Here is a 275,142-nt window from a genome sequence, read left to right as displayed (position 1 = left end):
TGAATTAAAACAATCTTAGAAAGTTCTTAAATCATCAGAAATTTACTGAAATAAATAATTTAAAAGCTGTAATTTCAATTTAGAAAGAAATCTTCTCTTTGATAATATGCAAGCTATTAATATACACTTATTTTTCTTTAGATGCTCTTATTTTAAAATTATACAAAGCAAAACTAAACAATCCATTCAAATAGAAAAATACTGCTGCAAAACTGCTCACTTTTAAAAATGAGTCTCATAACAAAAGTAAAATAGCATTGTATGATATGTTAATTTATCAATCAACACAATATTTCAATGTATAACATCCAATTTCTCTTTTAATAAAAAAAACATATCAGGGTTATGTAAATATATTTAGATATTATTGGATTCATTTATATTAAAGCTATTGTAAAATTTCTAATACTATTACTTTGTATAAAAAACTGAACTTACAAGAATTGTGGATGGAGGTTCCAGTGATGAATAAATGCTGAAATGAAATAAATATNTTTTTACATCTATGCGTTAAAAGTATTTTACAATTTGTTTGGACTGCACATGATTTTTTCTGTAAATATATATTATTTTTCACTTATATACTTTGATTTCTTTTTGTAATATTATTTACTTTATATGCGATAAAAGAAAATAATTAAACTAGTTTTCAATATTTTTAACTATTTACTATTAAAAAAAAACTATCAGATATAAAATAGATTTTTATTAAAAAACACTACGCCTGCAAGCCATCGAACCACTTCATGAGGCCATACGATGGCTGACGGTTGGAGCCAACTTTATAGATATCCGTGAGAGGCCACCACTAGGATGTAAAACAACATCTTACAAAGCTAGGATAATTTAACCTTGAGTGAAACTACATTTCTTATAGCAACGTCGAGCAGTCGGATAGCTCTGTATGGCCTTAATTAATATGACTGCAGGCATGTCGAATGGTGGTTAACGTATTACAGATGAAAAAACAAAATTTGGCATGGTAACTTGTATATAAGGGACATTGATGCTAATAAATTTTGTTGGTTAATGGTCAAAGGAGTGAGGAGATAATGTGGTGTGATGTGTCATATCTCACGAGGGGTTGGACTTAATGAAAATGTTGTTCATTATTAGCATTTACAATTTTTTATAAGACTCATCACTACCCTCAGAATTATGCTTTTTGTCATTCAATAATAATTAAAAATATAAAAATACTTTTATAACAAAACCTCATAACAGATGATGTCTCTCACAATTTTATTAATTTTATCAGTAATATAAAAGTAATTTTTAAAATAAAATCTTGTAACAGTTTGGGAAGTTATGCAACTCATTGAAAGTTTTTTTACTATCACACACTAACAGAAAAAATATTTTTAATAATTTAGATATTGAAACTTGTTTAAATCTTTTTTCATATTTGTTCTATTAAAAAAAACTATTAAAATTAAATATACAGTGGTGCCTCGTATAAAATACGCCTCAAATAATGGACGCTGCAAACAATGGACTTTCTGTTTGGCTGTTACGTGACTCGAGCAATGAACTGGTTGCGAACAACAGACTTTCCATTCGGTAGTTACGGGAGGCGAACAACAAACTTTCTGCAAACAAGTGCAAATGATGTTTCCACTCTTTTGCCATTGCCATGACAATCTGCTATTTTTATAATATATTAGTATTATTAGAATATATTATTAGTATATCTGTAGTACAGAGCTCCTATTGGGATTCGGCTTGCTCCCTTGTTTATTACGTACATCACCTCAGCACAGGGTATTTACATTTATTCAAGTGTTGTGCAAATCATGGCTTCTAAAAAAAACAGAAAGGTGATTTCAATTGAAACAATGCAAGAAATCATTAGAAGGAGTGAAAGTTGACAAAAACTTCTTTGTCAAATGGGGAGAGGTTCAGGAGTTTACCAACACTCATTACCCAAACAGAGCTGAGGCCAACAGGATCAATGATCTCTACAATGACACCCTTGCCAGTCATTTCCGACAGGTGTTGAAAAAGAGAGAGAAACAGACCACCTTGGACGTGTTTTTTAAGAAACCAGCAGGCAATAAACAAAGGATGGAACAAGAGGAGTTGACCCTGCAAGTCCCGGTAGCCTTTCCTGAATCTGACTCCGATTAAAAAACAATAAAAAGAGACCTGCTGCAATGTGTAAAAAGTCTATCTGTATGAATGTGTGAATAAAGTGTTCCTCCACCTCCTCCTCACAACATCTCACTACCCGGCATAATTGGTGACTGCTCCATTTTCATTTTTTTTATGGTACAGTATGATTATTTTATGCTACAAAACAAATTATATGTTTTAACATGTATTTCTATGGGAAAATGCATTTCGTTTAATGGACTTTTCACTTAACGGATGTGCACTTGGAACGGATTAAGTACGTTATACGAGGCACCACTGTATTAAAAAAAATACAAACAAGTCTAAAATCAAGTATTTCAACTGCATGTTTTAATTTAATAAATTATATATTATTTATAATAATATAAATTTATATTTATAATAATATAAATTATTAAAAGTTGAAAATCATCTAATTGACTTTGTCCATATATATGGATAAAGTTAATTAGATGATTTTCAACTTTTAATAATTTTAATTATATGAATAAAAATATAGAAAAATTATATTTAAGAGTAATCTAAAATAAAAATTATAAACTTTCATTGAATTAAAACAATCTTAGAAAGTTCTTAAATCATCAGAAATTTACTGAAATAAATAATTTAAAAGCTGTAATTTCAATTTAGAAAGAAATCTTCTCTTTGATAATATGCAAGCTATTAATATACACTTATTTTTCTTTAGATGCTCTTATTTTAAAATTATACAAAGCAAAACTAAACAATCCATTCAAATAGAAAAATACTGCTGCAAAACTGCTCACTTTTAAAAATGAGTCTCATAACAAAAGTAAAATAGCATTGTATGATATGTTAATTTATCAATCAACACAATATTTCAATGTATAACATCCAATTTCTCTTTTAATAAAAAAAACATATCAGGGTTATGTAAATATATTTAGATATTATTGGATTCATTTATATTAAAGCTATTGTAAAATTTCTAATACTATTACTTTGTATAAAAAACTGAACTTACAAGAATTGTGGATGGAGGTTCTGCAAATTGATGTCTAAATTTCTGTGAAAATAAAAAATTTATATAATTTAATCTATATAAAAAAAATTTCTTAAGTGATAATATCCAAAAAAATCAGTTTTATTCTGTTAATATCAAAAATTAAAGAAATAAACATATCTAAATTTATAAATAAATTTTAAGACCTGTTTTTTTTTTTAATATAAAATTTCTTAAAACAAAAGACTTTAGAAAAAGTTAACAAAACAAAACACTACATTTATATTTAAGAAATCAAATTTAGTTAGCAATAGGTATTTTCACAATTTCTTTTTAAATTTATAGAATATAATTTTTAAAGGAAGATTTGATTCTTAAAACAGAAATTTTACTTTTATTTCATTTCAAATGTCTTCATGCAAAATTTCTGAAAAAGGATTTAATTCTTCAAAAAAAATTTCTCATTTTGTTTTATTTTCAAATTGTATAAATCATTGGGTTGTAAAGGTAAAATTCAGATTTTTTGAAAAAACAATGTATTGACAATTAACTCAACAAAGATTACACTTCAGCCTGATAGGTAATCACCAACATCAATCACATCTTGCCACTTTGCTGCAAACTTTCAATCTTGTGAGGCTAAAATGACCAGGGTTTTTCTTTGAAGAAAATCTCAAGCATTGTTCTCACACGGATATTGTCATTGTCATAACCGTATTAGCAAAATGGTTCTGAAGGATGCAAAACAGATAATAAGTTGACACTAAGTCTGGGCTGTAAGTTGGATAATGCAGACCTTCCCAACCCAGACTGGCCACCTTCTCGATTATTTTTGCTTTATGTGATGACACATTGTCTTGGTGGTATCAGACTGTCAATTTTTATGAGAATACAGTAAAGTGTCGTTTATCCGAATCAATTGGGGACTGAAGTTGTTCGGATAACTTATTTTTCAGATGATCGATTGTGTACGAAAAAATATATTAACCTATCCTGTGTTAAAATTTTTCTCCATTGCATGTCACTTCGCATTGAATTTTTGTCGATGTTAAGCCTAAAATATACTTTTTAAAATAATAATCATGGCTATTGTATCGTTAAAAATGATTTCTTTATTTCTTACAAACAAAATAAATATATTGAAAAATATAAAAACCAAAAAATATATACTTTAGAAGATGATCTAGTATCAAAAACATTCGATTTAACACAACACACAATCCTCAGAAAAACACCACACAAAAGTGCCAGTGCTGACAGCTAAAAACACACACCAACAAAAAAAAATTATTAGAGTAGCCCAAGATATAGCCAAAGATTGCAGCACCACAGCACTAGTGGAAATTTAAATTTGCCGACTGGAATGCTTTCGAATAACCGACTTTCGGATAAATGACGCTCTACTGTATTCAAGTTTGCTAATTCTCTGGTGGTCAACCATGGATTATCATCTATCAGTTGTAGAAGAATGTCATCATCAATTGTGAAATCACTGCCTGAATGGAGTTCATCTTGAAGCCAAAAATCTACATCCTTGAATTTCTTCAATTGTAGAAAGTCTGTCCATTGACAGTGTACTCACCGAAAGCCTTGCAGATGAGATTATGAACTTTCATTGTATTGTGGCCATTTTTGAAGTGATAGAACACAGCATGCAAATGTGTTATTTCAAAAGTTTCATATTGTCAGACATTGCTGATGTGTCTATTTCAAATTAAATATAATGAAATACAATTTAGTTATTCTATTTATATACACATTGGATGTTCTAGAATTTTTTTTCAGCCATTTCTAAAAAATCAAAATGTATAAATTTCACCTTCACAATCTAATATTTTGAAATCTGACAATTAAAAGTATTTTGCATTAATTAAAATATGGCTTTTTATATATAAATCCAAAGTGTTTCATCTTGTTAAAAAATAGAAGAATTAAAGAAGGCTATCTACAAAAACTGTTATTACTAATTAATTAAACTTAGTGCACCTAACACCCAACTCTAGTACCAAATTAGAAATGAATTTGGCACTAGAGTAAGGCATTAGGTACCATCTCATAAATTCATTTCTAATTTATAATCATTATATCCAAATTTAGCCCGATCATTTACAGCAGTTGTGGGTGTATATTTGCATAATATCAGGTTTTGATTGGTGTGTATATTTGTATATCTATACTTTGCCAGAGTTGGGATGGCCAACTGAGTGCCTTGAGTGGATGTTTCTGACCAAGGGCACGAATGCTTCCCCAGTTGGCACTGTAATAACCATCGATGGTTATATCTTAAACTTATATATACTGAAAGAGGAGATTGGACCGAAGGTCCAGGTAGCGTAACTGACAATTCATAGTAAGTGGGTAGTGGGTTCGAGTCCTGCTTCGGGCAGATTCTTTTCTTCCAGTTTATCTAAATTAATTAATTAAATATTATAATTATTACTTTTAATATGAGATGGCACCTAACTCTAGTGCCATATTCATTTATAATTATTATATCCAAATTTAGGCTGATCATTTATGGTAGTTGTGGGTGTATATAGTAGGAAAGTGTCACTACAGCAAAAGCAAAATTGGACATAATTTTGCTTCTGATTATTTTAAATGAAATTTAACAGTAAAACAGATGCAATAAGGTTAATCTATATTAAATAAGCTTCTAAATTATGTAAAATATAAATGTAGTTCATATTCAAGTATGGACAAACTGGAAGTAAAATTGGAAGTAAAATTTATATATAGAATATGCTAAGGCAAAATCTATTTTAAAAGTACAACATTAATTAATAAAACTATAACTGAAATATTAATTTTATTAAGTTAAAGTTAAAAAATTAATGAATACTTTAATATTTGATGTCATATTTACCAAGGCCTCTGTCAAAATATCTGGACGGTGATCAGACGAAAAGCGCATAGTATCTGTCTTTTTTCCTTTTTTCATTGTTATTAAAAATTCATTACTTATTTGACCTTTTAGATTAGGTGCTATACTAATAAATTCATTATAAGGCCACTATAAAAATAAAATAATGTTTTAATTATCATGTAACAATTATTTTCATTTTAAGTTAATAAGATTTCAAACATTAAATCATGAAGTAAAAACTAAATTTATATTATTGTTTATTAATAAACCTTTAAAAAATTAGATATGTTTTCTTTTATTTGCACATAAAATGTACCCTTATTGATATTATCTAAAACAGTGTTCCGCAACCGGTGTGCCGCCACAACGTGAAAGGTGTGACGTGAACTTTACATATTCTATTAATCTCAAATTTTATTTATATATTTTTATCACAGTTGTTGTGTTTATTATGCTTGTATTTCATTCACTGATGAAATAAGATGATGTTAAAGCAATAAACACATATGTCGTCACAGTACTCACTTATTTTTTTGGAGTTATACATTGGACTCACACAGATCTTGAACAATTCCAAATGAAAACAACAACACTTACTAAGCATAAACATCATTCTAAATCTGTCATAGAAAGATTAAAGCAATCGTGGGAAGAGCCTACATGGCTAGCATCTCCATATCAACCAAAATAAGAAAAAAAAGAAGGAAGGAGAAAAAATCATGGGCTCAAAAGGCACTCCATGGCAGACATCCTTACGACCTGGCCCAGGATTTTGTTAACAAAACAGCGTCAAATAGCTGGTTAGCTCCGGGATGCCTCTTTGGAGAGATGAAAGGATTCATGATTGCCATACAGGATCAGGTCATAATACTAAAAACTACAGAAAATGCATACTCAAAGATACAACACTTTTCACAAAATACACATTTTCTGCATGTGTCATTTGTGAAATGACACATGCAGAAAATGTCACATCATGCCAGAAATTAGACAACACATCACTTCTGGTTGCAAGCTCTTGGCACAGACAAATTATTTACACAGACACAATCAAGTAGCAAATATAATACACCAAGAGCTTGCAAAGAAACACAAACTAGTAGACATTCACAAACTATACTACAAATACATTCCACACACAGTATTGGAAAACAACACGCACAAAATGTACTACGACAGAGCCATAATCACAGATAAAACAATTTACCACAACAGACCAGACATCACACTCATTGACAAACACAATAAAATCACATACATTATAGACATCTGTTCCAAACACTCACAATGTACAAAACACATGCACTGAAAAAATGAGCAAGTACACAGAACTCGCCAAGGAAATAAGGCATATATGGAGGATGGATAGGGTTCTTATTATACCTCTCGTTTTACCCTCTACAGGTGTCATACCACACACGCTCACACAAGCCTGTAAACATTAAAATTGAATAGAAACACATACATCACGCTACAGAAGGCCACTATATTGAATACATATCATATTGTTAGGAAATTCCTGAATACAGACATACACTGACACACTTATTTAATTTTTGCCTTGTTTTGGTTATTATGCTGTGTCCTGCGTAATATACAGCCATAGGTGTCAACCGAGTGTAACTCACAAAACTCAACATAATAATAATAATAGATTTATGGCATTATGAAATTCTACTAATAGTATCATATCATATGTTTTTGAGGGGAATAACATTTTTGTATGCCGTGTTGAGTCATGTCGAGTCAGAGGTGTGCCACAAGTAGGAAAAGGTTGCGGAACTCTGATCTAAAAGTAGTAGTAACAAATATCAATAGACAAATACATAATGTAACATTTAATTATACAGAATTATTTAGATAAAATTCTCTTACTAAGACATATGAAATTCTTAGATTTTATGTATTTCTTACCAATATGCTATCTCATTTAAATTATATTAAAAAAAAATTATTCTCCAACTGATTGGACATATAAAACATTTTTAAAAACTAAAATTGCTTAATAATATTACAGAAAAAAAAATCCCTATATTTACTTTATGCAAAATCCTAGGACAATGATTCTAGACTTTTAAAGATTTAACAGTAAATTTCTCAAATTTTTGAAAAATTTACATAAACTATGATATTTTTATTGAAACCTAAGCTTGAATAGATCAATAATTGATAACTATAAACAATCATCATCTTCAATTTCCACTATCCTAAGATTGTCACAAGAACAGCAATTCCAGTAGTTTCCCATTCCAGCTGCTGGAATTCCAAGACACAAGAGCATTTACTCCTCTTCCCTTTCTTGAAAATAGAAATTTTAACCCCAATCTGCCATGCTTCGTTGTCTTCCCAGAATTCCATGCTACCTGACAAACATTAGGTAACTTGGATATGCCATCAGTATTCAAGACTCTTAACATTTCAGAATGTTCCTTCAGAATGAACATTCCTTCTTCAGTCCAACTTAGTATGACTTATCTGTATGATTATAAGGTAATTCTAAATTATTGTTGAGGTTTCCATGCCTTATAATTTTCCATCTAAAAAAACAAAACAAAACTGCTTACAGAATATGAAAGTGTAAATTTGTAGAATTTCGCCAGATGATAATTTAGTTTAATCAAAAAGTAAAAGTGTAACTCAAGAAGTTTTATTTAACAATGCTGTACTTATAGCATTAATATCTCAGAGATATGACATCATACTTCAAAATAATATTGTTAAAGAGAAAGCAATGCGTGTATTTTGGTTTTTTGAAACAAAGTTTGATATCACAATACAATGTCATTACAGAACTCAGTACAGAAAAGATCCACCTTCAAATGATATTCAATGTTGGTTAAAGGAATTTCAAGAAACTAGTAGTATTAAACATCAAAAAGGAATGGAAAGATCAAACACTTCACCTGTTTTCTTGAAGTCCACAAAAATCAACTAGTCATTCTTTTTTTGTAGTTAGATATACCATAAATGATCATTTAGAAAATTGTTTATTTCTCGGAAATTTCTTGACATGCATTTGCTTGTCCTAGTATATTTGCTTGCATGGTAGTATAGACTAATCCATATCTGCCATATTCATCTGATATTATGTCATATGATTTCTTTTTGTGGTGATACAGGAAAGATATTGTTTATAAGGTCCCTGTGATTTTCCTTAAAGAACTGACGCTCAGAACTGTTGTTGAAGTAAACAGTTAATCAGTGCAGAAAATGAAATAAAATTGATCATCACTTGGGAATCAAATGTGCCACAAAAAGGTAAACATTTGGTTATGAAAAACCAGCTTTTTGCCAGAATTACTCTAGATTGATTTTTAAATAAATTGTAAGATACCAATTGTGCCTATCTATAGTTCAAGTTTCATTATAGGTAAAATATAAATTAATCAAATAACACCAGATTCATTGAGTCAAAAACTATCTTTGAGAATAGATGATTGGCTAAATATATAAATAAACACTCTATACTCTGAAAATTAAATCTAACAACATGTTGACAACTTTTTTTTTAAATACATCTAAATGATAAGTATGTCTGATATTTTATGACTTGTGTGTGTTTTTTTAAATATATTGCTTTTGTTCTTTTTTTATCATCATTACCTTAACAAACTTCAGTTATTCCTTTATCATCTAAATACAAAAAAATAAAAATAATTTAAAATAAAATAAATATAAACAGATTAAACACACTCAAATATCAGCTTTGTAAACAAACTGACAAAATAATAAAGAACTAGATATTTATTGAAGCTATAATTATTTCATTACATCAACTGTACATCAATACTACATTTTAAATCTAATCATCAAATTCCAATGTTTTGTAAAACTTTATACTTTCCATATCTATGTTACAATTTATAATTATTCTTTATATAAAGAATATTTATCTCTATATTGATTAAATAACTAAATACTTAAGAATCTTAATAAAATAATAATAAATGGCAGGACAAAATAAAATATTAATTTAAGATAAATATCTTTATAAAACAGCCAGATAGAACTTTATTGACTGTTTTGACACTGTGGCACTGAGGTCTTATAAAGACCTCAAAGGTTGAAGTTTACATCAATAAATAATTTTTATTGTTTGTTTTTTGAGATTTCATGTATTTTTGATAATTTTACTCAACATACTTTTTTGAAATTACTATTTCATTTTTCTGTTAGAAGTCTGTTTCTAATCATATACTTCATATCAGTGAGTTAATGAGTCAATGAGACCACTGTAATAAAATTACACACACACACATATATATATATACACACACACACATATACAAAAAGACACCATATATATATATAAGGTAGCTTTGATTTTTCACATGCACTGTTTACCATATAGATAGTTCATCTCCAAAAATATTAAATAAAAAATATATTATAAAAATGCATATAAGGAATTCAAAAAACACTTTTCAATCCTTCTAAATAAATGGAAGTTAAGAACCTTAAATTGAAAATGTAGTTTATACTTTCATTTAAAATTATGAAGACTTACTATTATAAACATATTTCTCTATCTGTAACATACAAATATTTTTAAATTATAGTTTAAACTACTCACCTGATTCGTAATTTCCATTGTGCTAGGATTATATGTAGTAATTCCAAGTGTTCCCACAGAAAATATTCTTTTATACCTATAAATTTTTAATTTCATTTTAATTTAACAAATAACAATAGGAATTATAAAAAAAAAGTCCAAATAAATCAGCTTCTTATTCAATCACTAAGTTACTATATATGCATCTCCATTTGTGAATTTGATAATTTTTAGATGTACATTGGCTATTATGTTCACTTCAAGAATACTAAACTCTTAAAAACCATCACAGACCAACACACAGGAAATCTCTATAAAAAAAATACTATACACAAACATAATACACTGGATTCTTGATCTATTGTTTTTGATGAACTTGAGGGAAAATGATTGACATGAAATTTATGACATCAATGTTTTTATTGTTTATCTCTTATGAAATGTGTATTTTTCCAGTAATAGGCTTATATGATGACTTTCTGTAATACTAAACAATATGGATCACGTACAGACACATTCATTTATTCTACATTTTAAAAAATTGTTAAGAATACTGAAATTTTTCTATTTTCGTTTGGTAAGAATACTAAATGTATTGACTCTTTTCTTACACTTGAAGATAATACTGTAGAAGTGTTGAAAATGTTCGTAAGTGACAAAAGTTTATAATTTCACTGTGTGTTGATTCTTTTACGGAAAAGAGTTCTGACTTTTCTCACTTATCCAGATATGATCCCTACCTCAAGATAATGCAACATTGCTAATCTTATGAAAGGAAATCATTGTATCTGCCCCTTGAAATTATCGGATTTCACTTTAAATTATTGTATATCCATCTTGATCCTTTACACTTACATCTTTTATCTGTAGAAATATTAACAAGGTTTGCCCTATTTCAGAATCTTGTAAACTTTTTATCTGCAATCTCTTCTTACAACAAAAAAATTTTACACACATTTTACAATGAAGAAGTTTTCATGACACTCCCTCATATGATGCAAAACAAACCTCTGAATAAGCTAAATTTATGTTTTTTTTCATACAATTTCAGCATCCCAAACATTAACAAATATGTAACACATTCCTTTATATACCGTACTTATTTCATATACACAAACCTTAATTTTTCCAAATTTTTGCAACCATCTAAAATTTTTAGTCCACTACAAGTGGTCACAACTCCCTATGCCAAAAAAGTTTCAGTTCTAGATGGTTCACTAGATGGAAACTATACTCTATAGGTACTAATTAACACATTTTATTACATTTTGTACAAGTAGAAGCATAATGTCATTTCAACAGAACATTTATTTGCACAAACTTTCTTTTCACATCAATTTGAGCATTTTATCAGTGTAGGTCTAAAAATATAACAGTTAGCCATCTCAAAAAGTATGACAAAGGTGCTACCTTATAATCGAGGATGTACAGTAATAGTCAATCTAAAAACTCCTAAAAATTTAGTAGTCCTCTACTAGCAAAAAAAACACTAATATCAATGAAAAAGAAAGGCATATAAAAATAGATTGCAAATTAATTTTTTCAATAATTAATGGTTATTTTTCAAAATAAGGCATAGTTGTATGGGGCCCAAAATAATCATACAAATATGATAATTATTGTACAGATAGAAACTCTGAGACAACATGCTAATTTTTACCAGTGTTGCCAGGCTTTAAGAGGAAATGTTGCCAAAGTACAGTATTTTGTAAAACAGTATAGAAAAAGTAGCTAAAAATCACAATAAAACTGATTAACTATAGTCAAATTTGACATGCTTTTATTTTTAGTACACAAAAATCAGTGTTTCAATTTAGCACCCTCCATTGTAAGTAAAACTGATGCGAGATAACATTTTTCTTTCAATTAAAATACAGAACAAACATTGTGGGAAAACAAACAATGCAGGGAGAACACAGCAAAAATTAACATTACATATAATATAGGTCCTTACTTGGGACTAAAGAAAACAACTAATAGATGTGAAAAAACAATTGATACAGGAACGATAGATCAACAATCCACTGTATTAAGAACTCAAGTATTAATCATAATGATGCTGCTTACTTATCCACAGCATGGAAGTATTTTATAAAGATGAGGTTAAAACTATACACTAATTACTATTGTTTATATTCAATAGTTTTGTGATTTATTATGAACATTGTATTTTATGATTTCTTTATTATTTTTTGTATTTTATTTTATGCTATTTTTAGTAATTTATCATTGATTCACATTTAGAACACTTCTAAGAACATTAAAATTTAAATTTAAAGAATTCTACTATATAAATGTTTGATCCCAAGGACGACTACTCAGATAGCCAGAAATGTTTAATAAAAAATTGTTTCTGGAACAGGCTATAATTCTTTAGATTTATAACTCAAAAATTTTCATTCCAATTTGGGAATTTCAAATTGTATAATTTCAACCTGAAGCAGGTTTATAAAAAATAAGCTGAAAATGTTTGTTATACAAACTCTTTGTTCTGGAAAATTATGTAAGGTGTTGATTTTCTTACTAGTTATCCATTCCACTTGTAATTTTGAACTTTAAAATTTAAAATATTTAAAAATATATTATTTTTCAATATCGCTATATTTCGTGACAATAGCAAAGGACACGCGTTAATTCATTTTTATCGAGTATCGAATCATTTCCTTGTTTTGGTAGAATGTAAAATTGATCTATTATTTCACTATGAGAAATAATCAAGCATAAGAGATCAATAAGCATGAAGTATAAGGATAAAATGTTGCTTTTTAATTAACATAGTGAAATTTTGTAAGGTTATCCATTGCTACAGAACAAGGCTCATAACATAAATTTATTTATATACAGGTCGGACGAGCAACCGGTAAAATTCGCAATCTCATAATAGAGCCATTTGTCCCGCATTCTGAGGTATGAAAGCATTTGATATAGTANATTTAATTGCTACATAACAGAATGTATATTAGATTTTATAACTTGATTAAACTTATAACTAAAATAGTAAATGTACATATTAATCATAATTACCTTCCCTTCCATGAATGCTTTGTAACAAAATACAGAGCAAGGTCTTTGTTTTCTTTTATATATGTCATATTTGACTGAAAAAGAAAAATATTTTTAATATGTATGTTCTTAGTATACTTTACAAAAAGATATCTCAAATTTTGCAAAAAGTTTGTCAATATTTTATATTATTAAAGACAGTTACCTAACAAATTGCAAATTTGTTAGATAACATTGAACTTGATTAAAAAAGTAGACTGTTCATAATGAATTTTCATTTAAACGTATCTACAATGTAAAATACAGAAGTAATTATAAATTTATACTTATAATTGCTTCTGAAATTATGCTTAAAACTAAATATTATCAGAAATAAATACAGAATATTTTTAATAGTGATAAATCATTTATTTATTGTTTTCATAATTATATTTTTCATTTCTCTTCCTTGTTATAATATTGTATTATCAATATTTTATAAATCTGTCAATGCTTCCTCATTTCATTATTTCACAGCAAGCACTGTCAGATAAAACAAAATACTGAATTACCAATGAGATAATAACCAAGTACCATATTCCAATTTTTATATATTTCAGCTAAAACATATTTTATTATTATTATATCTTTGATAACATATTTACATTTTGAAAGCTATCTTTTATTTAAAAAAATAAAATCTATAGTTTCAAAATTTAAAAATTATTTAAACAGCTGATTTTCAAAAATTATAATTTACATTAAATTCATTATTTAAAATGAATCAAACTAATTAAAGTTGTATACATTGTAAAAAATATTCAGGTGTATATAACAGTATTTGCCTGTAATTCAAACTGTTAAGTGCCTGAATATACTTAACAAATTAGGTCTATATTAATTTTAAATAATGCTATATATTCGTACAATTTTATTTGAAAAGTTTTAATTATCATTAGAATTAGTTAAATTAATAATAATCATGCCTTTTTTTTTAAAACAAAAAAAAAGTGAATTTTTGTTTGTTTCTTTCTGTTTTTGATGAGAAACAGTTCATAGAACAGTTTCTCATCAAACTTTGAATATTTCTTCTCAAAATAAGGAATTTTGTGTAATGAAGAGGTAACAATTCATATCAGTGAGAAATTGGAAGTGAAGTGTTGCATATTTCTCTCTAAATTTTAGCCTAGATAATCAGAAGTTTAATTGATTATTGGCAATCTAAATTATTGCAAGTGTACTAAATACAGTGGAACCTCTCTTAATGAGCACCTCTCAATGAATAATTCACATAATGAGCAAAACAAATTGTTAAACAATTACTTGCTTAACGAGCGATGTTTCACATAATGAGTGACAAGGAGAGGGAAAGGCCTGGTTTGTGTGCATGCTACATCAGTCTCTGTTTAGCACTTGTTCCGCTAGCATTTTACTGTCGCTTGTGATCACACATTTTTCCAAACTTGTGTTCAGACATATTACATGTAAACATCAACAACCATAGCCCATTATATAATAAACACACCTAATGATATGCCAAATTCTTGGGCTACGTAAAGGCTATAAGAATTCGGCTGCAAGAAAAGGTGTTTTAGTAAGTGTTTTGATATTACAGTATGCAGTCTAGAACGATTTGTAAAGGCTATAATTAAATATTAAAAAATAATTAATCTGACTAGAGGTAGGCAGTTATACCTACCTCTCGTATTAAATTTAATGACTAATTCCAAATTAAATCTTAGAAATGTCTAAATTAAAATTATTTATTTATAATTATTAAATTTAATATGAGATGGAAGCATAACTACTACCTCTAGTGAAATTAATTAATTTTTAATGTTTAATTATAGCCTTTACATAGCCTAAAAATTTGGCATATCATTTGGCTGTTTGAGAGAGATATTTTTTCAATTTTTTTGTTTTCTGCAAATCAAATTCACATTCCAGGTTGGTTCATTCTGCACTAGAAGAAAAGATAATGATAAATATAGACATGAACTAATTACAAATATTCTTTAAAATACTTTTACTAATTTTCAAACTATAATTGATTATTTCCTTCTAATATGGTCTTCATCTACTCTTTATCTAATTAAGAGAGTCAGCAATTCCCTACATAAAGTTTATTTTCTAATCAATAAATTAAGTAACCTTTCATTAGTCTGGAAAGTTAGCTAGATTACAACTTGGACTTCTAGATCTTTATCTCAGAACTCAAAGTAAACATTTTAACTCTGTTTTTTTTTTTTAAGTATTATAATATTATATCATTAATAATATCACTCTGTGTACCATCCCATNATCTAATACAGTAGAGCGTCGATTATCCGAAAGTCAATCATCCGAAAGAATTCCAGTCGGCAAATTTAAATTTTCGCCAGTATAGCCAAAAAATTTGGCATATCATTTGGCTGTTTGAGAAGGATATTTTTTCAATTTTTTTGTTTTCTGCAAATCGAATTCACATTCCAGGTTGGTTCATTCTGCACTAGAAGAAAAGATAATGACAAATATAGACATGAACTAATTACAAATATTCTTTAAAATACTTTTACTAATTTTCAAACTATAATTGATTATTTCCTTCTAATATGGTCTTCATCTACTCTTTATCTAATTGAAAGAGTCAGCAATTCCCTACATAAAGTTTATTTTCTAATCAATAAATTAAGTAACCTTTCATTAGTCTGGAAAGTTAGCTAAATTATAACTTGGACTTCTAGATCTTTATCTCAGAACTCAAAGTAAACATTTTAACTCTTATTTTTTCAAGTATTATAATATTATATCATTAATNTATATATTCATATAATTTTATCATACCTTTTATTCTTTTATATTTTCTGTTATTTTCTTCATATTATTTTAATTTATCTTTTTATATTTTATTCTTTTTATTTCATCCTAATTTATTGTTATTTTAATTTTTAGCATGTTTTACTATTACTACTACTTTCAAAATTCAAAGAATGATGTAATTGCAACTTCAAATTATCGAAGATTTATGTATTTCTGTACAATATGCCAAATTCCATATAACTCATGTAAGTTATTAAGCAAACGGAATACAGATAAATATACACAATGTTATTTTTCATTATATTAATGAAAATGATATACAGTAGACCCCCTATAACGCTTAGATACGTTCCACGCTAACCGAAAATTACGTTGTAGGAANTTATATTTTATTTCTTTTATTTCATCCTAATTTATTATTTTAATTTTTAGCATGTTTTACTATTACTACTACTATACTCAAAATTCAAAGAATGATGTAATTGCAACTTCAAATTATCGAAGATTTATGTATTTCTGTACAATATGCCAAATTCCAATAACTCATGTAATTTATTAAGCAAACGGAATACAGATAAATATACACAATGTTATTTTCATTATATTAATAAAAATGATATAATGCAAAAGTTAACAGGATGTATCCAGTGAGAATCTCACAGGCTGCCAGATAGATTTTATAAAAAGTAAAGCAGAATTCTTCAAAGTGTAGTCCAAAAAGTAGTATGTTGCCCAAATGTAGTAGCCTAAAGACTACAAATATCTCAATCTGCTACTCATAGCTCAATCTTGCAATTCCAAAACTCAGCCATATTTTATGAGATNTGCCAGATAGATTTTATAAAAAGTAAAGCAGAATTCTTCAAAGTGTAGTCCAAAAAGTAGTATGTTGCCCAAATGTAGTAGCCTAAAGACTACAAATATCTCAATCTGCTACTCATAGCTCAATCTTACAATTCCAAAACTCAGCCATATTTTATGAGATAACAGGAAAAAAAAGGTAGTCCATGGGTAAGGTGACACCTGAAAATGTGATACTGTAAAAGCAAAGCCACATTGACCAGATTAGAGTTGTTCTTGGTCTATTGTTTTCTTATAGTATGGAGGAATTTCAATCTAAATGAACAAGCTAACATATGCATATCACAGTTCAGACAGACTTTCCACTTCAAATTTTAAAGTAGCCATATTTTGAACTAACCAAATTCCTTAACATGTAAATCTCTATATCCCTGGCCAGGTCAAAAAACAGTTATGAACTAATGAGATTTCAAACTATCCAAGTTCAAATTAACAAGGATTTTCTATAGTAGTTTGGTAGTACCTTTCTGACCACTGATTTCACTAATATTCCTGTTGCTGACGAGCCTAGAAGTTCTTATTTTTGCTTATAACACCATCCTTCAAATTTAAAAAACTCGTTTAAGGACTCAGGTTTAAGGTGGTATTGGACCCATTGCATACAGAAAACTGTATGCAATGTGTCCAATACCACCTTAAACCTAACATTTCTAAATTCCTCTTTCTGTATCAATAATTCTCTAACAAAGTCTTGTACTCTAACGAGAATTCTAGATCTAGGATAGTGTGATTTATCATCCTCACTCATGCTAAGCTCTAGTAATTTTCTAAATTCACAACTATTTTTAACTGTCACTACTTTCTTGTAGTTCATCTATTATTTTAATTCAGGCCTTCTCTAATTTATGTGTAAGAAAACTGCACTTCCCTATTATTGGTGTAAAATTCCCCAATTTTTATGAATATTTAAGTAGGTAAACAATCAGTGTCGTAACTGCTGAGTATTTGTTGTCTATGAGATCCAGGCAACTGTCTTTTCTTCAAACATATCCATGCTTTTCATGGATTTTTCACAATTTGCTTGCACAACCCTCCAAACTTTTAACATAATTCTCTTAACTATTACTACCTTTTTCAATTTGTCTGCTCTCATCAGAACTAACCTTTCCTTCTCTAACTATTGCTTTATTTCTCTGATTTCATCTATTTCCTTTTCTTGCTCCTTTTTCTATTTCCTCTCATTTTCCTCATTATCATTCATCTATTCTCTCTTCCTTAGTTTCTTCTAAGCCTTTAAGTCGTCTCTCAATTTCCCTAAGATTCCATCTCTAGGTGCATTCTCAAGTTTTAACAAATTGGAATCTAAGAGCATTCTAATTAGGTATTGATTCTGATGATGAGCCTCTTTAAAAGCTCAAAAAGTACTTGAGATTACACAAAAGAATAAATATAAGAAATTAAATTTAATTTCTTATATTTATTCTTAAGCCTGTGTGTCCTTATGATATAATTTTATTATTTAAATGACTACTAGGACAGATCGTACTACTAGGACTTATTATACCAGTGTCCAAGTCCTGCAAAATGTGGAAATGTATCCAGAGAAAAAAGGAACAGGTACAGGTAAATCAGGTCAACAACAAAGATTTTTCCTTTTATCTCTGGAAACGTTTCCTCATTTTGCAAGACTTGGACATTAGTATAATAAATCCTAGTGGACATTTAAATAATTAATTTCTTATACATTAAAGTTGTTTCAAATGTGTTAAGTTCTATCTTCAGAACTCTCCTTTTTCATTAGTTATACAAGTTTCTGCAGCTTCTCACATTTAAAGTTCATTATTAATTTCTCAACTGTTACAATTTAGTTCATATTTGTCAATGTTAGATTCTTCAAACAATTTCATAAAACATTCAGAATTTATAAAAAAAATAGTCCATATTTCTGTTGATTATAGGCATACTAATATTGAATTTGTGGTATACTGAGATTTGTTCATATTCTTATGTTGTATTTGTTTCTATTATATCAATTGTTTCTTGATATTTTTATTCATTTATTCTTGATATTAAATTACTTTTCAACACACATGAAATATATCAAAAAATAATAAATAGCACATGCAATACATAGCTTACAAGTTTAACAATAATCATAAAATTTATATTTTTGTCAATAATGTCTCTTTAGAAATAATTTCTCTCTCAAAATGAAAGATTCTCTCCAAATTTATGATAGTGTTAAGACTGTTTAAACTCTAAAAACAGCTATTAAAATCACATAACATTATATAACAAAAATCATCGTACAAACATTCAATTCATAGCTAATTTAACTGGATAAATTAGAAGTGAACATTTTGTCAATTTCAAAATTGTTAGCTTACAATTGTCATAAAATTGCAATGAACTTGTAGTTTTCAATTTAATCTAAGTTATTCTGAGTTTTGATACGCAAACCTAGTTAACCAGTTGTTAGTGTTTGATCCTTCAATGTAATTAATAGAATATATTACAGTACCTGCTTCTATTATGTTTTGAATGCATTTTTTGAAGCATTAATTATACAAGTTTATTATAAAATTTGCAAAAACAGCAAAAACACATTACTCCAACATTACCAACCTCAACACCACTCACAAGCAGTAATTAAACCTCAAATTCACACGAAAATGAAAAATGACAATACACAATAAAAATTAATCAGTAAAAGTTTATTATATATTACTGCCAAAGACTGAATTCAATGCCACCCCATGAATGGCAAGAAAAATTTAAATTTTAGACATATGGTCAATTTATTCATGTCTGAAAGTTTGCAAGTTGAACTTCTACTTATGTACAAGGCACCTGTACTAATAGAGTAGACCCCACTATAACACTATAGCTAATTCCATGTTATATGAATTTTATGTTGTACAAGTCACTTAGATTTTACAAATACATGAGCCGTTCACAGCCCAGCACACGTATTTGTAAAATCTAAGTGACTCGTACAACATGGAATTCATATAAAATGGAATTATCAACAGTGTTATAGGCGGGGTCTACTGTATCTACAATATCTTGTATCCACAGCATGTAGATACAAGATATTTTATCTACACACTGGTGTAGTGTTAATGAGAAGTTTAGAATCTTGATTTCATTAATAACTTGATAATTGTTATATTGTGGAATTTTTGAGATGTATGTTTTATACAATTTTAATTAAAATGGCTGATGGTATTGTTTTAAAAATAAAAAATTTGAAGAAACTAAATAGTCTTCTTTCTGCTANATTACAGTACCTATTTCTATTATGTTTTGAATGCATTTTTTGAAGCATTAATTATACAAGTTTATTATAAAATTTGCAAAAACAGCAAAAACACATTACTCCAACATTACCAACCACAACACCACTCAAGCAGTAATGAAACCTCAAATTCACATGAAAATGAAAAATGACAATACGCAATAAAAATTAATCAGTAAAAGTTTATTATTTATTACTGCCAAAGACTGAATTCAATACCACCCCATGAATGGCAAGAAAAATTTTAATTTTAGACATATGGTCAATTTATTCATAAGTCTGAAAGTTTGCAAGTTGAACTTCTACTTATGTAGGAGGCACCTGTACTAATATCTATATATCTTGTATCCACAGCATGTAGATAAAATATATTTTATCTACACACTGGTATAGTGTTAATGAGAAGTTTAGAAACTTGATTTCATTAATAACTTGATAATTGTTATATTGTGGAATTTTTGAGATGTATGTTTTATACAATTTTAATTAAAATGGCTGATGGTATTGTTTTAAAAATTAAAAATTTGAAGAAACTAAATAGTCTTCTTTCTGCTAAGTCCAATCATCAAAAAACAATAACATTTAAAAAACTGTTATTGTTTTCTGATTAATGTATTTTTAACTGTTTTGCATAATTCAGCAGAGGTGTAGCCTACAATAAAAGTGGTCTCTATGAAGAAAGACTGTTATTGTTTTCTGATGATTGGACATGGCAGAAAGAAGACTATTTAGTTTCTTCAAATTTTTAGTTTTTACTGTTTATATAGCACAAAGAATGTGAATATAATCAACGCCAATATATACTATGCAATTCTGCAATGTTTATAATAATCTATATGCAAAAACATAATCAAAACTTTTAACACCTTGCAACAATAAAAGCAAAACTATAAAAAGTTCAATAATCAGCAAAATTGTTGTAACAATTTTGGTAGAAAGTCTTAAATATCCATCACACAATCTTGAGTTCGCTCCCAATAACTTTCATTTACAATAAACTCCCAACAACCTTTAAATAACCAGTAAAATATTTAAAAATACTACTACAAATGGTCGAAAACATTTGTAGTAGTATTTTTAAATATTAATATTTTACTGGTTATTTAAAGGTTGTTGGGAGTTTATTGTATATTTTACCAGTACTTATTAATGAGTGTTGTTAACCTGTATACAATGTAATTTTCATTTCTTCACCCATCTCAAGGAACAATGATCAACAAATTCTAAAATACTGTGTAAGTATGCTTTGCCAACAACAGTTTTACACATAATTCCACTTGCTAAATATAGAATTTTATGTTGAGAGCATATAATCTTCAAAATATTGGAGAAATATGCACACATCTTCAGTTTGACAATATAAAAACCAGATTGGGTTCTTATGAATATTTTTTAAAAAGTTGACTAAATAAATATTTACTACTTAGTCTTACTTTCCATCAACTTTTATAGTTTCTTTAACAAGCTATGTACTGTACAGTACTTGATATCTTTTCCTCATTGATTCATATAATTTAAAAAATATCTTGTCTAATTAATAAAAGGTATTTAATATTAGAAGTAGACAAATTCTATCTCTCATTAATTTTAATTTATTTACTTACAAATGAATGTAAGAAGTTGACTCATAATGAGGCTCAAAACCTATAATTTCTTTATTTCAGACAAGTATATTATCAGCTGTCATCTGATTATGCAAGATATTTAATATGGAAAGAACTTAATTCCTTAATCCAAAGAATCTGTAGAATGTTTATATAATAATACTAGCAGATAACCTGGCATTGCTTGGGCAAAAAATAACAGCAAAGATTAAGACTACTAGATTATTTTGTACTTCTAACCCTTCTACTATATTACATTATAGTATTTGATTTATATTCACAAAGGTTATCTTACATAAGAGTTTATCAGACTGAGTGCCCAATCTAACACCTTTTAAAAATTCTGTAAACTGTACAGTAGAGGAATGAAGAATTTTTAAAATGTGTTCGATTGGTCATTTAGTGTGATAAGTATGTAAGATAACCTTTATATTTATATAGCCGACCTTACCCTTTTTCACCAGGTGCAAGAATTATGTTCTCCCTCTTCCAAAACTAATTAGAGAATTTTCAGATGAGTCAAAAATATGTTTGGTTTTCCGCAAAAATGCATAAAACTGCATCTAAAATAGTACAGTAGCAGCAGAGTTCTTCAGGGTAATCCTTAACTTTCTCCCTCTTTCCTGCATGGGGGGAGAATTTTTAAAAATCCCTTCTTAGTGTGCATTCTCATGCTATATCCTAACTGTGTACCAAATTTCAGCTTTCAACTCCTAATTGTTTGGGTTCTGTGTTTATCATCATCCGTTTTCACCAGGTGCAAGAATTAGGTATCCCCTCTTGGATAAGTTCAATTTCCCACAAAAACACAAAAATCTGCATCTAAAATAGTACAATAGTAGCCAAGTTCTTTAGGGTAAGCATTAATCCTATCCCTCTCCTCCAGGGGATTTTGAAAAATCCCTTCTTAGTGTACATTCTCATGACGTACCATAACTGAATACAAAATTTCAACTTTCAACTCTTAACTGTGAGCTCTGCACTTATTATTATTATGCTGGGTTTAGTGAGTTATACTCAATTGACACTGGTGGCTGTGTACTATGCCGGACCAGAGACAAGACAGTAATCAAAACAAGACAAAAATTAAATAAACGTGTCAGTGTGTGTCTCTGTATTCAGGAATTTCCTAACAATATGACATGTGTGGGATCTGTATATTTAGTGAGCGTTTCCTAAAATATAAGTGAGAGCATATTAACTAAATCTATGTCTATATTATCAGTGGTGGATGAGGAAGTGTCTATAGTTTCATTAGTGGAAGTTTTGTGTGTACTCAGGGCCGCCGTAAGCGGGCGTGCAAGGCGTGCACCGCACGCGGGCGGCACGTCCAGGGGGCGGCAAAGAGCCTTTCTAGCAAGCTCAGCATAGGTAATCGTAGTTAAACAGGGGGCGGCATAATCGGTATTGCACACGGGCGTTCAAACAGCTAGCAGCGCCCGTGTGTACTATAATCAATGCTTGTTGCTGAATTATCCTGACAGGTTACATGATCTTCATTAATGTTAAATGTTTGTCTGTTGATGTATTTAATCAGCAACCTGTTGTTTGATAAGTGCAAGTGTTGTTTATGGGATAAGGTTGTTGTGTATAATCATTCTTTTTTGATCAACAATCCTTTGTTCAGTGACAGTGAGGGTGAGGATATTATTGTGTGAATCTATGATGTAGTTGTTGTCTATATGCTGTCATGTTTGTTTAGAGTTTTGGTGTAGTAAGTACAGATGATACTCTCATTCATTTCTATTGTCCATTTCATCCGTTGGCATGGTTTTCCAGCCTTTGTGGTCTGTGGGTGCATTGCCACAGAAACATCAGGGCTAGGTTGGTTCCTTACTTCTGTCGAGGGCATTGTAGTAGCCATGCTTGAACCAACGCTGCTTTTCCCACCATTAACCAAGGGAGATTGTGGCCTATTTTTCAAACGCAAGCCTTTGCCTAACCCACAAACAAGGATCTTATTAACTCGGGAGATGTCTGAGTCAATATCACACTTAGATCTGGTTATCATCATGATAAATATCTCCACAGAATTTGGGTGTGGTCACTCAGCTTCATTTCTCCCCATAGACCTTACTGGCATGGGTGTCCCTACAAGGAGCTTGTGCTCCAGCTGGCATTTGCCCTATGGATCAGTAAAAAATGGTGACCATGGGAAAGTCATTATCATCATCAACCATCTCGATTATATTATAAGATAGGTATATTTCAGATTGCTGTTTTCACTAGTCCTGCCAGGAGATTTGAATAATAGTCTTCACTTATTATCTGTTATTCCATAAGGATATCCACATGCAAAACACTTCATATCCAAAAAAAGTGTAGCCACGATTTTGTCAACTGAAAAATTTGTCTTTGCTTTTTTTTGGCTTTAGGGACAGTGTGACATCAATGCATTGTTGCTTTTTTCATTTTAGGAGTATAAAGTAGTCAAGTCCTATCTGTAATAATAAACTTAAAGAATTCATCACCCTCTACTTTGTATTGTGCCAATAATGTTTGGGCATTCTGCAATCATGACTGTTTCTGAATATCAGTTAACATCCATGGGATTCAACAAGTCCATATCTTCCAACATTGATAAGTTGATCTTGGATGATAGCATGCACAATACTGACATGCAAATTTGAGATGACGTTTCTTACAGTAATCCAATGATTATCATGAATAAACCTGTCAATGTTATCAACAGTCTCTACTGTTGTTGAGGCATGGGAATGTAGTTCATTCTCAATGTGTTATCTTCCATCTTTAAAAGCCTTACTCCATTTTAATATTCATTTCTGACAAAATCCCTTCACCAAATTGTTTTCTAATTCTGTAACAAAATTCTAAAGGTTTTACTCATTCATTATACGAAAATAATAATGCATTGTTCCACACAAGGATGAGTTTCTTGCTCATGACTTAGTTTTACTGAAATTCAAATTTGTTTAAGTAACAAGTTCAAGTTATAAACAATGCTAAAGTATCACATGACAAGCAAAGCTTCTATGCATGAGTCATTATTTAGACATAAAATTTATATTTTAAATTATAAATTAAATTTGAATACTCCTCCTAAATACAGAATGACCCATAAAGTATTACAAGTTAATATCTCAAACTACATAAAGTAATACAAAAAAACTTGATTATGTCTCACAGGGCATCTTAAATCATGGTGAAATTAAACCTCTTTGCCCTTTGGAGTGAGATAGAATGGTCTTATGTTAAAATTTCAAAAGTAATCATAAAGCAAAAGTTACCTATTCATGTTTAACTTTAAAAATAAGGAACTTTTATCCAATACATTTTTATAAAATCATTCTACAAGTTGCTGAAAATTTTCATACCTTTGTTAAGGAACTCTTTCATTTATCCATAAATTTCAAAAATACTGAACATTTTGTTTTTAGTACCGATATCATCTATTTGAAATTTAAAAGTAATTCCACCTCACCACACCCTCTAGACAGGAAATTAATTTTATAATAAATTATATTATTATAATTCAAGAGATTCCTTTGAGACATGAAATACAGAAAAATTTTTAATAACTTCATAATATATTTTCAGAAATATTGGCTTTTAACACTATATGGGTCACCCTGTATATATGAACTTAGACATAAGATAATATACATCAAATTCCCATCCCTTTATTTTAATTAATCTCAATCAATTAATTAAGTCATGTAGATGGTGAATAAAAGGCAAGTATAAAAAAGCAAATAATAAAATGTTTTATATTTATACAGGTTGAACATAAATAAAGCATAGGTGTTCAGAACTCTCTGCAGAAAGAACTATTGGACAAAACTCAACCAAATTTGATATACAGTGAAATCTGTTAATCTAGATTATAAAACAATTCCTGTCCCAGAAGTTTGAAAGACAGATATAAAGAAGACACACAAAAATATCAAAGATGCCCAAGTACCATACATTCTTTCGAGTGTAACATTGCAGCTCGCAAGAATACTTGTTTTCTATGAATCGACATGTGATGTTCATTGTTATACAGTCTGCAACTGTGTTCAGAGTTTACTTAATATCTTGTTGAATCTTTTCTACTCCTTAAAATTTGCAATTATAAAACATTGATACTTTCCTGTTAAATAAAATGCTGCGCTTACAAACAATAAACGTATTAGCATGTTAACTGACATCAACATGTTAATAAAATTGTTTGTAACCACACAAATTTTCATTCAGTCAATATTCACAGCTTTTATTATTTTGTTGAGCTTCAGTCACCTTCAATCTTTTGTGAAGAAAGCAATATCATAAAAATGATATCTAAAAAAAAGTGATTATTACAATGGAGAAGAAATTAAAAATATGTAAACTGTGTTATTTATGTCATTAGTAAATTGTTCAATCATTTGGAATTTGGGTCATCCAGATTGGGCCCGGTACCATTCAAGGTGGAAAAACAGGCTTCCACCATATAGCACATACTGTCCCGAGTATGCCATTTCAATTTGAGAAAAAAAAAGTCCTTCAAAATTCAGCTGCTAGGACAAAATTCAATGTTGCTGTTCCTTCAACGTGCATATTATATTTTCTATGAATTTCTAGTGTTTGCATAACCAAAAAAAATAACATATATAACAAATTTAATAACCCAATTAATTAATGCAAGCAAACACTTCAAATCAATTTTAAAAAAAATATCATCTCATCAAGAATGTTTCATTTATATTTTCATACACAATTTTACAGTTACAATCTCTCTAGTTACGAAACATTTTATATTAAAAAAATCAAATTACGTTGTTTAAAAACACATACCGTAATTTATTTTTAACTTAAAATTTTAAATTATTGTTTACGTACGAATATACATAGATTAAGATAAAGAAAGTAAAAAAAAAATTTAATAAAATTACGTGTTTAATACATTAAGAACAGGGAAAAATTTCGCATAACTTCATTTAATTTTGAAGTCAATTTAAAAAATTTAAATAAATAAATAAAAAGTTTTGATCTTAATAGTTTCAAGTTTAACTCTTTCATGTCAGAATTTATTGAGACTATCTAATTTTTTAGTATTAAAAAATTATCTGTGAAGTAGATAACAATCTATTTTATCTAAAATTAATGTATTAAATGTAGTACATATTTTCGTTTACGCCTCTCGTTTAACATTTCACCACACTTTAAAGTATCAGAATGTTGGAAAAGTTTACTTAAACTCACTCTGTCAGTCTTTTTTGTTTTGCAATTCCTCCATACATCAACTTTTTAAAAGCAATGACGAAATTACCATTTCTCATACACGATTAACTTAATGTTGTGTTTCTAATATTTAAAAAGCTGTTTAAATTTAAAAGAATGAAGTATAAAAAAAAAAAAAAAAGAAATACTTCAGTGTTTATTTTGAAAGTTAAATTTTCATATCAACAAGTTTCAAAGGAGAATATTTAAATGATTTCATTTATATTTTATAAAATAATATTTATTCTTACCCTTGCATTAAAGACGTCGATTAAAAGATAAACTTTCAATAATTTACAAAACACTAAACAAGAACTTTGATAGAAGTTTTACTAGTAGACGAAACCACCTCCATTATCACTGGAAGAAGGGGGCGTTACCGTATGGTTCACATTATCCAAATTATTCTATAAGCCAAATAGTAGCCACGGTTAACGTAATAACAAAAAAAAAAGAATTATTCTAAAATATCGTTAGTTTATTGATCGATAAGTTTTTATACTTTTATTTTTAATTATAAGAAATAAAATTAAAATAATTTATTATTATTTTGAAGAACTAGAAATTGAGTTACTAATGTCGTCTGTCAGCGTTCTCCCCGCTTAGATAATATTTAAAAAAAAAAACAACGTTGAAAAACAAACCGGAAATTTGTTATTTTTCTGCAGCTTCTCCTCCGGGACAGTCGAGAGGGGAAGCTGAAGATTTACTCCGGCACGAAAAAAATACAGTGGTTCCTATCCTATAAAATTAATGTTATATTTACTAACAGAAAATACCCTATTTATTCGCATATAAGACGAGGTTTTTATTCATTTTTCACCGTTTAAAAACCCTAGGTCGTCCTATACGCGCGAAAGAAGGATTCTTTGCGTTTTTGGAAATAATTTTTATGAACCGTGTATTTGCATTTTTTACCGGATGCTCACTCTCTTATGTTTAAAAACAAAAGTATTTTATCTGGGACGTTTCAATCTCTCTTGTGTATTGTTAGGAGTAAAAATGAAAAGCAATAGGAATACCAAAGCTTTTGAATTGGATTTCAAATTAAAATTCCAAAATCACATAGGAGCCCGATATAAGTTTTAATCCATTCCCACGTGAAAACATGATTATTCGGAAATCAGAATTCGGAGATACTCATAAGTGTAATCGACGAAGAATTAATTCTACTGTTAAGAATTGGCAAAAGAGGTTCCCAATAATTGTCCAGCTTTACGTGAACAAATTATGTTGTCGATTTTAAAAGATTTTTCCTTAAAGTTTAAAATTCCAGTAATTTTTGCGGAACAATGTGTGCATTTACGTTTATTTAATATTTTATTTGTGATTAAACGAAATAAAATTAGAGTTGTATTAATTAATCTAATTTTCTTTATTTTGATCTTTAAAGTCGCACCTCGTCCTATATGCGAAATTGTCTTTTATACGAGTAAATACGGTAAAATCTTTAAGAATAGTTTTATTAATAATGAAACATTTTACGTATTTCATTTGTGCAAAAAACAATGGTTAAAGTGGCGCATCAAAAGATAAAAGGGTGTCGCTTTATTCTTAGGTCCCATGCAAGCTCCCGACGGTCCCGACTACATTGGTTCCGAAGCAATCAGTTTTGTTACTTTAAAATAAAAATAAATATAATAATGCATTCCGCATGACTTCAATTACGTGAGATTAGGTAACTAAAGTAATTCTAAGGCAATTAAGTAACGTTCTCCGTAAAATGACTGAGAGTACGTGGTTTGGTTCAGTGAATCTGTCTTGAAAACCATCCGTATTCTTAATTAAAATCTTAGATACGCCACTAAGAAGCATAAAGGATAATTCACACTCAATTCTTGCACATGATGAAAACGAGTAAGATCGGCTATAATCTAATAATCTTAACGGCTGGGAAACGAATCCATATCCTGGAGCGCGTCGGTTTGTCGATGCACCATATAGTTGCCACGAGTGTTGAGCACGACGCGAGTACCATCCAGCGATGTGTGACAGGCTGGACGCAGGAAAATCTGCGAACACGCAGAAGAGGGAGTGGATCGCACCGACCATGACAGAGCGCAGAGACCGACAGATTTCTCTGTGGACTGGTGCATTTGTGTCACCCAAACCATTCGCGACAGGTTGCATGAAGTCAAGCTGCACGCACGGCAACCAGCAACGGGGTGCCATTAATTGCTCGACACAGGGCTGTACGCCTGGCTTGGTGTCATTGTCATCGAAACTGGACCACTGAATGGCATCGGGTATTGTTTACGGATGAAACCTGCTTCTATCTGTGAAGTAATGACGGTGTTCCACAAGACAATGTCCGAACGCAAATCGCACGGCGAACTCTCACCAGTCTGAACGGAACTCACATCCTTCCCTGATTAACAGCCTTACCTTACCTGATCGCTCTCCCATCAAACACCTGCACGACGTGAGGTGCACTGGAGATTACCACTACATACCATAGAAACACGCACCCGTAGTGGACCTTGCTTGGCAGGGATAGTATGTCTCGCTATACGGCGAGGCATACTATCAATGAAGTGACTATTAATCGCCTCATTGATAGTATACCTCCCGTATAGCGGTCTGCCCGTGGGGACTGAATAAACAGGTCTCTGTTGTATACCTTCGTTTGTTCTTTTAATCATTTGCACATCTCTATCACTGCTACTACTGTAATCCTGCAATTTGCATGTAGCGCGTAGCCACATGCATATTCCTTCGTGGTGTTGCAATTTCAAATTTGAGGAGTGTATTTGATTTTGACAGCCGAGGTAGACAAATCAAGAATACTATAGAGCAAAAGAAATACTGTAACGCATCTCGAAAACTAACTAGAAATCTTCCAGGTTACGGTGAAAAAAACACATAACATCCCTCTTCTCCTAAATGCTTTAAATTTTCAACTCAATTCAAAGGCATTTTTGTTGTAAGCAGTTTCCAACAAACTTTAATAAACTTTTTCTATTTGTAAAAATTTCTACGTAATTCAAAAGTAATTTTTTATATATATTTTACACAACATTATTAATATTATTATTTTGGGGTTGCAAGACGTATTAAGTTATTTAAAAATGAAAAATAATTATATCATTCGATTTTAAGATTTATTTTATATCTTAAATATATATATCCTGAGATTTCTCGGAATCTCGGGAAAGCAAAAGACCGGGAAATGAGAAACCCTAGAATGCAGGATGCTGGAGTGTTTCTCACTTGAATTTCACAAGGGATTCCTGCACGATGTACGCGGTGTGAGGACGGGTGTTGTCATGAAAGACGACGACACCTTGCGAAAACAGACCAGGCCGCTTGGACTTGATAGAAGCTCACAGTTATTTTAAAGTTTTCACGTACCGAGCAGCATTTATGGTGGTTTCACAGGCGGTAAACTCCATCAGATCAATTGTTGACGCATCCATACTTGAAAGTTGGACGGAGTATCTGCCTGACGTGCTAAACGAACGCAACTTGTTTGTAAGTTCACGTAACCGCAGAGTCACATGACGCTGCAGCGTGAGCTTACAGTGTTTCCATCTACATTTCAAATGGAGAATGATTCGCTGAACACATTTCGCGCTGTGATATATCCCTTGGTCGGGTTTCATTTGAATGACCCTCATACTTAATTAACCACGCGGCTGTTCAGTAGTAGTTAGTATTGAAAAGTTCTTGGATAGGATCCGAACTGCGATTCTCTATGGGTTGTTTCATCGAAATATTCTTCCATTGCTCATCCACCGGACTTGTCTATAAACGGTAATAATTGAGTTTTTTTTTTTAAACTCTTCTTGCCCTGTGGGCACTTAGAAGGCTTGCTAAAAAAGTTTTAGCAAGCCTTCTAAATGGGTTCGGCCAGGGCCAATGGGTTCATTACGGGTTCGGCTAAATGGGCTAAATAGGTTCATTATGGGTTCGGCCAGGCCCACAATGAGGTAGCCGGATGATGAGAAACGTGGGTCGACATATTCGGTCGGACACCACTCGAAAAATTCCTGGGATTATTCGACCTGTCCAGATGCAATTCCGGGTCTCCCAGAGCGGTAGGTTGCAACCTTGACCGCTCGGCCATCTGGTCCTAAAATAATAATTGAGAGTGATCTTACAGTCCACAGCGTATTAATATTTCACGAAAAATCCAATGTAATAAGTAAATGTGTAGTGTATATATTTTTAGATCTATATTTATATGTGTACTTATGATTTTTTCAATTTAGATATTTCTCTTTTGGTAGAGTCACTATTATTAAGATTAATTAACAACTTATAGATCATATATAATACGAATAAAGAAAGAATTAGAATAAAATTATTAAGATTATTACATAAAAATAATTTATTTTCGATAAAACAAACTATTAAAAAATTAATTTTAACTAATTTTATTTCTTAAAGCATCTTTATTTTTTGAAAAGTTAAAGAAATACAAAAGTATATACGTTAATATCGAATTCAGCACTAGAATAGCTTCCATATATAGATATTGTTGTGGTTAAAAATATCAGCGTGGATTAATTAAAAAAGATCGGATTGGTCGACGAAGGTAACTCGTCATTTTCCGCTATTGTTTACTTACAGAGAAAATGTTCAAATTTATGAACTCGACAAGACCATACGATATAATTATTTGTTTATTTTTAAAAATATTAAAAAATTGTTAGATATATTTTCTATCGTTAAAATAAACAATAATCAATAATCAAAAATTATTTATAATAATTAAAATTTTTATGATTAGAACAAAAAGTATACTAGAGGTCAGTGCAGGTGTTTATTTCTCGTCTAATTCGTATTGTTGTCTGATAGAAGACGTCATTAGCGCGGGTATAATATCGATATAAAGTTTATATCCTTCGAAAAATACTTATTCGAGCTTTGAAAAATTTACACGATTTATTTCGATCGATATTAGACGAATCTAAAACAGGAACGTAAGTAATAATAACATTGATAATCGTAACAACTGTTTTCCATTCGTGATTACGTGGACTGTTTTCAATTTATTTCCGGGTTATGTTGAAAAAGCAATGAAAATTCTTCGTTATTATTACTATTAAACGTCTTTTTAATGTATATAATTTAACTTATTATATAATATTTCTATTCCTAGCATCAATTTTACTATCAGAATTAACAATTATTAAATAAATTTCATTGATCTGACCTATATGAAGAGTATTCAAGTATAATAATTTATTACAACGAATAAGTAAAAAAAAAAAAAGTTTGGCAGTGATATAAATTACTTAAAACATTATTTGTTTTTATTAAAAAATACATTAATATATGGTAGATATTCGATCTTTACATTTATCTAGGTAAACAGTCTTTGATTATTAATGTATTTTGAGAATTTAGTAAAATGTATGTTCTGTAAATAAATGGCATTTTATATTTATTAATTTTCACAATATTGTTCATCCTTATATAAATAAAGCACGTGAAAACATTTTAAAAAATACATCTTAAAAAATTCAACAGTTTTCTTTATTTTATTCCTTATAAAATGTAATTAACATTAATACTACATAATAATGTCATACTGAAATTGGAATATCGATAAAGTTTTGTATTGTGTAATTATCACCGTTTATTTCCTTAAGTTTCTGTATCGCTCGTTATTAAACGTTACCGCAATTTTTAAAAATCTTTTAGGTACTTGTGCGTTAAAATGCTGCGTATGTCAGTTTGATTTCTCTAAAATAACATAGAGCTTAGTATATAAGGAGTAAATTTTATAAAATATAATAATATGAAGGAAATAACAAAATTATCTGAAAATAATTTTCGAGCTTATTATTAAAGGTGTTTTGTTATTGCTTATTATTAGAATTGAAATATTCGCATATCTGTACATATTTAAATACATTAACTGTGCTTATGTTATTTTAAAATCGTTCTACTTAGAATTTATTTATTTAAATACCTCAGTAATTGATATTTATCATACATTGAAGTACATCAGTTTTATTTTAAAAGATCTTTATTTAATGATTACGTGACAATATTGATATTTTTAAAATAAGTATATGNATTTGATTCGAGATTTTTTTAAAGATTGAGATAATCTGAGATTATATGTAAATGATTCAATAATTTTGAATATATTTTATAATTATGTTCATTTTCGAATTACATGAAAATGTAATTTTGGTATTTTTATCATCAAACATATATTTATTTTTATAGTTTTGAACATATTTGAAAATTAATAATAATAAATTAACTCGTACTTTTAGTACTTTTAAATACTAAAAGTAGTAAGTAATAGTGCTAATAAGTACTAATACTAATAAATTGGCTCAGAATATCTATTTTATCCATAAAGATAATTTTGAAAGAATATTGTTCTTAACATGCTAACTAAATAAGGAAACAAATGTGACAGATGAAAATAATCTGATAACAAAGATGGACATTTTACTGTGAACAGAAGAGCATTGGTGAAAAGGTATTGTATAATCCTACTGACCAAAGACCATATAGATATAAGAGAAATGCTGAAAAAAGCCCAGGAAATGATAATGTACAGTACTGTACAGTACATAACAAAACAATAGCATGCATTTGAATGCATGCTATTGTTTCATTATGTATGCAAATAAGGTAACTAATGAATTCCTTTGTAATATATCAATTTCTTGAAAATAATTTTAAAAATTATAAAAGATTTTAATTTTTTTTGTTTTTTATGTCAACACTACTGTTTATTATTTTGTTTGTTTATTTATTGAATGAATAATAAATTATTTTTTTACCATATGTTACTGACTAATGATCATAAATTATTAACAATATAAAACCATTGTTACACTGTTGATCAGATGTATATTTATTGATTCAAACTGATAAATGAATCAACCTGTTTTACAGTAAAACCGGCACAAGCTGGAACCCAAATAAAGCAGAAGCCTTCCAGAGGTGCAAAGTTCAAATATTCTTTATTTTTTATTATGAAACAGATCATAGGTGATGCCCAAAGATCAAAAAAGCCACCTCTGCAACAACACAAGGAAACCCAAATAAAAAACAGTAACAAGATAAAAATTATAAAAAATAAACAATAAACTAAAATATCAATATATACATGGCTTTTTACACATTTATGTTTTGCTAGGTATAGTAAGTTTTGCTTTAAAAATCAATTCTTTAAATATTTTTTTCAAAAAATTGATGAGACTTCATAGGTTAATCTGAAGAAGTTAACTGATGTTTTTTTGCCTGTACCACATTTCATCAGAGAGAAAAACTCCTGAGTGTTATCTTCATTATTCTTTATTCACTACGCATTTCGGGTGCAAGATTTTTGTGTAACTTGCACCCGCTTGAATTTTTTGAAAAAATTGATTTTTAAAGCAATATAAAGAAAACTGCACCATTGATATAATACATATCTATTACTTATAGAATAGTAAGTTTTCTTTGTAATGGACTTAGACAATCTAGAAAAAGTCCTTTGGGATATATTGAGCTGATACTAGGATGAATAAAAGCATGAAAAATTGCAAGTATTAATGTTAAAAGTATACAGACTAATAAAATTAGGAGGGATAAGACCATTCAAAAGTTTATAAATTAAAATTCTGTCAAAATAAATGGTCTGGTTATGTATACTAGAGAGATATAAGTGAGTGTACACAATCTCAGGAAAATGGATAAATGGCAGGTTTGTGAGCCTATTTAAAAGAGTATAGATCTTGGATATCTCAGAAATTTACTTTTATTAATGAGAGAGTTTTGATGCTGAGTATCAAATTAATAATAATTGATAACTGACTGAAAATTAGTGATGAAAAGATGAAAGAAAGTTTAGAAGAGATGGTTGACAGTTTCTCCACAATATTCTTTGCACACAGCCAATCCGTTAATAATTTTATCTATATGTAGAGTTCCTACACACCTGAAAGTCATGGAAAATTAGGGATTTTCATTAGTGTTGAGAAAAAGTCATGGAATGTCAGGGAATTTGTTAAAAATTGTCGAAAAGTCAGGGAATTTGCTTCTTTGGCTGCATTGTTGACTTTTTCCTGATAATATTCTTGACTAAGTGTAGCCATCTATAGACAGCAAGAAGTAATGTGGTGCAATACAACTTATGAAAAAGGGTGCAGAATATGTTCAAGACTCAAAATTTCTCCTCCCAAGTTTTCCAAACATACAGTTACACAAAATTTACAAAGTACACAAAATGATAAATAATTTAAATGATATTATTTATCATTTTTTATTTTAATAATTTTGATTGCATAACAAAACAATTTTTGATTTTTTTTTCAGTTTATTAATATTTTATAAAGTTCAAGAAATTTATTAAGAGATAAATTTAATCTAAATATATAAAATTACTTGTCCTGACTGACTGAGTGATTGACTGATTGATTCATCATCGCCCAAAGCAAACCGCTGAATCTAAAGAGGTGAAATTTTGTACACAGGGTACATCATGAAAATGCACACTAAGAAGGGATTTTTCAAAATCCCCCCGTGGGGTTGGGAGGGAAAGGATTAAGGCTTAACCTGAAGAACGGCTTCTACTGTACTATTTTAGATGCTATTTTTTGTTTTCAACTGCATTTAATTTTCATTGAGTACTTAGGTGTATTAAATTGATAACATTTAAAACATTGTTATAAATATTTTTATTTATTTCGATTTTTTAACCAAATGTTCGAACCATTTTAAATTCAAATTTGTTATTGCATATTGGTTTGATTATAGAATGATTGTAAACGTTCCAGAAAATTGATCAAATTGAAAATAGTTTGTTTGGTTCTCAGCAATTCTCATCATTCTCAGCAGTAGGTGTTATATAACAATTACTATGGTTGTTGAAATACTGAATATAAATGGGGTTTGCTTGCAAAATCCGCATGGGCAAGGTCGTGGGTAACAGCTAGTAAATATATATTTTTGTACATGGATTATATAGAATTTGTTAATGAATAATAAGAAATAATTGTTGTTTTTCTTTTTTTCAAAGCATTGTAGATTTATGGTTGTGGATTAATAACAGAATTTTGATTTTAATAATTTGGCAATTATAAAAAATATATATAATTGTTAATTAGAAAAAATAACTAATTATAATGTTGGAGAAGCAAAACATATGTCTGTAGGAAGTCAAATGCTGTTTTATTTTGTCAATTTGCCATACTCTAAGGGACATGAGGGATGGGATTTGTACAAAGTTGGTTGGGAAAGTCAGAAAGTCATGGAAATTAAAACAAAAATTTGAATAGGAATCCTGTATATGATACTTGAATGTTAATTTGTTGTCAAAGATGACACAAGAACTTGAATGGACAACCAGATTGTGATTATTAATTATGAAAACAAAATTGGAGTTGGTTCTAATTATGGCAAAATATGTGTGTTGGAAATTTAATAGTGGCAACAATGCTATAGAAACCCAATGCAATGCAACCAGCTAATGTTGTCTAGATCAGATTTTGGTTATATACTTACCTTAGCTCAAAGCAAATGAACTTTACCATCCAACTCCATGCATTTGTGCAGTGACAAAAAGAGCAAGGCATGTTGCTATCACCTGGTTTAGTCATGATGATCTCAAAATTGAAGCATCAAAGTTGGATAAATATTGATGGTGCCAGAGGTCATACTGCATGACAGTGTTGCCAAGGATTCTTAGAGGCTTGTGGGAAATCTGCATTAACATACAGAACAATAGCAAGATGGATAAAAGCTGTCAGTAAGGGATGTGAAAATGAGAAACATAAGATTCATCCAGGTTGTCCCCATGCAAGTGAAGAACAAGTGAGTACCATACTCTCAAACCAGACTGTAAATGTGCAATATTACTCTACATTTTTGGAACACAATCTGTAGCCAGGCTTGAGAGAAAAGCGGAAACACTTTGTGAATCCATCCATCATCATGAATGATAATGATCAAGTGCATGTTGTGCAATGTATGGTCATATTGTTCAGTCACCGGGGCCAGGAAGTTTTGTACTATCTCTCCAGACTTCTCATCATATTACCCATATTTAAGTTGCTGTGATTTTGAAATTGACTTGATCCCTAAAATGAAAGAACCGTTGCATGAAAGATAGTTCAGAACCATTTCAGATATTCTTCAGGCAGTAGACTGCTCTATTCTGGCAATCAACCGTACAGGCTCTGCCAATAACATCCTGTGACTTCCATATTGCTGGCAACAGGTCTTACACACTTCTGGTGACTATATTGAAGGATAGAAAAATCTGAAACACGTATGTTTTTTGTACAGATTGTAATTTCAGAGTTTCCACTATTAAAATTCCAACCCTCATACATAAATACAGGTATACCTCGCCTTACGTCGGTAATTGATTCCACGAGAATGACTTAAGTCGAATTTACTTGTCTCCAAATCTACTTGTCACTAGGCTAAACCATAAATTGCCAATTCCGGTTCTGTATTTTATATATTAATGCATTTAATAATGTATGGTTAATAAGGATCTATTTTAAGCTTACAAACAAATAAATTTTAGTTTTTAATATAGTACAGAAAAAAGTAATCTTAATTTACGAATGCATGTACTGTAAATACAGTACATACTGTACTTGTAAATGTATATATTTTAATATGATTTTATGTGCTTTAAACATTTTTCTAGTGATATTACGACTTCAATATTTGTGGCGGACAGACATAAAGTCGAATAAAATGACTTAAACTTGATTTTTATTTTTCCATATACTTTTTTGACAAATGATGTATAATCGGGAACGACGTAACTTGAAACGACGTAAGTCGAGGTATACCTGTACAGTTTATTAATGTTAATGCTGAGATTGAGATTTTTTAGGTTACAAATATCATTCATAAAACCAACATTAGCAAATAAAAAAAAGGAAAAATTACAAATGTTTTCATCTATGTGAAATAGACATCCCCAGGTATATATACAGTATATATGAGGATGTCTATTTCACAGATGAAAACATTTGTAATTTTTCCTTTTTTTTTATTTGCTAATGTTGGTTTTATGAGTGATATGTGTAGTTATACAAACCAGTTGTTGAGATGTATTTTTAGGTTATTTACTAAAACATTTAAATCTTATTGTAATGTAAACAGATGTCATTTATCATCTTGTTGTTATTGTCATAGGCTATTGTTAAAGAGGTGGGATTAGTGAGAATATCATTAATATGAGCAATGAAGAAGATATTACTGAAAATAGGTCTTTATTGGATGCCCAGGAGGAGTGAAAACTCCAGAAAGAAAGAAAAGTAGTCTGTGATTCTAATTTTATGTTCTTGAAAGAGGGTAGTTTTTGAGCAGGAAGTTATCATAGGATTCAGATCAAAACAGTTTAGAAGAGATTTTTTTCATTAACAAAACATTTTCCGAGAAGTAAAAGAGAGCCTGTTGTTATTAAGCAGGCAAGAATTAGAAAATTTTGACACTAATTGGATGTATGAGTTGGGATGATCTATGTGAGTGAATCTATATTTAAAATTGTGAAAGATGTAGATTCGGTCATTGTTTATGGTTCTTCTACAGTGATAGTTACTTTTCAATAAATTGGGAATAAAATTCCAAAATAATTTTGGGATTGTGAGCAAATCATATCCTAAAAGCAGTTTTTGTATTGAAGTTCACAATTTATATAATATTGTTTTAGAATAATTTTATATATTACACATATATAGGATTAGTGTAATTTTGGGATTGCTGCTGAGTTTCCATCTTTGCCATTGTTTTCTGGCAGCATTTCTAACCTTATGAAGATCTGCAGTATACTATTTTTGTTCATTCAGATTTATTTTCTTAAATTTCAAAAATTTTCAATTGTGGTTTGAAAAATGTGGTGTAGTAGTATTGATCATTTTAAATATAGAAAGATTGGAGGCGATGAGGAAAGACCAGTCAAAAGAAATCAGAAATGACCTAGATTTTACTATCAAATTTAAATAACTAAGATCTAACTGGAGAAATAAAAGAAATAGTGCACCTTATAACTCCAGTATATTTAATAAATCATGATGTTTTCGACCTAACTCCATAGTCATTCCTCAGTGAAGTAAACCATTTAAAATAAAACAAACATAAGCACATTGAATTCGACAGAAATAATTTAAAATTAAAAAATGTTCTAAAGAGAAAACACTCACGGAAAAAATTAAAATTAACAGTTAATAATTACAAATAAAAAAATAAAAATAAAGATGAATATCCAAGCCCAGATTACATTTTCTTATTTTATTATTAACTATGATTAATACAAAATAGTTTTTGGTTAGCTTTAAAAATTTCTAACATTTCTAAGAACATAATATTATTAATGTTCTCAGAAATGTTGGAAACTTTTAAAGCCAACCAAAAACTATTTTGTATCAATCATAGGGATGATGACACCTTACCTACGGCATGGAAATCCTTGTAATGTAACCTAGACTTGATTCTCTATTAATTATTTTCATTTATATTAATCTTTATTTTTATTTTTTTATTTGTAATTATTAACTGTTAATTTAAATTTTTTTCTGTGAGAGTGTTCTCTTTAGAACACCTTTTAATTTTAAATTATTTTTTTAAAAGGTCAATTTTTCAAAAAAAAATATTTCCTCAAAAAATTGATGAAACTCCACAGAAATAACTGCTGTTTTTTTGTTTGGACCGCATTTAATCAGAGACAAAAGCTTATCTTCGTATTTTTTATTTACTTATTTACTATGCATTTCAGGTGCAATATTTTTGTGTAACTTCCACCAGGTTTTACATTTCTATAAATTGGTAAATTCGATTATTACATTTGTTATTACGGTAAATTACAACAATTTTGGATAATATATATTTGTACAATAGTTAACTAACCTATTTTATGTTGTGTCCCCTAAGGCATTTTTAAACCGTTTTTCCCTCTTTTTGTTTTCCTTACTTGAAGGAAAATAACTTAAACATAACCAAAGCTGATAAAACTAATCAAATCATCATAGTTGGTAAAGAATGGGAAAAGAAGAAAAAATCTGAAATAGTGTTAATGAATGATTTTGTTGAACTAACAGAAGAACCAAAAGAAGAAATAAAAAAATGGATAAAGAAAGAAATCACAAAATTATATAAACAAAAAAAGATAACTCCAACTGAGAAAAAACAAATGCTCAACTATAACAATATCAGAAAACCACAATTTAAAATACGGCTAAAAACACACAAAACGGGATATATGCAGACTGTTAGTAGATGTTAAAAACACAATATTATCTAATTTAGAACTATTTATAAAGAAAAAACTTAAAATAGTATTATATTCAGATTACTCAATAAAAAACACTGACAAATTAATAAGAAAACTGTTGAGAGTTAAAATAAAACCAACATATAGGCTACTAAGTTTAGACATAATTTCTATGTACCCATCAATAAAATGGGAATTAGTTGAAAAAAGCCTATGCAATCTAGAAATACATAGCTGGCTACTAGAGTTAATAAAATACAGTTTTAAAAATAGTTATTTCCATATAGATGAAAAAATATATAGACAAAAAAAGGTATTAGTATGGGAACAATAATCGGACCAAAACTGGCAGAAATATGCATGAAAGAAGTAGATAAAAAAATTGGCGAACCTAAATGGAATAATATATGGCTAGATATGTGGACAATATCATAATAATATACGACAAAGAAATAACTAGTGGAAATATAATATACAACTATGCAAACACACTAAGCAATACCCTTAAGTTTGAAAGTGAAACAGAAAATAAAAATGAAATTAATTATCTAGATATAACTTTAAACCGTGAAAAAACTCTCTCAATATAAAACCTTACAAAAAAAGCAGCAATGTACTTAAAATCCTTAATTATAAGTCATATAGTCCTATTACAATAAAAAGAAATATTTTTATAACAGCACTATCAAAGATTTGGAACAGAACATCTAAGGCAGAAGAAAGAGAAAAACAAAAAAATGAGTTAATAAATACCTTCATCTTGAACGACTATCCAAGCAGATTACTAAAAAAGTGGATAAATGCATTTATAAAAACATTCAGATTCAACGTAAAAAAAAAGAATGAGAACACTGCATATACGTTGTTTCCCTAATATAGGGAAACAACGTATATGTAGGAACATTTGAAAAATACAGAAAAGTTTTCAATAAGCATGGTGTTACACTAGCAGCCAAATTATAAAATAAAATTAAAAACAACATCAACACCAATAAGTTTAAAGATAATGAAATACTAAACCAAACAGGAGTAATATATGAAATAAAATGTACATGTAAGAAACCAGTGGTATACATTGGCGAAACAGGAAGGCAACTCGGTACTAGAATAAAAGAACATAAAGCAGCAATTAGATTTAATTACAACCAGTCACCATGGACAAATCACTGTAGGGAATTTGGATGCGCAATAAACGAAAAAAGTGTAAAAATAATCCATAGAGAAAAAGACAGTTATTTACGAAAATTCAAAGAGCACTTTGAAATAGTTAATAAAAACAAAACCATAAACCTAAATGATGGAATGGAGGTTGACAATGTGTGGGAGGAAATGGGAGGAGCTAAAGGGAAAGGAAAACAAAAAGATGGAAAATGGACTAAAAATGTCTTAGGGGACACAACACCAACACTGGGCAGATGTATATCTAAACATAAAACAGGTTAGTTAACTATTGTACAAATATATCCAAAATTGTTGTAATTTACCGTAATAACAAATGTAATAATTGAATTTACCAATTTATAGAAATGTAAAACCTGAAGAGAGGTGGAAGTTACACAAAAATATTGCACGTGAAATGCATAGTAAATAAGTAAATAAAGAATACGAAGATAAGCTTTTGTCTCTGATTAAATGTGGTCCAGGCAAAAAAATGGCGGTTATTTCTGTGGAATTAACCCATGAAGTTTCATCAATTTTTTAAGGAAATATATTTTTTTTTGAAAAATTGACCTTTTAAAAGAATATAAAGAAAACTGCACCATTGATATAATACATATCTATTACTTATAGTAGCTAAATTATTTTTGTTGAATTCAATATGCTTATGTTTGTTTTATTTTAAATGGTGTACTTCGCTGAGGAAGATCTATGGTGTTAGGTTGAAAACATTGATTTATTAAATATACTGGTGGAGTTAGTTACATGGTGCACTGTTTCTTTTGACTATTAAACTTGTTCCATTATAGCAAAGAAGTGTATTGAGCAGATCAATGGGGATTGGACAAAACTGATGATGTGGTTGGTTTGGAGCCCATGGGAAGGATAAACCATGGTCATTGGAAATATTTTTCAGTAAATGATTAACTTAATTTAATAAATGGTTTTTGAAAAACAGAACCTGTAAGATGCAGACAGAATGAAAGAAATTGTGCTATTGAAACCCAAATATAGGGAAGTATAGATGCAAAGGCCTGAAACTTGTGTGTTTTGTATTTTTGTATTACAATGAAATTAATAAGAAGATAAGCTTATTTCAGCAATATAATAAAATAAAAAAAAAGCTTAAAGGTTGCTGCAAATTATAACAAGTGAATGTAGAAAAGAAAGAGGAAAGATATACTAACAATAAATAAAATAGAATTACAGTAGAACCCCTCTAATCCGTCACCTTTGGGACTGGGGGTATGGTCGGAATGCAAAATAGGTCGGATTATCAGAAAAAAGTAAAATAAATAATCTTCCCTTTGTCCAGCATTTATAGAACTGTTAATTTTTCATTTAATGAAAGAGTAACGTGTTTACGTTTCACTCCTGACATGTTGAAAACACACACAAAACTGTACACGTACTGTATACACAATGTAAAACATATACTGTAACGAACACAAGAATACCATGGACGGTGAGTCATTGACGAGTAGGGACAAGTTTCTTGACTCCGACCATGGTCGGATTAACTGGAGTGACGGACTAGCCAAGGGTGGACTAGAGGGATTCTACTGTAACTGAATTTAGTTTTTATGGGAGAGAAGGGAGACCACACTTGAATACTAGTCACATTTATGCATTATGTTTATTATTGAAAGTTTATTTTCTAAGATGTCATAATTGTTGTAGAATCCTGAATGGGAGGTTATATCTCATCATCATCTATAAACCTGGTTTATTAGTTAAACAAGAGCTCCCAAACTTTTTGAAGCTGCAATCCCCTTTTGGATAATATTTTTGCTTGCAACCCTTCTACTACTATGCCTTTTTTTCTTATTTATATTCCCTCTTTCTGCAATTACAATACTATTTGCAATCTGGTATCTCTGCAAAAAAGTTTTTCATTGATGTCTGCCATCAAAACAAAAATGAGAAATTGCCTTGAACTTGAAAATGATTTAATTGTATGTGTTTTGAATACAGAGTCCAGATTTGAGAAGATAGTTTCTGAAAAACAAATATATGTTGCACACTAATTTTTTGTTATGAATACAAAATAAATGTATGTTACTATGAGTTTTTCTTTTATTGTGTAAAATCTCTCATGTCTCCCTAGAAGGTCATGATCCACACTTTGAGATTATCAGAGTTAAACTAAATGAAGTGCCAATTATCAGGCTATTGTATGGCTAAGTGAATGACTTAGCCAAGTGGGAGGTTAGATTTATCATCTAAATTAAGATCAGTTTATTCCATTATACTGTACTTTCGTCTTTCTGTCCAGGCCCATTGAAATTAGATTGTTTTATTAAAAATTGGACTTTGCCAACTTATATGTAAAATCTTTTAAATATATGCTGATATTCCTAACAAATGATAAACATGTGTAAATATTATAAAAAGTTTTTTTTTCTTACCCAGTCTCATAAAAGCATAAAGGAACTACCCAGGGGCTAAATTTCTGTCTATAGAATCTTTACCATTAGCTAGAAACGTAAATATAGTTGGTTTATGTCTGTAAGCTATTCTGGCATTCATATGCTTTGCTAATGTTTTATGCAGTATGTGGAAGTCATCATTGGGTTATAGTTCACAGCTATATATTTCTCGGTATATATACACAGTGTTCCAAGGTAAAACCTCGGAACACTGTGTATCCTTATTAAGTTGCAATGCATTACTGTTGTCCTCCATGTTTTCAGCTAACCTAGCAATCAGGTTTTTGCTGTAGCTATGAGCTTTCACTAATTTTTTAATCTGCCCTACTCCTTGTGTTCATAATATTAGAGCTGTGTATATAGGCCCTTATTTAAAATTTATTTTAATGTTTTCATTTTAAAAATACGCAAATTATTTGTTTTTCGAATTTTGTAAATTTAAATTAATACTACTCTTCTTGTTGTTCTTATCGCTTTTCTTAAACATAGGGCTCTTAGCTTGGGTAGAAGTGAATCACATCCCTTAGGTAGGCGTATTCGATGAAATGACATAGGAAACACATTGTTCATCTGGCATTTCGCAAGGAATCTAAGTTTAGCTTTGGCCCTAGTCAAGGCTAGAACTAACTTCTTGTATAACTTAGCCATAGCTAACAATAACTTAAACTTAACGCCTACCTAAGGGATGTGATTCACTTCTACCCAAGCTAAGAGCCCTATATTTAAGAAAAGCGATAAATTAAGTTTAAGTCATTGTAAATTTAAAAATAGTCGTTATAGTTCGACCATATTCTTTTCTCTAATTTGTATTTTAATACGTTTTTAACCTGGGGCACACATCTGAATGGGGTAGAAAAGTGTGTAAGGTATTTGCATTTTTCATGAACTATAGAGAGCTCTGCATTTTTACAAAATGGCTACTTTATCTGGGTCGTTTGTAACTAGTCAACATAAAATTAATCATATACTACTGTCTGATATAATGATATATGCTGTTTGTAGCTGTTTATCGAGAAATTTTATAGAACAATTATTGGTAGCAGGACACATCATTACATGTATGTGTCATAGAAACAAATGAATGAGATTGTTCTATACATTTGTGTTCTTTGTGTTAAAAACATTAGCTTTGACATTGTCCCATCAAGGTCAAGTTTCAAGGGGCCTCAAAAATTTCTACAAAAAAGAAAATTGAAGTCAAACCAACAAAATGTACTTTAAATACTACACAAAATATAAAATAGTTAATATGTTTATGTGAATTCTTTTCTTTTTATGATTGACTTCTAAAATGTGAAGGATTGGTAAGGGACCTTGAAATGCTTAAATCTAGCCCTATGTTTCTCACAAAATTACTGGCATTTTAAACTTTAAGGAAAAATCCTTTAAAATTGACAGCATAACTTGTTCATATAAAGCTGGACAATCTGGAAACTTTTATGCCAGTTCTTAACAGACGAATCCACTCTTCCTGTCGGTTTTATTTATGAGCTGCTGTGAATTCTGATTTCCGAATAATCATCTGTTTTTCATGTGGTAATAGACAAAAATTTATATTGGCTCTCATATGGCCTTGAAATTGTTACGCAATTTGGAATGAAACAAAAAGCTTTGCTTTTTCCATTGCTATTCATCTTTATTGTAGACAATACACAAGAATGATTCAAACGACCCAGATAAAATAGTTTTGTTTTCAAACACCACAGTGCGAGCATCCGGTGAAAAATGCAAATAGTGTGATTAGACTGTACCATCTGAAACATTATAACATGTTTTTTTTTTTTAATTTTACTTCATTTAGTTATAATTATAAAATAAATCAAATGAACAAATGGAATACTGAGAGCAATGTTTGAAACTTCATATGTAGAAGGTACAAGTACTGTACCTATTGAATGGCAAAAGTTTTTATCTTGCTTCATTTGTTTTACTTATGTAATAATAATAAATGCTAAAATAAACTCAGAAAAAATAAAATAGGAAGGATATCCACATTAAAATTATCTTCTATAATAAATTTGAAAGTCAATCACTTGCAATTATTTGCTATAGAGAACTCTAAGCTTAGTTCACATATATTAGTGAAAGCAGAATGAAAAAAATAATTTAATTTTTTTATTAAATATTTATTATTATTAATATATATAATTAAATATTCACAGTGAATTTGATTTTCACTTATTTTGCAAAACATGGAAGAATGTGAAATGACCAGTCATGTGAGCTATAGAAAATGTAATCAAAACAAAAGGGCAGCTGATAATGATAAATTTTTTAAAATATTTACTTCATCTGTTTATTTGTTGAAAGAAAAAATTCAAAATTAATTCTAATAATTATAAGAATATACTTGGAAAGTATATTATTTGTAGCCACTTTGTTTATACACTATTAATTTCTTTTTCTGCTGTTCACTAGTGATTCACTTTCTATATGAACTAATCTTAAATTTAAAATATTAAAATTATTTTTAATTTGAATTCTTTGAGTTTGTTTTAATAGTTATCATTATATTAATAATATCATTTGATAATTAAAATGCAAATGAAGCAATTAATAAAAGAAGTTGTCTCTCTTGGTAACTAACTTGTTCAAAAGATATGCTTCTTTATATGGTAGACTTTGAGTGTAACATTCAGACCATCCAATAGAATACAGAAATTCTGTTTTGTTCATCCAAGTACTGTTCAGAAAATATTATGGAAATTTATTTTACTGTTGTGTTTTAACTCAAAAATATTAAATCACATTTTAAATTTTATACAAATGTCACTTAATTAACATAAAATAAACCTATGCACTGTAGAGTTTAAAAATGAAGCAAAATGGCAATGAATCATTTTAGTTTCGTTAACAAAATGGCAATAAAATAATGCTGTGGTTATGTAAACGAAATGAAATATTGCAAAATCAAGCTAGGACTATTGTTTTAAATGTACTGTACAGTACATGTACAGTACATATATATAATTATTTTTAGTCATCGAAATTTACTTTTTAATGATGAAAAGAACAAGGAGTTTATAGTTTATTATAATGGCATCACATGTCTTAACTGTCAGTGTTTTGAAGTGACATCATTATATAGATAGGAGATAATTATTGAGAATTTAACAGCTTTCAAGATACAAATTCAAATAGGAATATCTAGTAGTAATGTAATAGGCTATGGATTAAATTTACAGAAAATGAATTATAGAGAACTAAACGTGTGTTTGTTTGTTTGTGTGTGTGTGTGTTTTTTTTTCGGTTTTGTGAAAATTGCAGTAGCAAATGAATAGGTCTGAGGTACACAAAGGAAAAGCTGTTTGACCAGTTTGTAAGTACAATTTAAAATCAGCATATAACGTATACCCATTTCAAATTGTCTTTTAAACATAGATATTCCACTAGTTATCTACATTAAATCATCATAATTTTTTCAAATAGGCCTTGTCTTAAAAATTTTAAAGAAACATAGTAAGCCACGTGACAAAGAATTACTATTATTTTTATTTTTCAAAACTCATCTTTTTCTTGATTGACTAGCTTATTTTAATTTTATATAATTTAAATTTGATAGAAAATTGGGTGGTGGTATCTAACCATTTTTTAGTTACAAAGTTTCTATTTACTAATAAATTAAACAAAAGTTTCAAACATAACCAACAACAGACTTATAATATACTGTACAGTCGACCCCCCCCTATAAGATCATAGATACGTTCCATTCTTTAGGAATCCAATTTCTTACGAGTCCTACCAATCACAGCCTGACATGTGTGAAGTTTACAGACTACGACTGATTGAAAGGTTTTCTTCCATAAAATTAATCGATTCTAGACTAATCCGACTCAACATTTCCAAAATACGTATATTTTTTTTGGAAATAATCCGTATAAACTACGCTATAAACAAAAAATTGTAGGATTACTTACCGAGTGTGCACCGTTCGACGTCGCCATTGCTTAAGCTTGTTTTCGTCGCGGAGCAGCGCACCAAACGGCGGCCGCGATTTCTGATGTTATTTTTCTGCGAAAACTTCGTTGAACTTTGGAGACATCATTAATATAAATAATTTTAATCGCCGTTGAATAAGAAATGTTTCTTTCACAAGAAATGTATAAAATTACAGTACTGTATTAGACTTACGGTACCTAATTTAAATACTGTACAGACGATAGTTCGCCTAAACTCTCCGTAGCGTGGCGCCAGGCGGCGGAAAATATATATATAATTATAATAAAGTTACAATAAATTAAGTTAATATATAATTATATATACAGTACCTAATTTATATATAATTTATATATAATTATATGTACAGACGAAACTAAACTCAATTTACCTGCCTAAATGTCTGTAGCGTGGCGCTATGGACGGCAGGAAAGTAGTTTGGCTGCCCGATGACATTTTACATAATTATAGGAGTTTTTTACTGTTTTTTACGGATACCGTCGCAATTTTTTTGCAGTTGTATAGGAATCGTAATTATATGAACCGTAATTATAGGGGGGGGTCTACTGTACTAGCCTATGTTTATTCAGCAATTAAACTTAACAACAAGTAAAAGATCAGTATACATTTTGACAACAAAAACATTGTTGTCCTCAGCTGGTTTTAATTCTCTGCCACTATCACTATTCATTCCATTATTCTTTTGATCTCCTTTCATATTTTTTCAATTTAACCTACCAATACAGACCACTAATCCAACACTCTTTTAACATTTCAGTATTATAACCTACTAATACAGACCTTCCATATTAACCAAAGTATTTGAACCAAATCTTTAATTGATTATCTAAAATACAAACAAAAGGCATTTGATATATGAATATTCTATTTACTTATTTTAAGAGATTAATTTTATGAATTAATTAATAAATTAAAACACAATTTAAGATACCAGTAGAGTGACTAGACCAGTGAATGACCATTTAAGGTGAAGATGCATGCAGTTCAGGATCATTTTGTTTGGCTACTATCTTTTCCTTATTAAATTAATGAGATGTAGTTTACATGTATGCTTGAAGTACATTGTTTTATGGAAAGATGGTGCAATCTAAAAATAGCTGAGTGTCTGAAAATTAAGCATGATATTATGTAGGCAAAAAACCCAGTAAGTGATCATATGATTAACCACTGGTAGAAAGCTATAAACAGTCATTTATTGATACAAAATGTCATCCATTATTCTTGTTCATTCACTGACATGAGCTATAATTGTCTATATTTGGCTATAATTTGACATATTAACTTAGAATTCAAATGAGTGACTATGATAGACATTCACTGATAGCTGGTCATTTACTGCTCAATAATTGCAAGAAAACTGTATTGTAGTTCTTTTAATGCAAAAATTTAATAACAACAATTATTTTTGAATTATTTTGTTAGATAATGGAAATCAGTGATAATTTAATATTAGATATATTAAGTTTGTGGAACAGACTTTTTATTCCATTGTAATATTCTACATTTATAAAAAAAAATGATGATTCATGAATTAATTTTTTAAGTGATGAATTTATTTCAAGTTGTTTAACAAATTATTATATAGAATTGATCTTTTATATACCAATTATATATATATAAAGATTAAGCAAATCCTTTTTGTTCTTCAAAATTAGATCTATGTAAATTGATATCTTAATTTTTATTTTCTCTCTCTTGTCAGTTAGGTATTAAAATACACATAAAAGATGTAAAAGTACTGCTATACTGTAAATAGTGTTGCATTTTTTTTAACTTTTGATAATGATCAGGAATATTGGCTGAAAATAATAAAAATTGAATTATTTTTAACCTAGTTTTTGCATTTTAATTAATTGTTTCTCTTGAAATGAATTGAATTTATCAGTTTTTAAATATTAATGGTGAAATAATTTGTTCTTGTTTAATGTTATTTATAACTTAAAAAAATGGCAAACCTATTTAAAAAGAATTAACAAGAAATATAAAAATTTTACTCATAGCATGTTTAAAATTTAGTTTATTTTCAATTTTAACTTTATTATTTCACAGAAAATACCTCACTGACTTCAAAAGCAACAGAAAAGACTAATTTTGCACATATGGATTATGGTTCAGAATATCGAGATTGGACGTTTTATGGAAAAATGAATTCCTGTTGTTCATTTTAAACAGAAAACCAAGTTAAGATGCTTGCAGTATATAAAAACAAATTCAGACTGATAATCAAGATTCAAGTTTGACTGGTGGCCAAGGTACAAAAAGATTGAAAATGCATAAAAATATATAGATTAATTTTATCATCATTATGAAACTTCCAGTTTTATTTATAAATTTACTTTAATGATGGTTAGTTCTATATTATTTATAATAAAATGCTATATTAATTTTTATGCTTTTTCAAACTCAAATCATTGTATATGTTATAAATAAAATATCTTTGCCATCTACAAGTTAAAACTTGCAGTTATTATACAACTAAATACATGTTAAATCAAATTTAGCATTGTCAGATTACCCTATTCAGTGATATTATTATGCCTGCAAATGGCAGTTATATTTAAATATTATCTTTTTTGCTAAAAATATAAACTATGGTTATTAATGATTTAATGATAAATTAGCTTTTTATAAATTTATATAAATATTTTGAATAACTATTTTGAACTATTTTCCTATGAAATGTATGTAATACTTTAAAAGAGCATGTAACTTTTAGAGCAGAATGAATTACTATATATAATGATTTATAATACTAATATGATATATATATATATATACACTAATAAAAATGATTTTAAATTAATACAAGTACTGTAAGTATAAATAAATTGAAAAATAATAATGATTGAATGTTGTTAATAAATTTTTATTTAGTAGTAATTTGCTGCTTTCTTATTTTTCTTTTTCATTAGAATATTTGAAAATGTAATAATAAACATTTGTATTTCCTGTTAATTTTAGGATAGCAATTTACTTAGAAAAATATTGAATTTTTAGGGAATTTCATATTTGCTTGGAAAATTGGGAAATCTTGGATCTTTAGAAATTTATGAATATTTTCTTGATTAGTTACTTTTTTAAATAACTAGTCAAGTTTTACTAATTTTTACTTTTTAAATACTTTAAAATATAATCTAATCCAATTGGAGAATTTTTATTAAGTAATTAATTTTCTATCAAAAAGTCTTTACAAAAGAAATATAATTGGCAACAATAATTGTAACTATACATTACATTAAATGAAATAAAATTGGCTATAAACATCTACAAATGTTGCCCAATGCAGATATTGCAAACACAGTCTGCTGCTTTCAAAAATGTACAAGTCCTCAAAATATAATTTGCCTCACACTAAATTACTAATACTTTTCTATACAGTAGTGCCTCATACTTCAAATTCAGTTTATTCCAAGAGGCCATTTGAACTTAAAATTGTTTGAAGTTCAAAGCAATTTTTCCCATTAGAAGTAACAGAAAGCAAATTAATTTATTCCCAGACGCTAACAATACCCATTTCGATAAAACTTAAAAACAACAAATACACATAATTTAAGATAAAAATAATATAATTAAATGTCCTAGTAATAAATTAAAACATGAAAGCAATACATAAAATATGCAAAAACTGTATAATAAAATGAAAATTGCATTTGCTGATCGTACACCATCCACTTTGGCATCATAAACATGGCCGCCAGATTCGCTACACCCATACTGCTTTCATGCTTTGTGATAGGTTCTTTTTTCATCTTAGCTTTTTCAAGCCTTTATGCTTTTTCAAAGCCTACTTAGACTTTGTTGCATACACACACTTCTTGGATACCATGATTAATAAGTAAAGGTTATATTGGGTTGAACAGAAAGTTTTTGCATATTTTTAACAGTTGTTGTTACTTAACTTAGATGTGTGATTTAATTATAACAATTGTAAATTTTAACACATTACTGTTAATTTGAGGTTATATTCTTTCTTCAAAAGCTTATTTTATACTTCAGTGCAGTTTTCATTCCATGCACATTGTGAACTCTGAAACAAATTTTTGTTGAATTTTGCATTCAAAGTTAAGAGTCATTTGAAGTATGAGGTATCACTGTNCAACAGTGTTATAGGGGGGGTCAACTGTATGTAGGTGGGTGAGAAATAACTAGACATTGAGAAATTGTTATAATTTTTGTAATAATAATGCAATTATTATAAAATTTGTGTATGTATGTATATTGATATTGATCAATGGAATTTTATAATTCCTACATTGGTGGTTTGGGCAGTGAGTGAGAGAGGCCACATGTACAGTAGTAAAGAGATGGTGGATAGCTTGTTTGTTCAGGAGTGAGCACTGATTATGGCATGTTATGAGATGTGGAAATTAGTGGTTGCTGTGTAGAGATGGTAGCTTATGGTGAAGGAACATCATATCAGAATCCATCTGGAAACAATCAAGAATTATCATTCAAAGTTAATGACCCATGTGGTCATTAACTTTGAATGATTACATGTATTTGGTTGCAGACACAGAGAAGTGGCTGTCCATCCATATCACAATCTAGTCATTTGAGAAGGCTGGTGACAATGCTTACATTGAATTTTAAGATGTGCTTTCATATTTCTATTTAATAAGTTACCTTTATTAAATATTAATGTTAAATATTAAACATGTCAAATAATTTTTATCTCTGCATTATACATATAGAAATTATAGGGATTTCTCAATTCTTAGTTACCATCCACCCTGTACACAAATATCAAATAAATAAAACCTTGTTATTATTTATTCATGATATTTAAAATTAAGTTCAAAGTGTGATGTTCTTTTAAACTTTTTTAGGAAGCAATTAAGAAAAACATTAACTAGGTAAAAGTCATTTAATGGACAATTTGTAAGGAAAAATTGGGACACGCTAGTCTACAATAATTTTTCAAGTTGTTGACTTTCTGTAGAAGAGTATTTGATTATCATTGGTCTGGAGAGAGAAATTTGAGAAATTTTGATTTATAATAGAAAAATATATTACAATTTTATTTTTTAATTAGTAACAAGATTAAGTTTTTTCCTGAATTTATGATTAATGCAATGCAATGGTTTTTTTTAGATGATTTTGTTGTATTTGTTTTGCTTAATTTTTAATATTGATGTTAAAGTTTTATATGTACTGTTGGATATATAATTGTTACATTAATAATTAAACATTCTGCAATAATTTTTAAATTTTATTTTATAATTAGGATTGGAAACTGCCAGAGCATTTAAAGTTTAACCTATAGCAGAATAAGTTTAACATATAACAGAATTCATAAGGATTTTAAAAAGAAGGTATTTATTATTTATTGTTAAAATAAGGCAATTTTTATATATATACAGTGGTGCCTCGTATAACATACTTAATCCGTTCCAGGTGAACGTCTGTTAAGTACAATGTTATACAAAATGTCTGTTATACAAAATGCATTTTCCCATAGAAATACATGTTAAAACATATAATTCGTTTCGCAGCATAAAATAACCGTACTGTACCATAAAAAAAAAATGAAAATGGAGCAGTCACCAATTATGTCGGGTAGTCAGAGGAGGAGGTGGAGGAACACTTTCTTCACACATTCATACAGATACAGACTTTTTACACAGGTCTGTTTCTCTCTCTTTTTCAACATCTGTNAAATGATTTTAAATTAATACAAGTACTGTAAGTATAAATAAATTGAAAAATAATAATGATTGAATGTTGTTAATAAATTTTTATTTAGTAGTAATTTGCTGCTTTCTTATTTTTCTTTTTCATTAGAATATTTGAAAATGTAATAATAAACATTTGTATTTCCTGTTAATTTTAGGATAGCAATTTACTTAGAAAAATATTGAATTTTTAGGGAATTTCATATTTGCTTGGAAAATTGGGAAATCTTGGATCTTTAGAAATTTATGAATATTTTCTTGATTAGTTACTTTTTTAAATAACTAGTCAAGTTTTACTAATTTTTACTTTTTAAATACTTTAAAATATAATCTAATCCAATTGGAGAATTTTTATTAAGTAATTAATTTTCTATCAAAAAGTCTTTACAAAAGAAATATAATTGGCAACAATAATTGTAACTATACATTACATTAAATGAAATAAAATTGGCTATAAACATCTACAAATGTTGCCCAATGCAGATATTGCAAACACAGTCTGCTGCTTTCAAAAATGTACAAGTCCTCAAAATATAATTTGCCTCACACTAAATTACTAATACTTTTCTATACAGTAGTGCCTCATACTTCAAATTCAGTTTATTCCAAGAGGCCATTTGAACTTAAAATTGTTTGAAGTTCAAAGCAATTTTTCCCATTAGAAGTAACAGAAAGCAAATTAATTTATTCCCAGACGCTAACAATACCCATTTCGATAAAACTTAAAAACAACAAATACACATAATTTAAGATAAAAATAATATAATTAAATGTCCTAGTAATAAATTAAAACATGAAAGCAATACATAAAATATGCAAAAACTGTATAATAAAATGAAAATTGCATTTGCTGATCGTACACCATCCACTTTGGCATCATAAACATGGCCGCCAGATTCGCTACACCCATACTGCTTTCATGCTTTGTGATAGGTTCTTTTTTCATCTTAGCTTTTTCAAGCCTTTATGCTTTTTTCAAAGCCTACTTAGACTTTGTTGCATACACACACTTCTTGGATACCATGATTAATAAGTAAAGGTTATATTGGGTTGAACAGAAAGTTTTTGCATATTTTTAACAGTTGTTGTTACTTAACTTAGATGTGTGATTTAATTATAACAATTGTAAATTTTAACACATTACTGTTAATTTGAGGTTATATTCTTTCTTCAAAAGCTTATTTTATACTTCAGTGCAGTTTTCATTCCATGCACATTGTGAACTCTGAAACAAATTTTTGTTGAATTTTGCATTCAAAGTTAAGAGTCATTTGAAGTATGAGGTATCACTGTATTTTCTAGAGTAAAACAACTGAATTTGTCAAAAACATCAGTTTATAGGCAGAAAAAGAATGCTTCACACTCACTAAATTAAAGAAGCATATTTCTTTGGCATACTATATTAGAGCATCACATTTGGCACTAGTTGACTTTCTTGTTGTATTACACAGGCCTACAAATTTCAACTAATAAAAAAACTGTTTGGACTTTGAGATGTGATTTTTACTAACAACTATGGATACAACTAAAAGTGATTCTCAAATGTTTTCATCATATAATGTTTTGATACAAAGGCTTTACAAAGTTTTGTCAAAAATTCCTAAAAGCATATTATATATACATTTATAATAGTGTTTAAATATATTTTAATCCTGAAAAGTTATGAATTTCAGATTATTATTAACATATATGGATACAAAAATACAACATAAGCCACTAATTAGCTTTGATGCTTATCAGTTCTGATTTTTCCCCCCTAAAACTGTGTTTCATGGACCACCTCTTATGTTCTGCATCAAGAATGTCCCTATGCATCATCCAACAGTAATCCACCATCATACTGACATCCCATCATTCCTGGTATCTTCTTTCCTTCTCCTTAATGTCTTGATGGAATCTTTTGCCCTGTTCTTCACTTACAGTCCCTAGATTTTCAGGAAAATAATCCAAGTGCGAGTTCAGAAAGTGTACCTTGAGGCTCATATTGCAGCCCAGTTCATGGTACTTAATTAACAAGTTTACTATTATTTCTTTATAATCGGAATCTTTATTTTTTTTCTAGAAACTGAAACTATTGCCTTAAATGCAATCCAGGCATCCTTTTCATTGTTGTTCATTGCAGAATATTCTTTGTCTGATATTAATTTCCTAATATCAGGTCTTGTAAATACATCTTTTAGTTTTTCTTTGGACAAGGCTGGAAACTTTTTGCATAAATACAAAAAGCAGTCTCCATCCTTTGGTAAAGCCTTTATGAACTGTTTCATTAATTTCAGCTTAATATGTAGGGGTGGCAGCAGTACTTTCTTTGGGTTCACAAGCTGCTCCTCACAATATTCTTTATGCCAAGTTGTATCAATAATTGTTTTCTAGGTGGCCATTGCTTCCTGGTCCAATGCAATAGGCCCAATGCAAATTCCTGGCTCTATTGTCTCATTCAAATGAAACATGGAAACTTGGTATAACCTGACTGCTGACCTAATAACATACACCTGATGCAGTGTTTGATTATGTATATATTTTGGTTAAATCAGGAATTCTAAATCAATTTCTTTGTTTTAAAAATGTAGGTATATGTTTTTAACAACATAATGAAACAAATTACGGCTACTGAAATGTGTCATTATTAATTTAATTCCCCTTAACGCTGATTGGGGGTGTATGGGATTCTTAGAGGGGTAGTAACTTTCGAAAGTGTCAGCCGCACTGAAAGAGTGGACACCGTAGACTGTTCCCCATGAGGACCCAACTCTCATTTATGGCTCCAAGTAGTTGGTAGTGCATGCCAACGGCCACACCCTGGGAAACCGCCTCGGCTGGTGGGCTAAACTANAAATGAAACATGGAAACTTGGTATAACCTGACTGCTGACCTAATAACATACACCTGATGCAGTGTTTGATTATGTATATATTTTGGTTAAATCAGGAATTCTAAATCAATTTCTTTGTTTTAAAAATGTAGGTATATGTTTTTAACAACATAATGAAACAAATTACGGCTACTGAAATGTGTCATTATTAATTTAATTCCCCTTAACGCTGATTGACGAGATAATCAATTTATCCAATAAAAATGGTTTTGTAGAAAAACCTTACATGATAGAGAAGAACTAGTAAACTAGACACAGCCATCCTCATTTTCTTCTCCACATTGATTTTTGTGCAATGCTTAGTTTTTATCACAGTGACAAACTCAGCTTTGCACAAATTAGGAATCACAAATGAAATTAAGATTCTCTGAGCTGTACCACTCAGAAGGGATATTCATCTTTTACTGATATCCAAGGTTCAGTAAATTCCATGCTGCTAAATTTTATTTTGAACATATTGTCACAGCTCAATAAGATTCTCTTCTTCTGCTGCAGTAAATTCAGATGGAGCACTGGCATTAAACAGAACTTGAATCCATGCAAATTTATCCATATTATCATTTTGAAAATATTTCTCAAACCAGGTGATAAGCTGTGATAAATGTTCTTCAAAAATAGAGTTCATACCTCGTGAGAAATCCACTCCATTGGAAGTCAAACACTGTTGCAACAAGGGAAACATCCTCCATCTTCATTTATTTTTCTTTTCCATAGTTTTAATTTTTTTATAAAAGCTGAAATTTTCTCAATTGACTTATGTATTTGGTCCACTCCAAATTATTTTCGGAAATAAAAATATCAAGGATCTCAAACAAGTCATGAGCCTTAGTACCAGCAGTGATATTTTTACAGAAGAGAAAGTCTTCTACAATGTTATTATTATCTATAAACCGTACATAGTAAATCAAGTGAGCATCATTATTATTTTCTGTGCCCTCATCCAGCTACAATCCAAATTCCTTCCCTTCCATTTTTTCAATAACTGAACATTGGAGGTCCTTAGCTATGTGCTGTATTCTGCAATTGGTAGTGTTATTGGACAAAGGCACTTCTGAAAGCTGCTACCCAGCAGACCCACTGATCATAATGTTCACCATATCTACAGCAGCCGGTAGAATGAGTTTTTCTGCGATGGTATGAAGCTTTTTACATTTTGTGATTCTATGTGCCACCTTTATTACTGAGTTAATTGCATCAGGTCTGCTAGATGTCGCATCTTATCACATTGAATTAAAAGTGGAAGTAAAATTATGAAAATTTTATAATATTTCGTAGCGCCCCTGTGAGGAAGCTGCGGCACACACTTTGGAAACTGCTGATCTATGGTATAACTTTAGCAATTGATTTCCAATGAAACATTCAAGCAACATCTGATGTGACAATTTTTTTTAAGATTAAATAATATCTTAAAGTTGCTTGAAAAAATTAATTTGAATATTTTATTTGTAAGAAAACTTTTTCAGCAGAAAGCAAATCAAAGAAGGACAATGCATTGAAGACCAGTCAGGAAATAATAGATTAATTGTTTGGTACATAATATAGCTGCAATCAGTCCACATCTTCTGACAAAATTTTATTTCATGGTGCTTTCTAGACTAGCAAAAAAAATTTTGATATGGAACTTTGAGTTGAAAATTAAAAACAAAGCAAAGGCATCATCCCAGAACTAAAATTTGTCTAAGCAGGAACTATGAAACTTCCATTTATGAATGCATTAAGTAACAGTGTACTAATCTGTTTGGTATGAAAACAGATATCTTTGCTATCTATTATGAAATATTAGAATTTTTGTAGAATTTAAAGTCAGACTAAGCACTGTATTTCATCATATATACATAAGTATCACTATGTTTGCATTAGTTAAATAACATCATCTAAAATAACTGGCTGTATGTGATGCTTTATATAAAATTAGATTAAAGTAGTGCAATTGATGTTTATCATTGATGAAAATCATTTGTATTATCTTATTTCTATGAGGTTTTTTTGATATACAGTGGAACCTCCTAAATTAATTACTTTTATATTTTTTCCATCTCTTCAAAATTGTCATTCTTACACAGTCCAGAGTTTGTTCTATAGAAAGAGTTGAATTTTCTAGCTGTCAACCACCTTTATTGTATGACTTGTATTTTAACCAATCTTTGCCTATTTATGCCCTAGAAAACACTTTCCGTATGTTGATCAAATGCATACACATTTGTTTTTGGAATTAGAACTATCTTGCAATTGAAAGCTTTAAATTTATAGTAAACATTTGCTCTTAGCATTAGTATTGCAAAGAATTTATAGTTTTTTCAATAAAGATTTGCCTATTGTATTTTATGAAGTAAATTATTCTCCTCTGTTCTTTCACTTCCTTGTTCAATTTTTTGTTTTTTCCTTATTTTGTGATTCTTTTACTGTTGGCTTGATGTCTAGGGTTTAAAAGTTACTAGAAGCTGGAAGATTATATATTTATATGCTTCATAATCTTCCAGCAGTGTTTGTTCTTCATGACCTGTAGAGAACACAACTTGCTTTACATAGGGGCTATATTTTCTGGATCTCTTGTTTATATTAGATCATAGTAAATGAAGTAGCAATAACTGAAATAATAATTATCTCAGAAGATAATGTGAAATGATAGCTTTTGTAGTATTGAAACACTTTGGTAACATTTTAGAACATTTTGATAAGGGATATATCATCTGTAGAAAATAAATTCAATGTTTTATGCTTTAAGAAAAGTCTAAAAAAAATAATAACCAAATGTTGATTTTTTCTTTAGAAATACTTTAACTTAAATGTTTAGATACTCTAATTGCTTACTTTGTTTTTCAATTTTATAATTTTTGAACAGATGTAAACTATAAACATATACAGTATTTTGTTATATGTATATTCATATTCTAAGTGTTTAATGTTTGGTATAATGTTGGTCTGGGTTTGGTATTCCAATGTATCCAATACTGTAATGTTTTCAATACCCATGTAATAACATAGTGTTTTCTTATTAAAATGTTGGTTGTATAATATTGCATACTGAGCTTTATTTCTATGTGGTGACTACCTCTATATGCTGGCCAGTAGACATATGTTGGTCATCATTGTGGTAAACATACAGAGGTTCCATAGTATCTATAATGACATAAGATTATAAGGTATATTAGTTTAGGTTGCTTTATTTTATGAGTGCTATATTTCATTAAAATAAACAGATAATACAGTTTCTTAATTGAAAATACAGTTTAAGTTTATTGTGAAATATTCTAAATCTATTTGATAGTGATAAATTACATAATATATTTTTTATTTAAAAGTTATGATTATTTATATTATGAATTGATTATTAGAAAATATATAGAAGTTTTAAATTTTAATGCTTTGTATCACTATCCTTTCATGATTACCATCACTCAACAAATTCTATAACTATGAATAGTAAAACTTCTAATTTCTTATTGACTACAGCGAATTGATGATTAATGACATTTTCACACACTGTTTTTATTAATAGTTTTATATTTGATGTTTTAAGTATTTTAAGCATTTACATATGATAATTGTAGATTATGTTTAGAACAGTCATTGAGAAACCTTCTCATCAAATATGATTTTTATGGAATCCTAGTGTAAATATAAATTTCAGATAAAAAGAAATTTGATTTGTTTCTGTGTAATCTTTATTTATAATTTTTGAATTCCATACTTTAGTAGTATAATTTTTCCATTATAAAAAATTAACTTGAAAAAAATACTTTTAAAATTCCAAATTAGCTTGTCAAAATAATAGTTTTTGCTATAAATTAAATTGCTTGCAGAACATTTTTAAATGTTCAAATTCTAGAACAGTGTTTCAAAGGTGGTGTTATTTCCCTCCAGGGGTAAAAATTAGTTCTGAGTGCAAAAAATAATTGAAATTATACAAACTAGGAATGTAAGCAATGCTATCAGACCAATAATAATGGACACACACACATATGTACTGTATATATATTCAGTCAACCCCTATAACACTGTTGATAATTCCGTTTTATATGAATTCCATATTGTACGAGTCATTTAGATTTTACAAATACATGTGCCAGGCTGTGAACGGCTCACGTATTTGTAAAATCTAAGTGACTCGTACAATATGGAATTCATATAAAACAGAATTATCAACAGTGTTATAGGGGGGGTCAACTGTATGTAGGTGGGTGAGAAATAACTAGACATTGAGAAATTGTTATAATTTTTGTAATAATAATGCAATTATTATAAAATTTGTGTATGTATGTATATTGATATTGATCAATGGAATTTTATAATTCCTACATTGGTGGTTTGGGCAGTGAGTGAGAGAGGCCACATGTACAGTAGTAAAGAGATGGTGGATAGCTTGTTTGTTCAGGAGTGAGCACTGATTATGGCATGTTATGAGATGTGGAAATTAGTGGTTGCTGTGTAGAGATGGTAGCTTATGGTGAAGGAACATCATATCAGAATCCATCTGGAAACAATCAAGAATTATCATTCAAAGTTAATGACCCATGTGGTCATTAACTTTGAATGATTACATGTATTTGGTTGCAGACACAGAGAAGTGGCTGTCCATCCATATCACAATCTAGTCATTTGAGAAGGCTGGTGACAATGCTTACATTGAATTTTAAGATGTGCTTTCATATTTCTATTTAATAAGTTACCTTTATTAAATATTAATGTTAAATATTAAACATGTCAAATAATTTTTATCTCTGCATTATACATATAGAAATTATAGGGATTTCTCAATTCTTAGTTACCATCCACCCTGTACACAAATATCAAATAAATAAAACCTTGTTATTATTTATTCATGATATTTAAAATTAAGTTCAAAGTGTGTTGTTCTTTTAAACTTTTTTAGGAAGCAATTAAGAAAAACATTAACTAGGTAAAAGTCATTTAATGGACAATTTGTAAGGAAAAATTGGGACACGCTAGTCTACAATAATTTTTCAAGTTGTTGACTTTCTGTAGAAGAGTATTTGATTATCATTGGTCTGGAGAGAGAAATTTGAGAAATTTTGATTTATAATAGAAAAATATATTACAATTTTATTTTTTAATTAGTAACAAGATTAAGTTTTTTCCTGAATTTATGATTAATGCAATGCAATGGTTTTTTTTAGATGATTTTGTTGTATTTGTTTTGCTTAATTTTTAATATTGATGTTAAAGTTTTATATGTACTGTTGGATATATAATTGTTACATTAATAATTAAACATTCTGCAATAATTTTTAAATTTTATTTTATAATTAGGATTGGAAACTGCCAGAGCATTTAAAGTTTAACCTATAGCAGAATAAGTTTAACATATAACAGAATTCATAAGGATTTTAAAAAGAAGGTATTTATTATTTATTGTTAAAATAAGGCAATTTTTATATATATACAGTGGTGCCTCGTATAACATACTTAATCCGTTCCAGGTGAACGTCTGTTAAGTACAATGTTATACAAAATGTCTGTTATACAAAATGCATTTTCCCATAGAAATACATGTTAAAACATATAATTCGTTTCGCAGCATAAAATAACCGTACTGTACCATAAAAAAAAATGAAAATGGAGCAGTCACCAATTATGTCGGGTAGTCAGAGGAGGAGGTGGAGGAACACTTTCTTCACACATTCATACAGATACAGACTTTTTACACAGGTCTGTTTCTCTCTCTTTTTCAACACCTGTCGGAAATGAAGGGCAAGGGTGTCATTGTAGAGATCATTGATCCTGTTGGCCTCAGCTCTGTTTGGATAATGAGTGTTGGTAAACTCCTGAACCTCTCCCCATTTGACAAGGAAGTTTTTGTCAACTTTCACTCCTTCTGATGATTTCTTGCTTTGTTTCAATTGAAATCACCTTTCTGTTTTTTTAGAAGCCATGATTTGCACAACACTTGAATAAATGTAAATACCCTGCACTGAGGTGATGTACGTAATAAACAAGGGAGCAAGCCGAATCCCAACGGGAGCTCTGTACTTCAGATATACTAATAATATATTCTAATAATACTAATATATTATAAAAATAGCAGATTGTCATTGGCAACGGCAAAAGAGTGGAAACATCATTCGCACTTGTTCGCAGAAAGTCCGTTGTTCGCCTCACGTAACTGCCGAACGGAAAGTCCGTTGTTCGCAGCAAGTCCGTTGCTCGAGTCACGTAACGGCCAAACAGAAAGTCCGTTATTCAAGGCGTACGTTATACGAGGCACCACTGTATTTTAATGTTTTATGCAAATAAAATCTACTTAAAAATTAAGTTGAATTAATTGTATAATGTAATTTGAAACATTGGTAGTAGGGTTTCTCAAATGGGATACCGGGATCCCAGTCGTTTTTTTTTTTAACCTGGGAAATATCCCGGGAAATTTTCTCATCCGGGAAATCCTGCAAATTTCTTAAAAATTCACTTTTTTCTTATTTTGTGTTAAGGTTGAGGAAATTTTGCAAATAAAAAGTATAATCAACTCATAAACCATCAGAATACATTTGTATTTATTAATTTTAAACCTACTTATTAGTTTTTTAAATTTTTGCTTGTTATGGCATGTCACAAATGGTCAATAATCAATATGTAGCTTATTTGTGGCAGGACTCTGAAAATTCTTTACTTGTTGGAACCTGTAATATCTGGAATAATTGTGCTCATGCTGTCTTAATTTTTAACCACACCCAGTAGCTTCAATAACTGAGTAATGCCAGGTTTTGCAAATTAGGCAAGGATATAAATGAGTACGATGTATGCAAGTATGAATGAAGTTTTTCTTCATAAACCTGATTATTAAAGCCAAACAAACTGCCAAATTATCGAGCTGTAAGCATGATGCTGCTATTAAAGCAGTTGAGGTAGATAAATCAAGAATACTAGACAGCAAAAAAAGTACTACAGTTTCGAAAACAAACTAGAAATCTTCCAGGCTACAGGTGAAAAACACATAATATCTGTCTTCTCTTAAATGCATTAAATACGATTCCAATCACATCAATTGAATCAGAAAGGGCATTCTCGGTAGCAAGACTTTTCATTACTAAAATAAGAATCAGATTGTGTGATCGGAGTATTGACCATCATTGCTTTTTAAACTCTTATAAAAATTTACAATAATATTTTGTATTATGTTTTATTTAAAAAACGAAAATTACCTTCTAAGTTAGAAATCTGATCTAAGTCCTTTTTCTTTCTAACTCATTCAAAGCCTTTTTTTTTTTTTGTTGTGAAAATTTCTATGTAATTCAAAGGTAATTTTTAATATATATCTTACACAGCATTATTAATATGATTTTGGAAGTTGCAGAATTTATTAAATTACTTTAAAAAAATGAATAATAATTATATCATTTGATTCTAAGGTATTTTGTATATCTTAAAAATAATTAATTCTATCCCGGATCCCAGGAAACAGTTCACTTTTATCCCAGAATCCTGGGACAAGCAAAACACCAGGAAATAAGAAACCCTAATTGGTAGTTATAAAAGTTTTATTTGTATTATTTTGATTTACTGGTGCATTTTTATTTACATCAAAAAAATGTAACATTTACTGTTAGATGATATGTATAGAAGACTTATTTTAAAAAATTACTGATTTGATATTGGTTCAGTACTAGAGTATTGGATCAGAGGAAGGAAACATGTCATAAACTGGCACATTACAAATGTAAAGTGTTTAACATTTATATATGTGAGGATCCGAATCCAGACTTTCAGTATGTTTATATCATTATCTCCTAACATCACATCATAGCTATACTTTCGTTAAATAACTGTCAACTTTTACACCTGGGAGCAAAACATCTGTTAAGTTCTCAGGCCTGACGACGACGCTTTCTCATCACCTTTCGACCTAATATCTCAATTTCAACAGTTCAACATATAGAACAAGACAACACAGTAGGGGAGTCGTCACCAGTTCCTCGATCAGACCACTCAAATTTTTCCTGTGTTAAAATATATGGATAACCTGTGCTCCTTTGGATATCTCCTTGCATAATATCTAGTTAATTCAGAACTGTGGGAATAAGAACTGTCGTCCAGAACTGTCTTCCTTTTCTGTCCAATTGGCTTGCAACAGACCAAGATTTCATACAAGGTATTTATCGCCACGCGCAACTACTGTAAACTCTCTCTCTCTCAATATATTGTATGTCCTGTATTTATTCCCTGTATCAAGTTCTGTCATCATTTTATAAACATATTTTTATCATTTTCTTTATGCAAATATCAAAAAAGGACCATACTGGATAGGTTGCTACCTGATTCAGCAAGGACTGAAATAGATACTAAAGTCCCTGGGCTATTGACAAGTGGGTCAACACTGAAAGTAGTGCAAAAAAGTCTAATGATAAGACTAATTAATAATACAAAACAAAAAAGTTTGGCTAGAGGTAGACAGTTAAGTCATCATCTCATGATAAATTTAATAATTACAAATAAATAAATTTTTAATTTGGAATACTCTGGGACAGGCAATAAGTCATGAAGGATGTGAACAAGGCACTTGAAACAAACCAATATCTTTGGAAGAGAGTAATAAGTTATCCTATGATACAGCAGTGATAGTTACTAAAGAATTTGGTATTGAAATAAAAAACCAAAAATAAAAACAAAGTAAATACCAAAATGGAAAATTAGATTGAAAGTGAAAATAAAAAAAATGAATGATTAAAAGCAAGCAACTTGAAGTGCATAAAAGAGCAATTATTAATGAATGCAAATATCTCAGAAAATATCTAATAAAAAAAATACTGGTTTAACACAAGAAAAGTTAATGAAGCATTGGAAATAGTAAAACAACAAATAATAGCTGCAACTAGGAAAAATTGAATGATGTGAGGAAAGAAATAGTAAAAGAAAACAAAAACAAACTACAAAAACATCAATGCTAACACAAATAATAAAAAGAAAGACCAATTTTGATTAAAGTGAACAATGCAGGCATCACACCATTCAATTTTTCCTAGTTGCAGCTATTATTTGTTGTTTTACTATTTCCAATGCTTCATTAACTTTTCTTGTGTTAAACCAGTATTTTTTTTATTAGATATTTTCTGAGATATTTGCATTCATTAATAATTACTCTTTTATGCACTTCAAGTTGCTTTCTTTTAATCATTAATTTTTTTATTTTCACTTTCAATCTAATTTTCCATTTTGGTATTTACTTTGTTTTTATTTTTGGTTTTAGAAAAAACAAAAAAGATTAAAATACAGATGTTAGATCAGTAAAAGAATTTCCAAAAGGACCAGCAAAAGGCATAGCATCAGCAAATTACATACTAGTAATCTGCTTGCCTATAATGTTTAAAATTACTCATTGGTATAATAGCAAGAATTTTCATAACTACCCTGGAAACAAACAACATCCTTCCAGAGGAACAAAAAGGAAATAAATGGAAAAGATCAATTTCTGACTGATAGATGATACTGGATAACTGCAAAAATAGCACTGCATATAGTATAGATTAATTACAAAGAGGCATTAAATATTTGGAAACAACTGGCATTAGTAGAAACATCAGAATTTTTACAGAAAAAGCAATGAAATTGTGTAAATGTTGATGATTGGAAATTGTGGGAGTTATATAACCAAAACGTACTAGAAGTAGAATAAGTTGAAAAACAAACTACACTGATATAAATCCAGCAAAATTTAATAAAATAAAAACATTTTCAATCGTTTTTCAACGATCATCCTCAGTTACCAAAAATAGAACATTAAATATAGAACATAAAATGCGTTCAAAATAAATACAAAAATAAAAATTAATGGAAAACGCCCTAACGGACGAACTAATGAAAAATTAACAAATAAACTAAATAAATAGTGAAAAATTAATAATTGTAAAAGGACCTCCACACAGTGGACAATGAGTCGGCGTCTCTATGGTTTATACAACTGGTTTTCATGTGTGCTGTATAGATTTCCAATCTCTCCAGGTGTTTGATTGTTTGCCTATTAGTCGTCACTTTTATAATTGATGCTTGATCCCATTGCATGTTTATATCCTGTTGCTTTGCGTATGATGCCAACACAGTGTTATCAAGGTTCTTATCGATTGTGTATTTATGTTCCTTGAGCCTTTGCTTTAGACCACGCATCGTCGCACCCACGTAAACTAGCCTGGAATCAAATCGTTGATCATGTAAAGGCACCGAATATATATCCGTTGTTGAATTCTGATCCTCTTTCTTTTTATCGTTTCTCAAAAGTTTGAAAATAATGGGATTGCCCCGGTATACAATGTGTATGTTATTAGACCTGGCAGTAGATCTGTGTATCTTGTTCAAAAATGGGATGTAATTAAGCACTATTCGTTTATTACGGTCAATCCTGGGAGAATGCCGTGCAGTGGATTGGAAGGATGAAATAAGATCCTCTATCTCTTCCTTTGGATATCCGTTTAGTTGGGCTATCTTAAGAATGTACTTTAGCTCCCTTATCATGTCGCAGAAACTTGTACAATGCATATAAGCACGTTTAATCCATGATCTGAAAACCGCCAATTTGATATGCTTGGGATCGACTGATTGGCGTAGGATGATAACGGGTTGAAAGCAGGGTTTACGGTAATTATCGGTCCAGATCTCCCCTTGCTTGCACGTAATGGAAATGTCCAAGAAGTTAACACTGGAGTCGCTCTTCTGGTCAAGCTGCAATGTTAAACCGTAAGGGTTATTGTTGATCTTGTTTAAAAAATATTGTAGATTAGGTTCTTCACACCAAAGTATGAATGTCGTCAATGTATCTAGTGTACAAAATGATCTGGTGTTGAAATTTGGGTAGAATGGTGTTTTCAAGTTGACGCAAAACTGAGGATGATCGTTGAAAAACGATTGAAAACATTTTTATTTTATTAAATTTTGCTGGAATTATATCGGTGTAGTTTATTTTTCAACTTGTGGGAGTTAGTTGATGGTTGGAAATTGTGGGAGTTGATGGTTGGAAATGAAAAATATAGACTTGTCAATATTAAAAGAGGCATCATATTAGTTATTTCACTGTCATCATTGTTCTTCATAATTGTAATGATTCCACTATCAGTGATTCTGAAGAAAATGGACTTTGGCTATTGGGCAACAAAAAAGATTAGCAAAATCTCAGATGATTTCGTATGGATGATTTAAAGTTATATGGAAAATTGAATTGAATTTTTTTTCTTTTTAGCAGCCTGCACCGTTATGACGTAACAGATGAAGTTCTAGGAACATTCTTTGGCACAGCACATCACCAAACATAAGGCAGTTTTGGGAATGGTGTATTTCCGTGGCTTTTTGTCTTTTCTTTTTTTATTGGAAACGGAAAATAAACCCAAGGAAAATTTCGTTGTGGTTTAGCTCACTACCGCCCGTCACGGGAGGTTTCTGTAGCAAAGCACCTTTCTTTAAAAGACATGAAAACAGTCACAAGCACACGTCCGCCAATTAGGCTACTAATCAATGGGAAACCATTAAAGATCTATGAAATTCAGAAAACTAGAATATTTGGTAGCTGCATCGATGAACAGGTGAAAAGATCAACAATGGATACTACAGTAACATTGATGGTACAGCATACTTTGATTCCTCTAACATGTGAGTATTCTCTCGCTTTTGTCAATGAAGTGAGGCACCGACTAGACAGTTCCTGTGGAGGAACATACTGTGCGCCTCTTCCTCCGTGGCAGGCTGCCACTTCTATATAGAAAACTGGGCAATAACAGTTTTGGCATGTTTCGTGGTATCCACGAAAATCTTTGGCTTTGTTGGTTGACCATGGGTACGTTACACGTTCTGGAGAACACCCAATCATTGGCAACACAGTTTGCAGTAACCGTATCTATGATTCATGTGCTGGCTGTATGATCCAGAATGAGAGAGATGCTTGAAACACTTCTTGCACTGGAACTGTTTCTTGCCGCTATGCAGCCTCTTATGCTCGGTCAAATGGTGTTTGTGCTTGAAAGCCTTGTTGCACACATCACACTTGTGGGGCCTTTGACCTGAATGTTTGTACTTGTGACGCGCTAGCGAGCTTTGCTTACTGAACATCTTATCACATTGGTTGCACCCATACATGCCCTCTTCACTCTCGAGTTGATGCTGCTTCCAAGACTTTTGATGTTTGCCACCACTTTCTTCCTCGCCTTTGGCACTGTCCTCCACTGCACTGTGGCTCTCTTCGGCTTCCATCTGCTTCCACATTTTCTTCCTTATCCTCTTCAATTTGGGGCTTCCCATTTCTCTGTTCGTGTCTTCCAGAACGGTTCCCCCGTGGAACCCATGTCGGAAGAGGAAGATCTACCCCTGTCACCACCGAAGGGCGAAAGAGAAAAGGAAGCTGAATGAACGGTGGAAGAGTGATCTTCGTCTTGTGACTTGGGCTAGAGCGAGGTGGCACACGTTCCGGACAAGAGACTCCATTGCTGCACGTTTCTGGGACTGGTGGAACCCTGTTGGCTCGATGTTTCTCCATCGCTGGAACTTTGGATTTTTGACTTAGATTGAGAACCTGAAATTCCCTGTGGCCTCCTTTCATGGACAGGTCTAAAGGTTGTTCGTTGTCATCTGTTGTGTAAGGTTTGTTGAACACTGAGATAATAGTTAAACACTGCAAAGGCAGTGTGTCACCAGTCTCTCTATGTCTCTCTAATGGTACTCGCCGGTACTCTGCGAGTACCATTGGAGAGGAATGGCACCGTTATAATGAGGGACCACTGGAGGGTACGGGGAAGTTCTCAAGGGAGTTTGTGGTTTGTACTTTGGTACATGAATAGGCTTTAATCTGCAATTCAGAGATTTATCGCGGGTATACATGCTCTGAAACCAGAATTCAACTAGTTGAGAGGAGCAACCAAGCTTCTGGGCTATTCTGCTCACTTCAAACTCTTTTCTCCAAGGATTAGCATTATAGTATTCCTTTAGAACAGTGTTCCGCAACCTTTTTCTATTGGCGGCACACCTATGACTCAGCACGGAACATCAAAATGTTATTCCCCTCTTATATGTATGGTATGATACTATTAATAGAATTTCGTAATGCCATAAATCTATTATTATTATTATTATGTTGAGTTTTGTGAGTTACACTTGGTTGACACCGATGGTTGTGTACTATGATGGACCAGAGTCAAGGCATAGTAACCAAAACAAGCCAAAAATTAAATAAGTGTGTCAGTATGTGTCTGCATTCAGGAATTTCCTAACAATATGACATGTATTCAATATAGTGGCCTTCTATAGTGTGATGTATGTGTTTCTATTCAATTTTAATGTTCCCAGGCTTTTGTGTAGCGTGTGTGGTATGACACCTGTACAGGAGAGAATGACAGGTACAATAAGCACCCTATCCATCCTCCATAGATGCTTTATTTCCTGGGTGAGTTCTGTGTACTTGCTCATTTTTTCAGTGCATGTGTTTTGTACATTGTGAGTGTTTGGAACAGATGTCTATAATGTATGTGATTTTATTGTGTTTGTCAATAATTATGATGTCTGGTATGTGGTGGTAAATTGTTTTATCTGTGATTATGGCTTTATCATAGTACATTTTGAGCATGTTGTTTTCCAATACTGTTTGTGGAATGTATTTGTAGTATGGTTTGTGGATGTCTAACAATTTGTGTTTCTTTGCAAGCTCTTGGTATATTATATTTGCTATTTGATTATGTCTGTGTAAATAATCTGCCTATGCCAAGAGCTTGCAACCAGAAGTGATGTGTTGTATAGTTTCTGGCATGATGTGACATTTTCTGCATGTGTCATTTGTGAGTGTTGTATCTTTGAGTATGCATTTTCTGTAGTTTTTAGTATTTATGACGTGATTCTGTATGGCAGTCATGAATCCTTTCATCTCTCCAAAGAGGCATCCCTGAACTAACCAGCTGTTTGATGCAGTTTTGTCAACAAAATCCTGGGCCAGATTATAAGGATGCCTGCCATGGAGTGCCTTTCGAGCTCATGATTGCTTGATGGTGTCTATGCTTTTTATATGTAGTGTCATGTCTGTATGATGTGAGTGTAAGTTTAAGTTATTATTTGACTTACTAACAATATATTTGACTTACTAACAATTATTTGATTTACTAACAAATAACTAATGGTGTGTTATTTGAGTCTGCTAGAGTTACTGCTTTATGTAACTGTGACATTCCTTGTTTCTTGTAGAAAAACTCTTGCAGTGACTGTATTTGTTTGTAGTGAAGGTTAACTATGTCAATCAGGCCACGTCCGCCATCTTTACATGGAAGGCTTAATCTTTCTGTGGCGGATTTTGCATGATGTTGTTTATGCTTAGTAAGTGTTGTTCTTGTTTTCCTTTGGAGTTGCTCAAGATTTGTGTGAGTCCAATGTATAACTCCAAAAGAGTATGTGAGTACTGGGATGACATAATGTGTTTATTGCTTTAACATTATCTTATTTCACCAGTGAATGAAATACAAGCATAATAAACACAACAACTGTGATAAAAATATATAAATAAAACTTGATATTAATAGAATATGTAAAAGTTCATGTCACACGTTTTGCCTTGTGACGGAACACCAGTGTGCGGTGGCACACCGGTTGCGGAACACTGCTTTAGAATTTGGAGTTATATGGAAAATTGGAAACTGAATTCCAGTCATTGACCAAACACTATATATTTTCTGTATAGATACAGCAATGGAATTTGGTCTTGAGGAATGTGCTACTGTAGCTATAAATTGAGGTAAAATCATTAACAGTAAGGGAATAGTGATGCCAAATGGTTAAACCATCAGGAGTTTACAGAATGAAACTTATAAATACTTGAGAACTTTACAGCTGTATACCATCAGATAGGAACAAGTCAAGAATGTGATTAAGAAAGAATATAGTTTAAAGAATGAGAAAAATTTTTAAGACAAAATTGAATAGTGGAAATACCATCAAAGCAATTAATACTTGGGCCATTCTTATCAAGTGATTTACTGCTGAAATTATTAAGTTGATCTAGATGATCTACTTGATAATGAACTGATTACTACAGGTTCATTGACCCCTTTCAAGTTTCCATCGACCCTGTTGGGAACTCCTGTATCGGATTAATAATTTTTAATGAACCATTTTCAATTAGTCCCTAAGTTTAAACTTTCAAAAATGACTTGTGTGGGTCAATATTGGCCACTTTGGGGACATTTAGTATAGAGTATAGACTGTAGCCTAGCAACAACTCATTTACAGATATCAAAATTGCAGAATGGAACAAGTAGATCTTGTTCCTTTTTCAATGAATATGAATACTTACAAATAGACATTTTTGACCAACAGCCAATAGGAAACACTTTTTGTTAAAAAATTATGATGGTTTGTAGGAAAAACCTTATTGAGTTGTGTGAATATCATGATAAAATAAAAAAATAATATATAGACAAAAATTTTGGAAGAATTAGAAATTGTTTATAATTCTAATATTTTGTCTACTGTTGGAGAGAATACTAATGATAGAAAATGGAAAATGTTTAGTATGATCAAGTATTTTTTCATTGTTCTGTAATGGATGTGATTGAAACAGATGAAATTTTCACATAATCACCTATTTCTTATTTAATCACTAATACGTGATTAAGTGAGGATTTACAATATAAGTAATTGTTAAAAATTTTGTCTTTTATATAAAATTAGATTGTAAGAATTTTTTTATTTTAAATTGATAATATATGTAATAGATGTGTTTTTATGATTTTAATATTATGTATTTTATTTGTTACAAAGTTTTCTTGCTTTGATCTCTCCCCATGACCTCTGATTTGGGGGATAAGAAGGAAGTGTGTGAAGAATTGCAACAAACTGTAAGTTATTGATTTTTAATGTTAAAATTGATTATTGGATTTATTAAACATTTTATAATGTTCCACAAATCAATTAGAAGAAATAAGTTAAAAATTTTTAAAAGTGATTTGTTGATATATTTGTTACTTATTTTTGTTACTGCTCAATTAAAGATTGTTGTCTTTGTTAGTAAATTTATAAGCCAATTAGTATGAGGCAGATTCAATCAATAAGGTTAGTTGCGCTGTTAAAGGAAAATTATGTAGTGTTCAAAAGTTAAGACTTAATAATATTGAAAGAGTATGCAGTAATGCAACCCTGTACCAATAGTTGTCCCTGCCAGATAGTGTTCATGTCCAATATGTAGTTTACAAAATGGAGTTGCTCATATCAAACTGCACTGTTTGATTTTTGAATACTTATAAATTAGTTCATTGTAGATAGCATGCACAATATGGCAAATTGTGTATGTCAGTACAAAAAGCTTGCAAATGGGTTAAAAAGTTTAAGGAAGGTCAAACAACAAACAAGCATAGACAAGGAGTTATTTAAATTTTTGAATCCAAGCTTTTTGTAGCAACGTGCATAATTCTCCATATCTGCATACATCCTGCAATGGATCTCACTAGAACTAATGCCTTAAGCTGTCGAAAATTGTTTAACAGCTTTCTGTTCAATTCTAATGCAGTTTGATAGGGCAGTGCTATTTTGTAAAATGCATAGTGGATACAAATACCATCTGACAAGGATGACTATTGGTACATTGGTATAGAGCTGCATTACTGTATACTCTTTCAGTATTATTAATCTTAAACTTGTATTCTATGTTATTCTTTTTAATAGAGTTACTATTCTTATATATTTAAGTATTTAAGTATAAACTTATTTCTTATACTGTAAAATTTATAAGATAAATATAAATTGCTTCAGTATAAATTGCTTGGATGAATTAAGTAATTAATTTAAAATTTAAATTTTGTTTTGTTTTTTATTGCTTATTTATCTATTGACATTAATATATCTGCTTATCTATCTATTGACATTAATCTAGTGTAGGATATTTGTAAAAATAATACAGGTAACTCCCGTATAACACGGTAGTTACGTTCCAAAAAATTGCCGTGTTATGCGAATCCGTGTTATACGAAACAAAGAACTAATACGAAAAGGAGGGTTAGGTTCCAAAAATTAAAAAACATGCTAGTATATTTTCATAATTAAGATAAATATCTTCATTAAAATTTTTTTAAGTGATACATATTAATATAAATTAAACAATGTTTTCTTCGTCATCACTAAAAACACTATTAATTAACCGAGAGCGTTTTCTTTTTGGCAAGTTATCCTTATCCTCTGAGCATTTTTCTGCATTATCTTCAGATCCATGCTTTACCTTTTGCAAAATGTATGTAATTTTAGATTGCTTGCTTCTAGTTAAAAGGTCTTTATAAATTTCCTTATATGGTGCTAAGCACTTATGAAGAATAAAGCAAGTATGGAATAAGGGAAAAACATTCGGCAACATCAGAAGCAGAAGCGTCGCGATCTGGCAACATTGAAACAAGTTTCGAGAAGGACCACGTGTATCGACAGAAGGCGAGAAGAGAAAATTTACATACTTAAGTACTAATAGTTCACGAAAATAATAATTTTCGTGAACTATTATTACTTAAGTATGTAAAAATTTATTACATTTCCTGTTGTACGAGGGTTTTACCCAATTCTCAAACCGTGTCAGAGTAAATCCATGCTATAAAAGTACCATGTTATACGGGGGATGGTACCAATTCTCGAACCGTGTTAGAGTGAATCCGTGCTATAGAAGTGCCGTGTTATACAGGGGATGGTACCAATTCTCGAACCGTGTTAGAGTGAATCCGTGCTATAGAAGTGCCGTGTTATACGGGGGTTACCTGTACATTCTTCTGGTTGGATCTCAGGGTATTAGACTTAATTCACAAATAATTTTTGTTTTAGTTACATCAGTTATTTTATTTTTGATTAATTTTTTATCAACTTGCTGTCTAGTTTTCTTTTGAACCCAGTTATTAATTTAAATTTTATAACTATGTTGTTTAAGACCAAACAGGCACATAAGCCAACAAGCAGAGCAGCAAGTAAATGTAGTATCATTAATAGTAACATGTTAAAAATGTGTTAAACCAATGTTAAGATGTTAAAAAAATGTCAGGATGGTATAAAATTATGTTAAGTGCCTGTAGAGGTTTAGCTGATGGTCTGAGGAACAAATGTTTGTTTTTTTTAAGGGAGTTTCATTTAGAGATTAATAGGGTTTCCCAAATATAAATATGTTTTGTGTGTTTTAACAGAGAGATGTCATCCAAGTATGGGAAGAATTATCTTGTAAAATATATTTTGCAAGGATTTTTTCCATCTGTCTTTTATTAATGGTTTTTTTATGCTCCAGAATATAAAATTTAAGCTGTCTAGATGTGTCCTTATTTACTTTAAGACATTTATTTATGGGCTGTATTGTTGGCTTATCATAAATACTTGAATGCTAAACATAGTGAATGAGATCTGTTCATAATTAACAATCTTTTTAAATTAGGAGCTGGAGTAATTGGGATGATGTACCCCAAAGAAGCAAATTTTGTCAACAAATTATTTATGTAAAGTATGACTGTGACACAGTATTGATATTCACATTTGGTGTAGATGGTATGGAATGGGAATACACATGTGCACACACTTTATTATGTATACAACTAAACTTGATAGTGTTATATCCAGTGATGACCATAGCTAGTTTGATTTTATTTAATTCTAAATTTAATAACTGCTGATGATTTAAGAAGATAAGTTCTATAAATCATAGTACTAATAGTACTGTACATTTGTATAATTGTGATAGAAAGGCATCTCTAGGGATTAAATTGGAAGAGGCATTGAATTTATGAAATATACCAAAACTTAAATTATGTTTTTGATGAGTAATGTATAAATTCAAAATCACAGTTGTATATTGTATACACTCACATTCAATATAAGAACTAATAGAGGGGTAAATGTTGTTAATTGAGCAGAAATTGGTCAGATACTTTTGCAGTATCTAGCCATGCTATGTCATGAACATAATGCAAATGTAAAAAAGGGAATTTTATGGAGTAGTGCCTCCTGAAGATTTTTATATTCTAAACTCTTCATAAGTATTTTGGCTAAAACTGAGGAAAGTGGGAAGTCCATTAGGAAACTTTGCTTTTATAAATATAGTGGTACCAGAAAAACTGCATCATGCATAATTGTTATACTTCTAAAAATAAATTTTACTAAGTACACTAATATGACAAAATTTGTTTATGATTTGCATCATACAGGCTCTCATCAAATCAATGTCATGAAGATACTGTACAGTACATGACAGTGATAGAGAACAGAAATGGCTAATAAAGTATTACAGATCCAGATTTTTTTAATAACAATTCTCTTCTATGTTTTCAGCTATTTTACTGTGGGTTATGATCTTATAAGTGTCATTTCATTGTTTACTTGATGCTGACTAATTGTAGTAGTACGTGCTTACATTATTTTTTATGTATCGTACTTACACAATTTCATCGTCATCATCAAGTAACTTTTATTGTATAAGGATTATTTTCCCATTACTTTTGGGTAATACAATATTTGTATAATAATTGTTAGTTATAACAGTATCATTGTAAACGGCATTTTAACTTTTCCAAACAAAATTTAAGGCTACTTTAGCCTGGTACAATTTGAATTAGATAACTATTATATTTCTGTTATAATCAAAAGTAACCTCTATCATTATTATAAATACACCTGTAACAAAATTATTTGAATTAAAATATTTTCCATATATTTTTTAAGACTCAAAGGGAAAAAATAAATTACATTATTCCTGTACAATAAACTTTTGAAAATAATTACACAAATTAAATATTGTCTTTATGTCAGATCTGTGAAAAAATACATATATGTACTTTTCATCTTTATTATTTTCCAATTTAAGATCATATCTATATTGTAGTTCATGAACTTTTGAACTTGTATTATTACATTTCTAACAATTTCCATTAGACAAATCATATATAATCTTATTAATTATAACAAAATCTCTGTTTAATCTCAACCATATAGAAAATTTTTTAATATTAAATGGAAAATTAAGGAACAAATAGATATTAATTTGTGGATAGTTTAAAATAATACTGTACCATTCATGATTTTTTACCTCTAAGTTCATCTATATATTCTACCAAGGATATCTCAAAGACATTCTGGATTAATTGGGAACAAAAGATATCACTAGTCTTATTTCTCTCCATGAATGGTCCTATAGAAAATCCATGTTTATTCATTATACAAGAAACCTGACCTACCCAGTTAGTTTACTACAGCTTGTTCACTAGGGTGGAGCTTATTTTCACAGTTTGGAAATGTGAATCTCCTATCCTCTATTTCCATTTGAATATATATAGAAAACATTCGTGCCAAAAATCTACTCCATTGGTGAATATTTACTGGTAGCTCAATGTCACTGAAGTTTTATATGTTCCAAATAGTAAGGATGAGCATATGGCAATCACAAGCTTCAACCACAATGTATCCATTTTAGTACAACAGTGTAAAACTGTAGTTGGTCATCTCAATAAATAAACCATTAAATTAATCACACATTAGTTATATGACATTCTCACAAAATTAATTTCTGTCATGACTCATGATTTTTATTTTGCTGACATCATTAAGTCTTGCTGCAAATGTTTTTCCTGTTTCTGGTTGAGGTTGACTCAGTGATCCATACTGCTTACATCAGCACCTATTGGCTATTTGGCATGTATGGACAAGTTCAGGCACATCATTGAAGGACTGCTGATATCATTAGATGCATAGACTATATAATCCAGAAAGTGCACAAGCAAATGACATAATACATTTTTGTTCATTTCGGCAAAGTTATTAAATAATAAATATGGTGGCAGCAGCAACTAGATCTAAAACTGAAGTATACCTCTTTGGTTCAACAGTACCTGAATTAACTGGCAGCAAGTTGCCATTCTTATGTCAGGCTCTTAATTTGTTTTTACATCACCATCTTCAACTGAAATAAATTATCAGACAATCATCAGCTGTTACAGTCAAAAAGCTGGCAATATTTTATGAAATGGTAAGGATCCCAATGATGGATCCATGAAACTGCATAACTAAACTAGAACAAACATTTGAAGAATGGTGTTTGCTAAAGAAAAACAAGGGGTGACAGTCTGACAAATAAGGCTGAATTTGTAGTAAACTAGATGAACTTTTTGACATTTCTCATCTTAGAGCAGTCGAAATGATAAAAGTTCCAGAGGATCATGAGTTCTTGTTAGCTCAATGTGAGAGGACGTAAAGGGTCAATGGTAGGTGTGGATGCAAAATTAGCTGCAAAGGAGAAATGATCAGCACAAAGACAGGAACAGATGCTTAACAGAAAATGTAGAATGGAAGACTTGAAGAGAAGTGGTGAAGAAATAGCAGACCTAATATCCTTAAGCAGCAGCACAAATACTGAAGAAGAAGATTCAAGCTGTAAAAGAGACAGAGTAACTAGTGAGGAAGCAGTTGGAGGCAGAATATCCAGACAGCAAGAAAGAGACCCTCTCTGCCTCTACCAAAATAAACTGATAAAATTACATTGAACTTAGTACTGAAAATTTCAAATTTTGTGAATTGTGATTTAAAAAATTTTTCATTGCATTTTAGTTTGTAATCCATCAAGTTTTTGAATATTGTAGAGTCTACATGACTATTTAATTTGTCTGTAATTGTACAAAAGTGAAACAAGTCTGGTTTACCAAAACAGATCTTGTATGTTTTCAGTTATCATAAATTGCTCTTTTTATAAACTTTTTGGTCATTGAGCTAACTCTAAATATTAATTTATCAAGTTCAAATTTCTTCTGTAGTAATTTGAGACCAGTTAGAATAGTTCTGGAGGGTAGGACCACAAAAAAGTAAGTGATTTATTTTCTTATTTTAAGCACCACCCCTATTGTTCACGTTTTGATATAACATTTTTAATAAATTTCAAGGTAACAATTCATTATCTCTTATTTAAAAAAAAATTGATTATTCTCTTTATATAAAATGTACACAATCTGAATCTATTTAAACTCTAGTCTGAGGGCTCTGTCAGGTATATTGTATTACTTACATCTTACGAATAAATTACAGTAGATCCCCTATAACACGGTAGATACATTCTGTGTTTTATGAATTCCATGTTATACGAGTCACTTAAATACATGAGCCAATCACAGCCTGGCATGTGTGCAATTTAGAGACTACAGCTGTTTGAAAGGTTTTCTTCCATAAAATTAACCGATTCTAGACTAATTTGATTCAATATTTCCAAAACACGTATAATTTTTTGGGAATAATCCATATAAACTATGCTATAAACAAAAAATTGTAGGATTACTTACCAAGTGTGCACCGTTCGATGATGCCATTGCTGATGCTTGTTTTCGTCACGGAGCGGCTCATTGCATGGCGGGCGTGTGTTTCCTGAAAGTTATTCTTTCTGCAAAAAATTTGCTGAACTTTGGAGACATCATTAATAGAAATATAATTTTTATGGTTGATGAATAATAAATGTCTTTTAGTAGGTCTAGTGCTCATTTGAACTCAACGGTGTGTGCAATATCTGCTATTGGTCTAGATTCAACCAATCCTGTCACAACATGAGTCGGTGATGATGTTTTACCGTATTATACAAGTCTCTTTTAGCATGTTTATATGAATACGATCGCAATTTTTTCACCATGTTATACGAAACCGTATTATATGAACCTGTGTTATAGGGGGGTCTACTGTATTTTGTACTGCTTCTGAACTTGGATATTTAGTCAAACCCCAAACTGGTGAGGCATAACCTATAGAGTTCATCATAATAGAATTAAATATCTTAAATTGAGTGATGCGATTTCTCAATTATAATTATCTAAATAATATAAACATATTTGTAATCAATATATAGGTTTTTGGACACATTTTTTATATTGTTTTTCAAAGGATAAAATAGGAATTAATATGACCCCTAGAATTTAATTTCTTAAACCATTTTTAATTTCTCTTTCTTAATAAAAAAAAGATATATTTCTTGGGAAGTCTACCTACATTGCAAAATACCATTACATACGACTTATTAGAATTAATTTTTAGATCTAATTCTTCACAAAAAAACTGCATGGCCAGTATCTTTCTTCATAACACAGCCACTGTGAGCACACTCAACACCAGGGCTGAGGAGTTGGAGTCAGGAGGAATTTCTGGCCAGAGGAGTCAGACTTGGGGAAAATGTGTCAACTCCGACTCCAGCATTTTAAATTTAATTTAGTTTTTTATTTAAATGAAAGAAAATTTATTTTATATTTAATAATTTTTTAAAATGTTTTTGTATTTTGTTATAATTCATTTATTTTAAATACAAAATGCAACAATTTAATTTATTAAATATGAATCAATAGTTTTCTTTGTAGTATTTGTGTTTAGTAGTTACATTATTTTGACCCAATTGAATTTGAATATTTTTGATTCATTCCCATATTATCACCCACTCTAAATAAGTACTCTATTTTTCTGAATGAGCCAGACTAATTGATCAAAGTATATATTTTTCTTTTCTGAACAAAGGGCTGAAGTAGCTAGATCGCACACTTTTTAGTTGGAAAACTTTTCTGGAAAGGTGAAATTTAAGTGCAAAAGCTATACAGTAAAGATATGTAGATGTAGAATTTTATCACCCCCTGTTTCCTCTTATTAAATATTTGTTAAAAATTAATTTTTTATACAAATAAATATTAATGTAAGTTAAATATTAAAAACACTAACTATAAAAGTATTTGGGTAAATGCCCGGGACTCCTTTTAGAGTTCAGAGTAGGGTAACCCCCTATGAAGTGCCTCTGCCCCCCATAAAACAACTTGGTATTTAATTTTGTCGGATTTGGAGTTGAGTGTTTTTTATCAACTCAACAGCTGTGCTCAGCACTACGTCATCTGCATACAATAGTGAATATACAACCTGCTTGTCAATTAAGAATCCATCTTCATCTCTCTCAAAACAATTGTTAAAGCCAAACATAAAAGTTAAATAAATGTGGCAACCAAATGTCTCCCTGAAGAAGACCATAATGGGTTTCAAAGGCTGGGCATTGAATAGCTTCCTGTTTGATGATTACATTATAATAACCAAATAGTATTTGCAATTGTAAGTTTTTTAGCTGCCTGATATTTAGACATTTTTCTTTGTAAATTTGAAATAATAATTGTATCATAAGCTTTTTCAATGTCTAAAAGTAATGCAAAGACTTTCTCTTTTTACTAAGTTGCAATTGGATAATTGCAATTAAAACAAATAAGGTCATCTGAGTACCTCCATTTTTAACAAATGCAAATTGAGTAGGATTTCTGTAATTATTCTGTTCAACCCAAGCATTAAACTTTGTCAATAAAACTGAAGTAAGTAATTTACGAAAACCTGATAGAAGTGCTATTGGTCTATAATTTTGTGACAAACTTTTCTGTGACAAACTCAACTAAAAAGTTTTCTTTGTCTTTTTTAAACAACATATACAAACTGGAAGTGTTCCAGTCTTCTGTATTCTTACTCTTATTATAAAAATTATTAAATTGCCTAACCAAGAAACCACCAATTTGTTGGCAAATTTTTAATTAAAAAATTGGAAACATAATCGTAGCCTGGAGCAGTATTATTGTTTAGTTTTTTATATTATCACTCACATTAAATAATTCTTCATATGTATTGTATATTAACTGTTCACTGTCCATAGAAAAAGGAGTATTTCTACTTAAATAATTATTTGAGAAATTCTTAAAATATTGTAACCAACTCATAAATGGAACTAACAAAGTCTCACCCCCTTTTGAAACTGACCTATGAAAATTATTTATAATATTCTAAAATGTCTTTGTATCTCTTAGGCCACTCAGTGTATCACTTATTTCTGTAAAATAGTTTAACTTTTTTGTTTTTAAAATCATTTTTATAAATTCTTTTGCTTGCTAAGTATATTTTTAATGGCTGGTCTGAGCTCATCTGTCTAAACTGCTTTAAACTCTTTTGTTTTTTCCAATTTATAGTAGTAGCACTTTTATTAAACCACTTTTGTTTAAACTTTGATGTTTAAATTTTTTAAAATTCCTAAAACAGTATGACTCTAATAATAATACTTAAGATAATTCCTAGGGTTCATCTGTAACTCCTGGGTTATTAAATTGTGAAGAATTTTCAATTTTCCTCAAAAGCTTTTGTTTGTTGATATTGCCATATTTAACTTTATCTAAATTTAAGCTCACTATGGTTTTCTGACTGTCACTATTATTTACAAGACAACCAATTAAATTCAGCTGTACTGGAAAATGATCTGAATCATTGAGGTTTAACACCTCCATACTTAAGCACCAATGAACTAAAAATTAACAAATAATATAATCAACTACTGATTTAACAACATGAAATGCAAAGGTATATTCAGCTGCAATATCACCAGTGATTTTATCTTTGGATAGTCTTACATGATTAATGCTGGGGTTTTTACATTTATATACAGAATCCAAGTTCTTGCTGATACAAACATTAAAATCTTCACATATAATCTATAAATTTGTAATATTTGAACACTGCACAACCATTGTTTGAATTTCTTGAAGACTTGCCACTTTGGATATTTTTTTCTCCTTCAACAGATAGTGATTATACCAATCTTCAATTCTCCCAAGTTGACCAATACATTGGTCGGATCTCCATTAAAGCAAGGATACAATTTTTACTTATCTGATACTTTAACAGCTGACCTATTTGTTTTTTTTATTAATAATAATTGTCCTCCAGCTGTTTTATTAAATCATTTACTTTCTGAGCCTTCTTGAATAACACAAAATGTTCTTGTTCTAAGTGTGATTTATTTTCTTTGTTCATTTTAACCATCCAAGTTTCTGAGAAACCAATAATAGAATGATTTCTGATGTATTCCTTAACCATTCTCATATACAACTTTTTCCTGTAACCTCTGAGCATTCCAACATCCAACAGATGCTATAATTTTATAGTTTAACTTACTTATGCTTAAGAGAAATCATCATTCAGTTCATGATTATTATTATATTTCTCTGTCCCATATACTTTTTTGGGTTCAATGTTTATACCTTCCTTATTTTCTACCTTATAAAGTTATTTATGGAGGAGAGCTGTACTCAACCAAGGATGCTGATGAAGTTTGCTAGTGACTTTCTGGAAAGTTAAAGATTATGGAAAATATTGCTTTTTTTTTTTTTTATGTGGTTATATCGTTATTTCTGCTGATTCTCAGTATAGAAGAAAACCCTGGTTCTTAATTCCATACTCCTCCTGATTCACCAGTTCAGTTTTCTAATGTTAAGAGTAAGAGATGTCATTCTCCTAGTGAACCTACATTGGAAATTACAAAATTGGACAATTTTTTTCCTGCTAAATCATAATCTAGTAAGTTGATTCCTTATGAAATGCTTTCATATTTAGATGAAAGTTTGATACACTCCTTAATGCTTAAGTGAGGTGTCTGCTAGAATTGATTGGTTTATTAATCTACATAATAAAAGTGATGAATGGTTGACTGAGATTGAAACTAAATTGGAGGAAATTTTTAAGTTTAAGCAGGAATCTCAAAGCAAAGATAGTTTGCTTTTGCATAGTGTTGATTCACTGGCAAATGAGTTGCATAGGAAAAACATAGTAATTCAGAGTCTAATGGAGACTGATGATCTGAGTAGCAAGGTACAAGAGCAGTTTATGATAATAGTCAAAGAACCTAACCTATTCCAATGACAAGGATAACAAAGCTTTATAAATCAAATAATATTCTGGTTGAGTTATCTGACTAACTAGAGGACAGTATTTATGTGGTTGAGTTATTATCGTTACTGGATAAAAAATTAATTTTTAACAGAAAAAGTAAGTAAGAAAAAGCCATTCAAAATTTGCAAAAGTTAAAATCTTCAACGACTTGTGTTGGAGATCTAGACTAAGATGCAAAAAATTATTACCTTTCTACCATCAATATAAATCTGAAAAGAGGAAAATTCAATTAATATCAGACATTTTGACAGTTGCTATTCTGAAACGTTTACTATAGATTCAGAGAGGAATGAGCTTGTGAATCTTAATTTTTTGTTACCACTTTGAATGCAGAACCTCAAAGTCCCCCTTAGAGTTTAATCAAAACTTTCATAAGCTTAAAATAAAAATAATGGTGTGGAATTGCCAAGGTATCTTTTTATTTAATGTAAATGACAGAGAATTTGTTGATTATCTTCTACAGTATTTAGTTTTGGGCCTGACAGAGGCTAAATCGAAAATAAATAAGATTTACCCAACAATGAGGGTATTTGAAAAGCTGGCAATTAAGGCTTCAGATAGAGAAAGGCAATCAGGATGTCTTTTTTTTGTATAAATGAGAATTTAGGAGATGGGGTTCTGCTGAAGGCAATTCAATATTTGTCATAAGACTAATTTTTGATCAAAAGAAATTTAGCAATTTTCAAAATCTAATTATTATTTTATATAAATTATAAATAAAGTGTATGTTAAGTGGACTGCAGAGTGTCAGATTTCTACTAATGAATGAATAAGCTTTTTGAAAATGAATTTTAATATAGTAGTTTGGTGTTTTGCCAACTATGAGTTAGGATAATTCTTCCTTTTTTTGGATGTTTCTTTCTCATTTGACTAACTAAAAATGGCAAAATTCAAAGATTGAAAAAGGTTCATCTCCTGGTATGGACAGAGTAAAAAATGAATTTATTCAATCATTACCAAGAATGGTTGGTTTGCAAATTCTTAGTTTGTTTAATAAAATTAAAGAGGTGGTAACTTTACCGGAGATAGGGAAGAAAGTTTTATTAAAAATGATTTTCAAGAAAGGTGAAAGAACTAATAAACATAATTATTATCTAATAGCATTGTAGAACATGTTTAGAGAATTGTTTACTAGTTTATTATCAACTTGATTAATAAAATGGCTAAATGAGCATAATCTTTTTTCAATATTTTAAGGTGCCTTTGTTCAAGGCAGGAGGACAATTTATAATACTTTCATTCTTAATGGCTTAATTCAATGTGTGTTATCAAGGAAAAGGAGGAAAATTTATTCACTTTTTGTGGATTTAGAAAAGGCATTTGATAATGTTAACCTTAATTTATTGTGGAGAAAACTTTATAATTTGGGACTCTCCAGATCCTTCATTACTTTGCTTCGGAATTTGTTTTCTATTACTAGTTAGTAAATAAAATGAGATTTTTAATTCTACTTGCATAATATCTAGTAGAGGTTTACCCCAGGAAGAACCACTAAGCCCTTTGTTGTTTATTTGTTTATAAATGATCTTCCAGAGATATTTCATTGTTCTATCTTTCGGGTTTTTACCTAAATGTCATGGATGAGTTGCATTGTTTTCTATACACAGATGATGTATTATTACTAGCAGATAAGTCATTTTTACAGAAGAAACTGATTTTATTATCTGATTATATGTTGAAAAATAATCTTTCTATTAATTTTCAGAAAACAAAGGGATTGGTGTTTTGTAATGGAGGAAGACTTCAGAGAACTAATAAAATTTTTAAGAATGTAGAAATTAATTTTGTTCCTCATTTTAAATATTTAGGATTGAATTTTTCCTCCTCCTGGAGTTTTTAATTATCATTTGGATAAAATAAAGAAAGATCTACTACAAAAGACAGGTTATCTTTTGGCACTGCAGAAAAATAAGGATGAACTCTATGAATGATAAGATGTCAATTTTATAAAACATAGAGGTTGATGGCTAGTACTTCCCAAATTAGCCAAAATCTTGTTTTTCACTTCTAACATATATATGCCTGGAACCCATTAACCCTTTGAAAGAAAATCAGTTATTCTGTCACATATAATGAGTTGCTTGAATTAATGAATGTCTGTTATATGAGTCTTAATAAACTCTTAATTAGCACCAAAAAACAATAGAATTTAAAAAGTGAGTCACAATTCTTGAAGAGTTTTTACTGATTTGGAATTCTTGATTGTTGAGAATTTAAAAATTTCAGGAAAACGCAAATGTATAGTCAAAATATACAGTCCAAAAATGTACAGATTTTATACTTCAATTCTGAGGAATGGTGACAAGAAAGTTTTATTAAAATTTTTATTTTCAGTAATTAAACTATCATATTTCTGTAAGAAAACAAAACTTTGCAGGTATTATCTTATTTTACATTATAATGGCATATGTATTGCAAAGTTTGAAAAAAGTAAATGGCGATAGAATAAAACTGAATAGGGAAGTAGATTTAATTGAAAATTAGTAGCAGATCACAATGAGGAAAGATATATGAGTACTTTATTTTCTTTACTTTATGAGTACTTTATTTACTTAAATTAAAATGGATTTCATAATTATTTTTGGTAACTGCTATTGGAGAATCTGACAGAAGGACTTTGTGGGTTGAAGCGACATCTTTTATAAACAGTTGCCAAAGTAGATTATTTAAAATTAAATATTAATTCTTTTTAACTCTGTCTTTACTCTTATCAATTTCTGTTTGTGAAAATAAAGATATTTTTTGTTTTGACTTTTTGACTAATATTACCTCTATTTGCTAATCAGAAACTAGACCAGTGTAATAAGACTTATTAATAAACAAGGTCCAAGTAGACAAGGATACAAACAGATATTGATAAGAGTAAGGACATAGAGGTAAAAAGAATTAATAGTTGCAAAAGTTTTTGTGATCCAAATTTTGTTGTGTGACTCACAGTTTAAGAAGTTCTATTATGTAGTAAAGATTACAAAGAAAAATAAATAATTGTAACAATTTAAAATAAAGTATATTTTTGTATTATAGTTATACAGAAAGTTTTAAACAAATTAGAATGGTTTAGAAAAGGATTAAAAATTAATGTTTATTCCATCTATGATTTGTAGATGTCATTATTTTTTTAATTAAATAAACAAAATATTATCTACAAATCACAAATTAAATAAACAAAACATTGTCATCCACAAATTACAGATTAAATAAACAAAGCAGTGTCATCTATGAATCACAGACAAATCAGATATTTTGTTTATTAATAAATAAACAAAATCTTTATTTAATTGTCAGAAGTATCAAGTTTTACAGAAATTTTCAATTAGTTTGTTTGGTAATACAACTAGAAAAAAAATAGCAAAGAACTAATTAACATTGTTGATAGAGTAAAATTAAAAGCATAATATACAAAAGTAATAATTTTGCCAATCCAGCATCAATTAAAGAAACCAGGTGAAAATGGAAGCAATCTTGAACTTAATGAGCTATCAATACACCTTTTGTTGTTGAGAAATGTTTATTAAATAAAACACAAACATTTTCAGCCTAATACAATAGGCCATCTTCAGGTGTAACTGAATTTGAACACCTTTTTAAAAATTAAACATTTTAATGACATTTAAATGTCCAAACATTTAAATTTAAAACGAAAGTATTAGATAAATTAACAAATAAATAACAAAATAAAACACATTAAACAATTAAATACAAACAAAATCTTTTATCCAGTAACAGCACTTCAACAAAAACTTTAAGGTTTTCGGCCTTCACCAAGACCAAAAGGTTTTGTTTGTATTTAATTAATTACCCCAGTAATTTGTGAAGAACATAGTTACAATATTACACAAACTTAAACAATAACAATATAAATAATAAAATGAAATAAAAATAAAATACACAAAAATGCATCAAAGTATAAGGGCAGGTGCAGACTAAAGAATTTTTATACGTATTTTAATTTTTCTTTTATGTAGAATTTCCATGCAGAAGCTAGCCCATCTGCATCCCTGGCATTAATACAACCATCTTTTAATTTACTTTTATAGCTTTCAATTTTTTCTTCGTTTATTGCTAACGATGGTGATGCAGGACCCTGATGATAGTTGCTTTATTCCATTTATACTACATTCATTCCATTTCCTCTATTTGTGCCAAACTGGTCAAAACTGTGTTGCAGAAGGTGTATTGATAGTTGTGTATTGATAGTTCATGAAGTATTTAAAAAACTGAGTTTGATATTTGGTTAGCAATCTAGAACAAAATGAACCACTTTGTGGATATTCACTCCTGAACTAAAAGCAAATTTAATTTGCTTTCAGTTCAGGACAAAACAAATACAGCTTGCTTGGGATGGCTTTTTAACAAGTTAAAATACATTCTAAAAGGAAATCTACCAGTATGCATAAAAATAAAAATTTTTAATTACTAGTCCATTTTCTTTTTCATGGCTTTTGCAGGGAAACTTAATATATGTAATCTGTTAAATCTGCATTAGTTAAACTGCTGGAAGTTGTTTTAAGAAATTTTTGCTTTTGAAAGAAAGCTCAATTATTGCTACTTTGCTGTTGTAAATACTACTATTTTTTATGGTAAATTAAAATATATACTTGAAAACGATACAAAATTGAAGACCTTAGAATTATAACTAGTTATTTAATAACTACTTAATAACTAATTATTAAGAATTTTAAAACTTTACAGGAGAAGTGAAATAAGATTGGTAAAATCTATAATTTTTTATGTCAGTACATTTATTACCATAAAACCTTATCAAAATGTAGTTCCATTATCTGGCATCATGCAAAACTAAGATATGCATGTTTCCTTGTTATTACATGAAAAAAAAATTTGAAATGTGATGAAATGTTCCTTACATGATTATAACTGGGCTTAGGTAGGAATGCACTACACCTTATTAATATTACAACAGCTGAGCTAAACAATTAGGAAGGAGTATCATCCCTGTTCCAGAACACTTCCAATTTCTCAAGTTCTTTAAATAAGGTGTTTAACAAAGAAGGACTCCTGTCCAGATTTCCACTTTTCCTGCAGATGTAAACATTGTTTCTGAAAATCACTGCTCTTTGCTGGATTTACAGCAATATTTTGTTCATGATATTTTTTCTTCAGAGTTGGTATAAAGTACTACAAACTCTGAAGAAAAAATATGATGAACAAAATATTGTTGTAAATCCTAAAGAATGGACAGCCTTTCTTCTTCTTGCTAAATGTAGTGTACTCTTCTAACACTGAATGAAAATACTTGTATTGGACAATCATTGATTTATCATGGTGATTTTGAACTTCGTCACTTCTCTCATTCTAAAGTTTTTTCACTTGGAACTGCAGGAAGCTTCCTGTGAGAAATCTTGAAAATCCAGGACATTGTATTGCATCATTTGGATTACATGAAAAAGCTTTTCTTCCCTGCATGTTTTGATAATTTTGATCCAATCATCTCAACAGTGCATTTCATTTCTATGTGTGTGCAAAATCATGGTGGCATGGGAGAAACATTTGACTACTGACTAAAAACTGCAGAAGGATGATTTTTCTGAAGCCACATTGCACCAAAATGGATAGCAAACTCAACATATAAAAATTCTTGTTCTATACAGTGTAATCTTGTTTAGCATCTGAGATCACGATCATTTAGCTTGGCAGTGTATCACATATATGTATCACTTCAGGGAGGGCCAAAGCTTAGGTTAAACTCATGTAGAAATATGTCTCTGTATAACCACTTTACAGGATTTTCAGTTGAATCCTTATAGACTTTGTACACGGAATGGAGATTTTGTGTCAGGGACAAGTAGGACTGGTTTGGATTGTTCTTTCTGGAGTATTTTGAGACTGGTGACTCTGGTGATTGAGATACATGTTTCCCTCTATTCAAGAACATCATTCAGGTTTACTGACTTGACAGCTTTTAGTATCCTCTCTAATCTTATTGATAAAAATTGATAGGAATCCTACCCTACAAATTACTTCTGTACACCCTTCCATTTATGTTGTACCAATACTTTTGTCATTGTAGATCTTGTTAAGTCCAATTGCTTTAATCATCAATCATGTACATAAATGTTTATATATATCATGTACATGTGCAGTTCATGTGAGCCAAGGCTATTAAAGTATGAAAAAAGGAAGCTGAGTTTGATATTCAATTTATTAGCAATATGGCGACACTGGCCAGGAAATATAAGGAGTATAGGAAATTGGCATTGAAGTTAATAAAGGCGGATAGTAAGCTGGAATTTCTTAAGCAATGTCTGCTTAACAAAGTTTTCCCGATGTCCATTTATAGAATATGCATTTCAAAGGAATGTACTTCATTGAAAGAAAAAATTAGAAAAGACTATCTACATAAATCCATCAGAATTGCAAAAAATAAAAGGTATGGAATGTTACAAGATCTCATTACATTAGAAAATGAAATATATATTAACCACCCGGGAAGTCTCAATGAATTTAATGTGAAAGTGGTTGGGTTGACAGAAAAGGCACAAAAAAGTTTAAGGAAAAGATATATCAAGAAAATGACATGGATCTTGAGTAAGCAAGTACCAAAAAAGAAAAAAAACTAACGTAAACCCATTGCCTTTTGTTTTATGGGAACAAGTCCACATCCCAACTGAAATCAAGGAAATTCTACAAAAAGGTCTAACTTTGTTCCGGAAGACGAAAACTTATGGCAAACTTTATTAGTGGAAATGGAGAGAGGATTGTTAGAATTTAATGAGTTAGAAAGGGATTTTTTCCGATGGAAGACTGTTCTTAGTGATAGCACCTGCAGAATGAAGATTAAGAGAATAAAACAGCTAAAACATGCAAAACAGTGGTTGAGTGACAATGAATTGATCCTAACACGAGCTGACAAGAGTAAACATATGGTTATAATGGAAAGAAAAAGCTATAACAAAGCCTTGGAAGAATACATTAGAAGAACAGAATATGAGTGGGTAAATAAAAGCATTGTCACAAATGTAGACAGAAGAGTAAAAAAACTTGAATGAGCTCCATTAAGTTCTGCATTAACTTTTCTTAAATGATTTCATAACCCGAACCCAGCAATTCCAAGAATATTTGCCTTTGCAAAGATACATAAGGAAGGCAAAGAGGTCAGACCACCAGTGGTGGAGAAATGCAGAGGATCCACGTACATTTTGGAAAAACGTTTACATAGATTTATTTCAGATCAATTATGTAACAGTGATCTTGTTGCACATAACCCGACTGAAGTCATTAAGGAGTTACAAGAGTTAAGTTTAATGGATGAAGAAGTTGGGCCTGTTATGGATTTTGAAAGCCTGTATCCATTGGTAAAGATAGAATCCTGTTACGAAGCTTTAATTGAATTTATGCTCCGCATAAAACCAGAAGTTGGTGCATTTGAGAACGATTTGAAGGAATTAGCCAATTGGTATGTTATGAGTCCTTCTTCAGCTATGATAAGCAGATATACAGACAGAAGAAAGGCATACCTATGGGAAGCCCAATGTCAGGGTTGTTATGCGAACTGGTTTACGCAACTTAGAAAAGCATCTTGTTAATAGCTTCAAAAAATATATTGTATTTTACAAAAGATATGTGGACGATGTGTGCGTTATCTGGAGAAATGGTGAAAGAATACACGAATTCATAGAGGTTATTAACAACACCAACAATGATGGTTTGAAACTGAAACTAGAGCAGAAGAGTCACAAAAGAATATATTTTCTAGATATTGACATACAATTAAAAAGGAGATTGCATAACACCGGGCATTTACATAAAACCTATGCACAATCCTCTCTACATACCAGCTAATTCGAACGACCCACATGAATACAAAATGTCAGCATTTCATGCACTCATTAGGAGAGCGTTTACTTATTGCTCTAGTGTATTGGACAGGATTAAAGAGATAGACAGAATTAAGGAAGTAGCTTCAAATTTGGGTTACTGCAAAAGTACAATTGAAGGGCTAATAAAAAGTTATGAAAGAGGCAAGAGGTTAAGAACCGGTACAGATCAATTTAAGATCACCAAATTCACGTATAATAAAAACTTCAGGGACATCATGAAGCAAGTTTCAGACAAAAAATGCTCCAAAATTGTTTACAAAAGAGGTCCTAATTTATACAGTATTCTCAGAAACGATAAGGACAAGCTTAAGAAAGAAGAAACAGCGTGCGTGTATAAAATTTCCTTTGAAAACCAACAGTTAGGAATTATGAAGGACTATATTGGAGTCACTAGACGGAATTTGGCTATTAGGCTTAAAGAACACAGATATGACGTTAGTAAAGGACATTGTATCATGGTTTTGTCAAGTATGGCACAAGCAGAGGCTTCAGTAGTTAAATGGAATGAAGCATCTATTCGCAAGACTTTGCAGTCCCCATCATTGGCTTTGCAACATGAAAAAATTGAAATTTATAAGAGTAAATTAAGGGACGGCTGTATCAATGCAAGGGATGCTGATGGTTTAGCTTCGGCATGGAAGTTCTTTGTAAAAGAAAAGTTAAAACACATAAACCCTTAGTTCCTATCTGCCCTTTATGATGTGATGCTTTTTGATGTATATTTTTATGAATTTAATCCTTTTGTGCATTTAATCTTTTAGGTTTATTTTATTTTATTTTTTTTTATCACCTGATTTTATTATTTATATTAATATGGCTTCAATCTATTTATTATAGTTATTTTGTATATTGATTGGTTAATTTATTTTACATTTTAATTTTGAATTTGTAATGTTCAAAAGTTCTGTTTTAACACAATTTTCAAATTTGTTCGATAGCCTGTCACCTGATGATGGCCTATTCCATTAGGCTGAAAACGTTAGTGATTTAATAAATATTCTCAGCATTATAAGGTGTTAAATGTTTTATTAAATGAAAAAAGAACTCCTGATTGTCAAGCAGTGTATAGCATTTGTCAGTACATGATGGTGGGCTCAGGGTCTTTTCTGAAAAAGATATAATGTATTTATAAACCTGAATTTCTGAACTGCAAATAACTATAGTTTGTGTACATACATTGCCATCCGAAAAATACCTGCACATTGCATGCCATTCAAAGTGATACGGGCATCACTGCTGTTAAGTTGTCTTTTCTGGACATTGTGTTTTTGTGACTTTTTCCAGATACTTGCTCAGGCAGGTCATAGTTATCCTTGTCTTCTTCTATATTGGACTCTGACTCACCCTCATTTGAACATGCTAAAAAATGCTAAAATCCATTATGCTCATTGCTTACAACAATTGCTTACTGCAGCAACAGCTTAACCATTCTGATTAGTGTAGGTACTGTACCTCTACTGGATGATTTTTTATGGACATGGAATCATGCTGGAATGGTAAGCTGGAGTTTCCATGTCATGACCCTTGTGTTCTTCAATGTCACTGGCATCAGTAGGCATGTTTAATATCCTTTGTGTAATAACAATACAGAGTGTTTTTTAAGGCTCTCAGATTCCAAAATATCATCCAGATGGAATGTCACATCACCATCAAATAAGTTTTAAAATGTTAGTTAGACTTTAAGGTTTGACAGTAATGTACTGTACAGTTGTGTTCCAGTGATGTCCAACACTCTTACAGCCATTTTTGGAATCCCAAAATTGCATGTTGTTGATATTTATCTGGAATGTCCTGAATAACCATATGAATTCTCTTTTAGATGATGCATATTTCAGATTGTTCAGCATACACTTTAATTTATTTAAACAAACATTTTCAATTCCTTTTCACAGGTCTGCATAAGGTTTAACAAGATTTGCACTGTTTAAGAAGACAGTTCAAATCTTTTTTGTTAAACTTGATACTGATCTGTGAAAAAGGTTGAAAATGTTCTTTAATAGTAATTAAAGTATTGTTCAAGCTAAATTAGTTTTAGCCTAAACAGAAGTGTTTTTGACAAGACTGTCTTATTTATAAAATTGTACTGCCATTTTATTTTACCAGCATAGAGGTATGAAGGAGTACACGTCAAGAGTTGATATTTGGCACAGAGTATTAGGTGCCCAAATCAGCTCATATAGACTTTACCCCTCTTGAGGAGCCTTTTGAAGAGGGGAGCCATGATCTCACAGATCCAATTGAGGTGCCCCCTTTCTTTTAACTTCTTGGATTCTGTTTCTGGGTGGAATTCCACTCGGAAAACCCCTAATCTATTGATTTTTTTTTATATCAAATAATTATTTCCAGTTAAAAGCGAATCTGACAAAAAAGTCGTTGCAAAATAAATACTGCTGAAAAACATGTTTTTACAGAAAAACTCTATAAAAAAAATTTAAAATAATTTTTAAAAGATGCTTGTATTTGAAAAAATAGCTGCACTGATTGTTGTTCTTTCATTTAGCAAGGTGTAAAATTTCACACTTATAGTCTACATTGTTTACAAATGGGATGATCATGAAGACAGCTGGTGTCTGCTTTCCCGGGACATTTATATATACACCTACGGGAAAGATCTGTTTAAAGCAGGAGAGGAACTACCGTGTTTCCCCGAAAATAAGACATCCGCAGAAAATAAGACCTAGCACAGATTTTGCTGAATTGCGNCCCCTGTTTCCTCTTATTAAATATTTGTTAAAAATTAATTTTTTATACAAATAAATATTAATGTAAGTTAAATATTAAAAACACTAACTATAAAAGTATTTGGGTAAATGCCCGGGACTCCTTTTAGAGTTCAGAGTAGGGTAACCCCCTATGAAGTGCCTCTGCCCCCCATAAAACAACTTGGTATTTAATTTTGTCGGATTTGGAGTTGAGTGTTTTTTATCAACTCAACAGCTGTGCTCAGCACTACGTCATCTGCATACAATAGTGAATATACAACCTGCTTGTCAATTAAGAATCCATCTTCATCTCTCTCAAAACAATTGTTAAAGCCAAACATAAAAGTTAAATAAATGTGGCAACCAAATGTCTCCCTGAAGAAGACCATAATGGGTTTCAAAGGCTGGGCATTGAATAGCTTCCTGTTTGATGACTACATTATAATAACCAAATAGTATTTGCAATTGTAAGTTTTTTAGCTGCCTGATATTTAGACATTTTTCTTTGTAAATTTGAAATAATAATTGTATCATAAGCTTTTTCAATGTCTAAAAGTAATGCAAAGACTTTCTCTTTTTACTAAGTTGCAATTGGATAATTGCAATTAAAACAAATAAGGTCATCTGAGTACCTCCATTTTTAACAAATGCAAATTGAGTAGGATTTCTGTAATTATTCTGTTCAACCCAAGCATTAAACTTTGTCAATAAAACTGAAGTAAGTAATTTACGAAAACCTGATAGAAGTGCTATTGGTCTATAATTTTGTGACAAACTTTTCTGTGACAAACTCAACTAAAAAGTTTTCTTTGTCTTTTTTAAACAACATATACAAACTGGAAGTGTTCCAGTCTTCTGTAATCTTACTCTTATTATAAAAATTATTAAATTGCCTAACCAAGAAACCACCAATTTGTTGGCAAATTTTTAATTAAAAAATTGGAAACATAATCGTAGCCTGGAGCAGTATTATTGTTTAGTTTTTTATATTATCACTCACATTAAATAATTCTTCATATGTATTGTATATTAACTGTTCACTGTCCATAGAAAAAGGAGTATTTCTACTTAAATAATTATTTGAGAAATTCTTAAAATATTGTAACCAACTCATAAATGGAACTAACAAAGTCTCACCCCCTTTTGAAACTGACCTATGAAAATTATTTATAATATTCTAAAATGTCTTTGTATCTCTTAGGCCACTCAGTGTATCACTTATTTCTGTAAAATAGTTTAACTTTTTTGTTTTTAAAATCATTTTTATAAATTCTTTTGCTTGCTAAGTATATTTTTAATGGCTGGTCTGAGCTCATCTGTCTAAACTGCTTTAAACTCTTTTGTTTTTTCCAATTTATAGTAGTAGCACTTTTATTAAACCACTTTTGTTTAAACTTTGATGTTTAAATTTTTTAAAATTCCTAAAACAGTATGACTCTAATAATAATACTTAAGATAATTCCTAGGGTTCATCTGTAACTCCTGGGTTATTAAATTGTGAAGAATTTTCAATTTTCCTCAAAAGCTTTTGTTTGTTGATATTGCCATATTTAACTTTATCTAAATTTAAGCTCACTATGGTTTTCTGACTGTCACTATTATTTACAAGACAACCAATTAAATTCAGCTGTACTGGAAAATGATCTGAATCATTGAGGTTTAACACCTCCATACTTAAGCACCAATGAACTAAAAATTAACAAATAATATAATCAACTACTGATTTAACAACATGAAATGCAAAGGTATATTCAGCTGCAATATCACCAGTGATTTTATCTTTGGATAGTCTTACATGATTAATGCTGGGGTTTTTACATTTATATACAGAATCCAAGTTCTTGCTGATACAAACATTAAAATCTTCACATATAATCTATAAATTTGTAATATTTGAACACTGCACAACCATTGTTTGAATTTCTTGAAGACTTGCCACTTTGGATATTTTTTTCTCCTTCAACAGATAGTGATTATACCAATCTTCAATTCTCCCAAGTTGACCAATACATTGGTCGGATCTCCATTAAAGCAAGGATACAATTTTTACTTATCTGATACTTTAACAGCTGACCTATTTGTTTTTTTTATTAATAATAATTGTCCTCCAGCTGTTTTATTAAATCATTTACTTTCTGAGCCTTCTTGAATAACACAAAATGTTCTTGTTCTAAGTGTGATTTATTTTCTTTGTTCATTTTAACCATCCAAGTTTCTGAGAAACCAATAATAGAATGATTTCTGATGTATTCCTTAACCATTCTCATATACAACTTTTTCCTGTAACCTCTGAGCATTCCAACATCCAACAGATGCTATAATTTTATAGTTTAACTTACTTATGCTTAAGAGAAATCATCATTCAGTTCATGATTATTATTATATTTCTCTGTCCCATATACTTTTTTGGGTTCAATGTTTATACCTTCCTTATTTTCTACCTTATAAAGTTATTTATGGAGGAGAGCTGTACTCAACCAAGGATGCTGATGAAGTTTGCTAGTGACTTTCTGGAAAGTTAAAGATTATGGAAAATATTGCTTTTTTTTTTTTTTTTATGTGGTTATATCGTTATTTCTGCTGATTCTCAGTATAGAAGAAAACCCTGGTTCTTAATTCCATACTCCTCCTGATTCACCAGTTCAGTTTTCTAATGTTAAGAGTAAGAGATGTCATTCTCCTAGTGAACCTACATTGGAAATTACAAAATTGGAGAATTTTTTTCCTGCTAAATCATAATCTAGTAAGTTGATTCCTGATGAAATGCTTTCATATTTAGATGAAAGTTTGATACACTCCTTAATGCTTAAGTGAGGTGTCTGCTAGAATTGATTGGTTTATTAATCTACATAATAAAAGTGATGAATGGTTGACTGAGATTGAAACTAAATTGGAGGAAATTTTTAAGTTTAAGCAGGAATCTCAAAGCAAAGATAGTTTGCTTTTGCATAGTGTTGATTCACTGGCAAATGAGTTGCATAGGAAAAACATAGTAATTCAGAGTCTAATGGAGACTGATGATCTGAGTAGCAAGGTACAAGAGCAGTTTATGATAATAGTCAAAGAACCTAACCTATTCCAATGACAAGGATAACAAAGCTTTATAAATCAAATAATATTCTGGTTGAGTTATCTGACTAACTAGAGGACAGTATTTATGTGGTTGAGTTATTATCGTTACTGGATAAAAAATTAATTTTTAACAGAAAAAGTAAGTAAGAAAAAGCCATTCAAAATTTGCAAAAGTTAAAATCTTCAACGACTTGTGTTGGAGATCTAGACTAAGATGCAAAAAATTATTACCTTTCTACCATCAATATAAATCTGAAAAGAGGAAAATTCAATTAATATCAGACATTTTGACAGTTGCTATTCTGAAACGTTTACTATAGATTCAGAGAGGAATGAGCTTGTGAATCTTAATTTTTTGTTACCACTTTGAATGCAGAACCTCAAAGTCCCCCTTAGAGTTTAATCAAAACTTTCATAAGCTTAAAATAAAAATAATGGTGTGGAATTGCCAAGGTATCTTTTTATTTAATGTAAATGACAGAGAATTTGTTGATTATCTTCTACAGTATTTAGTTTTGGGCCTGACAGAGGCTAAATCGAAAATAAATAAGATTTACCCAACAATGAGGGTATTTGAAAAGCTGGCAATTAAGGCTTCAGATAGAGAAAGGCAATCAGGATGTCTTTTTTTTGTATAAATGAGAATTTAGGAGATGGGGTTCTGCTGAAGGCAATTCAATATTTGTCATAAGACTAATTTTTGATCAAAAGAAATTTAGCAATTTTCAAAATCTAATTATTATTTTATATAAATTATAAATAAAGTGTATGTTAAGTGGACTGCAGAGTGTCAGATTTCTACTAATGAATGAATAAGCTTTTTGAAAATGAATTTTAATATAGTAGTTTGGTGTTTTGCCAACTATGAGTTAGGATAATTCTTCCTTTTTTTGGATGTTTCTTTCTCATTTGACTAACTAAAAATGGCAAAATTCAAAGATTGAAAAAGGTTCATCTCCTGGTATGGACAGAGTAAAAAATGAATTTATTCAATCATTACCAAGAATGGTTGGTTTGCAAATTCTTAGTTTGTTTAATAAAATTAAAGAGGTGGTAACTTTACCGGAGATAGGGAAGAAAGTTTTATTAAAAATGATTTTCAAGAAAGGTGAAAGAACTAATAAACATAATTATTATCTAATAGCATTGTAGAACATGTTTAGAGAATTGTTTACTAGTTTATTATCAACTTGATTAATAAAATGGCTAAATGAGCATAATCTTTTTTCAATATTTTAAGGTGCCTTTGTTCAAGGCAGGAGGACAATTTATAATACTTTCATTCTTAATGGCTTAATTCAATGTGTGTTATCAAGGAAAAGGAGGAAAATTTATTCACTTTTTGTGGATTTAGAAAAGGCATTTGATAATGTTAACCTTAATTTATTGTGGAGAAAACTTTATAATTTGGGACTCTCCAGATCCTTCATTACTTTGCTTCGGAATTTGTTTTCTATTACTAGTTAGTAAATAAAATGAGATTTTTAATTCTACTTGCATAATATCTAGTAGAGGTTTACCCCAGGAAGAACCACTAAGCCCTTTGTTGTTTATTTGTTTATAAATGATCTTCCAGAGATATTTCATTGTTCTATCTTTCGGGTTTTTACCTAAATGTCATGGATGAGTTGCATTGTTTTCTATACACAGATGATGTATTATTACTAGCAGATAAGTCATTTTTACAGAAGAAACTGATTTTATTATCTGATTATATGTTGAAAAATAATCTTTCTATTAATTTTCAGAAAACAAAGGGATTGGTGTTTTGTAATGGAGGAAGACTTCAGAGAACTAATAAAATTTTTAAGAATGTAGAAATTAATTTTGTTCCTCATTTTAAATATTTAGGATTGAATTTTTCCTCCTCCTGGAGTTTTTAATTATCATTTGGATAAAATAAAGAAAGATCTACTACAAAAGACAGGTTATCTTTTGGCACTGCAGAAAAATAAGGATGAACTCTATGAATGATAAGATGTCAATTTTATAAAACATAGAGGTTGATGGCTAGTACTTCCCAAATTAGCCAAAATCTTGTTTTTCACTTCTAACATATATATGCCTGGAACCCATTAACCCTTTGAAAGAAAATCAGTTATTCTGTCACATATAATGAGTTGCTTGAATTAATGAATGTCTGTTATATGAGTCTTAATAAACTCTTAATTAGCACCAAAAAACAATAGAATTTAAAAAGTGAGTCACAATTCTTGAAGAGTTTTTACTGATTTGGAATTCTTGATTGTTGAGAATTTAAAAATTTCAGGAAAACGCAAATGTATAGTCAAAATATACAGTCCAAAAATGTACAGATTTTATACTTCAATTCTGAGGAATGGTGACAAGAAAGTTTTATTAAAATTTTTATTTTCAGTAATTAAACTATCATATTTCTGTAAGAAAACAAAACTTTGCAGGTATTATCTTATTTTACATTATAATGGCATATGTATTGCAAAGTTTGAAAAAAGTAAATGGCGATAGAATAAAACTGAATAGGGAAGTAGATTTAATTGAAAATTAGTAGCAGATCACAATGAGGAAAGATATATGAGTACTTTATTTTCTTTACTTTATGAGTACTTTATTTACTTAAATTAAAATGGATTTCATAATTATTTTTGGTAACTGCTATTGGAGAATCTGACAGAAGGACTTTGTGGGTTGAAGCGACATCTTTTATAAACAGTTGCCAAAGTAGATTATTTAAAATTAAATATTAATTCTTTTTAACTCTGTCTTTACTCTTATCAATTTCTGTTTGTGAAAATAAAGATATTTTTTGTTTTGACTTTTTGACTAATATTACCTCTATTTGCTAATCAGAAACTAGACCAGTGTAATAAGACTTATTAATAAACAAGGTCCAAGTAGACAAGGATACAAACAGATATTGATAAGAGTAAGGACATAGAGGTAAAAAGAATTAATAGTTGCAAAAGTTTTTGTGATCCAAATTTTGTTGTGTGACTCACAGTTTAAGAAGTTCTATTATGTAGTAAAGATTACAAAGAAAAATAAATAATTGTAACAATTTAAAATAAAGTATATTTTTGTATTATAGTTATACAGAAAGTTTTAAACAAATTAGAATGGTTTAGAAAAGGATTAAAAATTAATGTTTATTCCATCTATGATTTGTAGATGTCATTATTTTTTTAATTAAATAAACAAAATATTATCTACAAATCACAAATTAAATAAACAAAACATTGTCATCCACAAATTACAGATTAAATAAACAAAGCAGTGTCATCTATGAATCACAGACAAATCAGATATTTTGTTTATTAATAAATAAACAAAATCTTTATTTAATTGTCAGAAGTATCAAGTTTTACAGAAATTTTCAATTAGTTTGTTTGGTAATACAACTAGAAAAAAAATAGCAAAGAACTAATTAACATTGTTGATAGAGTAAAATTAAAAGCATAATATACAAAAGTAATAATTTTGCCAATCCAGCATCAATTAAAGAAACCAGGTGAAAATGGAAGCAATCTTGAACTTAATGAGCTATCAATACACCTTTTGTTGTTGAGAAATGTTTATTAAATAAAACACAAACATTTTCAGCCTAATACAATAGGCCATCTTCAGGTGTAACTGAATTTGAACACCTTTTTAAAAATTAAACATTTTAATGACATTTAAATGTCCAAACATTTAAATTTAAAACGAAAGTATTAGATAAATTAACAAATAAATAACAAAATAAAACACATTAAACAATTAAATACAAACAAAATCTTTTATCCAGTAACAGCACTTCAACAAAAACTTTAAGGTTTTCGGCCTTCACCAAGACCAAAAGGTTTTGTTTGTATTTAATTAATTACCCCAGTAATTTGTGAAGAACATAGTTACAATATTACACAAACTTAAACAATAACAATATAAATAATAAAATGAAATAAAAATAAAATACACAAAAATGCATCAAAGTATAAGGGCAGGTGCAGACTAAAGAATTTTTATACGTATTTTAATTTTTCTTTTATGTAGAATTTCCATGCAGAAGCTAGCCCATCTGCATCCCTGGCATTAATACAACCATCTTTTAATTTACTTTTATAGCTTTCAATTTTTTCTTCGTTTATTGCTAACGATGGTGATGCAGGACCCTGATGATAGTTGCTTTATTCCATTTATACTACATTCATTCCATTTCCTCTATTTGTGCCAAACTGGTCAAAACTGTGTTGCAGAAGGTGTATTGATAGTTGTGTATTGATAGTTCATGAAGTATTTAAAAAACTGAGTTTGATATTTGGTTAGCAATCTAGAACAAAATGAACCACTTTGTGGATATTCACTCCTGAACTAAAAGCAAATTTAATTTGCTTTCAGTTCAGGACAAAACAAATACAGCTTGCTTGGGATGGCTTTTTAACAAGTTAAAATACATTCTAAAAGGAAATCTACCAGTATGCATAAAAATAAAAATTTTTAATTACTAGTCCATTTTCTTTTTCATGGCTTTTGCAGGGAAACTTAATATATGTAATCTGTTAAATCTGCATTAGTTAAACTGCTGGAAGTTGTTTTAAGAAATTTTTGCTTTTGAAAGAAAGCTCAATTATTGCTACTTTGCTGTTGTAAATACTACTATTTTTTATGGTAAATTAAAATATATACTTGAAAACGATACAAAATTGAAGACCTTAGAATTATAACTAGTTATTTAATAACTACTTAATAACTAATTATTAAGAATTTTAAAACTTTACAGGAGAAGTGAAATAAGATTGGTAAAATCTATAATTTTTTATGTCAGTACATTTATTACCATAAAACCTTATCAAAATGTAGTTCCATTATCTGGCATCATGCAAAACTAAGATATGCATGTTTCCTTGTTATTACATGAAAAAAAAATTTGAAATGTGATGAAATGTTCCTTACATGATTATAACTGGGCTTAGGTAGGAATGCACTACACCTTATTAATATTACAACAGCTGAGCTAAACAATTAGGAAGGAGTATCATCCCTGTTCCAGAACACTTCCAATTTCTCAAGTTCTTTAAATAAGGTGTTTAACAAAGAAGGACTCCTGTCCAGATTTCCACTTTTCCTGCAGATGTAAACATTGTTTCTGAAAATCACTGCTCTTTGCTGGATTTACAGCAATATTTTGTTCATGATATTTTTTCTTCAGAGTTGGTATAAAGTACTACAAACTCTGAAGAAAAAATATGATGAACAAAATATTGTTGTAAATCCTAAAGAATGGACAGCCTTTCTTCTTCTTGCTAAATGTAGTGTACTCTTCTAACACTGAATGAAAATACTTGTATTGGACAATCATTGATTTATCATGGTGATTTTGAACTTCGTCACTTCTCTCATTCTAAAGTTTTTTCACTTGGAACTGCAGGAAGCTTCCTGTGAGAAATCTTGAAAATCCAGGACATTGTATTGCATCATTTGGATTACATGAAAAAGCTTTTCTTCCCTGCATGTTTTGATAATTTTGATCCAATCATCTCAACAGTGCATTTCATTTCTATGTGTGTGCAAAATCATGGTGGCATGGGAGAAACATTTGACTACTGACTAAAAACTGCAGAAGGATGATTTTTCTGAAGCCACATTGCACCAAAATGGATAGCAAACTCAACATATAAAAATTCTTGTTCTATACAGTGTAATCTTGTTTAGCATCTGAGATCACGATCATTTAGCTTGGCAGTGTATCACATATATGTATCACTTCAGGGAGGGCCAAAGCTTAGGTTAAACTCATGTAGAAATATGTCTCTGTATAACCACTTTACAGGATTTTCAGTTGAATCCTTATAGACTTTGTACACGGAATGGAGATTTTGTGTCAGGGACAAGTAGGACTGGTTTGGATTGTTCTTTCTGGAGTATTTTGAGACTGGTGACTCTGGTGATTGAGATACATGTTTCCCTCTATTCAAGAACATCATTCAGGTTTACTGACTTGACAGCTTTTAGTATCCTCTCTAATCTTATTGATAAAAATTGATAGGAATCCTACCCTACAAATTACTTCTGTACACCCTTCCATTTATGTTGTACCAATACTTTTGTCATTGTAGATCTTGTTAAGTCCAATTGCTTTAATCATCAATCATGTACATACATGTTTATATATATCATGTACATGTGCAGTTCATGTGAGCCAAGGCTATTAAAGTATGAAAAAAGGAAGCTGAGTTTGATATTCAATTTATTAGCAATATGGCGACACTGGCCAGGAAATATAAGGAGTATAGGAAATTGGCATTGAAGTTAATAAAGGCGGATAGTAAGCTGGAATTTCTTAAGCAATGTCTGCTTAACAAAGTTTTCCCGATGTCCATTTATAGAATATGCATTTCAAAGGAATGTACTTCATTGAAAGAAAAAATTAGAAAAGACTATCTACATAAATCCATCAGAATTGCAAAAAATAAAAGGTATGGAATGTTACAAGATCTCATTACATTAGAAAATGAAATATATATTAACCACCCGGGAAGTCTCAATGAATTTAATGTGAAAGTGGTTGGGTTGACAGAAAAGGCACAAAAAAGTTTAAGGAAAAGATATATCAAGAAAATGACATGGATCTTGAGTAAGCAAGTACCAAAAAAGAAAAAAAACTAACGTAAACCCATTGCCTTTTGTTTTATGGGAACAAGTCCACATCCCAACTGAAATCAAGGAAATTCTACAAAAAGGTCTAACTTTGTTCCGGAAGACGAAAACTTATGGCAAACTTTATTAGTGGAAATGGAGAGAGGATTGTTAGAATTTAATGAGTTAGAAAGGGATTTTTTCCGATGGAAGACTGTTCTTAGTGATAGCACCTGCAGAATGAAGATTAAGAGAATAAAACAGCTAAAACATGCAAAACAGTGGTTGAGTGACAATGAATTGATCCTAACACGAGCTGACAAGAGTAAACATATGGTTATAATGGAAAGAAAAAGCTATAACAAAGCCTTGGAAGAATACATTAGAAGAACAGAATATGAGTGGGTAAATAAAAGCATTGTCACAAATGTAGACAGAAGAGTAAAAAAACTTGAATGAGCTCCATTAAGTTCTGCATTAACTTTTCTTAAATGATTTCATAACCCGAACCCAGCAATTCCAAGAATATTTGCCTTTGCAAAGATACATAAGGAAGGCAAAGAGGTCAGACCACCAGTGGTGGAGAAATGCAGAGGGTCCACGTACATTTTGGAAAAACGTTTACATAGATTTATTTCAGATCAATTATGTAACAGTGATCTTGTTGCACATAACCCGACTGAAGTCATTAAGGAGTTACAAGAGTTAAGTTTAATGGATGAAGAAGTTGGGCCTGTTATGGATTTTGAAAGCCTGTATCCATTGGTAAAGATAGAATCCTGTTACGAAGCTTTAATTGAATTTATGCTCCGCATAAAACCAGAAGTTGGTGCATTTGAGAACGATTTGAAGGAATTAGCCAATTGGTATGTTATGAGTCCTTCTTCAGCTATGATAAGCAGATATACAGACAGAAGAAAGGCATACCTATGGGAAGCCCAATGTCAGGGTTGTTATGCGAACTGGTTTACGCAACTTAGAAAAGCATCTTGTTAATAGCTTCAAAAAATATATTGTATTTTACAAAAGATATGTGGACGATGTGTGCGTTATCTGGAGAAATGGTGAAAGAATACACGAATTCATAGAGGTTATTAACAACACCAACAATGATGGTTTGAAACTGAAACTAGAGCAGAAGAGTCACAAAAGAATATATTTTCTAGATATTGACATACAATTAAAAAGGAGATTGCATAACACCGGGCATTTACATAAAACCTATGCACAATCCTCTCTACATACCAGCTAATTCGAACGACCCACATGAATACAAAATGTCAGCATTTCATGCACTCATTAGGAGAGCGTTTACTTATTGCTCTAGTGTATTGGACAGGATTAAAGAGATAGACAGAATTAAGGAAGTAGCTTCAAATTTGGGTTACTGCAAAAGTACAATTGAAGGGCTAATAAAAAGTTATGAAAGAGGCAAGAGGTTAAGAACCGGTACAGATCAATTTAAGATCACCAAATTCACGTATAATAAAAACTTCAGGGACATCATGAAGCAAGTTTCAGACAAAAAATGCTCCAAAATTGTTTACAAAAGAGGTCCTAATTTATACAGTATTCTCAGAAACGATAAGGACAAGCTTAAGAAAGAAGAAACAGCGTGCGTGTATAAAATTTCCTTTGAAAACCAACAGTTAGGAATTATGAAGGACTATATTGGAGTCACTAGACGGAATTTGGCTATTAGGCTTAAAGAACACAGATATGACGTTAGTAAAGGACATTGTATCATGGTTTTGTCAAGTATGGCACAAGCAGAGGCTTCAGTAGTTAAATGGAATGAAGCATCTATTCGCAAGACTTTGCAGTCCCCATCATTGGCTTTGCAACATGAAAAAATTGAAATTTATAAGAGTAAATTAAGGGACGGCTGTATCAATGCAAGGGATGCTGATGGTTTAGCTTCGGCATGGAAGTTCTTTGTAAAAGAAAAGTTAAAACACATAAACCCTTAGTTCCTATCTGCCCTTTATGATGTGATGCTTTTTGATGTATATTTTTATGAATTTAATCCTTTTGTGCATTTAATCTTTTAGGTTTATTTTATTTTATTTTTTTTTATCACCTGATTTTATTATTTATATTAATATGGCTTCAATCTATTTATTATAGTTATTTTGTATATTGATTGGTTAATTTATTTTACATTTTAATTTTGAATTTGTAATGTTCAAAAGTTCTGTTTTAACACAATTTTCAAATTTGTTCGATAGCCTGTCACCTGATGATGGCCTATTCCATTAGGCTGAAAACGTTAGTGATTTAATAAATATTCTCAGCATTATAAGGTGTTAAATGTTTTATTAAATGAAAAAAGAACTCCTGATTGTCAAGCAGTGTATAGCATTTGTCAGTACATGATGGTGGGCTCAGGGTCTTTTCTGAAAAAGATATAATGTATTTATAAACCTGAATTTCTGAACTGCAAATAACTATAGTTTGTGTACATACATTGCCATCCGAAAAATACCTGCACATTGCATGCCATTCAAAGTGATACGGGCATCACTGCTGTTAAGTTGTCTTTTCTGGACATTGTGTTTTTGTGACTTTTTCCAGATACTTGCTCAGGCAGGTCATAGTTATCCTTGTCTTCTTCTATATTGGACTCTGACTCACCCTCATTTGAACATGCTAAAAAATGCTAAAATCCATTATGCTCATTGCTTACAACAATTGCTTACTGCAGCAACAGCTTAACCATTCTGATTAGTGTAGGTACTGTACCTCTACTGGATGATTTTTTATGGACATGGAATCATGCTGGAATGGTAAGCTGGAGTTTCCATGTCATGACCCTTGTGTTCTTCAATGTCACTGGCATCAGTAGGCATGTTTAATATCCTTTGTGTAATAACAATACAGAGTGTTTTTTAAGGCTCTCAGATTCCAAAATATCATCCAGATGGAATGTCACATCACCATCAAATAAGTTTTAAAATGTTAGTTAGACTTTAAGGTTTGACAGTAATGTACTGTACAGTTGTGTTCCAGTGATGTCCAACACTCTTACAGCCATTTTTGGAATCCCAAAATTGCATGTTGTTGATATTTATCTGGAATGTCCTGAATAACCATATGAATTCTCTTTTAGATGATGCATATTTCAGATTGTTCAGCATACACTTTAATTTATTTAAACAAACATTTTCAATTCCTTTTCACAGGTCTGCATAAGGTTTAACAAGATTTGCACTGTTTAAGAAGACAGTTCAAATCTTTTTTGTTAAACTTGATACTGATCTGTGAAAAAGGTTGAAAATGTTCTTTAATAGTAATTAAAGTATTGTTCAAGCTAAATTAGTTTTAGCCTAAACAGAAGTGTTTTTGACAAGACTGTCTTATTTATAAAATTGTACTGCCATTTTATTTTACCAGCATAGAGGTATGAAGGAGTACACGTCAAGAGTTGATATTTGGCACAGAGTATTAGGTGCCCAAATCAGCTCATATAGACTTTACCCCTCTTGAGGAGCCTTTTGAAGAGGGGAGCCATGATCTCACAGATCCAATTGAGGTGCCCCCTTTCTTTTAACTTCTTGGATTCTGTTTCTGGGTGGAATTCCACTCGGAAAACCCCTAATCTATTGATTTTTTTTTATATCAAATAATTATTTCCAGTTAAAAGCGAATCTGACAAAAAAGTCGTTGCAAAATAAATACTGCTGAAAAACATGTTTTTACAGAAAAACTCTATAAAAAAAATTTAAAATAATTTTTAAAAGATGCTTGTATTTGAAAAAATAGCTGCACTGATTGTTGTTCTTTCATTTAGCAAGGTGTAAAATTTCACACTTATAGTCTACATTGTTTACAAATGGGATGATCATGAAGACAGCTGGTGTCTGCTTTCCCGGGACATTTATATATACACCTACGGGAAAGATCTGTTTAAAGCAGGAGAGGAACTACCGTGTTTCCCCGAAAATAAGACATCCGCAGAAAATAAGACCTAGCACAGATTTTGCTGAATTGCGAAATATAAGACCTCCCCCTGAAAGTAAGACCTAGCGAAGTTTTTTTTAGTCGTAACGGTCATCGACAGATGGTTGAAAGTACAGCCACTGATTGGTCAGCAGACAATTACGCCACACGGCATGATTTGCATAAGACTATGGCTTGGGAATCACAGATTTGCATAATGTTATCGCTGGTGATCGCTAATTGGTCGGCTGGGAATCTCGCCACATCACATTTGCATAGTGCTACGGTTCAGTAAGCACTAATTGGTCATCGAGCTCGATGTGGACACTATAAAAAGGTTAAGTTGAATGTGTCGCAAGGTGTTCTCTCGAACCTGTTTAGCGTATTGTTCAACAATAAATGTGAATTCGTCTTCATGGAAATATAAGACATCCCCCTGAAAATAAGACCTAGTGCATTTTTTAGAGCAAAAATTAATATAAGACACTGTCTTATTTTCGGGGAAACACGGTAGTTACCATATCTATTCAAATATAAAATAAAATTTCTGATTTTTATGCTATTAAAATACAGGGGGACCCAAAAAAGGTCCCCCATATTTTAATTTGGACTGATTTGAAGTCAAATCAGTCCAATAGAAGTTTAGAACAATTTAATTAATTTGATAAAAAATTCCCATAAAAAACAATAGAGTAATTAATTAGCTAATTAATAAAACGTTATAAAAATTTTTGCAGCAAAAATAATTCATGAAATTTGCATAAGTCATAGATAACAATATATGTGTACTAATCCATACATTTTTGGAAAAGTATATAGTTAAGGCCTGTTTTTATCGACCCCTTAAGACCCATGCCTGAGATAATGTGGGCAAGGAACTGTACAACTTCACACATGTGCCCAAGTTATCTCAGGCTAGGGACTTAACATGTCAAGGGAAAACTTGAGCTTCAGGTCATTGACCTTCATGCCCCAAATCATTCTGGGCAAAGATAAATAATCCCTACCAGTTTGTCATTACTGATGTTCTCATGGACATTGTAAATGTCCATGAGAACATCAGTAATTACTCTAGGTCAGTGCTTCTTGGGCAGTCAGCATGTGACCACCTCTTGTAGCACCTTCCATTTCATCAACTCCTTTGGAGTACTTGGATGTCCCTTTGGGATGCGACCTCAATAAGGACTCCATTCCTCCTAAACCATTGGATATTCTTAATACCTACTTTTAACTTTGTGAGGTTTATACTTTGCTTTATGTGGTTGAGTACTGCTTGTCTATTTTCCTCCCCATCCTTGGGATACATGAGGAGAATGTTTTCCATCAAGGTAAGGGGAGGCACTTGTTTTGGCATCTCAGCTGACTGCTGAGCAGGTTTACTTGCAACTTTCCAAATGTCCCCTTTTTTGCCATCATGAGACTTCATTTTTGCTCATACAAGTCCTTTTGGATTGATCGGTGGGACATGAGCCACCTTTCTTTCATGTAGGGCTCTGACTTTCATGTGTAAGGCACTTAACTCGCACTCTTTTCCTTAGCTCGATCATGATTATCTTCTGGAAAAGGTGCTGAATGTCAGAATCTACTATCTTGACAGCAAATATTGGTTCTGCCAAACATAGCTGCCAGCTCCTCTGAGATGTCCTCAATCTCCTTGCTCATAATTGAGCATTTGTACTATACCACGTCAATCCCTTCTTGCCTTTCAGTGGAGGATGTGTTCCTTTCTAACTGGTCATTCATCCTGGGTCTGTGCTGACATCTCAACTTCACCACTTTGGAGAGCAACTCCTCTGGTTGTCCTTAAAGCCCTCTCTCCCTCATCCCAAGTCGTGGTTTGTCTTTCTTCAGCCAGAGGATCAGGGGAGGGCATTGGGGGTTACTTTTCCAGTAGGAACAGCATCTGGATGTGCTGCTCCCTCTTCCATGCACATCTGTCTGAGCAACACTCACTCACTTCTCGTGGCTGCTGTTTGGCTAATCACTACTTACTCCTCAGTTTCAGAGGTGATCTTGTCACCATCTTTTGGACCGAAGTTGGAGGCTAGATCAATGATCTCCTCAGCCCTTTCAAGAAGTAAGACTGTCTGCACCTTGACAGTAACCCTCTTCTTTTTGCTAGCAACCTGCTTCTTGGTTGTGGTGCCAGATTCACCACTTCTGCTTGCTCTTTTCACACATAACAGCTCCTTGGTATTTCTTGCTTGCAATACTGTAGGATTCTCTACTTTGCACTGAGTCGCATGCACTAACTCTCTTTTGTTTATTGTCATAAAGTAAAAATAAGTAAGAGGGAGTTGAGGCCACTCCCAATCTTCCATGGCTCCCCACATCCTGTTTGACAGTTGGAATATGCATTTAAGAGCCTCCCCACATCTGGTTCAGCCTGCTGTTGGGACAGCTAACTATTTAAATGGTCTCCTTCCTAAAGTCACTCCAGCCTGGCTTGATGCTTGACTTTGGCCTTCTCCTTGCCCCTACTAGGATGCTTTTTTCTCGTTTTTGGCTTTCTGGGGCAAGTATGGTCCATCCAGTGAATGATGAACCTTTAAGCACATCCCTTCCCTTGAGACATAAGGAGCAGATGTGATGTGGAATAACTCCTTCAACAACAAAATACATCAATGTTATCACTCCTGGATGTTGAATGATGAAGAGAAGCAAGCAATACTTATGCAAGGGAAATTACAGTATCTACTATATATGTGATAGCTTAGATTCAATAAGCCTGGGAAATGGTTTCAAATGAAATGGTTTGTCACTCCTTCAAAAACTGTGCATTGATTACCAGACAGACAGCAGCAAAGATGCATTCATACACTGTTTCAAATTCAAGGAGCTGTGCTCAAGAGTGAGAAGTTATTGGAGGCTCAGAAGCAATGTATGAATCCTGTCACCAGTACTAGAGGAAGAGGACACTGATGAAACTGAGCATAATAAGTTGTACAGTAGAACCTCGAAAACTCGGCCTAATGTGGACTGAAGGGTGGCCGAGTTTGTGAAAATGCCGGGTTATCGGGAATGGGGTTAAAAAAAATAAGTACGAGTGTTTCCTCAGAAAATACTGTACTGTACTTGTATGTATTGTTTACTTGAGAATACAACAGAGAATAAACTGCCCAAATACCCTTAAACAAAGGAAAAGTATGTCCTTTATGAAGGCATAGAGCCTTTACTACATGAAAATGAAAATTAATGAATACGCTATGTACAGTAATTTACCTGATAAGACAGACCTCAGAAAAAATACTTTATGAGAGCTTTTATACTTTTATAAAGCTGTCTATAATGAAAATTAATTAATTAAGGATTTTTTTGCCCTGCCAGGGTGTGGCCGAGTTATACGGAGTGCCGGGTTATCGAGAGCCGAGTTTTCGAGGTTCTACTGTATTGGGAAAACATTTTTGATGCTACATCAACAAGGTTTTCCCTGATGTCAGTTTTTTAAATATGGCTTTCTGTTGGATGTGAATCTTTTACTGCCATGCTTACAATATATAATGTAGTTGTTATCTACCGCAATGATGATAAAGAAGGTAAACTTGATGTTGATGATGACTCCAACAGAATTGCAGATATAGTAATATAGTAAAAACTTTATGCTTATGGTAGTAACATTGTTTTGTAGTACTGGGCTTTTCTATTAAATAAACAAGCTTGGTCAATGCTCTACAAAAGCGAATCAAATATTAATTTTGTTCAAAATAAATTTTATAAATTCTTAGAATCAAGTACAGTGGAAACTTGTTTAACAAGTACCTCTCATAATGAGTAATTCGCATAACAAGCAAAACAAATTGGAAAAAAAATGAAGTCCTGGATTGTGCGCTTACTACATCATTCTGTGTTTAGCACTTGTTTCGCTAACATCTTAGTATTGCTTGTGATCGTGCATTTTGCCAAACTTGTGTTCAAACATATTACATATAAACGTCAACAACCATAGCTCATTATATAATAAACACACCAAATGATATGCCAAATTCTTGGGCTATGTAAATGCTATAATTAAATATTAGAAATTACTGTATTTCGATTTTTTTTAATTTTCTGCAAATTGAATTTGCATTCCAGGTTGGTTCCATGCTAGAAGAAAAGATAAAGATGATTCGCACTCCTTAACGATGTATATTGTATTCTTTGAATAAACGTTATACATAAAAATATTTGAGTATTTTTTTCGGCATGGAACGCATTATCATATTTTACATTAATTTATATAGGAAAAATTGTTTCACTTAACGAGTGTTTTGCATTATGAGTAAGATTCTGGAATGAATTATGCTTGTTAAGCAAGGTTCCACTGTAGTTGTGCATGCATGTGGACATGTACAATAAATGGATTGAACAGAGAATGCACGTGCAAATCTGACAGATTCACATCCGAATGACACACAAAAGTTCTAACATAAGCACTTTTCCACTATGGTGGAGTGTGCTAAAAGGAAAAGTTCTTGCAAATTACCTGCAGTTTTCATTATTCGGGAAAGAGAATGGGCTGGGGAAACCATGGAAGTAGTGGTGGAAAGAAGACTGATTAATATTTCCCCTGTTTTTATCTCTAGTTTGAATGTGAAATTTTGTGAGAATGGAATAGAGGTCAAGTCTCTTATATATGCTGGAGATTAAGTATATTTTGTCTAATTAAGACACCCAAGTGTCTATTGGAGGATCTACAGTATGGGATAGTCTCAGAAAGGATATAGGCTACTTTTTTATTTCCAAAATCATTCCATTTTATAAGCTTTGATAGAATTATGATATTGTTTGTATGAATAAAATTCAGTTCACATCTGATTCTTATTGGGTCTTTAACATGAATAGGAAGTTTTGCCTGGAGGTTGGTAGGTGTAAAATGAACAATGAAATTTGAATACAATAGGCTAATGTGGTAATTAATGTGCAAAAGTAAAAATTAGCTAAAGATGGTCAAATGAAATTTGATTGGTCATCTTGTTATTTCAGTAAAACGCATGCCAGTACCAAATGTATAACTACTGTATTTCCATTTTTATCAGTGTCAAACTGTTTCTAGAATTTCTTTTGATGTAAAATTGTGTTTGATCATATCATGCTGCATTGGATTTTTAGTTTATTTTTGTGTTTTCTGAACTGAATTTTGAAAATTTATTTATTAGTTTTCCACAGAAATCTGTGAATTTATGTATGGGGGTTGGCAAAAGCAGGTTTTCAGTTGTGAGTATGCAAAGCATAGAATTTATTTTTCTATTACTATTTATTTATTATCATATTATTTATTTGTATTATTTGTCTTCTTACATTCTGAGGGACACAGTTGTTCATATACTAACTGTAAACCTACTTTTGCCCACTGCTGTATGTAGCTAATTTTAAATTAATTTACAAGAATGTGATCTCTATAATTGTATTGTATAAGAAGTTTAGATTAGATGGGCCTAGAGAAAGAAGTCACCATAAGTTGGAAACAATTGGTGGACCTCAGAAACTGGTGTTACTTTAATAGCATCAGAATTGTTGAACAAGGTTTCATCTACATATTAGGAAGACATCTAAACTTTATTATTAATGCACATTATTCAATAAATCTAGATGGCAGATGGACTGGAGTGCTCAAAATAAGAAATTGGGAGGATAAAGTTAAACACTTGGTTGATAAAATAAGGCAGTAGCTTGATAAAAGAGATGTGTTACAATTTGTTATAGTTTAGTTAACACATTAAGTGCTACAATAGAAAGGCATAAAATATCACACTGTGCCATGCTTCTTTTTATGGACAAAATAGTGCAAAAATTATGGCTATTTAATATAATTTCGTCTTGTTGAAAAACATTTTTTCTTGATTTTTAGGCATATTGCAATTCTGCAACCCATGGCCTTGAATGATTTTTTCCTGATCATGTTATGCCATCTTGTATTTTCATCAGATTTCAAATTCAACAGAACATCTATCACATAAATGCATAACGTCTAGATTGCATAAATAGACCGATACAAACCCAAGAAAAATAGAATAATCACTAAAATTATATATCTACTGTTTTTTTAATGTTTTCATTCACGTAAAGAAAATAAAGATTTTTTTCTTGAATATTTGTTTTTGTGCTTTATATTTTCACAATATTGTACTGTACTTATTGATGTTAATTGTGCAAGAAAAGCATTATGAAAGATAAATTTTGCATATTTTTCATATTTTATAAGAAAAAAAATTAAATTTCTATTAGCATTCTATCATTAAAAAAATTTACTAAACCATGAGCAATTTCTGTTCCCTCAGGCCATGCACTAACTGTTTCCATTATGTTTTATGGCTGGAGTGTTTCTCCAAAATAACACAGTACAGATTTTAATGTATAACGTGTGTTTCATTTGTGCAACACATGGCCTGGGTGAGTTGATTGGCGCTTAATGTGTTAAAATAGTCTGCTATTCTGTAAATTTTTACTTTTAAGTGATTAGGAAACGATATTAGTACAGCACATGTGCATAGATCATTTTAAAATTAACAAATTAGGATGCAAATGTTTTGTTTTAAATAATGTTTGATCTGCCAAAAACTGTAATAACATTTCAAATTTCTGTTAAATAGTTTTTATATTAGTTATATTTGTTTGGAAGCTACAGCTGTCCTAAAATAGAATGAAAACTTTTCTTCTTGCTAAACATTTGGCTATCTGAAATAAGCATTCAGTATGAATAATGATGAAGAAATGAGTTCATATTTTCAAATTGTGCTTTTTGCTCTGTGGCATAATTATATTGTTGTTTGAAATAAGCTATTTGATGTTAAAACTTACGTCAGTTTTCATGTGCAAATGTAGTGTTTTATGTGATCAGTTTTACCTAACATTTACAACATAAATGAAAATAATTAGAGTGTTATGAAAAAGGTTTATTTATTAATGAATGTTTTATTTACATAATATTTTAATCTGTTTTTATTACAATTAAATCTCATGTACTATCTCTGTTAAAAACTTGATGAGGTCATTGAAATACTGTATATTATCTTCTGAAAATTTTTTTTAATGAAATAAGACCTTGTTTAACACTACCTTGATTAATACTGATTTGATATAGCATGCTCTGCTTGAAGCCTTAAAAAAAAAGCTCAAAATTTATGCTGATTCAAATTATTGCAGCATTTCATTGATTCGTATATAATATGATTATTCCCGAACACAAACCATCAGCAAAAGGTGGCAGTTCGTAGTAGCCCTGTATTTTTATTAAATCTATGTTTGTTATGTGCAATTTTGGAAAAAATATAACATCACAGATGCCATAGGAAATATCGACTTTGCTTTGCAAGAATTAACTGATAAATGCACGAATGGTGTGTGGAAGAAGTTATGGCTGGAGGTATTCAAGAATTCTCAACAAGAAGAGCCTATTGCTGTATTGTTAGATTGACTAAATTGTCAACCTAATTGATACAGCAAAATTAGGAGATGTAGACGAGCAGGATATTGATGTTAAAACTTACGTCAGTTTTTGCAGGAGTTACTGCAGGTTTATGGTGAGAGTCTTACCAACAATGATATTCAAGAACTGACAGAACAAGGAATTTGTGTAGAACTAGAAAATAATGATTCTGAAAATGAAGAACCCAAAGAATTTCTCTATAGATTTCCTTAGTAAAAGTTTCATAAAGATAACTGAAACCATTGATCTAACTATAGCGAATGATCCAGATTTTGAAAGGAGTGCAAAAGCAAGACAAAGGCATTTTGGATGAGATCACTTGCTACCAACATTTGCTTAATGAAAGAAAAAGAAAGCAAAAAATGAAACTACACAACTTTATCGCAGAAAACAAGAATTTCAGGAGACAGGACCTTCATCACAAAAAATGAACTTTACATTTCTGCGTGTATAGGTTTGTTTGTTATTTAACATTTATTATGCAAATTAATATAAAAATAACTTAAAATTAATGTAAAATCTGTTTATTTTTGGTTGCATGTTCCTCATTTAATGCTGTATCATTTAGCACTTTGTTATCTAGGAACGTATCCCCCACGTTAGTGGGATCTTACTGTATATTACAAAATGAATAATTTAATTAGGCTAAAAGAAATTTTAAAAATATATTTACTTTAAAGTGGAATTCATTACCACAAAAGAATTTCTTTTAATATTGTCAATTTAATTATTTGTTATTAGTCAATTTTAGTTTTATGTTGTTATGATCATGATTTTTGATCATGTAAAGCAAGCATGTCAAACAGAAAGGCTAACAAGGGCCAAATAAACAAAGTTTATGTGGGCCATAAAAAAACAAAATCTTTAATATTCATAGAAACATAAGTTTATTTCAAAAACTATAGTATAAAAAAAGTAATGATAAAATTAATGGCACTTGGCATCCCTTCTCTGTTACTATCGTTCCTACTTTGAGGGAAATCTTGTTGGCAGTTGACCCAAGGTAAATGTCAGTAATTCTTGATCTGACAGGAGACTTATTTTCTTTCATAGTTGTAAATAACTGCTCACATCAATAAGTACTTTCAAACATGGAAATAATTTCAAGTGCAAATTTTCAAGTATTTTCAAACCAAGCAGGTAAATATCTGTAAAATCCAGGCATGACGACTTCACTGAATTTTGCCTTCAAATCTGAATCACACTGGATCTCAATTAATTCCATCTGCATTTGATTAGGTATAAATTCTATATTTATTGAAAAAAATCAAAGAAAACTTGTCATCCAAAAATTTAAACTTTGTAAACTTTGTTTCAAATTCAGTTCTAAAGCTTAAAATTTTTTCTGAGTATTTTTGATACAATACAGTTTCACCTAAACTTGTTCATGTTGCATGTTGGAACGTGCGTTAAATCTTTATTTTTCAACTGCTTTCCCCAAAGTACTAGTTACATTTGAATGTTTAACTTGGTAACACATGTTCATAATGATCTGATATTTACCTTGCAGTTTTAAATTTAAATCATACAGGGTAGTTGTAATTAAAGTTGTCCTACTCAGATCTATATAGAGTCCGTTCTCGTTGACATACTTTGATGAAACTTGGTATATACATTATATGGACCATGGGGAAAAGGAAAATGCAAAAAAAATAATTAGTTTAAATTTCTACCACTAGGTGAAAAAATAGTGTGCGAAGAACAAGAAACACAAAATGGAAACACTCAAAAGGTTTTATTCACGACATTTGTTCAATGTGCAATCCATTTGCGTCAATCACACGTTCAAAGTGCCTTACAGCGTGTTCAACAATAGCCTGATAGGTTTCTTGAAAAATTGCAGCAATATGGTGTGTTATGCTTGCTTTCAATTCAAGCAGAGTTTGTATGCCTTCTCTATAGACATGATCTTCAGATATCCTCACAACCATACGAACTCAATGTGTATGTGAATCTCGGATCTGTCATAAATTTCACTTTTTTGTTGTAGATTATATTTTTGCAGAAGTTCAAAAACACAATTAAATATATCTTGTCCTGTAGTAATGTTATGCATTGGTACTAGTTCCAATAATTCCTCAAAAACGTTAAAATTTGTGTCACAAGCCTGAAGAAACACAGCTAATTGAGCTACACCTTCAGTGTCTGTATTCTTGTCACAAGCAATGGAAAAAGCTTTGAAACTAGATGATTTTGCTTTGATCTAAATATTTAAATTGTTGGCCAAATTGGTAAATCCTTTTGCAGCTGTATTTCGAGACAAAGAGATTGCTTGAAAAGCTTTCACATTTCCAGGACAAATAATTTCTTCAGCTTTAATTAGACATTCCTTGATGAAATCACCTTCAGTCAAAGGTTTTGAGTGTTTAGCTATCAACTCTGACAAGATGTAGCTTGCATGTACTGCCGATTCACATTCTTGTGATACATTAGTAAACATGAACTCTTGTTTTTTCAGTCCCAATTCGAGCTCTTTCAACTTTTCTTGTCTCATTAGTCTCTCATATCTTTCATATTTTGATTTATGTTGTTCATAGTGACAATTAATGTTGTATAACTTTGGAACACTAATAGCGTTATTACATATCAAGCAGATTATTTTATTTTTTATTTCATAGCAGAAATACTCCAATTTCCACTTTTCTTGGAGATTTTGATGTTCATCAGCAATTTTTCATTTATTTTTACTACCACTTGGTTTCGATAGAGATGCTGAATACAAAAGGCTGAAATAAGTTAGTAATCATTAACATAAAATAATAGAATATTTTAATAATGTTAAAAAAAACTATTATTTTTTAACTCACCAGACAGTGAATAACTGCACAAATTAATAAGCATAACATAAATAAAGCTATTTTTCTTCTTTTCTGAAAGGGAAATATTTCCTGTTGTGCACACCTAACAGTCAGTATAAGACTAATAATGTGGCATTGGCACATGATAGTGGTATGTAAGTTGGCAACTAAAATATTCACTGATAATATAAGTATTAGTGGGGGGAAATGGCATGCCTGCATGTAAGGTGCTTAAGGGAAATGGATGCACACAATTATAGTAATCAGTCATTGGCAAACGTTATAGTTTGTTATTAATAAATATGTATAACATTATATTGCAAAAGTTAAGTTATGAAATGTTTATTAAAACATTTCTTACTGTCGTCATAATGGTTGGGCTGCAGAAATAATCGTTATGGGCTGCATGTGGACCGTGAATTTAAAATGTTTGATGTAAAGAAATTTATTGCTTCATTTCAGAGGCACAATATAACACTAATTTTTTTAAAAATTAGGTTGTTAAAAACTGTTACATTTTATTTCACAAATTCTTGTGTAAACTTAAGACATTTTTATATATATAGAGGTGAAAATATCATTTGTCACAATTTTTGATATTTTCATTATTGATTGAAATTTTTATATTGTAGTAACAATAATATTTAATAATGTATCAGGCTGGCAACAATTAATTGGTGTTTAGTATTTGGTGTTAATTAGTACACACAAAATATAAGCAAAGTAGAATGTTTTTCATATTTACAAAGATGTTTTTACTTAGAACTGATTTTTTGGAACATAGATAATGTATATTGAATTTTACAAAATTCTCATGTCAAACAAAAATTACATCAACAAACCAGATAGCACTTTAAGAGTTGCAATAAACAAAATGAAACAAATGATATAAGAATATGTAATTTTTTTAGAACATAACGTTAACAAAGCAAATCATGTAAAATTAAACAATATGCTAGCAGATATAAAGTTGGTTGGTAACATCTTCCCTATCAAAATTATCATTTCTAAATTTCTTTAAATCGGGCTGACATAATTTTAGCTTCTATATAAACTCAATTTACAAAAATTGAGAGCTTTGGAACAAGTATTTATAATTTATACATGATGGACCTGGATCGTGATATAAATTACAACTGTGCAGAAGAATTATCAGAATTGTGGAAGAATATGTTGACAAAAATAAAACAGAAAGAAAAATGTTTAGTGAAACATGCTGATAAAAAGAACATTTAATGAGAGGCATGATGGTAATTCTATGCCAAGTGAAAAAGTCACACACTGTGACTATACATACAGGAATCAGAGTTGTCAGTTTTCAGTGGTTAATTTTTCCTCCCCAAAATGCAGTAATTCTGAATATTTTGTTTGAAAGATACTCGTTTTCTTAGATAGAATGTAAAATTTCAGGTTTTTCTCTAAAGGAGTTGCTGAAATATAAGCAATTGAAAAGTTCAAAAATTGCCAAAAAAAAAAAACCTCTATTTTCTTCTTTTCGTCATCCAGCACTGCAGATACTTCTAGAGAAAAAATCTACTGGGTCTAGAAAGCTCAAATTTGAAACTTAAGTTTTCCTTATTATCATGTGCTTGCAAATCTTTTGGGTCAATAAGTCAAAGTTCACAGGGGCTCCCCATACAACCATTTTACTTTTATAGCTTAATTTTGTGCTTGTAAAGGATAAAAGTTCTTTGAAACAAATGATTTCTATTCAAAATGTTATTCAGAATAACAAAAGCTCAAATTTATGTGAATTAAACTTTTTATAAAAATTTTACTAAACTGTGAAGTGCTCAGTTGGTGGTCATTGTCAAGTTCTGACAAAACTGTACGTCATCATTTTAGGTCTTGAAGTAACGCAATCATTAACCAAAAACCAATTGATATCCAAACAAAAACATTTGAGATGTAAAAAATTACACCAAGTAAAAAATAATGAGAATTTAAATGACAGTCAAAATTTTTTTAGGAGTTTTTCTCTCATAAAGAAAAGCTTGGTGCTTCAAAGTGAAATGTAAGAAACAATAATAAAAAACTTGTGGATACTACTGTTTCAAAGTGCCAAGCCTATCTTTATGAGAGAAAAACTCCTAAGAAAAAGAATTAATTGTTGTCTAAATTGTCATAATTTTTTACTTGAAATTTTTTTTTACATCTCAGCTGTTTTTGTTTGGATTATTATAATTTTAAGATTTGTATTTTAATATAATTTTAGCTGTGTTTTGTTGATTTTGTGATGAATTGTTCTAACATTATTTTAACATTATTTACTTAGATTTGTATAACATGGAGTTGAAGTTTTATAAAATGAGGCAAATTATTGTGAATTTATAAAAATAATAAGTAGCATAAAACTAGCCCGATAGATTTTCGGCAGTCTGTTGGTTGTAGCTATAATAATTGGAATATTTAGTTTTTGAATATATTTTTATAACAGATTTCTTTTTCTTGAATAGTGAAGAAGTTAGTTTACATTACTAATACTAGATGCTAATGGCAGTTAGTGCTTATTGCGATTAGACTAAAATAATACTAACTGAATAGTTAATTATACTTCAATACTTGATGATAGAAACAAGGAATCATGAGATAAGTGTATTGTAGGTATTGGATAATTCTTTCATTATATTGTTAGTATATACTGTATGCTTGTGTATTTGTTTCACTTTATTTTTCTTCAATTCTTGTATTCGTGTAACATAGTAAGTAAATTAAAGCAATGATTGATATTTGTGAACAAATAATTAGTTCTCAAATATCAATCGTTACTTTAATTTACTTACTATGTTCAACATAATCATTCTTTAGTAAATCTTCAATTTTATCTTCAAGCAATATCAAATATTAGATATTAGAATGAAAATGAACAGAAAACAAATTTAAAAAATAAGATTGCAAAAGAACTACAAAAATATACAGTATGTATGAAAGAAATAAAGAAATTATATTTTGGTTCCAACAATTAAATTTTTTAATCCAATAAAAAGATAATTAAATAATTTTTTGAAATATAACAAACTTACCATATTAAGAGCCGATAAATCAAAACAAATATATATATTAATATATTCAATATTATATTAAAACTGAATATTATACTCAAAACAAATTACACACAGGTTATATATTTATAAGTATGCGTGTAATTTGTTTTAAGGACTATTGTATTTGACTATTTATTATATTTAAGAAAGCTAATTTTTTATTAAAAAATTAACATTATCATAATAAACATCATATTTATATTGTTGGCAGTATTAAACTACATAAATATTAGACACTGCTAAGATTATTTGGTGTGTATAATTTAAAAAATACATAGCTAGAAGAAAAAAAATTTCAAAAGTAACTTTTATAATAATAGAAATACTTTTATTTTAAAATTCACTGTTTATATAGATCTTAATAATAATTAAAATGATTCATAGTAATTATATTGGTTAAAACGAATGAAATGATCAACTTTTAATTTATTGAACAGTTTATAATAGAAAAATATACAAAAGTGTCCTTGGTTGTTTCTTCAGCGATGTGTTGGAAAAGTGCCATTTTCCATTCCTGCAAGTGACATTTGACTGATTTACCTGTAGTATAGGTTATTCGGAAAGAACCCCGTTTTATAATTGTTTATTTTATTATTATTATAGGAAATCAGAAATATATGGTATTTGATTTCTTCATCGATTAACCCTACAAAATTTAGTAAATTAAGATTAATAAAAAAAAATTCCAGATTAATTAATTTATTAATTAGTATAATAATAAAAATGAATAGTGTAAGATTTATATAAAAAACATAACTAGCTAGAGCATAAACGACGTTCTATATATTTAGTTAAGTCGTAGTCACGGAAGAACGATGTTCTAGCATAATGATTCGTTTGATAAATGCATATGTCATTTATAGTCAAATTTTGTGATTGATCGATATTTCTTTCTGTTATTTTTCGAGATTTGTTTTGCTATATTTTTAATTAAGTGAAGGATCATTAACGGGGAAATTTTATACATCGTACCGTCACCTCTTAATAGAACTTTTTAATTATTATTATTTTTTTTTCTGTTATAGTATGCAAGTATGTCGTCTAACTGGAATAGTAGAAATTCAGTGTCGATTAGTTCATTTAAATATATTTAATATGCGCGATTGAGATATTTACGGAATTTTCAATCAGTTTTTGTCAAATGTAAACGAGTAGCGCGGAAAATGCGCTTGTTACAGAACAAACTCCAGTGGAAAGTTTAAAAATACTAAGGAAACGAGTTTCGATTGTCTGAGATATATGTACACGTGATATTTAAATATTCGAAAGTTTTTTCTTTTTTATTTTTTTTTTTGCTCGCTGGTTAAAACCCGTTCCTTAAAGTCTGGATAAAGGTTAGCGGGTCGTTCGAGTTTTTGACGTAAACATCTGGCTCGTTTTATGTCACATTAAATCGATTTTTATCAAAACCGAATAATAATTATCTATTCGCTTCGTATGACATCGGTCTTAGTCGGATAATGCCAGAGGCTAAATAAGAGGCGGAAGACCTCGTTCGAGCGTTAGAACACGGGTCTTCCTGCTAGCTGAAAGGTTCGCCGATGCGTGGGCACGATGAGTATTAGTGTGCGAGGTAGGCGTCGCTAGGGCAGTAGCGACGTTGGGCCGCCGTCGGTCGAGTGTCGATGTGCTACAATATGTGCGAACCGGCCGAATCGAAATGTTCGGATATTGTCATCGATGCGTAGCGGAGTCAACTCGGGCCTGGTTAGGCGGGCCGGCCCGATTTCCCGTACCTCAACGTTGGAACGATTGGTCTTCTTCACCAAATTCTAGCTTTGATTCTCGCGGGACTTACATATGTTGCGCTTATAGTCCGAGGTGTTTTATTATACAGAAGGTAAGACGACAATTTACAAAACAATAGTAAAAACGGATATTATTATTATTATTATTATTGTTGTTTTTTCGAGCGACTAATCGGATTTTGACGAGAAGAGGAGTTAAAATAATCGAAATGTAAAGCGTTTAATTGTCAAGAGTGTTATTTATCGTCGAATCGAATTATTTACCGTAATTATCATCCAACATATGGATTATCTCTAGTCGGTGAGAGAGGAGTAATGTTCGTCGTTGAGCATTTTCATTACAATTTCCTGGTTGGAAATACGCGACTCTATGACCAGGATGTGCATTTATATGCAGGAAAATTCGGATAAAAGAAGTCACAAAGCAGAATGCAGTTTTATCGAAGAGTGTCGTCTAGCAGATTTACTAACGTAGCAACAGATGTCAAGGTGGATAGACAACCGATGTGTAATCGTCGCGCATTTGTCATTTATTTCTCCCGTCGCGTTTAAAAGCGAAATGAATGTCTGTTTCGACGATAGTTGATATAAACGACTGATAGGTGATAATGATTTTGACGGCGTTACATCGTCTCGTTTGTTTATTTCCGTTCGATGAAATTTTCTCCGATGCGTTTATGGAAAAAAAAAAATAACATTTCTACTCTCGTAGACGAGTTCTTCCGATAACGAAAATAAAAATACGAATATTTTCTTTCGACTTACGGATAAAATAAAAAGGTTATTGCACTTTCCGTTTTATTTTAATCGGAAACGAAAAGAAAATCGATTGTAAAATATTAATAAAATTATTTATTCATTTTTAAAATACATAAACGGAAGATTCGTTATTTATTTCACATAATCAGTTGCGGATAAGTTTCCATCTGTTAACGTGGCATAGTATTTTTGTCCGTTCGAAGTAGCAAATGTTTATTAATGAACGGTATTAAATTGACAGTCTGTTCTGTCAAAGTTGTTAAAAAAATTAACATGATGATTTTTTTTGTGTGTTTTTAAAATACAACAAGACGATTAAAACTGATATTTGATATAAATTTACTGTCATTAAAATAATAAACTGTTTTATTATTAAAATGAAAATAGTTTTTACATTATTTTTCTGTAGAAATTGCTTTTTTTTTTTTTTTTAAGTCAACTTTCCATAAGACAAACAGATTTTTAATTTGTGCTATACATAAAACAGGCAATAAAAATACATATAAAATTGCTTTTTGTATATTTAAATAAATAGTTATGTTTTGTTTTTTCAATAAACGAGTTTTTTTGATTAAATTTTTATTATGTAACTTAATAACCTATCAAAAATAGATTCATTGACTGTATTAATTTATTTGCAATTATCCACTGAATAAAAATATGTAGCAATATAAATGTTTAAAAATACTAATATTCTGTAGCAATTTTTTGTTTTCGGAAACTAAGATTTAAGAGGTGTGTTCAATTTAAAATATACAAGAATTAATATGCTAATTTATTATGAAATTCTTATATTATTTAATGGTGATGATGATGATGATTATATGGAACTGATAGCTATATAAGTTATATAACAATGCATAGATTTTCAGAAAAATACAGTATAAGAATTATTTTTCAGTTAACGTGAAGTAACTATGAGTCAGTTGATTTTAAATATGATAAAAGTGACTAAATTCAAACATTATAAATTTTAAAATATTTAGAAAATGTTAGAGCTTGTTTATGCAGAAACAATAACAGATGATGATTTAGAATCAGTTTTTGTTTTTAGATAGATTAAAAACTGAGATGCAGAAAAAAGAAGTAAGTATGATTTGTTGTTTTCATAGTATAATTGCTAGACTATTTATAAGTAACTCATAAATGAAATATGAGTATTTTGTTTATCATAGATTGGTTTTAAAAATCATCTCATTAAATAAATTACTGATAAGTTTAGTTATAATTTTCCTTTGTGGTGGTAGAATAAATAAAAAACAATTAAATTATGAAGCGGTTACTTAAGAAAAATTGCTTTTCTTTTTTTTTGTATATATTTTAGGATGAATTTAGTCTCTGAACAAGTTTCAGAAATTTGAAATTTTTATGTATTTGTGTATGTTAATGCTGTGTTGTTGTATTTTGCAATGGAATAGAATCTGACATGTAAATTATTGTATTATTAATTAGTATTTAATTGTTGATTATATGTATAATTATAAATCTTGCATTCTGTTAATTTTTCCTTGTTTGTCAGATTTTAAGTTTCAATCCTATTTTATTCAGGCTTATGAATTTGTAATTCTGTATGATTTTCATGACAATTTGTTAGGAAAGATTTCCATTATGAATAGTATGTTAAATGAAATTAAAGTATACCATTATTATTTTTAATTAGAAAAATATACAAAATTATTTGTCCAGATTTAAAAACCAGATTGAAATACATAAAGTTAGTGATTTATTATATCAAATTAAATTTCAAATTATCTTAATTTGTTTTGATTTGAAAGTTGTTTTAGTAGAAAGCAGCTGACGATTTGTTGGAAGATTTTAAAGTATTTCTGATAGTAAATTAATGACTCCTATATTTCAGTCTGTTTTATTTTAGTTATAATGTAAAATTTTATTTTGCTCTCTTAAGTAATGTTTAAATTTTTTTTATTTAGACTGAATAGTCTGAATTAAATTATGTAATAATGTTATATCTGCTTTGTAATAATATATAATTTAAAATATTAACAGTGATAAAATATACAGTTTTCTTATATTTTTAATTTTGAAAAGGTGCAATTTTATTTAAATTTATGTTAATTGCCAGAAATCATTCAATGCTTCAATTGAAAATAATTATTTTAACTAACTTTCAAATCAGTTGAAATTTCAATTAATTTAAAATTTGACAGTTTATTTCTTTACATCTTTTACATTAAAGCAAAATTTTCTGATAGTTTGGATTGGCTTATATTTCCAAATATAAGTTAGTTGCTCCATTATTATGTTATCGGTTATGTAAAATCTGCATTAATGTGAAGTAGATTTGTGATTTCATGGACAAGGAAGGTTAGACATTTTAATGTTAACAAGTTCAATTAATTTTGTTAATACAAAGTACCAATTTTTAGTCCTTTCAACTTTGTATTAACAGGGTTTGATTGTTAAAAATTCAAAGAAAGAATATCATTCTAGATAGAAAAATGATTAAGAAATATCAATTGTCACTTAGTAAAACTATATAGTGCATATAAAATAGCTCATAGATATCTCAAAACACACCAATAAACCAAAAAACCATCATTTTAAACTTACATCTTAATGTAAAAACAAACATTTTTAGTTGTCTTAAACAACCATATTAATGGTACATAATACAGGTATACCTTGACTTACGTCGTTTCGAGTTACGTCGTTCCCGATTATATGTCGTTTGTAAAAAAAGTATACGGAAAAATAAAAATCAAGTTTAAGTCATTTTATTCGACTTTACGTCCGTCCGCCACAAATATTGAAGTCGTAATATCACTAGAAAAGCGTTTAAAGCACATAAAATCATATTAAAATATATACATTTACAAGTATGTACTGTATTTACAGTACAGTACATGCATTCGTAAATTTAGATTACTTTTTTCTGTACTCTATTAAAAACTAAAATTTATTTGTTTGTAAGCTTAAAATAGATTCTTATTAACCATATATTATTAAAAATGCATTAATAAATAAAATACAGAACTGGGAATAGTAATTTATGGTTTAGCCTAGTGACAAGTAGATTCAGAGACAAGTAAATTCGACTTACGTCGTTTTTCGACTTAAGTCGTTTTCCTGGAACCAATTACCGACATAAGACGAGGTATACCTGTATATTCAATTGTGGAATGTGCTATCGAAAGGAATGTGTAAATTAAAAAAGAAAAAAAGTCATTTGATTAGATGATGTGTAAATCATGTTGCAAAACTTGTTTCATTTTATCGGATTTCAATCAGTGTCTCTAAACCTTCAACAGGATATTGCAGGCTGTCTTTATAATTGATGGCTAAGTTATTTCTGCTGGCCTTAAAGATTTCCAAATGTCTGAGATTGGAAGGGTGTCTTGAATATGTGGAACTGTACTGTACTTCAGCATCTGAAGCATAGATGTAGTTGTCTCTGCCTCAGATGCTGAAGTACACTAGCTAATACTAACATTGTGGGAGGTTGAGCATTTATGATTGACTTAAGAGGGGAAAGAATAACATTGAGATTACTGATTTTGGTCAAACTCAGTCAGGTTATAGTGCACCCCCAATAACTGACATGTGCCAAGCAGTAAGGTGCAATACTCAAAATTAAATGAGAAAATTGAGATTGAAAATTGCAAATCACTTAAAACCTTTAGAATTTCCATCATTTGTAGAATGCTGGTGGCTCAGTGGGGATGTGCTGGTTTCATAATTGTGAGGTTGGTGCTTCGAATTTTGGTGGTATCAATGTAATTTATACAAAGTATAATTTAAATTTATTCTTGNTGTCCTCCATTCCATACTGCTAGATTCGCTACTTTATGGCAGCCAGATATTTTTCTTTCAAATTGAAGATTAATAAAAATAAACAAACAAGGCTAAGAATTATTTAAAATCAGATTAGAAATGTACCAGAAATCCGGTCCACCCGGAATTTGCAACATTGTTCCGGTTCCGGTTTCGGCCGGATCCGATGAGTTCCGGTTGGAAGTGCTCATTTTATTTCTATCCCAAACTTTCCAAGATACTAATATTTATTTATAATTTATTCAGGAAGACAATTAGATTTAAACAAAATTATCATTATTCAAGGCCAATTTTGTTAATAAAAACGACATTATTAACATTATTAAATCTGTTTGCTTTCTGGGAGGACAATTTTGTGGATGTTAATTGTCGTAGAAGCATTTGAAACATATTTCTGCAGTGTGCACATTGAATAAATGCAGATATTTACAATAAGAAGATTTGTTTGTCACCAGAAAAACAAATTTGATTAATGTTTAAAAACACTTCTCCATTATCAGCTAATTTGGAGGAGTATCATTCATACCGCATCACATTGGTAAACATATTAATGTATTTTTTTTTTCCCTACTGTCTTTGCAACTTCTGAAATTGATAAAGAATCTTCAGCTGCAATTAGGTCTTGATTTTGAAGGATGCTTTTACAATATGTAAACTTTGTAATATTGTCATGCAGTGATTCTCTGCAAAACACATTTTTATGCTATTGATGTTAGCATGAAATATCGAAGCCATCTTTTCATTCTTTAGCTAACGAAAATGCAACAAGTAAAATGGAAAGCCATTTTTGGGATGAGACTATGTTTCAGAAAGACTGAGCAACGCATGCGTAAATCTTGCACTCGCGCCTATTCGTAGAAACAGTGTCAGCATTTTGTATTATCTTTTGACCTAGTTGTGGTCCCCTGACTACCTACAAGTCTGGTTTATTTTATGTGCGTATGATTTGGGCACCAACTACTCTGTGCCAAATTGCAACTTCTGACGTGTCCTGCATACTTCTAAGGTGTGCAGCCATTGACATGCAGTGTGATTTTAGAGACGAGACATAGTCTTGTCAATTATAGATACATTTAGGATAAACAATGACTTTGTTGCCAGAGTAAGTACGTACTGTACATGCAAATACAGAAAATGTTTTGTTTTTAAATAAATAATATTAGCTAGTAATTTTTAATTGCTTTTGACATTGACTTGTCACTTGAAATAGATTATTTTATTGTTTTATTTCCTTGTTTATTGTGCATTTGTAGTTTTCTAAAATTAAATCAATTTTAAATTTATTACAGTAATACCCCAAACTCACGCGATAGGTGGGACCGAGTGATAACCACAAAAGTCGAATTCGCATAAGTCGAGGTATAATTTCGCAATTTGTGTAAAATCCAAGTTGGATGTATGTAAGCTAATAAATGTTCTTATTAATCTTATCTTGTCTTTTGATTTGTTCACGGTTACAAGAAATCACCACATAGAGTCTCTCAAATCTCCGTAGATATAACAAACACAGAAATAAATAACACAAAATAAATTGTAGCTATGCGTCGATTCTGTGCGACACGTCCGAACATGTAAGCTGAATAATAGTGTGGGGGAAGTGAATAATTAAGAGTTGCGTGGCACTCAAAGACGAATTGACGAGATTTGAAAATTGCGTAACTTCGAGTTCGCGTAAGTCGAGGTATTACTGTATACTGTATTGTCCCAGAGAAGTACCAAGAATAAAGTGAAAATTTTAGTTTTAGAAAAAAAAACATTACATTGATACCACCAAGTTTGAAAACACCAACCTCATGATTATGAGGCTGGTCTGAGACTGGTCACTCTATAAATGATGGAGATTCTAAAGGTTTTAAGTGATTTGCAATTTTCAACCTCAATTTTTTCCTTTAATTTTGAGTATTGACCTTAATGTTTGGCACATGTCAGTTGTTGGGGATGCACTATAACCTGACTGAGTTTGATTGAGTGACCCCAATGCATTCCTCATTAATGTTCCTTTAGGCACTGCTTTAATGGACATACTGTATTCTGATATACTATAGTTGCTTTCTTGTTCTTTTGTCCAATATCAGTATAGAAGAAACTATTACAGTGGAACCTCGGTAACGACCTTAATCCGTTCCTGGTCTTTGGACTTATACTGAATAGGACGTATACCAAACCAACCTTTCCCATAAGAAGTTATGTAAAAATAATTAATCCGTTCTCATGTAAAAAGAATGGCTGGCTTTAAACACCTCGCTTTCCTGGCTAGTTCCTGCTTGATTTTTCATGAGATCAGCATGTATCTTTTTAGCTTTCTCGCAAATAATTGCTTCTGATACGCTGTCGCCAGCACACTGTTTTTCAGTTATCCAAAGCAAAAGCAATTTCACAACATGATCTAATGTCTTCGATTTATGTTTAGAAATTGATTTAACCCCTTTCGCAATGTTAGCAAATTTAATAATGTCTTTATTTTTCATGATTGTCGATATTGTCGTTCTCGGAATATGATATGCAACAGTTAAATCTTGAACACGCATGCCACCTTTATATTTCTCAACAATCTTTTTTTTAGTTCCATTATGATTTTAGTCATTTTTTTTATTTTTCTGTTGCCTTTTTGCAATTCATGATTAATAAAAATAATAACATTTTACTTACAAATTAAAATAAAAAGAAATTTAACAATGTTATAAACAGTGGCACTGCGATTGTCTAGTCTGGTCTAATACATCGATAGTGCTAATTGTAGGCGTGTATAATTGAATTAAGTCGTATACCGAGCAAAATTTGTTTCCTCCAAAGAGGATGTATTCCGAATCAGACATATTCTAAAGCAGAAGTATATCGGGGTACCACTGTAGTTCATATCTATTATGGGGTCTTTGTTGTTCCTAAATAGTGAGTACACTGTATGGTTCATTTTTGTATGATGTGGTCAGTGTGTTGGCTATTGCAATTTCTTGATAAGAATGCATAAGATCCATCAACACCAATAAGTTTGGACTATACTTATGCCTGGAACAAAAGTACCCTTACAAAGTACACTTTTTACAAATAAACAACCCTTCTACCCGATGCAATGCAATAACACAACTTTCTACATGTTAACATTATCATTGAAAAACAAGAGACCAAGACAGCTATATATCATAAGCCAACTTACCAATCAAGTTTTATTCCTGCCATGTTACACACGATCCATATTCATTTAATGTAGCAGATTTCTGAACATTGATAGAAACAGCATGTATGTATTTTTCTACAACAGGAAAGGGTGTTATAGTAAATTACATGAATAATAATTCAACATGACTATTGACCCAGAATTTTCAAAGACTAATTCAAGAGTACAAAATCCCAAAACCCATCTACCAGGAAATCGGAAGAGCTAACAACATGACTATTGCATACAAAAGAAACCATACAATATTAGTAATTTTGAAACCGTGTTGTTATTTATTCTGTTTTTAACGCTATGTAGTGCAACCACTGATGTTATGTAGTGGGGACTGATGGAACGGTCCAAGTTTCCGAGTGGATCATGAGTGTGCATGAGAGTCTTGTTCTCTCACGCGCTCAGTGTGAACCCAACATGTTTGTGATTCCAACGCGTCAAAGTCAACTTTCTCCTTTATTTACCCAAAGTTGACTGAAAAACTTGACCACTTGGCATTTTTCATCTTAATTTTTATTCAGTTCAGTTGATCAATTGAACTGAATAAAAATTAATATGAAAAAACACCAAGTGGTTGAGTGGTTGCACTACATAGTGTTAAAAAATGGCATACAGTGTACTCATTACTAAGAAATAACAAAATCCCCCATAATTGTTAAGCTTTCAGAGGTTTATTCTATACTGATATCAGACAACAGATTGGGAAAGCAATTGCAATATATATTGGAGCCACAGTATGTCCACTACAACAGTACCTACAGTTACACTAAGTCAATCACAAAAGCTCCATTTTCCACAGTGTTAGCTATTTATGCCTCAGATGCTGAAGTACATGCTCACATACAGACATTTGGAAAAGTTGGAAATTTTTAAGGCCAGCAGAAATAACTTAGTTACCTAAGCTAAGGAACAAAAATTCTTTAAAATGTTTGAATTTTTAAAAAATTTAAGTGTTACATCATATAACATTGTGCCTTCTGGCACAATGTTATATGATGTAACACTTAAATTTTTTTAATTTTCACTGGTTTTTTTAATTTATAATTTCTGCAAAAGATTTGAAATAGGTTATAACAACTTAAACATACCCTATAATTATTTTATCTTGTGTGAATACATATATATATATTATTGTGTGTGTGTATAATATTGTTATATTTTATAATGATATAATGAACACTACTACTATATATGTGAACTAATGAACATCAGCTTTATTCCTATTCTGGAAAAAACTGCTTACTTACAAAATAAAAGTTTAGAGAAAATGCTTTGTTATTATATATATAAAACATATACAAGACGTGTTTAAAAAATCCAGAAATGTATCAGAAATTCAATATGTTAAGATACAAAGAAATTTAATATTTCACAGCACAGTACACCTTAAAGAATCATAAATAACTCCAGTAAATAAATGTGATGAGTGGAATTTAATATTTTTCAAAATAATCAATTTGAGTTTCAATACTCTCTCTGCAACAAGTTTTCCAGTTTAATAAACATTTAGAAAATCAACTCTTAGGCATCACAAAATGTTCTTAGCTTTGTCTTGTATGAGTTCTATTGATTGAAATTATTATCTTTTAGTTTTTCCATCTTTGGGTTTAAAAAAAATGTCATTAGTAGCTAGATCAAGGAATAGTATTTTCATGGAAGAATAGCAGTTCTGTGTTTTTCCAATTAAGTAATGACTTTTGGCCTAGCATTGTCATGGAGTATCCAGTTTTTGTTGTTTATTTTTGAGGTTATGTTAGATAAATTGCTTCACATAATTGCTAATGTGTTAAGATAAACATGTTAACTGATTGATTCAGCTTTTAGAATAAATTTATGAATGCTCTTTATGTCAAAAAATGACATTTAGCAAAGTCTTGATGTTGGACTTTTCAGTCCTTTGCTCTTTCAGTCTAGGCTCATTTGTTTTTATCCAATTATTTGATTCTCATGTTTTTACTATCAAAGCTAATTATCAAAGTTTTTTTTTTGTAACATTCTCAATCCAATTTGGATCAACAATGAACATATTACATTAATAACACAGGTCCACAAAAAAAATTTTTTTCCAGCTGCATGGAATATTTTTACTGAATTATATGTTTTAAAGATCGTAGATTCTAAAAATAACTTCTGTTACATTCCATCACGCAAAGGTTTTTTGCAAAATAAAAACAAATTTTTGATAAAAACACTTATTTATTACAATGAACTAAATATATTATATTTTCTTACAACCAATCAACAAATTGTTTCTGATATTTATACACAATTTTAGGTCTAGTCTTTTTTCTTATGAAACCTTTTTTTTTTTTTTTTTTTTTTATGCTTCTCCAAACTCGCTTCCAGTTTCTTTCTCTGGTTTCTCGATTGAGCATCCGAACAGTAGTCAGCTAACATATTGACATCCCATTTTCTTTGGTAACATCTCTCGATATCATGGACATCCTGTTGAAATCTTTCACCCCGTTCTTCATTGTAGGCTCCCAAGTTTTCAGGAAAATTCTCAATATGGGAGTGTAAGAAATGAACTTTTAAGCTCATCTTGCATCCTCGAGCTTCATACGCTGCTGCCAGCATGCGTTGTACAATGGTTTTGTAGTCATAGTCCTTAGTATTCCCCAAAAACTTACGCACTATATTCTTGAAAGAATCCCATGCTTCTTTTTCCTTTTCTCCCATTGTTTCCAAAAATCTGCTTTGTCTTGATTTCCAAGTTTCAATTTGAAATACACAAATTAAACTTTCTTCACAAACTCACTTATGTTTTTTTGTTGACTTTTCACTGTGTATTTACCACAAACATAACAGAAGCCGTCGGCATATTCCAGAAATAAAAATACAAGCACAGTAGCATTCGAATGCTGGATATAAACTGAGTGTGGCATTAGATGGCCAGAGAGATACCTGAACTTATTTAGCTTGTTGAAACATGATCTAATCCAACAGCAGGTTGTTTATATTTATTCCTAATATTCCAGATAACATGTCAAAACATGCTCAACCTCACCAATAATATTACTCGCTATCAACTTTTAACCTGTTTCTATATGATCATGCGATTTTCCTCCTAACACTAAAACTACTTAACCCACCTCACCTACCACTACTCTCTTCAACCATTAACAATTTTATTTATTTATTACTAAGTCCAGCTATAATTGATGGAATTAATAAGAGAAGTCTTTGTTTTAAGACAATTAAAAAAAAAAAACTAAATTTTAAGTTAACTAGGAATTTTTATGCTAAATACAAACAAAAACTTGAGTGTAACAAAAAAAATTGACGAGATGGAATTTTTTTGGTATTTTTTTCATTTTTACCAAGTTGAAATCTGTAAGAAAATGTATAAAAATTCTATGCAGTTTTTTACTTGCAGACCTGTGTGATTGATCAGTTTTCTCAAGATTTTTATTGTTTTTTTGTGATTTAAATTTATCCACTATATTGATCATTGGTTATAATTAAAATAGAAAATTGAATCATTGATCCAATTTTAGAGTTTTTTTGAAAAAGCTAAAGCCAGGATGAAGTATATTTAAAAAATATTACAAAATTGAAGACTAAATACAAATATAAATTTGATGTCTTCATACGTCCTTCACAGCTATAGGAACACAGGAATATAAATTAAAAGTGCCTCTTCCATTGGTTTTTTGTAAAAATATTTCTTGTAAAAAATTTTTAAAAATCAATCAATTACAATCAATTTTTTAATCAAATTACATATTTGTGAGCAGAGAAGAACCTAAAAGAAAAGGTCAATTCTCCTCATGTTAATTATGCTCCTGTGGTTGTGAAGGATGAGCGAAGGAAGACCTCAAATTTTTATTTGTATTTAGTCTTTAGTTTTGTAATATTTTTAAATTTTTAGAGTTGTTTTTAGTAAACATATCTTGATTCCTTCTTGAATGCTTGTTTTATCATGATATACTTTTTTGTTAGATTTTATCCTAATTTATTACAAAATTTAATGCAGATTCTCTGTTCTGATTTTTCCATGACAATTTTTACTAAAGTTTGCTACTTAACTTTTTTTTAAATGAAGATCAAAACTATTACACATGTGCATGTGAGAGAGTTCTGATTCCCAACTGTCTTTTCTCTTCACTTGATTGTTTCATTGTTCTAATTTCTGTAATAAGAACACATGAAACTGATCATATGTAAATTACAAAAATTTGTATCTCTTTGATATTTTTATATTATTTGCCTGTTCCTGGAACCCTTTGAAAACATTCTCTAGAAATTTGATGTATTTATTTAGATACTAAGAATTTGAATCTTTCGTTAACTTCATTTAACTGGCATATTAATAAAGAAGGAACAGCTATGGTGATTTTTATTTTAATTATGATATAAAGAAATTTTAATGGAAAAGAATGCATTGAACATACAAAAAAATTTCTGAAAACAAGATATTAGTAATAATCCATAAATTAGTTTATCTGTCTTAATTCACTCAAAAACTATTGATATGAATTCTTTTATGTAAAATTAAATACATTTATTATATTTTAACACTTTCTTTTTTATTTAATTTATATTTTAACTCTTTTTTTTTTATTAACTTCAGTTTTAATGTTAGAGAGGTTGCAGCCGACATTTTTATCGCAAAAACGTGTAAGTCCAACATATATGTTTTTGTGATGAAAACATCGGTTGCAATCTCTCTAATATAATAACTGTTTTATAAAATCATTTAATTTAACTAGAATATTTTAAATCTTAGAATTAGAATTTATTCTATTTAAATTAAGTGATGAATTAAACTTGTAAAATAATTTCTATAAAAGCATTTTTGAGGCAGAACATTAGTGAAACCTGTTCTATATAGTTTACAACATTGCATTCTGTTTCAAAATTTGATTGATTGATTTTGAGAAAACTTTGCCGTTTTCTATTTACTGTGATGAGGAATTCAAAAAGTTATAGAAAGGGGGGTTTAAGACTTTATTTTCGAGATACAATATCCTAGCATGAGTGCATGTGACAAAATGATATCACATGAATTGTGTGATTTTTGTAAGACTGTCTGTGACCATCAGGTACAATGATTGCTTCTTTCTTTCCAGCTCTGCCTCAATTGTATTGTGATACAACAGAGTTCCACGATGTCCTAGTAATGCTTTATTAAGGGACAGTTATTACCAAAAGATAATCACTTAAATGTTTTTATGCTTAAAAGCTAAATATACTTTAATCTAAAGCCTATTGATGTTATATTAAATCTGTTAATACTTAATTTCATTAATACAATATTAAAAAAGAAAAATGAAATGTTTTTATTATTAATAATAATAATTATATTTAAGTGGAAAAATTATATTTTAGTAGTTCTTCCCATGATTTTTTATTTATTTAATTCTGTGTACTGTATTTTTACATATTATATGAACACCTGCAAAAATTATCAATATATATTTCATTACTTACATTCTTTAAATTTTCCTAACAAAATTAACAAACTTCTAAACTGCATTCATCTAATAATTACTATTTTTTATTGTTAATAGTGTTATAGAAGTCCATATTATATGAAGGATACTTATACTAGCAATTTATCATATACTGAAACAAATGTAATAAACATTTGTTTCAGAATCTGTTTAGTTTTTTTGGTTACTTTTTGAAATGCTAATCTGATTTTTGTAGATGTTAATAAGTGCATATTTCAGCATTTATCTAATGATACTAACATTTTGTGTCATGTCTAACAGCTTACTAGCATATGGCATAAAACAAAACAGCTGAATGTTTCCACACTTCTGTGGTCTGCACTTTTTTGAATATGAATTTCTGATTAAAAAGAACACCTTTTGAATGAATGAATATCAATTTTAACAAAATAGTTTTATTAAATAAACATTTTTGTAACTAATAACACAGAAAAAAATGTATGTTTTACATTTTGAATTTAAGAATAAATATTTAAGGCTGTAAAATATAAATGAAATCAAATACAGAAGTAAGTTAAAATGACTAATATTTTTTAGAGAAAAAAGTTTCAAAGTATGGGTTCCTGCTGAAATGCTTCTCTGATTATGTTACTAGATTATTATCATATTTTATAATGAAAATGAGTGCAATATGATGCACTGCTTAAAAATCAAACTTCATAATTGTTTTTATTTATAATAATTTTAGCTGCAAACTTAAAATAATAAATCATCAACCCAGTAATAAAAACGTTGTTGGTAATAATACAGTATAATTTTATTTTCTGATATTTGCAGCACTATGCTTAGCTGTAAATTTGTGTGTAAATCTGTACACAGATTGGATGTGGGAAATGTAACGTGCAGATGGCCAAGATGACTAAGGTGACAGTCTATCACTCTAGGGAGAATTTAATTTAAATTTGAGTTAGGATCCCAGGAATTTTAAGAGTGAAAGTCTCAGATATGTCAAGTTTCATCTTTCCCCATATATCACTTCCCTTGTGAGTCTGGCTGAATCCATGATGAGTATGGAAAATAGGTCCTCTTAGCACCTACAGGACAAAGAGCCAAAAATTATAAAAGAAAATTTAAAAAATACAGTAAACTTTCCCATATCTGAACTAATGTAAGTGGGAATGATTTGGATATTAGAAAAATCTGAATAAGGGAGTGTGATAATTTTTAAATAAGATTGTAACGTATGTGCCTGCTGTATGTACAAGTACTGTACATGTTCATTTTGACTTCGATGCTTATTTTTGACAATTACAATTAATTTTGAAAGTATTTTGTTAAAATTGTTTGTTCTTGATTCACTAACAAGCTGCTAAATCATGCCAATGCCTCATTATTATGTAAATGCTGTTTAATGCATTGTGCTCTTCTATGAACTTCAAGGCAGCCTTAACATAAACAAAAAATTTAAATTAGACACTGCAATAAGGAAAGGTAATATTCAGAACAGGAAATATTTTTGAAATTTTTGATTGTTTTTTGATCAGTATGGATAAAGGAAAGGACAGATATGGGAGGGTTGGAAGTGGAAGTCTACTGTATGTAAAAATTACCATTGAGACATTTTGTAAAAGATGCTTAATTTCCCTGTAATGCTGATATCTCTTAGATTAATTTTAATTTGAATAATTTTAGCTTTATTTGAGTTAATATCTGTTTTTTGAGTGAATGTTTCTTAATATTTTACATGTTTACATGCTAAATCATAGAAGTTTTAACAATAAAGTTTAATTTTTTTGAATCATTATTCTAGAAGTTTCCTAGAAGAGAGAAAATATATAGAGTCATTATTCTAAATAATTGCTTTTAACTTTTTTTATTTTATTTTATTTTGTGAAGGAAAGAAAATAAACTTCTGTTTTTTTTTGTTTTTTGGTTTTTTTTTGTTTTTGTTTATTGTATTGAATGATTCTTATCATTTGAAAAATAGAGTAGATATAGAACACCAAAATTGAAATGAAAATATGAACATTTGAATGCATTTATAACTCACAAGCAAATAAAAAACAAATATTGATACAATGTGAAAATAAAATGACATTAAAAATAAAATAAAAATATCAATTAAAAACAACATACTATACATACAAAATTTCCAGCAAATAATATGTATTTGAATTAAATACAAAATGGAACGTTTTCAACCCCTTTTAGGGGCCTGTATCAAGTGTTGAACTTTACAGCACAGGTTCTATAAAGTTCCTTGACACTCGATGATCAATTTTCCAGAAGCTCAGAAATCATAATTTATATTTTATTGGAACTTACATTAACTTTGTAACTTATTAAATTTTTGACAGTTTAACTGATTTTTCGTTTTCGAATGTTATTTAAAAATCCTTTTGTGTATCATAGCGTGTGGAAGGAAAATAATTTTAAATAAGCATGTCTTAGGAAAAATAAGGCCGTAAAAGAGCCCAGAACATGCATGAAGTATAAGCTATGTCAAAAAGACATCTGAGTAGCAAAGACTTCAACATCGTGGATTGAGTTGTTTAATTAAAAGCTGTTACCCAAATTTCTGGTAATTTGAGAGTTGGGGAGTTGCACGGTTCAGTGGCAGAAATATAGACTTCCCAAATAAATAGCTCTTTATGTTCATTGCAGCATTTCAGTGATTTTGTATTTTTATTAAATTATAACTTTATATAGTATAAAGTTAATTTTTAATTTATAAATTTTTCTTTAATGTTTCAGGAATCAGTCGTAGTGTTTTTCAGAAACTAAGAAATTGTAATTATTGATATGAAAGAAATATCATAATTGGCATTTGTATGTCTCTGTAAATGAGACATACAAATTTGGTTTTCACTATTATACAAATAATTTTTATAAATTATTAAAGAATATATTCCTAGATGTATTTTCTTGTAATTATGATTAAAAATTATGAAATGTTTAATTCAGTGATAAACAATCATTGAAATAAAGTTGAAGTTATTCAAACTGAGAATATTTAAAAGGAATTGATATTACAAAGATATCTTAAAGATTGAAATTCTGCATTTTAAACAATAGATGGTGAATTACCTTATTCATCTGAATTGTGCTATCTAACTTTGTGTGTTTTTGTGCATAATATGTAATAAAAACCCTCTTTGGATTGTTTAATTTTACTTAATGTATTTGATTTGCAAGTGTTTATGCTAGCAAAGACTATCAAAAAGTGAAAAAATTGAGTGTTATTATTTTAATAGATAAAATTAAAGTTCTGATGGTAAAAAGTAAAGGCATTATATGAAATACTTTGTTAAAAAACATTTTTTCATCAGAAACACATACAGAAAAAACTAGGAATAATTAGTTTAAAAGATAATTATAAGATATATAGTATTATAAATTTTTACTTGGATGAAATGTAATTTTACCCTAGGATTTAAGATTTTCATTGTGTTACATTTTGAATTTATATTCTTCATATAAATGTTAATTTTTGCAAATTTAGTCTGATTAAGTTAAAAAATCCAAAATTGATGATCTTTTATTCAGTATTTTAAAAATTTTTGATTTTTCAATAAGAAAAATGGAGAAATGTTAACAGAAATACTTAGAAAAATGATGAATTTTGTAACTCTTTTGAATAAATATTAATTCTTCCAAAAAAGAATTACAAAATCTTTAATATTTTCATTTTTTAGTTAAAAGTAGTATGTATTTAGAATAACAGTACTATATTTCTAATATTTACAATGCTTATAAATGTATTTACAGGTAAAACCAAACCAGGCTTTAAATCCAAATGCTGATGTTTTCTATAGTAAGGATGAAGTTATTTCTGAAGAATTACTCTCAGATATAAATGCTGAAGATCATACTTGCTCGTTAACTGATGAACAATTACCAGATGATGTCTGTACACAAGATGGTAAGTTATTTTTTCTGTTTATATTAAATAACATGAAAAAATATTTTGAGTTTTAAGTATAAAAGAATGCATAATATAGTTTAAATCAGCTATTCTCAAGTTTTTTTTCAGTTATGGTTTCTTTTGAGCTTTTCTCAACTTTAATAATGACTCCTTCATTTTTTTTTACCATATGATTTTGGTAAACATATTGAAACAATGTATGTTTCCTAAAAAATATTTTCTTATATCAGTCCTTTCAAATGTAGATGTATTTTCAGATACATCTGCATTTAGTACGTCAGATATATTACTAGTTTACAGATGAAGTTGTTGAAATAGAAACTAACAATGAAACCTTACATTTTTATTTACACAAAAGGAATTTAGAAAAAATAAAGAAAATTAAACATTGAGTAAATAAATAAAACAAACAAAAAGAGATTAAAATATAATTTTAAAGTTAAAAACAAGAAATTCAAAAGAAATGGGATAAGGTGAATATTGGAGTATAAACAGTAAATAATAAACTGATCAAACAACAAAGCACAATCTTTATTGATTAACAAGGAGCTTTATAAATAAATATAAAATTTTCTTGTAAAGATTTAAAACTCCAAGGATAAAATAAATATTTAAAAATATTGTAAAGTAAAGATTAAATAAAAACTCTTTCCAAATGCACTTTACTGCTTTGATGCATATAAAATCACCATATACTTCAATCACTAGCCAAACTGAATGGTAGTAAAGTAGAGAAGGCTCTACCTGCTCATATCTTTGTAATAGCTAACTTGCTACATGCCTCCTTTTTGGGACTTTTATGGGAATGAGGCCCTTATTTTTAAGTAGTGAATTGGTTTTCAAAGATCATAAAAAAAATCCAGCAATGAGTGCATAACTTTCCTGGAAATACAGTTAAAATTGTTCGGTGCCATCTGTTAGGAGATTTTATTAAAAAAAACTTATAATATTATAACTTATAAAAACTTAAGTAATGTAAATTTTTAGGCTGTGTAAGATCATCATTAAATTTTATCACTATCAAAAAAATTATAGCGTGTACATTACTTTTTCAATTGTCTATCACTTGTTTTTATTTATTTCATCCTTGACCTTCAGGAGAATTCTTGGTTCATGTTGAAAATGGCTGATTTAAATAATCTTGAAATGTAAATACTATTGTTATTCTTTCAATTATTTTTTATCAAGTATTAGTTACTGTTAATGTCAGTATTAATTTTGGATATAGATATCAACCTTTTAATGAATTGTCTTTTGCAATTAAATTTTGATGTTTGGAAGATCTAAACTATACTGTAAACAAATAAAAAGTAAACTTAAAGTTTAGAACAATGTTTTTTAAAGTGGTTTCCATGGAATTGCTGATGGGGTTCATGGCAAATTAAAATTAATTTGGGGTGCACGGACAATGTCAGGGAGTGGAAGTGAAAGGTTTAATATAAAGTTAAAATAAGCTGAGAGCTTCATAAATTGCATACATTATGACATTTTAGAATTTATTTTGTTCATAGAATTTTATACATTTATTTAAGTTTTCTTTCCAAAACAGTGATAATTATTGGTTATTTTTCGTAACTATAAAAGCTATTTAATGACTAAAAATATACAAGTAATTCATTTATTTTGATCAAAAATGTGTTTTTCTATGAAAATTCAATAGATAAAATTAAAAAAACATTTGTAATTTTGCTATTATGTAGTTGTGTAGAGTTATTTCACTTGGGTTTTCATTGTCAAATTTTTGTTATGAGAAGGGCATAATAAGTTTGCGAACCNTTGAAAAACAGGCAAGTTTTAGTTAGTAATTTCAAAAAAAATTACATGAAATATTAAAAAGTTTTATTTATATTTTATTTTTATGTCAGTATTTACCATTCAAGACATCAAAATTAAATTTGTAATTTTGCTATTATGTAGTTGTGTAGTTATTTCACTTGGGGGTTCATGGTCAGGTTTTTGCTATGAGAAGGGGTCTGTGGGCATAATAAGTTTGGGAACCATTGGTCTAGAACATGTATGTTTATAACATTAAAAGTGAAGTCTTAAAATATCTTAACAATTTTAATTAGAAAAATTCACTAAAAGAAATATTTAGATGCTTTTTTTTTAAATTCCAGAATTGACAGGCTAAGAATTTCAAATTAAATTCAGAGCTAATCTTTCTTGCAATAATGTTTTTTTATTATAGATAATATTACAATCTCAATTATATTTGTGTTTATTTAAAATTTTTTAACAAAGTGGGAATCTGCCATTTTTAAAGCAAGTTTTTCTAGTTAAAATTATCTATATAATTCGTGTTCAAGTAATCTGGTTATAGAAACTAGGGAAGGGTCAGCAGTCAATTAAATATTAAAATCTTAGCACAAAGCTTATTATAATGTATCTGTGTTCTATTCTATACATTATAGATAAAAACAATGTAGCGTAATAGTTTTTCATTAAAAACTATATATAATGAGAATGGTAGATGGTTATAAAAGAATTCTTTAAGTAAAATATATGTGAAAAATAAATGGAGCAATAATAAAAGTTAATTTAAAAAGTTATAAATAAAACATCAGTGGTAATGAAAATTAATTACAGAACAACAGTACAGTTGGTATCCTATGTGTTATAATCTTGGAAAAGATTATTGCACTACTTTCATTTAAAAAGTTTATTCAGTTTTCATTGGATAACATCTTGTTCTGGATACTTGTTTCTAAATTTTTTAGAAAAATTCATCAAAACTATATATTATAATTACACCATAAAAATTCCAGCAATGAGTTGCTTAACTTTCCTGGAAACATTTGGTGCTATGTCTGTTATGGTATTTTATATAAAAATCTTTTATATTTTTAATTATTATAAATTTTAAAGCTTAATTTTGAGGGTAAGGTTGGGTTTTGTAAAAAAATTGTAAATGCTAATAACAAGTAAAATTATCATTAAGTCCAACACTACTGGACTTATATATATGACCCCTATATCTCCCCATCCACTTGACCTTTAATTGCCAAAATTTAATATCATCAATCCCCCTAATAAACAAACCTCCCAGCAAAATTTCAGAAATTTTCGACAAAAAGTTCAGGAGTTATTAAGATTCAAAGAGAGTGAATAAATTCTTTACCCCCACACATACTGACAGCCATACAGAAAAAAATCCCCAAATTTTTTTGCATCTCTCAACATTTTAAGGTAAAGCCCAAAAATTAAAAATGGGGGGTAAAAATGTATGGTGATTTGTAAAAAAAATTTTTTTACTGATCACCATACTTTTCCTCTGTTATATAACAGCCAGGAAAGTAATAGACACGATTAATTGTAGACATATTTTTAATTTGAGTGTCCTGTGGTTTTTTTTTGAAAAATTGGTTGCTAAATTTTTTGTCTTAAGCCAAGTGAATTAGCAACTTTTTAAAAAAAATTCACGTTATTGTTATAACATGAATTTTTGTGCATCAATTATCCTGATTTGTCTGTTGATATTCTATTTTCAAAGAAATTCATAATCTCCAGTTTATTACTTTGCAGTTTTTGTAACTTTTTTTCATAACTTTAGATTTTTAAGATAGAAAATGATAAATATTTAAATTTATATNTTTAATATCTACTTAAGAATTTGTATTTCATTTTGTACTAAATAAATACTAAATGTCTACTGCTGTTTATATTTTTTATGACATGCCACAACACGCTTTATGAGCTATAATGTGCATTCCATTTTCATTTATTTTGAATGAACCAGATATGCTGTAGATATCCAGTCAGTATAGTTGAAGAATATGGATTGATAACATTAAAAATTTTCTTGCTAATTTTGGTTATCATCATTTGTAATAAAAATTCAATTAAACACAATATAATAATAATTTCATAAACATCTAAATGACAAATTAGTAAATTTTCTTTATTCAATATAATTAGATCAATGTACAATAGCTCATATGTCAAATGATTTCCAAAGCAATTTAAAATATTATAATTAAGTCTAAATTTTTACAGCTTCTCTATTCTTAATTCCAATGGTTTTATTCATTTTTTTGAGAACATAATAATTCAACAACAGTAATTGAAATAATTTGTCACTACTTATATGTAATGCTGCCATTTGCTAAAAATATATGAAGACACTAAATACACCTTACACACTTTTTCAGCAACCAAATTTAATCAAAATCAACATTTTCAGCCCCCTTGATAAATCTTTGTAAGGTTAGAAAACAAAATTTAAATAGAGATTCTATTTTTAGAATAAAATATTCTTTGACATAAATTACATCTTTTGAATCCTAACAGATTTTTGATTTTCCAATATTAAAAAAATATATATAAAATAAAATAAAAGTACTGTATAAAAAAATAAAAATAGAATACAATTAAGGATAAAAATAAAATAAAACTAAAAATAAATGAAATAACCGTACTGGCTACAAAGATGCCATTGTTTTCATTTTATTTTTACTTTTATTTTAATTTTCTCAAAATTTTACTATGCAAATATTCACAATCATGATTTGGATCATTTTCATATAGCAAAAGTTAATGCAAGTACAATAATTCCTCCATTTATACAAATTCACCTTAATGCAGCTGAAAAATTTTAAAATTTTAAATAATAAACTTTATGGAAATAAGTGGTAGTTATATCAAAATGTTTTTTCAGTTATCAATAACCTCTTATACAGATGTATATTTTTTAAAAAAATATTTAAAAAACATTATACAGATGTATATTTAAAAAAAAGAATAAAATACTGTATTTGAGGATATGGAACAAAATTCCTATTTTAAACAGCTTCCATGGCCCCATTTACACAGTTCATTTACACACTGTTTTCCTAGAACCAATTACTCAAATAAATAAATTTATTAATGTAATATAAAAATAATCAACATCAATAGTCATTTCTTTTTATTAAAATATTAATTTAATTTCTATTGTTATAATTTTTAAATTCCTCAAAAATTTAGCTATACAATTTCTACAAAACTGCTGGTATAAATTAATATAAATAATCTCAACTATACATAAATACCAATAAAGCATAAAAGAAATATTTCACATATTTATTTTATTTTTGCTGCATATATTTCACAGAAAGAACATCCCAAAGAGCATTTACAATCAGAAGACAGTTCCTTTTCAGTCATTACATATAATAAGGTACTAGCTAACATCTACATGAAAATATCCTGCTACACAAGTAATAGGATTGCTTACAGATCTCCTATGGTTTTTCCAAGTATCAGAAATGATAAGGGCCCATTTGAAAGAAACAGCAAAATGGGGTCTATACTATCCTTCTATACGATCACAGGTAAACTGTCTGTGCAAATATATTGGAGCCATTGCCTGATGCATAAAAATGAAGGATCAAGGAACATCAATATACTATTCAGAAGGGTCTCTTCACAACTGCAATAGCTACATTTGCCAATGACAATGACGTTGATGTTAAATTTGATAATGCTAGTTTATTATACCATTGTGAGCACCAGGGCAACCTGAAACATCCAAAACGATTAGAAATATTCAAGGCCATTAGAAGAAGTATGGTGGTCAATTATAAAGAAATGAACTCTCTTGCAACCACATAGAGGTCATTCTATGACCTCCCATAAGTCTTGAATTAGGTTCAGTATTTTATATTTTGTAAAATTCCATTTTTTAAATGGTTACTTAACGTATTTTCTCATTTTAAGCATAATGTTAAATGCTACATTAGATATGCATGTATTTTGCAATGTATACTATCCAACTTTTAAATTTCTTTTTTATTTTATAAAAAATGCATTTGTTTATATCTTCATAAATATCAACAACTCATAGCCCGAGTAGTAAATACTCGGGCTATGTATTTACTACTCGGGCTATGAGTTGTTGATATTTATGAAGATATAAACAAATGCATTTTTTATAAAATAAAAAAGAAATTTAAAAGTTGGATAGTATACATTGCAAAATACATGCATATCTAATGTAGCATTTAACATTATGCTTAAAATGAGAAAATACGTTAAGTAACCATTTAAAAAATGGAATTTTACAAAATATAAAATACTGAACCTAATTCAAGACTTATGGGAGGTCATAGAATGACCTCTATGTGGTTGCAAGAGAGTTCATTTCTTTATAATTGACCACCATACTTCTTCTAATGGCCTTGAATATTTCTAATCGTTTTGGATGTTTCAGGTTGCCCTGGTGCTCACAATGGTATAATAAACTAGCATTATCAAATTTAACATCAACGTCATTGTCATTGGCAAATGTAGCTATTGCAGTTGTGAAGAGACCCTTCTGAATAGTATATTGATGTTCCTTGATCCTTCATTTTTATGCATCAGGCAATGGCTCCAATATATTTGCACAGACAGTTTACCTGTGATCGTATAGAAGGATAGTATAGACCCCATTTTGCTGTTTCTTTCAAATGGGCCCTTATCATTTCTGATACTTGGAAAAACCATAGGAGATCTGTAAGCAATCCTATTACTTGTGTAGCAGGATATTTTCATGTAGATGTTAGCTAGTACCTTATTATATGTAATGACTGAAAAGGAACTGTCTTCTGATTGTAAATGCTCTTTGGGATGTTCTTTCTGTGAAATATATGCAGCAAAAATAAAATAAATATGTGAAATATTTCTTTTATGCTTTATTGGTATTTATGTATAGTTGAGATTATTTATATTAATTTATACCAGCAGTTTTGTAGAAATTGTATAGCTAAATTTTTGAGGAATTTAAAAATTATAACAATAGAAATTAAATTAATATTTTAATAAAAAGAAATGACTATTGATGTTGATTATTTTTATATTACATTAATAAATTTATTTATTTGAGTAATTGGTTCTAGGAAAACAGTGTGTAAATGAACTGTGTAAATGGGGCCATGGAAGCTGTTTAAAATAGGAATTTGTTCCATATCCTCAAATACAGTATTTTACTCTTTTTTTTAAATATACATCTGTATAATGTTTTTTAAATATTTTTTTAAAAAATATACATCTGTATAAGAGGTTATTGATAACTGAAAAAACATTTTGATATAACTACCACTTATTTCCATAAAGTTTATTATTTAAAATTTTAAAATTTTTCAGCTGCATTAAGGTGAATTTGTATAAATGGAGGAATTATTGTACTTGCATTAACTTTTGCTATATGAAAATGATCCAAATCATGATTGTGAATATTTGCATAGTAAAATTTTGAGAAAATTAAAATAAAAGTAAAAATAAAATGAAAACAATGGCATCTTTGTAGCCAGTACGGTTATTTCATTTATTTTTAGTTTTATTTTATTTTTATCCTTAATTGTATTCTATTTTTATTTTTTTATACAGTACTTTTATTTTATTTTATATATATTTTTTTAATATTGGAAAATCAAAAATCTGTTAGGATTCAAAAGATGTAATTTATGTCAAAGAATATTTTATTCTAAAAATAGAATCTCTATTTAAATTTTGTTTTCTAACCTTACAAAGATTTATCAAGGGGGCTGAAAATGTTGATTTTGATTAAATTTGGTTGCTGAAAAAGTGTGTAAGGTGTATTTAGTGTCTTCATATATTTTTAGCAAATGGCAGCATTACATATAAGTAGTGACAAATTATTTCAATTACTGTTGTTGAATTATTATGTTCTCAAAAAAATGAATAAAACCATTGGAATTAAGAATAGAGAAGCTGTAAAAATTTAGACTTAATTATAATATTTTAAATTGCTTTGGAAATCATTTGACATATGAGCTATTGTACATTGATCTAATTATATTGAATAAAGAAAATTTACTAATTTGTCATTTAGATGTTTATGAAATTATTATTATATTGTGTTTAATTGAATTTTTATTACAAATGATGATAACCAAAATTAGCAAGAAAATTTTTAATATTATCAATCCATATTCTTCAACTATACTGACTGGATATCTACAGCATATCTGGTTCATTCAAAATAAATGAAAATGGAATGCACATTATAGCTCATAAAGCGTGTTGTGGCATGTCATAAAAAATATAAACAGCAGTAGACATTTAGTATTTATTTAGTACAAAATGAAATACAAATTCTTAAGTAGATATTAAATATATATCAGTATTTCTTGAGACTTAAAGTTTAAGAACTGGATTTAAAATGTTTTTATTAAAAATCAGAATAGTTGAAATTCCTGAAAAAGTATGTAAGCTTATTTCTGCAAACTGTAAAAAGGCTTTTTAAGAAATTTAATTACAAGTAAACCCTCAATTTAACATACTAACTGGGGAAATGGATGTCTGCTTTGCCAAAAGTCTATTAAATTGAATGTTTATAAAACATATATTAACGATGAACTTAAAATGTGCAAGATTATTAAAATATTTTATTTATACTTATACATAATAATAATAATAAATAATAATGTAATATACATTGTGTAATTTATACTCATTGACTCATTGTTCTAACCTTTTAGTATGCTTTATTTGCAAACAAAATGGATTTTTAAAAAATTTGTCCTATAGGAAAAATTTATCTGTTAGATTCAAAGTCTGTTAAATTGAGGGATTACTGCAATTAAAAAATAAAAATTAATTTTTTTTTATAAAGCTTTTCAGCAAATGCTTTTCATGAAAGTAAGAAATAATATTGATTTTGTCATTAAAATATAAAATAATTTGTATGATTATTAAAGAAACAAATTTGAGATTTAATAATAGATTCTCACCAAATGTTGGTTGATTCCATTGTAGGTCTTGTCCATGCCTAATGGACGTAATTGTGGTTGATTGATCATACAATCTGTAATATGCTGGTTCCTCGTGTTAATCAATCAATCAGTCGATAATTTCTGTTGTAAAAGTGATTTTACTTTCAACAAAACATGACATTTTGTATTTCATACAAAAATTATTATGATTCATTATAAATTTGATTATGTATATATATAGTGGCAATAATATCAGCAAGCTAGATGTCATATATAATTACATTTTAAAATTGGACTGTGAATACATAGCTCTTACCTGCTGCTAATTGCTCACAGTATGTATCAATGATATGTTTTATCTGCAAAATAATACTGGGTGATATTGTAATGATGAATTTATATTGACAGTTGTATAGTAAAGGCAGCCTCATTAATTGAAGTTAACAGTAAGAATTGTGAATTTACATTTGTAAAAGAAAAATAACTTTATGATAATGGTTTCTTCAATAAAAATGCTGAAAACTACAAATCAGCATACATGATAAATGAAATTGATGAGTTAAAAAAAAAGATTTGAGTAATTATTGTAAAGAATTATTGAATAAAGGTCACCTATACTGTACATTGTAGAAGACATATATAACTAAATACTCAAGTCAGAATTGATTTTTCCAAGCATAATTTCAAGTTCTGTTAATCAAGTCTTAAAAGTTTATACATTGAAAAGCACAGTTAAAAACTTGTCTCAAAATACCAAGATGGTTATTATTGCATGGCTTGAAATTGCTTATAATTGTATTGCAAATGATGCAAGTTGTTTTATTGAATAAGCAAAAAATCATATAGATTACAATATTAATAGATACGCCTTTGGTTGGATGGTGATAGTGTGTAACATTCACTCTGATTCTTATTTTTATGAGCATGAAACAGTCTTTTGTTTTCTGTTATTTTTATGTACTACCCAAAACAAGCAAAATGAACCTGTTTGTTGTGAAGTTGCAGCTTCATGGAAAAATTCAAACTTTGTGTTTGATCCTTGCTTTCAATGGTACAAACAAACAAAAAAAAAATAAAAATAAAACACATGAATTAAACATCATTCATATTTTATTTTATCATCATACTATTCCTACAAGGAATGGGTTTCAAGAATTTTTTTATATGTTCAGTATTAATGTTTAGTGTACAAAAATATAATTATTAAATTTTGACTTAATTTTTTAAATCACGAAAGTGTTTTGCAAGTATACAATACAATAAAACGATCATAATTATGATTCATATCAGTGTTTTATTAATCAGAAACATGAATTTGTTATATATATATATAGCAAACCTTGCGGCTCTATTTTCATTCTACATTCGGTTTTGCACTGCTTAGTACATTATGATTAACTTAATTGTCAATAATGTTTATTGAAACTTCTTAAATTATTAATGAAGTTACTTTAGACAATTGAGCCAAAATCTTGTTAAATGGTTTATGACTAAAGGTATATTTTTTGTGTGTTCAAAATGAAGACACAGAAATAATAATGAATAAAATGTAATTCAGAGCCGAATGCTGGTATTTTTTTTAGATATGGATGCTTTATATATTATTTTAGGAGATAATGGCATCATCAATTATAGAAACTATCAAAAAAGATGATGATGAAAGTTAACATAATATGATTTTTAATTACAGGATATTGTGTTTACGTTAACTTTCATCAGTTAGTTGATAATGTTAGCGTTACACATATAAAATTAATTTCGATTAGATAATTACGTTTATGCGACGTTTTATAATTAATATTAGGGATTCTCCCATAACAATATACGAGCCTAACAATACTTTCATCCATCGGTATATCGATTTCATTGTTGATCGACAATTCATAGGAAGAATATAGTATTAATATTAGAGTAAAGGAAAAGATCTAGGCGTTACAGTTTAAGAATAATTATTGTATTCTAATGGAGAGCGGTTAAATGTAGATTATTTTGATGTTTTTACGAAAAAAACTTGGTTATTATTGAGTTGTTCGGAGAAATTTTTGGTCTTACTAGAAATTAAATAAGCTAGCCTGTTCTATAGTTGACGTAAAGAAAGCATATTTAAAACAAAAACTATGTAAATAAATATTTTGATTTTGTATTCATAAACGAATTTATTATTTTATCTATAAATTTGTTTATTACAAATAGGAACAAAATTTATTAACACTTGAAATAAGTTGTTAGTATATTTAAACAAATTAAAACGATTGAAGTATTTTTACAAATTATAAGACAATTTTATGTATTTTCATATTTAGATGCATTTTTTTTTGTAACACGTTACAAGAAATGTTGACATTGTTCGGGCATTGTTATTTTGAATGGGGTAAGTTTGTATTTTAGATTAGTTAATAGTTTATTTTTATCACTGTGATAAAATGTAAATTTTATAATTTACAATGGCCACGAACATAATTCGGTTTTATCTCTGTACAACGAAATTATTCTAAAAACATTTAGTTGTATGTGAAAATTTCAATATCCTTAGGTGGCGCTGATGTAATGGTCTTCCCACCATTCGTCACCGGTTGCACGCCGCACTTGCGGCCATCTTAAATTCTCTGCACACGTTTTGGTGGCAGGAACGAAGTGCGGAATAGTGGGTTCTAGGTAAAAGTACTTAGAATAAGAACTCCAATTCCCTCTTGTTCGTTACAGGACGTACAGTTTCTTATTCAGCTTTAAAATGAGAAGCTGCGTGCTGTGTGCGTAAGTAGAGATATTGTTTCCGTAACTTTATGGTATGATTTATTTTCGTAATCGCTGATATGAGTTTAATAACATCTACATTTAATTTATTTAATAGTTTTCGTTTTAAAGTGACAAAGTTTTAGTTTCTACTTTGACCTTGATTTCACGTAGAAATAACCGAGTGAACGGTAAAATAAGGAAATGGCAAATAATATGTTTGCTTCTTATTTTACGAAATTTGTGTGTAAATATCCTGTAATTGTAATTAAGAAAACTGAAATTGCGTAAAAATATCGGAAATAAAGTTTATTTAGTTCAGGATTTTGTTCCTTAGCTGTTTAGATACACGTGTGTTGTGTTAGTCACTCCCTCCTATGTAGATTGAATTTGATTTATCATCATGCTTGTATTAGATAACTTAGAATGCAGTATTTGCCATTACGTTAATAAATTCTTTTCGTTTGAAGTACATTTAATTTTTCGTCGGCCAAACAAAATTTACCTATACTTTATTTTCGAATAGTAAAACGTAGGATATTACTTAGTAAAAAAATTCAACGTATATTTAATCTATTCCGAAATGTTCTAATTTAAAACAAACGAAATATACATTGAATAGCTTATATTATTCAGGAAATTTATTTTTACTTGTGTTTTCGTGAACATTTTTAACTGCTGGAGTCATACAATAGACTTAATGAGTTATATTGCAGATATAAATAATTAGTCTGATCCAAAAAAAAAAATATATATATATATATGTTAAAATATAAGAATTATTGTAGTATCAACCAAATTTATTTCTCCATCCTTAACATATCAAGTTTTCTGCTTCAAAAGAGCAGTGAACTGTATATAGCACTGAATCATGTAGTAGTTTACATATAAACTAGATAATTTAGTATTTCTAGTATTATACTATTTACTACTATATAAAATTAGAAATTTAGTTAGTTCTAATGATTTGTATAGAAGAATTGGAAGAAAAAGACTAAGCATCTTAGAAGTTTTTATTAAAACATGATAGTCATTAAATTGCATCACAGAGATTGATTGGTTAATTGACATTTTAGATGTAAACTTTTAATCTAATTATGAATATTTACTCAAACCTATGACAAAAAAGTATAAAATATATCCTTTAACAAACTGTTTTTGTTATTTTATATCCTTTAACTAGCATCTGTATTTTTATTTATAATTTGTGTTCATCTATCTTCTACCTTTATACAGATTTATTTAAAATAGATTAACTGTTAACACCATTTATTTTATGTCTTTATTTTAAAATAAAGATTTGCAGTTTCAATTTTGATTTGGTTATATTTGTGGATTACTTGCTTAAGATTAATGTGTCTCATTTGTTATTTTATGTTATACTTATTTTGAATTTTTGACATAATAATTATAATCAATATATAATGTTCACGGGATCTTTACTGATACAAAATAACATTGTTGAAGTAACTAACACTGTTTATTTAAGTATTAAACATTTTGAGATTTTTATATTCCAATTTTTAAATAAACTAAAATTATATATAGTATAACAGAATTAGTTAAAATAATTTGGCATATTTTATGACAGGTTTGGTTTTGTAGAATGCAGTTCAATGCTTTTCAAATCTGATATGGCAAATTAGTATTTTCTCTATACAAAAAAAAATTCACATTTGAAGTGGATTATTTATATTAGCATATGATCTGTATGAATAATATAATAGCAAGATTTCAAGGAAAGGTTTTGTAAATAAGAAAATATTATAAGGGAAGTAATATCAATAATAGTTTGGTATAATGGTGTCTTGGCCTTTCTAGAACTTGCCACAGACTGTCACCAATCTACATACTATTGCTTTGAGAAGCACTGAAAAAATTGGTGCATCTAAAGTTAGAAAATAATTTTTTTTATGTTTGTTTATAAATTCTACAAAATAACGAAACAAATTTTAGTTTGTTCTATGAATCTTTTGCTCGATATTGAAGGTTTGAACTTTTTTGTTTACATTGTAAAGGATTTTTGGATGGTAAGTGATTTTTATAAGCTGCAGAACTTAATTAAATGCAACAACAATTTTTGGATAATAAGACTAAAGAAATGGCATAATTTTTTACTATATAGAGGTGGTGAAGTGTTTTATGACAACCCTGTAGAATATTTTTCATACAGAGATGAATGGTCAAGAGTCACAGAAATTATTTCTTTAAAATTGTATTTAAAGGTTTTACAAAATATCTGATAAGTCATACTCACCATTACCAAAATATCTTTAATGTTTGAGAACAAGCTGGTGTTTTAAATTTGTATTTATAAAATTTTAATGTTGCAAAATTTCAGTTTATCAAAGTTTTTTCTTCACCAATGTGAAACATTTAACCATTAAGGCTTTGATTGAGTTTTCATTTTTCTAGTTTAGTATAAAATGTGGCTGGTAAGATATAAAGTACTGAGAAGCTGAATAAGGTGGCTGTTAGTAAGAATAGCACAGCTTTGACTTGGCAAATTTTGCAATTGAGAAGAGAGATTCAGAACTAAGTTGTTCTGAAAACAGAAGTCAAATTTCTAAAGATCAAGATACTTTACTTCTGTGATTTGTTTTCCAAAAGTCAGAGAAGAGCTGTTAAATTAGTTTTAAAGCCAAATCTGAGCTGGAAGATTTAGCTCTGTTTCTACTAAAGTAACATCTAAGGTAAAATGTTCTATAAGACATCAATTGCAAATGGATTCAGAAATAATTCAAAGCATAGTTTTGGCTGTTTTAGGTTCTCGTACGTTCTCAAATTTTTGATAATTTGTTTCCTTTTGTATTGTTTCAATTTATTGTCTTGAAATATAAATTTTTGATTATAAATTTGTATCTTCTATTATCAGGACTTAGTATACTGGCTTTAAAGATAATGCTACAAAGTTTAACAGAAAACAATTTTTATTTTATTCCATATACCTGGACGCATACATAATTTTGCGTTTCGGACATATTTGTTTCTCCTCAGCAGGTATTTTTGTATATTCTATAAATAATAAAACAAATATTTAAAATTTACATTTAAAATTTCCCAACAAAATTATTTAATAAAATTCTTACAATTTTCCGGTTTTCCTTTATTTTTAGCTCAACTGGATATTCAAATTTTATCAACAAAAACAGAATTACTATGATCTTAGACCTGTATTAAACAAATTATATTAACATTATCTCAGTTTTTTTACATTTGTTTACTATTATTACATCTTACATTTGTTCTCGTTCCATTTGACTCACACCTCGTTTCCATTTCTTTCGATTGTTCTTTTTATCTTTTAGACACACCCCTTTTTCTATGAATCTTAGCCATGATTGGTGCATTTCTCTACCAGTATTACAATTTATTCTATTATTTTCTATTCTATTACTGTCTTGAATTCTAATGTTTGGAAATGCACCCAATCTTGATTTAAGTTTGGGAAAGTAGTGAAACTTTTTTGTAGCCAGATCTCTTTGAAAAAGCTTTTATTTTATTTTGTAAACTCAAAACTGATTGGAGAAGTTCTGTAATAGCTTTGTACCTTCCTGGAAGTGTTGCATTACATCTAAAAAAAATCAGATCTTGTACCACTCATGATCTAGTTGTGGGTAGTTCTTTTCTTTCTTTCACAAAAGCAATATTTTATAAGGACAATGACCTTATTCAAAAAATGGTGGTTGATAGCCATCTTACAGTGCAGTAGAATGAAAGATTATTTGCATTTTCTTTAAGCTTCAGCTCATCAATGAAATTTCTAAATTGATGATGTATTTTGACATTTGTCCAAATGAAATTCTTAATTTTAAAAGTCCAGTATTGTTTGACTTGAAATGTTTGTTTATTAAATGCTCAAGATGGATGATAGTGATCGAAGACATTCAGGATAGTTGGGATCTTGTGTTACTTGCCCAACTAGTTCAGTATTTTGACATACCTTAGCTAGTACTCTGTTATAATTCTGACAAGTTTATGCAGTGATAGTCTGTCATAAAGAAAGTCCACTCAACAATGTTTTTTTATATAAATATCAATTATAGTTTTAAGTTTATCATACCCAAGAATTCTTTTGCATTTTCATCATTTGTAACACAGTGAACAAAATATAGACAGCTGAAGGATATTTTGAATGTCAGTAGATTCATCCAGTACTAAGCTGAAACTAATGCAGTTTTTCAGATCACGCTGTAGTGAACATACAATTACAAACTAACTTCAGAAATACATCTCTCAGGCGTGTAGTGGGAGATGGGTCTACTTAAGTTTTGAGTTCTCTGGTGCAAGGATTGCAATCACATCATTAATATCCTTCTCTACAAATTTTCCAAGACTGTAAAGAAGTTTACTTCTAGCAATATTCTAAGCTTTAACTAAACCAGCTCCAGTAACTAAATTACTTTGCTTTATTTCTTCAATATAACTAATATGATAAACCACTAAATTAGATTTCATAACTGTATTTTATTTTTTTGTAATTCTGATGTAAAAGGAAAATTGGATCCAAATTTTTTATAGTTAAATTCATGGTGACAATTTCAGTTACTGCCTTTAAAGTGGTTTATGGTAGATTGACAGATGAGCCTTATTATCTTTAACAGTGGAAATAAATTCATCCTCCTAGTGCTCATTGAAAACTGCTTTCTTGATTGTATTTACATTTAACACTTTTTTTCCTTCATTTTAAAGAAGGGTTTTGTAAATTTAAGTAAAACCAACTTTTACTATAAAACATAAAATTCACATCCTCAGCACATCCTGGGACATGTATGAGTACAAGATTAAGCATATTGTGAGTCAATTAGAAACCGGGGTACATATATATACATTTGATATACTGCTGCACTCTGATGGAAATGATTGAAATTTATGTTAATCTTTGAAAAATTAATTTGTATAGGAAAAGTAAACTATATTATGTGTTATGAGTATAATAATCAAATTATTTTATGAAATTATTACTATTTACTCCCATCCAAGTGCGTCAAGTTTTGTGACATAACTTGGCACATTTTATCCACAGGAAACATAAAGCAAATTAATGCAATTTTCATATTTTTACTGATATATATATATATATATTTGACTACAATTATATCTTCAATTTCTACATTTTCTCTACTATCTAACAATATAAAATACTTAGATTTAAAAAACAGATTTTTATTTATATTTTCTGTAATTTGATCTGTAAATGCAAAAAAACTAAACTTGTCAAATATCAACTGGCTATGAATTATTTCAACATTTACTTATTGACATCAGATTTATTGAATTTCACAGGATTGTATTATTTTTTTTTTCAACTTCAGGATATTAAAGCTTTGTTTATTTTCTCCCACAAAAGTAATAGACTCTGTTGTATTTTATGGTGGAAAACTTGCAAACTATTTATCTTATTACTTTGTTTTCAAAACTCCCTTCTCTGCCAGTTGTGGGGTTAAATGACTAACAAATTTTTTTTGCACTCGGGAATGTTTTCATTTAGATTTAACAACTATTACTATAACACTTACATGCAATGGTGTTACAGGAGTGGAGTTCCGGATACGGAAATTTATCTGACTTTTGGAGAAAGGTCTTATCTGCTAGCACTTTCAGTAGTGTAAAACTACTATCATCTGGTGGTACATAGAATATGATAGTTTAAGCTTTCAGAATGATATTCCGACAGTTTTACAAATTTCAATATCTTTAAGTGTTATAATAATAGTATACATTGGTGTGAAGTGCAAACTTACTATCATTTAACAACTAGTATTGCCAGTAATGAAGTCTATAATTTTATTTTTAATAATTAAAAAAAACATTGATAAAATTACTAAATAAATGTTTGGGTCATAATTACGAAATGGTATTGCTATATAATAAACTTAAATTTTAATCGTTTCAAAATTGAAAGTATTAAATTTCATATCGTGCTCTGATCATGAGACAGCAGGGCGATAACACCGAAGTGAGAAAATCGTGTTGTCAAAAAAGGTTGCAATGGCTTATTTGAAATGAATTGGGATTTCTCTGGTCATTGAAACCAGGAGAAAAGATGGAATGTGTAATATTGTGGTAAAGGTTAAATATCTGTTAAATTGGATCTCATTCATATAATACTGTTTAGAATTGGGAACATTTCAGTTGTTTATTTTGATTAAAATGGAAGTAACAGATGAATATGAGACATGTTTTATACTTTTTAAGTGGTGAGAATGCTACAAATGCAGCCAAAAAAATTTACTGTTTGTAATCAAACTGTAATTAGTGTAAGGACTGCACGGAAGTGGTTTGAAAGATTTAGAAATAATCATTTTAGTGACGAGAATAAGGCTCGTACTGGAAGACCCGTTGACTTTGATGATGATGCTCTCTGCACTAGTTGAAGCAGAACCATCTTTAACAGTTGATGAAATTGCAGAGCATTTAAATTCATCCCATGGAACTGTTCATAGACATCATCAACAAATCAGAAAAGTTTCAAAGCTAGGAAAATGGATACCACGTGAACTGTCAATAGCTAACCGACAACAAAGTGTAAACAGTTGCACGTCTCTTTTATCCCAAGATATGAAAAATCTTTACAATAAGTTGTGGGTGTTTTAGTTTAGTTTTAGCATCAACTTTGGATCAAATAATAGTGCATTTCTTTCTTATATTGTGTTTAGTTTGAAATATTTATAATTAACCCATAAAAATGATCAAAAAACAGAAACACTGGAGTATTTTTTTAATGCAAATAATCACGGACCATGACCTTCAAAAAAGAAGATATAGTGTAGAAAATACTAGTGAAAGTTCCAGTGATGATAGTGAAAAATGCAACGGAAAAAACATTAGTCCTAAAACTGAAAGATATAAAATTAAGTATCATTAAAATTAGAAAATACGATTTGTGATTATATCAAATATGGTTTATGAAATATTTGGTTGGCCGGGAGTATAAAAAGGTTAAGAACCACTGCTCTATAATAAATGTGATGAGAAAAAGACAATGGACAGATTGCGACAAGCAGCCAAAACTGGCTGCAAAAGGTGGGTTGCATCCAAAACAAAATTCTTTTGTCTGTTTGGTGGGATATGTTAAGTGTACTTCACTTTGAGCTGTTAGAACCTAATCAAACAATTACCGCTCAAATGTATTGTGATCAATTAGAGCGTTTAAATGAAAAATTGAAAAAAAATTGACCGTCATTAGTGAACAGAAAGCAGGTTCTCTTGCAACGTGACAATGCCAGACCACATGTTGCAAAAATAAATGTACAGAAACTCAAAAGCTTTAACTGGGAAATTTTACCTCATCCACCATATTTGTCAGATATTGCTCCCAGTGATTATCATCATTTTTGCAGTTTGCAGAATTTTTTAAAAGGGGAAAACTTTTGAGGATGAGGACAATGTAAAAAAGCCTATTTCTGAATATTTTGATTCGAAATTGAAATCATTTTACAAAGATGGGATTAAAAAGCTACCATCAAGATGGCAAGAAATTGTACAAAATAATGGTGAATACGTTTTAGATTGAAATAAAATTTAATTAAAATATTTTGTTGCTTTTTTTGTAGATAAAAATACACCTGAACTTATGGACTGACCTGATATTTTACATTGATTTTTTTTATGTGCAACAATTGCAATTCAATATAATTGTGAGAGTACAGTGCTCTCATGCAGTGTGAGAATTTACTGCAGATGGTAGTATGGAATTTTTTTTTTATAAAATTTCCTTAAAGGGCCATAAACTTGAAAACCACTTTCTGTAAATCTTTGTCCGATGGAAATAATTATGATTAATTCTTTTGAAGACAAAGTCCTTTCCAAAAAATAGGAACCACCATTTATTAACTTTGTGTTCCAGACATTACACTTTTGGCGACTGACCTTTTCTTTTAGGCTACTGGCCGCCAAACAGTTCTTGCTGGTGTTGTTTCGGCTTTTATCTTACAAAGTTAATAAATAGTGGTTCCTATTTTTTGGAAAGGACTTTGTCTTCAAAAGAATTAATTAATTGAAAACCACTGTCGGAATTGCTTCAGACCATATCAGTTGAGGAGTACTACAAAGTCCGCAGTTCAACTGTTGTTTATTTTTGAGAAATTCAATATTAAAAGAAAAAATGCAATGTATCTGCTAGATACATATGTGACAAAGGAAGAGTTAAATTTTAGGTAAAATTTAATAGTAAAAATTAACATTACCTCAAGAACCACAAGTTGGCTGCTGTTGTAATATATATGTTACCGCTAAAGCTCGAAAGTCGTTAATGTGTACATTACTTAGCTAATCTGCAGATTAACTAGGGCAATCCGTTAAAGTTGCTAAAATTGTTCTATTTCTCAAATTACCTAGGTAATGTGTAGATTATCTAGGTAATCTGCAAATTACTTACTAGGCACTCGGTAAAGTGAAAATAAGATCTTTGCTGGAACAACAGCAACGTTTCTGTACGCTTAAATTAACATAATGTTCTTTATTTAATTTTTGATATCTAAAGAATCAAGTTAATACAATCAAACAATCGACAAATTAGTTGATAGAATCAATCATCAACCAATTAAAAAACATACAAAAAATCAAACGATTTAAAATATTAATACAATTAGGGAAATTATTATATAGATAACCACCTATGGAATTTCGGGACTTTGAGTATCTATCTGAACTGAGGGGACCGAGACGACTTCAACGATACCCTACTTTTGGACCGGAGACGAAAAATAATAAAGTTATCATACTTTTTCTGGTGATCGCATGATATAATTGTGCAGTTAATGTTACCTATGGTGAGTAAAATGGCGGCTCGTCTCTGATTCCAGCAAACAGAAGAAAGGAAACAGTGGGGACGCACGTTCTGTCCTAACCTAACCTATTCTAATAAATTACCATAATTATTACCAACCAAATTATTAGAATAGGTTAGGTTAGGTTTGAACGTGCGTCCCCACTGTTTCCTTTCTTCTCTTTGCTGGAATCAGAGACGAGCCGCCATTTTACTCACCATAGGTAACATTATCCAATTGTGCTTACTTATTAGTGCAGTCTAAAGATTGGTGACACTTTGAATTTCATAGCAATTGGTTTTTGCGACAAGCACACCTATTTGTGGTACATTTATTTGTGGCAAAGATCTTATTTTCACTTTACCGAGTGCCTAATAGGTAATGTGCGGATTACCTAGATACTCTGCACATTATCTAGGTAATTTGAGAAATGGAACAATTTTCACAACTTTAATGGATCACCCTAGTTAATCTGCAGATTAGCTAGGTAATGTACACATTAACGACTTTCGAGCTTTAGCGGTAACATATATACTACTTGAAATTTTCTTTCCTTTTTTTTTTATTTCTGTATATGCTTCAGTATGATTAATCATTTGTGATAAATCAAGGATGAATGCTTATAATAAATAATAATGACTCCGTAATAAGTTAGTTTATTAGAACAAACTAGCTTCAATAAATCAGATAGCAGTTTTAATGTTTTTGAGATGTCTTCAGAGGGTTGACATTCTAATGTAACTAAAAAAAGGGAGCAATATAAAAATTTTTCATTTAAGTTGAATAAAAGTAGTAATTAAAAATTTTAAATTATTAATCTCACATTTATAATGATGAAAATAATAAAATTGTAATTGTTTAACAAAGCAAATAGCACATAAGATGTGTAGATTAAACTCTAAAAATAACAGTAATGATCATTGAATATAAAAATATGGATAACTAAACATAAGAGCACTCGTGAGTTAGTCACACAACAAAGCTATGACTGTTGCACACACTGTGACACAAGAGAATATGGTATATGCAGTGTTGTTTTCAGTAAGTTTGGGAGCAAAGGTTTTTAAACTGTTTGCTTCAGTTTGGACTCCTGAGAAAAGGGCTTCCTTTCAGAAATTAAATATGTCCAAAAATCCCTTTTTTGAGGGAAAAATGAACTTTGAAGTTTTGTGGAATATTTTAAAACAGAACAAAATAAATGTAAATTTAAATAAAACAAATTTAGAAAAACAAGTGGATAATAAAACATAAGTTCATTTTGCTATCCCATTTATTTATGCACTTTACCTAAAGAAAAATTTGCTGCCATGGATTTTCTGTTCTTGTTATACTATCTAAGTGCTATACAGTAAATTATTGGAGACTATCTATAGTGCCCTTACAAACTAGAGGTAATGGATAACAAAGTAGATTTTACAAAGTCTGTTTTACCAATCTGTATTTGGATACATTTTTTGAGCAAATCATAAACTGTGTAGCTACTTAACAATCATCTTCATTTTGGATACATATAATATATTAATGCCTTGCAAGTTAGCAAAAAAATATACTTCTCATAACAAAATAATAATAACTATAATGTTAAAGTAAACTTTATCCAAAGTAAGTGGATGACTTTTCAATAAATTTTACATCTTAAAAAATTTGCATTTTCTGAACTCAGTTATAGTAAAACAGATGTTTCCATAATAGTTGGATGAAAGAAAAAAGAATGTATAATGTACTTACTGTTCAAATGCATTTGTGTTTTCTATTTTGGTTATCTCACTTCTTCCATATTGCACTTGTTGAAGGGAAAATAAATAAGTTTCATAATATTTCAAATTACTGTAACATGATATTTATTAGCCAAACTACAATAAAAAACTTTTTTTTCCATTGTTTTTTTTCAAAAACAAAGTAGTTTGGCTAATAAACTAAACCTAAAATTTTTCTTATATTCATTCTTAAATCTCATTTAAAGAAAAGAGGTTTTCAGCTGGAATATGCTGTCACAGGAACTGCAGTTCTTAAGCAACTGTGCATAGATGGGAGGTACGCAACCTAGTTACAGATGGAAGATTTGCTTGTGAACTGGATTATAGTGGCAGTTTAGCTAGGTCCTTATGTAGAAAGTTGAGCATACATAGGCCCACCATAAATAGGCAGAGAGACAAATAAACCTATTAGGGCTATAACTACATTTTGTGTATGAGCAGGGATGGTTGTTAATTTTGAAAAAGTTAGAATGCTGCATGCAAGAGTATTAGCACATGATCGTGCTTGAATAGCTGGAAATGTTTGAATTTATCTATAATGGAAGATGCATCAATTATAAAGATACAGAAATCCATGCAATTGAAATGCTTTCAATTGCATGGAAAATCTTTTACAATCTATTAAATACACAGTACATTGATATACAGGAACATATTTAAATGGACAAATCAAATATGTTACTATATGATATGTCCTTAAATTATCAATATACTATGATTTAAAAAAATTATTAAGGGACAAGAAGCTTCAAGTAAATTATACAATGCTGTACATTCTTTCATACTTTCTAGGCAATAAACATCACATGTTGCTGTATGATGATTTATTTTTATTTCTATATTTGAGTTGTAATTTATATTAATTCTGTTTTGGTTTATATGTAAATATGTTCTTCAGATACAATAATGGAACATGTTTAAATTTGAATTATAACAAACATTTTGTAAAATATTCTATTGAACATTGCATTGAAAATTTCAGTTATACTGACACCTTTTTTAAAAATATTCTATTTTAACATTTTATTTAGATGGGCAAATCAAATATGTTACTGTATGATATGTATCTGAATGTTTGAGTTATGGTCTTAGGAAGACTTGTCTAATTAGGTCAAAAAAATTTGTAAACTTCTGAGTGTTTTGCTGGATAAAGTGTTTAATTCAGGGATGGCCAAAACGTAGCGCATGTGCCAAAAGTGGCGCATTGGACGATTACAAGTGACGCTTCAGTCAGTTCTGAGCAACATTGCCAGATTTGGCTTCAATGCAATTAAGAATATTACCTAGAAAATTAATTTTTTATAGTCTGTCTTGGCAAGTTCATTTGTTGCACAATTCGTTTCAATCTACTTTACAAATAAAATGAGTGTTCTCCACATAGTAAATTACAGTGTGTGCATGTATTTTGAGTCTTACGATCTTTATTTCCGATCAGTTTACAGGCATGTAAATGAATGAGAACATTTATTGTGATTAAACTTATTGCTGGAAAGTCACTAATGTTTTTTTTTTAATTTCATCATCAAATCTTGGGTTATTAAAAGAATTTTTTAGAGGTTAACTACTTTTGGGCTACTTTTTAAAAAATGTTTGTTTACAAACACTAAAAACATCTGGCAACACTAGTTCTGAGTGAGCCCTGGTGTAAGACAGTATAAAAACTGTTTGAGTTATATGGCGCATCTGAACTCATCTATCAAAAAATTGGTTCATGTTGGCAAAAGGTTGGCCACCCCTGGTTTAATTGATTTTGATAAGCAATCCAGTTTGTTTAGTAAATATTTATGTGGCAGTGTTCCCAAAAATATATAAGAAGCTTGTTTTAGCTCTTGTTAAAACAAAGACCAAATTAGAGGTTTTGGAAGAGTGTCAAATTTAAGCCTATTTCCCATGTCAGTTTATTGAATAATAGAAAACATGTTAGAAAGTTTATAGATATTTTCCAAGATTTTGGATCAACATTAAAGCCAAGAAGAAATAGTGATGAGGAATAACTTGGGGCTGTATTTTGATCATTTATCTCTTGTATCTTCTTCAGAGACAAATGATGTCAAAACAAGATGAAATTTCTCTGAGACTGTAGTGATTCTGGTCACTTTTAACAATCTCGTCTTTGTTGTTGACATCATGCTTCTACTAGGTTGATTATACATGTTTGGGTTACCTGTACGCACAACACGGTATAGAGTTAAATTTAGTTTTTCCAGTAACCAGTAAAATTTTTGAAATTGCGGAGTACGTAATTATAGATACATGGTAAGGAGTGTTCAGATAAAGCATGTAATTCTGACGAAGTTATGTTTTTTTGTTTTATAACATTGTTACTAATTGTAATGTCAAATTGTCTTTTAACAAATAAAAATTTTAATAACCTAAGTTAGTAAAGCATGCGTACTTAGTTAAGGAGAAATTAGGTATTAATAGTAATATTTTGAAAAATACTTAAAGATAAGATTGTCATATTCAATAGTTAAGTAATTGATGTAGGATAATTTTATTTAAAAAATGGAATCAGTGGCGTTTCTGAGTAGGCACTGGAAAAAAATCAGAAGCCTTTTTTCTCTCAAAATATTCTTTCCTGAGATAGAGAACATTCTCTAATACAATTGTACAGTGTGATAAGCATCAATTTGTCCATATTGAATATAATGAAATCGAGACAAAAGACCGGTTGAAAGATAACTATTTGCTCGTCTCTGAGAGACGAGAGAATTGCGTTTGGAGAGACATGATGATCTCTTGAGATGTAAACAAGTGATTAGCCAATCAATGACCATCTTGTGGACGTAGACAATGTCTCGCAGAGATGATGACCAGAATACAGCCCCTGGTATAAAGGAGGACAAAACCAAATATATGATAATTGTGAAGAAATCTACATACTATGGTGAATTTGCCAAATACATTACTAAAGTTCAGATTTTAAGGTGTAGCACCTCACTTTTGATAGTTTAGGGTAGAGATCAGAAATACTTCATTTGTATTTATTTCATGTTTATGTAACAAATAAGATATGTTTATTTGTCCCTTTTTGAATCTTTCTCGTCTTTCTTTCCCCCATGATTTAGCACCCTTTCCCCCTTTCCCTAGATTTCACCTTTCCTCCTCTATCTTAATTCATAATCACTATTTTTTTTTTACAGAAAAACAGTATAAAATTGTGTTCACTGGAAATGATGTGCAAACCTTAAGTTTTGAGTGAAAACAAAATATGCACCATTCACTTCAGTGGATGTAGAAAGATCATTTTCAATTTACAAAAACTTCCTTCAACCTAATAGAGAAAGTTATACCAGGTACAGTACAATACATTTAGCAACATTGAACACATGCTTGTGGTGAACTACAACAATTTTGTATTCAATTGAAAAATTAATGTAACTATAACATATTTTCTGTTTAAAAAATGGGCATTTTTTAGCCTCAATCATTCTTTTACAGATTCTTTTTAGTTTTCTTGCACATTTTAATTAAAAATCTGAGCCTATACATTACTAATACATAATGTTCAAGAATGAATGGCAACTTTGTGGATACTTTACAATAGTACATAATATTGTGTCAAATCAAGATGAAATCATAACTAACAAAAAGTGTGTTGCATTTATATACTTGATGTATGTATCAGTATTGTGGATTTCCTGATTGTTGACATATATAGTATGACTGTTTTTTTAATGTGATGTATGTGCTGCTATTAAGACCTACTGTTTCTAGATTTTTGTGTAACTAGTATAGCACATAGTCAAGAAGACTACAAACACAAGAAGTATCGTAGCCATTTTTTAGGCACTTTATTTCATGGGAAAGTTGTGAATATTTTCTAATTTTTTTGATACATGTATTTTGTTTGTTATACTGTAGGTGTTTGGAATTCATATCCTTGGTGTGTGTGATTTAATTTTGTTTTTCAATTAATGAGGGATGTTTTGTCTGAGTATCAGTCACACTATTTTGTATATTTTAAAGGATTACTATACAAGTAGACTAAATTATGTTTAATGGAACATAATTTGTACATTAATTATAGTAATTTGTGTTAAGATTATACAAACATCTCCAACCCGATATATAATTATAGCTACAACCAACAGACTGCCGAAAATCTATCGGGCTAGTTTTATGCTACTTATTAGATAAATTACGTAATCAATTTGGTACTAGAGGTAAGCGTTAGGCGCCATCTCTTATTAATATTAATAATTATAAATAATTTTAATTAATTTAAATAATTTGGAACCGCTGGGAGAAAAAATCGGCCCGGAGCGGGACTCGAACCCACAACTCCTGCTTACCGTGCAGATGCGTTGCCAGTTACGCTACCCGGACCTCCGATCCGATCTCCTCTTCCAGCGTATATAATCTAACTACTTAACCATCGACGGTTATTACAACGCCGGCTGGGGACACATTCAGTGCCCACGTCCTACTTCCCATACGGCTCTCAACCGGCCATCGCAAGCCCCGGCAAGGCGTAATATATATACNCTAACGCTTACCTCTAGTACCAAATTGATTACGTAATTTATCTAATAAGTAGCATAAAACTAGCCCGATAGATTTTCGGCAGTCTGTTGGTTGTAGCTATAATTATATATCGGGTTGGAGATGTTTGTATATATATTACGCCTTGCCGGGGCTTGCGATGGCCGGTTGAGAGCCGTATGGGAAGTAGGACGTGGGCACTGAATGTGTCCCCAGCCGGCGTTGTAATAACCGTCGATGGTTAAGTAGTTAGATTATATACGCTGGAAGAGGAGATCGGATCGGAGGTCCGGGTAGCGTAACTGGCAACGCATCTGCACGGTAAGCAGGAGTTGTGGGTTCGAGTCCCGCTCCGGGCCGATTTTTTCTCCCAGCGGTTCCAAATTATTTAAATTAATTAAAATTATTTATAATTATTAATATTAATAAGAGATGGCGCCTAACGCTTACCTCTAGTACCAAATTGATTACGTAATTTATCTAATAAGTAGCATAAAACTAGCCCGATAGATTTTCGGCAGTCTGTTGGTTGTAGTGTTAAGATTAGCAATTTATTTTTGTCTGTCTGGAATTATTACCTAGGTTTTGTTTTTTAGATTTAGAACATTATTTTTAATATGCCAAATGATTGCCAGATTAAATCGAGCTACTTTACTGCTATTATTTTAAATTAAATTCTAAATAATTGGTACTGGAGGTAGTCGTTAGGGGCCATCTGTTATTAAATTTAAGAATTAATCTGACAATTGTTTGGCATATTACTAAAATATTGAGCTTCAAGATGTTTGTATATAAATTTCTTTTTATGCAAAGTTGTAGAGATATACATTCAAATTTGTTACAAGTTCTTAAAATTTACTAATTTGTTTTAGGTTTAAAACTGAATTTGATCTGATCTGTGTCAAAATATGTAATTGAAAATAAAATACATTTGATTGCTGGCAATTTTCATCTTCAAGTTTCATGAATAGAGTTGATAGTTTCAAGAAAGGACATATTGTGTTGTTTTCTAAGACTGACAGTGTGTATTTGTATGGTAACTAAATCTATAACAATTTGTATGAAAGTTTTATGCTAGAGTTGGACAGAATATTCAGAATTCAGTTGCTTCAACCACAATGTAACTACTCTGTATTCAGCTGAATATCAAACACATGTATTTTGTATTTAGACTGAATACTACTACAAAGTTGAATTATTCAGTTGATTAATCTTATTTTAGTTGAGGGAGGGAGAGTGAGGAAAGGGGAAAAATTAAAATAAAATGAAAACATTTAAGAACTTGGATATTTAAAAATTATTGTTGATTCCTTTCCAAAGCAAATATAACTTTAATAAATTATCTTGAGCAAATACTAATAATTATTAATTACAGTTGATAAATTGTAATGAAGGAATGGTAATGGTTCTACATTCATAGGAAGTAAATTGTTTTGTTGGTCATTATAAATATTTCTAGCTTCACTGAACATACTATCCATTCATTACTGTCTGGGGTTGCCAAAAAGTAGACCTCGGAGACATTTAAGTTATTTACTTTTCATCTCATCATAATTTTTCAAAATATAATGTGTGCAATTTTCATTATTGAATAGAAACTGTATCTTTCCACCGTACTCTATGCCAGTGATTCCCAAAGTGAGTGTACAGCCTCCTGGGTTTGGAGGATGACTGGATTCACTGCTTCTTTCTTTCTTTCCTTCACTTCCATCAGCACTTTGAACAGATATTTTACCAAGATCCAGTGAAAGAGGTTTGATTTTGCCTATATTTTAAAATGTTTCTAAAATGACTTAGGCAAATGTTATTAAACTGAGCAGCAATATGACCAGTGTGAGCCTTTTCGGGATGTTTCTTTTCTGTAAAATCAGTCACTTTCTGATAATACTTCAAGATTTTCTTTATCGAGCAAGATCCTTCCACGACAAAGCAAACACGCGGACTAAGACTGATGAACAGAGGGAACATGTGATCATGGCGGTGGCGCTGCGAACTAATGTAACGTTGTATGGTGAGTTTTTGTTCGTACCGTGAAGCAAAAAATATGTTGGAATTTCATGTCGTATCCTGGAAACTTTGTATGCTGAAGCGTTCATATCCTGAGATACTACTATATATAACAAAGGGAAAGTATGGCGATCAGTCAAAAAAATGACCTCCCAAGGTTTTTTCTACATTTTTGGACTTGAGACTTTGAAATGTCAAAATGCAAAAAAATTTGGCCTTTTTTTTTCTGTATATATGGATGTGGAGGGCATGATTTTGTTTACCTTCTTTGAAGCTTAATTCCTCTTCTTTTTGTTGAAAATTTCTGAAACTTTGCAGGGATGTTTCTTTATTAGGAGGATTGACGCTATTAGATTTTGGTGGTTAAAGGTCAACAGGTTGGGGAGATAAAGCCTGTTTGTGTCATATCCTGAGTAAGGTTGGACTTAATGATGATTTACTCATTATTAGCACTTAGTTTTTTTAATAAAATTCATTCATACCTTCAAAATTAAGCTTTTTGCCATTTTATAATAGTTAAAAGTATATTTTTTTTAAATAAAATATCATAACAGATGGTATCCTCCATACAGTTTTAAATGTTGCCAGGAAAGTTAACCTTTAAAAAATCCAGCAATGAGTTTATCTTCAGGTAAAGTATAGAATAGAACAGAAGAATAGAATATGACGAAAAAGTTTTGGAACAGCAAATGCCATTAATTTAAATTAAAAAATTAAAACAAAAGATTAAAAATAGTCTGTTAAATGCAAATATAAATGAAAATTTATTCGTTTCTGGTTGCTATCTAATGGAAAAATTGATTGATTCATTATGAAGTTATCTAATAACTTTGTAGCTGTTCATAAAACTGTCACTGGCTTTAAGCTCAATGATATCATGATCTAACTAACAATATAATAAAAATATTTAGGAGATGAAGTAAGATGGCAGAGTTAAGCTTTTCTTATTAAAAGTTTGTATATAGGCAGGATAAACATTCTTTTAAGTTTAAGTTAGTATTAGGCCAAGACTCCACTAGTGTAAAAACTATTGCCATAAAAACTTTTAATCATGTGACCTGTTTGCGCCTGGATTGCGGTAGAGGTCCTGCTAGCGAAGTTTTTATGTTGATGGTGCTGTTGAAGTTATGCCTGTACGGTTATATACGTGTATATCAATATAAAGACAACGATTATATTCTAAGAGTTTTTTCTGTACTATAATTACAAATGTAGTAAAAATAATATCTTTACTTTTATATATTAACTTTTATTATTGTATTATTAAGATAATATAATATACAGCACTTATAAGCTTAGCTTTTTTTAATTATATACTCCTCTATTGAAGGAGTATATAATAATATATTTTATAGATGTATATAATGAACATATGATACTTTTAAAAGATCCTACTAAAGTAGCTGCAATGCTTGGGAGTTCTATAACCTTGTGTGTCTTCCTTAGTATTGTTGCCGTTGGATCTTCTTTTAGTATAACTGACGTAGGCTGTTGGAGTTCATTGGGTCTTGATATCTATTTAATAGATGTATATAATATTATTTTATTATATACTCCTAAATTGAAGGATTTTCCTTTGGTCGTCCATATTGCGTGTTTTAAGCATCCATTATTATAATCAAGATACCTCTTGTCATAGATACATGAATACTTTCAGATGTTTTTGATAAATCTTTCCAGATCTATTCTAGTGTAGCCACGAGAGAATGTACACAAAAGCTCGTTTTCCGCCATTTTTGCACTGTGTCACAATGACCTAGATTTCACTAACTTCAGATTGTTGGATGGTACTGTTTTATGGCCATATTCACGTTGAAAGTTGAACACTGCTCAACTCGCTTTTACGCTGGTTTTACAACCTGCTCAGGCATAAAATATCATGGTCACGTGATTAAAAGCTCTTACGGTGAGGAGTTTTACGCCCATTTTTACACTAGTGGAGTCTCGGCCTTACACTGAAGCATGTATTATCTACAAAACTTCATCATAATTTTAATTAAAGTTTTGTTGTGGAAGTTGTTTATTGTTTTATTGCTTCTTCATTAAAATAAGCTTTTTTGTCTTACTCTGACCATAAATAGTTGATCAGTGTGATTTAATAATGAGCTGGATGTGAAAAAATTAGTCTCATTGCATTAGGCCCATTATTAATTATTTTTTTATTAATCAAGTACTTCAAGACACTTTTAGACAATTATTTTTGTTTATAAAATTTTTATTAAAAAATAATCAGTTTTTTAGTGGTTTTTATGGAGAGTGCTAATGAAATATATTCACTAAAAGAAAGTGGTTGTCTGAAAAGTTTGGAAAACACTGTTGTAAGTCTTTTGTCAACTTCCAAATATAGGAAATCAATTGATATTTTGCTGAATATTCAATATTTGGTAGTCAGGAAAAACAATAATATTTACCACTTGCTAAAAAATCCCTATTTGATTCATCTTTGCGTTTTATCAATTATGTTTAGTAAATTGGTAAGTTGTAAGTTGAATCAGTGTAAGTAGTCCATATCTGATAAAACTTGCATGTTGATGTGGCACTTCCTACAACATATCACATCATGCCCAAAACTATGTATTTGTGTACCATAATTTTGGACAGATTACCTCCGATAGCATATACCTTGCAGAAAATTCAAGAATGAAAAGAAAACATTTTGTAAATGCTGTACTATTGAAAGAGAATTATTATTATGCAGTTTTGAAGTTGCTATGTCAAGCATTAAAATATTGCTTTTCCTGTTTCATTTCTGTTAACAAAACATTGAATTTCTATTGAGACAATAAACACATTTTAATATTAAATATAAGTGTGGCTGCATTGAATATAAGCATACAGAAGACATCAATTANATTTCTGTTAACAAAACATTGTAGATATATATATATATATATATATAAACAACCAAGCATAAATATACTATTAATAATCATATTAGTTTCTGGATTATTTCGACTACAGTTTGGTGAACTATTAATGTAAATTTTTTCTAAAGGTGGGCGGTTAGAGTATTAGTTTATAATAATGTTTAATTCAAATTATAATTATTAACCTAATTTAATAATTGTTTATATTTAATTTGAAATAATAATTTATGAAATTGAAACTGAAGCTACTGCCTTTTTGCTTTTTTAACTCTAACGTAAAATCTTTTACATTAGTTCAATTAACATTCGTATAACATTTAAAATATTAAATAATTTTCAAAGCTGAGTGTAAGTTAGAAAAAACAGTAATTTTATTGCAATGGTGTACATAGAAGCATGCACTTGTCTATTGTCTTCACTAAAGTCTGTCTGAAGACTTGGGTATGGCATAGTACTTAGCCTTAATAGGGAAATGGTTACTTAGAAATGTACCCTGTACTCACTGTTACATTGTATTCATTGCAGGTACTTAGGAACATTCCCAATTATATAAATTTAAATGTAAAAATAAAGAAAAAGGTATATCATTTTTATTTTGTGACTAATTTCACTTGTCTAGTAGTAATAGTAATAAACTCGGAAAATAAGTTTATCATGAACAGAAAATAACTTTAATATCAAAGTTTTTTAAAATATAATTTTTTGAACAGGATTTAGTCCCGAGTTTTGTTTGTTTGTTTTTAATATTTTAAATTGGTCCAGTGTTGATTGACATCAGATTTCTGATCATCATTGCTTGCTTGACTTGTCTCCTTTTTGGAATATAGTCAGTATCCTCATTATCCAGTTTCTCAAAAAAATGGATCATTCATACTGTATTTTTCACTCCACTATTACATCAAATTTTTATTATATATATGTTACAGTCAAAACCCGTTTTTAGTTAGAACGCGTTTTAACTAGTTGAAACTAGTTTATACTGAATGTCTTTGTTAAAACCCGTTTTGTCTAGTTAAAACTAGAATTTACTGCTAGTCAAAAATGAATTTGAGTTAAAACTAGTTTTAACTAGATTTTAACTAGACAAAACGGGTTTTAACAAAGACATTCAGTATAAACTAGTTTCAACTAGACAAAACGGGTTTTAACAGAGACATTCAGTATAAACTAGTTTCAACTAGTTAAAACGCGTTCTAACTAAAAACGGGTTTTGACTGTAACATATATAAAACAAGTCATGCTTGGTTTAGATCCATTTAAATAAACTGAAAAATAATTATTTTTCAGTTTTATTGAAATCACTCTTCACAGATTATAATCTGTGAAAAGTGTGATTTCAATGGAAGAGATTTGGAAATCCTCACTTTTTTTAAATATTCCTAGATTTATAGAATTTTTGTCATCATTCTTATGAGTACAGTTGTCCCTTGATAATCCGACAGGTATGGGACCAAAGGTGTGTCAGATTACCAAAAGTGTCCGGATTACCGAAAATAATTACATATTTCGCACATTAAAATTGCAAACTGGCTTGAATTTTTCTGGAGGTCTTATTCTCCAATCTCTCTATTTAAAGCGTCGTCTTCATTTTCTTTCTCTTCCATGAAGTTTGTTCTATTGCCAAATTGTCTGCCTCTTTTAATAGCTTGGATCTTATTCCTTCTATCTTCTATTCTAAAACAAAGCCTATTTCTGCAGTTATTTTCATGATGCTTCCTTATTTATTGCAGACTAGTTACATTGCACATCAGTGGCACTCTTCTGTGATTATTGCTATTTTCCCCAAAAATTCTTTCTGGCCTGTGTCAATTTTGGCAGTTATGCTAAAAATTTTGAAATACTGTTTATATCCTTATTTATTTTCATGCCTAATCTAATTCGTAAATCTAATTCTGTGCAAAACTGTTATTTCCCTAATTTTTCAACTATTTCTAATATAGCTTCATATGCAATTTAAAATTTTAATAAATTTGGCATAAATAGGCAATTTATTATTAAACTACAGTCTTACCTGATTATAACATCCGTGGGACTGGCTATTTTTGATGTTATAACCGAGTGTCGTTTTCTGCAGGGCCATAATTTCAGTCCTATAAAAAGTAACAAGTGTGTTTAATAATCTATTATAAAATCCTTTCTAATTTACCATATGTACAGTCGACCCCCCCATAACACGGGTTCCTATAGTTTGGATTCCTATATCACGGTGAAAAAATTGCGACAATATTCGTACAAACATCCTAAAAAACTCCTATATTTCGGTAAAACGTCATCACCTACTCATGTCGCGACAGGATTTGTTGAATCTAGACGAATAGCGGATATTGCACAAATCGTTGAGTTTAAATGAGCAGCAGACCTACTAAAAACCATTTATTATTTAACGTCCATAAAAATTATATTTATATTAGTGATGTCTACAAAGTTCCGCGAATTTTTCACAAAAGAAATAATTTATCAGGAAGCACGCGAGCGCCATTCGATGACAAGCTCCACAACGAAAACAAGCTTAAGCAATGGCGTAGTCGAACGGTGCACGCTTGGTAAGTAATCCTACAATTTTTTGTTTATAGCATAGTTCATACGGATTATTCCCAAAAAATGATACATATTTTGGAAATGTTGAGTCGAATTAGTCTGGAATAGGTTAATTTTATGGAAGAAAACCTTTAAAACAGCCGCAGTCCCTAAACTGCATATGTACCGGGCTATGATTGGCTGGACTCGTCGAAAATGGATTCATAAAAACCGGAATGTATCTACCATGTTATACCATACCATAAAATTATTTCTATATTACCTGTATTACCATAAAATTATTTCTTAATGGTAATACGTATGTATTATGGTAATATTGCCTTGTATGAGAAATTTCTGTTTGTCTTAAGTTTCGAAAATGGTGGCCCTTCCGGTTTTGAGAATAATGTCAAAGTTAAATTAACTTATGCCAATTAAAAAGACACAATAACAATATTCACTTTAAAAAGTCAGTTATTTTAGATTGTAGGTGTTTTTCACCTAAGAATTGTTTATCAATGTCATTTTCTAAATAATACACTTAATTTATTATTATTTTTGATGAAGTTTTCCACGACTTGTAAAACATTTTCAATAATCTTATTGCATTATGCACTTCCCTGGTTGATGGTACTTCATTTTCTCTGTTTGATGTTTTATCATCTTCATCTTCAATTTTTTCTTCTGAAGATTTAATTTGCTCAAAGATATCTGCATCTGCATAAAATAACACAAGTAACTATGCAGACTGACTGATCGTCATGTCGTTTAAAGATGTGACCACCGAAGTCAGTTGGTGAGAGTACCACCCACAGTTGTTCTAGGAAGTGGACTCTGACCCTAGAAACAGAACATGTAGTACATGTATTGTGTTTTCTTTGTTAAATAATTTGTAATCTAATGTTGTAAATCTGGGAGTGCTTTAAATATGACATTAAAACAAGGTTTTATGTTGTTACAAGTGAGTTTCTTAACATTATCTGGTATAGTAAAATCATGGGACTGATAAAAATTTGACATTATATTAGGGTTGTCATTACATTAGACGACGTTATAAGCGGATTAAACTATATTAAATCAGGCTACTTCTCCACAATTAATTTTAATTTCTAAATATTGATAATTTGTCAGTAGAGGCAGAATTTTCTAAATTAGTTACAAAAATTAATTATAATTATTATATTTAATAAGAGATGGCCTAATGTCTTCCTCTAGTGCAAATTATTTAGAAATTAATTAAAAGTAATCACTGAGAAGTAGCCCAATTTAATATACTACTGTAGTTTGGCATATTACTATATATCAAGTTTCATGATGTTTATACAGTGGTACCTCAGGTTACGAACGCCCCAGCATACGAAATTTTCAGGATACGACATGAAATTCGAACATATTTTTGCTCCACGATACGAACAAAAACTCACCATACGACGTTACATTAGTTCGCATTTTTCATTTGTTTTTCTTACTACAGTTATTTTTTTAAATGTATTACTTGGCTTTAATTTGAGTATGTTTTTCGCGTTGGAACAAATTATTTGGTTTTACATGTAATCGTATGGGAAAAGATGATCCACCTTACGACATTTTCATGATACGATCTCAGTTTCGGAACGGATTAATTTCGTATCCTGAGGTACCACTGTATGTATTATTTACTTAAGTTTATATTTAGATATCCACCAGGCTTTTGTCTTTGTTACACACGTAATAATTATTGATACCCTAAATTCTGATCGTAATGTTTGTCCTGTCTATTGTCTAGCTTGGGTCACCAAACTATGGCCTGGGGGCCAGATTTGGCCTGCGATATCAGTTCATTCGGCCTGCCACCGCACTGTGCCACAAATGAGCTAAAATATAATTATTTATATAGAAATATCATTGATTATAGATGAACTTACTATGTAGAAAAATATTAAAATAAATGTACGTAAAAATGCCAAAATTGATCCAGTCTGATTTTTTTGCATTTGACAGTAATATAATTTTTAGGAAAATTGGTGAAATTAAAAATTTGATGACTATTTGCAAGTTTGGATATCAGCACTTTTTGTGTAAGTACCTGCAATGAAGTTTCTAAGAAAAGCGATTATAAGTTTTGCTGTAGAGATCGTGTTTGTGTATTGGTAAATAAATATGTTGGGGTTTTCTTTATTTTTTTTCTATTTAGTATATTATATTGAATAAAATGGTTGTGTGGCTCATGCTCATCATTCTCTCAGTTATCTGACTCTCTGTGAAAAAAGTTTGGTGGTCCCTGGTCTAGCTGAACAATTACTTTTTCATATCATACCTGTAAATTAAAGATTAGTGATTTTCTTTCCTTAACTTTGCACCCCTTAATGCTATATCTCAATGTTCAGTTTTAAGTTAATTATTTTTTAATGTTTACATAAATTTCAGTATTGTTTCTGCTCCACAGTCCTGGAGTTTGCCAGTGATATAATTTAATGAACTCTTCTCCAGCTTTTCTACAAAAACATCTTAATTTGTTTACCTATAATCTTATGAAAATCAGTCTGATACTTAACACATCTAAAACTACCTCCTTGATTTATATTCTATTTTAGAATACTTTCTTCTATACAAACAGCTTTCCTTTAAGCTGATAGCTTTTGCCATAGAACCTGTACTAATGAAGTCAATGTCAAGAGAAGCAAATCTTTCATAACTTTAAGAAAACTGTAGCTGTTCTTGCTATACTACCTTTAACAGCTTAAGATTTTGTGGACCTTTACTTCTTAAAAAAATTGCAAACATGAATTTCAGTACAGCTGGTTGATTTTAATGTATGTAATCTTTTACCCATTTTTAATGTAATTTTGTGCTATGAAAATCTTGTTGTGCAAGCATTTCAAAGCAGATTCAATGTAAATAACAAGCTAACACTACACATGAGAGTTAGTGATGCATGATCAGTAAGTAAATCGGCCAACATTAGCTCAAGATATTCCAAACTTGTGTTAATACTTGAGTTCTCTAAGTACAGTACCTAGTACTAGAGATTACAGCTAGCATTATATATATAAAATAACAAACATCATAATATATTTTAATACATAACAAGTATAAATGATAGCCATTTATTTTAGTATTGTAGGGGGAGAGGTTCTTGAGTGATGGACTTAGAAGATAGATAGATTTTTTTGTTATTTCAAATGGGTGTTCTAAAGATCATTTACTTTCAACTGTACCATTAAATTTGATCTTAAATCTATCCATGTCGGCTTATTACTTTTGTATCTAATTTTTTTTTATTGTATTATTGTTAAACTGTTATTAAATTCAGTTTAATATATATGTTAATATTAATATGTATCTCTAAATTGTTACATTTTTTAGAAAGTCGTGTGTTCAGATTTTCTGGTTTTTGTGGTTTTATTCTGAAGTTTTTTCTTAACATCTGAAAATGGTACATTTGTATGTGTGCATGTCCTTTCTCTCATACAGCATATATTTCACTTTATTAATATTCAGGTATAGCAAAATATTTATACTATAATGAACAAAATTTTTATGATTTTGTGTTGTATTTAAGTGTTTTGATTGGATGACTATGGGAGATTAAATGGCAGCTAGATCTTTTTTGTACTGTTTTGTGCTTCACTGTCAAATAGGGTGGGAGTTTTGTCTCCTGTGACTGCTGGCATGACAGATTCTCAACTTTTTTTTTTTTTTTTTTTGTTATAGAAACAATTTGGGACCTTTCTTCTGCTTTTAGGTTTGCAGATCTATCAAAATAAATATGTTTGTCAGCATTGTAAATTTATTCTAACGTGTAGTTGTGCTGTTGTGATAAATGAAATATAAACATCCAAACTCAATAGTTGTATATTAAAGCCAAGTGATTGTTGAATTACCAGGTGTATAAGCTTAAATCTGCTGTTTGCTAATAGATGGCGTAAGCAAGCGTATTAAGCTACCATGACGATGCCATATTTTTTTGATGATTTTGACATCTCAACATTAATCAGTGCACATCATCAGCAATTTCATACAACAACGTATATTTTTCCTTTGGTAATTATGTCTACTTTTGTGCCAGAAAAAGAGCATATGCGGCAGGCTTTGCTTTTCTGCTTCAATTTGAAGAAATCGGTTGCCAAAGCACATTGAATGCTTGTGGAGGCTTATTGTGACAGTGCTTTATCAGAAACTATGTGCAGAGATTGATTTCGTCAGTTCAAAGACGGAAATTTTGACCTGAGTGACAAGAAGTGTGAGAATCGGCCCAGGAAGGTTGAGGACTGTCAACTGCAGGCTCTTTTGGATGAGGACGATACCCAATTGCAAAACATGCTTGCCAAGCAATTGGGTGTTACTCAACCAGCCATTTCCATGCATCTGTGTGCCATGGGAAAGATTCAGAAGATTGGAAAATGGATGTCGCATGAATTGAATGATAGGCAGATGGAGCGACACCAAAACACATGTGAAATCTTACTTGCCAGACAAAAAAGAAAGTAGTTTCTGCATCGGATTGTAACTGCTGATGAGAAATGGATATATTTCGAGAATCCTAAATGCAAGAAATCGTGGGTTGATATAGGCAAACCATCAACATCTTCCCCAAGACCAGATCGCTTTGGATGGAAGACAATGCTGTGCATTTGGTGGGATCAGCAGGGTATTGTCTACTATGAGCTGCTGAAACCTGGTAAAACTGTCAATGCCCACTGCTACCACCACCAACTGATCAAATTGCACTGTGCTCTGCATGAAAAAAGGCCGGATTATCAGCAAAGACACGACAAGCTGATTTTCCTCCACAACAATGTACCATCTCATGTGTCAACATTGGTCCAAAACTACTTGGAGACACTCAACTGGGAGGTGCTACCCCATCCCGCTTATTCACCAGACCTGGCCCCATCCAACTATCACCTGTTTTCATCGATGGGCCACGTGCTCTCTGAGCGGCACTTCGATTCTTATGAAGACGTCCGAAAACGGCTTGAGTGGTTTGCCATGAAAGAGAAGGAATTTTTTTGGCATGTTATCCAAACATTGCCCGAGAGATGGAAAAAATGAGTCGCTACTGAGGGAAAGTACTTTGAATAAATTTGTTTTTGCTTTCTAAGATAAAAACGTGTTTTTCTGACTAAAAAACAGCGGATTTAAGCTTATACATTTGGTATATCAGACTTTATTACTATTATTAAATGTTAAGTAATTTGGCAATTTAATAATTACAATTATTAAATTTAGCAAGAGATGGCACTTATCACCTGCCTCTAGTGCCAAATTACTTAGCATTTAATTAGTAGTAGTAATACATAGCCTAATATAATTCAGCAATTCTTTAGTCATAAATTAATAATGTGGAGTTGGTATTGCAATATCTGTGAAGTCATTTTGAAGTTTGTGTGAGGATTGTTATTAATTCCAGGCCAAACAGTTTGTCTTTTTTCACTTTCTCATATCAGCTTTAAATTCTTCTTTAAACCAATAGAACACACAAGTGTAAAATGAAGCAGAGATTTATTTAATAACAAAAATACAGTATGTAGTAGTAAAGAACTAACCTGTGTATAATGAACATTCTGGATTCCCAGTGTTTTCAGATGGATTTCTTTACATGCTGGAAAACCTTATCAAGGCTTTTCCTACTTGTAGCACACAACTTAAAAGTTATTGAAGGCTTCCATTTTTTAGCTTCCAAAACCTTTTTCTTGAAAGGTCTACTTAATGCTTAATGTTCTTTTTCCAATCAACAATATTGTTGATGCCAAATTGTCTTGATATACCATAATTGTTTGTTTCAACATGGCACAAGATCCTTCACATTTGAAATTGACATTAAAACTTTACATTGCATGTACTGTATAAAACACTATTGTATTTACCTAATTGTAGTTTTGTAGTCTTTTTTTCATCTTTGTTTTAGTTGTCATATTGGATAACTACAATTTCCACTTCCTCTTGGTGTTGACTTAAGTGGACTTGACTCACATGAGTCTGAATAAGTCATCATAGGTATAACTAGACACTGCAAGTTAAGTAGTCAGTTTTCTTCTGATCCCAGCTGACTTACATAGGCATTAATGTTAAAAAACTTTGGTTTACTCGACACTATTTAACTCATCACCACTTCATAAATAAACATACTTTTTCTGTCCCGTACTCATTTAGATGTCTAAGTCGACGCCCCTCCTGAAAAAATGAGTTCACCCCATACAGCTTAACATTACAGCATAATCCGATTTTGCATCTTCTCATCTTTCATTCATGCATTATTTGCAACAAGTATTTCACATTTCTGTTAGAAATGAATATCCAAAACCTAACAATGCTTACGCTGAAGGAGAAATATGAACTTGTATCTTAATTTGAAAGTAATAAAATTTTGCAAGCCGAATTTGCATAACAAGAAAACCATCCAAGAACAAACATTGGTGGGAATTCTGAAGAAAAAAGCGGAAATTAAGAAACTTTTTTTCAGGTCTTTGTTGCAGCTGTCTCGAAAATGCCAGAGAAAGTCGCCATACAAAGATGTTGAAGATGCTCTAATTTATTGGCTAAAGCAAATTTGTTCATCGAATCTTCCTAGGAGTATAATAACCAAAATGCATATTCTGTTCAATTAAAGCCTATTTTTTTTTACATCATTCCTCCGTTTTACTGTATAAGTCGGTTACAGCAAATTTATGCTCACATAGAAGACATCAATACAACCAGGAAAAGCAGCTTTTTAAATCAAATATAAATAGAAATTATTTTAGTTAAAGAACTTTTCTGCAAATAATTTTACTTGTAGCTTTGCAATGCTGAAATTATGGCTATTCATTTATAAGCTTTACTTGTTATACATAACATCATGCATATCTTATAACTGAGTTTCTAGTAAAATAAAATCAAAGTGCAAACATGTTGAAAATGTATTGAAATATTTGCAGATTTTCTTCTCATTGTGTTTTAATTTTGTTCAGTATATGAATAAAAGTTTTGTTTTGATAAGCAGTGTCACATACAACTTGTATCTTGTGCTTTGAGTATGTTTTAAAAATCCCTGACATAATGAGAACAGATATTACAATTTTATATTGCTCAAACCTATTGACAGTATCTTGTCTTCTGACTATATCCATTTTTACTTTGTTTTTCTTTTATATTTCTTTATTTTATTGTAATGTAATTTAACAACTACATTACAATAAAGAAATGGTGTATATTTATATATACACTAGCTGCAAGGAGCCGCTTCGCTGGGTTTTTATTTGTGGGCAAAAAGTAACGGTAGTGAAGATTAAGATAATTACATTATAGCCAATCTTACCCGTTTTCACATAATGCAAGAATTAGGTCCCCCATTTCCAGACTAATTAGAGACCTGGTCCCGATTCTATTTCTGAACGTCTCCTGTTCACGTCCAGTCAAACGAACTATTTTCAATGTTTCTGGAATGTTTACAATCGTTCTATAATCGAACCAATATTTGAATTTTATGTTCGAATTTAATTTGAATATTGTTTGAATTTAATTCGAACAAATTTGAACATAACATTCAAAATACAAAACCACTTTCAACCACTTTCAGCTTCATATTTCCTGCACCCTTATAGCTATTGAGACGCAACCCCATAGTGCACGAATGGAGACTTGGGGATACTACCACATACAAACACCATTCACGTGCAATGTGTAGTTTTGGCGGAAAAGTGAAATATAGGGACACACACGTCCATTTATATATATACATATACATTTTAAAAAAATAGATGTAATGTCTGTTTTTTTTCTCAAACCAGTAATTTGCTCTACACCAAAAAAGTCTCTTGTTTAAGACTAATGAAAGTAACTACTGTTATACAGCCACTTTCCTCAGTTTATGAAACATAACGTCAATGAGCCATGACTAGGACTCATGCATGTTTTATTTATGATGCATTTTACATTGTAAAATTGTTGCTCTGACTCAAAAATAAGAAACCTAGTACTGACCTAGCAGTTTTAGCAATAATGTATTATTATTAATTAAGTTATATTTAATTATTAGAATTGCTTGAGATATATGTAAAAAATTCTTAATCTAAATATTTGTCAATATTAGGTGAGAGTTTATTTCCTGAAGATGGGTCCAAATTGGAGATAGCTGTTGAGGATTGTAGTGGCAATGAGCAAGAATTACCTGTGGCAATGAATGGCACTGCCAATGTTGATTTGCCCTTGGACCTTCTGTCTCTTTCTCAGGATCAGGTTGAATCTGACACCCCTAATATTCAACAAACAGGTATAGTATTATAGTATGTTAAATATTTTAATTATATAAATTTGTATTTCTTTTATTGGAAAAGGATTTTTTATATTTACATTTGTTAAATATTTCTGACAATTTTAAATTAATACGGGAATAACCAGAAAATATTGGCTTATATCACACTGGTTCTTTTTTTTACGTTGTGACTCCTCTTTTCAATGTCTTGTCATCTTGAGAGAGATGTTTGAAATAAAAATTTAAGAGAATTTTTTGCAATTATACAGTTGCTTATACTACTACAAATAATACTACTACTAAAAAGACAAGAACAGAATAGCAGTAAGCTTGTTATGTCAGATGGTTGTTTAAATATATAACATTAGATTGGCCAGTTAAAAATAGCCAAATTCCAAATTGGCTAGACAAAATGTAAAGTGAGAAATTTATAGCACATTCATCAGACATTGGCTGATTTGTTTAGACAATGAGCAAAAGTTGCGAATTTACAAATTTTTCTTGTTTTGATTTTAATAGCTCTTTGGAAATAGAATAACACTAACATTGTCATAGTGAAAACTATTTGTAATGAAGTTGTTACAACATTCATAAATATTCAGTTGTTTGAATGGATCAACTAAATGATCATGTTATTGCCTTTATTAACTTGTTAATCCTTTCATGAGACTTGTACAAAAATTAAGGCTCATTTAATAATACACTTAATGTAACTTGATACTGAATCAATTGAAGATTTAAAATTTATTAAATTTTGAAATAGGTATCTATTATTTTAATTTATATTTAAATCAATTGAATTGTGTGTTTTTTCCCCTCCCTTTTTGATAATACATTTATATATGAAATTGATAAGTAAAATGTAAATGGTGAAAGTATATTTGGATATTTCAAAATTTGCCAGAAGTATGACCTGTTCAATAATTATTTTCAGTTTTAGAATGAATCAATTTGAACATAAATACAGTCGACCCCGTATAAGATCATTGATTATTCCATTTTATATGAATTCCATGTTGTACAAGTCACTTAAATTTTACAAATACGTGAGCTGTTCACAGCCCGGTACACGTATTTGTAAAATCTAAGTGACTCGTACAACATGGAATTCATATAAAATGGAATAATCAATGATCTTATACGGGGGTCGACTGTATTACCACACATAGAGAAAATCACTCATTTAATTCTAAATATGGTTTGGCAATCTAGTAATAAGTTAAGAACAGTAGTAATTTTGCCTTGTGAATAAATTGAGTTTTTAATGCTAAATTTAAAATTTTGTTTTAATTTAAATAATTTCATTTAGATGATATCCACTCTTCTGACGGGACCATTCCCCTTCCTCAGCTAAGAAGTCTGTTACAACAACAATTAGAGTATTATTTTTCCAGGTAAGATTTTTACCACTTGTAATACATCATTTGAATAGAAGTATTTTAGTCTCTGAAGTGAGCTAGTGTGTGTGGTAAAAAATTTATTAATCAAATATTGTTATTTTTAAACATTTGATTATACACGAGGGTGCAAAAGTAAGTATACAGTTGAGAATCTGAGAAATATAAATGTTTGGTGTTTATTATTATCTTTTATTAGTTCGTATTCCTTATTTGTGATTTAATTTGTATATAAAAATGTTTTTCTTCCTATTTTCACTTTTGCACCTCCCAGTATGTGTATATATCTAAAAAACGATCAGTAAGATTTGTTAGCATTTTAAATTTATTTTTAAATTATGTAATTACAAAAATAGCAGTTATTTGATATGGCACTCAAATTGTAAGTCTGCTTAAATTCTATTACTCCTTTGATAATAATTTTAGTACAGTAAATAATTAAGCAGACTTATTTGCATAATATATAGCAGTTTGGTGGCTATATACGTTTAATATAGCAGTTTGGTGGACTATATACAGTGGTGCCTCGTATAACGTACGCCTCGAATAACGGACGCTGCGAATAACGGACTTTCTGTTTGACCGTTATGTGACTCGAGCAACGGACCTGCTGCGAACAACGGACTTTCCGTTCGGCAGTTACGTGAGACGAACAATGGACTTTCTTCGAACAAGTGCGAATGATGTTTCCACTCTTTTGCCGTTGCCAATGACAATCTGCTATTTTTAGGATATATTAGTATTATTAGAATGTATTATTAGTATATCTGAAGTAGAAATGTAATGTAATATATGTTGATGATTTAAATAAACATTAAATGTAATGTAATACAGTATATGTTGACGATTCAAATAAACGAAATGTAATTGTGTAGATGCCGAGGTGGCGGGACGAAAAGAGGTTGTAAAAAACAAACGGAGCGAGAGTAGCTCGTAGAAGTGTTTAGTGATCTTAATTAATAAAGAATTATTCGTATCATATAATCTGGCAAGTTAAGTCATTTATAATGCATCATGGCTTCTAAAAAAACAGAAAGGTGATTTCAATTGAAACAAAGCAAGAAATCATCAGGAGTGAAAGTTGACAAAAACTTTCTTGTCGAATGGGGAGAGGTTCAGGAGTTTACCAACACTCATTATCCAAACAGAGCTGAGGCCAACAGGATCAATGATCTCTACGATGACACCTTTGTCCGTCATTTCCGACAGGTGTTAAAGAAGAAAGAGAAACAGACCACCTTGGTCATGTTTTTCAAGAAGCCAGCGGGCAAAAAACAAAGGATGGAACAAGAGAAGTTGACCCTGCAAGTTCCGGTAGCCTCTCCTGAATCTGACTCCGAAAAAAAAACAATAAAAAAAGACCCGCTGCAATGTGTAAAAAGTCTGTATCTGTACGAATGTGTAAAGAAAGTGTTCTTCCACCTCCTCCTCACATCTGACTACCCGGCATAATTGGTGTCTGCTCCATTTTCATTTTTTATGGTACAGTACGGTTATTTTATGCTGCGGAACGAATTATATGTTTTAACATGTATTTCTATGGGAAAATGCGTTTCGTATAACGGACGTTTCACTTAACGGACGTGCACCTGGAACGGATTAAGTACGTTGTACGATTTTATTAATTTTATTGCAGAGGTATATCCTGAAATAAAAGGTTGTCTTTATAAGTGAAAATTAACAGATGTAACTATACTACTTGCAAGTATAAAAGCTGTGGCACGATGTATTGTTTGAGAATTTTCCATTTTCTGTATCTTTAATGAATATCCATAATTTCTGCAACAAACCAATGCTTGGAAAATTGAATGTATGTACTGTACGTGTGTGCTTGGCAAGTGACAAATAATTTAGCCAAAGGAAAATATTTAACATTTGGCAAATGTGTGAACATGCTTTACATACATCTTTGTCTAATAATTTTTATTATTATTATTATTATATCTTATCAAAGATCAACAATCTCAATTGAAAATGGATTTTATAAGAAAAATATTAAATAAGTAAATCAGTAATAATTTAAATAAGTTTTGTGATAATTTTTTTATTTAATTTTGTGAGCTGTATTAGCTATAATTTAAATTTATTTTATATTTAACAGAGAAAACTTGGCCACTGATACCTATTTAGTTTCTCAGATGGATAGTGATCAGTATGTACCAATTGGCACTGTTGCCAACTTCAACCAAATTAAAGGCCTTACAAAAGACATTAATTTAATAGTTGAGGTTCTAAGAGGTAAGATTTTTATTAATATAAGTTAATATTAATATTGCAGTTATTCACTCATGATTATCTCAACTATATTGATAATTTCTTTTTATAAAAGTTTTTGTCACAGTATTGCATTTCAGAAATCTGTTTATAAATAATAGAAAAATTATAAATAGAAAACTTACGTTGAAGTTATGGAAATCATTTTGAAAGTTTCTTATTAACTATAATTTAGTGTTTTGGAAATACATTTGCAATAATGCTGTTTTCTAGTAGTGTTTTTAAGATGTAAAGTAATGCAACTTTAATATCTTGTTTTCTTTATTATTGTGTGTATAAATAGCAAAATTCAGAATTTTATTTTTACAATAGAGCATTAACACTTGCATCTGGAATGCTTTGAAATTCAATGCTTCCTTACAATAAAATTTTCTTGTGAATGTTGGGATATGACAGTGTTGGTTGCAACTTAGTGCTGATCTTTTGACTGAACCTGTTCTGGATATCTCTATTATTTACAGGTATACCTCGAGTTACGTCGTTCTCAATTATACGTAGTTTGTCAAAAAATACATGGAAAAATAAAAATCAAGTTTAAGTCATTTTCTGCACCACTCGATCTTGATAAATTTAATATAAATTAGTTTATTTTCTACTGTCGCAAGATAATTTTAATAACTGTATTTGTTATTTAGCCTTACAAAATCATCTTATATTATAATATCTTAGAACAAACCACATTCACAAATAGATTCTGCGATATACTGTAAACATTGCCAAATTGTAGACATGTACATTTACAAGTATGCACTGTATGTACATGAATTTGTAAATTTAGATCACTTTTTTCTGTACTATATTAAAAATTAAAATTTATTTGTTTGTAAGATTAAAATAGATTCTTATTAACAATATGTTATAAAAAATGCATTTATAAATAAAATATAGAACTGGGAATGGTTATTTGTGGTTTAGCCTAGTGACAAGTAAATTCGACCTTAAGTTGCCTCTCCTGGAACCAATTACCAATGTAAAGCGAGGTATACCTGTATTTTTTTTGTGCGCACGCACGTATTAGACTGTTTTTTTTTTTTCCCCTCTCTCTCTGTTTTGTGGTATTAGTCAGAATTCCTCCAGGTTTGATGTATGTTAAGGATTTTGTTTTTTTAATCTATTCAGTTGTTTATTAACTGAGCAGATGTGTAAATTATTCCAGATTTTTCATAATTATTTCCCCCTTTTTTTAACCCATCATTACAGAATTTTGGATGCTTTCAAAATTATTATGGAAAATTGAGCACAATTCCTTAACAGAAACATGCCATCTTATTTTGTACTATGCCCTAACACAAGAATGCATAAGAATGATGCTTCTATTGGATTCTTGGGTGTTCCATTGGATTCTTGGGCTGGAAGCAATGTGGATTGCCTTTCTTGTGGCTGGCAGGTATAAACAAAGTCAATGAAAAGTAGGATACAGGTGGTATATGCCCAGGATGCCAAAATTGTTAACATGGGCAAATTAATAAATTCATAGAAAACTATTGTATATGAGTATGAAAAATTATATGGAGAAACCTCCATTAACAGACACCTCTACTTAACCCTAGATAACTAATCATTCGTCCACATGACGCATCACCGCTCAAAAGTTAAATTCAGAAACTTTCCAACACTTCCTGCCGATCATTCTTTTTATACCTTAATAATTTGAATAAACAGTGTAGTGAGTACTATGTAACTTTGTTGCAAAGTCATGTACATTATGATGGCTGCAGATGTAAACAGTTGTATGTGATAAATGCCATTCCCTATTTGGGAAAAGGTACTGATTCTCAGAAACAAATATTGGCTACATTTTTTGTAAAGGAAATAACATCTATTTTACATGGAACAAACTGTAACATTACTATGGATAACAGGTTCACATCTGTATTTTTGGCAGATGAACTATTGAAGTCACCTTATAATTTGACCTTAGTTGGCACTCTTAGAAGTAACGAAAGAGAAATTCCTGAAAAATTAAAAAATTCTAAATCACGTGCTGTTGGTACTTCAATATTTTGTTATGACAACAATAAGACATTAGTTTCGTATGAAGCCAAGTCAAATAAAATTGCTTGTTTTGTCGACTATTTATGATCAACTTAACATAGATGAAAATACAGGAAAATCACAAATAATACATTTTTATAATAGTACAAAGGGTGCAGTAGACACAGTAGATCAAATGTGTTCAAATATGAGTCAAAACCAAAAGGTGGCCACTATGCGTGTTTTATAATATGCTAAACCTATTGGCAATGAACAGCTATGCTATCTATGTCTCTAATAATGTTAGAAACAAAAAAAACCGATGTCCCGGTGGGATCTCTTTTATGAAGATGGGAGACAAATTCATGGAGCCCTGGCTACAACAGCAGTTACAGACAGTGCATTTGAGGCGTGATATCAGAACCATAATACAGGATATTCTAGGTGATGTACCCAGTGTACAAGTCTTATTCATTCTGCTTTGAATCCGTGTAAAATATACTATTTATGTCTATCGAAAGCTCGATGAATGATAAAACACTGTTGCATGAAATGCAAAAATGCATTTTGCGGTCCCCATAATGTTAACATATGTAGCAACTGCGTGTAATCTTATTTTCCTAAATATTTTGTCCTTATTTAGTTCCTATTTATCCATACTATTGTGCCATGTAACAAGTTCCTATTGTAAACAATTTTGTTGATATTAATGTTTTTTAATGTGTAATCCGCTTGACAAATGTGTAGTTATAATGTAACTGAAAATTAAGTTTAGTTATCTATGGTTAATTAATGGACATTTTTACAATCCCTCATACCTTTCAAATAGGTTGTGTATAATATTTACCTCTGAATAAAGGATGCCATCGTCCATAACCTACCTTATGAAAACAGTTTTGTCTTCAATATAATTGTGTACAAAATATTTTAGAACTTATTCTTTGTTTTAGTTTTAATACTTTTTTATAGTACAAATTCTGACTTTAGGCATTGAATAAAGACTGGTTTAAAATAGGAATAGGAGAGGAGGCAGGTTGTAAAAAGCTGAACAATACTCTCTTATCTGTTAGAGATGACTAAACTGGTGAAGTTGTCAACCCCATTTATTGTCATAGATATTAACATTATTAAACTTTGTCTTATGTTTGGAATTAAGCTTATGGTACTGAGAAAGTATAAACTTTCTGAAGTTACTTATTCATTCGACAAGGCCCATAGTACAGTAGTAATGAAAAAGAATTTTAAGGTTATGACAGCAGTGTTTGTGGTATAAGTTCAAAGGTCATGTTACGAAGGCAATTTTCTAACCACATTAAAGTGTAGGAAGATATTCAATTTTCTGATTTATGATCTTAACAGGTTTATGGTGGCTTAAGTGTAATTTATAATAAATCATTTATTTAAAGCAAAAATGTGAGAAAATCTAGGTCTGAAACTTTTTGTAAAAAATTGATGAGTAAAGTTTATAACAAAAACCATTTTCTGTTCTTGAGCCATCAAGACTTTCATTTTTGAAGGAAGTTTCTGAGGAGAGATACTGATATCAACTCAACAAGGAAGTTCCTTGTTTCTCTCCTTGGTTGACCCAAATGGTCCCTGGTAAATGGACAAAAAATTAAATAAGGCCCACCACAACAGAAAGAGTGTGGAAATCTAATTGAAGAAGACTGTCATAGGGACACTTTCTTCCCTGGTTGTTTTCAGCTACCCTGCTGTCTAAAGTCAACCTTAGACACTTAAAGAAGATAAGAAAGATTGCCATTGAAAGGAACTTTTAAAGAAATATAAGTGGTATAAATTTTTAAATACAGGTGACCCCCGTATAACACGGCACTTCTATAGCACGGATTCACTCTAACACGGTTCGAGAATTGGTACCATCCCCCGTATAACACGGCACTTCTATAGCACGGATTCACTCTGACACGGTTCGAGAATTGGGTAAAACCCTCGTACAACAGGAAATGTAATAAATTTTTACATACTTAAGTAATAATAGTTCACGAAAATTATTATTTTCGTGAACTATTAGTACTTAAGTATGTAAATTTTCTCTTCTCGCCTTCTGTCGATACACGTGGTCCTTCTCGAAACTTGTTTCAATGTTGCCAGATCGCGACGCTTCTGCTTCTGATGTTGCCGAATGTTTTTCCCTTATTCCATACTTGCTTTATTCTTCATAAGTGCTTAGCACCATATAAGGAAATTTATAAAGACCTTTTAACTAGAAGCAAGCAATCTAAAATTACATACATTTTGCAAAAGGTAAAGCATGGATCTGAAGATAATGCAGAAAAATGCTCAGAGGATAAGGATAACTTGCCAAAAAGAAAACGCTCTCGGTTAATTAATAGTGTTTTTAGTGATGACGAAGAAAACATTGTTTAATTTATATTAATATGTATCACTTAAAAAAATTTAATGAAGATATTTATCTTAATTATGAAAATATACTAGCATTTTTTTTAATTTTTGGAACCTAACCCTCCTTTTCGTATTAGTTCTTTGTTTCGTATAACACGGATTCGCATAACACGGCAATTTTTTGGAACGTAACTACCGTGTTATACGGGGGTTACCTGTATTGTAAACTCTCTCATTAGTTATGAAATAGGTTTAGAATATTTTGAGAAGGTCTAACTAAAGTAAACATTACCTTGAATCTAATTTTATTGTCATTGGTTTCAATTTATATTTCACTCATATTTCGAAAGTTTGTTATAATATAAAAATTATGATGCATAGTGACATCTCATATCAAAAACATTTTGATGCAGAAATGAGTATGTTTGGGGTCAACGGGTTAGGTCAAATGAGGTCAACACAAATACTCTGGAACAACATTGGACAGGTTAATGTTAATAAATTTTAATCTTGTTAGATGTCAAGTACGTTTGATAGATTTTTGGTGTAACTGCATTGGATTATCCATGTTTCCTTCCTTAAAGTCCAGAAGTTTAAATGTTCATTTGTGTCTTAGTCTGTGAAATTGACTAAGGAGTGTCAGGAGTCCTGATTATTAGAGATTGGGGTTTAATCTTATGGGATATAAATGGTCATCATAAATGTTTGAAAAATTACATCTATTTGATAACTACAAAGTAAATCTGAAGATCACTATATTGATGTTATTAGTTGCTTAGATCATAAATAATAATATAAACGCAAGAATACCAAATACACTTCTTATCCCTTGAAGTAGCTAGTAAATTGCTTTCGTAATTCGACATTCAAACTTTCATCGCCTAAACCCACCTTTGTCTATCCTTCCGTTCATAATAACAGTTTCATTTTTCTTTTTCTAATTCTGCTCAGATTGTTCTTGATGGAGTTAATAAGTAACATTTTACATTTTGTAATTTTTATGTTCCATTTAATTAAAATACCCTATACAATTTGTTTGCTATTTAGAATTAAATTAAAATGTGATTTTGCAGCTGAAAAGATAAATAATATACTTTGTCCCTGGTGCCAAGTACTGTAGCCACATACGTAGATATAAGGATAGCTTTTTTTCAAGCACTGTCTCAATTCTATCAAGATCAGTGCCACTGTTTCTAGGGTAATTTCAACCTCTCGGGATAATGTTTAGGATAGTCTTATATTTAGGGTAAAATTGCTGTGATTTGATATTACTCATTGCGCCACAAGTTTTTCCAGAAAAAGTTTTAGTCTAAAACCATTGTTTTCCCTATAACTGGAGGGTTTTAGGATAGAACAACAGAAGCTAAAGAAATAAAGCAGATTTGTGCTAAGTACATGGGTGTACACTGTATATTACACCCAAGTAGAACTTTGCTTTTCTCAACCTTCATGCCATTGAGTCATTGGCACTTTCCACATCAGATGTAAATTAATACTTCTGATAAAGCCTAAAAATGTTAAGTCATTTTAGTTATTAAAATTTTTAAAAACAATGAATTAAGAATTGTTCTGATTATTACTTCACAATAATAGTACAGGGATCTGTCATAGAATTGTTTCTTGTTTTTTTTTTTAATCCGAGCATGAGCGCGATGGTCGAACTCAGAGAGTTTTCTCAATTTAGGGTAATCTAGGTAAAACGAAAGCGCTGTCAGGGTAATTCCACCAGAAACAGGCAGCAGCACTGATCAAGATACAACAGCCATTCAATGTCCCAGTAAAACAATTTGTTTACAGTGAAATTTATTTTTGTAAATGTTTAAATATACATACTGTATTGAGAGACATTGAAATATAATTAGAAAAATTATAAAAATCTTGTAAGAAAAAAAATTAAAGTTTATTCATTTGAAAAAAGTTGTCTAAATTAATATTTTAAAAGTATTGTTCAGAATATTTTTGCATTAAAAAAATTTATATAATCTTTAGAATCCCCCCATGTTCAAGTTGATGATTCTGGAAAGAAGGTACGCCCAAGCCATAAACGTTGTGTGTTGATTTTAAGAGAGATTCCAGAAACAACACCTGTAAAAGTATGTTTCTATCAAGTAAGATTTTATTATATTCTATAAAAAATATTAATTGTTTTTAATATAATTACAGGAAATAGAATCTCTATTTGACAGTGAAAACTGTCCAAAATTTGTAAGCTGTGAATTTGCCCATAACAACAGTTGGTATGTAACATTTGAATCAGATGAAGATGCTCACCGTGCTTATTGCTACCTTCGTGAAAAAGTCAAGACTTTTCAGGGAAAGCCAATCATGGTAAATCTTAATTTAATAATAAATTGTCATTTGGCCTTTTCATGAATTTAACTGAATTTTGCAAAATTAAATTTTTGGGTTTTTTTTTGTTACCTTAGTATGTTTCATTTCAGGTAATATACAGTAATGCTAATAATAGAGAAGTTGTGGCCAGCGTTATAAACACGAAAACGTGTACGTGGACGTTCAGCACCATCTTCCTGTAAGTTTAGAAGTTTGACTGTGACATTTGGAACATCGAGCATGATTCCACTGATGTTCCAAACACCATTGTCAAACTTTTATGCTTACAAGATGGTGGCGCTGAACATCTGATGTACACATGTTAAAATTGAAAACATCGGCCACAACCTCTCTAATAATTATTGAATGTTAATAAAATTTTTTAATATAAATTAGTTACGCTGTTAATGTTGATTGCCATAAATTTAACTTATTGTATATACTCATTCAAATTGAATGTAAATGCTAACTTAAATATTATTTCAGCTCTTAATTGTAGCATTATATGAAATAATATATGATTAAAAGACAGATTTTTTTACAATGTAATTATATAATTAAACTTATTATATTGTTCAAAATTTCACTTTTAATTTATTTTTAAAGTCAAAAGTTCCTCAATAAAATTACAAAATTGAGTAGACAAAACTATGAGGTTAAACATAGTAAAATGTTTTTGCAGTTACAATTTCTTATTTTTTAAAACCTAAATATTAATTAAAATTTAATGTAAAATTCAAAAAAGAATCTATACAAACTAGTTTTTTTTTATATATAGGCCCGTATCAAGGCCAAGTCCATTACTCGTGCCTCCTTCATTCAGCCATCCAAAAATGGCTTGCGTCAACCTGTAGAATCAACGATGTATCTAAATCAACCACAACAGCAGCAGCAGAGATACAATTATGGAAGTATACCTACAGTACCATATAATAATCAACAAGTAAGTACAAAAATTATAACTGAAAAATTAAATTTTATATTGGCAAATTTTTATTTATATGATACTATTGGAGAACTTGACATGAAACTTTTAAAGTATGCACACTGAAACTAAAAATATCCAGCAGACACAAACTAATAAACTAAATGAATGTTTTTAACTGTTTTAAATTGTCATGTTTTAGTTAAATTATGATTGTTATTAATAAAACTTTCCAATTGCATGCATAATCAAAGACAAGCAAGCTTCTTTCCAATGTACAGAACTGTAGTTCTTTCCATTTCAAAAATTGTATTCTGTTAACATTCCATTTAACTTAACCTGAGGATTATGGTTTAAAACTACTGAAAATGTATGTTTAGTTTATTAAAGTCTGTTTCTGCTGGATATTTTTGGCATCAGCATGTTTATTTCTAACAATTTTTATTCAGACATAGTTTAATTAATTATCATATTTTGAAATATTAGGTTTTCTGTTACTACAGCATAAAATTTTATCAAAAAGAATTCTATCTAGATACTTGGATTGAAACTGTTGTTGACTTTTCATTGACTAGTAAATAAGAAATTGTGTGTATATTGTAATATTTTACTGTAGTAGCCATTGTAATATATAATCATATATTCAAATCTATGTTGCTGTTTATATATATATATAATGTTATGGACAAAGTGATCAATCGAGCATTATGAATGACCAAAAAGGGCACGCAGTGTAATAAATATTCATTAATTTATCAAATTGACTGGTCATTATGAATACTGCTATCACCTAGTCGGGCAAAGTGATGATAATACGTTGAAAAGTGATAATCTGACATACACTAGCCAATTGGCACTCTGAATTGCTGATTGTATCGTGTTGAGTGCATATTGCATTTAGTACAGTGATACCCTGGACTTGTGCGATAGGTGGGACCTAGCGATAACCGCGTAAGTCAGGGTATAATTTTGCAATTTGTGTAAAATCCAAGTCGGATGTATGTAAGCTAATAAATGCTCTCGTTAATCTTATCTTGTCATTTGATTTGTTCACGGTTACAAGAAATCACCACATAGTCTCTCCAGTCTCCGTAGATATAAATAACACAAAATAAATTGTGGCTATGTGTCGATTCCGCGTGACAAGTCCGAACATGTTAGCAGAACAATAGTGTGAGGGGAGTGAGTAATCTAGAGTTGCGTGGCGCTCAAACAAAAGAGGAATCAATTTGAAAATCGCATAACTCTGGGTTCGCGTAAGTCTAGGTATTACTGTACTGAATTTTAATTGTGCGACATTTTAATTTCATTAAAAAAAATCTCCACTTATTCCATTTCGAAATATTTATTTTTTGTGAATTATTTCAAGTTATTTAAAAAAAAACATGTAATGTTTTAAAACTAATTACTATTAACTATATTAATTAAATGGTAATTTTACCTATGTGCACCGTAATGGCGGCGGTCGCAACTGTTTGTGCTCCCGGCAGATTCCTCCCAGAGGGAAGCCACTGGCAGGCTGCCGACTGTTTAACGTCACTAGATATATGTTTACCGTCACTAGATACATACTAGTTATTGATATGTGTGATCAAGAACTACTGTGAATTAATATCCAGTGATATTACAGTATGCGGCCTGCCAGTAGCAGCTCTCTGGGAGGAATCCATCAAAAGCACAAGCAGATGTGACTGCCACAAATTCAGTACTAAACGCAACACGCATGTGCAACTCAGATGCGAGTGCTGATTGGCTAGCATATTTTGGATTATCACTCTTTTACGCATTATTATCACTTTTCCCAATTAGATGATAGCAGTATTCATAATGACCGGTCAATATGATAAATTATTGAAATTTATTACAATGCCCTTATTAATCACTTTGTCCATAACATATATATAAAGTCCATGAAGTGAATAAAGTTAAGCTTAACTGGCTATCCTAGTTTTTTCAATGAAGCAAGTAACAATTTATTTATTTTGAACTTTTCTCACTCCCATTTTGGATAAAGTAAAGAACAAAGTTAGTTTTATTTTACCTGAATTATTACAATTTTTTCATCATAGGTTGGATGGATAAAAGATTTTTTTTCAAATCTAGAATTTATTATGCTATTACATGAAACAAAATGAGAATATAATATTACTAATTTGAAGATGATTTTAATATTTAATTTTTAAAATGAATAATGAATAAATTTAAATTTCATTAATTTTAGGTATATCCTCCTTTTTATCCTCCAACAATGTTGCAAGCTTGGGCTCCAGCAACTCCAGCTTGTTTTGATTTGGGTGCAGTAAGTAAATTCTTTATTATTGTTTTCTTCAAATGTTCATGAATTAATTAATATTGTACACTTACCTGAAAAAGACTTGGGTGTAAAAAAATACTGGCCAGAACTTAATGTAATTATATAAAATATAGAAATTATTGCTTCAGTATAATTAATAAATTTAATTGGCACCAGCATTAAGTAAGAGAGACATTGGGAGCATAAACTGCATTATGAAAGTACAATTTTAAATTGATTATATTTGTGAAATTTCAACAAGCATTCATAAAGTTTATTGTGCTATAGATTGAGCATCATCAGTTTTAGATGAATTTTTTATACATAGTTAAATGTGTATGTCAATGTGTGGTTGTTTTCATGCTATCTACAAATAACAAAATATCAGTGAATTTTTTAAAAAGTAAATATTATGAAAAACTCCTGATAGGAGAAGAGAATTCTTAAGTTCTGTAGTCTGTTCTTTGTATTTTTGAACATTTAATCCTGTAAAGAAATATTAGCAGTAATAATTTTAAATTTAATAGTTGTTGAGATATGTAAATTGATTCACAATCAATTTACATATATCTAAATAACTTGTATAGATATTTCAATCAATTTTTCAAATGTTATTACTGAGATGATTCAATTAAAGATGATCAGATTTGTATGTACACAAAAAGTAACTGTGATAATTTTTTTTACAGCACTGTATCTAGTAACATTTAGAACTAAGTGTCATAAAATGCAAGTTTTGAGAATTAAACATATGAGATAAAATTTTTAAAAATATTAAGTTTTTAAGTTAAAAGAAATATTGCTTTTCATATATTTTTATCCAGTTTAGCTTATGAATAAACTTAACTGATTTAATGAAGTTTTTTCCCTCTTTAATACAAATATATTTTTTAATTGTTTGGCCAAAAAATTCTTTTCTTTCACAAGTTTTCAAGTATTTTTATAAGAATTTTTTCTAAAGCATACAGAACATACTGCAAGTTTAATTTCAAGTGAATTACTTTAAAATTTCACTAAGTTCAACTGCATTGTTAATTTGCATTAAATCAAAACTGTCCAAGTCCCAAGTACTGAATATATGGTTTTTCACATAATATGGTCTAGGTTATATCAAAATATTATAATTGTATAGTTCTAGCTTGAATCTATTTTTTGTTTACCTGCCACCATTTGACAGGTCTGTAATCTTCATTTTCACTTGTATTTACACAGAATACAAGAGAAAATGAAGAATACAAATGTAGTATTTCTTTATCTTAATTATCTCCATGCCAAACACAACAATTTGCCATTACAACCTTGTATCATCATCCTTTTACGGATAGTATATTTACTGATGTTCTGATTAGGACATAAACTTGCATCGATAATGCACTCAAAAGCACCATTAACTGTAAACCTTTTGCGAACAGATTTCTGAGAAATGCCTTGACAATGGGAAATTTATAGCTTCAGAAAAATTTGAGAAAATTTGTTATTAAACTTGTCAACTCAAAGTGGGAAATTTTTTACTTTATAAACTTCAATTCAGTGAGGTTTTACTATATATTGCTTTCCATTGACATTTATATAGAACAGTGTTTCTCAACGGGGGCAATATTGTCCCATGTGGGTGTTTTTTTATGTTGAGTGGGCGATTAGTAGCAATTTATATTTTGGGGGCAAAAAACAATTTTCTGCGCAATATAGTAAAACATCATATTAAGAATAATTTAGATATTTTATTCGTTATATTGTACAATAATTAAACAAAATAACATTATACTAGTCACTAGTCCATTCAATGCAGTATGAATTTGGCATTAGCCTTGGCCCTCAGCATCGGAATTTTGAACTGAAGGGGGCGATACTATGTAACGGGTTTGTTGAAGGGGACAACGATTTGTTAGAGGTTGAGAAACACTGATATAGAATGACTAATTACCTCCTAGTTTTTCTAATAGGGTTTGGATCCTGGCTACTTCAAACCATTCCAGTCATTTCATTTGATTATCGTTAAACCACTTACTTGTAACATGCAAGACATTGACATGTTATGTTGTCGTGATGAAAGCAAAAATTTTGCTCAGCAATTTTTTCCTCAAATGGTAATAAATGGGTTTGATGTACTGTAATCCAAAAAATCTTGCTGCTACTATAACCGAACTTGTTTTTCCATTGAAGCCAAAGCTACTTATATTATTACTAAAAATAGTCATCATGATGGTGCTTTTTTTTTTCATAATGCATTGTTTTTTCAAAGACAGATTTTTAATAGTTTTTAAATTGGTGCCAAAACAAACGTGCGAGTAAACTAAAATTTTGAGTCATGTAAGGTAAATGCCACTACTAACAATTGTGGTAGTGGCATATCCAATTATGTACTTTAATGTGATTTGGTTTCAGTTGTGGCTTTCTTTTTAAATATTTGGAGTATGTTGCTTTCTTTTCCATATTGACTATGGTTTGTGAGACACTTTACTGCATATCTTGTTTCTGTTGCAAATCTTATGTCAAGAGATGATTTAATTGCAAGTCATTTTGCAATTTGTCAATTTTGATTTGTATTCAGGCTTTAATTTTCCAGTGGGATATTGATGTCAGTTAATATATTTTGAAATAATCCTTTTGTCTCAACCAATTTTACTTGCGTTTTCTGTTAAAGATGCATTTGAATCTTGTACTTTTGATGATTTCTTTATTACAGTCTACTGAAAAGTCTCTTCTTCAGTTTAAAGAATGTTCAAATTTTTATGATACAATATATAAATATTTAGCCTACACAGAATTCAGAGATGGTTTGGCACAGAGCACTCAATTAACCAATTTATTTAAAATTTTTTAATAATTTATCGTGCATGTTGTTTTTAATGTTTAACTTTTTCACACAATTTTTCTTAATTCACAAAACAAAGTAGGTCTTTGCATGGAAATATGTATAAATTTTACTTCATGAAACCTAATACTGTAAAATGTAGGATTGATAACTTTTTATCATGCTGTTCAAACATGAATCTTAAGAGCTTGAGTAAAGGAAGATTCTAAGTAATGAACTGTAAATGAATCATAAATATGACTATGAAAAGCGGGTTAACCTAATAGCTGCTTATGATCAAAGAAAGAGCTGTTTTTCTTATTCCCATTTTCTATCATTATATAGTAGACTCCATATATGAGAATTTTGTCTACAGCATTTTATTAAAGTTTGTCCCTTTTTTTTTCCCAAATATAATTACATTCTTTCAATTAGGACTTGTTGGACTGCAATTTTAAAATTGCAGACATGTAAATTTCCACTGACAGACTGCCTGTCTGTCATTAACTCTTTAAACACAAAATTGGTTGATTGAAAAGTTGTTAGACTAGTTTTGCTATACAAGTTCTTGTAGCCTAAGGAGTAAAAACAATTTAGTCATTAGCAACAGAGGTAAAGTGAGGTTTCAGAGCTTACTTAATTAATTAATCTTCAGAACATAGATAAATTAAAGTTGATACCAGATATGGAAAGCTTGGGTCAGGAGTCCCCAATTAACTATATACAAACTTTTAGTATGGACCAGAAGTCATATGATTTAAATTCAAAAATTTTTTCCAGAGGAGTTAGTTAGATGATTAGCATGACTGTTGTTAATAGGAAAAGGTGTAAGTGGTGTAAATGGGCAAGACACTACTAGAATTGAGAGCATATGAGGGGTGTCCAAAAAATGAAAGCTTGGCTGTAATAAAGGGATAAAAACTGGTAATGGTAAAGTTTTATTTAGTAATTGGTACAAGTCATTTTTGTCCTACATAGTCACCAATATGATTTAAGCACTTGCCATAGTGTGACACTACTTTTTGAATTCTTTGTCATAGACTTCTACTATTAGTGACTGCTTCTTTCACCTTATCATCTGTTTCAAAATGTTTTCTACTCAAAAACTTTCAGCTTGGGAAAGATGAAAGTCATGGGGAGGCTAAGTTGGCTCTGTATGGTAGATAGTTGAAAACTCAAATTTTTGAAGCACAGCTTGAGTGGCTGAAGCACAGTGTTTTCGCATGTTATCTTTTTTGATTAAGCATTAAATGCCATTTTCTCATACTTGCTTCATTCATAATGTGATCTCTATATACTTCTGTTATTTGCTTATGAACTTTCTTTTCATTTAGAAAGTGAATAACACTTTATATTTGGAGAGATTTTCAATATTTGTGCACATTTTAACCCTTGACAAAACAGTAACAATAAGCCTGCTGTTGTAACTGTTACCAAAACTGCACATATACTAAGTTAACACATCAGAGAACAAACTGACTGTGAATCAACAGTGGTGATTCATTTGCACAAAGTGCTATATGCAAATATCTTTTGTTTTCTGGGTGTATCTTGTTTTTTAAATCGAATAAATTAAAACTTGTGGACTGGCATTGTGACAATGACAATAATTTTGCTTGTATTAATCTGAAAGTTCATGAACAGAATTCATTGTTTTACATTTATTTGAATTGTAAGGTGTACATGCTATTCCTCTATTTCAGTGCTCTCAACTTTTCTGAGGTCATGGAGCATCATTTCTGTACTTTCTATTGCACAGAGCATTAGCATCAATATGTTAACTAATCAGTACATAATTTCATGTTTACTGTTTTCCAAAATAGTGAAGCAGTAAACTAATAAACTATATTGTGTTGAATAAAGTAGGAATGTGGAATGATATATAAATAAATATGTTGTAGTACATTGCAATAAAAAGTAAAATCTCTCTCATGGAACACTTGAGGCAAGTTTACAGAATACTGGTTGAGAATCACTGTTCTCTTTTATACACTCAACAATACCTTTTATACAATGGAGTGTCTTCTAGACAGTTTGACTTTAATTTTTGTGAACAAGAAAGCCCTTGAGAGAGAACTTGTAAAATCTGTTGTAGATAAGATATATACTATTGTGAGAAGTAAAGCTATTGAAAACAGTTCCTAACACAGAACTTTCATTTGGGAATCTGCCTTAATTTTAAAATTAAATTTGGTAAATCTCCAACATTAGCATTACTGGGAAACTGTACATTGTCTATTTTAATTACAGGCTACTAACTTTTACAATGATTTTTTATTTTTTTCTTCATAAGCATGTTTTTCTAATTTATAAATTTTTATATTTCTTTATTTTATAGTCAGTAAAAACATTTTAATTGCAAAATCTTTGTACAAATTTTAAATATATCCAGTGTGGTTTATTTGTCATTTTCCTGAAGATATTTTAAAATATCAAATGTATTGAATTAAAAATACTGTTTACTTAACATTAGAAAACTGATTTCACTTTTTTCTTCAGTTTTTTTCTTAAATGAAATAATAAACTGCTTCTTCGATTATTTCATGTAAACAATTTAACATTTTTGAATTTACAATTTTTGATACTTGTGAATTCATAAGGATGAAAGATTTTGTGGGATGTTTATATACACTATTTGTGTTAAAAAAATTTTAATATGGCTGGCCATGCAGCTGAAAATATATCAAATAAAGTTTTTATAATAGCCTGCTAGCTATGTAGTAATGTCAGCCTGATACGAGAGTAAAAACGTATTTTTTGGATTGTTTGTAAAGTAATTTTGTTTTTTTTTTTACCACTAGACGGATTTGTCATATTTTTCTCGCCATATTTATTCTAAACTGTATTATCGTTATATATTTTGACAGCTAGCATTTTAACGCTTATTTGTAAAAAAAAATTGTTTGATTTTGTGCAATCGTTTATTTTTTGTGTCCCATCAAATACAGAAGATAGAAAGCAGCATTTTCGGCATATTTTGCTCTTTTATTACTGAAAAAGGTAAGAACGCTGTTCAAGCGAGAAAAAAATTGTGAGACATGTATGGATAAGATGTATTGACAGAATGACAGTGTGAAAACTGGTTTACAAAATTTTGTTCTGGCAATTTCAATATTGAAGATGCACCACGTTCTGGATGGCCAGTTGAAGCCAATGAAAACAAAATAAAGGTACCGATTGAAGCAAACTGCCGAATAACAACACGTGAAATCACTAAGAGATTAAGTTTGTCAAATTGAACCGTTTATGATTACTTGAAACAAATTGGTTTTGTGAGTTAGCCGAGGGTACAAATCCGTAGAATTTGTACTACTTAATCAGCACAGATTAAGTGAAATCTGTTCTTGGGAGTTAATGGATCGGGAGATCCATCTCTAGTCGAAGGATGGCATTAAGGACATTTAAAAGGTATCCAAATTTTTAGATTCAGATCCATGTCAGGATGATGACACCAGTTAATCAAATTTATTATACACGGATTAACACGTGTTTACAAATCAATTTGAAGAGGACCAAACATTCCTACCCAGACATAATGTGACAGAGCCTCAAACATAAAATATCGAAAATTTAATAAATAAAAATGCAAAATTAAATACCCAAATTATAATTAAGGAAGTCGTGAAGAGAGAGAGATTACATTTCTAGTTAAGACATACTACCTCAATATATGTATATTTTCTTCTGTATTTTAGATTCTGTGTGAATGTTCTTATCTTTGGTTTGTTCTTTGGCGGCACTTCAATAAACATTTTCTTCTATTTAAAAACTTAGAAATGACAAACTTTGTATGAACTACGGGAGTCAAATATGGGCGTTGGCCATGGGGAGATATGGAATACGTCCTTCTCCTCTGGAATTTCATGGCGTACTCCCGAATAATACTAAAGATCCCCCCCTTTTTCGATGTTTTTCTCCAATGAGAAAATTGTATTATTTCCACTTGTTTAGGAAGAGTGGGGGTTTACAGAGGGGTAACTGGACTGTATGTGACTCAAAATTTATGAAGATAAGAGAAAACAAAAAGGGTGTAGAACTTCCATTGAGGAGGAAGTGAATTTTACCAGTTTCCTATGTTTTTAGCTTAAAATTTTTCTTCTAAAATTAGAAATATTTCTAACATTTATGGATTTGACATAAATTTTCAATTAATAAAGGGGGGTGTTCAGAACTCAGTTTTGTTTCAAAGCTTGATATATGGGTTCCACATGTCCTTAGAGAGATGCTCTCTTAGGTGGGATTAAAAAAATTTTTTTTTTTTTTGGAGCGTTTACCAGACAATTTAACAATTGATTCGAAAGTGTACTGCCGTTGAGTAAACAAATTGAGTAATATCATCAAACAGAGAAGGTGGCCAGAATTGATCGACAAAACAGGTTTAGTGTTCTACCACGATAATGTCAAATTTCACACAAGTTTGGTGACTCGTCAGAAACTGTTATAACTTAGATGGGACGTGCTATCACACAACCATATTTGCCAGATCGAGCACACTCAGATTATTATTTGTTCCAGTCTATACAAATTTTTTTTAACTAAGACAATGTCAAAAATCACTAGGATCAGTGTTTTGTAAGCAACAATCAAAACTTTTATGAATGTGAAATCATACTACTACCAGAAACGATGACAACATGTATTTGATCAAAATGGTCAGTATATAATTTAATAAAATATTTATTAATATTGACCATTTTGGTCAAATACCTGTTGTCATCATTTCTGGTAGTAGTATGATTTCACATTCATAAAAATATCATGGATAGTGACAATATTTTGACCCATAATATCTCACTCATACTGGATTATGGCAATGAGGCTCCATCAGAAATGAAAATAATTGTGGTAGTTTATATATCTGGTATTGCTAATTTACGTTGAATAATTAATCAGTAATTAATATTAAGTAATCTAATTACTAATGTTACTGTAGATAGTTACCATATATATTAAGCTTTTGACACAGAATAATATGAATATTACTGTTTAAAACTGGTATGTATACATACATTTGGATTATATAATAAAATGCTTAAAATGTGTATTTGATTTGTAGAATTTGATGCTATCTGTTAATAAATTTATTAAATTGCAGGTATTTTCATTAAATGGGCTTGCACCTCAAGCTTCTTTTAAACCTATTGGTAATAATGGCAGACACAATCTTCATATGCTAAGAGGAAGGTAAGGAATTTTGTTGTATTTTGTTGAACAGTATTTTGCTGTTTTATTAATAATACCTCTACTTTTAGGGGTTCAAAATCATATAATCGTATGCATCAAAATTATGATACTGACCAAGGTAGTCGATTGTATGACCGCAGTCAGTCGTTGCCTTATGTTCGTCAACAACATACCATGATGAATGGTACTTCTGGTACATTGACTTATTTTCCATATGCCTTTAATTCTAGAAATCCTTATGCCTTTGGACTAGATGTTCATGATATATTTGCATCAAATACTCAATATTCTAAAAGGCAAGACTCGTATTCTTCCCTTTATTCACATACATCTCATGCACAGTCCCAGACATCCAGTCAGTCTAGGAATTTTTCAAAGCAGGAAGTAACTGTAGGTGCCAGTCATCCAACTCCAGTGCAAGAATCAAGGATAGCTTCTGAATTAGTAAAAGAATTACCAGGACAACCACAAAGGTTTGTATTAAATTTTCACTTAACCTGTACTCTTTGTGAGGTTATAAGAGTATATTTGGTAAACTTTTAAACATTATATTGATATGGTGATGAAAAAAATCTATTCTAGAGGTATTCTTTGGTCCCTTGTCTTTTTATCTTCTGTTTTACTCTGCAAGCTTATTTTTCTTTCTTTTCTTTTTCTTTGGGAAACACATTTGAAAATTTAATGTATTACAGCATTATTTGTGAATCATAACAAAAACTAAGTAAACATACTAAATATTAAAAGTAATTGACAAGACTATATCTTATTTATAAAATCGTACTGCCATTTTATGTCAAGAGTTGATATTTGGCACAGAGTATTAGGTGCCCAAATCATTTGTGCATAAAAAAAATCCAGACTTGTAGGTAATCAGGTGACTTAGAACCGAGTCAAAATAAAATACAAAATGGCAATCCTCTTCTACAAACAGGCACGTCACCCCACCAAAGTCAAATGGGGGAGAGTACCACCCACAGTCATTATAAGAAATGAACTCTTCTGACCTTAGGACTGAACACGTAGTTTCTTCTATGTTAAATAAAATTTGTAATCTAATTTTGTAAATTTGGGAGTGCTTCAAATATGACATTAAAACAGTTTTATGTCGTTACAAGTGGGTATTTTTAACATTATCTAGTATAGTAAAATCGTGGGACTCATGAAAATTTGATGTTATATTAGGGTTGTCATTACATCCGATGACGTTATAATCGGGTTAAACTGTATATTGTTTGTGCAAAATAAAAAAATAATTTCAGATGATAAAATAGCCACGATTTTTTTTTCAAAAACAGAAAATTTTCGTTACACATCAACAAAAATTCAACCCTGGCCAACACACAACGGAGAGAAATTTCGAAATTGGATAGGTTATATTTCATTGAAAATGTGTCGTGGCCAGTGAAGTTTGAACGATCATGCCCAAAAGCGATATCAAAGATGATTGGAGAACGAGACCCACCTTGAGTGTCAAAGTGATTCCACTTAGAAATGAGTCTCCGAGTCATAGTCTTGTCCCAAATACGGTTTTGCCATTTTACTTGTTTTATCTAATATATTTTTTGAGACACCGCAAAGTGTTGACACTAGACATTGGACTTTTTCACATCCACTTTATTTTCTTATGTCCTTCACAGTTCTTAAACTAATTATCCCAATTGCCAATGGTGTTTCAGGTATAACATAAAGGAGGGCATAGTTTCAACACAGAGAAAATTTTATTTAATATTATTTTCAATTAAAATATAATTTTTGTCTATACTTAACTGCTTTACCGAAACTTAATATTTTTGTCGACTACCAGCCTCAATTTAAAACTTCTGGTCAAACCAACCAAACACTGGCTGGGTGGCAACCCTAATGTCACCATATCTTCTAAAATGGGACTGTAATACTGACTGAATGCAATCTCTCATTGCTGTATGTGAAAGAAAAGTCCATCTTGACAGACAGACAACCTCATGTATGTGGGATGTCGTTTATTCTCTGTTTCATAGACACATACAGTTTCCAATAAACTAATACACAATTGTTAATATTGTAATTTTAAAAACAAATTTTGATGGTGTAGGATTTGTTTAAAAGATTTGTTGCTGTCAGATGTAAGGATATGTCATCAGCTAAAGTTTATAAGATGATAGTTGTAAATGACTTCTTTCAGATTACCTCATATATCAACATTTATCAAATTTGTTCGTTCAGACCCACTAGTTTTTGTTAATGTCATCCCATTGAAACCTTTCGGCTTCAGTGAGATGAACTTGACAATGCCAATTGGAAACTGTCCTGATGTAAAAAAATGTCAGCGACTTCTTAAACATCTCCATAAACACTCCCCCAGATGGGAATTTGATTTTCATTCAGCATTTGTTGCCTGGTATGACTAAAACCCAAGAAGAATTGTTTAATAATGTATGATAATTGTGGGTTGTAGATTTATGGTTAGATTTGTAGTGCAGTACATTGTAATAATATACAGTGTCTACAAGAATAAACAAATGTTTAAACAATAAATGTATTGTGTATTGTTCTGGGCAGCATCAGGGATGAGAAATGTTAGCTAGTTTCTAGAATTTTGCTACAACTTTTTTTAGTAAAATTAGTTAAAATGTTACAGAAAATTTTCTCCCAGCTTATACTCTGTGTCCACATAATGGTACTGAGCACAGCTGTTGTCTCTATTAGCTGTGTATATTTCTAATACATCAAAGTATGAGTGAATTAAGGTCATTGATGGGTCCAACAATTTTAGCTTTGCCCCAATTTGTATAGTACATCAAGTTGGCTAACATATGCTGCTAGGACTGTATTGTCCAGTTTCTTGTTAACTGCATACTTGTGTTTTTTAATATTGTCATCTATTTTTTTATCCATGTTGATGGTATTGATAGTAACAATGGGCAGTTGATCAGATATAATTAATGAATTATAATACATGCAGGGTTTCTACATACCTGGAAAGTCAGGGAATTTGTCTGATTAGCTGTCTTGTTGATTTCATTTGTGGATTATGGCTGACCAAGTGTAGCCATCTGCAGGCAGCAAGAAGTAATGCTGCAACCTTTATTATGAATATAGCAGAATCCATTTTTCCATTGAAACATTTTTAATATTAGAGGACACTGCTAGATGTACAAATCTGTCTTTTATAAAAACTTTTGTCTTTCTTATGTGCATAATTGCTTCCTTATCTGATATCATCAAAACCATCTTACAAAAACACTGAAAATTTTTCTGGTGCGCTTAGTGCTAAACCTTGCACAATTGCATATAATGAATTAATTTTAATTTTGTGTGTGTAATAAGTCTTACTTATTGTTATATTGTATTTTAATGTGACAATGTGCGAAGTGCCACCTATGCTTCGGCACCACTTGACCGAAGTTTTTACACCACGTTTGCAATGACAAGAGTTGTTAGGACTGACATCACTGTCTTTTGGACAGACACAGAAATTTTTTTGTGTATGTAAGTGCTTGGACTCTAGATAAATTGGGTAAAAGAAGTGCACTTTACGATTCAATTACAAAAAATGATACCCGCTTATTGATTATATAAACATTTATATATAAATTTTTGACCAGTGGTGAATATTTGTAGTTAGTTCCTAGTGACACATTCAGTGTGTCACTAGGAACTAACTACAAATATTCACCACTGATCAAAAAGGAAAGGAAGTGACTCTGGGGTGAAAGACACGATCATCCTTCGGTAATTAAATTGAAATTTTTTGCTGAGACTTAAACCAATTTAAGAAAATTTTGTTTTTCCCAAAATTTTTGTCAAGTCCTGGCTCTCACAGTAAGAGTATATATTAAAATTACTCATAATCAGAACTTTAAATCACATCAAATTATTTAATTTTTAAAAAATTGTTTTATGTTTTGACAGTTAATACAAAGGTTTACAGTTGCAGGTCACTTTTAAAATCAACAGTAATTAATTGTTTATGTGAAGAATTATTATAAATTGCAACACTGAGGAGAGCATTGCAAAACTTCAGGGATCAAACAGTCCCTAATATAATATACTGCCAGATCAATCAGCATTTTTAAATTTTAAACATTTTGAGATTTTAAAAATGCTTTATTGTGAATTTGAGAGAATAATCTGCAATACTCTTGATAATGTAACATTGATTAAAATTTTTCCAAAATATTTTAACCCTTTCTGAACCCCCTCCCATACTTATTGTTCTCACCCTCAGTTTGAGATAAGGTGCCAATGAATTGATTTTAAAAAAATGAGAACAAAAGTGCAAAAATTGATAAATAATACCAATAAATTACAAATATCATTTTTTATTTTAGTAATTATTATTGTGTAACAAAACAATTTATAATTTCTTTCCAGTATATTAAAATATTTATAAAATTTATTAAGGTATAAATTTATACTTTTGTAACTGACTACAGAATTCATTAATTTCCTGCACTTTGATACATAGTTTAATAATTAGTTTAATAGACATAAAGTTGGGTTACAAATATCACTGATTTTGGCAAATATAGGGCTTAAAAATTGTCAACATTGATCATACCTGTAGTAATACTGTAGTATGTTATAGTTTTGAATATCAACTAGGTAACCTGATCACTTTTTTTACGTGGGAAAAATCACTTAAAAATTTTTCAATTTAACTTTTTGTTTAAATTATGTTGCTGTTTAAAAACAGTTGCCCTTTTTGTTGAAAGATTGGTTTTAAAATTACATGTTTCTAAGTCAAAGAGTTCATCTTTTTTAAGCACAATACAGTACTATTTGTATATCAGAGAATACTGTTTGATTTTATGCTTCCTTGTGTTTACTAGATTTACATACAAATAATAATGATAAATGATGATAAAATAAAAAAAAAGCTCATGTTTTGTTTGTAAATTGCTTATTTTTCTTTGTTTTATGTAGTTTTTCTTTCTAACTCTGCTAAATCCCTTGCTTACTTGATTATTGCAAAACTTGAACAAATTGTTTCAGGTGACATTTCTAATCATGTCAATGTTATCTCTAAGCACAACGAAGCATTTGTGTTCTTTAGAGAAGTCTCTGTCTGGCTCTGACTCATTAATCTTGCTTATCTATTATTTGTACTGTAATAAGTAAAACTGAACACCAATATTGATAACAAGATACCTTGATAGTAGGCCTACAGATCACCACCAATCATTATTACATAAATTCATAATTTCTGGAATTAGTACCAGTATTCTGTTTTGAATAAATAATTGTTTGTAAAAACAAAGCTCTACTGTATGTGTGTAAATTTTTTCAGTTAGTGGATCTTATGCTACTTCCAGTATGAACTATTGTGAAAAACAAATAGACTTGTACTCAAAATTAAAGAATAATCTTGTTTGAGAGTCGTCTGAAATTTATTTTTGACTGTTCTTGATTGCAGTCTGTTTATCTAATGTACTGTCTGTCCAATGTACATACTATAACTAACTAATGGTCACATACACTAACAAGAATTGGAGTTGAATATAAGTTAGTCATAATTTTACTTTAGGTACATGAATGCTATTGGTTACTTTTTAACTCTCTCAATCTTTGTTTGGTGTATATGGTAAATTTTTAAGAGCTGTATGCATTAAGTGACATGATAGGTTATATGTTTATTTTAAATCTGAAATTAATTGTAAAGAACTGAAATTGTTTTTAAATGAAGTCATCAAAGTATCTGGAAAATAGAACACTTGGGATAAATTTGTTGTTCTGGTTTTTCTTGAATACTACACACTTTTTTTTCCTAACTAGTCTGCATCAGACATACATGAATTTGTTGTTAGACATTTGTTTATTAAAAACTCACTTTATTTGTTAATAACCAAAAGTAAAGAAAACTTCTCAGTAGATTCAAGTAAATTGGTGATGAACAACTTTTTCTGGATGAGGGTTGTACAGGAACTTTTTAGGCTTCTGGTATATTACATTTATCCTTAGTGTTGCAGGCTTTAAGCTTGTTGAGTACTAACATGCTCCATAATTGCCAATATACTAGGAACTAAAAGACTTAATAATGATGTAAACTAGTAATTATATAATTACTCTCATGTTTTCACTGGTTAAGTTTAGTTTGAATGTTCTTTACGATCAGCTTACTTTATGTTGTATAGTGGCATGAGACAAAATACAGGAAAATAAAATTTCCAAAGCCATTAAACTGCAGGTTGCTCATGACTGAAATTTACTGTTATATTTGAAATCATAAGCATTACTTTCATGAAATGCTAGTGAATGATGTAATCTAATGATTTTTTTCACACATTTGATGAACAGTCAAATAGACAAACATTTAGACGTCATGATGCAATATTGATTATTTGGATATTTGAAGTGAACGTCTATGATAGTTCAATTTTATTCTAATTGATCTTTGTGTGTGTGTTCACATAGGCTCTGCTTATTGCTGTACATACAGAAACTAATTTAAATAAATGTCTACTCAAGAAAAATGAGATTGAAGTGTAAATTTAAACAATAGTAATGAGTTGTGTGTAAATGAAATATTTTTTTCAATAATCGAAAGACTTGAGAGGAAATTTTTGAAATTTGTTATACTGGAAATAGAATGTAAAATTTTGTTAAACTAGAATTTTTTTAATACCTACATCCCTACATCGCTTAAAAAAAGAATGACATAAAATTTTCAAAATCTTTACTGTCAAGTCCAGTATAATAATTAATAAGCAGCAATGTAATTTTATACTTAAAAACAGTATAGTAGTAGTAAGTTAGTGCAGTAACACAACAAAGTAACAGTACTATCAAATAATACATAGTGTATGATCCATATGAGTTGCTTTAATGGAATTAAGAAGCAGTATAAACAAGACAATAATAATCAGTACATATTAAAGAATAGAAGATAACAAGATTTCTGCTACATAATGTAAATTTTGCCACATGACTATTTTTATCACTGGCAAAATAAACCATCAACCGGTGAAATGAACTGGTCCTTATGCTGTTAAGCAGTGCTTGTGTAGTAATAAACAAGGAGTTATGAAAAATGTACAGAAAATATTGCCATGTATTATTTTTTTTATAACAACCAATCTTTATTACCAGAATGGTTTAGGTTTGTGGCTCTGGTAAAAATGGCCCATGAAAACATTACACGCCTTGTTGCAACATAAAAGTGCAAAGATTTCCAAGCTGGCTTTTTTTTATAAAAACATAATTTTCATTAATTCTTCAAATTTTTTTTTTTCTTGAAATTCAAGATGAAAATGAAATTGTCGTATTTCTTTAATGACATTGTTTCACAGTTTATATACTAAAATTGTGAAAGGAAAATTATATTTTTCAAGAACTTTTTTACTAAATCACACTAAATTAAATGTTTTTAAATTACTATGTAATAAAAAAAATTTGTTTTTAATTCTGAAGTTATACAATCTTTTTATTTCTAAGAGTCCTATTAATCAAGTGATTATCAAAAATTGGGGAAAGGTTGCTGAAAATTGTTACAATGATACTGAATACATAAATTCAGAGATGCCTGTTATGAATTTTCCAGAAACTGTGTGAAGGACAGACTTGCAGATAACTCACTAAAAGCTAACAAATAATTTTTTATGCCTTTAAATAAGCACACCAATACTATAAGGTGTATCAAGATATGTGTGAATATTAGTTAACACTTACTGAGTTTTTAAATGCAATGTTTGATAATTATGTACATCATTAGTACAATGCTTAAAATGAAAATATGTTCAAATTGGTATAAGAAATTATTGTCTTTATAAACTATGTATATGCTAAATTGGCTCCATCATATGTTATGATGCAAGATTCGAACCAAACATCAAACTAAATCAGAGGGAACCAAAGAATTGGTTCAGTAGCTCTGGCATAAGCAAAGTGTTGACTTTGGATATGCATGCTAGTGCTACTGCTATTTGTAACATTGAGTTAAGGAATAAGAGTTTGATCAGGTAAGCTACCCAATTGGACAACATTGACTTCAAGAGCTCAGCAACTTTGTCTACATAGAATTACTAATATGCCGAGTCTCTCGCCAATCAGCATGTTCATACCAGTAATGTGGAATGAACAGACTAGATACTTCCAGTTTGCAAGTGACTGTCTAAAGATGTTTCTGTACATCATCAAGTTACCACGGTTACACGAAAACTTATCCAAAGATATGTTGTATTCTTCTGACATCATGATCAAGCACTCTGGAAAAGCCTATGCAAAAAGACAGTGTAGTGACATATTATTATGTATGATGTAGAGAAAATGGCAGATTTCATTAATTTAAATTTATTAGAAAATAATTTGTTGATAAATATTCAAAATATTAAGAACTACCTTATGAATGATAAAAGGGATTTTTTTTCCTGTTCATATATTTAGTTAATACAATTATTAGGTATATTATATTAACATTATAATTTGAAAACACAAACTTATTTTAGAATAAACTTCAGATAATAAAAGTCACAATTATCATTTTGGTAAATTAAGATAGTTTACTCCAATTTTAAGACATTTATAATGATGTCATATCAGAAATGGGGTGGATGGGGAAACATTGCTCTAGTTCAATTTCCAACTGTGACATATGATTCTATGCTGATGATAGTTCTTTTCTCAGGTTAGCATATCTGAATTCATAATTACTTGTTTAGACTTAGTTCTTTGCTTACAATAAGTAATCCATTGAAACTAAATTGAAGAAATAAATTTTCATAAATCCATTGCTTACAATTACCGGGAACACAACATTTTCATTCACACAGATTATTTTTTAGGGGCTATGTCTCTAAGGTTAATACTAAAGTATTTAAAATTATATTACTAAGTGCAGATTGTATGTAAATACAATCTGCACTTCTTAAAAGCAACCTATGTTCACAAAGAACAAAAAAGTTAGCAGATAGTAACAAACCGATCACAGCAATAAATTACTCTGCGGGAGATTTGTGTTGTGACAAATGCAGCACTTTTGACATGTCACTTTTCATGTTTGACTTATAAATTTCATATTTTATACATTTTTATGAATATGTAGAAACCAAGTCAATTTATATATTGTTCACTTATATTACAGATGTCCAATTATTATTAGTTTTTTTTATAAGAAAACACTTTCATTAGGAATATAATTTTCTGGTCATTTAGATTTATTTTGGAGATCTTTAAAATAGTGGCAATAAATTAGAAATACAAATAAATATATACTTACTTACTATCAAAAAACATGACGACTGATAGCATTATTGAATGCAAGTAAAGTTTAATTGTGATTTTAAGCTTTTATGATTATAGTTTTTGACATAGTATAAAATGTCCTCCTATATTAAAATGTCAATACAGTATAATTTTTATAATTTCAGAAAATTTTTCTTTTTATGGAAGTATTTTGAGAAATGCAATTTATAGAAAATGGTTTTTCATAGTAAAGTCACTTAAAAATTAGATGTGTCCAGTAAAAATTAAAACTACTTCATTAATCAAACCCCATTCTCGTTTTTTCAAGAGAACTGAGAAAAATATATTGAATATAAGTGAAACTAGTTTTGAATTGCTTTCACAGTAAATATGGATGTACACTTTTGTGATAGCTATATTCAGATTAACATTGTACAACTGAATTTGTACATGAAATTGTTAACAAAGTTTCAATTTACTATATGTATAATGGTTTTTCTTTTATATTTTGTTCAAATGTAAAGGTTTTGCTTGTTGCTTTTTGGTGGACTGTTACATTGTCTGTGTCAACTCCAGTCAACTGAAAGAATATTGTGTCATTCTGAAGGTTAGCTTGCATACATGTGAAAAAGAAAACGCATGAAAAACTGGAAATAGAATTTTATTGGATGAGGGAAATTGCTTCACACTACAAAATGTGGAAACAAAAATTTTCAAAGTTTTGGACTGGCAGTGGAATTTGCTAAATGGAAAATTCATTAGAAATGGTATTGCATATTATGGATTATTTGCTGTACTTTTTGCACTTGCTGGCAACTTGATGTTAGTGTGGACCTGTTTGAAGGGCATGAATAATTTGCTTTTTAATAATTGTTTCAAACTTTTCAATTTTTTGTGTGTTATACACACAAGTGAGGAAAAGAAGTGCTGAAATTTAGTGTGTAAGTGAAGGTATAACAAGTGTTTTATAATAGAATAAGTACTGTGCAGAAAATATTTAACATAGTATAAAATGTATAAATGGTTTGACTATATGCACCAGTAGCTGTCTAATATGGGAGAGCTAATTAACTACTACTTTACATAATAGTGTGTGTGTGTGTGTATGGTCTTACCCTTAAATACTGTTACAAGTAATTTCAATGAAATAAAATAATATAAAGGTATTTTATTGTTATATGATTAAGTAGTATACTCATAAATACATGGATATATTCATTTATAAAATGGCTGCTTTTGGCTTTCACACAAACCTTCAATCTATTGTCACTCATCAGTAGCATTACAACAGGGTCTCCAAAGGGAAAAGTGTTAGTGTGTGAAAGATCGTTTCAGATAGTGAATACTGGAGTGTCTTCTTGCAGGTCTTGTACTGATATGGATTGAGTTCAGTCTGCTGGAAGTAAATCTGTTGGAAAAATGAAGTTTGACACATTCAGAGTTACCTGATGCATGGTATCATTTTGGCAGTTGAAAGCCACTTCCATACTGAAATATTTTCATCAGTGAAAAGAATGTTCGTATCTCTAGAAATTGTCTGAGTAATGCTGTAACATACATTTTGCTTTTATTGCAAGTAATATTTTCTTTAATAGAACTTCAATATTACCTCAGATTAGGATAAACATGAAAATAAGATTTCAGGATATGTGATAATTTAGCACCTAAGGATTTGGTACAGATAAGTGGATCCTTATTATGTAGAATTCAAAAAACCACAGGATTGTGCTTATAGACAAGGTTTATGATATTTGTTTTAGCTGGTTTCTTCTGCATTAACATATATACAAGGAATTGGCTAAAATGAACAACATAAACCTTGTCTATAAGTGAAATCTGACAGTTTTTGGATAATTTAATATAATGAATTTATAGCATGAAAACAATTATGAAATGAACACCAATGTTCTTTAAGAAAAATCTTTGTGAAAAACTTTGAAGAAATTCAGAGAATTCGAGTTGGGTTAGAAAATTTTTTTTCTGAAGTCTACCTTACGTAATGCTGGAATTATTTGTAAAGCCAAGATATTGCTAGTTTAGTGGAAATGGCATAAAATATAAAGTAGAAAAGAAAATGATATTAATTTTATAGGTGATGAGACTGTTAGAAATGTGAAATGGAGAGAACGTCAATAGTTTTTTTTAATCTTTAGGTAGTTCTTCAAAAATATTTAAAATAGATAAATAAAAAAATCAGTCTTATCTAAATCAATAGAAATGGCTGATTGTAAAAGAACCTACAAGGCTTATTGAAAACTAAAGTTGAAAAACCTTGAGCTAATCTTGGCTTATTTCAATTTGTTTTTCCTTGTGTTTGTTTATTTTGTTATTTTATAAATTGTTAAATATTAAGTTGCTAATTTTGATTTAATTTCAGTTTACCGTAACAGCCAATTAATAGATTTAAACCAATAATTAATACAATGTTAAACATTTTTGTTAGTGTGAAATTTCATAAACACATCTAAACATTGTATTCAGTTAAGAGAATTTCAATAAGATTTTAAAACTCAGAAATAAACGTTTATTTTGTGAGTTGTTTGTTTGTTTCTAAAAAGCATGTGTAACTGTAATTATCTTGTTTTAGATGTAAAATTGTAATACAAAGTTATTTATATCAGATAACTTAAAAACAGTTTGAACAACAATAATATAAAAAGAAGTATTTGTTTATTTGAATTGAATTTATACATAGAATTTATATATAGTATACATATCTATACTTCTGATGGTATAGATAGACAGAAATAAATAGTTATCATTTTAACCAGTCATATTTATTCTAAAACATGAAATCATTCCCTTGACCTGCTATTACCTGAATTAAATGAAGTCAGATTAATTTGAATTATTTAATTCAGAAATTCATACGAAATTACATCAGTTTTAAATTATATTAACAAATAAAAAGAATAATAGTATTATCATTAGCATCAATGGCATTAATTGACCAATTATTCACTATCAGCGCACAAATTATCAGATTTCACTAATACGATTTCAAAGTTGATGCATTTCTACTTAAAATTAAATATTTTTGAAGAAACTTGTAATATTTTTCAAGATGCTCTTTTCATGTGTGAAATATCTATAGTAGATTTGTTAGATCTACTATAGGTATTTTATATTTTGTTTCGTAAAACATATATTAAAATAATGATGACAAAAATCTTGCAGGAATAGGAACAGAAGAAAAAAGAAAGAAGAAGTTAACAAATCTGTAAGTTTTTTCATGTATTTAAAGTATTTTTTTTAAATAACTCAAATATTATCATAATGATAAGCTTGTATTTATTTTTTTTTTCCTTGGCTATCCTCAGAGTTAGTCTGCAAATATTGTTTTTGGGTGATACAATCTGAAAATATCTTACTTGTCTTTTTGTTCTTTTTTTACCATCCATTTCCAGGAAATCAACAAAGCATCCACATCTTTAGTATTAATAACTTTCTTCTTTAAATTTTTAATTTTTCAGTCATCTAAAACTCTATTTATGTGCTTTGTTGCTAAGTGCCAAATCAGCTATCATTGTATTCTCTGTTGAACTGTATGCCATCCACTTAAACACTGAAACATTATAAACAAAGGATGTCATTGCACTATAATATTTTCAAACTCACTTGGTATGATGCAGGCTTTTAACTCTCTGCAGTTTTCTTGGCACGTCTCATACAGAAGATTTAGCAGCTATTATACCAACTTTTTTTTCATGGAGACTACCAAGTCAGATTTTGTTAGGACCTCAGAGACAGCCATAAGGTGAAATGAATTGGTTGACATAGCAACAAATTCTGTCTTCCTATTCAGCCAGTTCCCTCCAGCAATATTCTACAGTGATTTAAAACCGATCATTAAGGTCAAACTATGTGAATTATGGCAATGTTAATAATCAGACTACCAATAAACTGCATGAGATCAAGCCAGTTAGAGAATTGTGGGAATTGAGCATTTGCATGAATAAACAAGAGGAAGTCATCCAGGCACAATTCTTTATAGAACAGTTGTCTCACCCATTATCTCCTAATGGGTGAGGATCCATCTGAATGCCTTTCATGCCACTACTTGTTAACTATCAAGCATATTTTACTTAGTCCAATTTTAAACTTTTAATCCTTAGGTGGCAAAGATTTTAACTATATGCCTTTTTGTGTTTTTAGAATTAAGGTTTTAAGAGAGATTTGATCTTATAAACTGTTTTCTGATTTTATCAGATTTTATTTTATTACTTAAATCTGTTTTACCTGTCTTGGGTCATGCATTTTATGCTTTATATGTCTGCTTTTATTGTTTTTGTTGATTAGTTTTATGCAGTTTTTTTAATTATTCTTTTACCATTACTATATTTGGTCACATTGTTATATTATTTTAGCTCATTATGATTGTTAATTCTATCACATATAATGAAAACATCTGTTTTCGTTTTTGTCATTTTTATAATACAGGTAATCCCCGTATAACACAGGAATTGTGTTCCAAAAACTGCAGTGTTATGCAAATCCATGTTACACGAAACAAAGAACTAGTACGAAAAGGGGGGTTAGGTTTCAAAAATTAAAAAATGTGCTGTTAAATCCTTATTTAAATCAGATTTATTACACGGAGTTATAAAAGAACACACCCTTTATTACATTTCATGTTGTACGAGGGTTTTACCCAGTTTTCAAACTGTGTTAGAGTGGACCCATGCTATAAAAGCATTGTGTTATACGGGATGTTCATACAGCATGGCCCATGAGACCCTTGTGTCATAAAACAGCAATAAACTAAACAGTGTTGTGTTCTCCACTCTTGTATATTTCCCCATTGTTCCTTTATCTGTTTTGATAAATTTTTTGTTGTTGCCTTAATGTAAAGCTTTTTATGAGCCTTCAGTCTATTATTAGTATATTATAATTCATACTGTGCTGTATTCCATACTTTTCTCGTTATTATTTTCCAGGGAGATGAACACTGTTCTATTTTACTTAAATACCAATGTTATGCTGGGTTTTTTACTATCTAACACCAGATATTCTTGCTTGCCACTCAGTTCAGCGGACCAGTATTCTTCTCACCCTCTTGTTTTCTCTTTCTTGTCCTGTATTTTATTGCAAATTTTTCATATTTTTTTTTCTGTACCTTCCCTCAAACCATAAAACTCCACTAGCATACAAATTAAGTTTATCTCAGTTTTTGAATTTTTTTTTATTTTTGGATGTTGCTCTTGCTACCACCAATCTGCACTATGGTTCTAAATGCTGCTATATCATACTGGCTTGGGTCATAGAACATGCTTGGTATACAAATAAATTTGTAAATGTCATTACAGTAAATGGACATGAAGTACTACATGCCTCTCTTAATCATAACACCCAAGAAGTATACTTCTATTTATCTACTTTGCTTGGGCTGACACTGTAAAGGAGAATGGGAAAGATACTTGGGAGATGGAGAACATGACACTTAACAATGAAATATATGATAGGGAGATGAAGGTGGAGTTTGATGGGACAAAAGTGATATTAGTGGTGGATGGGGATAACTTTTGGTTGTTGAAAAATTAAGAATATAAGAATCAAGTTATTAATATTTGATATGGATACTTTGTCAACTGCCTGGAAATGGATGGTAAAAAGAATAAACAGCAAGAGAGTGAATGGAAGGATGCAGAAAATAGTTTGAATGGAATGAATGATGTTCTACAGAGTGGATAGAAAACAAGTAGGCATTATAAAATTGCTATAAATTTTGCAATAATAATGCAGTCATAATAAAATTTGTGGGCAGTGACAGAGACCTCGCGTCCAGTGGCAAAAAAGATGGCTGTCAACTTGTCTGTTTAGGAATGAGTGCAAATTGTTGCATTCTATGAGACGTGAAAGTCAGTTGTTGCTGTGCAGAGATGATAGCATACAGTGTAAGGGATGTCATGCTGCAATCTGTTCAGAAACAACCAAGAATTTTTATTTAAAGCTAAAAATGATTGTAGATTTGGTTGCAGATGCAGAGAAGTGGTTGTCACATCATGATCTGAGGGAAATTCTTTGTTGGTGGTGGCTTACCTTAAAATTTAATATAGGTCATCCATATTTCCATTTAGTATGGTTCATCAAAGAATTTTCATCTTTGTGCTAATTTCTCAATGCCTAGTTACTTTTTACACACCCTGTATATAATGTATGTAAGAGTTAAAATAGCTGCTTATTTGACTGAAGTTAGTAAAAGTTGTAAAAAAAATTTCATTTTTTAAGTTAAATTTATGCATTAAATTATACAGAAATAAAATATATTTTGTTCTTAAATAAATTAATAATGTTTACATTTCATCTAATATGAAACATAATGTAAATATTTTTAGGGTGATGCAAATGGAAATGGGTTAGACTATGGCAACAAATCTCCCAGTGCCAAACAAGAATGCCCTAAATTTGATCTTGAGGCTTCATCTTTTCCTCCACTTCCAGGGTCACTTGTGAGTATTAGTATTTATATTCAAATTTTTTAAAATTAAATGAGAGAAATTAGATGATTAGTTTAATCCCTTTCATTAGGAAAAATTTATTTTCTCATGGTGGTCTTATAATTTATTAACAGTGAAAATTTAACTTATAACTAAAATATGTTAAGATTGTTGAACTAATTGTTCCAGATGTGATTATTTATTGTATTTATTTTGTTCAGAATAATTGGTGACCATTAAACATTGTTTTGAGAAAACTAACAAAATATAGTGGTCTGTTAACTTCTTAACATACAGTATATAAATTTGAAGTTGTTTGTATAGATCATAGTGTATAAACATGAAAATAATCAGATTTATTGCCATATTCTACTTTGGCAATAAATTTGATAATAGTGAAGTTTTGCATACTGATCATAAGTGAAGAAAAACACAATGCTTTCACAGTTTAAATTTTAACATTATTATTATTATTTTTTTCTGTAAAATTAACTTCAACATTAGTGCACAAATCTCAAAAAATTTTGTGACATTTCCGACATATAACAAAATTTAGAATTGCTTTGTACTGAAATTAAGGTAAAATGCATTATGAAATGAAGTTTGTCAGGAGAATCATGCTACATTTTTAAAAATAAATTTTTCAGTAAAATCATTTAAAGAAAATTTATTGGTTTAATTTCAATTATATCAAAACAACAGTATTGGTATTTGATATTAATGTTGTCGTTTCAGTATTTGACCAAACATAATATTTTAACAGGCCAGGGATATATATGATACATTAGAGAAAATATTTCAAAAAGTACTCATTGGTATTATTTTCAAAGTTGAACAAATGGTTTCAAGTCCTGACTTCTCTCATTCAAATCCATCCTTGAGATGAATTACACATTCTTCTATGCAGTTTTTTTTAAGTCTAGGCCAATGATATTCTTATCAGAAAAAATATGAATATTTTTGATATTGAGGTATTCTTGGGTATGTGGGGCTTGATCTAAATATGAGCTTGACTTCAAATTGAATGAGATGTTGAAAAAATGCAGTGCCATCACAAGTAACGAACATAATATACAAAATGCCATCGTCTCCCAAAGAACAGTGATAACCTGGAATTGTAATAACTGTGGCAAGTAGCATGATAGTTTCAGTATAGTTTTTGGATCAATGTTGACTAACATAGCTAATAAGTATTATTATTATGCAATTGAAAAGAAATCATGCTGAAATAAAATTTGTACATTGTTTATTATTGTAATTATCATGGGTGTGTGGTGTACATTTTCACCACATACTTTGTTTTAAAATATTTTGAACAACATAAAATGCTTTTTAGCGATTTATATTTGGAATATCGCCTATCTGAGAATGCCAAATGGTCTGCTGTATTATTGGACTATAATAAGACTAATGTAATAATTAGATACAAAGTAATTTTACTAGAATTAGGGGCTAGTCCACCATCTCATCATCAATATAATAATTTTTGATTCAATTTCTGGAAGAATAGAATCTTCCTGGAGTGGGAATAAAACCTGCAACTCTTGCACACTGTGCAGATTCACTTGCTATTTGGATCTTAGTTCTATCTTCACTTCCAGAGCTATTAATTTAGATATAACCATATCGGTTCTCATGTTCCAACTTAGGACAGCTTTAGCATCTATGGCTCTCAGCCACCTATCATTTTACCTCAACATGGTGTTTATATACATACATAAACAATAAATATTTTATATCTAACTATTAAATTTGCCTTATCATAGCCTGATAATACAGCAGATTATTTGGCATTACTTAAAAATCAGGTTTATTGTTTGTGTGTGGAAAAAAACTTTTTAAAGATACACTATATTACTGAGTGCAAAAGAAACATAGGTGTATTAGGCTGGATTAGAGTAATGCTATTTTAAAGTCTGCGATTAAAGTTTTAGACATAATAAATTACTATTTTAATATTTCATTCTTGAATCATTTAGCAGCTATTTAGTTAGTTGCATTTTGAAAGCACATTTGTAGTACACTTTAGTTACTGTTATTTTTAAACTGAGTAAGTTATTAAATATTTTGCTTCCAGTATCTCCTCTCAAATTTTTGCTACATTGCTACATACTATCAATATAATATATAATTGAAATTAATGTTCAAAACACATTATTAATCTATCCTAATTATTTTCAGGAAGCTGAAGGCTATGATGCTGATATATTTGAAAGTCGTTTATCAGATGTCGTCAAAGGTACAGTTAAGCCATCTATGAAAGATAGCAAAACTCAAACATCTGAATCAGCTTTGAGTAATTCCAATGTCACCATGAAAGATAGTTCAACCTTAACAAATGGAGATCTTCCTCCGGTAGTTCTAACTCCACCTTCTTCCCCTGAAGTGTATGTTTCTTTTTTTTCTTTTTAAGAGAATAATTACAATAAAATGTGATGGATTACAAGTATACTGTAGTATGTTGAATTACATTATTGATATAATATATACAAAATAATGTATTACATTGATGAACAAATTTTGAAGTATAGCTTTGCACAGGAGATGGAAACATCATTGAATTTATGGATGTGGAAGTTAGAAATATTTAAAATTTTAAGGTCACAGTATTAAAGTCAAGATCAATTTGTATATGTTGACACATTCACAAATAAAACAAACTAACAAAAGATTACAACAGCAGATTAAACTAAATAATAACAATATGACTGAATACAGAGTATTTAAAGTAATCATCACGTGTTCTGCCAGTACTAGCTAAGAACTCTATAGAAAGGCTGATTCTTCCTTGTAAAGAGGGAGGATGAGCTCTTACAAATATAATCTACACTGTGAACATTACTTCCTGATTTTAAGTCAACCTAATTACAATGTTATTTTATTGTACTCTGAAGAATGTTTTCTTTAATGCTTAATTAACAACTAGTTTTGTTAGATCTGATTAATTTTATATTTTAGTCATAGTTTAACCAGCATACCGCTCAACCCAGGGTTTCTGGCATGCCAATCATTCTACAAAAATATGGTAATTTTTTTCAGTTTACTTAATACTATGAATTCATCCACAAAACAAAGCATCTATGGAGAATGGATAAGGTACTTACTATGTCAATAGTCCTTTCTTGCACAGATGATATGATTTCTTCTGCAGGTTGGAGCTGGTAGACTAAACGCCAATGGTGTGTTTGACCTACCAGCTCCCACCATTGTGCATTCTGCAAGAGATTACTTCCAGAAATCTAATCTCTTTAAAATGAAGACAGCAGACTTCAGATGGAAAGATAAGGGATGTCACCAGGGTTCCAAAAAAAAAAAAAACTGATGAACTTGTCTGAGCAAAGATCTGTGCACATTCAAATGAGATGCAGAGGAGTCTTCTCAGCAGATCTTCAAAAGTGACAAAAAATCTAAGGAGAAAAGTTTCAGTCAGCACAGATGTTTATGAAAGTCTCAGATAACCAATCAGAAAAGAGAATGATTCCTATTAAAAGATGATAAATTTTTAGTTTGCCCAGAAAGCAGACTAGGAAGAAATGTCTTGCTCTGCTTAAAACCACAAGTTGATCTGTAATATTTAGAATGATTGGAAATAGTCCATTCATTGACAGCTCTAAAAAAGAAATACTATAGGAAATGGATATTATGCCACATGCTACAGTCTTGAAATATTAGGGCTTCGACAGTACATATATTACACTACAGAAGGCTGTAATAGTAAATACGTGTCATATAGTTGGGAAATTCTTAAACAGATACATATACAAACAGCAAGTAACAAAACATTTGTTTCTATAACTATGCCTTGACTTTTGTCTTGCTTAGCAGTAGACTCCAGTATATATGCCTCATGTGATACACTTCAACACTTCCATAGTACATTTTGTTTATAGTATTTCCCAGAAGAAGAATGGAGCCAATGTGCTGGATTTTGAGTATCTATCACTGTCATTTCAGCTAAGCAGTGATAATTCAGACATGTCACATGTCTTGTTTTTAAATGATTTAAAATTGTTTGCAAAAATGTTGAAAATTCTAAATAGATTAAAATGTTTTAAATTGTTTAAACTGTTAACATGTATGTGTAACAAATTATAAATAAACCAAATAACTTAGAAAGTTGTATTATATATCAAATCATACAGCAGCTCAGTTTTATCAAAAACATGCATCTTTAGAAGGATTCAATATGGATGCCATTTGTAATGTGAACAACATCCAACCAACATTCCATTTTCCACTTCTCTGCATAATTTCCTTAGTAACCATTTGGATGACTTCCATAATTTGTTACTTAAATTCACTAGTGCAGTGCACTTTGGATGCATACACACAGCCTTTCACATATACCCAGAAAAAAAATCCAGGGATGTAAGGTCTGGTGATTATGGTTGTCAATTTAATGGTCAAGAAAGTTGTCATTCTAGACAGGTTTACACTGACAATGCCCAGCGTGATGGAGAATAATCATGTTAAAAGTAAACATCTAGTTTCTGGTGTTCCAGTTGTTTATGGCATAACATCATAGCATGTCAAGATGTGTTAATTGTCACAGTAAACTCACTGATGAAGATTCACTACTAACAATCTCCTTTCCAACTGGTGGTCTGATGGAACTTTTCCTCTTTTCCATGTTTCCTATGTTCTTGAATTGTTGATACCAACACTTGGTGTCCTTGCCAGGAGGATCATGTTTATACTCTAAGTGGAAATGTCTTTGCAAGATTATTGGCAATTTTGCTCGTAATACTACAGCACACGTTACTTTCTGCTACATGGTCGCCATTTTGGATCTGGTATCAAATCTGGTCATCTAACATCAAAACCAATCATACTAAAACTGTATACATAAAAAATTGAGCTACTGTATATATGATATGATTTATAAGTATAGTATAACATTTTATTAACAAATTATAAATACCATATAAATCATTTGTAAATACCATGTATATTATATTCTGTTTTGCAATGAACTTACAACTATTTTTGTATATATTGGTAGAATAATGATTATCAGCTTTATTCTTACTTTGGAAAAGACTAAAATAATTTTTAAATTTCTTGTTTCATATTTTTTACCAAATTCCTTGAGTCTTAGCTTATAAATTTTAATATAATTTATTTTATAAAATTTCAATTTCCATGTAAAGTAAAATAACAATATATGTATAAAGACACTAGTTTTTTATAATTGCTTGTGCAAACTGTACATACAACTTTTCTTTATTGTTTAAAGATTCATGAGGTTCATGAATTTAATAATGTATTCAAACAAACTCTTAGAGCTCAAATGTTAGAGAATAGATGTACAAATAAGAATACTTTAATATGTTAAAAAAAATTAGAACAATAATAATGATGTATTTAAGTTTATATCAAGTTTTAACTCATGGGTTAAATTTTTTGAACATGTCTATTACCTACTCACCAAGAGAGTGAATCTATGTTAACTTGTTAATGTCAGTTCAGATTGACAAAAATTTAGCCAAAAAATATGTAAGCAAGATAAGGTAAAAATATTTTAAAACGTTAATTGTTCTGATATATTATTGAACATGATATTCCCCCCTTTAATTTTTAATAGTTAACATTTCAATCTACATTTTCTAAAGAATAGAAACGATGTAAATTAGAAAAATTAATTCTTTTTGCTAGACTCAAAAATCACCCAAGAGCTGATGTATTATATGAAGGACTAATCGATTTACCGTTTTTATGGTTATCAGTTTCAGAAAGAGAAGTTAGGAAGAAGAAAAAAAAAANAGTACATAAATCAAAGTATACTTGTAAATTCAAAATATTTTTAATTATCAATTGATATTTTATATTAATAAACTCAATTTATTTTTCAGTGTAGAAAATTTTGTTAATATTCAAGATGATATAAATGAAGACACATTTCCAGAAACTCAAGAGGAGGAATCTGAAACTGTCAGTCCTTCACCAGTCATACCAACTGCCACTGCCGTTGCTCCCTCATCACCTGTCAATAAACCTAGTTGTGTTGTTTCAAGTTGCAGCTCATCACCCCCACAAAGTGCATCCATGATAAATATTCAAGAACTGTTGACCACATCAAAAGTGATGACAAAACCAACTGTGAACAAATCTCTTGAAATAGAAGAGAGTCATATCACATTTAATGGGCATTTAGAAAGTGAAACACCTCCAAATATAGAGGTTGGTTTTATTTTGAATTTAAACAAATACAATGATAAGCAAAAGATCTTGCGGGATAATTTATAAAAAAAAATTAAACTGAAAAATTTTTCTTTTGCTGCTTTTCTTGAGAGTGACAGGTTAATTAAACAGGTGACATTGTTTATAGATTATTTTATAGTAGTAATAAAAATTGTCTTAGACCGTAACAATTTGGTTAAGACTAAATTTAATATCTTTCATTGATTATAATTATTATTTAAAGGATCATTTACTATCAACTTTTACCTTTACACTGGAAATTTTTATTTATAATAGTCACATTTTTCAACCCCATTTATAAACCCTTGTCAGGTGTTCTAGCTTTCCATTTTAGAATAACTCAAAATCTTTGAATGCTTTCAAATCAAATATTTGAAAATATTGAACTTTACAATCGAATCGTGTATTGTCAAGGCAAACTACTTGCATTTTCTTTTAATTTATTCTGATTTGCAAGCTTTTTGGAAAAGTTTAATGAAAATGAAGAAGAATTAAAATTAAATCTTGAGCATAAAAGTCAAAATGGTACATTTCATAACTCTAGGAAAGGAACAAATCATCAAGATGTTCATCAAACAACATTCAGCTCCCTATACATCCCCACAGACTTAAATGACCCTGCCAAGTACAAAGCCTCAGCATTTAGAACTTAGATGATGTGTGTTGATTTCAAATATACAGCATAATTTTCTGATTTCACATATACAGCACAAGTGTGGTGGATGGACAAGGATTTGGAAATAGAAAGGATTAAAAGGATAGAAAAAGCAAATGATCACACAGCTAATAAACTTAAAATCACAGATGAGGAAGTAGCTAAATGGAAGAATACCACATTGATCTACAAAAGGGCCCCTAACGTTTAGTATATGTAGAAATGACACAGACCCACTTCCAGACAAACTTCAGCAGGAGTTTATAGGGTTTCATTAGTCAATGAAGATCTGGACCTAAAAAAAAAAAGCATATGTTGAGTTGCCAGGAGGAATTTAAGGACCAGAATTAGAGAACATCAATACAATGTCAGGAAAGGTAATACAGCACCAGCAACAATTGTAAATGTACAAGGAACAGTCAAATGAGGAATCTAAAATCATAAGAGGTTCAGTCTCTCATAATGGCAATTAAAAAAAATCAAGTTCTGCATTTGTTTCTAAGCTTATGTTTAAATTATAGACATGTGGAAACTTTCCCGACAGCTTGGAGATATTTTCCATTATAAAAGAAATTAGAAAAATGAAAAGAAAACACAACTACTTGTTTGCCTCTGATACATGATTCAATTGTGAAGTTTGATATTTTCAAAAATTTGATTTGAAAGCATTTGGAGAATTTGAGTTATTCTAGAATGGAAAGATAGACTACCTGATGAGGGTTCATAAACAGGGCCAAAAATCGTTTTGTGACTATTGTAAATAAAAATTTCCAGCATAAAGGTAAAGTTCTGATACTATCAAACACTTTAGGTTAGTTCGTACTTCATGAGAACAGAAGAGTGAGAGAATGTCTTCTCTTTTCTGTCATTCTCTTCCCATAGGCATACTTCAAAACACTGAAAGGGGTAGGAATGTTTTGTTCTACCTATAGTTTAAACTTTTGACAAGTAAGCTTTCAAAGCTTGTGGCAAAAGTTTTAAAAGATTGGGTATGTTCAATTAATTTGAGAAGAAAAGAGAGTGGAGACTATTATAACCTTACATAAGACATTGCAATCTGAAGGACGGAAACTTAAATCATGAAGCTGCAATAGAGCACAACAGTGGTGACATGTATTACATGAATGTGAACAAGAAGTGAATGTTACAACTAAAGGATTAACTACAAGAATACTTTAACTTGATCATATTGCTGGTGCCAAGGAAATTTTGTTTGACTTAGATCCTAATATGAAAAGAAGTTAGAAGTACAGAGATCTTAGTTGATTTGGCACCTAAATTATAAGCAAGAATGGAAAATATTAACACTTCAAATAACATTGTTTACTATTTTGCAAAATATTTAAATAAAGTATAATTATTCATTAAATAAGTATTAGCAAAATTACTCTTTAATTTTAATGATCTTACATACATTATAGCTGTGTGTGTGTGTGTGTGTGTGTGTATACATACACACAGCTATACATATACAGTAATGTCTCACTTATGCAACATTTTTCATTGGTCTTGGCTGAAGCCTAGGAGAGATGATAATATATTTAAAATCTTTCATTTCAATGACTCAGTTTTACACCCCTACAAAAGTTTCTGACTAATGTATTTTTCTCTCACTTTACTGTCATGATTGTTGATCATAAGAACTGAGTGAGGTCCCTGTGCTATAGGCCAAACAGGTGCCTAGAAAGATGATAAAGCAAAGAGGATTATCATACTGGATTTTAAAAAGATCTGATTTTAAAAAGAGAATGGGTGCTGACTATAAAACAAGTGGTAACATCATTGGTATGTAACTTATTTACATGCGTATTTTCCAAATTAATAGGAAGTAGAGCTCACTGTGTGCAGCGTTACTAAATATTTTTCTTTTCGAGGGCTTTCGAAGAATTTATTTCTGACGTGTTCAGGCGAATAAGAGGTTTTTTTATTGAACATGAACGTTCAATATAAAAATATACTAATAATTACTATTACTTGGTGTGAGTATCATACTATATTATGTTAAGAAATGGAAACTGCAAAAAGCCTTTTCCAAATTTTGACAAATAGATAGAATGTGTATCAGGGATGGTCAAACTATGTCAGTTACCTTCATATAGCCAGTGAAATTTCCAAAATCCACATACTTCTGGTTTACACCCTAAGGAGATTTTAACACCAAGAAAAATAGAGTATTGTACTTTGGCCTCACAAGTGCGCTTTACAGCAAAACTTGAATATGCACATTAGTTTTTGGGTGACATAGGTAGTAATGTTGCTAGATTTAACTTTATTGTTTCCTTTAAATTCAAAATAAAATGCTTTTAGCTGTGGTAATCAATACTGGAAGGGAAACTGTTATATTTTTAACAGTTTTTGTTTAAGTTTGTCAATCTTTTTTCTACAACTCTCACTTAAATGACTTTATGACTTTTATCGTTGGTCCCTTTAGAGTTGTATACTCTGTTACACAACTCTGAAGGGACCAATGAACACACACACACACACACACACCTCTCTGGATTATACAACTGTAAAGGGACCAACAATAAGTCATAAAGTCGTGTGTGTAATTGCATTAAATGAGGTTTTCCAGTAATTTATAATCATTTCAAAACAAGCAAAGAATTTAGTTAAATATAATGTTTTTTTCATATCCTAATTGTTTATAAAATACACATCATGTATGACTCTTATAATGAAGAAAACATATTTATTTATTTTTATTGTGATTAGGATGATAAACCTATGAGGAAACTGACATATTCAGAAGTAGCACAACGAGCAAAAGAACGTGTAGAAAAACTTGCCCAGGAATTGAAAGAAAAAGAAAGGCAAGAAGCTGCTGCTCGCTTAAGACAACAAGAAGCTCAGAGCAGGCAGCCTGCACCAAGTAAGGAATATATGATGTTGAATTATTAAAATTTAATGATTCCTTAAAAATAAGAAAGAAAAAAATTAACTTTTGCCATAAATTTAGATATTCTGTCAGTTATGTATAATATTGGCTAGTTAATAAAAAAGATACAAAATAATCATAACTTGTCCTTTTATAGATAATAAACTTTTAGAACAGATTTTGTCAGATTTTTGTCAATATTATTTGAAAAATTACAAGATGACTTTGTACAAAGGTAGTTCAACTTCAGTCTGGAATTTCAGTAATAGCAATGGAACTGTTTGTGTTACATGATACCAGTTTTCTCTTTGAGTTCTCCTTCATACTCTGACTCCTCTCCTGTTGTTTTGGCAATTATGGAATGCCTGCAAAATAAGTATTTGACTGGTGTTGAAAACATGGCATGATGAACTCTCGAGTTCAGAATGTTCATGTAATAGCTTGTCTCTGAAGACATCCTTTTAAAATAGCAAAAAGTGTTGATAAGTCAGTGACAGACTGTACATTTTAGATGATTCAGAATTTCTGAACAGTCTGTTGATTGCTGTCACAATGCACAGAGCTCTGACACTAGTCAAAATACTTCTATTCTTCACATATACCATTGCCAAAACAATGGAAGAATTGTCAGTTTGTGGGGTAAAAATGAGGAAAAAACATATATTGGGACTGTGTAACAAACAGTTCAAATTTCAATAATAGCAATAGAAGTTGAACTATTCTTTTACAATATCAAAAATTTTAAATATTGCATTTTACTTATGCATATAGCTATATTTTGTTCAAATTGTATGAGGGCACTGATGATGGCAAAATGTTCTATTTTGTATATTTAAAGTTCAGTTTGATTTGTGTATACAATAGAAGAAGCACGTGATTGAATAAAAAGCAAAAGTGTAGAATGATTCATTAGTATTCTTTCATTCATTTCTTACCAGCCAAAGGAGTTGGAACCTCAGGTTGGATTCAAGACAAAACATTGTCCAGTGAATTTCCTAGTAACTTTCAAACAGATGGTATTGTGTTAAATCAAAGTTTTCCAGTAAATTACTTGTTATGCATCAGTAATTCCTTTTCATTTGAAATTATATGTATTTTGGCAAAAAATAGTTTTCAATAAATTTATTATAAATATCAAAATGTATGCAGATTTTGACGCTTCTAAATTAAAATATTGTGTAAGTACAATTCAGTTTTCAAAGCAAGAGGACTTCCAGTTTTAATGGAGTGCAATGTCAGACTTGTATGATTGGCAGATTAAAGATCACTGGTTGTAAATGAACTATGAATCTGGCTATGCATGACATTTTGATGTTTACTCCTTTATAAAATAAGGAATAAGTATCAAAATATACTGTATAATTCATATAATTAAAAATATATGCAAGAGATTCATAACATTAATGTTTCTTTGGCTGTTTTAATAGAATATTTGCTTATTTTTTCCTCTCATATATACATAATTTATGCTAAATTAAATGACTAATTTTATTTAAATGTCATAATTATCAATAAAATAATGTGTCGATAAAGTAAGATGATATCAACACACATTTGCTATTAAATATAGTTTGTTCATATATACATACATATATAAAATATATCAATTTTTTTTATTAGGAAACTTCAGAGAATTTTCTAAAGGAAGATTTGCTGATCAGCGTTCTCGATTAAGGGACTTTAGAGAACGCAGGACTGGATTTGTTAATTCTTCTGAATCAGTTCGTCATCCTGAAAACTTGAACAGAGAAGAAATTCGTGGAGATGGCCCAAGCACTGATGTGAAGCCCATCAAGTAAACAGTTCATGACTGATTTTGCTATTGGTTTCACTATTTGCATTCTCCAGATGGGAGAAATGGTGGTTTAGAAATGTGACTGTGATTTCACATACAGTAGATGCAGTACTTTTTGGTACAGATAGTTCTGTCATGGGATGTGAAGATTTGTCACAAAAAGTTTAAAAAAATTAAAAAAAAAATATTAAAATTTAAAAATCAACCAACCTCGCAAGTTTAATCATGGCTGCATTTGCAATTACAGCCATTTGACTATGGACAAAGAAGGGGGTTAAATATGTATAGACTGTCTGGAAGCAAGAATATATCCTTCTGGAAGAAAGAATATCAAGTATTTTCTCTATCAATGGTGCCTATATGTAAAATAACTATTCCCAAAAGAAAATACAATTAGTGATTTAGTTGTGTTTAATATTTCTGTGCTACCTTTGGTTAGCTTTAGTAAACTTAGTAGCATATGAAAGTGTGATAAGTTTGGGGTAGATATATGAATGCTTAATTCTGTTTTAAAAAAGAAAAAAAATATTGCAAATTCAATGCAAAATATTTTTTGTGTTTATACTAAGTAATAGAATTAACTTTGTTTTCACTTTTGCAGTTTCGTGTTCATCTCTTTGAGCAATTTGCAACTGACCACTGATAGTAAACAGAGGGAAAAATTAACTGAAAAGAATTAAAGTTATTAACCACAAATAATTGCATTATATTTTGCATGTAACTGTTGCTGTTTAATACATTTAGCAATAACTTTGCTCTTTCAGATGCCATTTCTGTGTGATTAGCTGCAGAACATGCATTTTAATTTTTGCATTTTAAATTTGCCAAAATTAAACATATAACAATAAAAATAACAATAATAAATACTTGCAAGTTTAATTGTAAAAATTTTAGAGTAATATATTGCAATTGTTGGGGATTATTTTGGTGCTGAAAGAAAAAATTCAACTTAACAAAAAAACAACAACAAAATGTACAGTCACTGCCTTGCGTCAATTTTGTCCTCCCTCTTTTCTGTCAAAGAAACAAACTAAAGAAAACTAGTTACATTAGGGTTTATATCACTATCCATTGAGGTTTTTTTAATCAGTGCATAAATATACTGTTTGGGATAATAGTGAATTTACATAGGCGTCAAATAGTATTAAAACAATGCAGAACAACATCGTCCATATTTCAATAATCGTTATTTTCATTAATAATTAGAAAGATTTATTGGCAGTGATTAATGAATGTTATGAGCATTATCTTAAAAGAAAAAAATTAACTAAAACACCCAAATTTTCACAAAATTCTGCAATTAATACAGATCAAATTTTCTGTGCAATCAATTTTATAACACTGTCAATTTCCATATCAAAAGTTTATTATTATCTGCACAGTGCTTGTGATGAATTTTTTTTTCTCATTTCTTTATATTATTTTCATGTTTTGTACCAAATACAGTTAACTTCGATGCTTCACATATTTATTTTTCATGAGCATTCATTCAATACAAATAACAAATGAAAAAAAAATTGTGGGACTGCAACCAAAGTATTTTCTTATATTTTATCTAGTCTAAAAGTTTGCAGTTCAGCCTAAATAAATTGTTTAGCAATATTGTCTTTAAAGGAAGAAGAAAACAATTATTATATTGTACTCTAAGTATTAAATTTTTAAGAATGAAAACTAATTGATTGACAAAATGTATGAATATTCATTGTATTCCATGATGAAATTTTTATGATTTGTATAATAGCCTAATATTAATGATAAATTTGTTCCATTACAGGAAACTTGCCCCTAAAAGAGCCTGTGGCATCTATATAAAAAGTACAGGGTCAGTATGAATCTTTTGCACAATGCTGTGGTCGTTGGAACTCTCTTCCTCGAGACGTTATACCGATTAAAACACTCAATGACTTTTGCCATAAGCTGGTGCTAGAGTAAAATATTTTCTAAACAATTCTGTTATTTTTTTCAGCAGCTTGCTAAAAAGTGATCGTTAAATTTGTATTTTTGAGCTTCTATTTTGTCTAACGCATCAAACATTTTAATCGTTATAACACTAAACGGTGTTTCAAACGAAAACAGTCGTGCATAGCAAGTTTCCTCGGTGAACAAGTTATCAGTTTAAAATGGGCTAAATGTAAATTTGAGTTACTTTATATTATAATATAAAGATTAAAAAAAAATAAGAGGTAATAGGTGGAATAGATGATTAAAAAAATTAAGCTTTTGCCAGCAACGTCTTTCTGTATTACGGATGCACTCGTATCGAATTGTAATTTTGAACGATAGAGCCGGTGACATTAGAAACATATGTACAGAAAAAAAAAAACTAACTGTATCGTAGCCCAAGTAAACTGTTTGCACTGACATTGTTTGTGTACAAATTGAACTTCCATTTGAATTTTCTGTTGTTGCTTTGTATCATGTGCTTTTTAAAAAACAAATTGACATGGTGCCAGCAGTCGGTGTGGTACTGTCCATAATTTCTGGTAGCGGCCAGTTAATGTCCGCAAAATTTTCAAATGAATGGACTTTTTCATGAGAGATGCAGAAAGATTATATAAATATATATATCAGTATACATTTCAGTGAGATAGCACTGAAAAAAATGTGATGTATCCACCCTTCTGCACTCCCGAAAACTGTATAATACAATAGTAGTCATAGATCTTGTAGATGTATTAATGTCAATGGCACCCCATGCAGAAAAAAAAAAATGTAGGAATACAGAGCATGGGCCATTTTCCCAAGAGTGGGGAGCAGCTTTGTGTGTACTTAAAAAAAAAGCTACATAATAAAAAAAGCTAAACAAAAATAGTTAGCCTGATGTTAGAAGAAAAATATTAAAAAAAAAAACCATAAATTCAATAAGAGAGAGAAAAAAATGCGTCAGTAAAATTATTCGTAATGGGCTTCTTGTGAAAAATGTATTTGTGCTATTACAAGAGGGGAAAATCCAATGTGCAGCTGTACATGTTGTAATGCCTCGAAAGTATTACATGTTAAGTTTCAGGAAATAGTAAGTAGGCACTGGATGGGAATATAACATTGCAGACTGGCAATGGATTGTTCTTAACTTTGTACAACACGGGTTGCTAATTAATGTATTGTGTAATCCAAAAATCAGAAAGATAAATGCAGATTAAAAGTATTGAAGTATTTGTTAATCGACGAATTTCTTCACGCAAGTGAAGGAAATGCAGTATAATATATATATATATTTAAAAAAAAATGCAAAAAAAAATCATCAATATCAATTTATCATTTGTCAAAACCAATGGCTATATTTACCATTGTCTTTCCAAATGTGGCCTAAGATGTTGGTTGGGTTTGGTATGTTACCAATTGTTGAGTTTCCTACTGTTAAAAATACACAGCGGTCAGTAAAATGTCTTCTGGCAAGAGCAATTGAGTTGTTTTTCTTTCTTATTTCTACACCATTATTTATTTATTATATGAAACTTAACTGTGAACTTGTTCGTTAAAACAATTCACGATTATTCAGTTCTGAAAGTAGTAGTAATAGTACATAATAAACGAAATACCGTCGCGTCGAGTGAAACAATTCTTTTGAAATATCAGTATTTAAGACAATTAAATTCGGTTCTTATACGGGGAGTGCGACCTTGGAGAAAAGGCATCAATCTCTCTCCGTATAAGAGCCGAGTGTCCACCCCGTCAAAAAAAATACTGTCATTCTTCCCACGAGTGCGCGTTCATACGTATTACATGAACGTGCATTATTTTTAAAAGTTATTTTTAATAATCGTGTGTTTCCATAAATTATTTTGTCAAATGGAGCGAGCGTGCAAAAATGAATGCATTTCGCATTCTGTAAATTAAACTTTGTAATTTGATTGTATTATCACTTAAAACTAATATCGAGCGATTATTATTTAATGATATTATTTAATGATATTGTAAGAGGTATTCAAAATTTGTAATGATGCACTTTAAAATCGATCGACGTAAACATTTTTTTTTTTTTATCGCATTCTAAAATTTACATTAAGAAAACAGCTTCGCCTATTCGGGAAATATGTTAGTTTTTTTTTTTATTCTAATAGGTTTCAATAGACTGTTCCTCGGCCATTTATATCTAATATTTAAGAAGTGATATGAATTGTTGCGTCAGTGTATTAAATCAGCACGCACCCTCCGAAGCTTTCTACATTTGTACGTGTATAAAAAATGCAATAAATGACGTTCGATAGACACTTAAGTCGAAAATAAGTAGTTTTATCGTTAGATCGAGTTTTGTATTAAAGCCGAAGAACGCATCGATTCGTAATTTCATCGGGCCGAGTTCGTAACGAGTCTCTTGAAAAACGTTTTCTATTTAGCTGACGTACCGATGATACAAAAATTTTAAGCCAATAGAAATATATCTGGATATAAATATTCTATGAATCGGAATGGCAATTCTGGAAAGTTAGAAGCGCCCGGAAACTTAATTGAACTCGGTAAAGAGAGTAAATTATACACGGCTTTTTTAGTTTAGATTTAATTTTGCTTACTTCTTTTTACTATGTTCAATTGTTTTTTAATGTAAAATATATGAAAAATTGATCATTATAGAAAAGTATACGGACGAATGTTAACGTTGAACGGGAAAAATGCGGACGAACGAAAGTCGGCGATATTGTAATTTACAGAACAAATACGGTAAACTTTAATAATAGTATCCTTTTCGGACAAATTGAAAATGTTTAGTGTTAATTTTCAGTGAAATAATTTATCCTGGGATTTGAGTATCTATCGGCAATCGAAACCTTGTCTTTATTTCCTAAAATTTTACAAGGGCAAAAAACCCCAAAATTGCATTTTAGACGCTATTTTGTTACTGCGATCGAGTTAGCAATAGCATCCCGATTATCTATCAAAAACTTCGATTCTATTACATTATGGAGTTTTTTTAACTCCGCCCCGTGTGCACTAAGAGGGCCTCTATTCAAGCCCGTTACGGATTCGGCCAGGCCCACGATGAAGCGACCGGGTGGTGAGGGACGGGACCCGACGAAAAATTCCTGGGGATTTATCGACCCGTCCAGATTCGAACCCGGGTCCCCCAGAGCGGTAGGTTGCCACCTTGACCGCTCGACCGTCACATTTTGGAGATTCAATAAGTCACCTCTCCCTACCCATCGACAGTAAATACCAATAAAGAGTATATTTTACTTTCCCGACTGTTATGTATATATGAGGAAAAGTATTGGAATGTGTCAAATTTGACACTCGAGTAGTAAAAAACCGACAAAAAAAATTCCGTGGATGTGTGTTTGCGTCGATTTCGCTTTATCTTCATCCCATCCCGAGATATTACGAAACGAAATTTGGCATGGTGGCTCGTATATGGAGGGCATCGATGCTATTAAATTTTGGTGGTGGAAAGTTCGAGAGTGGGGAGAGGCGTAGGACTTAACAACGAATAAAATCATTAACATTTATACTTTTTTTTAAATTATAAATCTTATCCCTACAATCAAAATTAAGCCTTTTGCCATTATATAGTTATTAAAAATAGCAGCTTTTGTTATAAAAACATTTCGTAACAGATGGCGCCACAGACTTTTTTGCTTAGTAACTCATAACCGGGAAAGTTAAGCAACTCTCGTTGCTAGACTTTTAAAGATTTAAAAAAAAAAAATATATGAAGTTTGTTTAGCTGAGCATTGAGCGCCAGGTGTTAAAGGGAAGGCCGACATATCCGGGGTTGCCTACCCTGATTCAGTACTTTATACACACCGAAACTAAAAGCGAAATCAAAATTAAAGGTCATAATTTTAATTATTATTTTTAGTTTTAACCGGCTACCTAGTATTAATAAGTACTAAATGTTATAATATACAGTGGAACCTCGGTTAACGAACTTAATACGTTCCGCGACTGTTCGTTAACCGAAGCAATTTTTCCCATAGAAATTAATGCGAATACAATTTATCCGTTCTAGCCTCTTAAATTTTATTTGTAAAATGGGTTTTCTTTGAAAATATAGGAAAACGTAGTATCTATCGTTACAGCAGCAAATTGGTGGCATAGGAGTGGAGATGTACTGTACGAAGTTTAATTCTTGAAAGGGTAAAAATATCGGGTAACATTGCATCGGGAGATTCTTCGAGTCGAGGTCTCTCTTGATAAGGAACACGAAAGTTGTATAAAGTTGATTGTCTTACTCTTTTAATAAAAAGTTCTAAAATGCGATATCGCATTGTCGTTCATTAAATTAATGACCCTATCGAGAACCACCACCCTAACAAAGTTTTGGCTAATAAATTCCTGCACATCATTCCATTTCCTGCAAATTTCCTTGATCTCGGCACCAGTGATTTCTTCCCTAAGAGCTGCTCTTGTATCTCTCTTTCGCCTGTTCTTCCTGCAAGACAACTAGCTCTTCTGTGGATAGTTCGTTTTGATGGTCCTTTATCAACTCCAAGTCTGTATCATCTAATCCCAAACTCTTGCCAATGAACTACACCGGGAGAGCTCTGTGCAGTCGGCCTGGAGGAAACTGGCCAACTTGTGTCCCAGAGCGAAACTTTGAGGAATTTGAATCCAAGTGCGGCGAGATCTCACTCCAGGCTTTGTCAATAAGGTTCATACAATGCAGGATGTTAAAATGCACCTTCTAAAAAGTTCTAACGGTTAAGCCCGTATCATTGTTCGCCAGGTGTTTCCAGGTTACCAGTGCCTTGGTATACAGCTTTTTAAAATTGGAAATCACTTGCTGATCCATTGATTGCAGTAATGGAGGAAGGAATTTGACTTTGATGATGTCGTGTTCACTATTCAGATCTTCCTCCAAATTTGGTGGATTGCTGGGGCATTATCCATTAAGAGAAGATCCATTTGCTGAAGATAGTTTTTGACAATTGGAGCAAATACTTCTCTGAGCAAATCCATAAATAAAGTTCAAGTTACCCATGCCTTGCAATTTGCCTTCCATTGGACAGGCAGTTTGGACTTCATAACATTATTGCTCTTAAAGGCGTAGGGATTTTCGGCATTGTACACTAAAAGTGATTGATTTTGAGGTCACCACTTGCATTAGTGCAAAATAAAAAGGTGAGCCTGTCCTTCATGGGCTTGTCCTGGTGGTGCTTTCTCTTCTTGTGTTGTTTGTTAGTCTAGGTATTTTTTTCCAAAAAAGACCAGTCTCGTCGCAATTAAACACTTGATTTGAGACGTATCCTTCAGATTTTACAAACTCTGCAAATTTGTCCACAAATGCTTTTGCTGCTTTTCCATCTGAACTTGAAGCCTCCCCATGCCTTATGACACTGTGAATGCCAGTTCGTCCACGAAACTTATCAAACCACCCTCTGTTCACTTTAAAGTCTTGCCCGTCTGCACTTGTACTGGATGTTTGGGTCAACAAGTCACTGTGTAAATTTTTGCCTTTTCACAAATTGTAGTTTCACTGTCTCCAGCAAGTTGCTTTTCATTGATCCATACTAGCAACAGTTTTTCAGCTTCATCTAAAACTTTAACACGAATGCCATTCTAGTATTTTGCAATAATTTCTTTCTTTAATGCTACACTATCACTTTCTTTCTTGGGTGCCATATTGATTAAATACATGAACTTTTTCAGTTCTGTGATTAGCACAAACACTCTGAAAAGCAATGCTTACTTCACGCACGCCTAGCAGCAACTAAAATTTGACAAAAAAAAAAACAAAAAAAAAAACGTTACGTTCATTATCCGAGATGGAATTTTTGCAAAATAAAAGTTTGTTAACCGAGGTTCCACTATAAGCTAATATTTAATATATTTTTATTTGAGTTAAGCACTTTTAACACGAATGTCAATTAAATCGAATTAATAATTGCGGCTCACAGTGTAGTATCTTACTCGCATACGGGGCAAATATGGCGTAAAAAATGTTCGAAACCCGAGATTTGACTACATTCATAATCTTTAAAACAAAGAATTTTTTAAACCAATCTTAATAGTCGTATCATTTATTTGAAAAATGGAATAATTTTAGCTGAAAATACAAAAATAAATCAATTGTTTCTGAAACAGTATAAAAATGAAGTTGCGTGAAAATAACGAATAATTAACATCGCGATATTTCAAACGGGCTTCGTATTTCATTTGGCTTTTATATATAAATCTAACGTCCAAATACTCCAAGATTCAGAAATACAGTATAAAAGCCAAATTGTGAAGCGCATTAATTAAACAGTTATTCAATTATTTCATGTTTTAAGAGGATCGCTGGCTGCTACCTTGTCCATCCGATAGAGATTCGGCGAAGATCTATTTTGATTCCCACGAAATCCAAAAATCAGGGAATAAAGAGTGGGAAGAACTATCAAAACATGAACATAAGCGAAAACCACTGCCAAAAAGAACATTTTGTAAAATATTATGGACACCTGATTAGTGGCTATCATTAAAAACGCGGGTGAGATTATCAGGAGGAGAGTGTTCTGGATAATGGCCGCCGCTCGAGATTTTAAAGCGAACATCATCTTTCCTTTAGTGTCTTCGTCCGAGGCAGAAAAGGCGTAAGATAAATGGCAGAGATAACTAGATAACAATCCCACTAACATGACAAATATTATGGAATAGAAGGAATTGATTTTAACTCCCCAAAGGTTGGAGAAACCTAAAACGCCTATCTGAATGGACGTGACGGAAAGAGAACCCAATAATATGCAAGGAATGTTAGGAATGAAGAGGGAAAACACTATTAAAACGACACAGAAACTTATAGGTAGCATCCATAAGACTAGTTGTCGTATGATAGTTGCCAGTTCGTACATGCGAAATAGCATGCTGGTAAATCGAACGGGTATGGGAGAGTCGTCGGCGATCCTATAAAAGTCTTCCAACATCATTTTTTCGGTTTCCGCATCGTTAATATTACGGGTCTGAAAAAAACATCTACTTGCCAAAATTTGAGTCTCCTCTTCGTTAAAAACGACATCGGTAGCAATATCCGCAGTCATGGGCAATTTGAAAAACACGTTTTTTAGTACAAAGATAAATTCTTCCTCCAGAGAAAAATCGTAACTTCTGAACAACCAATTTTTCTTGGGATTATTGACTATACTTAAGAAGATCTTCAGCCAACAGGACGACACGGCGCCCGTGGCGTAAGTAGAATTTTCAAAGCTTTGCATAACTTCTTCTATTTTATTCTGAGTTACGGGATCCGAATAGTTCAACGGAGTGTCTATTATTACTTGCACTCTGTGAGGATAAGCGGTGTAATATTTATAATGACGTTCGTAGTAAGTCGTAATGTAAGAATCCGAAGGAAAGGGATCGGTGATTCCCGACGCCACTCGTAATTTCGTGCACTGCCAGATAGCGACACCCAAATAGGCAGCGTACAAGAGAAAAACTACAATTTTACTCAGGGGTTTTTGTACGAAATATACATATTTCTCCCATACACGAAAGGAAATAAAGAAATCTTCTTCGGGTGTTCCGCATTCTCCGTTTTCCGTGCAACAGAAGAGAGAGCATCTTCCATCTGGAAAAACAACATGTAAACGCCGTTTAAACCGGATCAAATAAAAACAACGTACCTCTGTTAGATTTTTTTGACGTGACGGTGACGCAAATCAGAGGATGTAGTTTCTTCCTCTCTCTGTATCCGCTGAGAGCCAAGCATCCTCCCAAAAACGTAATTTCGTACAAGAAGAAAAAGAGGCTGGTCACAGCCGCGTAAGTACAAAATATTTTCGCGGCCCGAAACGGAGCCGCCAATCCTACTAAAAAGCAAATTAAAGAAATCAGAAACACCATAGTAACGGACACGAATACTTCGGAATAAGCTTTTCCCAGTCTTTTATCCACAGTTTCGGTGGCTTCGGTTCTTCTCCAAGCCGATATCAACACGGCCGTGTCTTTCGTTGCGAGACCTACGGGAAAATTATTATTACACGGAGCCATTTTTCTCTATTAAGTGAAAATCTTACCCATGGTCAAGAAAAAATCGAAGACGACCACACTGGTGAATTCCACTCCGCAATAAACGCACAGTCCCCAGGCCGCGGCGATAGACAACAACACGCAGAAGACGGCGGCCACACTTAACCACGGTTTGCTTCGAGTCCATCTCTTGTTCATAAATAGGAAAAAGTTGAAAACGACGACCAACACCAAGACGACGACCAGCAGCTTAGCGGTCGATCTGGTGACTTTCTTCAGTTCTCTGCTGTAAGACCATCTGGAAAACCACTTGACGTCGATATTTTCGCCCGAATGAGTTTCCAAATATTCGACCGCTTTCGCATCCCACAACGTCGACAGTCTATTTCTTTCGCCGTCGCCGTCGTCTAAATAATATAGGAAACGAAAGGCTTCGGCCGATTTTACGTTGTCTTCGAAATCTAATTCGACGCCTCCCAATATGGTGCCATAAAAAACGAAACTACGTCAAAGATATCGTATATATATATAAATGCGTATCAACACGCCAGCACAAATACATAGAAACTAAACTTTATATAAAATGTATTTTTGTTCGGTATAATTACTATAGGTCTAATTCTTTTTCTATATTATACGATTTATTAAACAACGTATATACTCGTATTGGCAATTTGTTCTTACATTTGCTATTTAATAGATTAACTTAAACGTACCTGTAAGTTCTTTCGTCGATGTAAAGTGGGTATTTGATCTTCTTTTTTCCTCGAAGCACCTCGTCTATGCTTTCGGCCAATATTCCGGGGTCGTTTTTAACGCATCTCCCTCTCTTCGTAGAGCAGACGTCTACGTAAGTCAAGTTTTTTCCATCCGCTGGTACGGACAGAGCTCGAATAGCCTTATCCAACAGGACGCATTCCTCCATTACGGGTTTCGTCAGGACGTTGCCGCCATTTTTTGCGGTGATCAACACGATGAGGAATTTCGCCGTCCTCGTCATTCGGCCCAAATCGAAATTAGAAGAGACGTTCATGGGGAAAAGCTCGGTGGCCAGCAGTTTATCGTCCAGGGTTCTTCCGTCGACGGGAGCGTACAGATGTTCGATACCGATTACCACGTTGATTCGGAGGAAACCCGTGGCCAGTAGAACGGATAATCCCAGAGGAAGCAAAACGAAATACCAAGGATGTCTGCCGACGAAACTCCCGGTTTTGCCGAATGCTCCGGAGACCGCCCGGTCCACATAAGTACAAACCATCTTGGGCTTCTGCGGATAAGCGAAAATTTAATAATTAAAAAAATTATTATGAAAATAAACATTAACCATTTCTCAACTAACAAGTATGTAACGCGGCACTTTTGGCAAAACTTTTACCTCTCTAAAATATAATTGTACTACACCTAATTACTTTTGCTAATTTTGAAAATATTTTATTGTAAGAAGAAAAGGTGAGGGAAGTCTGTTTCAAAACAGTCCAATATGTTTATTTGTTCACAAATTATCTACTTGAGGATGCAATAATCGTAGTTGGGTATTTTCGCGTGTAACGGCGTGTTCTATTAGGACAAAACATGTTTTGTGACTGGATGCAATGCTAGATAAGCCACGTGTTCGAAGAATAAGATTATTTAAAGGACCTAAAGTTTCGGAATTATTATCGAAGTGGTGCGAATGATTCCTAGAGAAGACAAACTTTACAAATTAAGAGATTTCGTTTGCGAAAAGCATTTTGTATCTTACTTTATTATTAAAGACTGGAATTCTACTAACAGAAGTATGAAAACATTTCTAGGAGTAAATAGAAGCTTAAGTAAACTTAAAAATTTGATGGCAAATTGTTTATTGAAGCTGTTTTACATAGTTTTGTGATGTTTTCTTTTAGGTGATGCTAAACATTACTTCGCGCATCCTTCGAGTGACAACATAATGGATTACGTAATTTCGAATTTAAACCGTAAATAATACTTTAAAAAATTTTGTGAAGAAGTATCTGTTTATGAAGACCTCATAGAACATATTTTATGTAAGGCATTGCAATTTTCATGTAAAGAACACGCAAAAGAGATACTAGCTTATATAATTCATTGTTACATTCCATTAAGAATGTGCCACTATGCAAAACGAAAAAGGTTGCGAACCATTGATGTGTAGAATAACAGAATATATTAGAGTTAGGAGGAACTTAATGGGTCAAAATAAATATAAGTTATGAGGAATAGTTTTCTTAACATAACATTTTTCTTTTTAAATAGTCAAACGGAAAAAGTTTAACCTCCAAAAAACACTATTGTGTACGGCCTTGAAACGAAGTAACAATGAATGGTTATTATAGATATAAAGAATCAGTTGTTATTTATGTGTATGAAAAACGTAGGAATCTTTTTTCTACTGAAATCTAGTACTATAAAATATATTTGCCTCCACTTTATTCTTGGTGAATAGTTATAAATAAACACATTTAAACCAGCACGTGAAGGCATTCTTACAAACTTGCACGTGTAGCTGACAAAAGTAATGACACCAGTCAGTAGCAGAACTTGATATAGATAAAGTATACTGACCGAACTACTTAAAATTCTCGCAGAGAAGAAAGAGTCAATAACTAGTCGGAAACGAGTTCAAGGATCGCAGAGTTAATTTAAAAGTTCTGTTATTAAACACGGCCTTGTTCGAATATATTAAATATTTAAGCAATATTTTAACATAAAAAGGAAGAAGATGTGCGAAAACTCTTTGTAAGAAACAATAGTATAACACTCTTTTATTGTCTGTTGGGATGGAAAAGTATCGAAAACTCAACAATTAATATAAATCACGAGTGCCTCATTTTACAAACCATTAAAAATATATTTTTTTAAATTGTAAATGAAGTTTATCCCGTTAATTACGAGTAATCATTTATATAGTGTAAATTTTATCATTCAAAATATATAATTAACTTCATTTACAATTAAAACGAAGTCTTTTAATGGTTTGTAAAGTAACATTTTTTCAAGGCTATATAAAAAAGATAAGTTTAAGTAACTTGATATAATATTATGACATACTTTTTTAAAGAAAAAAATTACCGAACGAGACTCATCTTTTTCTTTAAAAAGAGCAATTACGGAACAATTGGTAGCGTTACGGCACTAGTGGTTCTACTCTTACACACGCCTTTGGTGACGAAATTTAAAGTTGAAATTTTAATAAATTATAAAAATTAATATAAAACGTCGCACCTTACCTTGCAAATATTTTAATACTACTTACATTACGAGGCATTTCTGTAGCGTGAGAATAATTTGATTTTCACAGTACAGTAGGCTATAATGTCAGAATGTCACGTATCGAAATCGCTTTTAAACTTCGTACGAAGTATACAATGAAATAATATATAACAAATAAGTCATTATTACTACTTATTAGTTGTATAACAGATGTGTCACTGTTGTTTCCAATCGATTGTGCCCGAATACTCGTGTTTCGTGACTGTAAGCGATATCCGTCGGGACAACTGGTCGTAAGTGTTGCATCATTAATATTCTATCTACATTTACACCTTGACGGCTATTGCCAACCTTGACGATTTCTTGAATAATGGACAGCGATACATATTTAAGGACAAGAACGAAACGTAAAAGGGGTGTGATTTTGAACTTTATATTTTATTGACTTTCTGTCAGCTTTAAGAGAACACTTTAACGGAATAAACTTAAAATATTTAACTTTTGGCGTAATGAACGAATGTAATGATAAAAACTTCACACAATAACGAGATGCGTTAAAAACAATGACATATTTATCATTAGTTCTTATTTAAGTAAAGATGGTTGTTTTCAAGCTGGGTTTCATGGAAAGAAAAGATTCTATCGTATCTTCAGAAAACCATTGTCGCCATCGGTATTTATAGAAATCTACATTAAAAAATATTAATGTATATACAAGGTGGCCGTAACTAAAGTTTCCTTATTCAGAGCACTTGTAGCTGTAACCAATAAGCAGAGTGATTACCAAAATTTGTACAGTCTATGCAAATGATATAGAAAAGGATTTTGCACAAAAAAGAAAAAATAGTTCAAACACGTATACTTTAACAGGAAAATAAACAAAATGAAAATGTATTTATTTGTTCCACAAGGGATATACCTTCTGTAGAGTCTGTTTACTGATGTAAAGAATGTAGCTCAATGTATCTCCCATTGTTCTGGTGTAAAATTTCAAGCAGATGACACAATGTATTCTCCAGCAGACTGCGACTGCTCGCCAGTAACGCTTCGTAAGTGCAGCGCAATACGATCATTTATGTCTACCAGAGTTGCAACATTTCCACGATAAACTATATTCTTTAAGTGGTGCCACAACTAGAAATCGCACAGATTCAGATCCGTGTCATTGTTTACACTGACTTTATTCGTAATGTTTAAAATAACAGGTTAAAATGTCACTTTGAAGTTGATCTTCGACATTTACTGTTTTGTTTCATTTACTTTCTTATATAAAAAAAAAAACTCCTGACTAATTTTTTTTTTGTTTTTTTACAAAATCGTTTTCCGCATACTTTGCGTAGTCTGTATACAAATTTTGGTGTCAATCCACTTATTGGTTACGAGTGCTTCGAATAGGGCCTTTACAGGATAGTTATGGTCATTCCGTAATTCAATCGATATCAAAATTAAATTATTCGTTATTAAATATTTATTTACCACAAGAAAAACGTAACGATCATAAAGCTGATTTCAAACTCCACATCTTGAATTATTTATAGGTCCTAAATATTTTAGGAGCGTGAAATCTTAGTGAACAAATGTATCCCTTTTAGAGTACTCTCTCATCTTGGACAATTTTTCTTTATTTCCAATGAATGCTGTTTCATTATTTAGCTAACCGGTTAATATGACTATTACATGTTAATCGACTATTCTATGTGACTAGTATCTCATAACAAAACATAAAAGCAGAATAACGATATACTACGTGATTATTATTCGTACGTGGAAATGGCCGAAACGATAGAAAACGTAAATTAAAATAGCATTTTATCATTTTCGTCCAGGTTTGGAAGGGAAGAGTTGTCTTGATCTTGCGGCATTAAATTCCGCTTGGATCAACAACAGTGCTATTTGATTTAAATAACGAAAATCTAATTTAGTTCTCACTGGACGGTATATTATAGTCTTATAACGTAATAAGCCTAAAGGCTTATTATATTCGATTAATTAAGGCAATGCGGCACATGGCCGATCTGCCGAAGAGAATGCCTCCCGGGAGGTCTTTTGTGGAAAACTGGCCCCTATTTGGTGTTATTGACGTAAAGAAAACCCCACGTTGCCCAACTACCAGTGTTCAGTGGTTTATCCAGTTGGCCACTGGTTTTCCTCCAGTGGCCTATTGGATAAAACCACTGAACACTAGGGTAGTGCCTAAAGTTTAGATCTTGTACTGTACTTCTATTCGGTATTCATATACAATACTTTTTCCCGTAAATTATTTGAAAGAATAATTTTCTATAATTATTTTTCGGTACTTATTTATCATATTATAATTGTTAAATCATTCATCTCTTTTGTGTGTGTAATTTTTCTCTTTTTTTCCAAAATAAACCTCAGCAAATATTAATACATTATTGTAACGTTGATATATATTAAATATCAATTTATTATTGCAACAGATTGAGTGCTTCTAACGAATGTTTTCCGCCATCCTTTAGTTTTAACCGGTATTAAAAAAGTTCTATTTTCTGTCTGTATTCGTTAAGTTACTGTAATAGGTTCTAAACACACGCAGAAGAAAAAACGTTTAATCGAATAATAAATATTTTATTTATATTTTAAAATGTAGAGAAAAATTTTTATACATATCACAGATATTTTGAAATCGATATTAACATAGTATATTATCAAAGTAATATGTATAATATATAATAAGCAGAAATAACAATTGTATACACATTAAAAATTCAGTTAAGATTTCGATGTATTTGCTGAAAAATTTAAATCAGTTTCCTTGAAGAATTCTACCCATTCTCAGATTAGGATCAGATGTTCTTTTAAGCTTACAGAGTACAGTACATTTAATATCTTAACATACAATGACAATAAAAACAATGACGAGATGCCATCAAATGATATAACATACTGAAACAAACATTGAAATTTACACACTTAAAAAGTTTTCACCAATGAAAGAATCATTATAGTCGTAGAATGTGCGCTAGAAATATCAGGTAGGCTGCACTTAATGGATCTTTCTGTTAGCCTTTATAACTCGTAAAGCTGTTTTTAATAGGCTATATCTTCTACAAAACTGAACACTTTATTCGAGAGAAAGAATATCTGGGCTCTAGTCTGCTGTGTGAGATCAGAACTTCTCACCGTAGCTAAGTCTGCAATGAGAGAAGTGACTTTCCGCGTGTCACCTGATTATCCGTTACATTGTTTGTTTGAACCGCCTCGCCGTTACTGCCTTCTCCGCCATATTGCTAAACAACACCACTTGTAACTATTTTAGTTTGTATCGTGCTTTCCTATAGGCTAAATAAATGCGGAAGTTGTTAAGCCCGTAACGGGCAACTTTATAATAGTGAATTGAGTCGAACGACATTTGGTGATGTCACAGTCGATTCTGACCGCGACGTCACCAAATGTCATTGGACAACTTCTCATATAGACTAGAGCCCCTGTTTTTTTCATTTCTATCGACGCTTTTAATTGGAGTCTTAAGCACGAACAGAATGTATTGATACATTTCACAGTAATTTAAATATTTTTATCTTGCATTTGAAATCTTTAAATAATTACGTTTGTAAAAATAGCATGGAAAAAGAGCTTAAATTATTTATTAAGACACACCTTGGATAATTTGATAACGCATCTTCAATAATATGTTGCCTGAAAGAAAATAGAAATATACGTATTGATATAAATAATTAAAGAAATGTTAATGATATTACTATTATATAAAATAAATCCCCTTTACATTCTGAAAATAAATCTATATAATTAAATATTCATAATTATGTATTTATTCAAATGGGAATGTCATTATATAATAGGGACCATAAATACCACGTGACAAATACATCAAACAATTTTACTGATTTTTATAATTTTAACGGTGATGAATTCGAATCTGCCAACAGAATTGGCCTAGCAACCACCACTTTTGAGAACAGCAAATGTTTTCCTTCAAAAACCTAATGAGGTTTTTGAAGGAAAACATTTTCTGTTCAAAATATATTTATTGGCTACACGCATTGCTATAACAATTGGCTAATTAGATACAAATAAATTTATGTTACCAATTAGAAAGTTCAGACTATGTACGAAAAATTTTTTTAATTTTTGAGTCTATCTAACAATCCATTAACACAACCACAGAAGTACCCGTAACATTGTTGAAGAAAACCTTCAATAAAAACAAATAATGAATAGGTAAAAAACTCACAATATTAAAAATGATCAAAACGTCAGCCTTTTATTTGATGGTAGTGTGAGAAGACTTGTTGTTTTTAATGTAAAAGACGTCAGAACCTCAAATAAAAGGCTGACGTTTTGATCATTTTTAATATTGTGAGTTTTTTACCTATTCATTATTTGTTTTTATTGAAGGTTTTCTTCAACAATGTTACGGGTACTTCTGTGGTTGTGTTAATGGATTGTTAGATAGACTCAAAAATTAAAAAAAATTTTCGTACATAGTCTGAACTTTCTAATTGGAAGAATATATCCTGAGTTCACCATGAAATTGTCTATAAACTTATGTTAATTTCTCCTTTTTTATAATTCTATTTATATAAAAAATGAAACACTTAATGACACGTTTTCTTCCTTTTATATTCTTTTTCTAAAGTCTCTCGCTGTAAAGTCCAGCAAAACACGTTTTCGTTCCACCTTCCGCTATATCGCTTTTCCATTTGACAGAGAGTCTGATAAAACCTTTCTCTGTGGGGCCACTTTTTTTTACCAAGTAGTTCTTCTCGACTGTCTCGTTCACATAAAAAACAACAGAATTTAGTGTATTCTCCTCGAAGACCTGTTAGCATTGCAACAATTTTGACGTCGGCACACACATTCCATTTATATTCGTTGTATTTTATCTTATCCAGCATTATCTTGATGATGTAATTTTCTTTCGTGTAAACAGTATGATCGACCGGAACGGACGGATGTTTGTTGCCATTGTGCAGCAAAACTCCTTTAAGACTGAATTTAATGAGTCGATAAAGAATATCCACTCCGCAGTTTCCATTGCTGGAAATGTGTTGCAAGTAATCAAGCCTTTCTTTTTGAAAGATTCAAATCATGAATCGAATCATTCAACCTAGACTGATGAGCTGTGGCTCTTCTGTAGACTCCACGATAGATGCTGATCACAACTTTATTGTCGTCTTGACGAGGCGTCTTCTGTTCTGAATCTTCCGTGAAATTCAGAGGTGGACCCGGTACTGGCATCGATTCATCATAGGCACTGGTCGAAGCGTAGATGGACAGTGTATCTTGCTTTTTAATTTTGCTATGATGTTAATCATGCAAAAGTAAGTTATCGACGCGATTCTAAGGTTCCTACTAGTCCATAGAGACAGCAAAGAGCATTGATTTGCGTATGCCCTTCAACCATTCAGTCAGTGTCCGCGTGTATGAATTACAGCATATTTTAGGAGCCCAGGTTTTCTTATGATCTCTCACGATAGTACGCTTTTTTCATGCTTTCAAAGTCAGTTCTCCAGAAACAGTCTGGCTGGTTTTTTGCACAAGCGTGATACGTTGAATCTGAGAGAGAGTGTATCTGAATCCAAGATTGTTCTTTGGATCTCCGCTGGATCTTATATGCTGTAGCTGCCTCTAAACGACAGGGAGGTAAACGGGGCCACCTGGCACCTGACAACTGACAGATGACACCTGTAGTCTATTTACGTAAAATATAGCATCTAACACAGGAGGATCTTTTTAAAACAATTCCAGTTATTAAGCAAATATGATTTCTCCGTTTTTATATTTTATTCAAACAACAGTAACAAAGAGTTTGTCTAAAAGAAGCATTTTTCTGCAAAAAAAGCTGTATTAAAAAACTATGGGTGATAGAAGATTTTGGTCTTCAGATTCATATTCGACAAGATACTAAACATAAAAACTTAACATTTACTTTCACGGGAAGATTTTAATGCAGAAAAGTGTAATCACTTAACAGAGTATTACTAATACAAATTTTTTAAAACTCTTTAAAACTTTCATTGTAATAAATATTAAAGGAAATGTAAAACAAGTATTAGGTAATTCTAAAATGGTCAGACGTCCGGCATTAGGCCAGATAGCTCGGCTTTTGAACACTCCGCCTACCTTCCGTCTCAAGCCATTTTGGAGTTTCCCTAAAATAATTATGCACCATCTTTAAAATAAAAATGTTATTTTCTTAAAATTAATAAAAAAATAATTCAATTGAGTTTGAGTTTTTCAGACCATGTTATATGCATATACACCATCATAAAGATTATGAGCACTAAGAGGGAGTTTTCAGCAAGCCTATTATGAATTCGGCCAGGATCACAATAGGGCAGCTAGGTAATGACGAACAGGTCCGAGACTATAGGTCGATATTACATTTAAATTAATTATTTTATAGAGATGAAAACAATTCTTTGTGTACTTTGTAGTAAATACAGTATGTAATTAAGCTATAGTACTTGTTTTAGTACTATATTAGTACTTGTGAGTTCAATAGTAAGAAAACGGTTTTGTTTATAATGAATGATCTTATAAAATGTTATTTTATACTTTAAATAAAACTTAATTTTAATAAAGCACAAAATATATTACTTACTTTAATATTCTGATTACTCTTTAAGAATATAGAAGAGCAGTTAAATGCGAAAGCCGTAAAGATAAACGACGAATGAAAATCATTTACGAATTACAATTCCAACAATCTCATCATATGAGGGTAGACGATCGGAAAGTTCTTCATCTTCGTCTCCGTTAGAAGGAATAATAGTCGGTAGAGATACAACAGTCCGATATGATGGAGGAGGCTCGAGATAATCGGAAGAAGAAGGCAACGAAGAAGGCATATTTTCTATGGAACAAGTTTCATCTCTATTAGAATAATAACAAACTGGAGTAGAAAGATGTCGAATAAGTCTTCTTCTCTGCATGCTAGACGTACTCGGACAATCGGTGTTGGAAGTTTCAGAAACAGTAATCTGCACCGCTACTACATCGTTTTCATTTGCGATTTTGTAAAGGCAATATTCCATAAAACGTGTAATGAAGATCACTAGGACGATGATGACAATAATTATAATTAAAATTCGGACGATCTTGAATGTGGTATTATCCTGCATATCTATTAATCCGCTGCTCCATATAGAATAGAAAATCAAATATCCCATGATAGAAGATACTATAACCGTGCATACAATTAGGCATTTCTTTACTCTAGCGTTAGCTAAATGTGCGATTAAGGCATTAGTCTGATGCAATTCTGTATTCATCGAAAGGCACTATTCTGAATAAATAAATAATAACGAGGATTTTTATTATAAAAATAAAACAAATATAAAATCGATTTGTAAATTCACAATATTCATTAAATAGACTTTAATAATAATAATAATAATTCGATTTGTAAATTCACAATATTCATTAAATAGACTTTAATAATAATAATAATAATAACAATAATTTTCGAATTTGTTTATATATGAAATGATTATTTACTACGGACAATAAAGTGTTTTTTCTCTCTTTTAAAGGTTAAGAGAAACAATAATTTGGGTTATTTTTTTAATGTTCGATAATTTAATTTACTTTCTTCTTATTTGTTTTAATATTACGTTACATTAATAAAATTAATTTAAAATAAACAAATATAAAGCGAGAGATAATTGATTATTTAATATTAAATAACGATTCTACTTAGTTTTTACGTTAAGATAAGATCTACGTTTAAAGGAAATGATTATAATATCATTAAAATTCCCCTTTTCGCTAGGAAATTTAATTTATTTTATAAACAAATTTTCTACTCAAAAGCTGCTTAACCTCTTATACTCATTTCAATTAAATATTTTATAATAATAATAATAATAATAATAATAATTAGCATATATTATGTATATGTTATATTAATATTAGACGTGTAAAATTGAGAGTAAATTGAAGTTTTATGGTAGATTAAAAGATTTATTAATAAATAAATAAAATAGCAATATCGATAACAATTTAATGCGGAATAAAAAATGAATTTATATATATATATTTTTTAAAGTATTCGTGCTTTTTTTTTACTTTTAGTGATCTTAATTCTTAGAACTTCCTTTTTAAAAAACAAAAAAAAGGTCCTGGTTAAAGTTTCTTTTATAAACTCATTAATAAAGTAAAGAATGATTTAAGTTTCAACAGTTGCCATGGTCCATTTTCTATATCGATTTTTGCTATTTTTACTTTTGTTTGCTTGCCGAAAGTAAAGCCGCACACACACTGAATGAATCAGATTGTTTCCAGTAAACTCTCAGTTTATTACACGTTGTAAGTTGTTTATCGATTGCAGTAGTGTTAAGGTCGTATGACAAAACTGGTTACGTCTTAATATTAAATGTACGTATAAATAATGTTAAAGCAACTACTTACATCTTTCTATGTCTATATACTGGTCTTCAGTCAAAACAGTTCCTGTGACGTCATCGTTGCGTCTGTAATGTCGGAGTTTTAATGTTGGCGCCTTTATGTCGCTGTTAAACAAAATAATTGTTTCGGTTTTTTTATTATAAAAATATTAAAATTAAAATTTTATTTTATTTATATTATGTAAGCATTAATTTAATATCTGCTTAAGGGTTGATTATCTCGGCTCTACTTTTATAAATGACGTCATAAAATGGGGGTTATTAAAAGGTTTCTCGAAAGTGGGATGTTTCGTTCGAAGTTTTGCTCTAAAATAATACGAATTTTTATCGCTTAAAAATGTATATTTTGAAAATTTATTATTTAAGGATAATAAATCGCTCAAAATTTATCTGGCAAAATCACAAAACGANCGCAAATTTACCGTTATAAGGATAATAAATCGCTTAAAATTTATCTGGCAAAATCACAAAACGACATTCGAATGCAATATTGAACACTTGGAATGATTCGTTTTTTTTTTTTTTTTTTGTGAAGTGCCGCGTAGCGAACCGTAACTGCTTTATGTTACGCGTGTAATTAATAAAGTGATGCAACGTTTCCTATCCCGTGCTGTGTATTATTTCTTACTTGTTAGTACAATTAAGGGAACGATAAGTGATTTTGGAGGTAGGTATGTGCGATGACTTTAAGAAACGTTACAAGAGGTGGGATAGTTGTTAAAAAGTATAAAAATAGCGTTACGATTCCTATATTGACTACTCCTATATTTGAAAGTGTTTTCAACTATTGTAAAACATATCCACGTACAGTAGTACATCAGAGTTTGTAATATTAGTACAGCTGTCCCTTGATAATCCGACAGGTATGGGACTAAAGGGGTGTCGGATTACCGAAAGTGATTACAGTACATATTTGGCATTGTTTTGCAAGAAGTAGCCTACAATATTCCCTACTCCAACTGTTCGAACAGAACTGCTCGCGGAAAACACACGAAATGTGTGTCATCGTGTAAGAATTGGGTGGGGAAATTCACGTCGCGACATGCTTCTATGCAATCAGACACGTAACGAGGACGGGTACCTTGATGGGAGGTGCGTCGGACTACTGAGAGTGTTGGATTACAAAACGTCGGACTATCAAGGGACAGCTGTAATTATAATGTAATGCATTCATAAAAACGTAAAAATCACTGACTTCTTCTTCTTCTTTTTCTCCTCCGGGTTTATATGGAGATTATAGCCTTAGTTCGCTTTCTCTCCGACGAGCAAAATTACTGACGTTCATCCTAACAGTTTTTCTTTAGAAAATTTCAACCCTCCACTTAAATGCTTGAATATCGCACATAATTGACTGCAAATCTAGACAAAAGCAGAATCGTTGAAAACACTTCTAACAAATTTGACTTTATAGCTTATACAGAATAATAACATTTAAGCTTATACTAGTTGTCAAACAGACTGTTTATAACCCAGGTCTTTGTATTGAAATTTCTATTTTTTCATTGACCTAAGTTTGAAAACAAGAGTCTGAAATAAGATATCGAGTGATCATTAACAAAAATACGAAATCATCACTCAGCAATATCACATTCATTATTAATTAAACCGCAAGCCATATTAAATTTTTATGGTTTAGTTTCCCAACATTAACCCAAATCAGGCATCCATTCGCTCTACTTTAGGATGATGGGGCTCCCTAATCCGAGATTCGCTCTGATAGCAGGCCTACCTATCTCAAGCATCGGTATACTATGCCCGATAGCCTACGTTTAGTAGCATATTTGCCCAAAGCAGTTCTTAAAAAGGAGTGACTGTAAAAACAGTTATAAAGTTGAAAAATCTTCATACTTTCGCCTTTGGCTCGTTACGGATTCAGGTGGTCCTAAGTACTTGTCACTCATCCCATCATATATTAAACAACTGTAAAATTAAACCTTAGAGGCTAACAGTGTGTACAGTACAGTGTATTTCCAGGCGGCATAAGAACGCTACGTTATGCCGTCTGGAAAGTAAGATTGATAAAAATCCCATTTGAGGCTTATTGGAATTACAATATCCATGGAAATATCGTTTGACTACGACAGTAGAATATTACAAATTAACTTAGCAGTTTACAAACCAACAATTTTAACAATATGTATGTATAAAAGTGCTTGAAACAAGTATCTATTATGGGGTAGACCCGATAATAGATACTTGTACACTGTACCCAGTGTTAGCGTTGTGTTTATTTACTCGGAAATTTATCTACATTGAAAATATAGAACGTGATTAACACGCTTTCTATTGACGACCCAAAGGCTTTTATATGGTATGGTCTGAAAGATTAAAATATACACTTATACTCTATTTTTCAGGTTAGTTTTCACATTTCGCTTTAAAAAACAATTTACGGTTGGTTTTCTCTTCTGTAGAGGACATGACGACTGACAGATCTTCGGGATATAAATTGATGTTCCGTTTGACGACGAGAGACTCTTTGATTTACATCAGTTTTATATACATTTTTATATTAGTTATATTACTTACATTATACTATATTAGTTATATTTACATTTTCAGCGTAATCTTCTATTTTAAATTGACAAATTTTTATGAGAATTCCACCCAAAAAACATTTATTTAAAATAACCAAATAATTGGATTTTTTTGCCATCCATTTCAGTTTAATGAATTAATCGAATAGCAACGAATATCCAGTTTTATTCCCCGATTGTTATTCTGTCAAGCAATCGGGGTTATTTTCTGGAAATCAAAAAACTACCAGAAAATGGGTTTCGCCTTGACGTGGCTTTGTGGCTTAACGTGTGAAAATTTTATCAAGTTTTACACATAAGATTTTCCACAGACTAAGTACACCCGACAGAAGTATTTCGAAATAATTTTTATCACTGATAACGAGACAGACTTAAGTGTATAATTTGAACTTTTTAGACCTATTTGTTCATCCTCTAGAACAGGGGTCACCAAACTTTTTTCACAGCGGGCCACATAACTGAGAGAATGACGAGTGCCGGTCGCATCACCATTTTCTTCAATATAGTGTAATGAATACACAAAAAATAAAGAAAATTAACATATTTATTTACCAATACACAAATAACATGGCTACAGAAAGCTCGTAATCGCTTTTCTTAGAAACTTCATTACATAAAAAGTGCTCTGAATATCCAAAGCGTAAAAATTCGCCGAATTTTTCATTTCACTGATTTTCCTTAAAAAGTATATTACTGTCAAATGCAAAATTCAGATTGGACCAATTTTGGCATGTTTATTTACTTATTTTAATTTTTTCTACGTAGTAAGTTCATCTATAATCTATGATATTTCCATATAAATACAGTAGAGCGTCGTTTATCCGAAGGTCGGTTATCCGAAAGAATTTTAGTTGTCAAATTCAAATTTCCGCTAGTGCTGTGGCGCTGCAATCTTTGGCTATATCTTGAGCTACTCCAATATTTTTTTTATGTTTGTATATGTGTTTTAGCTGGCAGCACTGTCACTTTTGTGTGGTGTTTTTCTGAGGACTGCATGTCATGCTGAATCAAACGTTTTTGATACTAGATAACTTCTAAAGTATAAATTTTTTTTGTTTTTTATATTTTTAAATATATTTATTTTGTTTGTAAACAATAAAGAAATAATTTTTAACGATACAATAGCCACGATTATTATTTTTAAAAGTTTACATTAAGCTTAACATCGACGAAAATTCAACGCGAAGCGACACGCAACGGAGAAAAATTTCAACACGGGATAGGTTAATATATTTTTTCGTACATAATCGGTTATCCGAAAAATAAGTTATCCGAACAACCCCAGTCCCCAATTGATTCGGATAAACGACGCTCTACTGTATTTATATTTTAGCTCATTTGTGGTACAGTGCGGTGGCAGGCCGGATGAACTGGCCTGGTTTGCGGGCCGTAGTTTGGTGACCCCTGCTCTAGAAGATTCTTCAATGCCGAATGAACAATAAGAAGAAGAAGAAATACAGTTTTTTGGCGGATTTTTGCTTTTTTTCAATTGATTATATTTCGACAACTTTATTTAAAAATCTGAAATTTTGCACACTACCTAAGAAAGCAATTATCTAATTGTTTTTTGGAGGAGATGTTCAGAATTACTTTAAGCGTTTGGGGGCGGAAAAATCAACTCTTTCTATATACCGTGTATACAGTTAGTCAGTGACTTTTTACTTGGCGCGGAATCTCTGCCATGACTCTCTATAAGTCAGACACTAGTTAGTACGATTGCTGAAATTATGCTTAAAAGTTAAGGATTTGCAGAAGTCTATTATAAATGTCCCTTAGTTATAAAATTCCTGTTCACAAAATACCACAAAATTCAGAATAAAATTATCTATACTAATATTATAAAGAGGTAATGTTTGTATGTATGTATGTATGTAAGTTTGTTTGCAGCAGGTAATCTCCGAAACTACTCATCCGATTTCAAAAATTCTTTCGCCAATATTTAGAATGGAACCTCGGGGTGGACATAAGCTGTATATTATTCCGTTAAATATTCATATAAATTAAAAGATATCATCTAGGTTAAGGCTTTTATGTCCAACAGATGACGCTACGAGTACGACGCCCTGAGTTTGCTTTTCTGCGAGGCATTACGCTTTTCTGTGAAAATGAACTAAAGCAGATCATTTTCTATTTATATAAATAAAAATGTAATGTTCGTTTGTTCCTACCGATTCCTTTGAAATTTTGACACAACGCTGCATTCGAATACGCACGTGTTTTTATATAATATACGTGTTGAAATCCCCCCCACTGGGGAGATGGTTAGGATTAAGGCTTACCGTAAAGATCTCTGCTTCTATTTATACTATTTTAGATGCGGTTTTTTGCGTTTTTGATTGCGTTTTAATAGGGTACGTCAACAGAATGTAAACTAAGAAGAAATTTTTCGAAAAATTTCCTCCCCCCCACGGGAAGTGTTATAAATTTATAATAGATACATTTTGAGCCACAACAACGCGTGGCGGGGTCTGCTAGTACAATATAAAAAAGCAGTACCTATCAATTTTATTAAATATCGATCATCGATCTAGCAGCAGCAGCAGTGTCATTTTGTGGTATAAATAATAAAATCCTATTACAAATAAAAATAATAATAATATACTGAATTTCTCATGGCGTACCCTACTAAAACGCAGTCAAAAAACGCAAAAAACCGCATCTAAAATAGTACAGTAGAAGCCGAGTTCTTCGGGGTAATCCTTAATCCTCTACCCCGTGGGAGGAATTTAAAAAAATTCCTTCTTAATGTGCATTAGCATGACATACACACGACATTCAAAATCAGTTTTATGGATAAATAAATGACAACGAACAAAACTGACATAATAGCCAATTATTAAATTGTGCTATTATTGCTATTATGTCAATTTATTATACAGTACATTACAAATGTATTAAACGTACAAACAAATTATATTATATAACATTATTTGCGCTATTAAAATTTACTTTAAGTAAGAATTTTTTCTGTGTTTTTTTACTTTCAACTGATGAAATAAATGATTGATTAATTATTCGAGTGAAAAAATGCAACCGACGGGTAACAAAAAAGTGTAAAATCTGGAGGTCAAGTATGACTTATGAACAGCTTTGTCGCATCCTATCATCGATGTAACAAAACACTGATTTAATATTATATCCATCATTGAAAAATAAACACACCTGTTTGGTTTTGTTAACTGTAGTTTGCTTTTTGTCCAGTACATCAATTGGCAAAGCTTATGGCTTGGATATAACAAACTACCTCGAGATTTGATGAATGTAAACGTCTTCTCTGGTGCAGCATCTCAAGGTTTTGCTGTCAATATATTTTTCATTCATCACAACCGAGTGATGACAGTAGAGAATAAACGATGTAACCTCCTAAATAGTGTAGAATAAACCTAAATGTTTTTGGTGCAAAATAATCGTGAACAAATAATTCTCTATCAAGTATGATCTCCGTAGGACAGACTCTGATTACAAAAATCTTGTAAATGTTCTTCCAGTTGTATTTGGAAGTGTGTACCTTGCAAATCTAATGATTAATTGTATAATATCTCTTTATCAATCCTAAAGTATTTATAAGGGAAGGTGGTCCACAGAGAGATAGTTAAGATTTTTGATATTTACTGCTCAACAAAACCGTGATTATGTATATAATTAAAAATTGTTTAAACCCTAATTAAAAGACATTATAGTTAATTAATTGGCACAGTGCGATTATTCTACATAGCTTACTCTTCGATGTGATGAAAGTTTAATGTTGTTGTTTGGAACTATAGAATACAATAAGGGTGCGATTGTGCAGACGCGAGCAAGCGAGAATATGTGGCGAGAAGAGGTGAGAAGCGATAAATATCAAACTCTGTCAGATATGCGCGAGAACCAGAAATTAGCTCTCGCCAACGAGTTTTCTCGCTTCTCCATGGTTTTCCTTTGCGAGGAAACTAAATTTGCATCTGCATCATTACGTATTTTAACGTAGTCGTAGCTTTTATAGAAAGCCTGGTTTATTTCTTTTTAGGAGTTCTTTGCACTTTTGTACAGTTCTTTTTTCTTTTTGCAATTGTCTTCGGTAGTGGTGCCGAAACTACGTCCCCCGGGCCATATTTGCGAACGTATTTGGCACATCATTTATAAAAAGTGATAGAAATAGGCTTACTTTCTGAAGTTAAACAGAAACTATTTCTTGATCCTCCATGTTACTGGTTATCAATATGTTTTTGGTGGCATACCCTTTAGATGAAAATACGATTCTCGAGTAGCCTTTGTACAGGGTGTAGAGTCTTCTACACGTGCATCTCGGATTATCGCTGAAGAGCAATGACAATTCGATGCACTCGTATAGAAGCGCCTTAAGCGAATAAGATTAATTTCCATAATTTATTGTCATGCAACATAATCACGTACTATATTTATTACACAAATATTGAAGAAGAATAATAAAAAATGTCTTTGTAAATCCGTTTATTAACCAATTTGCATTTTTTAAAAAGAGGTATAGCCTCTAATAAAAGATCGTCTCTGCAAATTAAGATTGTTTATATTTTATTCTTATATAATACGTATCTTTGGACGTATCTCAGCATGTTTTTAGGAATCTTGATTTGGACTTTTTTTCCTATTTTTATTTTTTAATAAATTTCTACTCTAATATGTACATTTCGGGTGTTCTGACACACCAGAACAGGCGTATCAGAATTAGATTCCGTATCCGTGAGAGTGGCTCACAGGATAGTTCAAGGAAATACACACGCAATTGCTGGAACAAGTCTTTCTAAGTGCTGTATTACGTTAGCCTTCGCAGTTGAGTCAATAGCTGTGTCTATGCTGAACATAAAGCTGTGCAATGTTAGGAAGAATTCAAATTTTACTTGCTCCGAGTAGCTCGTCCAGAACATTCGGGACATCTTGCATCCGAACGAAATGTTTTGTTAGAAAAGTAGAGAATTAACCGGAAGCGCTGCATGTTAATGTTACATTACACAGAGGAAAAGAATCAATACTAGCTTTGACTTTAGGGCCGAATAAAAAGAACATTTTCTAAGCATGGTCTTTGAAGTCTTTAATATTTATGGACAGCAAATCTGCGTAAGTGTGAAGCTTCTATAATTTTGCACGATTTTCTGCATTTCTTAAATTTTTCTACCACGGGAATGTTATGTTTTTTATTGCTTCACGACTACTCATTACTGTTCTAAGTTGTTCTCTCCAACGATTGAGAGTTAAGTCATTTCTGGTTATTTCTTGTGCCTTTAATGTTTTCCATGACCACGAAGATATAGCAGCTAGTTTTCGTTGTTTTATAGGAAAAGACTTGTATTCTTCAACACTGTCCTTAAACGGTGTGTCTTAACGTCATTGTTATGATTTTTAGACGAATTTAATAATAATGTGTTTTTTTTTGTGTTTAAATAAAAGTTTTGTTTTAGCATTGAATACGTTCTATTTATTTTTTCTACAAGAGACAGTTACTTTTTTTCACTACCTTTAATCACAGGTTGGCGAAAAAAACTGAAATCGAATATTAAAATTTTCGGCTTTTAAAGAAAATAAATTCATTTAAATAAGTAAACAGCACGAAATTCAAAAAATAAATCATACTTTTGTACACAATTTTTACATATCTTTATATACTATACATGTATTTGTTACAATTTCCGAGTCCTTCGCTCCGTGTTTTACTGTCTTATGAACAAATATTGACCATACAAATAAATCCTCCTAAATATTCAAATTTTAAATGTTTGAGGTTTTAATTAAAAGACGAAAAATATACTGTACTATCAAAATATTATTAAATAAAATCCTCGATTAAATCTTGGAAGAAAGATTGAAATAATGACAGAATCTCTGGTTTGCTGGAGTGCGTTGTTAGTGATTTTACGTCTGCATACGTACAGAAACTCTACCGGTAATTCAATTATCTAGAACGTAGGATTTAATTATATCAAATCCAAAATCGTATTCAATAATCACTTGATTATTTTGACATATTCACACGAAGATAAATATTCGTGCATTTGAGCTTCTTGCAATAATCGATGGAAGTGATCCCAAGACAAGCATTTTTATAACGGGTTCAAATTTTTATTGAATTTTGATGGATATTTGACGTATACGCTAATTAGGTAACAAAAAATTCCGCAGCTTTTTCTTCATACTTTTCCCGTTAGCAATAGAGCCAGACCATTGAGAATTGAGCTCCTCCGCATCCCTCTCCCGTTGGCCATACCCAAATCCACGACTAAGTAACTACCATTGTTCGGTGGTATTATCCACTCGGCTATTGATGGGCACTTATTAGAATTAAGAAAGTACTATTAGGAAATAAAAAACCTTAATTGTTAGATGGGAAAAATTAAATATTTACAGGCTTAAACACTTTTGATGTTGCCTGTCTCAGTAATGTCAGCGTGTCTGTTTGGCGCTATATCGTTGTCGCAGTAGTTAAGCGAATACAATATATATTTTTAAAAATTATATCCCTTTAAACTGTTTTTGTAAAAAAAAAAAATATACGATAAAATACTTTAAGAATCGAGATATTAAATAAAATAAATAATAATAATTATTGTGAAAGTAATAAATAATAAAAGGAGGAAGAGAGTGACATAAATTCAATCCTGTATCATGATATAAATCATATTATACGTGATATTAGAAGTTTAACAATACTGTATTCTTTAACTTAATTACTGCTCGCCACAGTTTTTTCCTTATGCCATTAATCACGAATGAGAACGGCGGAATGGTCGAGCGGTAAAGACTTCAACCTACGGCTCTGGGCACCCGAAAACTAATAGGGCGGGTCTAAAATGGAAACGTTTCCGGCATGAATTTTCAGGGAGCTGTCGTCATCTATAGATACATCGTTTTATTACTGTCGTCTAAACCAGTGTTTCTCAACGGGGGCGATATCGCCCCCATGTAGGCTTTTTTCCATGTTGAGGGAGCGATTAGTAACAATTTATATTCTGGGGCGAAAAACAATTTTCTGGGCGATATAGTAAAACATTATATTAAGAATAATTAGGTATTTTATTCGTTATATCGTACAATAATTAAATAAATAACATTATACTAGTCACTAGTCTATTCGATGCAGTATGAATTTGGCGTTAGCCTTGGCTTTTGGCATCGGAATTTTGAGGGGAGCAATACTACGTAACGGTTTTATTGAAGGGGACGATACTACGTTGAAGGGGGCGACGATTCGTTCGAGGTTGAGAAACACTGGTCTAAACAATAAATACTTTAAATGTTTTAATTTATTTTCCTATAAATATACAGGAAAAATATTGATGTTTATAAAATATGAAATATTTATATATTTACTCATTCAATAAATTTAAAATGATTAGTTTGTTTATATTACGCATTTAACTTTCTACAAATAATGTAATAATCACTGTTCACTGTCTTTATTCCTAACATTTACTGTTAGACTGTATAATCATTCCTTTCAAAAAATTAAATAGCTCTTTGTAAGAAAAATATAAAGGAAAACTATCAAAAATTTAAATGTAATTTACAACTTATTATTCTTAAGCAATCAATGTTAATGATTTGTATCTATAACTAAAATAAGGAAAAACCTACAAATAAGCGCTTAAAAACTGGTTTTTATTTCAGCCAAACATTGGAAAAACTTAAACTAATTAGCGCTTGTTTAGCCTATAATATATAAACTGTTAATATATATAAAGTAAAAAAATGCATTTAAAGAAATACATAAATTTTCTTGCAGGAAGAAGTACAATTGACCCCTATAACACTGTTGATAATTCCGTTTTATATGAATTCCATGTTGTACGAGTCACTTAGATTTTACAAATACGTGTGCCGGGCCGCGAACGGCTCACGTATTTGTAAAATCTAAGTGACTCGTACAACATGGAATTCATATAAAACGGAATTACCAACAATGTTATAGGAGGATCAACTGTAATTTATTACATTTATTTTACAATTGTTCTTTATAGGCTTCTCTCCGCCTCTACTTAATATTTTCATATTTTATATATTCGGATGATTTTGAATATAAATGAATGCTATTTCGCTTTACAATAAAATAATGTGAATTGGTACATCGTTTTCAACACATTAAATTCTTTCAATTAATTTCTTTCAATTATACTCAGCCAGCGTTAATTAATTATGTTTTCGATGGTTGTAAATGGGCCTTTAGCAGGACTTATTTAGTCTCTAAGGCCCTCGGTGGTCAAGCGGTTCCGTTCCCTAAACACTGGGAGTTCGCGCCTGGCTAGGACGGGCTGGCCACGTGGAGTTTTCTGGGTTTTCTCCACGTCTGTAGGGCCCAGCTACCATTAAAAAGACCTCCCGGAAGGCACCCCTAGGCAGATCCCCCAAGTGTTGCGCTACCATAACTTAACTAAACAAACAAGTTTTCAATTTAAGCAAATGTTTGGGGATTCTGCTATTTCAGATAGATTTAAATACAGAGGATGATCGGTTAACGAACATAATCCGTTCCAAGACTTTGTTCGCTATCCGAATTGTTCGTTAACTGATTTTACCATTTTCGTTAACTGATCGATTTACCATAGGTTTTAATGGGAATTTAATTAATTCGTTCTGGAGACCCCAAAAATAAAAAAATATATATACTTTCTTACTACATTTATTTATATGTAGTAATAAAAATACATACACGCATAGTCTTGCGTTTTTATTAGTCATGTTTTTTCCGTTTGAAAGGGTTAAAGACTCTGTCTAATGTCGATTACTTTTCTCTCTTCTTCAAGATTTTTCGTAAGTAATTAATAGCATTGTAATTGTAGAGATCCCCAAGCTTATTAACCTCAACCCGGTTTGGATGCCATTCTAAGACCATTGTTCTGGCATCTTCCCACTTCTTCAAAACATAATACTTTTTAAATAATATATATCGGCATTAATCCTCTTTTTCAGAAGAAAACATATCTCGCCGAGTTTCTTGGTATTCTTCATTCGATAGTTCTTGGCGTTCTTCTGTCGTCAGATCCGTTTCGGGTTCCATTATGAGCTCTTCGATGTTCTTTATTTCTCAGGTATGATTTTTGTTACTCCTTTAGTTGCTCGAGTCTTGTCGATTATACAGAATCTTTCTTAGATAAGATTGAACTGCGGCCTACTGTAGACCTGTTCGAGCCATACTGCCCAGCAACATCAGACATCTTCTGCCTACTCTCTCTCTACCTTTGCTATTATACTCTCATCTTTCGAAAATAAAAACAGACGTAAAACTTAACGAGTGCCCGCCCGACAGTCTCGTGAATACATAAAAGAATTGTTTTGTCAGAAAAATAAAAGGCTGGAATTACGAGGGAGAGTTTCAAAGTTCGGAGGAATACTATCGGATCGGTATATACCGACTTGAGCGTCGATGTCGACGTCTCCCGCGCTCCGAAAAGTTTCGAATTGTTGCCCGAAAACAAGAGAAGACCAATCGGTATTCATTATTTTACGTCGCTTCTTCTTGTGTTCGTTCTGTGAGGTGTTCGTTATCCGAACATGTGTTCGTTGACCGAACATAAGAATCTTTCGCGAAAGTATTCGTTATCCGATCTGTTCGTTAACCGATCACCCACTGTATAGCAAAGTAAAGTTTATGTACGTAAAGTCATTTGCTTTGGTATCGTATTTTATGCCCAATTATTACTGCAGTGCAAGGCGGAGTGTGCTATCTTCTTTTATTTGATGAAAAAAGTTTAAATAATGACTAAAAAAAGAAACAAATAGATATAATAATAAGGATAAAATTAACAACGAATATTTAAAAGTCTGTATTATTAGTCACAATTCAGCAAGCGATCTTGAAATTTTTGGGCAAGATTTGAATGGCCTAAACGACTATCTATCAGTGGCGTGCCGTTATTGGAAGCGGTGGATGCGCCGCTTCCCTCGTATTTTCTAAAAAATAAATACATATTAATTTTAATTATATGAAAATAATCGCACAATATTTTATTATAACCGCATTACGTGTCTTATTACAAATTTCTATACTACATGTGAAAAAAAAGATATGATCGCTATTGTATATTCGAATATTAGTGGCGGAGTGGAATCTCTGTATTGTCAGCATCCAAAAAGCCAGGTTCACGCACGCGCTTTACAGAGCACCAACCTCATCCGGTTTAGCCGGTGGAAGCCTACGACCTCGGGTGGATGCTACGCGTATACCGCATCCAATTGTACTGTACCTGGGACCGGTTCCGGGCCGTTAACCGCCCTCGCCCGATTACGCGAATCGCGTATAGATTTATAACTTAACCCAACCGATAAGAATTTACTGGTACGTTTTTACGATAGTTCTGTATAGTTGACAGGGGTTTAAAAAAATTCATTAAAATATTTGATATTTTTATTCCGCTCTCCCATCTTATATTACGGATTTCAATGTTAAATCGGTCATATTACGATTTCGTACATCCCATCTTTAAGGGGATGTAGGAAAAAAACGTGTACAATTCTTGTATAATGTTAAAAAATTAAGCGTTACTTCGACAGCGTCATTTACGACTAAATTTAATGAATGAGAGAGAAACACGAGGTACGGAAAAAGCTCTAGAATTTATTTTCCTTACATTTACGATTTACGTATCCGTTTGTCGTAAAAATTTGTCTTTCCACTTTTTCCCCGAGACTACAAATATTCGAGTACGAAGTAACCGGTTTCGACTTATTTTTACTTAAGTAGTAGTTAAATAATTAAGCCATTAGGGAAATGGGGACGTAAACAAAACCCTGACGAAAGAGCCGGAATATTACTTAAAAGCTTAACCGACCCAATCTCTAGCCGAGTACAATGGGGACCGATTTTTTCGTAATATTAGATGTAATAAAGACAGACATTTTTCCAGTTCGACGAGAGTGACAGAAAAGTTGTAAATTTTGGAAATTTCCGTGGCCCTAAAACGAATTAGTTAGAAAACAAATGACTATTAAGTTTAACGTATTTAGATTTTTACAGCTATGGTGAGAAACGTTTAAAATCTACAACGGCCCCGTCGCGTCCTTTGATGTATACTAATGATGCGACAAAAGAGGCATTTGACGTTGACCGGTATAGGCACCCCGGGGATTTGGCAGTCCGCGTGCATGCGCGCTCCGCAACCTCTTCGATTCCATCCATTAGCCACTCGTAGGGAGCTATTTGACTAAGCGCATTGTTTTAAGATTTAAAAAGTAAGGAAGATTTTATGTTATTTTTATGTACATTTCTTTACAAAGCTAGATTTAATTATAATTTTTTTAAAAGTATATTAATATAATTGAAGAATATTTTGTACCGGGTATGTACCGGTACATCCACCACATATTTTATTTCACCGAGTAAGTTTTTATTATTTTATTTTTAATTGTAGCCCTTATATCGTGACTAGCGATTCGGAATGTAATTGTGATATTAAAAATGCATTTAGAGAAGTCTACGGTTTTTACTGGCTTATCGAATAAACGATACGAATGGACCCTAGACAGTCGCTAACACGGCACGCCACTGCTATCTATAGATGGAACTATTGTAAAATGGGCCTTATTTAATAAGTTTCAAAATTATTTGAAAGAATACGACGAGAGAGTGACAAACATCGGGTCGTGTGGTTTACACGTTCTGCATAATTTGTTCAGTGTTGGTTACCAAGACATAAATTGGAATGTTAAACTTTTCTCTATTTTATTTTATGACGTTTCTACTAGGTGTGAGGATTATACAAAAGCTATTTTCACTTATACATCAGTATATCGAAGCAATAGATGAGAAAAAGTGTAGGGAACCAGAACAAAGTCTTATTAAAAAAAATCTAAAGCGGTAAGCTTAACCTGTTAATTTATCGTTTTCAACTCTAATGTTATAGTAATGGTAGCGAATTTTGTTGTGTCAATTTTAAATAATTTATTACAAAAATTTACTATATACGTTACAAACAGACACCACTAACGTTTACTGTAATAAATAGTAAATAATTTTAACATTTTTTAAAAATAAAAACGCTTTTATTGGTCATGTTTTTCGAGATTAAAGGTAGAGGATGATGTGGATAGGCCCTACAGTGCATTTACACGATTAAATGTTATATTTATTGATAGTTATGTTTATCGGGATTAGGGGCAGGTAGGACGGTGAACCCACCGTCCTACCTTCCCCTAATCCCGATAAACATAATATAAGAAATATACGGACCACGAATATATATTCTTATTCAGTGTTTTTATACCTTGTACTTTGGAATCCTACGAATTAGTATTGCTTATTATCTCACGTGTCGAAACTTTGACCATGCCCTTGACAAATCCTGCAATTTTATTTTGCTAAATGTCTCACGATTACATCAGTAATCAAGGTGAGACATTTAGTAATTAAGGTTTTTCAATGAAGACAACTCGTCAAAATGATAACCTTGATTTTAATTGTCTACGGCTATTATCATTGCCTTACATTTTAATAATAATAATAAATTAAATTATTATTTTAAATTAACTATTCGTATTTTACTATTATATTAAATAGTATTTTAAAAAGCTAATTTTATATGATAATTTTNTAAATATATATATATATATTTATAAGTTATTTGTTTAAAATAATATAAAAATAATCACGAATTATCTAAAATTTTATTATTAATATAACTGGCATTTCGCTAAATTTGGTTGAGAAAGGTTAAACCTAAAGTAGAAAATTACTTCTGTTATCTTCTGAAAATACATTCTCCTGTCGACATTTGAATTATTTCTTTTTTGTCCTTGTCACAGAAATGAGAAGGAAGAAACCGCAGTTGATTCAAACAGGATATTTATTCTAAAATATTAAAATTAGTGACGAATAACTCCGAAGATTACAAGAAGTCATCAAAAATTCGAGAAAAAATTCTCCAAAATAAACGGGATGGTTGTTCGTATTCTGCTGTAAACGTGACTTTCTAGTTTAAAAAAGAAGAAAATTATGTTGGCAACAACTATATTATTATAAATATTTTTTTGGAACAAGTCCTTGAAGCAATTTACTTTTATTCTTAACGGATAAAATGGTAAAAGCTTGACCAATTTTGGGATAGAAAAATAAACAAAAACAATATTTCGTGTACGTAAGTCGTGTTCTTCGTCTTACAAGTTGTACTTTTATTTATTTATTTATTTAATAATGCAATTTTTACGTTTTTTCTAAAGTTTATTTTTGTTGAGAGAATAGAATGCCAATTGGCTGTGATATTTCCAAGGTTATCCTCGCAACCGCTAGCCAGTTCGATAGTATGCACTTTTCTTGAGACAGTCACTCTGGTTTTAATACACACCACTTAAACAAGTATAAGACAATATTGCTGTAAGTACCACTTTTATATTGAACTTTACCCATTATTGTAAAAATTATATATTGTTATTTTTGCAAATTATATATATTTATATCGTTCGTATAACAACGTGAAAAATCCAACTTTAAATATAGATAAGAATAGCTATCAGTTAATTATACTAATTAAATTCTTTTCGCAAATTAATATTTGTTTAAAATTATTTGTACAAAGAATTATTTTCTAAATAGTTAACGAGATACTGTACGGTACATGTAGTATAATATACGATTCAACTTACATCCCGTTCAATTACGACATTTACTCGTGCATGTGGAGTGTGATATCACTTTACTGTTCTAAGTTGTATAGCAACTGCTATTATTGCAAATAATGTCAAAACACATTACAAAAATAATGTACTATAAATTTGTGGGCAGCTTACAACTTGAAAGTTATTTTAGGAAATATGTAAGTACTGTTTTCGTCGATTTATTTATAAATGCTTGTGTAATACGTGCTGTGCTTTATTAGTTTTAGCCATTTAGAAAATAATAATAATAATAATAATAACCTTGCCGTAAGTAGGTAGGTGCAATGAGTGGAAAGCAATGAAGGGGAGTCTTGAAATAAAACTGACAAAAAAATTGTCAACTATTTTGTAATATTTTCGCTTATAAATACACGTAAGTGCGAGATTGTGTATTTGTGTACGAGAAACAATCGTTTATAATTAATATCATATTTGTTTTATTATTGTTATTCTCTAAAAATTAAGGGATTCAAAGAAACCTTGCACAGAACTAGTTACGACACTGATAAAAACAAATGTCGTATATTTCATTAGTAAACTTTTGGCATGTGCTCAGAAATAATCCAACAACGAATTGCGTAATTAAGTAAAATCTTCATTAAGTTCGACTCCACTCGAGATATCAAATGACTCTCTCTATCTCCCCACCCCCTCGACCTTTAACCACGAAAATCGAATAACATCAACCCCCCTAATATACAAACCTCCCTGCAAAATTTCAGAGATTTTCGACTAAAAGCACAGAAGTTATTAAAGCTTCAAAGTGTCCCCCACACGCTAATATCCATACATACAAAAAAAAAATCCCCCAAAGTTTTTGTATTTCTCGACGTTTCAAGGTGCCGAATCCAAAAATTTAATAATATTGAAATGTCATTTTTTGACTAATTGCCATACTTTTCCCCTGTTTACATACGGGAAAGTAAAAACAATTAATTTTCCCTTTAATGTAGTAGTATCTCCATAAATCATAATTTCCTAATAATATCTCTAACTTTTCAAACCTTTGTGATATTATCGTTTAAATGATCTAAAAGGCATTTATTTTTTTGTTGGTCAGATTTTAATTAATATATGATTAAAAATTACAGTCGACGTCACAATAAATAATTAGGATTTTCTAAATTATTTATTCCTTTTTTTTTTAAACCCACCGGGAAATTTTTCAACGCATTTACAACTGCAGTTATTATATTTTATTTATTTTAAAGGAAAACTTTTGTAATGTAGAATCTATATAATATTACATGCTTATTGTATAAACTTTAAAAATGTTTAATATATTTTTATACCGTATTTCCTGTAATAATGGCGATTATTATACAGCAGTGATTCTTAAAATGGGCTCTAACCGGATCATAAAAGAATCAAGGGAAAGGTTGAAAGGCAAGGGAGATAAACAAACAAATATATAATATAAATACAAACGATAATGCAAGAAATACAGTACAAAATTGGAAAAAAATACAGAAAAAAGTGGATTTAAATAACATTCTTACATTACTTTTTCGTGATATTATTTATTGATTTTCACAATATATAGAGTATATAGAGTAACACAATACAATAAACTGAGGAACTGAGCTGTTTGAATTGGCAAATGGAAAGGATCAAACCTAATAACTATTTTATGCGTAGCCTTGACTACGCTGTATAATTTTCTTTTAATAACTATTGGAAACTGAAGGCGATTGACAATATTAGTATGCTGCTCTATAAAAGACGTGGGTTCTTGCGGAATTCTCAGAAATTTTTCTGGTTTGTTTAAATTGACCTTGACATGTCGACTCTTGCCGCAATAGATCTATTGTGGATCTGGACGAATCTGTGATGGGCATAGCAAAGAAATAATTTCTTTACTATCCGCAGTCGGAAAGAATTAATTTTAAAAAAATATTGATAACATAGCAATTTCATTACATATCAATTCAATTATGTTTCGTCCCATTGATTTTTCATAATAATAACTACAGTTTTACCTCTGAGACATATACAGTCGACCCCCTATAACACTGTTGATAATTCCGTTTTATATGAATTCCATGTTGTACGAGTCACTTAGATTTTACAAATACGTGTGCCGGGCCGTGAACGGCTCACGTATTTGTAAAATCTAAGTGACTCGTACAACATGGAATTTATATAAAACAGAATTATCGACAGTGTTATAGGGGGTCGACTGTATTGTATAGTGTTATAGCTTGGTAGTGTTCGTTTATTTTCAAAATTCAACTGGAATTACGAACCTTCCGCCCTGTGGGCACTAAGATGGGCTCTTTTAGTAAGCCCATTATGGATTGGTATCTCGATTATTATTTATCTTTTCAATTTCAATAGTAGTAATGCCGTTAAATAATAAAAAAATTGCATTAAATATCACTCTTTTTGACGAAACTTTACAATTTTTTCAGCTATTTTAAACAATGAAGCCCAAGGGATTTTTAGCCAGACATCTCTCCGAATGGCTAGCCAAATTAGGACAAATGATAGCGAGACATCCCTTTCTGTTTTTATTCAGCTTATTAATTTTCACGGGAATTCAAAGCGTCGGATGGCTGAAGTTTCATCATTTGCAAGATTTCGATTACTTGTATTATATTCAACGAGGCAGAACTCAAAGAGATCGAGAAAAAATCGAACAAATATTTTCTTTTAATAATTCTGAAAATCTGGACTTAGGAAGAATGACTCGACTTTTGAGAGCGGCTGTTGTCTTGGTTCGTGCTAAAGATGGAGGTAGCGTTTTCAGAGAAGACATTGCAAAAGAGATCATTCATTTAGATAATGAAATATATAAAATAAATGTGTCATTCGATGGGCAGACGTGGAATTTCAGTTCTCTTTGTGCAAAATGGTGGTTCGGTAGTTGTATCCATAACAGTGCGTTACAAATCATGAACAGGCTTAATGATTTTCAGAATGGAGTATTTAGACCCGTTTATCCGATCGATAAAACCTCTTTTAAAGACAGTATTATAGCTATAACTGCTACAAATCTTGGTGGTGTTGAAACGGACAAGAATGATCGTATCGTTTCAGCTAAAGCAGTTAGGTTTATTTTTCAACTAGATTTTCGAAAAACATCTTTGAAAAATGTTAATTATGCCTGGGAAGAAAAATTTTTAAATGAGGTAACATATAACCCTTTAATTAAAGTATTTAATTAGTTTCTAATACAATTTGATGTTTAATGAAACTTTATTTTAGTTTTAATATATTCATTAATTAAGGATTATAAAACCAGTTATATTAAATGTTTTTTTAAATATCAATAAATGCTTTCTTAACTAGTAGATATGTCCATAGGCCCATTGCTTTTTGTCCGGTAAGCACCCTTCCCGGGCAAAAAGTAAGAACAAACGTTAAAATCAAAACTATATTAAGATTGGTACTTTAATAGCTTGTGTGCTGTTTAAAGTTGTTCAAATCGAGCACACGTGTCTTCTAAAGAACTTATCATACAAAAACATTCAAACAATTGATTAAAATCGATTTATAGACCTCCTCCTGGATGAGAGGATTGTCCATGAAAAATTTTATGATGCGGCTAAGCCAGCATCATAGGCCCCATCACAGCTTAGTCAGCGGTACCTATATACAGTATATATAATACTGGTACAAATACTGTACATACTTTCGTTTTCATCACGTAAACTTAAGCTACTGTTACTTATCTTTACACAGATTGTAGCTAATAGACCTAGTGCTGATGGAAAAAATATCAGCCGCAATTTTTTAACCTTGCCCCTTTAGCCTCCAGCAATTATTTCTGGCTACGGAACTGTTTTAGAGTTGTAATTTTGCAACTGTAAGAGTTGCAAAATTACAACTCTAAGACAGTTCCGTAGCCAGAAATAATTGCTGGAGGCTAAAGAGTTGTAATTTTACACAACCGGGAGATTAACACAAAAATAACAAAAGAATTTTAACATAAAGTTGTTTTGACAACTTCTATAACGAGTTTTTATTCTTTTTATTTATTATAAGTGATTTTGTTGTGTCCAAAATTATTATAGTCAATGATTTATTTCTCAATTTTATTTTTCTATTTCATAAGTTAGTTTATTTGTTTTTAGTACAGTAGAGTCTCGATAATTCGAAGCCCCACCACTCTTCAAATCAACTGTGTGACACACTGAAATTGTAAACACACCGACAGGTGTTCCTACAATTACAAAAGTACATCAACTTTCAATTTATTGCGTTGTAGCTGCCAGAAAACAGTTGCAGTTTAAAAAACAAAAAACGCTTGTTACTTCTTAGCGTGTGGTTATGTACAGTGTACTGTCGTACAAACACAAGAAAATAATCACATTAATTAACGCCTTTACTTATTATTGTTTTCCATTGTATGTAGGCCTATATTCCGTATATTTCGAGATTGTCTCATTCCCGATCAACTCGAACTATCGAGACTCTATTGTATTTTGTTTTTTAAAATACTTATAATTAGAGAATTGATAGAGAAATTAGCATATACAGTGAGTGATCGATTAACGAACATAATTCATTCCAAGACTTTGTTCGCTTACCATAGGTTTACCATAGGTTTTTATGGGAATTTGATTAATTTGTACTGGAGATCTCAAAAAATAAAAAAATATATACTTTCTTACTACGTTTTTTTATACGTAATAATAAAAATACATATATACACGATCTTGCATTTTTATTAGTCATGTTTTTTCCGTTTATGGGTGTTAAAGGATCCGTCTAACGTCGATCGCTTTTCTATCTTCTTCAGAATTTTTCAGAAGTAATTAATAGCATTGTAATTGTAGAGATCCCCAAGCCTATTAACCTCAACCTGATTTCGATGCCATTCTAAGACCGTTGTTCTGACATCCTCCCACTTCTTCAAAAGATCTTTAATAGCAAATATCGGCATTAATCCTCTTTTTCAGAAGAAAACATATCTTGCCGAGTTTCTTGGTGTTTTTCACTCAAGAGTTTTTGGCGTTCTTCTGTCGTCAGGTCCGTTTCGGTTCCATTATGAGCTCTTCGATGTTCTTCATTTCTCAGATATGATTTTTGTTACTCCTTTAGCTGCTCGAGTCTTCTCGATTATACAGTATCTTTCTTAGATAAGATTGAACTGCGGCCTACTGTAGACCTGTTCGAGCCATACTGCTCAGCAACATCAGACATCTTCCCCCTCTACCTTTGGTATTATATTCTCGCCTTTCGAAAATAAAAACCCACGCAAGACTTAACGAGTGCCCGCCCGACAGTCTCGGGAATACTATAAAAGAATTGTTTCCGTCAGAGAAATAAAAGGCTGGAATTACGAGGGGGAGTTTCAAAGTTCGGAGGAATACTATCGGATCGGTATATACCAGGATGAGAGTCGACGTCGACATCTCCCACGCTCCGAAAAGTTTCGAATTGTTGCCCGAAAACGAGGGAAGACCAATCGGTATTCATTATTTTACGTAGCTTCTTCTTGTGTTTGTTCTGTGAGGTGTTCGTTGACCGAACATAAGAATATTACGCGAAAGTGTTCGTTATCCGATTCGTTCGTTAACCGATCACCCACTGTAATCTTATTTAGCGTATAAAATAAATATAAACAATCTCATCGATATAAAGACTAAAGAGAACAAAGTATGAAGATAAATTATTATGTATTATGAACAATATTTTATAAGTTAAATTATTGGTGTTATTAGTAATCTTTAGTAATTTTTTTGTTTTAATTAATCAAAATTTTCGTCTTAGAATATATATATATATATATATTAATAATAAGAATATATTTTTATCCTATTTTTAAAAGGATTTGAATGTGGTTTGTTATTTAAACTGGTTAATGAACTTTTTCCTTGTATTGAATGATACAGCAATTTCTTTCCATAATACCTAATATTAAATCGCATTTTAAACTAATTTTAATTCTTTAACATTCTTCCTCGTATTTTTTAAAACCGTTTATACGGTAGTTTTATCAGAGTGTTGCTATTTATTCAAACATTGTATCCAAAATGGCGATAAGAAATTTGCTTAATTTTCACAACCATACACCATACCTTTTATAATATTGATCAATTCTGCAAACAGCTAAATCCATTCCCCATAAAACAGAACTCGTAGACAATTCCAAAAGGGATTAACGAGCTGAATGTTTCTTCCAAATAAACATTATCGGGTTTAATTCAAGAATTGAAGAAGTCGTTAAGTAAAGTTTTGATAATTAATGAGTAATTATTGAGATAAAAGCAAATAAGAAATTCAATTCGTTTGTAACATTAATTCGCAATTAGTAATTACAGTTTACAAATTTATTATGAAATAATTTCCTGCTTTTATTCTCCCTGCTAAAATGTGTTAGTGGTACGAAGTCATCAGGGGTTGTACAGGGCCTGTGAGGAAATGCTTGTATACGCATTTCCTCACATGCCCTCAAACCAATCTTTTATAAAAACAAAAACTGCCTCAAAGAGAAATTTCTGAAGTCAACACTGTACAATACACGGAGCTCCCTAATTCAGATTGGCCCGGGCCCCGTAAGATCTATCAATAACACTCTACCGCGTGACGCTTTTAATACACGATTATAAAGAGTAGATTTTGATAAAACGATATTTTCGTTACAATGAATCGTCACTTTCTGACCTATACATATATATATAGGCATAGATATTTAATTTGTATTTATATATAATACATAAATTATTATTATCAAGTAGGTAAGACGTGTATTACATCGATTTAATGTCTACTTATCAAAATACTGTATGTAAAAATTTATTCTTCATATAAATTATAGAGAATAACTATATATGTATATATATATTTATAAGTTAATTACTATTTAATTCACACGAAGGATAATTACAGCCGTGGGGCATAGTGGCTAGAAATGAAAACGTGTTCGACAAGTTATCATCAAACATATGCAATATTTCTTCGAATTATTGTTTAATTTTTTTCCTCCTACTTATCCTGTAGATATTTCTATAGTTTAATATTAACTTTATTTCGAATGTCTAAGAAATATCTATGCATTGTATTAGGCTATACACTTACGAATAGAAGAATTCTTTATGATTTTCGGCAAATACTCCGAAAAAATTTACATTTTCCTCGATTGATAAATTACAGTAATACCTCGACTTACGCGAACCCGGAGTTACGCGATTTTCAAATCTCGTCGATTCGTCTTTTGAGCGCCAATGATTACTCACTCTCCCCACACTATTGTTCGGCTTATATGTTCGGACGTGTCGCTCGGAATCCACACATAGCTATAATTTATTTTGTGTTATTTATTTCTGTGTTATATCTACGGAGACTCGAGAGACTCTACTATGTCATCCAAACAAAGTAGAACTGATTCTTCCGCATCAAACAAGAAAAGAAAAACTTTATCTTTGGAATGTAAAGTTAACATTGGGTACGTTCGTAAAGTCGAACGAGTTAAACGAGAATGACGTCATCGTTATTCCTATTTCGTTAGACTTTTCGAACGATTCGTTACTAACGCGTTTAACTCGTTTGACTT

General features: G+C 30.4%; 4 protein-coding genes and 1 long non-coding RNA gene across 9 annotated transcripts in view; 3 read left to right on the top strand and 2 right to left on the bottom strand.

Annotated features, from left to right (window-relative positions):
- Positions 1-3,095: 3,095 nt before the first annotated feature.
- Positions 3,096-27,602, bottom strand: LOC111624873 (dnaJ homolog subfamily C member 13-like; the record flags this gene model as incomplete). The annotated part of the gene is made up of 5 exons (XM_023367841.1): positions 27,453-27,602; positions 13,540-13,613; positions 10,537-10,612; positions 5,964-6,110; positions 3,096-3,160 (listed from the first exon to the last, which is right to left on the bottom strand). Coding segments are annotated over exons 2-5 (356 nt in total), but the record flags the coding sequence as incomplete, so codon positions are not given.
- Positions 27,603-31,947: 4,345 nt separating this feature from the next.
- On the top strand, positions 31,948-53,262 carry LOC111624887. The gene is made up of 3 exons (XR_002756647.1): positions 31,948-32,126; positions 49,981-50,183; positions 53,156-53,262. It is a non-coding gene; the product is annotated as an uncharacterized LOC111624887 (long non-coding RNA).
- An 8,458-nt stretch (positions 53,263-61,720) lies between these two features.
- LOC111624882 (la-related protein 4-like) lies at positions 61,721-233,428 on the top strand. Of its 3 annotated transcripts, XM_023367857.1 has the most exons (19): positions 61,721-61,834; positions 72,202-72,278; positions 139,164-139,317; positions 181,204-181,383; positions 182,675-182,759; positions 184,864-185,000; positions 191,364-191,467; positions 191,538-191,702; positions 192,484-192,648; positions 194,852-194,929; positions 202,813-202,901; positions 202,970-203,374; positions 215,238-215,280; positions 218,396-218,509; positions 220,679-220,884; positions 224,350-224,677; positions 228,069-228,225; positions 229,852-230,026; positions 231,801-233,428. In XM_023367857.1, exons 2-19 carry the CDS (start codon positions 72,225-72,227, stop codon positions 231,856-231,858), a joined length of 2,697 nt encoding a protein of 898 aa, XP_023223625.1. In that variant the 5' UTR covers positions 61,721-61,834; positions 72,202-72,224; the 3' UTR covers positions 231,859-233,428. The 3 variants fall into 3 exon arrangements, with proteins under 3 accessions (XP_023223625.1, XP_023223624.1, XP_023223626.1); XM_023367856.1 differs by lacking the exons at positions 61,721-61,834; positions 72,202-72,278 and adding an exon at positions 121,920-122,374; XM_023367858.1 differs by lacking the exons at positions 61,721-61,834; positions 72,202-72,278; positions 139,164-139,317 and adding an exon at positions 150,474-150,767.
- Positions 233,429-235,960: 2,532 nt separating this feature from the next.
- Positions 235,961-243,188, bottom strand: LOC111624885 (patched domain-containing protein 3-like). The gene is made up of 5 exons (XM_023367863.1): positions 243,162-243,188; positions 240,625-241,175; positions 239,956-240,410; positions 239,563-239,898; positions 235,961-239,507 (listed from the first exon to the last, which is right to left on the bottom strand). Exons 1-5 carry the CDS (start codon positions 243,171-243,173, stop codon positions 238,222-238,224), a joined length of 2,640 nt encoding a protein of 879 aa, XP_023223631.1. The 5' UTR covers positions 243,174-243,188; the 3' UTR covers positions 235,961-238,221.
- Positions 243,189-266,869: 23,681 nt separating this feature from the next.
- Positions 266,870-275,142, top strand: part of LOC111624884 (patched domain-containing protein 3-like) — a 16,000-nt gene continuing 7,727 nt past the window's right edge. Inside the window, exons 1-3 of one of the 3 annotated variants that reach the window (XM_023367859.1) lie at positions 266,870-267,120; positions 267,207-267,360; positions 270,053-270,772. In XM_023367859.1, the coding sequence (XP_023223627.1) occupies positions 270,065-270,772 (708 nt within the window). In that variant the 5' untranslated portion in view covers positions 266,870-267,120; positions 267,207-267,360; positions 270,053-270,064. The other 2 variants (XM_023367860.1, XM_023367861.1) reach the window with 2 other exon arrangements.

The sequence above is a fragment of the Centruroides sculpturatus genome, unplaced genomic scaffold (genome assembly GCF_000671375.1).
Source record: "Centruroides sculpturatus isolate CEXI.00-Female unplaced genomic scaffold, Cexi_2.0 scaffold476, whole genome shotgun sequence".
Lineage (NCBI taxonomy): Eukaryota > Metazoa > Arthropoda > Arachnida > Scorpiones > Buthidae > Centruroides > Centruroides sculpturatus.
This window is presented reverse-complemented; position numbering and strand designations above follow the sequence as displayed.

What these genes read in the sequence shown, in the direction of transcription:
- LOC111624882 (XM_023367856.1), top strand. Translation starts at nt 122,195, where the DNA reads ATGTTCGGATATTGTCATCGATGCGTAGCGGAGTCAACTCGGGCCTGG. An exon ending in CTTCATATGCTAAGAGGAAG is followed by an intron (nt 202,902 to 202,969) that starts GTAAGGAATTTT and finishes CTCTACTTTTAG; the next exon opens with GGGTTCAAAATCATATAATC. An exon ending in CTCCACTTCCAGGGTCACTT is followed by an intron (nt 218,510 to 220,678) that starts GTGAGTATTAGT and finishes AATTATTTTCAG; the next exon opens with GAAGCTGAAGGCTATGATGC.
- LOC111624885 (XM_023367863.1), bottom strand. An exon ending in CGATTTTTTCTTGACCATGG is followed by an intron (nt 239,899 to 239,955) that starts GTAAGATTTTCA and finishes ATTTTCCCGTAG; the next exon opens with GTCTCGCAACGAAAGACACG. An exon ending in GTCAAAAAAATCTAACAGAG is followed by an intron (nt 239,508 to 239,562) that starts GTACGTTGTTTT and finishes TTGTTTTTCCAG; the next exon opens with ATGGAAGATGCTCTCTCTTC.